Genomic DNA, 283,397 nt, shown 5'->3' with positions numbered 1-283,397 from the left:
CAGCTTTAATCCTCAGCAACTGAATCAAAGCCCACAACTAAGGGGCTTGTTTGCTCTGTGCCAGCTGTTTCTCAGACTCCTTTTTCCCACATGGGACAAAAGCAATTATCTGTAACCTTCAAAGGTGGACAAGAGGCCACCACCCCTCTGGGTCTAGAACTTCTGCCAAAGTGATTTAACGTTAGCAGCCATCTAGCATTCTTATAAATACAGAGCTTATTAGTGTGCTCAGCATTTGGTCAGCAGTATCTCATTTAATCTTCTTTAAAGTTCTGGTGGTATTTTTAGACAAAGAAACAGGCTCAGAGGTTAAGAAGGAACCCAAGTTCAGCCCACTAAATGGTGCACACAGGGTATAGACCCAGATTGGCCTGAGTTCAAAGTCAGTGCTCTCTGGCAACTCTGGCATTTACTATGTGCAAACAGGGCAAGCCCATGGCCCTGCAGCAGTGGCCAGTGACTCTTACAAGGACACTGCCATGGCTTGCTTTTTGGGACCCCAGAGCACTTTGTTAGTACACCTCTCAGGAGTTACAATTTATCTGATGAGACTTTAAGTTACTGGAGGGCAAGGTCCCCTGGCTGGCTGGTGCTATTCTCTCAGGCTCTGGCGCAGGCAGAGATTTGTGTATGAGTGTGAACCGAGAGCCACTCCCATCAAGCGGGACACTGCAAGCCAGGGTTATTTCATGAAGCGATGTTTCTGGAAGACAAGGGTACAAGCTGCCTCCTTCCTAAGTGCCAAGCTTCATCTTCCAGAACATCTTCAGAACTGATTCCTCATGCCACTCTGGTGTATCTTGAGGACCGTTTCATTCTCCCCCCAAGGTATTACAAATACAATGCATTTGGGCTGTAAATTAGACCCCATTCTAGGGAAAATCAAGACAGTCTATGACATTTGGGTTACTATAAGGATGTGTGCCGCAACACCCACGCTGCCTCACTGACGTGCATGTGTGATCTGGCCCAGCCTCCTCCAGCTTCATCTTGCACCATCCTGGCCCAACACGTCTGGAAACACATCATGCATCTTTCCAGCTCAGGGCCTTTGCACATGCAATTAACTATAGTCTGGAATTATCTCCCTCTTCCTGTTTGCCTGGTTAGCACCTACTCATCTTTTGCTCTTGGTTCAGATGTCACTTCTTCAGGGAAGCCTTCCCTGAACCTCCACCCTGACCTATGTCTGGATTTGGGCACAGTATTTCACAGCACTTAGCAGTCTTCATGACCTAGAATGTGATGTTTTGATTAAGGCCTATCTCCCCTACTAGGATAAAAGCAAGGATTAAGTCTGCTCTGCTCACTGTCGTATCTCTAGGGGCCAGCAAAATCCTACTGTGTGCTCAAAATGGCCCTGTTCTTTTGTTGGTTTTCCCAAGCAGGCATTGGCTGAGCACCTTCAGAAGTCTTCCTTCACAGGGCTGATCAACAAGCCCCGGAGACACCGTCCTGGTTTCTAACCTGCTTCCTAAGTCCTGATGAATGGGTCTGATTTCTTAAGTCTGATGGTGTCTGCTGTTCTCAGCACACAGGGCTGCTGTGAGCCATCATTCTCCCAAGGCTTAGCGTGAGGAACCTTCCTGCAATGTGCCCTAACAGAATCAGCATCAGCTGGCTCAAGGGAAATGGCATTGAGCAACTACAAAGCCACCACCTCACTACAGGTGTCACCACAGAAGGAGGACCAAAGTCAGGGCCACAGCAGACCCAGGATCCGTAGGCTAGACTAGCATGACAAGGTTTCCACCCTTGGCCTCCTTCCTTAAGGCAGCCAGCCAGCCTCGTTCCATGCTGCCTCAGTTCTGAGCTGTTGGCACCTCTTGGCTAAAATTGTTCTTAGTGTTTATGATCAACTTGATTCAGAACTTCTTTTTTTGAGGTACTTCTATTTCTATTTAAAAATTTGTTCACAAATTCTTTTTCTATGCCAAGATAACTGCTGGCAGGCAAATTAGAGCATAATTCAGTGGTCTCCTCTTAAGACGATATGGTGATCTTAAGAATGATGATGATAACACGCCTTTAAGCCCAGCAACTCAGGAGGCCTGTGCAGGAGGATCGCAAAGTCAAGGCCAAGGCCCTAAGCAACTTAGCAAGACCCTGTCTCAAAATGAAAATAAAAAGGGTTGAGATGCAGCTAAGTGGTAGAGCACCCCTGGATCAGTCCCCAGTACCAAAAAAAGAATAATGACAAAAAATCTAAAACCTAACCAGGCATGGGGTCCCAGTAACTAGGGAGGCTAAGGCAGGAGGATCTTAAATTCAAGGCCAGCCCCAGCAACTTTGAGACCCTGTCTCAAAGAATAAAAAGGGCTGAGGCTCAATGGTGAAACACTCCTGGGTTCAATCCCTGGTATCAAAACAAACAAACAAACTAAAAAACCAAAAAAATAAAACAAATAAAATAAAATATAAATCCTAAAATATAATTTATCTTGCAACTATTTCATTCATAACATGAGACTATCTCTAACAGAAATTGCTCATGTATTTAAATAACAGGTTGCAACAGATAAATCAATCACTTAAAAATCTGCCATTTTTTAATTGCATGTGAAATAATTTACAACAATATGGTGGGATAAGAATAGGTGAATTCTATGAGCTAAAAATGCATTTAGTCATAAATATTTTTTATTGTTTTCAAATCCTTGCCAGCATGGTGGTGCACGCCTATAATCTCAGCAACTCAGGAAGGTGAGGCAGGAGGAGACCAGTTTGAGTTTGAGGCCAGTCCTAGCAACTCAGTGAGACCCTGTCTCAAAAATAAAAGCTTAAAAAAGGCTGGGGATGTAGCTCAATGGTAAAGTGTCCTGAATTCAATCCCCAGTACAAAAAAAAAAAAAAAAAAAAAATCCTTTAGTTTCCCCAAGTTTTCCAACTTAGCACCTAGTCAGTGTTTCCTTTCTAGCAGGCAGGGTATATGTGGTCACAAACCTGTCATACAAGGAGAAAATTTAACATTTTGATTCTCAGATTGGAAGCCAGCCTATCCAGGGATAGCTTATATTCCCGACTTGGCAAGCGTGGTTTGGAACCAACTACGCCTTTTCCAATCTTGCTCTGAACAACTAGCCTGGGGAGAAAGCAAGTATCTAGGAAGAATGCGGCCAAGCCTTGCCCAACTTCTCTTCTCAGTACCCTGATTAAAAAGGCTAACTGGGGTGGCTCTTCCACTCTCATGAAAATCATCTCTGAAGAAGCACTGAAACCTTTAACAAAGGCGCATTTATCCAGCACAATGGAACTTTGATATCTGTGATGCTTAAAAAAAAAAAATACATTCCCATTCCTGAGGAAATTAACTTGCCAGGTTCTGTTTAAATAACTAACCTTCCTTATTTTATTCCTATATAATTTTTAAAAAGAACAGGTTTTTTTTAGTATTAAAAATATTTTTTTATTGACTGAAGCTGATCAGTTCTCTTGGAAGGGACACAGAGGCACACAATATATTCTTTAAAAAATAAAATTACAAGTTAAAATGGAAGTATTTTAGTCTTTAATATAAAAAAAATTCACATGAAACTTGGTCTTCTAGCAAGTTTCTGTTTGAGTTATGGACCCAGACAAGACAGGGCTCGGGGCTCTGCTGGTTTAGGATGGATGTACCTCACCTGTCAGCCACCAAGGCAATATTTTCCCCTTTAAAACATTTTATATCATATCATCTCATGTCTGTTAACACAGCAAAGTCCAGAGCTAACACTGTATGAGAAGAGAATACTAATCCTCATACATCTGTAGCTGACTCTGGTGAGCTCCTGGCTATAATTTCACATCTGCCCAGGGTTTAGGAAAGCAGGTGGTTAGGAGGCATCTACACGCAGGTGCTCTACCTGATCTCCCGCGTGAAGAGTCTCCAGCACCCAGCTGCCGTCTGCACCTTTACAGAGGCCTTTTTCCGTGTTAGCATAATTCCATACTTACATACGATGAGGCCTCACTGCTTACAAATGGAAATATTTCTTGGACATGAAATTGGTTAAATGAAAACAATAGATGTTTAAAAAATAAACTTTCAGTTTCTGCTCCACTTTGGTGTTAAATGTTGCCTGTGAGGATCACAGTCTTCTCTGGTTCTGAGGTGAAGCCAGATGGGTGTCTGCCTTCTGCCCTCCGTGTAGATGAGAAGTCTGCTGCTGGGGAGGAAAGAGAGCAAACAGTCAAAGTGGGCAAGCGCTGGCCGGTGCTGAGGCTGCCAGGGTGGAAGGCACCGAATGCACATCACGGTTCTGTCAGCCTAAGGTCATGTGACCCATCACAAACACAAACTCCTCACAAGAGGGGGAGGGACGGGGGCTGGGGCAGCCCGACCTCCCGCCTTCCCAGCTCCAGCGTGGGCTCTTGTGCTCATGGGGAAGGGATGGGCAATAACTGCCTGTGCTTACTGAACTGAACTCTGAAGAAACTGTACACCTGAAGTGAAGGTCTGCTAGGGGAGATGCAAACCGAGGAAGTGCTCACTGGGTCTATCCACTTTCTAATGAAGCCTGAAACCCTTTCTTTCCAGAGAGCCATCTAGATGAGAGACTGAAATGTTAATTTAGAATCTTATTTTTAAAGCTAGATCTATGTGTTCACTTCCTTAGATTTAAAACCTTATGTACTGAGAACAAGAGCTTTTTGATCTGTATTTCTCTCAAGAGTAACTGACATTTTAATTTGAGTGCATTTAGAAGGTAGTCACAATATAAATAGGCCAAGAAAAAGAGAAAGGATTACTGGTCAAACCAATACATGACCTTGACTCCACATTATCAATGTCCTAAGTTACTTATTAAATGTTAACTGAGATATAAGGTGAGACAAGCAAAGGTGACTTACCCAAGATAACAATAAATACTCGGGTTGACTTAGTTTTCCTCAGTGACTGACAAAGGTATTCTTTTGATCTGACTCTTCTGAGACTTCTAAGTTCTAAAAAACAATCCCCAGGTTAGTACCCAGGACAGAGAAACTAGAAAAAAACAAAGGCAATATCTGCAAATACAGCAGACATGCATTTAAAGACCTTGGGAAATCAAAGAAATACAACCAAGCGTGGGGTCTGCACACACACCTACGATCACAACTCTGCCGGGGCTGAGGCAGAAGGATCCCAAGTTCCAGTCCAGCCTGAGCAACTTAGTGAGACCCCGCCTCAAAATAAAAATAGAAAGGGCTGGGGATATAGCTCAGTGGTACAGTGCCCCTGGGCTCAACCCCCAGTACCTCCCCTGCCCAACCCTGAAAAAAGGAAATGATCAAACACCGCCATATTCACAGAGACCTGTGGTTCTGCAAGCTTTCCCAGGCTGCCACAAAAAGGTTAAGACCCCGGAAAGACAGGGCTGGAATGCAGCCTGCTGGTAGCAGGAGCCCGCGTGGCCTTTCAGGATAAGCGCAGGGCACTCAGCCCCGGCTAAGCAGGCCCGGAGCGTGGCCATGCCACCACTCACCCATTTGCTTCTCTCTTGCTGGACAGCTGGCTGTGGCAGGTCTTTTGCTATTATAGCAATGCTGCAATGAAACCTGTATTTATGGTATTTTATGCCCATGCAGGGGTGTCTCTAGAAGAGATCCCCAAAGTGACACTGCTTTGTCAAAGGCTCAGTTCTTCTGTAGCTTTTAGAAAGTCCTGCCATTTCCCTGCCAGGAGGACCCAATCATTTTGAGCTCCCCAGAGATGTCTGAGAAAGCCTGTTTCACAGCTCTGAATCACCACCCTTGTCTTGCGCTACAATGGCAACGCGTCGGTGACACCGGATGCTCAGGACTTTAGCCTGCTTCTTTATCACAAAAATTAAAGAATATTTTTTTCAAAATTATTTGCTTTTTCTTTCTGTATCAAGTTCAAAAGCATGAGGCAGGGGGAGTACGTAAACTGTGTTGCCAAGTAGATTTCTACTATTTGAGTTCTGTTTTCCCATCTCAACAATCAGTGTGGAAAATATGTTTGGAGTCAATATTTTTTCCAATTACAAGATTTTTTGATTCTACTTGTAAGAGACTGAACAAAACAAGAATTTAGCCCCTTTTCCTCACTGTAAAATGAAAGCCTTGGATTAAATATCTCTCCTGGGTCTTATCAGCTCAAAAATTCTTTTTTTGGTGAGGCAGTGGGAAGGTATTGGGGACTGAACCCAGGGGTACTCTACCACTGAGCTATATATCCCAGCCCTTTTTATTGTTTATTTTGAAGCAAATTCTTGCTAAATTGTTGCAGGTCTTGCTAAATTACCAAGGCTGGCCTCAAACTTACAATCCTCCTGCCTCAGCCTCCTCAGTAGCTGGGATTACAGGCATTTACCACAGAGACTGACTCAAAAATTTTCTTAAGCCAAGCTTGCATCAACTTCAAATAGCTTTAGCATTTTTTTTCAATCTATGTCTAAGGTCACAGTCTTGCCTTTTTTCCTACCATTTCCATTCATGGTAGTTACCAAGCATCCTCAATAGCATGTAATCAACCACAAATGTACCACGATTTGTACTCTGATGGAAATACACAAACACACACACAGATCCACATTATGAAGACCAAAATGAGGGAGTTCATTTACATCTTAGGTAGGAATGTATTAGTTTTTTGATTACTATAACAAAATACCTGAGATTATCAACTTAAAAAGAGGAAAGGTTTATTTTGGCTCTCAGTTTTGGAAGTTTTGATCCATGATCAGGTGAACACATAGTTTTTGGACCTGTGCAAGGTAGCACATCATGGAGGGAGCAAACAGGTCACACCAGTAAGTGAGAAAGAAGAGGACTAGGTCCCAATATCTCCTTCATGGGCATGCCCCAATGACCTCACTCCTTTCTACAAGGCCCAGTCTCCTAAAGGATCCACAGCCTCCTAACAGTGCCAAGGACTAGGCACTAACCCTTTAGTACAAAGGCTTCTGGGGGCCATTCCAGATCGAAACCATAGCAAACCCTAAAGAAAAGGTTGCAAGAAGAGTCTGGAGTCAGAGCTTGAAAGACAACATTTGTAACATTTGCTTTGAAAACATGAATGGGTTTCAACACTGATAAATTAGTGGACAATCTGAGCTTAATGTGAAGTTTGCATTTATGTACAATTTTTCCCACAAGGAACACTAGGCGAACTGTACCCAGGTGAACTGGGCCATGTGGGACTACACAAGATACATACACACCCCAAACATATCCTGGCCCATATTGTGAGTCACATGCACATACATCTGTTGCTACAGCTGTCCACCCAACAACTGCCCTGCACCACTTCTTAACAAGCCAATCTGCATGCAGACTCAGTCCCTGCCATATGCATACTGCAGCATTTAAGCATTTTATAGCCATTTAACATAAGTAAAACTGCTCACTATTTTGTGACATACCTTGTGTGTGTGTGTGTGTGTGTGTGTGTGTGTTACTGGGGATCAAATCCTGGACATAAACACATGCTAGGCAAGTGCTCTAACTCTGAGCTACATCCCCAGCTTTTAATTTTTTTTATTTTTTTAAAGACAGGGTCTCATTAAGTTGTCGTAGGCTGACCAGGAATTTGTGACCCTCCTGCCTCAGCCCTCAGTCTTTTGAGTAGCACATACATATCTTTTATTTAAATGTCTCTAGAGCTGTATTTGTGTTGTGATATTCTGAAATATGCATACATTATGGAATGGAATGGCCAACCTAATTAACACATCACCTCATGGTACTTATCATTTTTTTTAAAAGCTACTCTCTTAGCAATTTCAAGTGTACAATACATTGTTATTAAGTATGCTCCCCATGCTGTACAATAGATCTTTTGAACTGATTTTTCCTCTGACTGAAAGTTTGTATCCTTTGGCCAACATTTCTCCTTTCCTCCTCTGTTCCAGTCCCGGATAACTACCATTCCACCTTCTGCTTCTGCAAGTTTGATCTTTTTATTTGAAAGAATTTTGGGGTACTAGGGATAGAATCCAGGGGTGCTCTACCACCGGGCTACATTCCAGCCCTTTTTAATTTATTATTTTGAGACAGAGTCTCACCAGCGGGCTGAGGTCAGCTTGGAACTTGCTATTCCCACCTCAGCCTCCCCAGTTTTTAGGATTACAGGCGGAAGCCATTGAGCTGACCAAGTGGATCACATGGAAATCAGATTATGCAGCATTCGTCTTTCTGTGCCTGGCTTATTTTACTTAACACTGCCCCACAGATTAATCCATGTTGTCACAAATGACAGGATTTCCTTCTTCTTCTTTTTTTTTTTTTCCTTTTTTTGAGGGACAGGGTCTGGCTATGTTGCCCAGGGTGGTTTTGCATTCCTGGGCTCAAGTGATCTTCCCACTCGGCGTCCTGCACATCTGGGGACGCGTCTGGCTTGGAGCTTTATGACTCTCTAATTTAGGTTTGTGGAATGAGCATGCTGATTCTAACATGGCTAATGTGCTAACTTGTGGACAGCCTCTGTCACATGGAAACTGCTATAGAGCTCTCAGTCTACCGATGCCAACTGAAGAGAGCTATGCAAGAAATGCCACCACAGGGTGTTCTGGGGAACATGGCAAGGACACCGGCTCTCACTACTTCTATTCAACATTCATATGAAAGTTCTAGTCAGAGCTGTAAGAAATCAGGTATACAGGCTGGGGAAAAAAATAACATTTTCTTTTTTTTTTTCTTTTTTATTGTATTGGGGATTGAACTCAGGGGTGCTTTTCCACTGAGCTACATCCATAGTCCTATTTTTTTTTAATGTGAGAGGATCTCACTAAGTTGCTGAGGATCTTGCTAAATTGCCAAGGCTGGCCTTAAACCTGCAATCCTCCTGCCTCAGCCTTCCTAGTTGTCTTTGCTCACAAATGACTTGCTTATCTATTGGAAAATATAGAATACATGAATTCAGGGGCTGGGGATATAGCTCAGTTGGTAGAGTGCTTGCCTCATAAGCACAAGGCCCTAGGTTCAATCCCCAGCACCACAAAAAAAAAAAAAAAAGGAATACATGAATTCAGCAAAGTTGCAATTTACCGTTATTTATATCAATAAATAAATTTAAAAATATTTAAAATAAATTCTCAAACCTTAAAACACCATGTATTATAGCCTCAATGAACAAAATATTAGGAGAGAAATTTAACAAAAGATATACAAGGGGGAAAAGGTACACTCATTGCTGGTGGGATTGCAACCACTTTGGAAAGCAGTACAGAGATTCCTAAGAAAACCTGGAATGGAACCACCATTTGACCCAGCTATCCCACTCCCTGGTTTATACCCAAAGGACTTAAAATCAGTATATTAAAGTGAGGCAGTGACATCAATGTTTATAGCAGCTCAATTCACATAGCTAAACTATGGAACCAACCTAGAAGCTCTTCAACAGATGAATGGATAAATAAAATGTGGTACATATACACAATGGAATATTACTCAGCCTTAAAGAAGAATGAAATTATGGCATTTGCAGGTAAATGGATGGAACTACGGAATATCATGCTAAGTGAAATAAGCCAATCCACAAAATCTAAAGGCTGAATATTTTCTCTGATAAGTGGATGCTGATCCATAGTGGGGGGTGGGTAGGGAAGAATGAAGGAACTTTGGATTATGCAGAGGGGAATGAGGGGAAGGGTGGAGCAGTGGGGATGGGAAGGACAGTAGAATGAGACATTATTACACTATATACATGTATGAAAAAAATTTTTTTAAAGATATACAAGATCCCTACCATGAGAACTATAAAATATGGTAAGAGAAATGAAGGAAAACATAAATAGATGGAGATAAGTACATGAGAAGATGTTTATCATTAGCCAACAAATGCAAATTAAATTGCAGTAAGATGCCACTTCATATTTCCAGAACAGTTAAGATCAAATATACTGGTGAGGACATGGAGCATCTACAACACTTCTACACAGTTAGCAGAAGTACAAAATGGTAGAATTAGATGAAAAAACAATTTGGCAATTTATTAAGGAGTTAAATGTACACCTATTCTTTTTAAAAAAATTTTTTTAGTTGTTGATGGACCTTTATTTTTATTTATTTTTATGTGGTGTTAAGAATTGAACCCAGTGCCTCACACATGCTAGGCAAGCGCTCTACCACTGAGCTACGGCCCCAGCCCAAATGTACACCTATTCTTTGGTTCTTTTTATTTTTTGTGTATTGGGGATTGAACCAGGGATACTTTACCACTGAGCTGCATCCCACCCCTTTTTATTTTTTATTTTGACACAGGGTCTTGCCACATGGCTGAGGGTGGCCTCCAACGTGCAACCCTCCTGCCTCAGGTGCACGAGCACCTGGATGACAGGTGTGCGCCACCAGGCCCAGCTAATGTACATCTACTGCATAACCAGTAACCCTACTTCTTAGTATTAACCCTAAAAAAGGAAAACATACATACGTGAAAACACTGGCATGAAGGTGTCGACAGCAGCTTTACTCATAATAGCCCCAAATGGGAAACAAATGTCCCATCAAGAGGAGAAGACGACATCTGTGGAAGAGTCACGTGATGGAATACTACTACCCAGCAATAAAGAGGAACAGAGTGCTGATACACAACAGGAATGAAGCTCAGTCCACTGGAAAAGCTGGAGAGTGCACGTGCTGTACAACTGTACTTTCACAACCTTCTGGAATAGGCAAAACTGGTCTCTCATAATTGAATCAGATCAGAAACTGCCTGTGTGGTGAGGAAGAATTCACTTTGACAAGCACAAAGGACCTCTCAGGTGATGGAAATGCTGTGTGTCTTGACTGGAATACTGGTTGCATGGGTGGATACGAATTTGTCCAAACTTATCAAATCAGTTTTATGTTTTTTTTTTTTTTTGTACTGGAGATTGAACTCAGGAGCACTTGACCACCAAGCCACATCCCCCGCCCTATTTTGTATTTTATTTAGAGACAGGGTCTCACTGAGTTGCTGAGCACCTCACTTTTTGCTGAGGCTGGCTTTGAACTCGTCATCTTCCTGCCTCAGCCTCCTCAGTTGCTGGATGACAGGTGTGCACCACTGTGCCCAGCTCAAACCAGTTTTTTATATCAGTGTTTATTAAAGTACAAAATAGTCATTAAAGACATTCTTAATAAAATGTCTTCATTTTATTGTATGAAGTTATAATCTAATAAGGTTCTTTTTTCTTTCTTTTCAGTGCTGGGGATAGAAACCAGGGTCTCAAGCACGCTAGGCACACACTCCACCCCTCAGCTGCACCCAGCCAGGGTGAGTACAAAAGCCTTTGGTGTTCTTCCAGACCTGCTTTGTTTATTTTGGTTTGGGGTCAGAGATACAAAAGAATTTAACTCAATGACTTTTAAGTATCTTTTAACTGCACACAGCACATCCAAGTAAGGCACCTTGAATCTTAAAGCATCAGCTCTAAGCTCATATTTTACAGTGAGGACCCTGGGCAACTATCCTGATTTCAAGTCCAGCATTCTTTTCACTGTTTTATGTTGATGCTATAAAATCTACAGAGCAACTTACATCATTGCTATTGAATTATTACTGTGCTCAGAATCAGCAGTTAAGGTTAATGTGTGAAGTGGACGTGGTGGCACATGCCTGCAATCCTGGAGACTCAGGAGGCTAAGGTGAAAGGATCACAAGTTTAAGGCCAGTCTCAGCAACTAAAGCCATAAGTGACTTAGTGAAACCCTATCTCAAAATAAAAAACTAAAAGGGCTGGGAATATAACTCAGTGGTGGAGGGTGTCTGGGTTCCAGCCCCAGTACCAAAAAAAAAAAAAAAAAAAAAAAAAGATTACCGTGTCATTCTTCCTGTAAGAATGACAGATTTAGAAAATGACTATTTTGAAGTTCCCAATGAAGTAATGTGTTCTAAATAATAATCATCCGTGAATGTTAAAATCATTAAGTGAATTTCAGGGAAACTTGAGAATATTCAAACTCAGGCTGACAAACTCCTAAACATACCCATCAAGCATAACAACTTTTATGGGACAACCAGATATTAGGACCCTACTGATGTGACAGAACAGGAAGCACATAGAACTAATGCCAAAATTTAAAAAACTCCAAACCCCAAATTGATCAAGAGTCTCACTGAGTTGCTAGTCTAAATGCCAGTTTTCAGGAATTCTAGACAGAGGAAAGTTGTTAACTCAAAGATAGAGTCAGTGAGATCCCAAATGTGGGTAACTCTCCAGGACAAATGACCCTATGTTTCTTCCACACATGAATGGCTTTAAAAAACTGAAGATGGGGTTGGGAGTATAGCTCAGTGCTATAGAGCATGCTTATGCCCTGGGTTCATTCCTCAGAATCAAAGAAATAAAAAATAAAAAAGATGGAGGAAAAGGAAGAGGAAGAAAGAAGAAAAAGAAGGAAGGAAGAGGAGGAAGGGAAAAGTGGGAGAGAGACTTTAAGACTTTAATAGAGAGACTATTCAAATGCGAAGTATGGATCCTGGCTAAATATGTATTTGAACAAAGAAAAAGGCATTTTTAAGACAAATGGGAAAAACTTAAGAGAGTTTAGTCATCAGATGCTATTAAGGATATATTGTTTGTTCTGTTGAGCGTAATAATCTTATGGTTGTTTCTAAAAAGTCCATATCTGATAGAGACACACTACGAAGTATTTATGAGTGAAATGATACATATTGTCTTGGATTTGCTCTAAAACACTTCAGAAGAAAACATGTTTGGATGGGGAATAAAACAAAAATGGCAGAAAGTTAATGACTGTTAAAAGTGAGTGACTGTTATTCTTTTTGTGTGCATTTGAAATTTTTATGTATTCAAAATTGAAATTTTGTGTTTTTAAAAATCCCCAAGAATTTGGGTTGGGGCTGGAGCTCAGTGGTAGAGCATGTGGCTGGCACTGAGCTCTGGGTTTCATCTGCAGCACCACACACATGACAACTATTCCCAAGCATTCACGCTCACGTGTCACGTGCCTCAGAAAGAGGCAGAGGCAGTTTGGATGAAGTGACATTGGAGTCTGACTTGCTCTGTGGAGTGAGCTGCCACCTCCCTCCCTCAGACACACAAAGGAACTTCCACCCCAAGTGGACTGCCTCCTGTGACCCCGCACTCCAGGACTTGCTGGAGAGTCAGATCCTACCCGCATAGCCATAAGAAAAGGAAACGCACGCTTCTGGCACTGCTGTCCAGATTCTCACAGCTGATGGGCAACAGTGTGCTCAGCTCCAGATCGGTGACCATCTGCCGAGACTCTGCCAGCAACCGCTGAAGCTTACTTGTAGGTGAAAAGTCTTCCTGGAAGGATCAACAGCATTCATAAAATTGAGAAATATTTTTAAGCGTTTATTTTATAAATACAACTTTTAGTCAAAAATTGTATCTACCTGTTAATATTTGATTTTAGATATTGCAAAGCAAAGACACCATTAGAATAATCAAAATTCCTTTTATTTCTTAGAACCTACTCAGTTAAATAATGTGACATTAACAGAATTTGCTACAATGAAGTAATATCCATTTGACAGAAGAATCCTAACCACTGTTTAGCTTTCTTAAATAAACTTTTGAAGCCAAAATTAGCAGATCCAAATATTTGCATATGGGGACTTCAACACTAAGGGCCTGTAAGCTTTTAGGACATATAGATGTGCTTTCACTTATTCTTGTTACTGTTCAATTTAGGGAGCTGGGGAGTTGGCTCAGTGGTAGACACTGGCCTAGCAACATAGGTTCTTGGTTCCATCCTCAACACCATAAAAATAATAAAATGAACAAAAAGACACAAAATAGCATCATATAACGTTTACGTATGTACTTTTATGTAGCTAAAGTATAAAAACAGTGTGTAATCAACTTCAGAATGGTGGTTAACTGGGAGGGCCTGGGGAAAATGGCAGGTGGGATTCACACTTTATTTCCTCAGAATGAAAAATAAAGCAAATGCCCCAAAATGTAAACATTTGATAAAGCCTAATGTAGGTGCACAATTGCTGGTTATACTATATTCTTCTTCTTTTTTTGGTTCTGGGGATTTAGCCCAAGGGGTGCTTCATCACTGAGCTACATCCCCAGTATCCTCCCTCTTTCTTTTTTAAATTTTAAGACAGGACTTCACTAAGTTGCTTAGGCCTTGCTAAGATCCTGGGGCTGACTTCAAACTTGCAATTCTCCTGCCCCAGTCTCCCAAGTCACTGGGATTACAGGTGTGCACCACAGTGCCCGGTTATATTCTTCATTTTTCTAATGCTTAAAATATTTATTTGTTAGGCATAGTGGCATACACCTATAATCCCAGTGGCTTCGGAAGTTAAAGCAGGAGAATCCCAAGTTCAAAGCTAGCCTCAGCAACTTAGCAAGACTCTGTCTCAAAATTAAAAAAATAATAATAAAAAAAAATAGGGTTGGGGATGTGGCTCACTGGTTAAGCATCCCTGGGCTAAATCCCCAGTACACACACACACACACACACACACACACACACACACACACACATATTTTTTTCATTGTAAAGGGCCATCTCCAAGGATCCTTAGAACAACCATACAAGCAAAAGGCTTCATACCTTTCAAGGGGGCTGCTGTTTGTAGCTATTGTACAAATATTTACTAATTAAAAATAAAAGCAGGGCTGGGCTTGTAGCTCAGCTGGTATAGCGTTTGCCTGTCAACGTGTGAGGCACTGCATTTGATCCCTAGTACCATGTAAAATTAAATAAATAAAGGCACTGTGTCCCTCTACAACTAAAAAAAAAATACTTTAAAAAAAGAAATAAAAATAAAAGCAGAGTGTGAGAGCACACACCAATAGTCCCAGCTATTCAAGAGGCAAAAAGATCACAGTTTTTTTGGTTCTTCGGACTGAACCCAGGGACACTTTACCACTGAGCCACATCTCCAGTCCTTTTTATTTTTATTTTGTCTTGTTAAGTTGCTGAAGATCTCACAAATAAATAAATTTAAAAGGGCTGGGGATGTGGCTCAGTGGTAGTGTGTTGCCTAGTAAATGCACAAAGCCCTGGGTTCAATTCCCAGTTCTGCAAACAAATAAACAAAAAACAACACAACAAAATTAATCTGGACATGGTAGCACACACCTGTAATCTAAGGGACTCAGGAGACTGAGGCAGGAGGATCAAGTTTGAGGTCATTCAGGGAAAACTTAACATGACCAGGTACCTTAAAAAAAAAAAAAAAGGAAAGAAAGAAAGGCAGGCTAGAGGTAGAGGTGGGTAGCTCAGTGGTAGAGAATCCCAGGGTTTAATCCCCATTACCACACACAAAACACTGATATACCTACATATTTATGTATCAGAATCCTGAAAGGCCCAAGGGGCACCTTGTCTAACGCTGATTGATGTTTAAAGAAAACAGTGATAACTTAGACTTTGATTAATCACATAATCCAGAGAAAAGATTGATATGTGGGATCCAGTCCTGTATAAAACCATTAATATAAAAATAATTGAGCCTGTAATCCTAGTGACTCTGCAGATAGAGGCAGGAGAATCACAAATTCAAGGCTAGCCTCAGCAGCTTGGTGAGGACCTGTCTCAAAATAAAAAATAAAAAGGGCTGGAGATGTAACTCAGTAATATAGTGCCCCTTGGTTCTAACCCTAGTAACACACACACACACACACACACACACACACACACAAAGCTATAAAAACTGAGCAGATACAATAGGTCCTGGGTGGGCCTGAAACTATTTCTTGTAAGTTCTCAGGTAATAATGCTTCTGATTTGAAGAACATTTGAAGAGCAAAAACTTCTACTCTCAACAACTCCATTTTCCTTTTTTTCCCTTCCTCCAGGCTGTGTAAAGAATCATAATAGGGAAATGAAATCTTTGCGAAATTAAATTTACTGAATCAAAGCTTATTTTTCCTGTTCATTATCTGAAATCAGACCATAAACCCATTTTAATTATCTTTTTAAAAAGGTGAAAGACCTTTTACTTAAATAGCTTCTAATTGAGAAAAAGTATCCATCCTGCTGCAGTTTCCGAATCTTCACAGTACAGATGCTGGGAGACAACACACAGGACCAGAGTCAGTAGGAAAGCCTAATTTTTGTGCTCTAATATCATCCACAGCCTCATGCTAACTTTCTCGATAGTGGAATGGAAGAGTGGAGATTTAAATTTGCCATTCTGGTGTCCTGGGAACTCATCAGGGTTAGATGTTTTCTTTTTCTTTCTTTCTTTTTTCTTTTTTTTTACATTTTTTCCCCAAAGTTTTACTGAGGTAAAGTGGAAGTACAATAAAATGCACATATTTGAAGTATACAAATTGATCAGTTTTGACGTGTATGCAACCAATACAATCAATATTAAAAGCATTTCCATTACTTATTTTTAATTTGAAATCATGCAAACTGTGTTTCGGCATGATTTACTACACTAGAAATCAATCAATTTAAGATATATAGAACCCCACCCCCACATAGTAACTATTTCAAAATTAAGTGGCACACTTATCTCAGAGGTCAAGGAAGAAAGCACAAGAAAAATAAATGAAAAGTGCTTTGAACTAAGTGATAATAAAATCTTAATATATCAGGCTCTCTGGGATGAAAACAGTATTCAGATGAACATTTATAACAATGTACTTGTATCAGAAGAAGCTAAAATAACAATCAAATTACTTTCAAATTATGTAGTAGGAAGGAAAAAAATAAGAGTAGAAGCAGAACTATATGAAGTAGAGAAGAAACAATACAACTAAAATTTGATAAAAATCAAACAAGTCTAATCAAGAAAAAAGTACAAACACAAAATTAGTATCAATGGAAAGGAAACTATTAAAATAACCCTACAGATGCTAAAAACAAATTAAGGTAATATTACAATTGCATGCCAACATACATGATAGATTACATAATATGGTCTATATTAGAGAAGGATTCGTGTGCTGCTGAGAAGAAAGTATATTCAGTCATTGATGGATGAAACACTCTATATGTCTGTTAAGTCTAAATTATCAATTGCATTTTTTGCTTCTATAGCTTCTTTATTTAGTTTTTGTTTGGAGGATCTATCCAGTGGTGAGAGAGGCATGTTAAAGTGGCCCAGTATTGGGCTGGGGTTATGGCTCAGTGGTAGACTGCCTGCCTAGCACATGTGAGGCAATGGGTTTGATCCTCAGCATCACAAAAAAATAAAAAAACAAAGCATAGGTATTGTGCCCATCTACAACTAAAAATATTTTTTAAAAAAGTCATCCAGGGGAGATCCAAGATGGCGGACTAGAGGGAGGCTGCGTTCCGAGTCGTTCCGTAATGCCGAATTCAAGCAGAGGATATCTGTTTCTCGGTGAGGCAGTTTTTGCTGCTTATCGATCCCCTGGTGTTTACCCCATTTGTCTGCTGTGATGACCTGCAATCTGCCAGCATATCGACGCCTTTTTTGAGAGCAGATTGCTCACTGTCAGGCATCTATCATCCGCCATTTGCCTGCCTCTCGCCTGTCCATCGCCTACCTTACCCCTATCCATCACCCAACGCTCGAGGTTCACCTCCCGATCGTCCAACAGCTGCCAGGAGACTGACCGCAGACTGTCAGTGGAGCACCAACTGCCTGCTGTCGCCTGGAAGTTCACTGTCACAGTACCTGTAGGTTTGATTACATGTGACTGCTGCCATTTTGAGACAACAGCCAGGCCCCGTAGGACCCCTGGCTGGACTGACTGAGCCCCATCTCCAGGATCCCTCAGCCCAACCGACCACTCCCTGCCTCTGGGGCCCTCACATCGACTGACTGCTCCCTGCTGCCAGGACCCCCAGACCAACTGACTGCGCCCTATCACTGGGAACACAGACCGACTGATTGCACCCGGCCTCCAGGATCCCACAACCACACCAAACACACTGGACTCCCAGGACCCCTGCCGGACCAACTGCATCCCGTCTCCAGGACCTCCAGCTGACCACGTCCACCCCTGAGCTGCAGCTCCCCATTTGCCAACACATTTCGAAGCCAGAGCAGCCATCTTGGATAATCCTGGAAGCCAGAGCTCCGATCTTCGGGTGGGGCAAATCCCATCCTGAGACGCCTGCTGGAGGCTTGAAGCTCATTGTCAGATACCTCTCATGCATCAGGCTACTGAACACTGGGAGGTTTCATACAGTAGACTTTCTTTCTTCTCCTTTTTAAAAAAAATTTAAGTTTTTATTTCTTTACTTTCTTCCTTTCTTTTCCTTTTGTTTACCTGTTCCCTCAGAGTCTCTTTCTCCCTTTTTTGCATGCTAATATCAGATTTCTTTTGATTACACTCTCATCCTTTCTATTTTCTAGAACTTCTGTATATTCTTTTCTTATCCCATTAACAGCCATATTCTACATCCCTCTGCATCCTCTTTGTCCTCCATTAGAAACTGCAGACCTTACTGCAAACCTGTTTGTTTTACCGAAGATAACATCTGAACTCATTTTGTTTATTATGACAATTTTATTATTGTCCCCATAGGGGCTATTTGGTCTAGGATTGCATAGTGTCTGATTTGGGCACTGCTAATATTGATCTCCTCTTAAAGAAAGGGTTTTGTAAGGGCCACTATAGGGGGAAATCTGCAGTACCCCAGATCTGCACTGCTAGAGGGGAAGATACATGAACAACATGAAAGAACAAGGGAAGGAAATGATCCAAACAAATCTAGATTCTATAGTAATAGAATCCAATGACAGTATGTTAGAAGAAATGTCAGAAAAGGACTTCAGATTATACATAATTAAGATGATTCGCAAAGCAAAGGATGAGATAAGAGAGCAAATGCAGGCAATGAATGATAATACCAATAAGCTGAAAGAGCACATGCAGGAAGCAAAAGATCATTTCAAAAAAGAGAGAGAGATTCTCAAAAAAAAAAAAAAAAAAAAAAAAACAAATGGAAATCCTTGAAATGAAGGAGACAATAAACCAAATAAAAAACTCAATGGAAAGCATCACCAACAGACTAGACCACTTGGAAGACAGAACCTCAGACAATGAAGACAAAATATTTAATCTTGAATATAAAGTCGCCCAAACAGAGAAGATGGTAAGAAATCATGAACAGAATCTCCAAGAACTATGGGACATCATGAAAAGACCAAATTTAAGAGTTATTGGGATTGAGGAAGGCACAGAGATACAAACCAAAGGAATGAACAACCTATTCAATAAAATAATATCAGAAAATTTCCCAAACCTGAAGAATGAAATGGAAAATCAAATACAAGAGGCTTACAGAACACCAAATGCACAGAATCACAACAGATCCACACCAAGGCACAGTATAATGAAAATGCCTAACATTCAAAATAAAGATAGGATTTTGAAGGCCGTGAGAGAAAAGCATCAGATTACATATAGGGGGAGACCAATACGGATAGCAGCCAACTTCTCAACCCAGACTCTAAAAGCTAGAAGGGCCTGGAACAACATATTTCAAGCTCTGAAAGAACATGGTTGCCAACCAAGAATCCTATACCCAGCAAAACTAACCTTCAGATTTGAAGATGAAATCCTTCCACGATAAACAAAAGTTAAATTTACAAATAGAAAGCCTGAACTACAGAATGTTCTCAACAAAATATTCCATGAGGAGGAAATGAAAAACAACAATGGAGGTCAGCAAAGGGAGGAACTACCTTAGAGAAAAACCACTCAAAGGAGAAACCAAGCCGACTTAAAAACCAAAAATAAGCCAAATGGGAATACAAATCATTTCTCAATAATAACCCTGAACGTTAATGGCCTAAACTCCTCAATCAAAAGACACAGACTGGCAAAATGGATTAAAAAGAAAGACCCAACAATATGCTGCCTGCAAGAGACTCATCTCATAGAAAAAGACATCCACAGACTAAAGGTGAAAAGATGGGAAAAAACCTACCACGCACATGGACTCAGTAAAAAAGCGAGGGTTTCCATCCTTAAATCAGATAAAGTGGACTTCAAGCCAAAGTTAGTCAGAAGGGATAAAGAAGGACATTTCATACTGCTTAAGGGAACCATAAATCAGGAAGACATAACGATAGTAAATATTTATGCCCCAAACAATGGTGCATCCCTGTACATCAAACAAATCCTTCTCAATTTCAAGAATCACATAGACCACAACACAATAATTCTGGGCGACTTTAACGCACTGCTATCACCACTAGATAGATCTTCCAAACAAAATCCAACCAAAGAAACCATAGAACTCAATAACACAATCAATAACCTAGACTTAATAGACATATATAGAACATTCCATCCATCAACCAGCAAATACACTTTCTTCTCAGCAGCACATGGAACCTTCTCGAAAATAGACCATATGTTATGCCACAAAGCAGCCCTTAGGAAATGCAAAAAAATAGAGATACTGCCTTGTGTTCTATCAGATCATAATGGACTGACAGTAGAAATCAATGACAAAATAAAAAAAGGAAATTACTCCAACACTTGGAGACTAAATAATATGCTATTGAATGAAACATGGATAACAAAAAACATCAGGGAGGAGATTTAAAAATTCTTAGAGGTCAATGAGAATGACGATACAACATATCAAAATCTCTGGGACACTATGAAAGCGGTACTAAGAGGAAAATTCATTGCATGGAGCGCATTCCAGAAAAGAATGAAAAGTCAACAATTAAATGACCTAACATTACAGCTCAAAGCCCTAGTAAAAGAAGAACAGAATAACAGCAAAAGTAGTAGAAGACAGGAAATAATTAAAATCAGAGCTGAAATCAATGAAATTGAAACAAAAGAAACTAATCAAAAAATGGACATAACAAAAAGTTGGTTTTGAGAAAGTAAACAAAATAGATAAACCCTTAGCCACACCAACAAAGAGAAGGAGAGAGAAGACTCAAATTACTAAAATACATGATGCAAAAGGAAATATCACGACAGACACCACTGAGATACAGAACATAATGAGAAGCTACTTTGAAAATCTGTATTCCAACAAAATAGAAAGTACCGAAGACATTGACAAATTTCTAGAGACATATGCTCCGCCCAAACTGAACCAGGAGGACATACATGATTTAAACAGATCAATATCAAGCAATGAAATAGAAGAAGCCATTAAAAATCTACCATCCAAGAAAAGCTCAGGACCAGACGGATTCTCAGCTGAGTTCTACAAGACCCTCAAAGAAGAACTCATTCCAATACTTCTCAAAGTATTCCAGGAAATAGAAAAGAAGGGTACCCTACCAAACTCATTCTATGAAGCTAATATCACCCTCATACCCAAACCAGGAAAAGACACATCAAGGAAAGAAAATTTTAGACCAATATCCTTGATGAATATAGATGCAAAGATCCCTAACAAAATATTGGCAAACTGTATCCAAAAACATATTAAGAAAATTGTGCACCATGATCAAGTGGGGTTCATTCCTGGAATGCAAGGATGGTTCAACATTCATAAATCAATAAACGTAATCCATCATGTCAATAGACTTAAGGATAAGAATCATATGTTTATTTCAATTGACGCAGAAAAAGCATTTGACAAAATACAACACCCTTTCATGCTGAAAACACTAGAAAAAATAGGGATAGTAGGAACATACCTGAACATTGTAAAGGCTATTTATGCTAAGCCCATGGCCAACATCATTCTTAATGGAGAAAAACTGAAACCATTCCCTTTAAAAACGGGAACAAGACAGGGATGTCCTCTTTCACCACTTCTATTCAACACTGTCCTCGAAACTCTAGCCAGAGCAATTAGGCAGACTAAAGAAATTAAAGGGATACGAATAGGAAAAGAGGAACTTAAGCTGTCACTATTTGTGGATGACATGATTCTATATTTAGAGGATCCAAAAACCTCCTCCAGAAAACTTCTAGACCTCATCAATGAATTCAGCAAAGTAGCAGGCTATAAAATCAACACACATAAATCTACAGCATTTTTATACGCAAGCGATGAAACAGCTGAAAGGGAAATGAGGAAAACAACTCCATTTGCAATAGCCTCAAAAAAAAATAAAATACTTGGGCATCAATCCAACCAAAGAGGTAAAAGATCTCTACAATGAAAACTACAAAACACTGAAGAAAGAAATTAAGGAAGACCTTAGAAGATGGAAAGATCTCCCATGTTCTTGGATAGGCAGAATTAATATTGTCAAAATGGCCATACTACCAAAAGTGCTATACAGATTCAATGCAATTCCAATTAAAATCCCAATGATGTACCTCACAGAAATAGAGCAAGCAATCATGAAATTCATCTGGAAGAATAAGAAACCCAGAATAGCTAAAGCAATCCTTAGCAGGAAGAATGAAATGGGGTATCGCAATACCAGAACTTCAACTATACTACAAAGCAATAGTAACAAAAACGGCATGGTATTGGCACCAAAATAGACAGGTAGATCAATGGTACAGAATAGAGGACATGGACACAAACCCAAATAAATACAATTTTCTCATACTGGACAAAGGTGCCAAAAATATGCAATGGAGAAAAGATAGCCTCTTCAACAAATGGTACTGGGAAAACTGGAAATCCATGTGTAACAGAATGAAACTAAACCCCTATCTCTCACCCTGCACAAAACTCAACTCAAAATGGATCAAGGACCTTGAAATCAGACCAGAGACCCTGCATCTTATAGAAGAAAAAGTAGGTCCACAACTTCACCTTGTTGGCTTAGGATCAGACTTCCTTAACAGGACTCCCATAGCACAAGAAATAAAAGCAAGAATCAATAACTGGGATAGATTCAAACTAAATAGCTTTCTCTCAGCAAAGGAAACTATCAGCAATGCGAAGAGAGAGCCTATAGAGTGGGAGAATATCTTTGCTACTCATACTTCAGATAGAGCACTAATTTCCAGAATATATAAAGAACTCAAAAAACTCTACATGAAGAATACAAATAACCCAATCAACAAATGGGCTAAGGAAATGAACAGACACTTCACAGAAGAAGACCTACAAGCAATCAACAAACATATGAAAAAATGTTCACCATCTTTAGTAATAAGAGAAATGCAAATCAAAACTATACTAAGATTCCATCTCACCCCAATTAGAATGGCGATTATCAAGAATACAAGCAACAATAGGTGTTGGAGAGGATGTGGGGAAAAAGGTACACTCATACATTGCTGGTGGGACTGCAAATTAGTGCAGTCACTCTGGAAAGCAGTGTGGAGATTCCTTAGAAAACTTGGAATGGACCTACCATTTGACCCAGCTATCCCACTCCTCGGCCTATACCCAAAGGACTTAAAATCAGCATACAACAGAGATACAGCCACATCAATGTTCATAGCAGCTCAATTCACAATAGCCAGACTATGGAACCAACCTAGACGCCCTTCAATTGATGAATGGATAAAGAAACTGTGGTATATATATACAATGGAATATTACTCAGCTATAAAGAATAATAAAATTATGGCATTTGTAGGTAAAATGGATGAAATTGGAGAATATCATGTTAAGTAAGATAAGCCAATCTCAAAAATCCAAAAGAAGAATGATCTCACTGATAAGTGGATGATGACACTTAATGGGGGGTGGGAGGGGGACAAGAATGGAGGAAGGAGGGACTGTATAGAGGGAAAAGAGAGGTGGGAGGGGTGGGGGAGGAAAAAAAAATAACGGAATGAATCAAACATCATTACTCTATGTAAATATATGAACATGCAAATGGTATGCTGTTACTCCATGTACAAACAGAAACAACATGTATCCCATTTGTTTACAATAAAAATAAATTTTAAAAAATCATGTAAAGAAAAAAAAAGTCATCCAGTATTATTGTGTTGTGTTCTATTTGATTCTTGAAATTGAATAGGGTTTATTTGATATACATAGATGCTCCATTGTTTGGGGCATAAATATTTAGGATTGTTATGTCTTGTTGATGTATAATTCCCTTAAGCAGCATGAAATGGCCTTCTTTGTCCCTCCTGATTAACTTTGGCTTAAAGTCCACTTTATCTGACATGAGGATGGAAACCCCTGCTTGTTCACATGATCCATGTGAGTGACATGTTTTTTCCCATCCTTTCACCTTCAGTCTGTGGATGTCTTTGCCTATGAGCTGAGTTGGATGTCTTCTTATATAGTAAAGTCCTATTTATTATACGTTCATCTGTATGCACATCTCTGCAGAGAGATGTCAATAAATAAGGACACTAATATGTTACCTTGTGTCTCTGGCGACTGTGCTTTTGGCAGGGGTTGTATTTGGAGGAAGTAGTGGCTGAGGACAAGCAGATGGGTGATATTTTCTGGGCATATTTTCTGTATTGCTATTGGTTTTTATAAAACAATGAACACGTATCAACTTGCAAAAAAAAAAAAAAAAAGCAACAGCAGCAATACAAATTTTCTTCAAAGAATTTTACAAAAGAAACTTAAAGTTCTATAACTTGAAAAACTGAGGAATGGCCAAAATTATGTAATAGTACTACAGAAAAACTAAAGCATGTTGGATAGAAATCTTGAGTAAACTAAGAGTTACTAAGCAAAACAAACCTTTTTGCTGGGTGACGCTGCTTCTTTGTTGGTTAACATACCCTTGGATGAATTACTTTTATCAGGAGGGGCCTCTGTCTCATCCTCTTTTAGGGCAGATTTTGAAGAACTCAAACAGTGGGAATGCTGGATGGCAATTAGCTCACTGTGATAATAAAACCAAACAGAAAGAGATTATCTTAAAGCAGTACCATACTTGTATCATACTTAAAAGTATCTCAAGAAGACAAAACATGTTTTTTAAATGAAGAAGCTTTGAGTATAATATTGGAAATGAATGCATTGTTTGCAAATAAGAATAAAAACAATATTTGTACTTAAGGTAACTATAGAATAGGAAATTTCCCTCCCCCCCACAAAATAAATGAAAAGAGGGTGTGCTTAAGCACACCACAGGCACCAAATTCACTCTCCTGACATGATAGGAAAGAAGGTAGATTATAGTCCTAGGGATAGGATTATCCAAAAGGGAGGGGAAGAATTAATGCAGAGTAAGGTTAAACGTGTGGAAATGCTAGGTTTCTGGTTTGAGAGGCCAATGGCTGTGTAAAGCCTCTGTGAAGGTGGAACGGCACCACAGCGGCTCCCGAAGCTCCTACAGTCACTGGGTCTTAGGGAACACAGGGAAGAGCAGGTGCCCATGGCCTCTCTCTCCACAGGCAAACCTCTTCTTGTCAAATGGAATGGGGGCATAAATGTGAATATTTTACTTAGATAATAAAGTGGACATACAAGCTCTTGTAATCTGGGGAAAAACAGGAAAACACAATTATCTTTCCTACTTAGTTGTGTATCTGTCATGTGAAGTCTTGGCATGTGCCTCCACTGGCAGGGCAAGCAGTTACCTCAGTTACAGTAAGTCAGTCAGGTCAAAGGGGCCTTGGAAGGAAAGGTGATTCTGAATTTGTTTTACACAAACAGTTTAACATATAAATTATATTTTCATATGCCCCTCTATGCTCTCAAAACTATCCAATGCAAGCTTTCCCCTTAACATCAATGTTCTTGTTTAGTAGTGACAAACAGGACATTGTGCCCTACTGATTACTTGCAGTCATCCAAAGATCTTTAAAAACCAAATATGACTAGATGACATTTAATGCAACAACCAAGTTAGAAAAGATATTTTTGCAAATGGCAGAATATGATTTTTAAAGGACTGAAGCTTCTAAAAGGGTCAATACTCTAAATAACGTAAGTACCAGAAAGAAATTTTAAAATGAAAGTCAATACAATAATTTAAATAAAACTCTCAATATAGAAACTTCATCCTTTCTGTATTTTAAGATCTAAGAGCTATGCTTTGTTAAAAATAGCTGACATTATTACAGTGCCACTCAACCACAAGATTCAGCAAATCGAACAATAAGATGAACCTGAATAATTCAGCCTCTGCTAATATCTAATCCATTTTCATCTCTAAAAATCTAGTAACTTTTACCAGTTTATTAAATACAAATATTCTCTTATATGATAAAAAAAAAAATGGGGGGAACCATAAAGTTGAAAACAGACATTAACTGGGTCCCAAGGAGAAGCAGTTGGATATGGAATATACCAAGTGACCCTGGATAAGGGCAAAAAAAAATATTTTGATATGGGGTCCAAATAATGCAGTCTGGACACAAAAGGATCAGCTTGTCGATTCCAAATAGATCCCGCGGTGAGGAATGCTCCAGAGCAGCATTCCACTCTGCACAGTGACCTGCCCATCTGTGTTTTAATAAAACATATCTGCCCGACTCATAACAACTGGTTTTGTTTTTGAGCCAAGTGTCTGCCTCAGGAGTCGTCCTCAGTACAAACTCCTCACTGAACTCTAAGACAGCCTTTGCCCCATTGAGCACTCTGCTGTGGTGAAGGGTAAATGGTCTGTCTTAAGGTTTCTTTTGCAAACACTGTTTTTGGTTTAGCAGAAGGCACGGGGTGGCTACTGCGGCCCTTGGTACTTCCACAACCTGGCACACGCGCTGCGAGCTGGCAACACAGATGTGGATCACTAACCTTGCCGAGGAGTTGTACTTTGTTGCACTGACGCTTCCTGAACAAGTGCACACAGACTTGTGGCGAACGATTCTTTGCATTTTAGAAGGCTTGAAGATACTCATCCACTCCACGTCAGACATGTGGCCTGGGGCTTCGATTATGAAGTTACTCGGGTGGCAGCACTTGGACTCCCACAGGCCACTGTCACTCTGACAGCCTTCATTCCTGGGGCAGCATGAGACCTCAGCCCTTTCCGTCGGCTCATGGCAGTCCACATCCAGCTTTTCGGGAGGCTTTGATTCAGAACAGTCGGCCAGGCCCAGGTAAACATTGACATCATGCCACTGCTTTTCATCAGGTAAAGATGCCGAAGTTTCTAAGAACTGCTTCTCTTCATTCTGAAACCTAATTCCACTACATTTTGGTGATGTTGCATGGACCTTGCACATTGTGATTTTGTTTTCAGGTTCACTCTGGATTTTTCCGCCCAGAGACCAAGACTTTTGTTTCTCTATTAAGTCTTTTGTAAACAGAGATGAGAAAGCAATTATACTTTTTTCCCCCGATTCAGTATTAATCTGTAGTTTCTTCCCTTTGCATACCTCACAAGAAATCTTGTCTGGCCTATTTTGCTGAGCCAATGTGGCCTCAAATTTTGGGTCCTTAATTGGTGACTTCTGATTTTTCTCCCTCTTAGTATCGACTTTTGGGTAGTTATTGTCAAGGTCTGACAAACACATGTCTCTGCTACAGTGGCATTACAAAAAAGGAAAGTTATAAAACACTTGATATCATTATTCTAAGTATTTCCCAAAAGCCTCATTAGTAGAGCTAAATCCCAATAAGACCCATTGATCTGATCTGCAGAGCCCACCTCCAGCCCGATCTCCAGGAAGCCTTTCTGACCACCAAGCTGCATGCACTTCCCCTTTCCCATTCTTAACTTCTACTGTACTTACTAAGTGACCAAAAAAAAAAAAAGTCAAGAATGCTACCTAAATGTGACAAAACCTTTTAGCATATCTTACTTTAAGGTTTCTCATGTCACATGTATTCAGGTATTCTGATCTGTATTGTTCTGATCCCCTAGAAAATACAATGCTCTCCTTTTAAAATGGCACGTAGAAGTAACTTCAACTCATCAAGTACCTCCTAGTGGCACTGAAGTGCAAAGAGGAAAAAGTACCAGTATGTCAGGGGATTCTGCCTGCAAGAGAACCCTAAGTGGAACTGGTGTCTACTGGCAGCAGCAGCAGCTGGGGCCACAGAGCAACAGGATAACAACCTCCAGCAAAGGATTCAGAAGGAGAGTACAATAAGCACCGGATCACAGCTGGATCCTGTCTCACAGCCTGTAGCAATCATTTACACCCCCTTCCTGCAACGACTGACCCCCACTACTTTTTCTTCCAGAGAGAGGAGATGCCATCAGTGTCAACCCAATCCAGATCTGGGGAACTTCTCTAATCCCTTTTCCTTTTCACGGCTTCTTGTAACATTTCTGCTTGGAAAAGCAGACTAAATTTAATGGTGGTTTAGTTATTTATATGCTTGCTAAATTAAACCACACTTTATATATTTATACTTTAATTTTACAGAAATCGGTTTCATTCCCACACTGCCTGTTACAAGTTAGGGAATAGGTCTCCTATTACTAAGGCAAACAGGAAAATCAGGCCAAGGACAGAGACTGCCCTCAGTGCTGACCTCCAACTGCAGAGAGCAATGCCATTTTCTGACATTATTTCTTTAAGGCAAAAACCAAGTCCTGTGCATCTTCCTATGCCCTATTCCTGGCCCAGTGCCTAAACACTGTGGGTGCTGAATAAGTAAATAACTGAATGAAGGATTAGATTTCCTCTGGCATATCTTCTACCCAATACAGATCAGGTCTAATTATTTTACTTTTATCAAGTGGCTAAATTAGAATCATGCCTAAAATTTTTAGATGGGTCTCACCATAACCTAGGACTATTATTACTATTAGCTCGCATATATTTATTTCCTACTATATGAAGAATGGTAGTAGGTCCTGGCCTGTGGTAAACACAAAGAAAACATCGATCCAATGAAGAAATAAAATCTAAGATCATAGTAACAGCAAGTGCGGAGATTACCTGGATGCCAGGGCCTTCGATTCCTCAATCTTTGAGTCATATATCTGTATTAATTCCTGAGAATTCTCCACATTGAAGTTAAGAAACTGCAGATCACTCTGTTGTTTTACATAAATCTGCCATAGATAGTGATAAATCAATATAAAATGTAATAACAGAACTAAATTGAGGCAACGATTTGTCACCTTCAAACCTTGCTACCTTAGATAGTTTGCTGGAGAAGTGTGCGTTGCTTGCCTTTACTTTCCCTATGTTCACACTAATACTTGCTAGGGTAGCTGACTTTAAATTACCATAGGCAAGACCTTATCTGCTATGCTAAATGTATGTTTAGCATAGTCAGGATTCCAAAAGTGCCAAAGACAAAATTAACAGGCAAACCAACTTCTTAATCTGCTCATGAACATTTCCTTCCTAATAGTGAGAGAAGGAGAGCTGGGGACATACCTGTCTCAAATTATGCAGTTCTGAATTTGTACGTTCTTGCTTTGACTTTGCGATATCCAGTAACTCATCTTTCCTCTTTTCTCTCTCTACTATTTAAGAACAAAAATTATTAAACATTGTTCATCAGCTGTATCAACATAAACTTCTCCATTTCCAACAAGTTAATAACTAACACTGTTGTTGTATTGTTCCTGAACTTAAAAACTGCAGAATGCCTGACTGGGAAGAGCTTTACTCTGTGATTTTGACTAGATTCTTCATCAAACGGACAATCTCAGCATATATTTTGTGTTAAGTCAAAAAAGAATTCAAGGGGCTGAGGTTGTGGCTCAGTGTCAGAACACTTGCCTAGCACATGTCAGCACCAGGTTCGACACTTAGTACCACATAACAAATAAAATAAGGGCATTCTGTCCATCTACAACTACAAAAAAAATTTTTTTTAAAGAATTTGAACTTATGTGTGTTTATCTGTAAGTTTGTCTAAAAAAGTCTGACAGCTAACAAAACAACAAATTATATAGTCATATTGTGTGCATGTACAAGAATGTAACAACAAATGTGTTCTATATAGATTCACCAATACAAATATATTTTTTAAAAAGTCTGAGAGCAAATATGCCAAGGTTATTTTTAGGAGTTGAGGTTGTAGCTACTACTCAGCATACGTGACACCCTGGGCTGGATCCTTTGCATTAAAAAAAAAAAAAAAAAAAAAAAACAAGAGCAATGTAGCACATGTGACATGTGTCATCCCAGCTACTCCACATGTGACATGTGTCATCCCAGCTACTCCACAGGCTGAGGCGGGAGGATCCCAAATTTGAGGACAACCTCGGCAACTTAGTAAGACACTGTCTCAAAAAAAAAAAAAAAAAAAAGGTTGGGATGTGGCTCAGTGGTAAAGCACATCTCTGGGTTCAATCCTCAGTACTAAAAAATTTTTTTCGATAAAGAGTGGAAGTGATGCCCATGGTGTATCTGACTCTCAGGTGGTCTCAATTCCTACCTCTCATATTAATAGCATCGTGACATATTAGATATATTTCCAATGCTTAAAGATACTTGTTTTGAATACAGTCTGGCCCCTAAACAAAAACCAACTACTTTGGGTAATTTTAATTACATTTGAACTTTGCCTTAATCTCTGATTTTAGAAGAACCTACCATTGCCTAAGAGGTAACTCCACCTTAAATATCAACCTTTCCTTAGTCCGGACAGTTTCTACACAGCTGAGTTTAGCTGAGATCAAAGTGGAGGGGGTCCATCTGCATTCACAAGTTGATCACAGAGCACCAAGAGCTGGCGTGCTCTGCCGACCACTGCCTGAGCAAGCAGCCTGAGAGCGCAGTGAAAAAGGCGCCAGAGCGCTCCTGCCGGCTCTGCCCTCCGACTGGGAGCCTAAGGCGAGCCCTCAAACAAAGAAGCCCCATCTCCACAGCTGTCAGGACCACGGAAATGATTCTCTTTGCAAACTCCTTATGCAAACAAATGAAGCATGTCTCTCAGCCCATGGTAAGAACTTCATCTTCAACAAAAGGAAAAAAAAAAATTGAACTTGGAAGTAAAACTGAAAGATATTTTCTGAGTTCAAATAAAATGTGTTAAACCAGGCACAGTGACTCACACCTGTAATTGTAGCTACTTTGGAGGCTGAGGCAGGAAAATTGCAAGTTCCAAGCCAGGCAACTTAGTGAGACACTGTCTCAAAATAAGAACTTTTTAAAAAGGGATGGGGATGTAGCTGAGGGGTACAGCAGCCCTGTGTCCAATCCCCCCATACCAAAATTTAAAAAAAAAATGTGTTTCACAAAATGTATTACAGTATTATTTAACAAATTCCATACACTTTTCTTAGTTACATGTAATAGGATGCATAAGGAAAGAATGATGCATCAAAAGAAAGGAGCCCTGACTGGGGCAGAGGTTCACAGCTGTAGTTCCAGCTACTCTGGAGGACTGCTTGAGCCAAGAGGCTCAAAGCCAACCTGAGCAGTATAATGAGACTTTGTCTCAAAAAAAACAAACAAAAAGAGACTGTTAAAATGTCCCATAAACTTTTATTTTTTTCCTTTGATATTCCAGGGCATTTTATTCATAACATTTTTGTAGTACTAAATTCTTTGTGGGCCTAAGGGCCTCTAGGAATTAGTAAAACTCCTGCACACAAATTCTGATCCAGATTCTTCAAATTCAATAGTAAAGCCAGGGATATGCTACATCTTTAGTGACACAAGAAGTAACATAATTTTGAGAGCTGGCAATCCTGGAAATAATGGAAATAGTGGCCTCTGGTGGCAGAAAACTGCATTTTCCCCCCAATTTTTTTTTTTTTTTTTTTTTTTTGGTGTTACTTAGAATTGAACCCAGGGCCTCAGGTATGCTCAGCAAGAGCTCTGTCACTGAACTATAGCCCCAGCCCTTTCTAAAACAATTGTATTTTGAGGCGGGGTCTTGTTTAGTTGTCCGGGCTGGCTTCAAACTTGAAATCCTCCTGCCTCAGTCTCCTGAGTAGCTGTGATTACAGGTGTGCACCACCACACCTGGCTTCCCCCAATCTTTAATCATAGATTAAAATTAAGAATTCCATTGTATTTGAAAAATCATAAATAAAGTAATAATGCCGTGTTTCCCCTTGGAGGGGTACTGAGGCTAGGTAAGAGTGTGCCAAAAAGTGTCAATCTAATTTTCACTTGGAACTTTACCTCCAAATCTATCTTATTCCTAATACTACTGAAATGAAAGCCTAAAAAACCTGGGCTGTTAGGGTTGTAAACAAGCTCTGTAAATCAGAGATTCTCAACAGGGAGTGGGAAAGGACAGGACATCCATCGCTAGTGGAAACTCTGGGGCAGTTTGCATGTTTCAGAGGGGGCAACTTTACACATGGGAAACTTGCTTATCAAGGAAAATTCCTCGGCATTCTTATTTTAGGGTCATACTGATGCACATGAATATGCATAAACTCAAGAAATACACAAGTATTTTTTCCAACTGCAGTAACTACTAGAGGTAATTAATTTGCAAAATTGGAAAAATACTGAGTTCCTAATTTTTACTGAGAATTTGCAAAATTATAAACATCCTTCTTAACCAAACATGGTGGTGCATACCTGTAACCCAGCAATTTGGGAGGCAGGAGGACTGCAAGGATGAAGCCAGCCTCAGCAACTAAGTGAATACCCAGTCTCAAAAAAAAAAAAAATAGTGCTGGGGATGTAGCTCCACAGTAAAATGCTTGTCCAGCATGTATGAGGCCCTGCATTACATCCACAGTATAACCAATCAACAGATGGGAAAAACAAATTAGTAATGGATAAGTAAATAAACAAATAAATAAATGGGCTGGGGATGTAGCTCTGTGGTAAAGCACCCCCGGGTTCAATCCCTAGTACCACAAAATAAAATAAACCTCCTCCTTATATCAATACATAAAATTCTTTTCGAATGAATTTTTTTTTTTTTTTTTTTTTGAGACATGATCTTGCTCTTGCTGAGGCTGGTCTCAAAACCACAATCCTCCTGCTTTAGCCTCCTGAGTGCTGGGATTACAGGCTTGCACTACTGCACTTAGCCTAAATGAATTTTAAAGGAATATTATGCTTTCAGTGAGAAGAAGAGTCATAGGCTCAGTACAGATCCTCATTTCACAGAAAAGGTAACAGTTAACTTGGAAGCTTAATTACAGTTAAAATTCCCTGCCTGGTCCCTCACCAATTCCTCAAAGGGCAGTTAAAAACAAAACAAAACACAAAACCAAACCTGTTTTGAGACAGGTGTTTCCATTCATCTGTCATAGCAGTACCAAAGAAAGTTTAGGTTACTAACATTGAACTATTCAATCACTTTAATTATTTATTTTTACCAGTAAAAACCAACTCGTTGTGCAGGCAACTTTTCTCTTGCTTAAGGCGAATGATCTCTTCTCGCTGTTCATTATTTTCTGTTGTCTTTTCGGTTAGGTCCTCTTCACAAACAGAAGGGAAAAAAGTCCTCAAATAAATACTGGTTTCCTAGGAAGTTCTGTACTATGAAGAACTCTCATATCCTCAGCACAAACTTCCAATTAATCTGAAAGCCAGATGCCTGCCATTTTCCTGGCAGCAACACTGGTCCAAGGCTTTGCTACCTCTTATCTGGCTGGTCTCCCTGCTCTGGCCTTGCCTCCCCTGCTACAGCCCAGCAGACACACAGCAATCTTGAAAAACAAACTGCATGTCATTTCTCAATAAGAAGTCCTCCTAGTGAACTTGGAAAGAAGTCGAAACCCCTTACTGCAGACTGCACAGCCAGCCAGTATGACCAGGCTGTGTCCCTCCTCCTCGCCCTCTCCCACTTCTTTCCTTTAGCTCCCAGAACATGTATGAAGTAAAAGGAAAAATAAATTTGACTTTTTGATCTCTGTTCCTGGCAGAGACCTAAAACCCTGGTTATTCTGACTTCTGTCACTGGAAAGCAGCCTTTCTTGACTACACCAGAGTTTTTGCTAATGAGGTTGCTTAGGAAGGATCCCCAGGTAGCTTCCAGATGGGGCTGGGCACAGCAAGACCGAGGGATTAAGAGAAAAGGAGAAGCAGGCCTGGATACTGAGCTCTATAAAAATTTCTGAACAGGAGATTTGAACTTTGAGGGTGTCTGGTTTGGTGAACACATGGAGATATTCAGGTAGCACCTCTAGGGAAGGAATGGGAGCGCCGAGCATGGAGCCTGGAGCCACCTCCTCTGCCCGTTGTTCCTGAACTGAACCTTCATAATATACCAGAAATGAAGGTAAAGTGCTTCCCTGAGTTTTATGAGCCTAGAATGAACAGTCCAACCCAAGGAGATGGTTATAGTCAGTTGGTCAGAAGTACAGGGACCTCCTGGGATTTCTGACTGGTGTCCAAAGTCTGCCTTTAACAATGGGGGCTAAGTCATGCGTGGTGGCACACACCTGAAATCCCAACGACTCCGCAGGCTGAGGCTGGAAGAATGCAAATTTGAGGCCAGCCCTGGCAACTAAGGGAGACCCTGTCTCAAAATAAAAAATAAAAAAGGAACCAGGGATGTAGCTCAGCGATAGAGTACCCCTCAGTTCAATCCTGCTACCAATATTATAACCGTCATCATCATCATCATCATCATCATCATCATCTGTGGGATCTGACACTAACTCCAGGCAGACGGTGTGGAATTGAACTGAACTGAATTTCTAGACATTCAGTTGGCGTTGAAGAAATGGATAATTTGTTGGTGTTAGACAAAAAAAAGAAAAGGAAAAGAAAAAAGAAAGTTCCAACCTTAAAACCCACCCTGGTGCTTCTGTATTTTTTGTTTCTTCTGCCTGGAAGGGTTTTTTTGTTTTGGTTTTTCAGTACTGGGAATTGAACTCAGGGTACTTTACCACTGAGCTACATCCCCAGTCCTTTTTAAATTTTTTTATTTTGAGACAGGGTCTAAGTTGCTGAGGTAGGCCTAGAACTTGTGATCCCAAGTCACTGGGATTACACGTGTGCACCACCATGCATGGTCTGCCTGGAAGGTTCTGGCCCAGGTCTTCACATGGGTAGTTCTGCCCACTGTCCAGTTTCAGTTCACATGCTAACTCTTCAAATTTGCCTTCCCAGTCCAATGAGACTAAATGAGTCTATTTCCATCACTCTGTTCTAATTCCTAATACCCTACTTTTCTTTTTTTTTTTAAAGTACTGAATTTATAAAATATTTATCATACATAAATATTGATACAACAGACCTTTTTAAACTTGAATATTTTACCTACACATGTACCAAACATTCAATAAACACTGAATACCTACAATGTATTCCTGAACTATCAACTGTTGATTCAAAGGAGAGAACAGAGTCTATGTCCACTAACACAGGGCTCATAATGATTATAGTCTTAGCAGAAGCTACATATGAAGACAAGATCTATATTTACCATAGGTCAAGGTCAAGATTCAGAATGCTGAGTCTTTTAAATTAAATCGGCCAAGATAAAATTTCATAATTTTAGAATTTTTTAGTTGAAAGAAATACAAAAAAAGTCATTTGTTCAGGAACATGCAGGAATCTCTGCACATCACTCTCTTGCTTGGTACGTCCAGGAAGAGTACCTTGCTGCCTCCTGAGGCACTCCACACTACAGAGAGGGCTACAGAGAGGCAGAGTGACTGCCACGGTTCTGCTGCTGCTTCTAAGGTGGCCTGTTCCACAGTAGGGTCAGTCCTCTCGTCTAACAAAGTAGCCATTTATAAAATGTGATACTATGGGTGCAGATTTAAGACTAAAATGATAGCTCCTCACCAGGCGCAGTGGCGCATGCCTAGGATCCTAGGGACTCAGGAGGCTAAGGTAGGAGGACTACAAGTTCCAGGCCAGCCTCAGCAACTTAGCAAGGCCCTGAGCAACTTAGGAAAACCCTGTCTCTAAAATATAAAACGGGCTGGGGACATGACTGAATGGTTAAGTGTTCCTGGGTTCAATCCCCAGAGACAAAAAAAAAAGATAGCTCCTCAATCAGTTTATTCTGTATCGCCCAACCTGCCCATGGGGAAAGGTCAGAGAGAAGTGGGTCTACCTCCATACCCTTTGTAGATTTAAAGTCTGACACTATCACCTGTTATCACATTAAACCATATATGCTGTATATAGCAAATACATACAAAGGCATTTGACATGCTTTGCCTTCATTTTACTATAAAACTTCAAGAATCAGAAAGAAGTGAATTAACATCACTGTGAGTCATGGGCTCAGTCCTACCTCAGACACCAGTCACCAAGCCACTCTGGCAGACTGTTAGTGGTGACTCCTCATCCTCCCTGCACATGATTCTGCAAAGCCTCCTGCACAGAGCAGTATATTTCCCCACTACATGACTTTGGGTTCAGTCACGTCATTTATTTTGGCCAACAGAACAAAGCAGAGTGACAGCATGTCAGCTCCAGGACTCAGGTTCTGCTGGAGTGTTAAGTTGTGCCTTCACTGTGGGAAGAAATGCCTTGCCAGATTGCTGGTGAGAAGACCATGGAGCAGAACTGCCCCAGACGAGCTTTGTGAGAGGTCTAGTCCAATCAAGCCCAGTAAATCCCACTTCCAGCTCTGAGTTTCATAACTGCCAGGACCATGCTGCTGAGACACTGTCTGTTATGAGACACTGTCTGGTACAGCCCCCTAAACTATGGCAGGAGTTTTTTTAAAAATATAATACATTATGCAGTTTACCCCAATCTATTATTTATCTTGTAACAAAAACTGCAACATAATTCTATGTAAATGAAACAGACATTTCATATTAGAACCCAAAGCCAGAAACAGTCCCATTCACATATAAAATTAAGGGAATCCAAATAAAGAAATACATTCCCAACATAATATATTACCATCTTAAACTTGTGCCTCCTCCTTACCTCTTAGTTTATTGACTTCAATCTTAAGTGTCTTCAGTTTCTGCTTATAATCTTGCTTTTCTTTCACAATACAATTCTCCACCATCTTAGCATCACGTAAAGCATGTTCTAACAATTTAAATTTACCCGAACAATCTGCAATGTGATTGACTGCCTCAATAATATCTTTGTCCTAAAAACCAAGTTGAAAACTGTTAAGCTAGATTTTAAAATTCCAACTAATCAGTAAGAAAAAATTACACTTATTCAGACCTCATGGTGCAGCAGGTTTCTTTCTAAGCACTTTTCACGTCACCTCCCTGATCTGCGCCTTGACTTTATGAGGTAGGTGCTATTATTGCTGAGTGATGGCGGAATCAACAAGCTCATAAAGGTCTTGTTACTGGGCCATGGCTGCACAACGAGTTATGGAGCTGCCATCTGACACTGACTGGCCTCAGAAGCCACGTGCGTCACTATGCCTTACTGTCTCTTGGAAAGTTTAAAACCAGACAATATGATGACCTAAGATATCGGCCCAGCAAGAGAAAGGGTGGCAGCCTTTGGACTGGGAAATTATTTTCTGCATTACAAATAAGTCCCATAAGTCCAACATTTTCTCCCTTCTTTCAGTTTATTAAGATGACAAAACTCCAGCTGGGCAGGGTTGTGCACGCCTATAATCCCAGCAGCTCCAGAGGCTGAGACTGGAAGATTCCAAGTTCAAAGCCAGCCTCAGCAATTTAGCAAGGTCCTAAACAACTCAGCAAGACCCTGTCAAAATAAAATACAAAAAAGGGTTGGAGAAGTGGTTCAGTGGTTGAGTGCCCCTGGGTTCAATCTCTGGTAAAAAAAAAAAAAAAAAAAAAGACAAGACTCCAAGACCTCACTGTGAATGCAGTCAAATTAGAAAATATTACTGTTGAGGCTCTTTGAATCACAAAACAGGTATGTACTGAAAATCAAGTTAAACGATACCTAAAAGTCTAAAAATAATAAGAGTCCTCATCCTTCCCCACTCTCCTGGAATAACTATTAACAGGTCTACCCCATAAGCATTTCTGCTACAGCATCATATGTGTATTCTGGGAAAAAACTCATTCTGCATATCTCACAGTAGGAGGATTTATGGGGAAATAAAAAGGGTTGGCACAGACCATTCAAAAACCAATGGAAGGGCTGGCAAGATATTTCAGTTGGCAGAGTGCTTGCCTTGCATGCACAAGGCCCTGGGTTCAATCCCCAGCACACACACACACACACACAAAAAAAACAACAACAGTGGAAAGACTTGCATGTAGCTCAGTGGTACAATGCTTGCCAAAATGTCCAAGGCCCTGGGTTCAATTCCCAGGCCTGAAAAACAAAACAAAACATTCAAACCAACACAAACTGTTGACTATGTGACCAGACCAACAGCAAGCACATACACGCATGAAGTCCTACCACAGACAAGAGCACAACTGTCAATGCCACACAACCACCACTCAATCTCTTTCAGCCTGAAACCTAGGGCTCCTATCTTCTCCCGTGATAAGCATGTCCTGGAGGGCATTTGCTTCTGATACTACTATTTTTCATCAAAATAAAAATTCTAATTCTTCATGTGCTGCTTTTTCATAAATCCACCATTCTAATGTGGGGGTAACTTTGTAGCATCTTCACTAATACTCACTGCTTCGCCAGTTTGCTGAGAGAGACAGCATACTGGTTGGTTGGTTTTTGTTTTATTTTGGTACTAGAGATTGAACCCAGAGGTGCTTTACCACTGAGCTGCATTCCCTATCTTTTTTATTTTTTATTTTGGCACAGGGTCTTGCTAAGTTGTTTAGGACCTCACTAAAATGCTGAGACTGGCCTTAAAATTGCAATTTTCCTGCCTCAGCCTCTCAAGTCGCTGGGATTTCAGGTGTGCACAACCACGCCCAGTGACCATGCTGTTGTTGATGCCACTAAGCTAATTTGTACATTTTGATATTTTCTCTTTAACTTTAAAAAAGTCTGCCCATGATCACATCAAAACAATGTACTGGGGAAAATTTACAAATGAATTAGCATGAGGGTCCCATCACCCCCTAGTTACCAACTGTCAAAGACATGTGTTATAGCAGAAGAGACTAGTGATCACTATACACACATTATGACTATATCAAGTCCCTGACTGATAACAGCTTTCCTCTCCATTTGAAAAAAAGGTTAGCAAGCAATTTGCCAATAACTTCATGATACCTAACAAAGAGTACCTGGGAGGAAAACAAGTCAATTCAGGCATGCCAGGTCATGGAATGGAGACAAAAGTCCAGAAGTAGAGTCCTGCCTGCTCTCTCAATGCTTTGGGACATCATTTAAAATTTGTTTCTCTCATTTCTAAAATAAGAATTTAAAACAAAAGCAACTTTGGCAGCTCTGCATTGATGGGTGGCTAAGGGACTTAGGTGAGATAAGGAATGTGAACATGCTTTGTAAACTACAAAGTGCTCTGGCAAATGGAGATATAATTATTTTTAATTACCTTAAGCTTTATCATTGTAGTGAGAGCCTGTTCTCTAGCTTGTAATTGTCCTACCTGAGCAGAAAGTTCCACTAATGTGTTGCTGAGATTTTCGTTTCTAGCCTACAAGGGAATAACACAGAAAATACTCTTTGAGTCCTTTTAAAATTTTCATTTGTCACTAATCACAATCTATGCTCACTTTCCTAATTTGTTGTTTAACTTTTTCAAGGAAAGAAAATGGGCTGAGTTAGCAATCATCAAAAAGGAATACGGACATCTGTTTCTGCATTAACTGTAGCATCCTCTTAATATTTGCATTTTCCCTGCTGAATTACACTGGTGATATCTGCCAATATGTCTATTTCCTATGATTTTGGATCATGGAGAAAGAATAAAATGAATGAGAACTGGACATGTAAGAGATTTCCTTCAATGAAATAAAGTAGCTTTAATGAATTTTATGCATTTTGGGGGGTGTGGATATACACCATTTTACTTTGTCAAAATCTTGTAGAATATAGAGCACGAAGAGTGAACACTTATGTAAACTCTGGGTTTGGGTGATAATGATGTGTCCACGTGGACACATCAATTTTAACAAGCATACCAATGCAATGCAGGACACCTGCAGAGGGAAAGTTGTGTGTACGTGGAGACAGGGCACATGTGGGAACTCTCTGTACTTCCTGCTCTATTTTACTATGAGCCTAAAGCTATTCTAAAAAATAAAGTTTACTAAAGATGTCTTCCATCTTTCATCCAATATATTAACAGATTCTAGAATCATGTTTTACTTATTTTATAGCTAGAAATGATCTTGAACAATATTGAAAAAAACTCTACATGCATATGAATTAAGACTCATTATATTACCAAGAACAATACTGATATCACTATCAAACAAGCATATGAAGAACATAAAAAATAGCTGTCTTCAGGCACAGTGGCACATGCCTGTCATCCCAGATTCTTGGGAGGCTGGGACAGGAGGATCACAGGTTCAAAACCAGTTCAGCAACTTAGCAAGGCCCTAAGTAACTTAGTGAAACTTTTGTCTCAAAATAAAAGGGGATGGGAATGTGGCTCAGTGGTTAAGCACCCCTGGGTTCAATCCTCAGTACAACAACAATGAAAAGCTGCCTTTTTCTCTGCCTCATAGTAAATGAGCTCAAAAAAAGATATGCTGACTCACCAATTAGAACACACACACACACACACACACACACACACACACACACACACACAGTCTTACACATATTATTCCTAATATACTATTAACATGGTATAGATATATTTATCATAACAGGTAAGACTCGGAATTTAAGTAGAATTGTATGTGTGTGTATATGTGTTACTGGGGATTGATCCCAGGTCACTATACCACTAAGCTGCATCCCCACCCCTTTTTATTTTTTAAGACAGGGTCTCACTAAGTTACCCAGGCAGGCTGGCCTGGAACTTGTAATCCTCCTGCTTCGGTCTTCCAAATAGCCAGGACTACAGATGTGCACCAATGCATCTGGCTAGAAAGCAGAATTTGAGTCTACCAAAACTTGATGAAACTCATTTCAGACTTTGAGAAAGGTTTTCCAAAATAGCCCACTGTGGCTAAAATGGTAGGTGCTATTAACCAAATGGCAAAACAGTTCAACAGGGCTATAACAAAGCCTGACCTCCATGATAGGACAGTACTGTGCTACAGTATTAAGAATACAAAACTAAGATGGATGGATGGATGGATGGAGATTGTCTGCATACACCCATCAACAGTATATAGACATATATGTATGCACACACTTTCCTACACACATGAATATGAATTTTTAATGCAAACATTTACAGCTAATTTTTCAATAACCAGAACACAGAATCTGGACTAACAAAGCTTATCAAAAAATAAAGCCAACCTCAAGATCTTCAGAGAGGAGGGAAGAATGTGTTGCCTTTTGAGCCATCTCCTGAAGTTGCAGTTGAGTCTTCTGAAGGACTATTTGGCATTCAGTTTGATTGGACTCAAGGACTTTTACCTTCTTTGTGAGTGACTTGATTATTTCAGTTCTTTTCTGTAGTTCGCCTTGGGGAAATTTCATCAATAACTTGTGATTAGATCTGATGCTTAAAAAGCAGTATTTTCAAAGGCAGTAGTTAAAGAGTAAAAAGTGTACTAAGAGATTTTTTAGAGGCTAATTCTTTTAAAACATTTTCAAGACCAGCCTGGGCAATCTAATGAGATCCTGTCTCAAATTAGAAAAAAATTTTTAAAGGGCTAGGGGTGGAGTTGAATGGTAGGATGCTTGCCCAGCATGTGTGAGACCTACGTTCAGTCCCCAGAACTAAAAAACACTCCCAAAATCACAATGAACATAAAAACTACCCACACGTCGCTGAGCAATACAAAATATTGTACTGTACTTTAAAAAAATGGGCAGGCTGCAGTGGCACAAGCCTATAATCCTAACTACCTGGAAGTAGGAGGTGCAAGTTCAAGGCCAGTCTGGGCAACTCATCGCGATCCTTTAAAATTAAAAGAGCTGGGGATATAACTCAATGGTAGAATCCCCCTGGATTCTATCCCTAGTTCTGAAAAAGAAAAAGGGAGAGAGAGCCAGGCTTGGTGGCACACACCTGTAACCCCAGTGACTCCTTCTTGGAAAGTCCGGCACAACAGTCCCGGCTTCAACCACCCAAGAAATTTCATCTTGCCAGATCCGTGGCTCACACCTGTAATCCCAGCTGCTCTTTCTTTAGGGGGTAACCCAGAAGCACCCTAAATATCACGTCCTGAACACAATAGCTCCAATTTTCACTTTTCCAACAACCATCATGATCTTAGAATAACCATTTACTTGCTTTTTTGTGTGTGTGGTACTGGGGACTGAAATACTGAGCCACATCCCCAGCCCTTTTTGAGACAAGAGTCTACATTGCCCAACTGATCTCAAATTTGGCAATCCTCCTCCTCAGCCTCGTAAATCCCTAGGATTACAGATATGCACCACTCTGCTTGGCTCCATTTCCTTGCATCCCTTAAAAATCTCATTGCATTTGGTCTGGGGACATAGTTCAGTGGTAAAGCACTTGTCTAGCATGCATAAGGATGGATTGCATCCCCAATACTGCCAAAAAAAAAAAAAAGATACATATACATATATTGTATATAAATTTGAACTATATTAATACTATTATAATTTGAACCATATATAAATGGAATTGAACAGTATAAATTCTATTTGCTTCTTTCACTTAAGATTATGATCCTGAGGGGCTAGAGTTGTGGCTCAGTGGTACAGCACTTGCCTGGCGTGTGTGAGGCACTGGGTTTGATTCTAAGCACTGCATATTAAGTAAATAAATAAATGAAAGATCCATTGACAACTGAAATATATTTAAAAAAAAAAGATTACGAACCTGAGATTCATTCATATTGCTGTATACAGCTCATGTTTGTCACTAAGATTGTTACATAATATTCCATTAAATTATTACACCAAAGTTTATTCATCCATTCTACTAATGTTGGTCATCTGGGTTACTTCCACTTCGCAACTATTTTAAACAATATTGTTCTGAATTTTCTTTGACATTCATCTTGGTGCATATTTTCAAGAATTTCTCTAGAGTCTTGTTACCCAAAATGTGGTCCTTGAACCAGCAGAACTGACACCACTTGGGAATTTGTTAGAAATAGACTCTTGGGCCCCAGAGATACACCCCAGCCCAGAGTCTACCTACATATTAGGTCTGCTGTCAACTCATGTGTTCATTAAAGTGTGAATATATACCTAAAAGTGGAATTGCTGGATCACTGCTGGAACATATTCCAATTGCTGGAACATTTCTTATAGGAAAGCTTATTTATCTCTAATTTTACTAGACACTGTGAAATGAGTTCCCAAAGTCATTGTGCTAAGTTCCACCAGCAGTGTACGTGCCTTCCCTAGGCTGCAATCTTCCTAGACACTAACCATGCCAGACTCTCCTTTGCTGCTGAGATCAGAAAAAACAGGTGTATTTCAGATGGGATGGCTATGGACTTGGTTCCATATCTTACTGACACCTGACAATTTTCACCAGTCTGGTGAATGTAAAATAGCATTTCATTATGGTTTGAATTTGAATTTCCCTAATTACTAATGAGAATGAGAGCCTTTTAATAACCTTTTTCCATGAAGTACCTATTCAAGTCTTCCTCATTCTGTAACATATACTGATGGCTATAATCTTTGTTATATAGGTTATTTTTGTTTTTTAACATGTTTATATAAGAGATATATTATACTATATTTAATGACCACAATCTTTTTTCTTTTTATTTTTTGAGCAATTTTACCTATTTATTAAGTACTGGGGATTGAACTCAGAAGCATCCTACTTCTAAGTTATATTCAGATCTTTTTAAAAAAAAATTTTTTTTGAGACAGGATCATACTAAGTTGCCCAGACTAGCCTAGAACCCATGATTCTCCTGCCTCAAGTCTTCCAAGTAGTGGGAAGTGCTACTGTGCCCATATGAACAATCATTTTAAACACCATGTGGGTGAGTATGTATGTTTGTAAGTGTGGATGTGGTCAGAGTAAAATCAGACTGCCATCAAAGAAATGGAAAAATGATACATATGTAGATAGTCATGTTTACAGAGAGCTCTTTGTAGTACTGGGGATTTAATCAAGGGGTACTCTTAACACTGAATCACATGCCACCTTTTTTATTTTTAATTTTGAGACAGGGTCTTGCTAAGTTACTGAGGCTGGCCTGGAACTTGCCGTCCTCCTGCCTCAGTTTCCTGAGTCACTGGGATTCCAGGTATGCGACACACTTGCTATGAGCTACTTTTGAGAACATTACAGTTTAAAAAGATGACCATTTTACATCCTTAGGATCAAGTTCAATACCAAAAGTTTAAAATCTTTGAGTAAGTACACAAGAAATGGCTTGTCATATGACATCTTTATTCATACTCTTGTTCAAAACTTTAGATATATATATACCCTTGACTCCCCCTCCGTGTTAACTGGAGTTACCCAGCACCTTTCCCATAGTTAAGTACTACTTTATTTGTGTTTGTCTACTGAATGTGGAGGTTTATAAAGCGTTCCTGTCTTCAATGAGACTAAACTTCAGGACAGCAGGGACTGTGTTATTTCTATCTTCCCCACGAGTCCTTTCATTGTGTGGCACACAGAACCGTGTGTTCAGAGGCTGCTGAATGAATTTCTGACCTTCTAATTTGCTGCAACGTTCCTCCAAAGTCAACACTTTCTGCCGATCCTCTTCCCATGAAAGAAGCTGTCTTTGATGCACAGCGACCATATCATTGAGCTCTTTATCTCGATCTTTTAATTCTCCAATGAGCACCTGTAGCTCCTTCCGTTGTTTCTCAATAGTGGAATTCTCAACTTCTGACCCGATGTTCTAAACATAGAAAGTAGTTTAACATCACAATAAAACTGCTCACGGAACATGTGCGAGGCACTGGGTTTGATTCTCAGAACCATATATAAATAAATAAATGAAAATAAAGGTTCATCAACAACTAAAAAAAATACCAAAAAATAATTTTTAAAAAACCTCAATTACATAAATCACCCAGTGTATCGCCAAAATAATTATATTATTTTGCCACCAATTCTAAACAAATTATTTTATTCATTTTTAATAACAATGTATCAACTTATTATTATTATTATTTTGGTACCAGGGATTGAACTCAAGGGCACTTAACCACTGAGACACATATCTACAGCCCTTTTTTATTTCATTTAGAGACAGGGTGTCACTAAGTTGCTTAGGGCCTCAGTTGCTGAGACTGGCTTTGAATTTGCAATCCTGCCTCAGCCTCCTGAGCTGCTGGTATTACACATGTGCACCAGTGCGCCCAGTTCCAAATTACATGTGTTTAAAACAAGCTCAAATCCACCATGCACTCTGTGCCTCTATTATTTTCTGTCATACCACACACAATTCTGAAAATATGAGTCTATTTCTAAAATCTCCACTGGCTACCATAAATAAACCCATTTCTGGGTTTTTTTCCCCCAATCTGTCAATCTTCTCCTTATTCCAATCAACAATGTTATCCCCCACCTTGTCCTAGCATTTTTTGGGAGGTACTAAGGATCAAACCCAGGGCCTGGTGCACACTAAGCACACGTTCTACCACTGAGTTGTAACGCCACCCCTGCCCCATCAATTTTGGAATAACCAAGTAAACATGAAAAAATTACTATTTAAATATAAATAATTCTTCTTAAGGAATGGGAATTTTCATCTATAAAAACAATTAAATCCTAAATATTTATTATAACTACATTTCATTTTCATATACACTCAATTTGCCAAAGACAATTCAATATTGCTATTGGTAAAAACTCAACATACCCCATTAAAAACAAATTTTGTAAAGAAAAATGTCACATATACACAAAAGACAATATGCAATAAACTCCCATAGACCCAGTGCCTAGGTTCCATTTTTATCAAGACTTTGGTTACAATTTTTTGTTTCAATTTTCTTTTTTGTTATTAAAAATAATAATAATGATAATTTCCCCTTACATACTTCTCTATGTATCTCTGAAACTGAAATTGTGTGTGGGGGGATACTGGGGAGTCATATCCCCAGTCCTTTCCATTTTTTATTTTGAGACAGGGTCTCACTGAGTTACCCAGGCTGACCTCCACCCTGTGATCCTCCTGCCTCATCCTCCTGAGTAGCTGGGATTACAGATGTGCACCACCGCACACTGCTACAATGAACATTTCTTATATAACCATGATGCCATTTTCATACCTCACAATAAATATTTCGTACAATAATTCCTTTTAAGCTACATCATGTTAAAGTCCAGTGCAGTGAATCCAGACTTAGCCACTGAGTGGTTATATGACCTTGGGCAAATTACTTAACTTCTTTTAGTCTTGGTTTCCTCATCTGCAAAATGATAATTATAGTACTTTAAACATGTTAAAATTGTGTGGATTAAGCAACATTAGCTTTGTAAAGCACTTGGCATAGTGCCTGGCAAATAGTAACCGGTGAACGAACATTAGCTATCATTACAAATGTAATCACATTTCAAATTATGGTACTGTTCCCATCTATAGCACATGCCTACAGTCCCAGCAACTCAGAAGGCTGAGGCAGGAGGCTAGCAAGTCAGAGGCCTGCAAGATCCTGTCTCAAAATATAAAAATAAAAGGGCTGGGGGTGTGATTTAGTGGTAAAGCACCACCTAGTTCAGTTTCCAATAAGAGCGCCCCCAACACACACTAGAGTTCTAGTTTAAAGACAGTAGTTTAAACATTCACTAGAGAGCTGGATGTGGTGGTAAGTGCCTGCTATAATCTCAGCAATCTGTGATTTGGGAGACAGATATGGGGCACTAAGAAAGTTTACAAAAAGCGTTCGCTTTGTGTACTGATACATGCAAACCCTTGGCCGAGTTCATTTTCAAGATTCTTGGTTAAAACGGAGCCAGGCTACTGTTAATTTGGAATATCAAGCGAGGTAATTCAGAAACACAGGCCTACAAATGCCAATTGTCATGGTTAAAAAGTAAATCCTTCCACCAGGCGCAGAAGCGCATGACTGTAATCCCAGCTACTCCGAAGGCTGAGGCAGGAGGCTTGCAAGTTCGAGGCCAGCCTCGGCAACTTAGCAAGGCCGTGTTTCGAAATGAAATGAAAAGAGTTGGGGATGGTGCTCAGTGGTAGAGGGGTTGTCTGGCAAGTGCGAAGCCCTGGGTTTGAGCCCCGGGTGCTGGCGAAGTCGCTGAGTCTGGGCGGAGTACAAGTCAGGCTCAGGGAACGGACGCGGCGCCGGCTTCAGCAGCAGCCTGGACTGCGGCCCGCGGTCTCCTCACTCCCAGACGCGCCCAGCAGACCGCCCGGGCGGCGCCGCTCACCTGGCGCCCGGCGAAGAAGGTCGCCGAAGGGATCATGTGTGTCGCCTCCGCCCGCGGAGTCACCTGGGAAACGCCATAGGTGCGCCTGGCCGGAGCGGCGGGGGTGGCCCGGCCCCGCGCCCCGCCGGCCCCCGGGAACCCGCCCAAACCGCCCGCCGCTCGAGCGCGCCTACGGCGGGAGGGAGGGGCCGCCGGGTCTCGCGAGGCTTGGGGCCGCCACGGGCGCAGCACGAGAACCGGAAGTCCAGTCGGCACGGCTCAGAGCGCGCGGCGGGAGGTGCCGCATCGCCCGCTTTGGTCTGATGATGGGCTCTGCTCCCATTGGCGTCTGTCCCCACGGAACCGTGAGCCCAGCCTTGCTTCCTTCCGTGTACGGGCCTCGAGCGGGCAAGCGAGAGGAGGCAGGCGCCGGTGCTGGCCGGTGGTAGGTGCTGGCCGCGCTCGCCGAATAAGCCGAGAGCACCCGGACCAAGACGGGAATTTTTTTTTTCTTCCTACCATGTTCTAGGGCTAATGTCATCTTTTTCACACGTTCCAGTCACTTCTTCATCGCCCTTATACTCTTCATAAATTGTTTATAGGAACTGGAATATGAAAAGATGCGCATCACATCTAACCCTGGTGGCCCCGGCCCCGATGTCGAGCTCAGATAGCAAGACAGCGTACGAAATAACAAGTGTTCAGTTATCTTTTGGTTGAATGTGAATTAGCAAAACATGACTGTGGTCATAAAAGACAATCCAGAAATGGAAAAACAATGAAGGTTTCTTGATGTGAAGCTTCCCCGATTTGGGGTGACAATGCTGCCTCCTTCGTTTGGAACCAACAAAGTGGTTATCTTAGAATTTGGAATCAGGAAAGCATTCTGACCAGTTGTTAGAAATAGCCCTAACATCTAGTCAGGGCAGTGCAGGCCTGTAAGCCGGGCTACTTGGGAGGCTGAGGCAGGATTCAAGTTAGGAGGCCAGCTTGGGCGATTAGCAAGACCCCATCTCAAAAAAAGGCTGGGAATGTAGCTCAGTGCTAGAGCACTTGCACAGAATGGTCCAGTCCCCAGTACTGCAAAAAACAACCTATTTGTAGGTGACTGTGGAATAAGTCTTGGTGAAGGTGAAAAACAAGTGGGCCGAACCATTTTTTCTTTTTCTTTTTCTTTTTTTAACTGAGTAGCATTTTGTTCACATGCTTTTTTTGGTACCAGGATTGAACCCAGGGGTGCTCAACCACTGAGCCACATCCTTAGCCCTTTTTTGTATTTTATTTAGAGAGAGGGTCTCACTGAGTTAGTGAGGCTAGCTTTAAATTTGCTATCCAGCCGCTGGGATTAGAAGAGTGTGCTACTGTGCCTGGAAGTTCATATGCTTTTAAACTACACCATTTTAAATGAAGATTGGGTATTCTTTGAAAGCCCTAAAGTATCACTGTTTGCCAGACAACCACATGCCTAACATTCTGCAGAAGCATGTGTACAGAGAATAGTAGGAAATGGGGTTCATGTGATCAGGGTTTATCAGTAGTAATTGAAGTGATAAAATGAATATGACAACTAAGTGCAAATAAAGTCTCAATGGTTAAGTTCACCCCCTCAAGTTTTCTTTAAAACAAACCAACATAAAGTCTAAAAAGATAGTGCTTTTTAAAATGACTTAAAAGCGAAAGCTGCAAGAATTACAATGTACACCATGATGTACACCTGTAATCACAACAAATCAGGAGGCTGAGGCAGGAGGATTGAAAGTTCAAGGCCAGCCTGGGAAATGCAGTGAGACCGTCTCCAAATAAAAATTACCAGGGCTGGGTTGTGGCTCAATACTAGAGACTGGATTCAGTCTCTAGTATCACACATACAAAAAGAAGCACCTGATTTAACACCCACACAGTCTGACCTAAAGTCCTAAATGGACTCATTCCAGTCTCCTGCCTGATTTCCCAAGAGATGGAATTTACTAATGATTTAAGGAGGAAGTTTTGTTTTTCAGCATTAGGATTAAACCTAGGACTTCGCATGTGCTCAGCAAGAATTATCTTTAAAATAGTAATTAATGAACTTATAAAGTGGGGAAGCTACTACAGATGGTATCTTAATCAACAGATTTACGTGTATGAGGCCTTCATGTAATCCATAAAATCCAGCATCCACATTTTTTAAGAAATGAATACATATGTATTTACATACAATAATATATATATAAATGTATTTGCATTTGAAGTTGCATGTTTCACCATGGCAAATCTCTTAAAACATGAGAAGGCTGCTTAAAAGTTTTTATTCTTTTTTGCCAAAAAATACTAGTCTGTGAGAATGAATAAAAGTCAGTCTTAGACGGGGCATGATGGCACACACTCGTAATCCCAGCAGCTCTGGAGGCTGAGACGGGAGGATCAAGAGTTCAAAGCCAGCCTCAGCAACAGTGAATCACTAAGCAATTCAGTGAGACCTTGTCTCTAAATAAAATACAAAATAGGGCTGGGGATGAGGCTTAGTGGTTGAGTGTCCCAGCATTCAATCCCCAGTACCAAAAAAAAAAAAAAAAAAAAAGTCAATCTTAGAACTACGGACATTTCACTCAGATTAAAATAGGTTGCAATTTAAATTTCAAGTCAAAGAAAAAGATTCACATATGTGTGATCCATGAAGCCAAGTTTAATCCTGCATTTTCCTAGAGAAACATCTATTGCTGGCTACATATGGATTGAAAGTGCATTTGCCAAGAACTGTGAACATTAAGAATCTTTACATGAAATCACATGTTGATACAGGCACACAGACTCTTCTAGCACCAGAATACATACATAACATATGCCAAATGGTCCTGATGGATCAATTTGCTTCATTAGGTAATCCTACTTAGTATAATTCAGTTAATGCAGAATTTCATTTTTAAATTTACATCTTTATTACACATTTTTTCTAAAACATTTTTTAAAAAACACCCTTTCATTAAAGATTGTATTTGCATGGCAATAAACAATGGTTTCACAGGTTCTAAGTTTCCCTCCTCTGTCTCTACTCTCCCCCACCCCATTCCTACTTTATTAAAGTTGTATGTAGCAATGTTTAACACAAATCAGATTTCAGTTTGCAGCACCTGACTTAAAACAAGGTTTAAATTCATATAATACATTCACTAAAATAATCAGTTTTCTCATGAGAAAGACATGTTTCAACTGTTATTTCCCAGACTATATTTGAGCATGAGTACATACTATTTTTAATTGGTCAGCAGAATTTTACTCACATAAGATATAGCCAGAACAGGAATTCCCAGCATCTTTGAATGGTCTTCCACACAAGACACTGATAATAATGAATGCCTAAAATGGGTTGGGGGTTAGCCCCTACATAATATTATCAAACATGCTAAGTATTCTTAGAAAATAAAAATTTTGAAGATATGCATAATATTCTACCACATGATGTACATCACTTCTTTAACCATTTCCCAATTGTTCATTTATATAATCTGCAATTGTTGATATTATGAATGATATTGTGAGGAACCCCCTCATCCATAACTTTATGCAAGACTGATTAATACTTTAGGATAGTATCAAAGAAGTAGCTTACTGGATCAAACAGTGCACATGGTTTTAAGGCTTTTAATATACTTTACCAAACAGTCTTCAGAACAGCTTAAACAATTACTACAATAGTGTGTTGTTATGCCCACAAAATGAACTTTGTTGGTAACAATGAAACAAACTCAACCATAAATCTATTAGAATCTCACTTATAAGTATCGCACCAAAGAAGTAAGGAAACATTACTTGTAAGGAAGCCAAATTCAAATTCCTTTTAAAAATAACTCAACTTTGAATCAGTAAGATAACCAACAGAAATGCTTCCCACAAAAAGTCCACAGCATTGGATCTGGGAGTGTAGCTCAGTGGCAGAGCACTTGCCTAGCACATGCAAGACCCTGGGTTTTACCCCCAGCACCGCCAAAAAGAAAAAAAAAAAAAAAGTTTACAGTGTTTTTCCAAAATAAAAAGTTAGAAAGAAAGGAAAAAGTCAGTACCAAATGACCAAAATTTTTTATTTGACTAAATTGAGTCATGCATAAGCATGACAGTCTCCCCTGTTTATTAGACTTTGGCAATAAAAAAACCAAGCAGCCATGTACGGGACAGTGAAAATGCCAAGGGTGTCTACAGTTTTACTGTAGGATAAATATATATATATTTAAAAGGCCTCTCTCCCTTTGGCCATATCAGCTCAGTCCAGATCATTAAATATAGAACAGTTTTTCAAAATCACTTCTTAACTTCTCCAAGGTCTTCAATGCTGTCATCATCCACCTATAAAACACAAATAATTGTATGCCATGAGCTGTGAATCAAATAAGGACAAAGGGATGCAACTTGCTTTAAAAATTTATTTTTATGGGTACATGTGTTCCATGTACTTACCTCTGGCCATTTTTCCTGAATAACATCAATTATGTCATCTGTAAAGTCCCCCTGAATGATGATTTCATCTTCCCCTGTTACTGAGGCACCACAGGAGAATTTTTGAGCAAAAAATCTTTGTGCTTCTTTAAGATCAATTTCTGTCGATTTGAAAGGGGAGGGAGCAAGATTATAATTGCAATTGTGAGTCAAAGGTATTTTTGTGTTTTGAAACTTAATATGCATTTTAAATTCATGAAACAGGTGTTAATGGGTTTCATATTCCTTTCAGGATGGTAATTAAAATTAAAATAGGGCTCTTAATTCAACATCCTTTTTCAAAGTCAAATAAAGATTTAGTACATAAAAACAGCATCACTGATACTATCCCTAGCGTGTACAGTAAGACCAAAATGAATCCAGGAACACATACTTTAAGCATTACATACATGCTTCTAAGGAAGAATGAAGTTTTGTTTAAGCTTCCTTACAAAAGAAAAATTTCTAGTGGAGAAATAATCCTTAATATTTAAAATGCAACCCAGTGATTCTTCCTCAATGTCTGCTGTTACTTGAAGAGACCTTGGTTTACACTTTCATCCCAAACCCACTATTCAGTTAAGGCCTCCAGGAACTGAAGGACTCTGAAGCAGGGCGTTCTGCAGGCACCCACCTTCACTCGCCCCTACTGTCCTTCCCAGATGTGGGCCATTCTGCAGCCCTCTGCCACCAAGTCACAGGGAATACTACCCAGCCCCCTCGTCCTACATAGATGTATTCAAACAGGAACTTCAGAAAAGACTGTACTACTGCCCTCTAAAAACATTTTAGATTCCTCCAAATTGTGAATTTTGAAGCTAGTTAAAAATGTAAAACCTAATTTTATACCTTCTTAGTGAATATAGAACTATGAAGTTTATGATATCAGATACAAAGAAACAGCAAGAGAGAATACAGTTCACATTTTAAACATACACTGCAATCAAAAAATAAACTTAAGCCTGAACTCACCAAAAGTTGCAAGGCCACACACTCTTGTCACATATTTCTTCTTTGCTCTGGGAATTTTAGCTATAGTAACCTTTTGTGGTACAGTCTTCTTTTTCTGTTTTATTTGACCCCTTCCACCTGTATTTATTAAGAAGAGCTTGCATGAATTGTTTTGTTTTTAACATGATTACAGAATACTAAGTCTTTAAATTTTTATGTTTTGTTTTCAGTACCATCAATTGAACCCAGGGGTGCTTAACCACTAAGCCACATCCCCAGCCTTTTCATATTTTTTTATGAGACAGGGTCTTCTAAGTTTCGGAGGAGGCTGGCTTTAAACTTTGTGATTCTCCTGCCTCAGCCTCCAAGCCTCTGGGATTATAGGTGTGTGACACCACACCTAGCAAATGTGTTCACTTTTTAAAGGTTTAAGTTCCTTTTCTCTAAAAGAAAATCACACCAGGTACAATGGCTCACACCTGTAATCCCAGTTCCTCAGGAGGCTGAGGCAAGAGTATTACAAATTCAAGGTCAGCCTCTGCAATTTAGTGAGACACTATCTCAAAATAAAAAGTGCTAGAGACGGGTGGTAAAGCACCCCTGGGTTCAATTCCCAATATCAGGGGTAAAAATATATCATGTATGTATTCACTCCATAAACACTTATTAAGTACCTACCATGTGCCCAGCACTAAACAAAAACCCTACCCTTCATGTGAAATAAGTATAGTAACCTGGTATACATTATAACAGGATCCATAAATAAGGCGCTACCATAGTTTAGCAGAGGAATGACTAAATCTGCTTCCAGAGGACAAAAAAGGTTTCCTAGAGTGAATGACATGGAAAGTAGGTCTTGGGGAACAAGGAAGTGTTTGGGTAAAGGGAAAATGGCTGGAGAAGAAAAAAATAAAAAAGACATGCTAAAATGGGCATGGTGGCCACACCCATAAAACCAATGACTCAGGAGGCTGAGGCAGGAGGATCAAAAGTTCAAAGCTAACCTTAGCAATTTAGACCCTGTCTCAATTAAAAAAGAAAAAAAAAAAAAAGGACTGAGGCTATAGCTAGTAGCACCCCTCTGTTCAATACACAGTACCAAAAAAGAAAGGCATTCCAGGGAAAGGGAACAAGTACAGAGATGCTAAGAGGCATTATATTTGGGAACTACACGGTTTTAATTAAAGGATGCTTATGTAGCTAATGTAGTGAAGAGCAAAAGACTACATCCCAGTCATTAAGGGACTAGAACTTGAAACGCTGGTATATGACTTCACATTGTGGAAGAGGAGAAGTCACCGAAAGATTGCTGGAAAGCAAAGTGTGGTGGCTCATGCCTATCATCCCAATGCCTTGGGAGGCTAAGCCAGGAGGACCACAAGTTTGAGGCCAGCCTCAACAACTTGTGAGACTCTGTCACAAAAAAAATGAAAAAAAAAAAAAAAAAAAGGGCTGGGGATATGTCTCAGTGGTTAAAGCACCACTGGATTCAGTCCCTGCTATAGAGAGAGAGAGAGAGAGAGAAACTGCTAGAATGACCTAACCAGATTTATATTTTATCAAGCTTGCTCTAACTACTGTGTGGAGGATGCATCTATGAAGAGTAAGGCTCATACTAAGGTTGCTGCATTATCTCGAGCAAAAAAAAATCAAAACATAAAGCAAGGGCTGGGGTTGTGGCTCAGTGGTAGAATGCTTGCTAGCATGTATGAGGCATTGGGTTCTATCCTCAGCACCACATATAAGTAAAATAAAATAAAGGTCCATCAACAACTTAAAAAAAAAAAAAAAAACCCACACCCACTTTCCTTAAAAAATAAATAGATAAACAAATAAAGCAAATATGACCATAATAATGGCCACTAGGCACAGAATAAAGAAGAAAAATAACTGATTAAGAAGGGGAGCAAAGAGAGGCTATAATTGTTCTCAGGATTACAGCTCAGATAAATCACACTGTCGTTACCAAAATGGAAAAATAAAAAAATAGATGTGAGGCTTATTTCAGTTTGACCTGGAAGTACTGCATCTGAAGTGCCACCTGGTCCTAAGGTACACATTGGGAATTATGGGCATATGGTGTGGCAGAATCTAGGGAGAGAACCACCCGGGGAGAACATGTAGAATGACAAGGTAAAAGGACCAGGACAGAGTCCTGGGCAACATCTGCTTTTAAAGGACAGAGGGAAGAAGAGAAGTCTACACAGAAAACTGAGCAGGAATGCCAGAGTAGAACTAAGCAGGAAGAATGTCATGGAAACCAAGGAAGAGGCTGGAGTGTGGCTCAGTAGTAAACCACTTGCCTACCATAGGTGAGGCCCTGGGTTCCATCCCCAGGACTTAAAACACCCCACAACACCCCAGAAGTACACACTTGGAAATAAAGGAGTGTTCAAATGCTCTTTTTACTTAGTGATACCGAGCAACTGATGACTTTTATTAGAACAGTTTCAGTGGCGCCCAAGTCAAGTTAGGACAGACTGAAGCGTGAGTGACAGAACAGGAAGGAGGGTGGCGAGTGTACTCTTCATAAAGACACATGGCTATGAAGACGGGCGCTTGCAGAGCTGTTTCTTCAGTTCTGTTCTGTCTGTGGGGCAGTGGGTGTGCACTGGAGACTGAACCCAGGGGCACTTCACTGGGATACAGCCCCAGCCCTTTTTATGTTGAGGCAGGGTCTCAGTTTCTTAGGGCCTTGCTAATTTGCTGAGGCAGGCCTTGAACTTACAATCCTATCTCAGCCTCCTGAGTCACTGGGATTACAGGAGAGTTGTTTTTTCTTTTGAATACAAAATCCTGAAAATACTTATAAGCTAATTTAATTACAGAGACACATACTAATGGAGAAGAAACAGGCAGGGATAGGATCCAGAGCATGAGGTATTAATACATGCAACTGCTGTAAAACAAAGTTTTCAATTTAACTATAAGAAGTACGAGGGGATAGAATCTTACATATATTTCTTCAGTCCACTTAAACACACAGGAATCTTAGCTGGATGACTGCATCTACACACACACATATATATGGCAATTATGCATATTTTCTTTGAGCCAATTCACTAATAAAGCACAAATCATACTGCATCCAAGCATGACCCTGAGAATGTAATTTTGTGCTCCTCTATTTGACACATGTGGAATTAAATTACAATAACTGGCAGATGTTTCTCACTTTGGGAACCCTCTGAATTCCTTATTCAAATCAAAACATGGATTTAGGGGCTGGGGAGATAGCTCAGTTGGTAGAGTGCTTGCCTTGTAAGCACAAGGCCCTGGGTTCGATCCCCAGCACCACAAAAAAAAAAACATGGATTTAGGTATTACCTCTCTTCTGTTTTTTCTTCTCCTCTTCTTCCCCTACTGTTCCTTGACCTTCATTAATTCCAGCTTCTTGTTTGGGCGAGTTTTCTAGATATAAAAATGAAATCGAAGAGCATTAATATCATTTCATACTGTTAAAGAAATCATCTTTGAGTAACTTTTATATGCAAATATGGCATTTTACCAACAACTGAGTATGAAATTTATACAGCAAATGATTATATGGCTTCGCTTCTGTGCAAGTCTAACTCTGAAGTCATTATGGTAAGTGTTAAGGTTTAGGTAATTGACCCAAAGGCCTATGTGTTAAAAGCTTAGCCTCCATGGTGGTGCTACTGGGAGGTGGAGGAACTCTTACAAGATGGGGCCTAACAGGTGTTTGGGGGAGTGCCCTTGAAGGAGACAGTGGGACCCCATGCCCTTCCTCACTACTGGACCATGAGGTGAGTAGTTCTGCAACACCACACACTTCCACCATGATGTCCAGCCTCATCATTGGTTCAAAGCAATAGGGCCCCCAGTCAGACTGGAACCTCTAAAATTATGAGCCTGAATAAACCTTTTCTGTTCACAAGTTGATTTTTTTCAGGCATTTGTTATAGTGATGGAAAGCTATCTAACACAGGAAGTAATGGTAATAGAAGAAGTCTTAGATATGTGGGAATTATGGAAATAATTGGAAAACCAGACAGCAGAGTGGGGTAATGTGGGACGTATTGGAGTAGGCCTATTCCCAGGCCAGGCCTTCCCTTGTTCCTGCCACTGCCTTCATTTTTAACCATGTTCCCTTTGCTGACACCTCACATTCAACCCAGCAGGATATTCTGTCACCACCACCTTCAAGATAGATTGCTATCTGATCAGTTCTCACCGTCTCCATCTACTGCTACCATTCTGGTCCAAGTCACCATCATCTTCTACCCAGATTACACGACCAGATCACTACAAGAGCTTCTGACCTGCTCTCCCTTCTCTTCTGCTATGTCTCCATTGAGTCTACTCCCAACAGCAGTGAAAGTGATTCTGTTGACATCCTCTTCTGCTCAAACCCCTGCAACAGCTCTTCTCCCACTCAATAAAAGACAAGACTTAGTCTATAAAATGTGGTCCTGTCTTACCTCTCCAATTTCATATCCAACTTAATTTTTCTACATTTGATCAGTTCCAGATACAAAAACCCCCTTGCTTTATCTTTCTTTTGTTCAGTGCCAGGAAGCAAACCTAGGGTCTCCTGCATGCTAGGCAGGCACTCACCTTGTTGCTACACTGCCAGCACCCCCTTGTTGTTACTTGAATATACTAAGTAAGAGTCTGCCTCAGGGCTTTTGTGCTGGTTATATCTTCTGCCCACAATACTTTTCTCCCAGATATCCAAATGATTCATTAATTCATTTCCAAAGATGTTTAATCAAATGCCATCATTATAGCAAAACCATCCCTGGCTAAATGGCTTGCCCCCACACCCACACACACACTCAAAAATTCAAATTCTCTCCCAACAATTCTTATCTTCCCTCTTTCCTGCTTATTGTCATTATCTATTTTACTTCTGTTTCCCCTTCTAGAATGAATTCTCACAAAACCCAATTTTTCTTTTCTTTTTTTTGTAGTCATAGATGGACAGAATGCCTTCACTTTGTTTATTTTTATGTGGTGCTAAGGATCGAACACAGTGCCTCACACATGCTAGGCAAGTGCTCTGCCACTGAGCTACAGCCCCAGCCCACAAAACTAGATCTTCTGTTTACTGCTTTACCCTTGGAACTTAAAACAATGTGAGCAGCATATAGTATGCTCAAATGAAGGTGAACATTTGCCCCAAATCATTTACTTTTTCTATCAGTTGATACAGATCTACCTGCTTCCAAATGGAAACCGTTTTAAAGTAAATAGAGATGAAATTCTGTAATATCCTACTAAGGAAGACTTTCACATTAAATACCATATAAACATGTTTCAGGTACATAAGTTAGAGAAAAGAAAAAAATGTTCATACCTACAGTGAGTTTTGCAAACTCATTTGGAAAATTCTTCTCTAACCACTGTCTACATTTAGCAACATCAGGCATATATTCACAGTACTAGGAGGGGAAAAAAAGAACAAACTGAGTCAAAATAAAACGTTTTCAATCAACCTATATATTTTAAATAAGATGTACTGCCTATACTTGCTAAATAAAGGATGATTAACTACTTCCACCAGACTTATTATTCTCAGGAAATCTGTATTCAAACAGGAAATGCCCTAAAAGAAACTAGCAGTCAGAAAGGATTAGTTACCACCTCACAATAGCTATTTATTTCTTCTACATCAAACAAAAATTCCATTAGAAAAAAGGTCAATAAACAAAACCCATCATGCTTTGGGCACATGGGGGCCTCATTATTTTTCTGACTTACCCATAAAGCCTGTCTTAGAAAGTCTTATAAGACTATGCCTCCATTGACCTAAGTCTTGTATATAAGACTTTTTTATATTGCTTTTTCTTTCTTCTCCTCAGACATGATGGTTTTGGCTTTAGGATTATTCTTGCTTCATCAGCTGACTATTCATGAGTTCCATGCAAAAATCCAAAATGTATATACAGCTAAGTGCAAAAAAAGTACATGTAATAGCTGAGCACAGTGGCACACACCTGGAATCCCAGCTACTCAGGAGGCTGAGGCAAGAGGATCACTTGAGCCCAGGAGTTCAAGCCCAGCCTGGACAACACAGTAAGACCCCATCTCACAAAAAAAAATAAAAATAAAAAAATAAAAAAAAAAAAAAAAAAAAAGTACATGCAAAACTCAAAGTCTAAAGGAAATAATTTATAAACAGGCATGATGGTGCACACCCTGTAATCCCAGCTACTCAGAGACTGAGGGCAGGAAGAAGAGGCCAGCCTGGGCAACTTAGTGAGACCCTGTCTCAAAAAATAAAAAGGGCTGGGGATGTGGTTCATTGGCTAGTGCTATAGTGCTTGTCTAATATGTGCAAAGCCCTGGGTTCAACCCTTCAATTGCCCCCTGACACCCTCAAAGTTACAAAACCATGAAAGTATTCTACACCAAAGATGTATATAAAAGGCTGAAACTCATCTATGAAATGATAGGAAATGAAAACATAAGAAATCTCTGTGTTAGTTCTAACATCAAGAATGACCTCAAATGCCTAAATTAAAAGAGAAAATAGTTTTAAAAGGACTTACCTCTGTTGGTAATGAACAGACTGGAGAAATGTAGAGGAAAAAAAAATTGAAATGTTAAACATGAATACACACAGGACTCATCATAATTTTTATATTTGACAAATGCTTCATTTCTAATTTTTTTCTGTACCATTTTCTAATGTTTCTTCAAGGCTATCTTTGCAGTAGAAGGCACATTATTTGAGAAGACACTACCTTAATCTTTTGATCTAAGGAAGACTTCAGTTCATGGAACAGTGAGCCTCTAGTACATTAACGCTCCTGTGTTAGAATGTTTGTCTTCAGTTAAGCTGCAAGTTTCAGAAGATTATCTTGTCTTACCCATTTCTGCATGTGGAGCACAATGCCTGGCACAAAGCAGAAGCTTAACGTAAGTTTTCTAAATGCATCCAAGCTGCTCTCTAAATCCCTGCTCAGAATTTAGCCAAGCTGAGGCCAGTCTAATTTGCATCCTTCTTTTGGAAAAGGAGGGAGCAGGGAAGGAGTGACAAGAAACATACCTTTGCTTCTATTTTTCTCTCTGATCAAGAACTCTAGTAAGGATTTTTTCTCTTCTCTAAGCACTCCATGAACACTAATTGTGCCAGAAAGTACAGTTTTAATAAGTGTATTTCTCCCCCTCCTTTGTCCTCAAACCCGATTAACTGCTTTATCCTGTTGGTTTCACTGCCATCAAAATCTCTCTCCTCAACCTTCTCTAATTCATGCCACACCTTTTTTTTTTTTTTTTTTTTTTTTTAAAGAGACAGGGTCTCACTAAGTTGCCAAAACTGGTCTGAAAATCCTGAGCTCAAACATCCTGCCTCAGCCTCTTGAGAAGCTGGGACTACAGGTGTGTACCACCACACCTGGCTCTGCCACTCATTTAAGTCCTAATTTATTTTATCTAAAGTCTTAAAGTCTGGCAATAAGTTTTCCTCCCCCAGGGCCAGGGATATGGTTCAGTAGTAGCCATGAGGCCCTGAGTTCAATCCCCAGAACCACCAAATTAAAAATTAAAAAAAAGTTTTCCTTCCCCAACTTTTATCCTGATGTTGAATTCATCTTTATATAAATTCTCTGCTCAAATACTTCCAGTTACTTACCATCATCTACAAATAAAGTCCCCCACAATGTGGCCACTCCTCTTCATGAATCCCATTTCAGCCAAACCACAGCACCTTTGCTACTCCCCATCTCTTATCGCCTCTCTTCCCTTATCTGCTCCCTTGCCTGCTAGGGCTTATCCTTCTGACCTCTGTGCCTGCCTGAATGCTCCCTTCCCTTCGAATTCCCATTCAATGAGTTACTTCATAGACTCCATAGAAGTCTTTCTGATTCCACACAACTGGAAGTATAAACATCTGTAAAGTCTTTCTAAATTGTTGATTCACTATGGTACGGACCTCGTAACAACACAGGCATGTTTTCTTAGAAGATGACTGACCAGGCCCACAGTCTTTTGTTTTTTTCTCAGTACTGGGGACTGAACACAGGGAGGGCACTTGATCACTGAGCTTTATTTTTTTTGTTTTGAGACAGGGTCTCAAATTGATGAGACTAGTCTTGAATTTGTGATTTTCCTGACTCAGACTCCCAAGTCACTGGGATTACAGGTGTGTACCACTGTGCCTAGCAACTCCACCATTTTTATCAAGTGATAATGCTGGAATTTAGAAGGACAGCCTGAACTTGTCTCCACTACTTCTGGACAGTATTCATTAGGTAGAAATGCATCTTTCAACAGCTTCCACCTTACAGTTCTAGTTCATTGACTCCTTGAGGTCACAGCAAAACAACCTTATCCTTGAATCGCAGAGGCTTTCAAATTTAAAATGTTGTTACATAGGTAAATATCATGTAAGAATTCTCTGCATCCTGTTAAAATAAATGTACCTTTTTTCTTGCATCCTTAGTTTTGCTTCGTAACTACAGAAAAATGAAACATGGGTTCCAGAGGCTGACATCCCCACTGAGCTGACCAGCTGACCCTCCTGCAACTGAACAATCTCTCCAGGTGGTGAAATCCACCAGCTCACCTCACTCCCAGCACACCCCAGGGATCCTCTCTCTGACTCTTCTTCTTCTTCCTTTTTTTTTTTTTTTTTTAGAAAAGTTCACACTCTCTCCACCTTCTACCTCTGTGGCAAATAGTCCTGGATCTTTCTTTTCTTTCTCTGCTGCCAATTTTGATATACTGGATTCTTCCATTTGGAGAGATTCATATTAGAAAAATACCAAATAGCCACCTCTAAATCTAATCAACTTCATTACTTTTAAGGTTTTTCTATTTTTCAACTCTCTCAGTTTAGAAACAGGGAATTCATCAGTGAATCTCTCACCTACTCAGTCCTAGATTTTTTAAAATTTATTTTTAAAAAATTTTGTAGATGGACAGAATGCCTTTATTTTATTTGTTTATTTTTGTGTGGTGCTAAGGATCAAACCCAATGCCTCATACATGCTAGGCAAGTACTCTGTCACTGAGCCACAGCCCCAGCCCTAGATTTTTTAAATTTTTATTTTTCATGGGGTGGTAGGAGGTGCTGGGGACTAAACCCAGGGGGTGTTATTGAAACACATCACCAGTCTTTTTTATTTTGAGGTAGTGTCTTGCTAAGTTGCTGAGAGTCTCACTAACTTACCAGGATTGGCCTCAAAAGTGATCCTTCTGCCTCAGCCTCCCCAGTCACTAGGATTGTAGGTATGAGCCATCATGCCCAGCTCTTTTCCCCTTCTTACTATTAAACACTTAATGTTTTCTTTTTTGTTCTCTAATTTTTTTTTTTTTTGCAGTGCTGGGGATCAAGCCCAGGACCTCAAGCATACCAGGCAAGAGCTCTACTACCATGCTACATTCCCAGTCCTCATCTTTTCTTTAACCCTCTTTCTTTAACCCTCTTTATTTCCTTTTATACTGTTTCCACTATAATCATGGCACTCATTTACCTTATACCTACATTTCTGAAACTGGCCTTTCAACCTCTGGATTCTCCCTCTTCCAAATAATGCAGCATATTAACCTTCTCAACAATTTATTTTTCCTGCTCAAGAAACCATCAGTTCCCCCATAAACAATGAAGACTATAGTAACTCCACTTATTTGACTTTGAGGAATAATAATATTTACTGAGAACTCACCAACAGGCATTGTTATACAATGTACTATTTAATTTATCCCTCTCAACAGCTCTCTGCATGAGGCTCTGCTGCTATCTCCATTTTATGGATGAGAGAACTGGCCAAGATCACAGTCAGAAAAGATTACAGCAGGATTTAAACTCAGATAGGGACTGGGGATATAGCTCACGGTGGAGTGCTTGCCTAGCATGCAAGTCCTGGGTTCAATATCCAACGCTGCAAATAGACTAAACAGATAGACCTCGATATGTGAAGCCTGCACTCCAAAGACAAAGCATCCCGAGAAATGATCCCATCACACCTAACCTGTTTTCCTACTATACTCCAAATCACCATTCTGCTCCAATCAGTTCTTTCACCTCCCTCTCCCCTGAATACACCATATTAAATTTTACCACATTTGGGCTGGGATGTGTGGCTTAGTGATGGAGCACTTGCTTAGCATGTGTGAAGCCCTGGGTCCCTGGATTCAATCCTTAGCACCAGATTAAAAAAAAAAAAAAAAAAAAAAAAAAGATAATAAATAAAGGTATTGTGTCTCTACAAAAATAAAAATTTGGTTTTTATCCTTTTTTTTTTTTTTGCAGTACTAGGGATTGAACCCAGAGCTCATAAGTGCTAGGCAAGTGCTCTACCACTGAACTACACCCTAGCCCGCCACCATCCTGTTCTTACAAATACCTTCACCTTTCCATGCAAGTTCTACCTATCACCTAAGGTTTAATACAAGCCCTACTTCCTTAAAAACTTCCCTACTTGCCTCTGAACAAAGATCCCTCCCTCTCCCAAACTCCTAATTCATAATTACAAGTTATTTTACTATTTAATTCAGCATTTAATAGTCTCTAAAGCCTTCTCACAACCAAACATACCTTAAACCCCTTCCTCATTCTAAATTGTACTGCAATATCAACACAAAGTACAAAGGGAAATGAAAAGAATAAACCTTTGTCCAAAATGTTGGGGAGTTCTCAACAACACAAATTATCAGTGAGGCAGACTGAGTATTTAGTGTAGTTCTTCAAAAGACACCTTAGACGTGACATAAGCAATTCAACAGCATGGGTTTCATATTCTATATATCATGGATTTTAATTTTTAATCTTATAATTATCTTCTCAATCTAATTGGTATCTTTTTTCTTAGTGAAATCTAAACTAATAGTGCATTTTATAAAACATGGAGCTTTAGGTTTGATAAAATAGGGAGCAAACAACAGTTCTTTTTTTGTTTTCTTCTGTTTTGGCACGGGGGATTGAACAACTGAGCCACAATCCCAGCCCTTTCTATTTTGAGACAAAGTTGCCCAAGCTGGTCTCAAACTTGCGATCCTCCTGCCTCAGCCTCCACTCTGAGGCACTGGGATTACAGATATGTGCCACCACACCCAGCTATAGTAGTTAACCACATCTGACAAATAAGGATAAAGAATCATACTTTCTATTATTAGAAAGTGTACTTTTCTAATACTAATAATTGTTAGCATTAGTGAACTAAGGTCTTGTACTAGTTGTTGTAGCAGGTGCTTCACATGAATCATCTGACTTAAGATGTAATCTTCCTCCTCATTCTACAAATCTTAGAAACAGAACTCTAAACCTTACAGAATGCAATTAACTTGCTCAGGAACACATACCTGGTAAGTTCTAGAACCAGAACATAAACCTGACTCATGACTCTTAAGGCAAAGAATATAACTCTATGAGAAAAATATCATAACGAAACTTAATCAAATCTACAAAAAGTTCCTCTGTCAACTCTCTTGCTGAGGAACTGTACACTAATCTTATTATCGAAGACATTCAATAAATGACTCAATGACATCACTTCTTCCACCATACTTAAATTCTGGATGAGGTTTCCACAGCACTCTCTAAATGTAAAGTCCATGAGAACAAGGACCTTTCTGGTACATTCATTACTCAGTCCCCAACACCTAAAATATCACAAAGCACCTAGTGAGTCCTCAAAAATATTTACTGAAAAAATATTTATTTGTCCCTTTACTGTTTCTTTCTTTCTTTCTTTTTTCTGGGGGGGCAGGGGATGGTGGTTAACCAGGAACTGAATCCAGAGGCACTTGACCCTGAGCCAAACACCCAGTCTTTTTTTTTTTTTTTTTAAACATTTTAAGTTGTCAATGGACCTTTACTTTATTCATTTATTTACTTATAATCCAGTGCTTCACACATGCTAAGCAAGCACTTTACTACTGAGCTAAACCACAGCCCCATGCTATGGTTTATTTTGGGACAGGGTCTTGCTAAGTTGCTTTGGTCCTCACTAAATTACTGAGACTGGCTTTGAATTTGAGATCCTCCTGCCTCAGCCTCCCAAACCACTGGAATTACAGGCATGCGCCACAGTGCCCAGCCCCTTTAATGTTCTCCATCTACAAATTTTTCTTAAATTTTCTATGACGCTAATAAACAGAGCATTTACAATTCAAGAATATTTTTGTATTGAAAATGAGGAAAATACTCAAAGGGGGAAAAAAATCTTAAGTCTAATACATACATTATTATTCAAACCAAGACCTTCCCTAATTGTCCTACTATCTATCACTCCATCTAACCTCCTCTAGTCCTTAACTGACACCTCCCTATACTATACTAATACAAAGCTGCTCCATTCACACACATGCATCCAGTTTTTCCTTGCATAGCTGTTCACTTCATCTTGCCCTTGCTCACTTCTACCATTCTTCACTACCCTACTCGGTATCTTCTAAAAGGTCTCTTTTAATAGCCAGAGTAGCAACTATCCTGAAACATCAGGCTGAAATAATCTATTTGCATATCTATATTCCAAATGACTGTAAGCTTCTCCAGGACAAGTAACAAGTCACAAACCACACTGGTGGAGACACCTGTTAAATTCTCACCAGGCCCCCTCCCCAATTAAGGATTCATCAAATGACAAAGACAGCACATAAAAGCTTAACAAGTTCAAACATGAAACTACCAAGGCATAAAAATACATCAAGTAAAACCCATTTTCTGCCTTCCAACACTTGCCTCCGCAGTAAAGGACTCGAAGTGGGTAATCAGCATCTAACTTGGCACTATTCCTTGGATCTCCTTTGCCATCAGCCCCACTGGATTCAGAAATCTCAGTAGCCATTTCACAAACCTGTAAACAAGAAAAATAACACATCTTCATTATTGTGAACCAAGACCCCAAAGAAGCAGCGTGGGAAGGCTGTCCAGCCTCCCCCTCCTACATGTGCCCTCATCCCAAAGCTGTTTCAATGCTGTTAAGTGAGGGATACAAGCTGTATTATTCATAAAACATGAGCAATTTCAGGCGCATACACACAGTCCGCATGTCTATCGGGAAGTAAGAAACGAATGGACCCTGACAGATGGGGGAGAGGCGACAATAGAGAAAAAGGAGCCATGCGGGAGAAAAGGATGGGGGAATGACCTCGACAGAGACCGAGCAGGACCTGGGAGGGATGCAAACTGCAGTCAGAGGAAGACTACAAAGCAGGTGAACGGAGAGAGGCTGGAAAAGCCTAGGAAGAGGCGGGTCACCAGGTATCCAAGGCAGGTGGTGGCGGCAGCCAAAAGCCAAGGGAGGAAGAGCGAGGAGTCAGGAAAGGAGATGGGAGGGGGCGGGATGGCCAGAGCCTGAGGAGGGTGAGGAAAATGGCAGAACAAGGAAGGGGCAGAATGCAGGACTGAGGGCGCACGGGCGAGCGGGTCTCGGGCGAACGGCAACCTCGGGGCCAGCAGAGGAACCCATGTGGGCGGGGTGGAGTCGCCCGGCTCGGCCCGGCCCCCTGCCTCCAGGTAGCACCTCAGCTTCCCCCACGCTCACTACGACCGCAGGGAAGCCGGAGAGGTGGAGGGGTCGTTACCCAGGAGGTCGTACAGCCCTCGCCGCCGCCGCTCCCGCAGCTCCCGCCAGCTGAAGCGACACATGCAACTCCTCTTTCCCAGCCAGGGCCTCCGGAGAGCCCGTCTACCAGACGCGCTCCCGCGAGACAATAAGCCTTTATCGCGAGACTCAGGCTGCCGCTGAGCAGATGTCGCGAGAAGCTTGAATGTGGGCGGGGGTGAAACTGGGGCGCATGCGCCCTTCGCCCCGGGGCGGGGCCACGAGGCAGAGCCGCGGAAGGCCAGTAGGCGGTGCTCGCTACTTGTTGGAGACGAGGGATCGTGCGAGGTTGGCTCGCGTCAGGGGGCGCGGACTGAACCCGGAGACACGGGCACCTGAGTCAGAAGTGACTCCCTATTAATAAACGGGAGCCCTGCCCCGGTGTCTGGGGTACATCCTAGAGTCCTGACTAACCTCAGCCGTTGCTGAGTTACTCCTCTGCGGGGAGACTGCAGACGAAACCCTAAATTGGAAGAATCGTTCTTGAAAAGACGATATCCTCTGTTTAAATTTTTTCGTCGCCTACTGTCTCACCACGCTATTTTCCTCGCGGTCTAGAGTTTATCAGTCCTTATGTATGTTCTAAGTTGGAATCACCCTCTCCCATCCCAGCCTTTCTCTCAGAAGGCTGAAGCCTGCTAGACGTAACCGCGCATCTTAGCCTGGCTTCCATTTGTTTTATTTGGGGAAAATGCCTTCACATGCATACTGAGCATGAGTCCCACTCTTGGTGGAGTGGGGATGTAACACTGCAGAGCTTTCAGAGACCGGAGGGTTAGGGGAATGAGAAAAAGAGGTGCTTCGTAGGTGGGGGAGTGGTTCTTTTCTGTTTTGCTTCATCCTTCACTCACACTCACCTAACTCCCCTCTTTCACCGACAGCTTCATTCACGGCCACTTCTGCCATCCCATTAAAGGTCTCTTTACAACTCATTTTTCATATGAACTTAACCATCCGGAACAATCTTTTGAAGTAGAAATTCATCCAGCATGGCCTCCACCCTGCTAATTTTTTAAAATAAAAAAGTTCCATCACCGAAGAGTTGATTCTACGTTATACTAGTGAAAGAAGAAAATGTCTTAGGCCCACCAAAGTATGTTTGACTCTGACGATCTGAGTTTCCATCTAATGACATCCATCTCCCGCTATGTATTAGGTACCATGCTCATTTTGGGGTACAGAGTGTAGGTGGATTCATGCCACGAATTTTTCTTAGGTTCCTACTACGTACCAAGCACTACACTAGGCACTGTGGTTACTTCAGTGAACAAAAGAGAGAGATAAAATTACTCAAAAGAGAGAGATAAAATGTAATGGCCTCAGACATGTTGGCTGATTTAATCCTTAGAAAAACCCTGTGAAGTAGGCATTCTTGTCCCTAATTTCCCAAATGCTGAAATCAAAGATGGAAGGTGAATATGAATGAAGTTCACCTATGCTTAAGGTCACTCAGGAGGGCTGGGTGTAGCTCAGTAGTAGAGTATTTGTCTAGTCTGTGCAAGACCTCCATTTTCAATCCCCACTACCACACACACACACACACACAAAATCATATGCAAATAGTATGTTATTGATCTTAAGATACACATTTTTCACATTTCAACATTTCACATTGTTTTTTATTTAAATGAAAATTCTGTAACAGGTACACAGAAGCATAAAATTGTACCTACTAATGAAGTAGCATGTGACATTTCAATATATGTAATATTGTGTAATTTTTACATCAGGTTAAACATATCTACCTCAAACATTTATCATTTCTTTACAGTGAAGACATTCAAAATCTCTTCTTCTAGCCTTTTGAAATACAGCACATCCTTGTTATTTTCAGTTACCTCACTGGGGCTACCGTGCAGTAGCATACCAGAACTTCTTACTCCTGTCACTTAGTACTTATTAATCAACCTTTCCCCATCACTCCATTTCAACATTGCTTATATCAAGACGCGTTGCAATGCAGTCTTTTCACATATGGGGGGAGCTGCTGTCGGGTGTCAAACCCAGGAACTCACACATGCCAGGCAAGCTCTCTTCCACTGAGCTACGCCCCCAGCCCTGCAATGCAGTCTTAATTAGCATTGTCATTTTAGTTGGCAGCATTTTTCTTTCCCACTGGTACATAATATAATGGTGCATGCTACAATCATTGGCATCTTAGATGTGATAAAATTTGAACAGGAGACCAGTCCTGCCTAATAGACTCATATCTTTAGTTTCATTCCTCACCCTTTTCCTGCTCTACTTTGTGCAGAATGGGGTGCTGACCCTGTGGACTGCTTTCCCAGGCCTCCTTCTTCCTTAGCATCTGGTCAGTTTCAGTCAATGGGAGATAGCAATGGAAGCCAGTTCCCTTCCATCCATCCAACCTGCCCCCTTGAATAGTATCTCTATTCTCTCTCTGCATCATTAGGGGATATTAGCCTCTGGGCTTCTATATAGCACTCTCCCCAGATTTATTCTCTAGCCTATGGGTGATGATGGCCATCTCTACCTCAGTAGTGTGTTATTTTACAATTTTGTAAGTTGTAGAATACTGATAATAATTTCAATGACTCTTGTTCATAGAAATGCAAATGAATTTCATCTGAAAGAGCTGCCATTAGGTCTCTGATGCCATCAACTAGTTTTCTATCTATTTGGAAATTCATTTCAGTATTCCTGTTTGCCTTTGAATGTATGTGTATATAAGTATAATTACCTCTGGATATTTTTTTAAATTTTTCTTTGAATTGTTTTTTTTAAGGATATATTTTCTTTTGGCTTTCTTTTTAAAATTTTTTTTTAGTTTTAGAGAGACACAATACCTTTATTTTTATTTATTTATTTTTATGTGATGCTGAGGATCAAGCCCGGTGCCTCACAGGTACTATGCAAGCGCTCTGCCACTGAGCCACAACCCCAGCCCTTTGATTGGTTTTAACGTATTACTGATTCTCTTATTGATTAAGGTGTGGAATAAAATCTTTGGCATGTGTTTGTTTCTATAACTGGATAAGAGCTATGTTGTTATCCTTTTAAAAATTATTATTTAACATTTCACAAATAAAAAGGTAAAATGGCCTTGCCCTTTCTCCCTTCTTTCTGACTGGAATGTGAACATGAGGCAGAAGTTACAACAGCCATCTTGCAACCAGGAGGGGCAGGTCTGAGATGGGATCATAACTAGGATCATGGACTAGACGCCTACAAATAGCCTGGATTCCTGATAGCATTGTATCGGCTCTTGATGTTTTTCTGTTTGGGGCTTCCAATTGTGAAAGACAAATACCCCCCACCACACACACACAGAAAGCCAGATATTTCCTTTGCCACATGAGGGGGATCTGTGGTCAAGACAAGCATGCCTCAAGCAGGAGACAGAGAAGACACCTGGTTAAAGAGGATGGGAAAGTGATGTTGCAAGACTGGTGGTTCAGATGAAGTATGGAGGAAGGGGCGGTGTTGACATTGACCTTCTCAGAAGTCTTCTGTTGATGAGAAGGAAAACCTCTGCCCTGGGACCCCCCAGTTAGAAATGGCTTCTTACAAAATGTGATGTTGGATCAGAAGGTCATTGAGAGACTCACGAAATGGGTTTTATTTTTCCACTCTTGGGGTTGGATTGGCCCTTTAAGTCAGGCATTTTCTACGACCTGGTTCTTTCTGGGCATTTTCAAACTGATCACGTGGGGTGCAGTAGATAGTCATTGAATGGCTTTTTAGCACTCACTCTCAGGCAAGGGATGTGGCTCAGTGGTCCAGCGTTTGCCTGACTTGCCTGAGGCCCTGTGTTCCATTGCCAACACCAGCCCCATGCCCATCTCCACCCACAAAGTAGCATCCATTCTCAATAACAGGTCCATTTGAGGTGAAGCATGTGACCCAAGTATAAACCAATCAGAACATGGTCTTCTGTTGGTAAAAGTGATTGATTCAAGGGTTAGATCAACCAGAGTAAATCCCAGCAGATTTTTAGAAAGCTCTATAAAACAGGCTCTCTCCTGTCCACTGAGTTTGAGTCTCAGGAAGCACAGCAGAGTTGCTGGCAACCACCTTGCCACTATGCAGCCTGAAAATAAAGTCAGTATGGAAGGGAGCAGAGCTGAGAGATGGAGAACACTTGACCCCTGATTGCAGCCTCATCTGAAATCAGCTTGAACCCTGCACTTTTAGCTAGGAAAGTTAAATTCACATCGTTGCTTAAGCCAGTTTGAATTGGGGTTTCTTTCACTCTCAAATGATTCCTGATGAATACAGTAGGGTAAGGGCTAGGGCATCCCCAAACAAACCAGCCTCACCAAGGCTTACTAAGACCCATGCTTAGTAAGCCTTAGTAGCCCAAAGCTTCCCAGCATTTTGCCTTACTATGACACACAATGAATGCTGTGGCTTTGCACAGCACAATCTCATAAACAAATCTACAGTTTGATTAAAAACCCAAAATAGCTACTGGGATGTAAAACACTATAAAAATTTGTATTTTTCAAATTTTACAAACATGTAATTTATAATAATTTTTATAACTACTGGAAATACATCTGTAAGGTAGTTCACTATGGAATGTGGTAAACTAAATGGGCTGTCAATTCTCTCTCTCTCTCTCTCTCTCTCAAGAGGTCATCATTGAATGGTACTTAGAAAAAGACCTGGTCCAAAGTGAATCATCATAAGTTTAGTGTTTAATCTGTCCAATGTGTTTAAACAAATTCAAACTTTAGTACTTCAATATTAGCAATATAGTACCAGACACATACTATACATGTTAGTGAAAGTTCAGTCCTTGTCCCTGATGGCAATCCAGTAAAGAGGACATGGTTTTGAGAAAAAGGAAAAAAGTTTTAGTGTTTTGCTGACAAAGGAGAAACACAGGGGACTCCTGTCCCGGAGGTTGTGATTCTTTTTTCAGAAAAAGAATATTTTCAGTTTAGAATTAACAGATCGAAAAATCTATTAGTTTTAAAGGAAGTCCTTTACTGCCTGGGAATAAACTGAGCCCAATTTACTTAGCAGCTTTCATCTATGGGGGTCTCAACCTATTTATGTTGTATTCTGTTGCATATGTGCCCCCTGTTCCTGCTGATGGGCAGAATCACAGCACCACCAAGCTCAGCAAAGAAAAAAGAAAAATTTTCAAGAGTACGAAAAGTGAATCTCATGTTCAGGCATAGTTAGATTCGACATATATGTAACAGTATGTCAGTTACCAACTTCTGTTCTCTTACCAACAGAAGTCCATGTGCTGATTAGATTTATACCTGGGTCACATGCTTCACCTCAAATGGACCTGTTTTTGTGTTTTTTTTTTTTTTTTTTTTTGGTGCTGGGGATTGAACCCAGGGCCTTGTGCCTCCAAGGCACTCTACCAACTGAGCTATCTCCCCAGCCCTGGACCTGTTGTTGAGAGTGGACGCTACTTTGCGGATGGGGATGGGCATGGGGCTGGTGCTGGCTAAATTGATGAGGCTGACCTTGAACTTTCAACAGTATTTGACATATATGTAACAGTATTGAAAGCATAAAGCACACTTATAAGCATAAACCCATCTTAACCACACTCCTAGGCATTTTTAGTCTCAGTGACCCATCTGTGTCCCGTGTCATGGAATATCACTGCCAGCAATGTGTCTCCATATCTCAACACAAAAGTGGTTGATGCTAATATCTTCACTCTTTTCTTTTACGATCTTTGTGCTAGCACCAAGGTTGAGAGAAGAGCTAGTCACGGAGTCACTGAGAGAACTTCTCTTTGGACACTTGGCTAAGTTCTCTCTATTAATTTTCCCTAACACTGGTTTTGTTTGCCAAAGGATGTGACAGAAAGTGTAGCTCTCCTTCCATTGAAAGCACACTTTATGCTTTCAATACAATCCTCGCGGCTCTGCCACTGCAACTTATTTTTAAAATAGACACATTCCTTCTCTTCCTCTCTCCCTGCTCCTCCCTAATCTCTCACCCTTCCTAATCTCAGGGGAAATAGGATTATCACCTATCTTCGCCATTTTAGGCAGATTTATCTGTCCTCGAGTGCACATCCGCCATAGGATCCAAGTGATTCAGACTCTGGGGACTGTACCGAAGATCTCAGAAACTGTGGACGGTACCGAAGATCTCAGAAACTACTATCTCCAAAATTAACAAGTGAATTACACTCCAACAGAGAACACCAGGAAATGGCAGCCTTTGAGTCACCTCTTTAAAAGTCCCCTGCTCCTGCTGATGGGCAGAATCATCGCCTCTGGGGCAGAAATCCCCTGTGTTTCTCCTTTGCTGGAAAGCAATAAACCTTCTTTTTCCTTTTTCTCAAAACAGTGCACTCCTTATTAGATTGACATCGGGGACAAGGACTGAGGTTTTGGCAACATAGAAAATTATGTATTTGAGAATCTCAATGAATTATAAAACAAATGTGAAAAGCGTAAATGGTGGTTATGGGTAAATAAATGGGAGTTACTTGGTACTTTTCATCTTGGCTCTTTCCCTTTTTTAAAAAAAAATATATTTTTTAGTTGTTGATGGACCTTCATTTTATTTATGTGCAGTGCTAAGGATCAAACCTAGTACCTCACACATGCTCACATGCTAGGCAAGTGCTCTTCCACTGAGCCACAACCCCAGCCTTTTTTCTTTTTCTTTTTCTTTTTTTGGATTCTTACCAGATACTTATATTGTTTCCGACCAGTTTAGTAATCCCAGAGAGAAATCTTGTTTTCCAATGGTTCTAGCAAACAACTCAGGTTGGTAACCCATTAGCATTTATTTTTTCTCAGTGGCTGGGGATTGAACCCAGGACTGTGAGCATGCTAGGCAAAGGCTCTGCCTCTGAGCTACTTTATTTTGAGATGGGGAGGGGGTCCTCACTAAATTGTTGGGGCTGGCCTTGAACTTTCCTCCTGCCTCAACCTCCCCAGTTGCTGGGGTTACAGGCATGAGCCACCCCGATCGGCCACAGCTGGTCTCCTAAATCGCCCAGGCTAGTCCTGAACTTGCTATCCTCCTGACTCGCCTTCGAGTGACTGGGATACCTACCTGGGCCACTGCAACAGGCCTCGTTAGCCTTTTGAGTGGGTGCTTGTCCCTGAACCATCATAATGGTGCATGAAAGGAATGACCTGATTGGTCTGACCTGGTCACATGCCCATTTGGGCCGAGGGGTGGAGCTAAATTCTCCCAAACCTCAGAGATGGAGAGGGAAGGAGGGAGCGGTTACCAAAGGAAAATTAGGGTGCTACTGCCAAAAGGAAGGCGAATGGATTCTGGGGAGACAAAAAAAAAAAACAAAAAAAAAAAAACAAAAAAAAAACATCTAAATATGCCATATCCGACCTAGTGGCCCCAGAAGCCCACTAAGCCTCTGCTGAAGTTAACAAAAACCAACCTGTTCAGCTTCTCCAAAAATTAGATGTTTAATAAGGTCATTCACTCTTCTCGCAATACAGGACCGACAAGAAGGGACTCAACCAGTTCTGCCACAAGAGGCCAATACCTGTTCAGTGTAGAGGAGGGTTAATTGTCAAAGATGATCCAGTTTTATCAGGATGAGATGCTCTTTGTTAAGTCAGGCAGTGAAACCCATCTTTCCTTTGCCAAATCAAGGACCCTCCTGATAGGAGGAATTCAAAGCCCCTTGACATTCTGAGAGCCTTATTGCAATATATTTTTTTTTTGTAATAAAAGTCTCTAATTATAAAAAGCAGTACATGCTCCTTGCAACAAATTTAAGGATGTAGCTACATTCTTAAATTAAAGCACATGCCAAGCATGTGCTAACTCTTGGATTCGATCTCCTGTATCAGAAAAAAAAATTTTTTTTTTCAAACAATACAGTGTGTACAGGTGAAAATTTGTTAGTAGGGTGCAAATAACGACAATGGTAGTTCCAAAAGCTGTAATTTATATAGCGCCTGCTCTGCAGTTGTACACTGTTATAAGCCCTTTATATAGATGAACTCACTTTACCTTTTTTTTGGTACTGGGGATTGAACTCAGTGGCACTGGACCCTGAGCCACCTCCCAGGGCTATTTTATACAGTTCCAGTTGGAAGAATTCCTTCTGGCTGGTGGCAGATCGGTCTTTGCTCCCAAAAGGTCTTCAACCAATTGGATAAGGCTTACAGGCACCGTGGAGAGCAATCTGCTTTACTAAGCCCACTGCTTTTTGTTGTCAATGTTCTTTTGTTTTAACTAGTTATTTATTTTTGCTGTGCTAGGCATGGCCCCCAGGGCCTCACCCATGATAGGCAAGCCCTCTACCACTGAGCCACACTCAGCTCATCCAAAACACACCCTCACAGAGACACTAGGGTGACGTTTGACCAGATATCCAGGCATCACACAGTCAAGGTAACACAGAACACAATAGGGTAACACAGAACACACCAGCACACCTTGCAGCGGCTAGCGTGAAGGTGCTGTGGTGGACATTTGTATTTGAGGATTTGAGTCTGGATTTCACTTCTCTAGGGTATATACCTGGGACTGGAATCGCTGAGTCATGTGGCAACTCTGTGTTTTTGAGTAACTGCCAAACTGCTTCACATGAGATATTTTTGTATTCCCAACAGCAGTGTACAAGGGAATAGGTATTATTTTTTTTTAAATTTAAATTTTTTAAATTTACAACAATCAGATAATACTATACAAACTACAGTGTGGTTGCTTGTTTTATCCACTCAACAATCACATCCTGCATGTCTTTCCATGTTGGTACTTAGAATTTAGCCTCTGTTTGGAGAGCAGGTCTGCTGAGGACAGAGTTTGATCCAAAGGGAGTATTATAGAAGCAAATATATCTACATATCTACCAGGGATTGAACCCAGAGGCACTCGACCATTGATTCACATCCCCAGTCCTATTTTGTATTCTATTTAGAGACAGGGTGTCACAGAGTTGCTTAGCACCTCGTTCTTGTTGAGGCTGGCTTTGAACTCTCGATCCTCCCGCCTCAGCCTCCAAAGACACTGGGATGACAGACAGGTGCCAGCACCCTCCTTCCTTTTCTAAATTTTTCTTACATCCTATATTCTGAAAGAACCCATTGTTTATTTTTTCAAAAGTGGTACTGGGGGGCGTGAACTCAGGGGTGCTCTACCCCTGAGCTACAACCCTAACCCTTTTATTTTATTTTATTTTATTTTATAATAGGGTCTCAATAAATTACCCAGGCTGTCCTCCAACTTGCGATCCTCCTGACTCAGCCTCCAGAGTGGATGGGATCATAGGCATGTGCCACCACGCCCAGCTTATTGTTTACGATTTTTAAAGTTCATTCAGAAGTGGCAGGGAACTTCCTTGTCAGAATCAGTGTCAGGTCAGGGTGACACTGGGGTTTACACAATGAAGAAATTGTGTAAGGTCGCTGCAAGATTTTGAATGGTGATACCCCTGCCCCCTGCCCCTGCAAAAGCTATGTCCATGTTCTGAGTCCTGCAAACTGTGAGGATGGCTTTATTTGGAAGGAGTTTTGCAGAAACAGTTGAGGAAAGGATCCCACCATAAAATAATTCTAGGTTATCTAGGCCCTAAATCCAATAGTGAATGTTCTTTAAAAGAGACACGAGGAGCCAGGAACAGCGACACATGCCTGTGATCCCAGTGTGGCTCAGGAGGCTGAGGCAGGAGGACTGCAAGTTCAAGGTCAGCCCAGGCAACTTAGTGAGACCCTGTCTCAAAATAAAAAATATAAAGTATTGGAAATGTACCTCAGCAGTAAGGGACCGCTGGCTTCCATCATCAGCACTGAAAAGAGAAGGGTGGGAAGAGTCTTGGGTGGGAGGCATGTGCCCACTGAGGTGGAGATTAGAGGCCTGCAGCCCCAGGCCGGGATGCCAACAGCAGGAAGCAGAAGCTGGGAGAAGCAAGGAATGGAGACTCTCCTAGAGCCTGTTCAGGGGGTGCAGTCCTGCCAACACCCTAGCATCAGACCTCTGGCTTCCAGAAGCAGGAGGGAAGAGCTGAAGCCACCATGTTGGTGGTAACTGGCTCCTTCAGAATCAGGAAGCTAAGACATCCCCACACTCAGGCCCCTGGCGGGGGAAGGGGTTTTGGGGAAGCTCAGCCCCTGAATTCACACCACACAGACAGTTTCTCCTCCTGCCATTCGTAGGTAGCCCAGTCGGAATGCCACTTCCTGCCCTTGTCACGGATAAAGCGAAATGCTATCTCATAAAAGCAGCAGAGTAGGTGGCATGACAGGCCCGAGAGACCTGAGCTCATGCCAGATCAGTCTGGCAGGTGTGTCCACAGGTTCTTTCAGTCCACACTTCCTGTTGAGTCGTGTGTCCCTACAGCCAGGGCCTGGAATCAATAACCCACCCAGCCTGGAATCATTCGTTCACTGGTTCACTTATTTAAGACATGCTGCCTGTCCCTCGGTACCTGGTGAGGGGCTACATATGTTCTGGGGAGAAGCAAAAGTAAATCATCACCAGACTGCCCGGTAAGCACGTGGGTGGCAGAAACAGCCCAGGAAAGAGGGCTTCTTCCGGACTGGAGAGGGCAATTCACAGAAGGCGTGGAAGTCAAGGGAAGTGATGTTTCCTGGGCTTCCAACACGGAAGCCACGAACCACACATGGTTTTTAAATGTTAATTTTATTCAAAATTCAGTTCCAACGCATCCAGTTTCAAGAGCTCAACAGCTACACGTATACAGTTGTCCCTTGGTATCCGCAGGGACTGGTTCCAGGACCCCACCCCCATACCAGAACCTGCAGATTCTAAATTCCCTTATATAAGATGACTTAGCCAGGCGGGGTGACAGACACCTGCAATTCCAGCAACTAGGCAGGAGGATCACAAGTTCCAGGTCAGTCTGTGCAATTTAGGGAGACTTTGTCTCAAAATAAAAAGTAAAAATTGCTGGGGATGTAGCCCAGGGGTCAAGCGCCCCCAGTACTGTAAACAAAAATAGAGGCCAAAACAGAAAAGAGGCTTAGTGTTTGCATATAACCCATGCACAGCCTCCTATAGAGTTCGTTTCTCCTCCTGGAACTGGGGATTGAACCCGTGGGCACTTTAACACGGAGCTATATCCCCAGTTTTTTTGTTTTGTTTTGTTTTGTTTTTTAGAGGACAATAGAGACCCGTATTTTGAGGGTATAGCTATGACTGAGCGTATAGCTATGTCTTCAGTATGGATTAGGAAAACAATACAACTGCTACACTGAAGCGTAATGACAGGACCGGGTTTGGCGAGTGAAGTGGGTGGCGGAGAATTGCTAGAATTTCTAGAAGCAGACAAGAAGGAGCCGGTGTTCGGAGCCAGAAATGGGCTGGAGGATATTTGAGGGGTTTGGAATTTGGAGTCCATGGAGGCATCAGGAGGAACAAAGCAGGCCACGGTCGTTTGCAGAGCACCTCGATTTCAGCATCCAGGAGCCTTTCTGGAGGTGCAGCTTTGTATGATAAGGAAACTGTGGGAAAAGAAAAAGGGAAGCAAAAGATCTCATCCCACGCTCTCCTTCTCCTGACCATTATTGGCACCTGGGACATTATGGTCACATGCTCAGAGCCTAGTGTGCTGTTTTCTCTCCTGAGTGTCTTCTGATGTGAGCTACAGTGGAGGCTGGATGGGGGAATGAGACCCTCCAGGTGACTAAAGCTATTACTTCCTATTAAGCAGCACTTTTTTTGTGTGTGGGGGGGGGAGACACTGAGGATTGAACTCAGGGCCATTTGACCACTGAGCCACACCCCCAGCCTATTTTATATTTTATTTAGAGACAAGGTCTTACTAAATTTCCAAGGCTGTCCTCCATTGCTGAGGCTGCCTTTGAACTCACGATCCTCCAGTCTCAGCCTCCAGAGCCACTGGATGACAGGTGTATGCCCAGCTATTAACCAGCACTTTAAGGAGCAGTTTCTCATCCTTTTCCTCAGATTCCACATCAGACACAGGGAACTCTGGCACACCCCTGAGTAGCTCAAGCCGTGAGTGTTGGTTCTTCTTCTTCCTGGCCGCACCACAACCCGCAGTCTATTTGAGCATATGTCCACGGTCTCTTCTCCACCCACATTGCTACCGCTGTGGCTGGTCAAGACTGGGGAGGGGGGCTGGGGAGATGGCTCAGTCGGTAGAGTGCTTGCCTTGTAAGCATAAGGCCCTGGGTTTGATCCCCAGCACTCTTGTCGGTGCCCTCATGCAGTCTCCTCCTCCCGTCTGTCTTCCCCACATTCAGGTTGCTCCCCTGGTTGAGCTTCGGTGCCTTCTGTGGCCCTGGCAGGGAATCCAAGGTGGCTGGCAGGCACTGCAGGGACTGGCCCAGCAGCTCCAGCCCGGGCCACACAGCTTTCAGTATCCAAGAGCCTCTGCAGGGACCTCTGGGGATGCTCTTCCTTCCCATGTAGGTCTCAGCTCTTTTGCAGGCCTGACCCTAGACCAGCATCTTCCAATAGAACTTTCTACAAATTGGGGATGTTCTAGAATACACTCTTCCCTCCATACCATGTGTTCCGCATCTGAGGATTCAATCAACTGTGGATTAAATATATTTGAAAAAAGAAAATGTGTCTGCGCTGAGCTCGTACATTTTTCTTGTCCTTGTTTCCTAAACAATCAGAATAGCAACTCTTTACGTGGTGTGTACATTGTATTAGTTGTGATAAGTCATCTAGAGACGATTTGAAGTATAGAGGAGGCGGGACACAATGGCTCACTATGGTGATCTCAGTTATTTGGAATTATTTGGGAGGCTAAGGCAGGAGGCTTGCAAGTTCAAGGCTAGCTTGAGCTAAGACCCCACACCATGTTTCCTATTATCTCTGGTGGGGTTGCCTCATTTAGGAAATATTGTCTTACCACTTATTCCGGTTCCTTTTCTTTACTCTTACTTATGTATGTTTGTTTTACTTCCCATACTAAACACTTAGCTTCAGATGCCAGATAATGTCTCTCTCGTTTTTTGGATGTCCTGAAACATCTAGCAAAAACACCGCAGAGGTTTACCTAATCGGAATTTGTAAAGCTTCTATTTTTAATCAGGCACTATCATTTGAAGCTAGGAGTAAAACTAAGCAGCATCTCAGCAATAAAATGTGGTTTACGTTTTTAAATTATCCCAGCCTTCTTTCTTAAAGCTGATGGAGGCCATTTTCAGAGTGTACCCAGACTCTCCTGTGGAGGAAGCAACTGCTACAAACTATGAATTCGTTTTTCTCAAAATATCTTATTTGTTGCATATTTCTTTTCTTCTCCTTCTTTCTTTCTTTCTTTTTTTTTTTTTGTTGTTGTACTGGGGACTGAACTCAGGGGTGCTCTATCACTGAGCCACATCCCCACCCCTTTTTTGTATTTTATTTAGACACAGGGGCTCACTGAGTTGCTTAGCACCTCGCTCTTGCTGAGGCTGGCTTTGAGGCTCTTGCCTCAGCCTCCCCGGTCACTGGGTTACAGGCATACACCATTGCACCCAGGTAAATGTGCTTTCTTTCTTTTTTATTTTTATTTTTTATTTTTGGTGCTGGGGGTTGAACCCAGAGGTGGTCTGCCACTGGGCCACATCCCCAGCCTTTTTATTTTTTATTTTGAGACAGGGTCTTACTTAATATCCAAGGCTGTCCTCCAACTTGCGATCCTCCTGTCTCAGCCTCCCAAGTCTTGGGATTACAGGTGTGTCAGCACGCCTGGCTTGAGTTCCATTCCTGAGTTTCGGAGTTCCTCATATCTTCTGTATGATTTGCAGGTACGCTCTCCACTCCAGAGGTAGCCTTTCACTCTGCTGTCAGCATCCTTTGATGCTGAAAAGCTTTTCATCTTGAGGAAGCCCACTTTACCTATTTTCTTTTCTTTTATTGCCTGTGCGCTGGGTGTCACATCCAAGAAATCAACGCCAGATCCAACCTCATGCAGCTTTTCTCCCTACGTCTCCTTCTAAAGGTTGCAGGGTTGTGACTCTTCCATGTAGGTCTTAGATCCGTTGGAGTTCGTTTTCGAATAGATTTTAATCTGATGCACGAAAGGATGTGGAGGATCCTCTGGAGCTCGTGATCCTGCAGGCCCGGGGGGAGAACCGGAGCAGTCTGTATAGGAAAAACCACTAGACTTTCAGAGAAAGAGAAACTGCTCGCAATGCTTTGCCTTCCAGCTCATTCTACGGAGAGAGCAAAGTGACTTGACAAGACAGAAAGGATGTGGAAAAGCAGCAGGTGTTAGTCATGTGGGGAAAAGGGAAGTACCGGTATTTACGAGAACCCAGAACCGCTACTGGGACCTGATAATGCAGAATGAAGAGTCCTTACCAAGGAGCTGGGTGTGGCTTGGTGGTGGCATTGGCCTCGCATGTCTGAGCAAGGCCCTGGCTTCCATTCCCAGCCCCGAAAAAGGATATTTGCCATTTGTTGAAAATTCCAGGCTGAGCACCTGAAGTCTTCTGTGTCATGGGGTTATTAACTCCTCAGAGAACCCCGCAGCCCAATAGGGTGAAGGTAGCCGTTAGGAGCTCTCCCAGACAGCTCATCCAGGTCCCTATTCTCTCCCCTCCCGCCAAGAGCATGGGATTTGTCTTCCAGGAGCTCATGGGTGAGGGGGGACTAGGTGTGGATGTGGGTGAGCACATTCATTTATTAGAAGATATGAGAGCCACAGGCGGGACCATCAGAGAAAAGAGGCAGAAGCATTCTATGGGAAAGATGACCCACAAAGGCCTTTGTGTGTCAATCCACGGGATGTGACTTTCAACCCAAAAAGAGGTGAAAGACCCAAGAGTCCAGAGACCAGGCATGTAAATTAGGGGGGCCAGCCCGATCTAAGGTAATAGGGAGTGGTGGGGACAGGGGCAAACTGCAAAACTCATGCCCTCAGGGGACAGTTTCTCTTAGCTCCAACTGGTTGTCACCATTTGGGATCATTGGTCCACGGTGACAGATCTTCCAGTTTTCTAAAAGAAGATAAATTCCATAGGACAGTCCTAGGTTTACTTTTCTTCTTCTTTTTTTCTTTTTTTTGGGGGTGGGGATACCTGGGATTGAACTCAGGGTACTTGATCAGACACATCCCCAGCCCTATTTTGTATTTTTTTTTTAGAGACAGGCTCTCACTGAGTTGCTTAGCGCCTCGCTCTTGCTGAGGCTGGCTTTGAGCTCTCTCTCTCCATCCTCCTGCCTCAGCCTCCTGAGCCGCTGGGATGACAGACGTGTGCCACCGCGCCTGGCAGTCTTAGGTTTTCTAAACACGCGAGTTGAGCCAAACTGGTTTCTGAACCTCGTATGGGCCACAGGCCACCAGTCTGCCACCTTAACAGATTAGAAGGAGCTAATGCCTGAGAAAATTCAAATTGTTGTGTGGGAGAAGAATTGCAGAGAGTAGGCTAGAGGAAGGGGAGCCAGTCAGGAACCCTTTCCAAGGCCAGGTGGGAGGTGACAGGGGTTGCAGGGAGGATGCTACTGGCTTGATTTGGAATCGAGCATTCCAGCATCTGGAACAAGCTGCATGCATTCTTCCAGCGTACCCTCCCATCCCACACCCACCCGCTGTCCTAAATCGGGAGCGGAAAGGCACAGGGCAGATAGATAATCCCTAAAGTCAAAGGGCAGGAAATTTCGGCAAGGACTCCAGTTTCTCGCGCAGTCTAATTTTACCCAACATGATTTTAGAGATAGATCTTAACCAACTCCCCCAGCCCCGGCCTCCTGCGCCCACAGGCTCAGCAATCATTAAAATGAAGACACTCTCATGGTGGCATTGGTCTCTTCCGAGCAGCCAGGGGGAATCTCAGAGCCAGGTCCTCTTTGCAAAAGCGCCAGGCTCTGCTTTGGCACAGCTGAAACCTGGCTCCCAAAGAGGCTCTCTCCTGGAGACAGACATGGAATTGGCTTCAGGTCCATTGCATGGTCTTGCTGGTTGTGCAACTGGTCACTTGGGTCCACAGAAGCAAGCAAAGGGGAGGAAGAGGAGGAAGAAATGGGGACCCCTCCAAAGAATTTTTCCAACACCCAACAAATGTCATGTTTGGGACTTTTTTTTCTGTGCAGACCCTCCCAATTTTGAGTGCTGTTTTTGGGGGTGGGTGCAGGAAATGCCTCTGAGCAGCTGCAGAGCACAGCCTCCCCTCTCTGGCACGGCCTGGGAGTGCCCCATGGGATGGGAGAGGGGACGGGGCAGTCAGGCAAAGGTTAGGGGAGGGAAGCAATGGCAGAGGCTCAGATGGACTCCAGGAAATGTTTGTATTTCTCCACCGGGAGGGAGGACAAACAAGCTTTTCCCTGCCTTCTGGGCCAGCACTGTGCGCTCCCAGCACAGAGTGAGTCACAGTAGAGAGAAGCCGAAAATTAAAATTATTCTGGGGCTGCACCCAGCAGCTCCTCTGCAGCACGAGTCTCAGACCCTCCGGTCACTTCCCAGAAATGACCACCTACAAGATACCGCACGCATCTCAGAGCCTGGCCGAGCTACAGGCTTCATCTCTCTGGAAGACAAGCAGCTTGTAACCCGGGCTCCAGAGAAAGGACCTCCTTGTGGCTTTCATTTCCTGGCTAGTTTCCCTTCTGGGTGTGGTGGCCGCATCTACCCCGGTGTGCAGTGACTGACTGTCAAGGTGATGAGGTTCCAGACACAGTCACTGGGTCAGTGGTAAAATTCAGGTCAGCATCTGTGCCTTGGCGGGGACTCCAGGGGCCACCCGGCACCCAGGACACCTGTCCCCCCTGCACCATGGACAACGGGTCCTGCTGCCTCCTTGAGGGGGACCCCATCTCTCAGGTGATGCCACCGCTGCTCATCCTGGCCTTCGTGCTCGGCGCCCTGGGCAATGGGATCGCGCTGTGTGGTTTCTGCTTTCACATGAAGACCTGGAAGCCGAGCACCATCTACCTTTTCAACTTGGCGGTGGCCGACTTCCTCCTCATGATCTGCCTGCCCTTTCGGACGGACTACTACCGCAGACACAGACACTGGGCTTTTCAGGATCTCCCCTGTCGGCTGGTGCTGTTCATGTTGGCCATGAACAGGGCTGGGAGCATCGTCTTCCTGACAGTGGTGGCCGTGGACAGGTATTTCAAAGTGGTCCACCCCCACCACGTGGTGAACACCATCTCCAACCGGACGGCAGCTGGGGTCGTCTGTGTCCTTTGGACCTTGGTCATCCTGGGGACGCTGCACCTTCTGATGGAGAGCCATCTGTGTCTGCAGGAGAACGCCACATCGTGTGAGAGCTTCATCATGGAGTCGGCCAATGGCTGGCATGACATCATGTTCCAGCTGGAGTTCTTCCTGCCCCTTGGCCTCATCTTGTTCTGCTCCTTCAAGGTCGTTTGGAGCCTGAAGCAGAGGCGGCAGCTGGCCAGACAGGCTCGGATGAAGAAGGCTATCCGCTTCATCATGGTGGTGGCCGCCGTCTTCGTCACTTGCTACTTGCCCAGCGTTTTGGCCAGACTCTATTTCGTCTGGACGGTGCCCTCCAGCGCCTGCGACCCGTCTGTCCACGTGGCTCTCCACGTCACTCTCAGTTTCACCTACCTGAACAGCATGCTGGACCCCCTGGTGTATTACTTTTCAAGCCCCTCGTTTCCCAAATTCTACACCAAGCTCAAAATCCACAGTGTGAGACCCAAGCCACCAGGACCCTCAAAGTCACAGAGGATGGAAGAGATGCCCATTTCCAACCTCTGCCATGAGAGTTGCGTCAGTGTGGCGAATAGCGTCCAGAGCCAGTCCGATGTTCAGTGGGACCTCCAGGTGTGTTGAATGGCCCTACGACAAACAGGCCAGCAGCGTCAAGGACAGAGGGCTGCGCTGAGTTAACTCACACTCGGGGGAGGGGGGGACATTGAAATGCTACCACCCATTCTTAGCTGTATCCTTTTTACTCTCTTGGAAGTGAAACCCACACTCCTCCACCTTTGGGGAAGGTTCCAGGTGACTGAAGTGAGTGTGTTGCCTTTATATAACCTGATCACAGTGATGGGGACCATTGGGGCCTGTGTGTGTCAGTTAGGAATTGCTCAGCTCCCGTGGAATTTTAAACAGATGAGGATACAGGTGTGGATCTTTCCCGGGTCACATTCTTGCTCTGGGGGGAATTACTGAGCTTCATGATGTAGCACTATTTCCTATTCTCTGACCTTAAACCCTTACTGATTTTGAAAAGTAGGAACTGGACTGAGTCAATGCTTTTATTTTAGGCTGAGAAACACACTTTAAATCCGGATGTCTTGGTCCTGATGATCTTCCCCTTCCCTTGGGCCGCTCTGTACAGTTCTCTGTCCACGTTTTGACTTCAGGTGGCCCGAGAAGGTGCTGAGGAACACCGTCCCTGGTTCCCCCAGGGTTGCTGAGTTCGAAAGGCTGCTGTCCTTTCGCATGTGCTAATTCTGGCCTAAGTACTTTTGACTGCTTGTTATGTACGTGCAGATTGAAATCCTCCATTCTTTCTTTCTTCAAATATTTACTGAATTTGAATTTAAGTGTCGGACCCTGGTGTCCCTTTTGCCGGGCGGGGGGGGGGGGGGTGTCACTCTACTCTTGCGTGGCAGCAGTGTTGGGGGTGGCGGAGATGTGCAAGGCCCTCACCCTTTCCCTGAACGCCGTTCCTAGACCTGTTCCCTGCAAACATCATGGTTTTCTTCTCATCCTGGGTCTCGCTGGGGCACATGCGTTTTCCAGATATGCACCTGGAACCCTCAAAACTAGATGATTCTGTGAAATGACAGGCTGCTCCTCCCCGGAATTAAGGAAAGTGTGTCCAGGCCAACCTTACCCCATCCTCAAGCCACAGAGTGGTGAAAGTGATCTCTACTCCTGTGTTTACACTGGCTCTAATTCCCAGGGTAGTCTCCCCTTTAGGGACTTTGCCAACATTTAGTTCTTTAGCCTGAAAAGACCCCTGTAGGCTGTCTCATTACTTCCTTTCTCAGAGGCACGGCACAGCCTGGCAATCAAAGGGACAATCTGTAGAGAGGTCGACGAATCTAATCTTGGATCCCAGCTCAGTCACTTCCTAGACATGTGTTCCTGGAGCAGATTTTATTTAACTGCTTTTACCTTTGATTTCCTCATCTTTCAAACAGGGGTAATAATAGTAATGACCTTCAAAGGGTCATTGGGCAGATTCAATGAGTTCAATCCTGAGGCACAAGGATTTTATTCACATTATGTCCCCAGGGCCTAGAAGAGCACCTGCACATAGTAAGTACTCAACAAATACTTGTTGAATGAGTGTGTGAATAAGTACATTTGAAGCACGAAACTATGTCTGGCAATAAGTGCTCAATGCTATGACTTATTACATGAACACATTTTCCATATAAAGAAACTGAGACAGGAAGTGATTTCCCTTGTGGTTCAGAGCCCCTAAGTAGCCACCCCATTACCACCCACTATATTTTCTTGCTTCCCAGCTACTCAGCCCAGGGAGGGGTAAAATTTAGGACTTTTTTTTTTTTTTCAAATTCAATACTGAGGACTTAACCCAGGGTCTTACACATGCTAGGAAAAGCACTCTACCACTGAGCCACATCCCCAACCCTTTCTCTAATTTTATTTTGAGATGGTGCCTCATTGAGTTGCCCAGGCTGACCTTGAACTGGCGATCCTCCCACCTCAGCCTCCAGAGTACTTGGATTACAGGCATGCACCACTGCACATAGCTAGGTCAGGGATTCTTATCAGCATCAAAAGACCACAGAACCTCCTGACAGAAATCTGTGAAAACCCTATGCTTCTGCTTTTAATTCTATTTTTGGTTATAACTCTTTCCTGGGCTGCTGCTTTGTTGCTTCATTGTAATAAAAATGTGTTTTGAAAGAAAGTCTCTTTCCTGTGTGACATCGGTCTGGGAGACTCCCATGACTCTATCCGCTAAGGAACAAGAGGCTCTAATACCCAGAAGCTCACGGGCAGGTATGTGGATGGAGCTTCTCACTAAAACCAGCAGGAACCAACCAAAAGAAACATCAAGCTGAACCTTAAACATGGGCTTGGTTCTTAGTTTGCTTCCCTTTTTAAGTTCGTAGAATGTGACACAAACTAAATCTTATCAAGAAACCTTCTTCAGAAATCCTAAGGAAGAGGAAGCCCTGTATAGAGCTGGGGTTGTGGCTCAGTGGTAGAGTGCTTGCCTAGCATGTGTGAGGCACTGGGTTCAATCTTTGGCACCACATAAAAATCAGTAAATAAAGGTGTTCATCTACAACTAAGAAAATTTAAAAAAGAAGAAGAAAACCCTGTTTAAATTCCCTGGGAGAGGTAAACTATTGCTTTGGAGGGAAATATTTCCTCTTGGTAGGGTCTTTTAGGAAAGTCACATAAAAATTTTAGAGGATATTGAACCATATATTCAATGGGGGTGACATGGGTAAAATGAGACATATCTTTTATTTTTTAATTTAATTTAATTTTTGGGGTACTGGGGATTGAACTCAGGGGCACTCGACCACTGAGTCACATCCCCAGCCCTATTTTGTATTTTATTTAAAGACAGGGGCGTAGGGCCTCACTGTTGCCAAGGCTGGCTTTGAACTTGCCATCCTCCTTCTTCAGCCTCCCAAGTCTCTGGGATTACAGGCATGCACCACTGCAACTGGCTATGAGCTATACCTTTTATTGGTGCTGAAAATGGCAAATATTTAAGGTCTGGTCTATTCTCAGAAATTTTTTTTCTTTTTGTAGTAGAGAGTGAACTCAGGAACATTTTGCCACTGAGCTACATCACCAGTCCTTTTTATTTTTATTTTTATGTTTTGGTACTAGAGATTAAACTCAGGGGTGTTTAACCAAGAAGCCACATCTTCAGTTTTTTTTTTTTAGTTTGAGACAGGGTCTTGATAAGTTGCCTGACAGGCCTCAAACTTGTAATCCTCTAGCCTCAGTTTCCAGAATCGCTGGGATTACAGGCATGCACCACCACACCTGACCATCCTCTTTATTTTTTATTTTGAAATAGTATTTTCCTAAGTTGCAGAGGCTGGCCTCCAATTAATAATCCTCCTGCCTCAGCCTCCCAAGTCTCTGGGATTACTGGCATGCTCCACCATGCCTGGCCAGAGTGGGTTTCTATACCCTTCATTAAAAATTAAAATGGCTAAGATAGTGTCTGAAGTCATATGGTATTCGCAGGGTCTGCTTGGAAGGGACACAGGGCTTAAACTAGTAGGTAAAGATTCTACAGGGAGGCATGCCAGGTGGGGCTGGGACTTGGCCCCACTGTGATCAAGGTCTGGTCTGACGTGCCTTCTGGACCTTCGGATCCACAGAGGGTTCCAATATGACTCAAGACCCATCATCGCAATGAGTACATACATGACTTCAGGCCTGGTTCTATCATTTGCAGGGCCCAAGGCAAAATGGAAATGCAATTGCCCGTGTTCAAAAAGTAGTAAGAATTTCAAGATGAAAACAGCAGGGCCATAAACCAATCCCCAGGCCCTCCCTAGCTCATCCATGCAGCTGGGCAAACACACACACACACACACACACACACATACACACACACACACAGAAAGACACAGAGACAGAAATGGAGTAGAATAAGCAGATGGGCTCCCATCTGAGCCTAATCTATATTCAAGTTCCAGCGGATTAAACTATAAAACGATTCAGTGCGAAGGAAGGTTTGCATATTTTATTCCTTATAAGGATTCACTCATTCATTCCTTCCCCTTCCAAGGAATGTTAACTAAGCACCGGGTCCACCAGGCACAGTAGAAACACACACAGAAAGCACAGCCCCTGACCCTGGGGGTCTGTTGAAAATGAAATTAAGGGGCTGGGGTTGGAGCTCAGTGGTGAGCGCTTGCCTAGCATGTGTGAGGCACTGGGTTCGATCCCTAGCACCACATATAAATAAATAAAAATTAAAAAGGTCCATTGACCACTAAAAATTTTTTTGAAAAAATTTAAAAATGAAATTAATATTCAGAGTAACCTTAGAGAAAAAGGTAAACAGAGGGACCTCCAGGAGAATCCAAGGGCCCTGCCTAGAAAATAGCTGGAAACACCTTAGATGTCCTCTTCCAGGCCATCTTTAGCCAAGGGCCTTCAGTGGGCATTTAGGGTGTTCCCAGCATTCCTCTATTGCAATCACGCTGTCATTTATATTCTGAATGATGTAGCTTTGGGCACATGTACGAGGGTTTGGGAAAGATTTGGGAAGATTCTTCGTGCAGGACTGTTGGGCCAAAGGACAGGAAGACTGGAGAGGCAGGTGCACGAGACACACAGCTCCTGGAGCCAGACTGGGTTCAGATACCATTTCCTGTACTTACTAGCTGTGTGACCTCAGGTAAGTCACCTAACCTCTCAGTGCTTTGTTTTCCTTGTCTGTACAATGGGGACAATAATTCCTGCTCCATTGGGTTGTTGCAAATACTAAATGAGTTTAGAGTACAGAGCACCTAGAATTGTGCCCAAGATAGAATCAGCATGATTTCTGATTTCTGTGTTAGCTCCTAATGTAATCTTGACAGATCCCAAAAACTGTCCAACAAAAACGCTCAAACAACCTACGCTCCCACAAACAGCGAATGAGAAACCTTCCACTGGAGCAGGGGTGGTGGCTCAGGGGTGGGGCGCTTGCCTGGCATGTGTGAGGCACTGGGTTCGATTCTCAGCAGCTCATAAAAATAAATAAATAAATAAATAAGGTCCATTGACAACTAAAAAAATGTTTTTAATTAAAATAAACAACAGACAACCTTCCACCAATATAATATGTATCATTCTCATTTTGTAACAAACCAAAGCCTCACTCTTTTGAAGTGAAGTCCAATGTATCGATTTATTCCCTTGTGCATGTGTTTTGGGGGTTGTGCCTGAGGAGGCTCCCCAGTCTAGAAGACCTAAGCTTATTCTTTAAAAAAATTTTCTTTTTTTTTTAGGGCTGGGGAGATAGCTCAGTTGGTAGAGTGTTTGCCTTGCAAGCACAAGGCCATGGGTTTCTGGGTTCAATCCCCAGCACTGAAAAAAAAAATTTTTTTTTTTTTTTTTTTAGTTCTTAATGGACGTTTTATTAATTTATTTATAGGCGGAGCTGAGAATCGGACCCAGTGCCTCACACATGCGAGGCAAGTGCCCTGCCACTGAGCCCCAGCCCGGCCCCAGCCTGGCTTACTGCACGGTGTGAGCTCTCGCCTTTAGGTCTACAAAGCCCATGCAATTAATTTTTGCGTCTAGTGTAAGGAAGGGCCCAGCTCTTTTGCTGGTGGGTTAATTGTCCCAACATCACTTGGTCCTTCCCCTGTTGGATTGTCTTGGCACCCTCGTGTGAGGCACATGCGAGGCAAGTGCTCTGCCACTGAGCCTCAACCCCAGTGACTGGGGAGGCTGGGTCAGAGGATCACAAGTTCCAGGACAGCCTGGGTAAATCAGCGAAGACCGGCCTCAAAAATTTTAAAAAATGGCTGGGCAGCAGCTCAGTGGTAGAGTACCCATGGGTTCAGTTCCCAGCATCAGGGAAAAAAGGAAAAGGCGAAGGCAAAGGAAAGGACCGCGCCACCCACACGAGGGCTGCTTCTAGCCTCTCAGTCTGCGCTCTCGGTCTGCATTTCCGTCCCATGCCGGAAGCACGCCGCCTTCAAATAGAGAAGTGTGCATTCTCCTGCTTCGCTCTTCTTTTTCAAGATTGTTTGATTGCTCTGGTTTACCCTTAGGATCTTCCTTTCTTTTCACATTGAACCCAACACTCTATTTTAAAACTCTAAAGTACACTCCATACACATGTCAACGTCCCGATTTCTCTTGCGTGTGTGTGGGGGGGGGGGGGGGACTGGGTACTGAACCCAGGGGTGCTCTACCACTGAGCCACATCCCCAGCCAGTCCTTTTTATTTTGTTATTTCGAGACAGGGTCTTGCAAAGTTGCTTAGGGCCTCACTAAGATACTGAGGCTGGCCTGGAACGTGTGATCCTCCTGCCTCGGCCTCCTGAGTTGCTGGGATCACAGGCATGTGCCCTAGTGATACCCAGCAACCTTGGTTGTTTTAAGTCACTACGTTTTGTGTCAGTTTGTTACTCAGTAGTAGATAATTGAAACAGAAAACCCAGTTTAGTCAAAGACAGGGACTAATGGACTACTTCATATTTCTAAGCCTCAGTTTTCCAATCTGTGCAATGGAAATGATAATAAAAGCACCTCTCTCACAGGGTTTCTGTGAAGATTAAATAAGGCCACACATGCAAAGCTCTCAGTACAATGCCTGGCACACAGCCTATAGTTGACAAATGACAGCTAGTTTTTAAATGGCTGCTGTGTTTGTTTTTGCAGTGCTAGGAACTGAACCCAGGGCCTCGTGCATGCCAGGGACTTAAGCCACACCCCCACAGCCCTATTATTTTTAATAATACACATCTGAAGTCCTAGCTACTCAGGTGGCTACTCAGGATTCCTCCAGCCCAGGAGTTTGAGGCGAGCCTGGGCAACACAGCAAGACCCTGTCTCAGAAATAAAATTAGCTGGGTGTGGTGGTGCATTCCCTTAATCCCAGCTACTTAGGAGGCTGAGGCAAGAGGATCACAAGTTCAGGGACAGCCTCTGCAATGGAGGCCTGTTTCTTAATAAAAAATAAAAGGGGCTGGGGATGTAGCACAGTGGTGGAATGCTTACTTAGCATGTGAGAGGCACTGGGTTCAATTCCCAGTACTGTAAGAATAAATAAGTATCACAAGGCCCTGGGTTCGATCCCCAGCACCCCCCCCCCAAAAAAAAAAAGAATAAATAAGTATCCATAAACATTCAATTAAAAATTTTTAAAATGGTTCAGTTCAGTTCCCAGGCACACCTTAAGCTGTCATAGAATAACCAGGAGATTCAAGTTCATTGTGAGAGTCGTGAGTGTTAAGCGGAGTTTCCACCAAACTCTGGAATCACTGTCTTGGTTCTTGTCATGATTCATTATAACAAGTTTCTGTACAGCTCATGCACAAGTAAGAAAAAAATAAGTTCATAAAAGAAGGGACATAAGCAAGATAAAACATGCCCACTGTATGGGGGAGGACGGGAAATTCAGATTTGCCTTCTGTCTAAACAGTTATGAACTCTGGTTTAAAGTCACAGGCTGGGAGGGCTAGAAGGAATCTGGAAGGTCGACTCTTCCGTTTGCAGGAGGGGAAGCTGTGGGGTCACCGGGTTTCACAGTTGGTGAATGATGGAGGAAGAACAAGCCTCAGCTTCTTCCAGTTTCCCCCCATTTCTAAATGGAACAATATTTGTGGGTCTTCTTTTTCAATTTTACCTGTGACCAATGTTTAAAAGATCATAAAATTGTAAAGCTGAGGAAGGAGGGTCCCTTGCAAATTCCAGCTCCCAGAAATGACTGAAAATAGTTTTTCTGACTCTGAGTTCATAAAGGCCCTCAGGATTACTTCCCAATGGTGATGTCATTGATGAGCACACATTTATCCAAGAAGGAAACACAGTATTCACAGACCGCAAGGACAGGGGAAGAAATGCCAAGTATTTCCTCAGAACCTGAATACATCTACACGATGCAACCTCAACAGAGTCCAAGCTGATAGACCAGACAATGGCACAAGAGGCAGTGCCACGTAATGGTTAGGGATGCGGGCCTGGATGTCAGGGTCAGATTCAAATCCGAGTTCTGCTCTCATCAGAGCTGGGTGGCCTTGAGTACACTTCCACCCTCTCTGAGCTTCACTTTCCCCATTTCTAAATCAGAGTTAATAATAGTCCCTCCCTCGTAGTCAGAGGGTGAGACAAGATAATGTATTCCAAGCATGGAGCATGTAGGTGCCACGGCCAACTCCATCTTCATCATGATGGCTTCTTTATCACGACCTTCCTCATCAAGGGTCCCCAGTGCGATGGGAGTCTAATATCAGGTCATCCTTACTCTAGTTAGCTGTGACAGGTCTATAAACCCCTATTATTGAACCCAGGCATGCAACTGAAGGATTAAGTTTCCAATTTCTCACTCAAAGTACAACACCACAACTCAGAAACCTCTTGTGCAGCAAAACTTGATAAATCCAAAGTATTCAAGGGTAGAAACGTTCTGGAGGATGTACCCAATCCCACTTGAAAAGCCAATAAATGGTATATAAAATGGTGTCCTCCTGCAAGGCAGAGTTCAATCACCTTCTTAGGTCTTGTGGTTTTAACCCTAAGTTTTCAAAAAAAAAAAAAAAAAATTGGGACTTTAAAAAATATCATGTACTTACTGGGGGGGGGGGGGGGGTATATTGGGGGTATGTGGGTGGAAGGCATATATAAGGACCCTGTGAACCTAAAACTTCTCTAAAAAAGTAAAGTTTATTCATTAAAAAAAAAATCACATCCTTAAAAATAAGTCACTTAATTAAGCACAGAAGCCTATGAAAATCTAATACGAACAAATAAGAAAAAAAGAAAAAATTTAACACACTGGCAACCAACCTGGCTCAAGTTTTGAAACATCTTATGAAATTTTATGCTTTCGAGTAGCATTTTTTTCCCCCCCAATCAGGGATTAATTGCAAAGTTCTATTGTGGAAAAGTGACCCATGTTTGTCCAGAGCAGTAGCATAAGAGAAGTGCTCAAATTTAACATGTGTCCTCACAAAATGGCCAAGGATGGTCTTCTCGGTCTTTCCAAAAGCAATCGTGTGCCTGCTACTGTTCCATAAGTCAGATGCATGCTAATATTTCGTGCTAATTCTCAATGATTTTGGAAAACCATATGTTTAGCACAGGACATTGTTATTGTAGTGGTTGACCTGTCAATTATGTAAACAAACCTAAGGCAGTGAGTTCAATTTCCAGTGCTGAGCAGTTAATCAGTGTACACACGTGTGGCCTTCCAAAGTGGTGTCCCCCTGTTTCAGTAATTTGCAAATGACAATTGGCTTGCCTAAACTTATCCTTTACGTTTAGAAGAATTTGTGGGTTCCTGTCTGCCCAGGGGATTTTTTATTACTTGTTTATGCAAACAGCAGGTTGCATAAGAGCCAAGCTAGCTTTTTTTTTAAAAGTGATTTCGTAGTTTCCTGGTAACCATTCAGTCATCTATTTCAACACCCGACATGACATAAAGGCGAATGCTGAACCACGTTCACCACACACACGCTTCTTCCCTGAGCGTTCGCTAGGTGAGGCGCCCTGAAGCGAAGGACGATCCACCCATGAGCCGGCAGCACCCGCAGAACCATTTTCTGGTGATAGACAACAAGAATTGCTGTGTGTTCCGAGACGACTTCATTGCCAATGTGCTGCCTCCAGTGTTGGGGCTGGAGTTTGTATTCGGGCTCCTGGGCAATGGCCTCGCTCTGTGGATATTCTGCTTCCACCTTAAGTCCTGGAAATCCAGCCGGATTTTCCTGTTCAACTTGGCTGTGGCTGACTTTCTCCTCATCATTTGCCTGCCGTTCCTGACGGACAACTATGTGAGGAAGTGGGACTGGAAGTTTGGGGACATCCCTTGCCGGCTGATGCTCTTCATGTTGGCCATGAACCGCCAGGGCAGCATCATCTTCCTCACGGTGGTGGCCGTGGACAGGTATTTCCGGGTGGTCCATCCCCACCACGCTCTGAACAAGATCTCCAATCGGACGGCAGCCATCATCTCCTGCCTCTTGTGGGGTGTCACCATTGGCCTGACAGTCCACCTCCTGTACAGACGCATGCTGACCCAGAACGGCCCTGCCAATCTGTGCAGCAGTTTCAGCATCTGCAAAACCTTCAGGTGGCACGATGCCATGTTTCTCCTGGAGTTCTTCTTGCCCCTGGGCATCATTTTGTTTTGCTCAGCCAGAATCATCTGGAGCCTGCGGCAGAGGCAGATGGACAGACATGCCAAGATCAAGAGAGCCATCAATTTCATCCTCGTGGTGGCCGTGGTCTTCATCATCTGCTTCCTGCCCAGCGTGGCAGTGCGGATCCGCATCTTCTGGCTCCTGTACACGGCGGGCACGCAGAACTGTGACGTCTACCGCTCGGTGGACCTGGCCTTCTTCATCACCCTCAGCTTCACCTACATGAACAGCATGCTGGACCCGCTGGTGTACTACTTCTCCAGCCCATCCTTTCCCAATTTTTTCTCCATGCTGATCAACCGCTGCCTCCGGAGGAAGACATCGGGCGAGCCAGATAATAACCGGAGCACCAGCGTGGAGCTCACGGGGGACACGAGTACTACCAGAAATGTCCCAGATGCATTAATGGCTGACTCCAGAGAGCCACGGAGCCCCTCTTATCTGGCTCGTTAAATAACCACGCCATGAAGGGAGGTTGGCACCAAGATCTCTGGAGAAACATTTTGGATGTTGCACAGAGAAACCTCACTAGACCTGGCCTGCGGTGTCGGGAGCTTCCAGATTCAGAGGATCAGATTTAGAGAAAGGCATGGCAGAGCCGGGGGTTCAGTTGCAAGGTGTGATCACATAAGCCTCGGAAACAGAGAGTAAAGCGGCGAGGCACCTGAAACTTCTGCTTCATCGCGACACTCTGGGCCCGAAGGTGGGCTGACTGTCCACTCAGTTGCACAGGGATGGAGCCAGGGAGCTGCCCATCGGTACCTGTGACTCTGCCTCTTTCCTTCCCCTGACTGAGACTCGAGGGGTCCTCAATTCCTAGAGCACTATCTAGCCTCTTGGTGAACCGCAGAGAGATAAGGAAAGTCAAGAGATTGGAGGGGAGTTCTGTAGCTCCTGGAGGGAACCCAGGCATTGCTAAGCAAGCCCGCAGGTCACCCGAGATCAAGGGGACCCGTGTACCTTTCAGCCATGCTTTAGCAGATGGGCTAGGTGAAGAGATCCATGCTTTGGTTAATGTCTGAGTTTCCAGAGGTAGTCAGAAAGGGATTATCCCAGGAGGGACTGAGCTGAACAGTGTTCTGAACCAATAGGAAATGGCATTTGTGCCATAACCAGCAACGAGTCCCTTCCTCCCTCCTTGACACTGTTTTGAAGATCGAACAGTTAAAAGGCTTCAGGGAGGAGAGCTGCTTCCCACCTGTTTGCTTCTGTCATTAAAAGGGAAATATGCTGCTTCCCAGTGGTTGGAGGGGAAGATTTCACATTTGTCTGTGTTTCTGTACTTATAATAAATCTACCATTTCAATAAATTTTGATAGGAGACACAGTCTGGTGTTGCATGTCTGGGTTATGGTTCACCGAAATTGGCTTCTTACTTAAGCAGAGACCTTTATGGGTTGTTAACTATGTCCTGGTAGAAAAATATCATAGGCTGGAAAGTAAGAAAGGAACACGGGTGCTGGATTAGAAGACAGCTGAGTAAGAACACATGCCTTGGCTAGGAAAGGGCTGGGAGGAAATACAAACAAATTAATCCGGAAGGGCGGTAGAGGTGAGACTGCAGGAGCACCTTACATTTTATTTCGAGTTTGGCGAGTACTGTAACTAGAATTTGTGAATTTAAAAAGGAATCAGACGAGATGGGATTTTTCTGCAAGAGGGGCAAGAAAGAGCTTCCTAGGGGTGGTTTCAGTTCCCAATTCGGAAATGGAAAGGAGATGTACTGGTTTGTGTCTGTGACCCATCCAAGTTTCTGTTACGCTTTCATTTCCACCTTCTGTCACTCCTTGATTAACAAGACGAGGCTTGCTGACTTGCATACAGATAAGGAATGTAGATATGCAGACTCCTGGCCCTCCATGAACGGCGAGAAACGAAGCCAGACAGTTCTGGGTTTCTTGACTGTTTTCAGACAGGTTTGTCGGTCTGACACCCGGGAACTCCTAGGGGTAGAAAGTTAAAAGCAGGGTTCTCCTCTTAAAGGAGAGAGAGTAGCGATGAGATCCGAGGACAGTCGGGATTTCCCCAGCCTCAGAGGCATGAGTCAGCACCAAGCCTGGTGGTGAAACTCCAGTTCTTTCAGGGAGGGGACCAGGTGGTTTGCAGTGTTTGGAACCCAACAACTCTCATTCATTCATTCATGCGGTCCCTCGGTTTGCGTGTATTCAGCACTGATTCTGTGCCAGGTGTGCAGGGGTGGGGATGACTGGGAGGGCCTCTAGAAGGAAATAAACTTGAGCTGAGTCGAGAATGACAAGACAGAGCAAACAGTGAGAAAAATCTCAGGGAAGGACATTCCAGGCAGAGCGGATGCTGCGTGCAAAGGCCCTGTGGTCAGGACAAGTTTGGTGTGTGAGTGCTCATCTCCTGTGACTGCCTTAACACAGCACCATAAACGGGGTGGCTGAAAACAACAAAAACTTACTCTTTCACGATTCTGAAGGCTGTAAGTCCAATGTCAAGGTGTCAGTAGCGTGCTGGGTCCCTCTGGAAGCTCTCAGGGGAATTCGTTCTGTGCCTTTTCCCCAATAATCCCGGGTGCTCCTGGCCTTATCAGCACATCATTCCAGTCTCTGCCTCCATCTTCACAAAGTTTCTTCTCTTGGCATCTCTGTGTCTTCTCCTTTTCTTTTTCTCTCTCTTTTTGGTACTGGACATTGAACTCAGAGGCGTTTTGCCACTTAGCCACGTCCTCAGCCCTTTTTTTTCGTTTGTTTGTTTTGACTCTGTCTCACTAAATTGCTTAGGGCCTCCCCAAGTTGCTGAGGCTGGCCTTGAACTTGCGGTCCTCCTTCCTCAGTCTCCCCAGTGACTGGGATCACAGGCATGCGCCACCACCACACTCGATGTTAACAATAGTTTTTGAGAATTGTCCCTTAAATAGTTCTGTTGCTCTGTCCAGGGGAACACCAATGTCAATCCAAAATGGGAGAAAGGGAGGGCGTGTGCCTGGGTGATAGAACTCTTGCCTAACATGCACAATGCCCCAAATTCCATCCCCAGGGTCGAAAAATAAATAAATAAAATGAGACAAAATAGGGGCCAAAAAGCCACATTGGACTAAGCCAATGGTCATGCACTTAGTCTCAAACTGTGACTTTGTGAGAAAAGAGAGAGAACGAAACAGAAAGAAGATAGTGGGCCCTTTGTATCGATGGGTTCCATCCTTGGATTCGTTATTCCCTAAACGATACAGCATAACAATTATTCACAATGCTATGTGAATATTAGGTGTGAGGAATCTAGAGATGATTTAATATTCGCAGGAGGATGTGTGTTGGTTCTTTGCCAATACCAGACCATTTTATATAAGGGAAATGAGCATCTTCAGATTTTGGTATCCACAGGGGTCCTGGAATCAAGCCCCTGCAGGGACTTACGTGTGTCTGTCTATGTGGGCACGGCGGGGCAGTAATTATCATTTATGCATGCATGTTCCTTTATCTTCTCCAAACCTGCACTGCCTTTTTTATTTTGGTGGTACCAGTTCAGAGGGTTCATGAATTTCATGAGTTAATTGTCCTCAATGTAATAAGGCACTCTTTCTTTCTTTCTTTCTTTGGCAGCATTTGGGGTTGAACCAGGGACACCCTACCCCTGAGCCACCTCCCCAATCCTTTTTATTTTTTATTTTGAGACAAGGTCTCCCTAAGTAGTTCAGGCTGGCCTTGAACTTGCCAAGGCTGGAGCTGAATTTGCAGTCCTGCAGAGGGACTTCCGTTGAACTGCTGTCAACATCAAGAGAGTATCCTTAAGTTCAGAGCCACAAAATTGGGGATGCGAGGTCCTGTTCTCTTCTGATGTCGTGAGCTCCCTGGCCTTCGCATTTGTTAGCCTCTTTGTCTGCGGGCCTTGCCTGAAGTGACGGCATTTGAAGAGAACCGCCTATTCTGGTGAAGACACATTATGGTCCTTAAAATGCCATTTGGTTTAATACCTGTTGCACGTGGCTGCAACCAGGAGGCAGGACCAGGTTGTGCTAAGGGTTAGTGTCAACTCCGGCGAGGTGATGGGAAAAGGGACCCAGTCTCTGTGCACCGAGGTCTGAGGAGAAGAGATTTATTCAGGAGACGGAGCGCCTGTCACAGGGAAGCTGCTTCTGTCTTTACTGTGTATGACACTGTCCTTTATATTCTTGCAGTTAAGCTAGCCATACACCTTAAAGGCCAAGCCTTGCAGAAGCAGTTACTAGCCTATTTGGCAGATTATCGGTTGGTAATAGAAAGTAACAAGCGATTCTGCGAGCCCAGGAGGTGACGGGCTCACAAGCCACAGAACTGTTTTACCAACCACAGGGGAACATCCTGTTCACGGAACATAGGATAGGGGGATGGGGCCCTAGTCCCTGAGGGTCCTGGCTGGTGCCTCCCTCTTTCAACAGAACGCCACGCAGGCCTCCTTCCAGGGAACAGGGCCCACAAATACCCAAAGTACTTCTAACCCTAACCTGGTGATCTGCCGGCCTTGCCCAACTTCACAGATGCTCTGTCTGGGCCCCCTGACCCCTTTCTCTCAGTCCTGTGCCACCGTGCTCAGATTTAGCAGAGGAACAGCTTCTCCAATGTGCCTTGGGCAGTGGTGGTGTCTGGTGGAGTCACTAAGGCCCGAAATGGACCATTTGCCAACCAACAGGGCTTCGTGTCGTTTCCCGCTTCATCCATCTTTTGGTTAAAATTGGTGATGTCTTCAAATCGGATCTCGAATCACCATGAAAATTTTTTTTTTTTTTTTTTTTGTACCAGGGATTGAACTCAGGGGTGTTCTACCAGAAAGCCACATTCCCAGTCCTTTTTATTTTTTATTAAAGACAGGGATTTTTTTTTTTAATTAAAAATTTTTTTAATGACCATGGACCTTTATTTTATTTATTTATATGCGGTACTAAGAATCAAACCCAGTGCCTCACACATGCTAGGCAAGCGCTCTACCACTGAGCCACCACCCCAGCCCAAAAGACAAGGTCTTGCTAAGTTGCTTAGGGTCTCACTAAATTGCTGAGGCTGACTTTGGACTTTGAACTTGTGGTCTTCCTGTTTCTGCCTCCGGAGCGGCTGGGATTACAGGCATGAGCCGTGGTGCCCAGCAGGATGAAATCCTTAGATGGTCGAAGCTGGGGCTGTTCATGTTGTGCCAGACTTCCCAAGAAGGAAATGCCTCTTTTCCCTTTTCACCGTAGTGAGAAGATGTCATAACTGCAAGGTCCTTACGCTTGCAAGTCACCGAAACACGCTTTGGATTAAAAATAGAAAGAGGGAAAGGAAACTGGAGAAAGTGGTGGTTCTCCCAGAAACCAGCAGAATTAAACTGGGCTTAAGCAACTCTGGAGACCATCACGTGATCAGCCCCAAGCGCTTGGCTATGAACAGACTTGGCCTTGGGATGTCCGCATCACTCAGGTCGGATTCCCACGTGAGAGAAGCAGCTTTTGATCCTGCCAGGGTGGGGACTGAACTCAGGGCCTCGCACACGCTAGGCAAGCGCTCTGTCGCCGAGCTACATCCCCAGCCCTGGTTTTCACAGTTTATTGGAGGAAACCAGGGAAGGTACCCTTCCATCAACAGAAGTGGTCACAGCTTCTTCAGTCACTCCATTGGGGCTTCTGGGGTTTCTGGGCATGGCTGGGTACATGGGGCATGTTCACTGGGTGGTTGGGGTGGGCCACTGGGCCTAGCAGCCCATGATGGTATCCCTGGTATAGAGATTAAGTGGTTGTGGAGGTACATGTACACAGTGGAATATTACTCAGCTTTAAAGAAGAATGATTTTATGGCATTTGCAGGAAAATGGATGGAACTAGAGAATATCATGCTATGTGAAATAAACCAATTCCCCAAAATCAAAGGCTGAATGTTTTCTCTGATAAGCAGATGCTGATCCATTAGTGGTGGGTAGTTTATGCAGACAGGAGTGAGGGGAGGGATGGGGCAGGTGGGGATGGGAAGAATGGCAGATTGAAGTAGACGATATTATCCTATATACATATATGAAAAACATTTTAAATAGAATTTTAAAAACAAGTGGCTGTGGAACAATAGGGTGGCTCGGGATGGTAAAGGACAGGATTGGCACTGGCCCCTTGGTCCCAGCCTTCGCAGGGCAGAGTGTCTCAGGGTCATCTTGTCCTGGTGATGGCATAAAGGATATTTTTATTTTTATTACTTTTGGTATGGGGGATTGAGCCCAGGGGTGCTTAAACACTGAGCTATTGCTCCAGTCCTTTTTAATTTTTTTAAATTTTGAGACAAGACCCCACTAAGCTGCTGAAGCTGGCCATGAACCTGCAATCCTCCTGCCTCAGCCTCCTGGGTTGCTGGAAAAGGGTGTCCACCATTGGGCCTGGCCACAAAGGGTGTTTTTAAGCGACTTTTTGCACAAGGACATTCTCTCTGCCAGGTGGTCCTCAGATAATGTCTCAGGTCACCCTTCGATTCACAGCGTGTTTGGGCTTTCAGCAGAGCCGTTCTCTGCTTCCAAAATTTCTGCCAGGTAATAAAACCAAGGACCTCCTGGCTATGGAGAGGTCCAGTCGATCTGCAGGGTGCTCCGTAGCTCCCACTGACCTAAACCCACTTGTGATCCTCCAGATTCGTGCTCTAGAACCCTTCCGCAAGCTTTTCTGGGGAATGAGAGACTTCGTTATGTTATACATTGTTTAATAAACTTAGGGCAAAGAAATACTCTTTGGCAATTATAGCTGAAGTGAGTACCTGGCCAAGAAGTTCCTCCACTGTTTCTTGACTTTATTTATTTACTCTTTTTTTTTTTTTTTTTTTTCCCCAATCAGGGATTAAACCCAGTGACACTTAACCACTGAGCCACATCCCCAGCCCTTTTTATTTTTTATTTTGAGACGGGGTCTTACCAAGTTGCTTATAGCCTCACTAAATTGCTGAGGCTGACTTGGAACCCACAATTCTTTTGCCTCAGCCTCCCAACCTGCTGGGATTATAAGTGTGGACCATCATACCCGGCTTGTTTCTTGTCTTTGATGATAAAAGGTACATGACTATCCTGCAGTCAGTGCAGGATTCTCCTTGGGCTCAGATGTAACCTTTGGCAAATGCTCTGTCTCTTAAGGCATTATGAACGTCAGGGACCTATAGTCCACGGACCCTGAGTTCTGTCTGATGAAAGGCTGGTGCTTCTGGACTCTTAACAAATATTGATAGGTTCATAGGTGTGGCCACACCCAGAGATGGATTTATAACCATCAATAGATACTACTGGACAGTACATGTTATTCTCAAGGCAACTCTGCTGAGAAGAAGAAACAAACTGACTACTCATGTCAGTAGGAAAATGATTTCCATAGCCATGTGCGGGGGGTGCGCCCATGTAATCCCAGTGACTCAGGAGGCTGAGGCAGGAAGATGAGGCTGAGGCAGGAGGATCACAAGTTCAAGGCCAGCTCAGCAATTTAGCAAGACCCTGTCATAAAATAAAAGGAGACAGGGATGTAGCGCAGTGGCAGAGTGCTTGTCTACCCTGTGAAAGGCTCTGGATTCAACCCCTAGTACAAAAAAGAAAACAGAAAAGAAAAAGAAAAAAGGGTTTGGTAAAGAAATGGGAATGCAAAGATACATTCATTTTGGAGAGAAGCCACATTCGACACCATCTGATCACCATCTATTATTACATCTGAGATTTACTCTGTGGTAACTGGCAGACACTGTGCTAAGTATTATGTAGATGATTTTATTTAATCCTTTCTTTTTTAAAAAATTTTTTTCGTTGTGATCAACCTTTGTTTTATTTGTTTATACGCAGTGCTAAGAATTGAACCCAGTGCTTCACACACACCAGGCAAGTACTCTTCCACTGAGCCACAACTCTAGTCCCTAATTCTTTCAACAATAGGGCACAGTGGTGCATGCCTGTAATTCCAGTGACTGAGGAGGCTGAGACAGGAGGATCGCAAGTTTGAGGCCAGCCTCAGCAACTTAGTAAAACTCTGCCTAAAGATTAAAAAAAAAAAAAAAAAAAAATACAAAGGGCTGGGGATATAGCACCCAATCCCCAGTACCACCACCAAAAAAAAAAAAAAAAAAAAAAAGTCACATACTGTATAATGTAATTTATATAGCATTCTTTTCTTTCTTTCTTTGTTACTCTGGGTTTTTTGTTTGTTGGTTTGTTTGTTTTCTCCTTTAATGGAAGTGGGGACTGAACCCAGGCATGCTGGGAATTGAGCCCAGGGTGTCCAGCATGCTAGTGAGCCCTGTCACTGTCACTTCTATCTCTGAGCTACACCTGCAACCCCCACATAGCTTTCTTTCTTTTTCTTTTATTACTTTTTTTGGTTCTGGGGATTTAACCCAGGGTCCCTTACCACTGAGCCACATCTCCAGCTCTTTCTATTTTTTATTTTGAGACAGGGTCTCTCTTAGGGCCTCTCTAAATTGCTGAGGCTGACCTCAAACGTGTGATCCTCCTGCTTCAGCCTCCAGAGTCTCTCAGATCACAGGTATGTGCCACCACGCCTGGCATGACTGGTGTCCTTATAAAAGAGATTAGGACACAGGCGGATTCGGAGGAAAGAACATGCGAAGACCCAGAAGAGGCCTCAGAAGATGCGACCCTACCAACACCTTGATCTGAGACTTCTAGCCTCAGAACTGTGAGAAAATAAGTGTGTTGTTGAAGTCACCTGGGCTCTAGTGCTTCGATATGGCCCGGGCTGACTGAGACAGTGTCTGATCACTGACCTTCTATGCCTTCATCAGCTGGCTCCGGAGCTCAGCTGGAATGTCACAGTGTTTATTTAAAAACCGCTTATCACCTACAAATCTAAATAGAATCTTACATGAGCCCTGCTGTGCTGCACAGCAGGGAAATTCAACTTTAGAAAAAAGAGAACAGGAAGAACAGATTGACTTTTCATAAGTAAACATACCCCAACTGCCTCCTCTTATCTCCCCATCCATCTTGTTTAATAATAGGAATAAGTCACAAAATCCATCTTTAAAAAAATGGATGAGAGGAGAAAAATTATATTGCTCTCTGCTTCCCACAGAGCTAGAACTCTGACATTTCAGTCATGATTTTAAAAAACAACTGACAAAACTACTACAGAATCCTCGTTCTTATCTACCATTATTGTGTCTAACAGTGTGTCCGCATAAACTTCCCAAGGTTTACCTTTGCCCGACAACAAAAATTGAATTATGCCTCTTTTCCAAACACAAAAACTTCCAATTATCAACAGCAAAATGGTCGAAATCATTTGTTGGTGGTGCAATCACTACTGCTACCTAATTTCAGACAATTTTCATCACCCCACAAAGAAACCTTGTGTCCCTGGGTAGTCGTTCCACATTCCTCTCTCCCTGCAGCCCCTAGAAAACACAAATCTAATCTGACCCTGTGGTCACAATGGTTTTTCTTTTTTAATGAAGAAAATGTCATAAGAGGATAAGCTGGGGAGATAGCTCAGTCGGTAGAGTGCTTGCCTTGTAAGCACAAGGCCCTGGGTTCCATCCCCAGCACCGCAAAAAAAAAAAAAAAAAAAAAAAAAAAAAAAAATTGATAAGAAAAATTAGGGAAGGAGAATGTAGGGGAATTATTGAAATCCAAGAAACTTCAATCTAGTTTTTAAACTACTTTGGGTTTGTTTTTTCGGGGGGAGGGCTACTGGGAACTGAACTCAGGGGCACTCAACCACTGAGCCACATCCCCAGCCCTATTTTGTATCTTATTTAGAGACAGAGTCTCACTGAGCTGCTTAGGACCTCACTGTTGCCAAGGTTGGCTTTGAACTCCAGATCCTCCTGCCTCAGCCTCCTGCAACTCTGGGATGACAGGTGTGCATTTTTTAATCCATTGCAGCAAAAAGGTGATGTTCAAGGCCGCCCGAGGATTCAGAGTGCAATCCCATGGTTCCACATAAGGAAACTACTTGAAAAAGCCTGACCAAACCACCAAAGAACCTAAAAAGAAGACGAAGGAAAGGGGGAGGGAGACGGAAACGGTGTTGAGAACACATAGGAGCCAGGCACAGTGTGCATGCCCGGAATCACAGCCGCTTAGGAGGCTGAGGCAAGAGGATCTGAGTTCAAAGCCAGCCTCAGCAAGAGTGAGGTGCTAAGCAACTCAGTGAGACCCAGTCTCTAAATAAAATATAAAAAAGGGCTGGGGATGTGGCTCAGTGGTTAAGCACCCCTGGGTTCAATCATCAGTAACAAACAAACAAACAAACAAACAAACAAACAAAAAATACACAGGAGCCAGGTACGGGGCAGGGGGGTGTGGGGGTGCATGTAATCCCAGCAACTCAGGAGGCTGAGGCAGGAGGATCACAATTCCAGACCAGACTCAGCAATTTAGCGAGGCCCTTAGCAACTTAGGGAGATCCTGTCTCAAAATAAAAAATAAAAGGGAGCTTGCAAGCACAAGGCCCTGGGTTCAATCCCCAGCACCGCAAAAAATAAAAAATAAATAAATAAATAAATAAATAAATAAATAAATAAATAAATAAATAAATAAATAAAAGGGGCTGGGATGTGGCTCAGTGGTAAGGCACCCTGGGTTAAATCCCTGGTACCAAAAAAAAAAAAGTCACATAAGCATATGACATCTTAAATGGATTTCTGTAGGACTCTTGTAAAAGAGAAGGCCTCAGAGTAAACAGATATTCTCTAAGGGGGATTATAAGGAATACTGGATTATCTCAGCCAAATTGGAGATGGGGGGTGGGAGGAGCTGTGTTTCCCGGGTCTCACCAGGGAACATGGGGGATGGAAAGGGGAGGGAAGTGAAAGTATTCCAAAGGTCTCGTGTTATTGGGGTCAGAGAGAAAGGAAGTATGACACCATAAGAAATATGTATATTGTTTCTGACCCCAGTTGCTGGCACAGAGCTTTTATATCCTTCAGCTTCCCAAATAAAATATTTGGTTTTTGTTCCCATTCCTGACACAAGAGCTTTAAGACTCTGGAAATGTCTGAAGTACTTAATTTTGTATGTGTGCTGGGATTGAATCCAGGGATACTTTGTCACTAAACTACCTCCCCAGTCCTTTTACTTTTTACTTATTTATTTATTTATTTATTTATTTAATTAGTTAGTTAGTTAATTAGTTATCGGTACCGGGGATTGAACTCAGGGGCACTTAGCCACTGAGCCACATCCCCAGACATTTTATTTTTTGTATATTATTTAGAGACAGGGTCTCACTGAGTTTTTTAGTGCCTTGCTAAGTGGCTGAAGCTAGTTTTGAACTTGCAATCCTCCTGCCTCAGCCTCCTGAGCCGCTGGGATTATAGGCATGCACCACCACACTGGGGTATTTTTTATTTTTTAAATTTCAAGATAGGATCAAGCTGTCCTTGAACTTGTGATCCTCCTGCCTTGGCCTCCTGAATCCCTGGAATTACAGGTGTGCACCACTGTACCTCACTGGTATGTCTTTTTCTTTTTTTAAAGAATATTCTTAGTTGTAGGTGGACACAATACCTTTATTTTATTTTTATGCGGTGCTGAGGATCAACCCAGTGCCTCACCTAAGCGAGTTGTAGGTGGACACAATACCTTTATTTTATTTTTATGCGGTGCTGAGGATCAACCCAGTGCCTCACCTAAGCGAGTTATAGGTGGACACAATACCTTTATTTTATTTTTATGCGGCGCTGAGGATCAACCCAGTGCCTCACCTAAGTGAGGCGAGCACACCCCCACTGAACCACAATCCAGCTGTAGAATGGCTTTTTGTTGCTGAAGAGATGACTGGCAGCTGGGATCCTTGCACAGCTTCAGGATGGGGGCAGGTCCCCACAAAAACCAAGGCATGACTAGAGGGTTGGAACATTGAGCCCCACCTTCCTGACTTCAGGGGAGGGGGAGGGACTGGAGACTGATTTAATCATCAATGACATCAATCATGCCTGTACAGTGAGGTCTCCGTAAACACCCCAAGTGGCAAGGCTTTGGAGAGCTTCTGAGCTGGAATACATTGAGGTGATAGGGGCTAGGGATGCACCCCAGCAGGCGGGGGACCTCTGGGCACCCCGAACCTTATTATGCATCTCTCCCACGTGTCTGAATCTGAGTTGCATCCTTTACAAAATAAAACAAGTGCAAGACGTGAGCTTTCCTGAATTCTGTGAATTGTTCAAGCAAATACTGAACCTGAGAAGGGGATAGTGGGACCCCCCAATTTAAAGCTGCTGAATCAGAAGTGCGGATGGAAATTTGCGGCTTTCAGTTGACCTCTGAAGTGGAGCAGTCCTGTAGAACTGAGCCCTGTAACTCATGGGCTCTGACACTAACCCCAGGACGACAGTGTCCAATTTGAATTGTAGAACATTCAGTCATTGTTCAAAGAGAACTGGAAAATCTCTTGGCGTGAGAAGCCTACACATTTGGTGCAAGAAGTGTTTGAATGTATAGAAAAATAGCTTATGTCAGGGCACTAGAGTGGAAGAAATGGTGGATACATATTTCTGATTTTCAGAGCAAGGAAATTTGTCATGAACAGGGAGACCTTCACCAAGCCTGGGAACTCAGAAGCTATGAAAGGAAAGATGGATGTATTTGACTACATAAACAGCCAAATGCTTTGTGTGACAAAGGATACCATAAATAAAGCCAATTCAAATAGTGGAGCTGGAAAAATATTTGCAATATAAATAGCAGTCATCAACTCTATTGACCCTTGCCAGTGCCAGGCACCATCTGTTTGCTTGACGAGTATTAATAGTTTTATCTCAAACAGTGCTATGCAGTGGGAATTATGATGATCGTGATGATGACTATTTTATAGATGAGTAAACTGAGGCATCACAAGGCTAAATAATTTGCAGAGGTCAGGTCACAGGGGCACACGGGAGAATCTAGATGTGACCTTGGCTGCCTGCCCCAGAGCCAACACTCTTGATCACTCCCGGATGGAAGCCAAGGCCAAATGGACACTCTATACAGAGCTTTTACAAATTGACCTGACAAAGACAAACAGCCATTACAGAGATGGACTTAGGGTATAAATAGGTCATCTACCGAGGAGCGAAACCAATGGGCAACCAGAGTAAGAAAACATGCAACGGAAGTCAGAAGCACGCAAAGGGAAGAGGCAAAGAGATGATGTCTCTGCATCCATCAGACGGACACCCGCTACAGTGGGAAATACCCGGGGCTGGCAGGAATGTGGAGGAAGGGTGCACTCACGCACGGGGAGCTTTGAGCCATTTGGGAGAGCAATCTGGCAGTGTCTGCGAAAATTGAAACTCAACATACCCTTTGACCTGCTAATCCCACTCCTGGGAATTTGTCCCAAAGAAATAAAAACACCAACACTTAAGGACAAGGATGTTTATGGGAGTATTTGCTTGTGTGGGGGGGGGGGGGAGAAAGAGGGGGAGAGAAGACAGAGGAGAGGGAGAGAGAAAGAGGGAAAGAGGGAGAAGGAACCTCAAGGAGGAAGCACCCTTCCAGGGCACAGCCCAGGAACCCACACCCTCCAGCCCCATCCCAAGGGTCTATAGCTCCCACCCAGTCAGTCCATTCAAACTAGGATGGACTGATTGGGTTATGGCTCTCACCAGCCAATCATCCCACCTGCGAACGTCCCTGCATTAACACAAGAGCTTTGGGAGGACTCCTTCTATCCCAGTCATAACCCTATGGAATGCTTTATGACCATTAAAGAGAATTAGCCCCTCTGACTTTCAGTATTTCCACAAACTACCTGAAGTATGAAAAACATGATGTCGAAAAAAGGTGCCTATTATCTACCATTTTATAAAACAAAAAAATCTGTACCTGTAGAAGACTTTATGTGAACACAGAAAGCATAAAGAATACATGATGGTGGTTAAACATCTTTTTTGGAGGAGGGGGGAGTTGTACTGGGAATTAAACCCAGGAGTGCTTTATCACTGAGCTACATCCCCAACCCTTTTTATTTTTATTTTTAAGACAGGGTCTCGCTAAGTTGCTTAGGACCTCACTTCACTGACCAGGATGGCCTCAAACCCGGAAGCCTCCAGCCTCAGCCTCCCAAGTGACTGGAATTGCAGGCATGTGCCACCATGTCTGGGTATCGGGTTTCCGGTAGTGATAGGTGGGTGGGGCGATAGATGGGGTTGAGGAGTCAAGAGCTGGAGAAAGAGGAATCAGGGGGAAAATTACAGCCCACAAACCCAACCTGACACCTGCCTTTTATAAATAAAGTTTTATTGAAACACAGCTGTTTAGAGGTCCAGGACAAAGTTGAGCTGAGTGAGGCACACACGGTACAAAAGATGAGAAGGAGAAAAAAGAAGCGCTCGCTCCCTTGGCATCACACTGCTGCCCCTGCACAACCTGGGCGTGAGCGCCTTGTTTCGGCTCACGCAGGGCGTCTCGCTTCTCTCTCCTGAGTCCAGGCCCCGCTCACTATTCATGGATTGACGAGGCTTCTAGTTCTGATGCTAGAAGGCAGAGCGGAGTAGTTGGCGCAGAGACCGCCTAAAATATTTATCATACGGATAAAGTTTGTGTGGCTACAGTTTGTCTGGGTTATTCTGAAATAAAATTAGGTATATGAACACACTAACATACCTAATAAAAATTTATGTGTGTGAGCCAAGTGCAGTGGTGGCACATGCCTGAAATCCCAGCCACTCAGGAGGCTGAGGCAGGAGGATGGCAAGTTTGAGACCAGCCTCAGCAACTTAGCGAGGTCCCAGGCAACTTAGGAAGACACTGTCTTGAGAATACAAAATAAAAAGGGCTGAGGATGTAGCTCAGTGGTAAAGTGCCCGAGTTTAATCCTCAATACTAAAAAAAGAAAAAAAAAATCCAAAAAATTATGTATGTCTCTGTCTATACACTTTAGTAAAATAGGATCAACTGGGGGTCTGTGAACCCGCAGCTGGCTGGCTCAAAGACAGTTGTGCATTTGGCCAGGCATAGTGGTGCACACCTGCAATACGAGCTACTCAGGAAGCTGAAGCAGGAGGGTCTCAAGTTTGAGACCAGCCTGTGCAACTTAGCTAAATTGTGTCCCAAAATAAAGATCGGGGGGGATACATGAGGCCTTCATTTCAATCCCCCGTACCTCGAAAGAAAAAGGGAAGAATTTGTGTGATGAGCCAGCAGTCCCGTCTATGATCCCCGCAAACGTTGCCAGTAGACCCGAGGTCTGAGGCACAAACGCCCGACGTCAGAGGTATTAGCATTTCCAGGAGGGACAGTGTTGGCAAGACGTGAGGAAGCTGGACCCCTCGTGCATCGCTGGTGGGATGTCAGATGGTGTAGCCACTCTGGGGAACAGTTGGCAGCTAAACCTCGAATTATGATATTGCCCTACTCCTGGGAGGCTCAAAAGGATTGAAAACAGGTGTCCACACATAAAAATCATATGTGAAAGCTCACGGTAGCATTCACAACAGCCACCACAGTAGCTCCTCGGCTCCAACCTGGATGAGCTCGAGGCAGGACGCTGAGTGAGAGCCAGACGCAGAGGCTGCGGGCTGTGTGATTCCACAGACAGGAAATGTCCAGAACAGGCCAATCCACAGGGGCAGCAAGCGGACGGGTGCATGCAGGGGTTGGAGAGGGGTGATGGGTTAGTCACTGGTAATGAATGTGGGTTTCCTAGGGGGCTATGAAGATGTTCTGGACTAGATAACACAGATGGACTAGATGTCATGAATGTGCTTAATGCCATTCTTTCTTTTTTTTTAATAGTATTTTTAGATGTTGATGAATCTTTATTCTATTCATTTATTTATATGCGATGCTGAGAATCGAACCCAGTGCCTCACACATGCCAGGCAAGTGCTCTACCACTGAGCTACAACCCCAGCCCTTAATGCCACTTTCAAGTGACGAGTTTTATAAGAAGTTCCCTGGTGGGACAATTGGGGGAAAATATCTAAAAAGGCAACTATGGGAGAGGCAATAGAGGAAAAAAAAAAAAAAAAGATTGAGAAACACTGGGCTTGTATTCCAATGTAAAAAAGAGACTTACTCGAGAGCAAACACCTGAAGAATTCAACTTTTAAGAACAGTGAGTGAGGGGTTTTGTTAACCCTTAAGGAAATCATCCCCTTTGTCTCTCTGAATCCAGGATTTGGGGGTGTTCGTTCCCAGCCCAAAAGCTTGGAGCTTCTTCACTGTTTCCCACCTGACTTTTGTCTCACTGTGTGTTACGTGGGACTTCCTGGGACGCAAGAAAACAAGAGCACACTGAGGATACCAGAGACAGTGTGGTTACAGAAGGAATTCCAGCAGGGGAGTTGGCTCTGGACGCTAGAGGCCTCATGGGGAATGGAAACACAGGGTCTTCAATTGATTCACACATGGCATCTGTCAGAAGGCAGATCGTTAATTAAAGGATTACAAAGAAAGAAAGACAATGCACACAAATTATGACATACTTCTTTCCTACCACTTTAAATTTCATTACATTCTTTTAATCTCAACCACTGATTTTTTTTTAACTTCCTGTATTATTCTTATGCATATATGAGAAGGAAAATGTTATAGAAAACAGTATGGAAGTTCTTTAAAAATGTAAAAATTGGCCAGGCACGGTGACACATGCCTGTAATCCCAGTGATTTAGGAGGCGGAAGCAAAAGGATTGCAAGTTCAAGACTGGCCCAGACAACTTAGGGAAACCTTGTCTCAAAATAAAAGGGCTGGGGATGTAACTCTGTGATAAAGCACCCCCTGGGTTCAATCCCCAAAACTATAATAAATAAATAAATAAATAACTTTTAAAAGCTAAAAAAAAAAAATTGAAAATACAACTCTCATGGATCCAGTAATGTCACTACCAGGATATCTATCCAAAAGAAATAAAGTAAGCATGTTGAAAAGATATCTGCACTACCAAATTCAATGAATCATTGTTCACAACAGCAAAGTAATGGAAACAACCTAGGTCTTGGTCATTGCCAGATGAATGGACCAAGAAAATCTGGTCCATACACAATAGAACACTATTCAGTCATAAAAGGAAGGACATCCTGTCATTTGCAACACAAATCTGCAAATTTGCAAATTGATGAACCTGAAGGACATTACACTCACTGAAACAATCCAGGCACAGAAAGACTGAGATACTACAGGGTCACACTTACATGTGGACTCTGAAGAGTGGAACTGGGGCTGGGGGTGTAGCTCGGTGGAAGAGCGCTTGCCTAACTCACACAGCACAAGGTCCTGAGTTCAGTCTCCAGGACTGCAAATCAAATCAAATCAAATCAATCAAATCAAATCAATAAAATATGAAAAGCAGAACTCAGAGACACAGAGACCAGAATGGTGGCTACCAGGGGACGTGGGGAAGGAAGACGGCGGAGTTGTCGGTCACAAGACACAGATTTCAGTCAGAAGCTCTCTGTGGTACCCCATGGTGACCACAGTTGGTAAGAATCATTTAATGTTTGACAACTGCCAGGAGAACAGACTGTGAGTGCCCTCCCCCCACACACAGAGGAGCCCCCCCAACACGTGAGGCAGTGCTGTTGACCAGCTGGATTAGCCAGTCCACCATGTCAACATCGTGTTCTTGCCAAAACAAATGCAATTTTTTCCTGTTGATTAAAAAATGAAGTGAAAAGGAAGATGTAACTGAAACAAGCCGATTGAGAGCTGCCTACAACTTCATGTTCAGAACCCAGCTCCTCGGACGCCTTTCTGACGGAGTCCCTTGAGGTTTGTTTTTCACTTGCTATTGTCCTTGCAGCCTTTTTGAACAACCTGAAAGCTGCTGGCCCTGGACCTTTTGCCAGCCAGTTGATGGTGAAGGGGAGCTGCCTTTGATTCCTCCCATGGGAATGCTGCTCAACAGGTCTGGTCTCCACCTTGCCTCATCCCTCACCAACCCTCGAATCTTAGCAGTGAAAAAAGGGGCCCCACTGTGTCCCTGAGACCTCGACACCCATCCTCGGCAACCCAAAGTCCTTGGAGCACAGCAACCTGCAGGCAATGTCAATCACTCCAGGATGCCTCTGTGACCAAAAGCAACAACTAAGACGCCATCTATGTTCGGACACCTTCCAAGATGAAAAAATATGAAGAAGAAAAAAGAAAGAAAAGGTGCATCTTTAAATAAGTGAAATATGGCAACCTGTGGAGAAGCTCTAAGCTTGCACTCTCTATTTCCCAACTTCCTTGGTCGTTGCTCCTCTTTCCAACTAGCCTTTCCCCCAACCCACGGCTGTGGTAGACTCAGCTCTGCCCACGATCTTCCTTCTGGGTCTCTTGGCTTCTGAGTATCTCCAGTGGAGTTTTCTCTTTCTTGCATGTCTTGGCTTTAAACTTCCATAAAGAGAGCATCTGGGGGAGATCCAAGATGGTGGACTAGAAGGAGGCTGCCTTCCTTGTTGCTCTGTAACTCGGGTTTCAAGCAGAGGAAATCTGTTTCTCTGTGAGGCAGTCTTTGCTGCTTATTGATCCCCTGCTGTTTTCCCCATTTGTCCACCTTGATCTCCTGCAGTTTGCCAACATATCAACTACTTTTTGAGTGCAGATTGCTCACTGACTGCTGCTTATCATCTGCCCTTTGTCCGTTTGCCTGCCTCTTGCCTGCCCATTGCTTGCCTTTCACCTACCCATCACCTACCACCTGAGGTCCACCTGCCAATCCTCCACCGGTAGACTACAGACCAATCCCAGACCACTAGCAGATTGCCAGCTGCCTGCTGTTGCCTGGAAGTCCACTACCACAATACCTGCAGGTTTGGTTACATGTGGCTGCTGCCATTTTGAGACAGCAGCCAGGACCTGCAGGACCAGCCACACTGCGCCTCCAGGACCCCCAGACTGACCACGCCCATGCCCTGAGCTGTAGCTCCCCATTTGCCAACAAGTTTGGAAGCCAGTGTGGCCATCTTGGATTATCCCATCTTTAGGTGGGGCAAATTCCATCCTGCTGGAGACTGAAAGCTCACTGTCAGGTAACTCTCATGCACCAGGCTACTGAAGACTGGGAGGTTTGAATAGTATATGACAGTTACGGAAGATTTTTTTTTTCCTCGTTTTTGAAAATTTTAAGTTTTTATTTATTTTTCTTGCTCTATTTTCCTTCTGTTTACTTGTTTCCCCCGAGTCTCTTTCTCCCTTTTCTCTTGCTAACAACTAACTTCTTTTGATTACGCTTCTTTGGATTACACTTTCACTCTTTCTATGATCTAGAACTTCTATGTGATTTTTTCTTATCCCATTAACAGTTACATCCTGCATCCCTCTGTATCCTCTTTGCCCTCCATTAGAAACTGCAGACATTATTGCAAATCTATTTGTTATACTGTAGATAATAGTTGAACTCATCCTCTCTGTTTATTATGACAATACTGTTAACATCTTCATAGGGGCTATTTGGTTTAGGGCTGTGTATTGTCTGTACTGGGTGCTGCTAATATAAGCCTATAGGGGAGAAACTGCAATACTCCATATCTGCACTGCTAGAGGGGGAGATATGTGAACAACATGAAAAAACAAGGGAAGAAAATGATCCAAACAAACCTAAATTCTATATTAATAGACTCCAGTGACAGTATGGTAGAGGAAATGTTAGAAAAGGAGTTCAGAATATACAAAATTAAAGTGATTCATGAAGCAAAGGATGAGGTAAGAGAGCAAATGCAGGCAATGAATGATCACTCCAATAAGCAGTTGAAAGAACAACTGCAGGAAGCAAAAGATTGTTTCAACAAAGAGAGAGAGATTCTCAAAAAAAAAAAAAACAAAAAACAAAAAAACAAAACAAAACAAAACAAAAAGAAATCCTTGAAATGAAGGAAATAATAAACCAAGTAAAAAACTCAATGGAAAGCATCATTAGCAGATTAGATTGCTTAGAAGACAGAACCTTAGACAATGAAGACAAAATATTTAATCTTGAAAATAAAGTTGACCAAACAGAGAAGATGGTAAGAAATCATGAACAGAACCTCCAAGAACTATGAGACATCATGAAAAGACCAAATTTAAGAATTATTGGGATTGAGGAAGGCACAGAGATACAAACTAATGGAATGAACAACCTACTCAATGAAATACTATCAGAAAATTTCCCAAACCTGAAGAATGAAATGAAAAATCAAATACAAGAGGCTTACAGAACACCAAATGCACAAAATTACAATAGATCCACACCAATGCACATTATAATGAAAATGCCTAACATACAAAATAAAGATAGGATTTTGAAGGGTATTAGAGAAAAGCATCAGATTACATAGGGTGGGAAACAAATACAGTTTCAACATCAGCAAATTTCTCAGCCCAGACTCTAAAAGCTAGAAGGGCCTGGAACAACATATTTCAAGCTCTGAAAGAACATGGTTGCCAACCAAGAATCCTATACCCAGCAAAACTAACCTTCAGATTTGAAGACAAAAATCTTCCATGATAAACAAAAGCTAAAAGAATTCACAATAGAAAACCTGTGCTACAGAACATTCTTAGCAAAATATTCCATGAGGAGGAAATGAAAAACAACAATGTAGGTCAGCAAAGAGAGGAACTACCTTAGAGAAAAACCAATCAAAGGAGAAACCAAGTCAAGTTAAAAACCAAGAATAAGCCCAAATGACTGGGAATACGAATCATATCTAAATAATAACCGTGAACGTTAATGGCCTAAATTCATCAATCAAAAGACATAGACTGGCAGAATGGATTAAAAAGAAAGACCCAATGATATGCTGCCTTCAAGAGACTCATCTCATAGAAAAGGACATCCACAGACTAAAGGCTATAGGAGGGGAAAAAACTTACCATGCACATGGACTCAGTAAAAAAGCAGGGATTTCCATCCTTGTAAAGTGGACTTCAAGCCAAAGTTAGTCAGAAGGGATAAAGAAGGACATTTCATACTGCTTAAGGGAAACTTAAATCTGGAAGACATAATGATTATAAATATTTATGCCCCAAACAACAGTGCATCCATGTACACCAAAAAAATCCTTCTCAATTCCAGGAACCAAATAGACCACAACATAATAATTCTGGGTGACTAACACATTGCTGTCACCACTGGATAGATCTTCCAAATAAATACTAATCAAAGAAAACATAGAACTCAATAACACAATAGCTTAGACTTAACAGACATATATAGAATATTCCATCCAACAAGGAGTGAATAAACTTTCTTCTCAGCAGCACATGGGTTCTTCTCTAAGATAGACCTTATGTTATGCCACAAAGCAGCCCTTAGTAAATGCAAAAAAATAGAGATACTACCTTGTGTTCTATCAGATCATAATGGAATGAAATTAGAAATCAATGACAAAATAAAAAACAGAAACTGCTCCAACACCTGAAGACTAAATAATATGCTATGGAATGAAGCATGGATAACAGAAAACATCAAGGAGGGGCTAAAAATATTCTCAGAGGTCAATGAGAATGACGATACAACATATCAAAATCTCTGGGATACTATGAAAGCAGTACTAAGAGGAAAATTCATTGCATGGAGCGCATTCAAGAAAAGAATAAAGGGCTGGGGAGATATCTCAGTCGGTAGAGTGCTTGCCTTGCAAGCATAATGCCCTGGGTTCAATCCCCAGCACCGCAAAAAAAAAAAAAAAAAAAAAAAAAAAAAAAAAGTAAACAACTAAATGACCTAAAATTACATCTCAAAGCCCTAGAAAAAGAAAAACAGAATAACACCAAAAAACAGAATAACACCAAAAGTAGTAGAAGACAGGAAATAATTAAAATCAGAGCTGAAATCAATGAAATTAAAACAAAAGAAACAATTCAAAAAACTGACAAAAGTTGGTTCTTTGAAAAAGTTAAAAAAAAAATAGATAAACCCTTAGCTACAGTAACAAAGAGAAGGAGAGAGAAGACTCAAATTACTAAAATTTGTCATGAAAAAGGAAATAACACAACAGATACCACTGAAATACATAACATAATGAGAAGCTACTTTGAAAATCTGTGCTCCAACAAAATAGAAAATATTGAAGACATCAAGAAATTTCTAGAGACATAGGATCCTCCTAAATTGAACCAGGAGGACATACACAACTTAAACAGATTAATTTCAAGCACTGAAATAGAAGAAGGCTTCCAAAAGCCTACCAACCAAGAAAAGCCTGGGATTAGACAGATTCTCAGCTGAGTTCTACAAGACCTTCAAAGAAGAACTTAAACCAATACTCCCCTAAGTATTTCATGAAATAGAAAAGGAGGGAACCCTTCCAAATTTATTTTATGAAGCTAGTATCACTCTATACCAAAAATAGACAAAGACTGATATCTCTGATGAATATAGATGCAAAAATCCTTAACAAGGGCTGGGGAGATAGCTCAGTCGGTAGAGTGCTTGCCTAGGCCCTGGGTTCCATCCCCAGCATCCAAAAAAAAAAAAAAAAAAAATCCTTAACAAAATTCTGGCAAATGGCATACAAAAACATATTAAGAAGATAGCACACCATGATCAAATGGGGTTCATCCTGGGAATGCAAGGTTGGTTCAACATCCAGAAATCAATAAATGAAATTCATCACATCAGTAGACTTAAGGTTAAGAATCATATGATTATTTCAATAGATGCCGAGAAGCATTCAACAAAATACAACACCGCTTCGTGCTCAAAGCACTAGAAAAAATAGGGATAGTAGGAACATACCTCAACACTGTAAAGGCTATTTATGCTAAGCCCACGGCCAACATCATTCTTAAGGGAGAAAAACTGAAAGCATTCCCTTTAAAAACTGGAACAAGACAGGGATGCCCTCTTTCACCACTTCTATTCAACATCCTCCTTGAAATACTAGACAGAGCAATTTAGACAGATGTACAAAATTAAAGGGATACAAATAGGAAAAGAACTCAAGCTGTCACTATTTGCTGATGATATGATTCTATATTTAGAGGATGCAAAAAACTCCACCAGAAAACTTCTAGACCTAATAAATGAATTCAGCAAAATAGTAGGATATAAAATCAGCACACATAAATCTAAAGCATTTTTATTCATAAGCAATAAATCATCTGAAAAGGAAATGAGGAAAACAACTCCATTCACAATAACCTCAAAAAAAAATAAATAAATAAAGTACTTGGGAATCAATCTAACCAAAGTGGTGAAAGATCTCTACAATGAAAATTACAGAATATTAAAGAAAGAGATTGAGGAAGACCTTAGAAGATGAAAAGATCTCCCACATTCTAGGATAGGCAGAATTAATATTATCAAAATGGCCATACTTCCAAAGGCACTATACAGATTTAATGCAATTCCAATTAAAATCTCAATGACATTTCTCATAGAAATAGAGAAAGCAATCATGAAATTCATCTGGAAGAATAAAAGACCCAGAATAACCAAAGCAATCCTGGGCAGGAAGAGTGATGCAGAAGGTATCACAATACCAGAATTTAAACTCTACTATAAAGCAATAGTAACAAAAACAGCATGGTATTGGCATAAAAATAGACAGGTAGACCAATGGTACAGGATAGAAGACACGGAGACATACTCACATAAGTACAGTTATCTCATACTAGACAAAGGTGCCAAAAACATACAATGGAGAAAAGATAGCCTCTTCAACAAATAGTGCTGGCAAAACTGGAAATCCATATGCAGTAAAATGAACTTAAACCCCTATCTCTCACCCTGTACAAAACTCAACTCAAGGAGTTGAAATGGATCAAGAAATGGATCAAGGATCTAGGAATTAGACCTGAGACCCTGCACCAAATAGAAGAAAAAGTAGGCCCGAATCTCCATCATGTTGGTTTAAGACCAGACATCCTTAACAAGACCCCCATAGTGCAAGAAATAAAAGCAAGAATCAATAAATAGGATAGATTCACACTAAGAAGTTTTTTCTCAACAAGGGAAACAATCAATAATGTGAAAAGAGAGCCTACAGAGTGGGAGAAAATCTTTTCCACATGCACTTCTGACAGAGTACTCATCTCCAAAATCTATAAAGAACTTAAAAAATTTTACACCAAAAATACAAAGAACCCAATCAATAAATGGGCTAAGGAACTGGGCAGACACTTCACAGAAGAAGATATACAGGTGATCAACAAATATATGAAAAAGTGCTCATCATCCCTAGTAATTAGAGAAATGCAAATTAAAACACCCTAAGTCTTCATCTAACTCCAATTAGAATGACTATTATCAAGAACACAAGTCGTATGGAGATTCCTGAGAAAAGTTGGAATAAACCCACCACCATTTGACCCAGCTATCCCACTCCTTGGTTTATACCCAAAGAACTTAAAAGCAGCATATTTGGGCTGGGGATGTAGCTCATTTGGTAGAGTGCTTGCCTTGCAAGCACAAGGCCCTGGGTTCAATTGCCAGCACTTAAAAAAAAAAAAAAATCAGTATACTACAGTGATGCAGCCACATCAATGTTTATAGCAGCTCAATTCACAATAGCTAGATTGTGGAACCAACCAAGATGCCCTTCAATTGATGAATGAATAAAGAAACTGTGGTATATATACACAATGGAATATTACTCAGTCATAAAGAAGAATAAAATTATGGCTTTTGCTGGTAAATGGATGGAGCTGGAGAATATCATGCTAAGACCAAGCCCAAAAAATCAAAGGCTGAATGTTTTCTCTGATAAGTGGATGACAATATATAACGAGGAAGGATGGTAGAGGGGGGAAGAGAAGAATGAAGGAACTTTGGATGGTGTAGAGGAAAATGGGGTGGAAGGGGTAGAGGAAGGAAAAGTAGTAGAATGAGACAGACAGTATTACCCTATGTATACGTATGATTACATGGTGTGAATCTACATCATGTACAACCATAGAAATGAACAGTTGTACCCCATTTCTTTACAATGAATCAAAATGCAGTCTATAAAAATAAAAATTTAAGTAAAAAAAAGAGAGGATCTGACTGGGTTGTTGTCTAGCAACTGATTGTCCTGAGTGGACAGAGAATAGGACCAAGTCTAACAGTCACTGTCCAGTTGCATGGGTTGGAGGGTGGCCCTCTAAAAGACATGTCCACATCCTAAGCCCAGGAACCTTACTTGTGAATGTGACCTTATTTACTTGGAAAAAGGGTCTTTGTAAATGCAATTAAATTTAGGATACCAAGATGTGATCATCCTGGTCTATGTGAATGGGCCCTAAACCCTATAACTGGTGTTCTACACACAGAGAGGACAGAGATCTGGAGGAGAATGTGATGTGAAGATGGAGGCAGAGACTGGAGAGGTGCAGTCGAGGTGTGCCTTGAGCCGGCAGAAGCCATAGAGGCAAGAAGTGTCGCTCCCCCAGAGCCTTGGGAGGGAGCGTGGCCCTATCGACATCTTGTTCTTGGACTTCCAGCCTCCAGAACCGTGAGAGTAAGTTTCTGTTGTTTTAAGTCACAGGTGTGTGATGATTTGTTGTGGTGGCTGTGGGAAACCAACACCCCAGTGGAGAGCCTCTTGCTGAGCAATGCTTTGGTACCAGGCCATCGCATGGGCTACCAGTCCATGGGCATAGGTGCCAATAGCTGGTGTGTTAATCAGATTTCCACTGCTGTAACAAATACCTGAGGCAAATAAACTTAAGAAGAGGAAAGGTTTACTTTGGCTCCTGGTTTCAGAGGTTTTGGTCCCTGGTCACTTTGCCCTGTTGCCTCTGTGCCTATGGTGAGGCAGTCCGTCATTGTGGGGACAACGCCGTGGAGTGAACTGTTCACCTCATGGATGCCAGGGAGCAAAGGAAGAAAGAGGAGGGATGGAATCCAAGCATCTCTCTCAAATGCTCATGTTCAATGACCTAACTTTCCTTAGATCCCATCTCCTGTTTCCACCATCTCCCAGTGAGGGACCAAGCCTTCACCACACGGGCTCTTGGAGGACATTCAAAATCCCAACTGTAGCAGCCTGATTAGTCCGCTGAAGCCAGAAAGGTCATCTGACATGGTATTTTAGCCCTAGACTTCTCGTCCAGCACTGCACAGAAAGAGTGACATGAAGAATTGCAATTAGATTTGGAAAAACTTGCCCTCTTTGGTCTTTATTGGTCTATAACAATCATTTGTACTCAAGTATTATTTTTCTTGTGAAAAATAATAAAACCAAAGAATTGCAAGGCTCTAAGCAACCTTATAGTGAGGCCCTGTCTCAAAATAAAAAATAAGAAGGGCTGGGTATGTAGCTCAGTGGTAAAGTGCCCCTTGGTTCAATTTCCAATACCAAACAAACAAATCACTTCTGCTGAGCTTCGTAGTGCATGTCTATAATCCCAGCTACTCAGGAACTGAGGCAGGAGGATCAAAGGAATGAGACCAGCCTGGGTGTCTTAGTGAGACCGTATCTTAGAATTTAAAAATTTCTAAAAAGGACTGGGGGTCAGGTGCAGTGGCACTCACCTATAATCCCAGCAGCTTGGGAGGCTGAGGCAGGAGGACTGCAAGTTCAAAGCCAGCCTCAGTCACTTAGTGAGTCCCTAAGCAACTTAGCAAGATCCTGTCTCTAAATAAAATATAAAAAGGGCTGGGGATGTGGCTCAGTTGGTTAAGCTACTCAATTCCTGGTACAAAAAAAAAAAAAAAAAAAAAAAAAAAAAAAAAAAAACCAAAAAACAAAAAAAAAAAAAAAAAAAACAACTGGGGATGTGGCTCAGTGGTAGAGCACCCCTGGATTCAACTCCTAGTACCAAAGGAAAAAAAGAAAGAAAGAAGAAAAAAAAGAAACACATCTGTACTGACTATGTACAGACTTTTCTTGTCATTATTCCCTAAACAATATGTAGAGCAACTATTTAGATGGCATTTAAATTGCATTATAGAGATTTAGAATGTAGGTCATATGCAAATATCCTGCCATTTATATAAGGGGTTCTAGCATCCAAGGATTTTGATGTCTGAGGAGGTCCTGGAACCGAGGCCCTGGGTTTGATCCCCAGAGGGGGAAAAAATTCAAAGCTTCACATTGATTTCTCCACCACATTGTAAACTCCATGAAGACAGGAGCCGAGGGCCTCTGGGTCGTCATTTCTCCGGTGCCTGACACGTGGTAGAAACGTAACAAACATACTTGAGCAGAAGGGATGAATTCCCCAGGACCTGGCTGAGGAGGCAGAGGCTAAACTGGGCACAGAAACCAGAACCTAGAAGACAATTAGACAGATGGGGGCTCTTGGAAACGTATTCCTGGTGACCCTGCAAGGGTGCTATGCAAAAGACACACCCACATCAGGTGTTCCCTCAGAGTTCCCATGTCAGAGAGCCTTAATCCTCTGGCTTGTTGTTTGCCACCACTGTGGTTCCCATGTGTCATTAAGACACATGTTTGTAGAATAAACACAGAGAGAGCAGCGCAAACCCCAAAGGAAAGCCAGCACAGCAGCTGAAATAGACTTCACACTCGGGAACAGAGTGCAGATCGCTCTAATGATCATGGGAGGCCTGGTCGGCAGAGAACTTGCCTATCTGTGCTGTGGTGATCCTTGTCACCACCTTCTGAACATGACTCTCCTCCAAGTGACCATGCCTTTGGAGATGGCTGGGCTCCAACCCAGCTACCGGGAGCATCTTGATTAGTTTGTCAGTTTTGGTGTCTCACTCTTTTTCTGTTTTTGGCACTAGGCACTGAAACCACGGAGCTACATCCTCAGCCCTTTTTAAAATTTGAGGCAGGGTCTTATTAATTGTCCAGGCTGGCCTAGAATGTGCAGTCCTCCTCCCTTATCCTCTCAAGTAGGTGGGATTACAGGCACATGCTGCTGTGCTCAGCTACTTATGTCCTGGTAGACTGTTTTCTTTACCCTCTCATCTGTCCGTTTACATCTGGGCTCTTTCCAGTCTTTCGTGAATGATGCTACTCTGCACGTTCATTTGTTTGAGTAATCTGGTTTAAAATTTTTTTAAAAATATTTTTTAGATGTTGATAGACCTTTATTTATTCATTTACTTAAATGTGGTGCTGACAATCAAACCCAGTGCCTCACACGTGCTAGGCAAGCGCTCTACCGCTGAACACAACCCCAGCCTCTGGTTTTAATCTTCGGGCATATACCTAGGGGTGGAATTGCTGGGTCGTGATAAATCCACATTTAACTTTTTGGTAAGTTGCCAAATTCAAAGGTCCTTTTTAAAAGTTAGGAAAATGTCTGTAAAAATTCCTGGGAGATTTCCTCTTACCCCTAATTGGCCAGAACTTTGTCACATCTCCACGCCTAAAGAGATGTTATGATTAGGACCTTGAGGATCTCCAACACACACAAGCTAAAGGCGTGGTCACAGCCTGTGGTGCTGCTGGAGGTGGTGGGGCCTTTCAGAGGTGAGGTTGAGTGGGGGACGTTAGGTCATCCGGGATGTGCCGTCGAAGGAGATACTGGCACCTTGGTACCTCTCTTCTCTCTGTTTCCCAGTCACCATGAGGTAAGCAGCTTTATCTGTCACACGCTCCCTGCCATGATGTTCTGCCTCGCCACTGACCCAAAAGTAACAGAGTGAACCAACCTCGGACTGAAACCTCTGAAACCATGAGCCAAAATGAATCCTTCCTCCTCAGAAGTTGATTATCTCAGGCGGGTAGAAAGGGTTAACACTTGAGTGTTGCTGGATTTGATGTGACTGTGCTTCTTGGCACTCTGACCTAAGTCATTGTGTAATTTGCAAACTATGCAAATAAGTGGCCTAGGGTAGAAACCTGTTTCGCAGCTGATGAATTAAGAGAAATAGGTGTTGTGCTGCTGCTGATTAAGGGCGAGGCTTGTTTATGAAGGTGGTAGGAAATTAGCCGCGATGAACATGAATTAAGCTTTCGGCTCCCTCTGGGATTTCTAACAGGAGGGAATTATGTCCCTCTGCATCTTCACACCTTAGGTTGGTTTATTTCCTTGACTCAGCTGGGAATTTATATATTCAACGGGTCTTGTCTGGAGAGAGAGCTGTTTGTTTAGTCTTCAATCGCCTGGAATGAGAGGTATTTCCAAAACAATGAGTAAGTGTGCTAAAATAAAAAGAAACAAAACACAAAAGCCTGCAGACCTGGAGAGGGCCTCCAGGAGGACACTGAGTTAACCCGGACAACTGCCCGGACAGGGGGGCTCCACAGGAACCAGCTGCAGGGAAGTGAAGAGAACCCAGCATAAAGGTCTGCTCTTTAGAGGCGCCCTTCCAGCTCGGCTTACCACCCTTCCTTTCTCCTGTGCTGGGAATTGAACCCAGGGCCTTGTGAAGGTGGGCAAGGCCCCACACTGATCTACACCCCAGCCCTTAACCCTCCTGATGCCTGTCAGATCCTAAGCTTTTCTATAGATTCAATGAACAACGAACGTGAACATGAGATAGTTTCACCCGGCACAAACCACGGCACCCTGAACACAGAGTTAGGTTCTGATTTAAAAACACGAAAACTGCCAGGTGCAGGGGACAGGCCTGAAACAGCGACTCCAGAGGCCGAGGCAGGACAACCGTAAGTTCAAAGCCAGCCTCAGCAACTCAGTGAGACCCCGTCTCAAAATAAAAAATAAAAAGGGCTGGGGATGTGGCTCAGTGGTTAAGCATCCCGGGTTTGATCTCTGGTACCAAAACAAATAAACCAAAATGGCTAAGATGGTACATTTTGTATGTGTTTTATCACAACTTTAAAAAATAAAAACACAGTGTAGCTCAGTCAGTGGGGGAGCACTTGCCTAACATGCTTGGGGTCCTAATTTCAATCTAGCATTACAAAAATACAAAAAAAAAAAAAGAAAGAAAGAAAATAAAAACAGAAAAGGAAATATACTTTCTAATCCATACCGGGAATGTTCGCTTCCAGGTCTGAGTGTGTTTCGAGGGCATGTTCACCTTGTGGAATTGTTATAATTTCTGCAGTTTCTTGCAGGTCAGTTTCAGTAAAATTTATATCACTAGATTATTACTTCTAATCAAAAGCTAGAGGGTACACTGTTATTTAAAGGAGCATATACTTATAATTTTTTTTTTTTTTCTGTATTGGGGAATAAACTCAGATCCTCAAAAATGCCTGGCAAGTGCTCTAAGCACTGTATCACTGAGTTACACTGCCAGCCCAAAGGACTTGGTATTGTACCCAAAGGCAGAAGCAACAGAATTTGTAGAAGGAGGTCAAAGTGAGTTGGATAGGACCTCTCCTCTCCTGTCCAAATTCATGTCCGCATAGAACCTCAGAATGTGACCTTACTTGGAAATGGAGACTTTACAGATGTAATTAAGGACTGAAATGAGATCTTATGAGAACAGGGTGGCCCCTCAACCCAACCAGGGTGTCCTTATTAAAGATGGGAAAAAAACTCAGATGCACACAAAGAAGTCTACTTAAGACCGAGGCAGAGATTGGAGTGTTGTGGCCACAAGCCAAGGAACACAGGAGCCACCAGAAGAGGCAACAAGGGTCCTCCTCAGAGTCTTTGAAGGGGTACAGCCCTGCGGATGACTTGATTTAAGCAATCTGCTTAGTAGTATTTGTCAACTGCGGCCCTTGGAGACTCATGCAGAGGCATCTGGGGAGACGGGGAGAAACCAAGTTTCCCATGCTGCCTCTCCAGAGACCTCACCCAGAAGGTTGCTGGAACAAGTTCTGGGAGCGTAACTTGGTCACTGGCTTTCTTTCCATTTTACTTGTAAAATCTCCTTTAAAAAAGAAAATCTTTCTCACAACCCTTATCACTTAGGGTTTTATCCTATCAGCTTTTCATTTTTTCCCCTCTCTGAAAGCCCACAAGTAAAACTGCAAATGCACAAAAATACCACCAATGATCTTGACTGAAAAAAAAAAAAAAAAAACAACTTCCCATAGAAAGGCCATCACCAATATGTTACTATGCAGTTTTTGTGTTTTTTTTTGGCTGGGAACCAAATTGGTGGCCTCAAGCTTGCTAGGCAAACCCTCTGCCACTGAGTCACAGCCCCAGCTTAGTATGCAAAATTCTTATTTTTATGTGGCAAACTTATAAATGGCAGAGCTGCCACCTTAAATGTCATATGCTATGGATGATTAAGAGTCATGAAAAGAAGAGAAAAACGTAACAGCCTGTGTACTCTAATGGCTTGGTGATGAAAGCTTTCCTAGATATGATCAAAATACCAACAATTATAGGGCACATGACCTTATAGGGTAGGGAGGAGGGGAAAGAATTTTGTAAATTACCACTTCTCCTTTTGAGTTATGAAATATAGTCTTTTGAGACCTAAAAAAAACCCATCTATATAAAGAACACTGAAAAATATGAGTTCAAAATAATCTGGGTTTTGCAGTAAGACCATTTCCTCTTGTTTCATTACATTATCTCTGAATTACATCATATCTGAATACAGAGAATATTCTGATGCTTCACACATGTATGCATATGCCTATTAAAAAGGAGATAGTCTCTTCAGTAATTCAAGGCACTTGGATACCAAGTAAATATCACGTTATGAAGAACAAGTGTCAATTAGCTAAGCTTGAAAACCATCAAGGGTCTTAACTGAATCTCTATATACATATTGAAAACAAGTTAGTTTTAAAAAATACAAATTAAGTGTGGTGGCACATGCCTGTAATCCCAGTGACTTGGGAGGCTAAGGCAGGAGGATCGCAAGTTCAAGGCCTGTCTCAGTCACTTAGTGAGACCTATCTCAAAACAAAGGATAAAAAGAGCTGGGGGTGTAGCTCAGTGGAAGAGTCCCTGAATTCAATTTTCAAAAGAAAAAAACAAAATGAAAACAAAAAATATCAAGGTGACTAAAAAGTTTTAGCAAATAGCACCATTTTTCATAATCACCCAAAAAGGTAGAAGCGACCTGTTAGTCAACTTTTTTGTTGCTGTGATAAAATACCTGAGAAAGACAACTTAAAGGAGGAAAAATTTACTTTGGTTCAGTTTCAGAGGTTTAGTTCATAGTCACTTGGCTCCATTGCTATGGGCCTGTGGTAAGGAGGACTGTCATGGTGGAGAGGGCCTGGTGGGGCAGAGTTGCTTACCTCATGGCAGCCAAGAAGCAGAGAAAGCCAAAGGCGATAGGGACAAGACACAGTCCCCAAAGGCGAGCCTCCAAGGATCCGTCCTCAACTTGGTCTTGCCTCCTATAGTTTCTACCACCTACCAATAGTACATTCAGCAATGAATCCATCAATGGGTTAATGCGCTGGTGAGGTCAGAGTCTCTCCTCTGAACCCCGCTGCACTGGGGACCAAGCCTTCAACACACGAGTTTCTGGGAGACATCCCACATCCAAATAATAACAATCACAATACTGTAAAAATAAGAAACGCGGGGGTGGTGGGGGAAAAAAAAAGAAAGAAACGCATGTTTAGAGCCTGGCGCAGTGGCGTATGCCTATAATCCCAGCAGCTTGGGAGGCTGAAGCAGGAAGATCTCAAGTTCAAAGCCAGCCTCAGCAAAAGCGAGGTGCTAAACAACTCAGTGAGACCCCGTCTCTAAATAAGATACTAAATATGGCTGGGAATGTGGCTCAGTGGTTGAGTGCCCCTGAGTTCAATTCCTGGTACCAGAAAAAAAAAAAAAAGAAAAAAAGAAAAAAGGAAATGCATATTTGGTTTTAGTCCCTGATTCCTAATACAGAATTAGTCTTAAAACCCTTATAATTTCTGAAGTAATGAGGGTGTAGGGGCATCTTTTGTTCCAATATTTGGTCTTTGACCTCCAATCCTGATAGATGTCTAACCCCTTGACACATCCTGGGTGACAGGGGCATTTTTTTTCCAATGAGGTGACTCTTGGTGGGTTCCTGGATAGGGCTTATCTCTTACTCAACTATAAATGGAGGGCTGGAGACGTAATTCTGTGGAATGTCCGCTAAGCATGATGGAAGCCCTGGGTTCAATGCAGGGGTGGGATATAATGTGTCCCCAGGAGCACAGAAAATGAATTCTAAATCTATAGCCCAGAAGAGAAACGGTAGAAAGGCTGAATATCTTGGGTCTCTTTGGTCCAGGTTCTCTACCCATAGAAGTAGGAGGAGAATATCCCTCCAATGAGTCTACTCCTGGTAGTCAAAGAAATGAATATTCAGCAGTCTCATTCCAAGCAAGGGATGACGGAAGGCTGTGGAGAGTCTTGGAAGTCAGATGGGGTGCCTTTCCCTGTTGAGTCAAGGCTAACTTCCCCCTTTTTTTGCTGTGTCATGAGGTGCTGTCATTTGTGCATGTGATCATGAAACATTAGTTACCCCAAAATCCACTCATTTCATAAATATTTTTAAGAGTCTGCCCGATGTCCAACACTGTTCTAGGGACTGGGAATACACGGAAGGAACACCACAGATAAGGTGCTGTTGAAATGCAGTCTGGATCCTAGTGAGACGGCCAACAACCAACTCTGGGCTGATGTATGACTTTAGTAAAGATGGTAATGCCACAGCAAGGTGGCCAGATTGCAGGTGGCAGCTGACTTTAGTGGGAATGGTCAGGGAAGGCTAGGAAGAAGGCTGGTCACAGGGCAAGCGTGGTGGCGCTGAGGCTGGAAAGGTAGGCAGGGGCTAGATCATGAGGGCCTCCGAAGCCACTGCATGAGCTGACTGGATAAAATTCAGATGGCAAACTCAGCACTTAAAAAATTGGCCCTCCACAAGGGATGCTTTTTGTAATTTATCTATAAGAGGAGAGGTGTTTTGTAGCTCATCTTCCTGGAAAACATTTGTTTCTAATTTTTTTTTTTTTTTGTACTGGGGATTGAACCAGGGGCATTTTACCACCAAGCTATGTTCCTTCCCTTTTTAAATTTGGAGACAGGGTCTTGCTAAGTTGCCCAGGCCAGTCTGGAACTTGTGATCCTCCTTCCCCAGCCTCTCTAGTTGGTGGGATTACAGGCCTGCACCACTGTGCCTGGCTTGTTCCTAATTTGAACGGTGATGTCATTTTCAATTGGTAACTCAGTTTGTATTTTTCAGCACTGGGGATTGAACTCAGGGCTGTGCACTTGCTAGATAAATGCTCTATAAACCCAGCCCTATAAAAAAATTATTTTGATACAGGGCCTTGCTCTGAGGCTGGAATCAAGCTTGCCATCCTCCTACCTCATCTTCCCAAGTTGCTGGGATTACAGGTGTGTGCCACTGCACTCAGCTGCAACTTGGGTAAGACAAGTGGGAAACTGAAAAATTTGAGGCAGGGCAGTGACTTCTGTTGTAAGAACATACTTAGGCATTGGCGTGGAGAACGACCAGGAGATGAGAGTGGAATAATAAAATGATCACAGATGGCAAATAAGGATCCTGGATAAATATACATTTGCATTCCTATTTACGTCCCCAGTAAGAGACTTCTCTGGCACGCTGAAAGCAAACCCTCTGTCTTATCAGAACTTCACTGTGCACACGGATCCCATGTCGTGGCTGGGAAACAGCTCCTTTGGGCTTGAGTCAGTGGAGCCCGAAGGTTCGCTTCCATCTGCTGCACACTACTGCCACCACACGATCCCTCTCTCCCTCGCACATCTGTAACCAAGAACACCCACAGACTCCACCTGCAATTTCAGCCTTCTGTTAGGTCCTCCTAAGGTTCAATCACACCAACATCAAGGAAACACAACTGTAAATAGTAAGGTATCATCTTTACCTGTCAGATTAGATGCAAGCATCAAAGTAAGACTGTTCCCTGTTGGGGAAGATTCAGCAGACCCTTGCCTCTCCTGCTGGTAGGAACTGGTGCTCGTGAAGATATTTTCATCGGTATGCCACTTGGCAGTTTGCATCTAGAGCTCTTAAAATGTTCCCTTCCTTCAGTTGCATCTGGAAAATCTGTTTCTGGGGATGTGCCTTAAAGGATTGATTTTAAACACAGAAAAAGCTTTGTGAAAAACTATTAGTGAAGTCTAAATGTCTAGAATTGGACATTTAGTGGACATTCAACAATGGATGACCTGAGAGTTTTGAGGGTGTTCTATGCTAAGCAATGTCCTCCACCTTTTTGTCCTCAGGGACCATGGTAAGGTGTATATTATGCCCAAGTTATGGAAGAGAAAATGAGCTCAGGGAGATTAAGCAATTTTGTCTAGTACCTAAACCTACATTATATGTAGAAGCAGGACTGCAACCCAAGCTTGCCTGACTCAAGCCTGTAATCCTTTTACAGTACCAAAAATACAACTATTAAAAATAATACTTGCTGGGCACAGTGGCACATGCCTGTAATCCCAGTGGCTCTGGAGGCTGAGGCAGGAGGACCAAGAGTTCAAAGCCAGGCTCAGCAAAAGCATGTTGCTAAGCAACTCAGTGAGACACTGTCCCTAAATAAAATACAAGAATAGGGCTGGAGATGTAGCTCAGTGATCAAGTGCCCAAGTTCAATTGCCTGTACAAAATAAATAAATAAATAAAAATACTTTTGAGGGGGGGATTGCAGGTATGTGGCTCAGTGGTAGGGTGTTTGCCTAGCATGTGCAAGGCCCTGGGTCCGATCCCTAGCACTGCAAAAAGAGAAAAGAAAAAAAAATTTTTTCAAAGTTTATAGTAACAGGGAGAAGTGCATTAATACAGAATTGTATATGTATGATTGTGATCTTGTAATTATGGAAAAAGTGATGCACAGATATAAGTAGCAAAAGTCTGTCCAAGGAAGCAGTCAGGCCCTGTGGGTCTATTTTTCCATATCTAGCTCACATATTTTCTTTTTGTTTCTACCAAAAAATGTATCATCAATGTAAGTTTTATTCCTATCATCTAGAGTACTTTTTAAAATTGCTTTTTATTTTTATTTTTTGGTGGTGTTGGGGATTGAACCCAGGGCCTTACACATGCTAGGCAAGCATTCAACCAACTGAGCTATATCCCCAGCCCTGTACTTTTTAAATTTCTAACAAAAACTCTCTTTATTTTGTACTGGGGATTTAACCCAGGAGCGCTCAACCACTGAGTTGCATCCCCAGCATTTTTTATTTTCTATTTTTGGACAGGGTCTTGCTAAGTTGCTAGGGCTGGCCTCAAACTTGTGGTCCTTTTCCTCAGCCTTCCATGTTTCTGAGCGTACAGGTGTGTGCCACCATGCCTGGCTCTAACAAAAACTGATCAACTGTGGAAAGTGTACAGGACAACATACTCCTCTCTGGCCTCAAATCTCTGTTCCCTTCCCAGAGACCATGACAGAGGGGTTTTGTGTAAACTTCCAGGTCACTTCACCCATGTATCACTGGTTTCCAACTGCTTGTTGACATATAACTTACATTTCATAAAGCTCATCAATTCAAAGTGTATAGGCTGTGTGCCATTTTTCCTGGGTGTGTGATTGGAGTGAAGCAGTTAGTGTTAGCTACGCTGCTTTCTTCCTGATCCTATGGTTGGAGGGAGTGCTTTTTGCTAGGACTTTTCCCATCTGTGCCCCCTGGATTTCCAGGATGCTGGCATTAAGTCTGGGACATATGATGCAGAAAGACAATCCAGGAAGCTTGCCACTGTGTTGCCCTTTGGTCCTGAGTTCATGAGCTGGTCTTCCTCATTTCTCTAGCTCTCAGTCTTCTCTTGTGCAGGCTTTATAGCTGTACTCAGCAAGAGGAGTGGCACAAAACAAGTCCATTTCTCTCACAAGCTTTTATATTTGAGGTGAAATACGACATAAAATTAAGGCGAATGATTCGGATTCACTTTCAGACCACTCACTATGGCGTGAGGCCATCACCTCTAGTTCTAAAACATTTTCATCATCCCAAACACTGTTTATGAAAGATGACTTTATTGATTACCCCAAATCTTTTCTAAAAATAATGACTTTATTAATTATACATATACCATATACTGCAATACATTTTATTATTTTTGTACTGAGGATCGAACCCAGTACTTTACCACTAAGCTACATCCCCAAAATCCTCTGCCTCAACCTCCCAATTTGCTGAGATTACAGGTGTGCACCACCGCACTTGGCTGTATTATTATTATTATTATTTTTTTTTGGAACTGGAGATTGAACTTAAGGGCACTTAATCACTGACCCACATCCTCAGCCCTTTTCATTTTGAGATAGGGTCTCACTAGGTTGCTTACAGTCTTGCCACATTGCTGAGGTTGGTCTTGAATTGGTGATCCTCCTGCCTCAGCCTCCAGAGCTACTAGGATTACAGGTGTGCACCACGCTCACCTGTAAAAAGTAATGCATTACTTTTTTGGAGAAGGGGTATCAGGGATTGAACCCTGGGGCGCTTAACCACTGAGCCACATCCCCAGCCTATTTTTGTATTTTATTTAGAGACAGTCTTGCTGAGTTGCTTAGGGCCTAAGTTGCTGAGAATGGCTCTGAACTTGCAATCCTTCTGCTTCAGCCTCCCGTGCTGCTGGGATTACAGGTGTGTTACCACCACACCTGACTGCATTACTTTTTAAAAAATATTTTTAGCTGTGGATGAACACAATATATTTTTTTATGTGGTGCTAAGAATTGAACCCAGTGCCTCACACATGCTAGGCAAGTGCTCTACCACTAAGCCACAACCCAGCCCTGCATTGCTTTTTAAAAGGAAAAATAATCCCACCAAAAACTACTTATTCGAGTAGTTTTTTAATTTTAATTGGTCTGAAAGCTATCACCAAGTTGCTCTCTTACTTTCTTTTAATTTGAAAAGGATGTGAGTCACAACACAAAATTAAGATTCCCTAAAGGAGATGGAACAATTAGCATCAGGGACAAATCTCCAGTGACTAATGAATGCATTTAATGAGCAAACACCAAAGTGGAGTTAGAAATAGCCCTTCTTTAATCTTAGATCTCAAAAAAGAAGAATGTCGGGCACTGTAAACACCAGAGGGAATGGGAATAACCGTGTCATTTTGTGACTTATCCCACCCCCGTGTCTTCCTGTGCTGTTGGTCTCTGCTCTCACCTCCTGCTGCACTGCCAGGCATCTCATCCAGACACGCCACCTGGGAGCACCTGTGGTCTCCCAGCCACTCCACTGCCCTGCAGCTGTCAGGTTTGTCTTCCTGCAACATCAAGCTCATCTGCTCTGTCCCGCCTAAGAAGACCACAAGCCCCTGGGGTCTCCAGCCCCTTTGCACTGGCCCAGCTCACGCCTGCTCCGGCTGCATTCTCTGGGGAAAACTCCTTGACTGACAGAACCCATCTGACGTTGCCTGTCTTTGGTTGGGCCACTGCTAGGTGCTGACACAAGAATGAGAAGAGCTACCTCTTTCCCCTTTGGGTGGTGGCTGGGGCACAGCAGCTACGAGCTACTGGTGTTGTGGAAAGTCCCAGGCTTCTGAGTGCAGCTTCTGGCGGCAGCTCCAATGGCTTGGTGGCAAATGTGGGTTTGGGCTCCAATCCAGGGGCAGGAGCAGCTCCGGATCATAGGCGTACAAACTTCTTTTCCCTAGCTTCCCTCTTAATCTCTCCTTCAGGCTTCAGTCCTTTTAAGAATTTTTGTAGCCAATCTCTGACATCAAACCCTTTCCTGCTTGGCATGTCTTTCTGACTTGCCACTGACTGATACACACTACAACTAAAATTACATAAGTGTGGACTTAGAGTAATGTTACAATTGATATTTTAATTTTTATAAATGGAATAAGCAGGACTTAGGGATTTGTTTTTCTTGAAGAAAGCAAACTGTTTGCATTTTGCGTCCTTCATGTAAGGTGCAAGAAAACAGTCTATAACTGACTCTATAAATTATACAAGGAAACAGCAATGAAGTTATTTATTAATCCAGGACATGAGTTCTCTATGGGCTAATTATGCTAATATTGAGCATCTTAAGTTATTCCTTGTGGGATAACAATTGACAAGTAGTTATGATGTATAGATTGTACAATTTACAAATTATAATAAATATGGGCAGTTAGTAGTAGACTCCAAACTTCCTCTTGTCATTTTTGAAAAAAGGTTCGATGATTTACTATAATCCACTAAGAAATGTCTAAATGGGAAGAAACAAAAGGATATTTTATATGTCAGTTTTTAAAGTAGAAAATGGTCAGATAAACTATTAAACTTAACTGTAATGATAAAAATGTACATTGAAAATTAGCATTTTAGACATTTGGCTAGGAAGAAACATATTTTAAGGGTAACTAATTTATTTCCTAAATCAAAACTCTCCCTTTTTGAAAAAAGTAATCTTATGCCACTGAGCACAATGGACTGGAAGTGAACATTCTTAGTTACTGATGGGAATGAACAGAATGTAAGTTTATTTTAACTCGCTTGATCTACACAGAAAGAGCAAAGAAACGTCATGTCAGGGTTACTAGAAATAGCAAAACATGACCAAAGTAAACATTTTACCTTATGTTTAAGTTTATATTTACTTATTTTTAAGTAAATATAGGAATGAAAATTAATTTATGTGCATATTTTATTTACAAAAAATTTAACAGATCTCTGAACAGTGAGATTTTGGGACTCAGTTTAACCTTGTTTGCTCTTTCGTGAGGCCTCTTCTTTCTATAGGTAGGGTACATACGTGTCTTAGGTACTTAGGAAGAGAAAATATTAAAAAAGTAATCACTGTGAGCATGACAGTAATCTGTGCCTTTTAAAATGTACTAGCTCTTCATTTGCTTCAGTATGAGAAACTGCACTTCCCAAGAACGCGTGGCGCTGGAAGCGCCGAGGAGACCACGGGACTAAGGCCCACCTGGGCCAAGCGGCTCGCCTAAGTCATCTGCTGCCCGCTGGCCCAGCTCAGAAGAGAACCAGGCCTCAGGACTTCTGGGCCAGGACTCCAGGCGAGAAGGGCTGCATGGTGACATTCTGGTCAGAGGTGTCTGCACACAAAGTGGTGGTGCTCTCAGATTGTAAGGGAGCCCAAACCTTCCCACCGCCTAAGGACACCTCGACTGTCATGTGCAGGGTGAAGCATGACTCATGTTTGTGGGAAGCTGGCAAAAAATCCCACTGTGCTGCCAGCTGTATAAAAGCACAGCACATGCAATTACGGACGGTACACAGGCTGACGATGACAGTCAACTGTTATGTTTACGTGCTTACTGCACACATGCTTCTGTCACTGTTTTAGAGTGTGCTGCACAGAGCAGCCTGCCACACTGTGCTGGCAGCAGCCTCACACACCTTGTGCCTTCCATCTCCAGACCATACCAAGAGACCCCCGTCAGCAATTCACTCAGACCACCTGGGTTTGGGCGAACACATTCCATGACGTTTGCATAACACGTTTCTCAGAACTTAGCCCTAAGCGATGCAGGATTGTACACACACGTGTAAAAAAACATTTATGTCCAGAACGCCAGGGTCAGTTTCAAGATCACAGAGGTGGGGATGGTGTCGGCTGAGAGCCTACTCATCGCCAGCCTTACCTGCAGGACTTCCCGGGGAGCCGCGTTCAGAGGCACAGGTTTTCCCCAGTGCTTTGAATACTCAGTTATCAAGGCTGAAGCTTCATCTAAACTGTGGAATCAGAAAAAAAAGGGAGTTGTGAGAAAGCCCTGGGGGGGGGGGGAATGTTTGCTCTCTTCATTGTGGGGATGGCTTCCCAAGTGTAGAAGATGTCCGTATTTATCAAACTGCGTACTCCATCAATCAGACCTCTGAGAACGCACTCGTTCACAAATGACAACACGTAATGATGGCTGGATCGCAAGGGTGAACAAGCAGAAAGCATCCCCGGTGTGGTGATGGGACAGAGACGCCTCTCGTGACCAGTAGTTGGGTCAGAGGCAGGAACGGACCGGTGGCCACACAGTCCTGACCGCATGCTCCCCTTTAAGGCACCAGCCTTCTTCCATCTCCTCTTCACTTTCCTGTCCGCTCCCAGTTCTATCCTAGCAGCTGACTGTTTCCAGATCTGAGAGTGCTGGAAAGTGAGACAAGAAGGCTGAGCAAAAGTTTTGCGTCACCCAAAGCCGTCAGCACTCTGAACAGGCATCCCAGGACCAGGGCGGGCTTGGGGCAGGACTGAGACTCATGTTGTGGGGATTTAGAAAGCGGGTCTAATCTGATTCCAAGTCCATGCTTGGATGACAAAGGACAAGATGACTAACTTCTGGGAATGTGCTCTAGTTTAGTATTTATTTTTTGACCAGGGATTGAACTCAGGGGACTCAACCACTGAGCCACATCCCCAGTCCTATTTTGTATTTTATTTAGAGACAGGATCTCACTGAGCCTTGCCTTTGCTGAGGCTGGTTTGAACTCGAGATCCTCCTGCCTAAGCCACCCAAGCCACTGGGATTACAGGTGGGCGCCACCATGCCCAACTTTTAGTTTAGTATTTGTAGCTATTAATTACAACCACACAGCTCTACAGTTGTTTCACATTTTCCTCCAACAAAGATACATCTTAAGGAAATTCAGTAGAAAGTTGTTTGCCCAACATTTCACAGAAGGAAATATACAAGTGATCAACAAATATATGAAAAAGTGCTCATCATCCCTAGTAATTAGAGAAATGCAAATTAAAACCACCCTAAGATTTCATCTAACTCTAATTAGAATGGCTATTATCAATAACACAAGCCAATAAATGTTGGCTTAGATGTGGGGAAAAAGGCACACTCACGCATTGCTGGTGGAATTGCAAATTGGTGCAGCTACTCTGGAAAGCAGTATGGAGATTCCTCAGAAAACTTGGAATTGACCCACCATTTGACCCAGTTATCCCACTCTTTGGTTTATACCCAAAGGACTTAAATTGAGCATACTACAGTGACACAGCCACATCAATGTTCATAGCAGCTCAATTCACAATAGCTAGATTGTGGAACCAACCTAGATGCTCTTGAATTGATGAATGAATAAAGAAACACACACACAATGGAATATTACTCAGCCATAAAAAGAATAAAATTATGGCATTTGCTAGTAAATGGATGGAATTGGAAAATATCGTGCTAAGTGAAATAAGCCAAACCCAAAAGATTAAAGGCCAAATGTTTTCTCTGATAAGTGGATGATGATACATAAGGGGTGGAGGTGGCAAGAGAAGAATGGAAGAACTTTGGATTGTGTAGAGAGAAATGGGGTGGGAGAGGGGAGGGAAAGGAAAGATAGTGGACTGAGACAGACATTATTATCTTATATGATTACATGAATGGTGTGAATCTACATTGTGTACAACCATAGAAATGAAAAGTTGTACCCCATTTGTATACAATGAATCAAAATGCAGTCTGTAAAAATAAAAATTTAAAAAAGGGAGGGGGGAGAAGAAGGAAAAAAAAGAAAGTTGTCTGCCCAATTAACTTACCTTAATTCGTTTGCCAAATAGTGTACTAGTTCAGTGATGTTGTTGGCATTTATCATATGCAACTTCAACATTTGGAAGTACTTTGTCTTTGCCAAAATCCCAAACTCCTTCTTATTTATGACATTATTCAAAATCAGATTTCTAATCTACAGGATGACAGGTATCATTATATTAAAAATGTGTAAATTTCCAAGTCTTTATTCAGTGCTAAGACTTTCTGACAATCAGAAGTTGAACTAGGGCTGGGGTTGTGGGTCAGTGGTAGAGCACTTGCCTAGCATGTGTAAGGCACTGGGTTCAATTCCCAGGTCCATGTATAAAGAAACTAAAAAAATTAAGATCCATTGACAACTAAAAAAAATATTAAAATAAAAAAAAAAAAAGTTGAACTATCACCTATGTTGGGACTAAGCCTGTTTTTGGAAGGGGTGAAAAGGGGAACACTTTGGCCCAGCATAGTATACAATAAATAAATAGAAAGTTATTGTTAAGCACTTTGGGACTTTTAATGAGAAGTCTGTTTACAATTACAAGCACTTAAAGCGACAAATTTTCCATTGAACACAGTAGTAAACAAGACAGCCAGGACCTGTCTTTTGTTTCTTTTTTCTTGTGGAGCTGGGGATTGAACCTAAGGGTGCTCTACAACTAAGCTATATCCCCAGCCCCTTTTATTTTGAGACAGGGTCTTGCTAAGTTGCTCAGGTTGGTCTTGAACTCGCAACCCTCCTAACTCAGCCTCCCTAGCTGCTGTAATTATTGATGTGTACAACCATGCCTGGCAGGGTCCCTACCTTTAAAAAAAAAACAAACTACTTAAGTTTAATAAACACAAAATAATTTTATATATTAACAAAGAGCTGGAGATAGGAGTTTCCTGCTTAATCTTCTTTTGGGGAAAATGATTACCTTCTTTTGGGTGTGTGTTTGGTGCTGGAGATGGAACCAGGGCCTTGTGTATACTAGGCAAGTGTTCCACCACTAAGCCACATCAGCCTGAAGAGGATTCCCTTCTAGGATCAGATTTTTCATAGCAAAAAGGAGATGAAAATGCCTCTCACTTGATGTGAAAATCCTGCTAATTGGCCTTCACTCATGTGCTCTTCTAACTGCTTTAAGATGATCTGAGGATTGCATGAGCCCAGAAAATTCTAGAAAAAAAATCAAGCACAATTTTAAAAAGTATTATTACTATCAACTTCTGGAATTGGAAATTTTCATTTTTAACTCAGAAATATCTTAAACATTTTCTAATATAGGAAAAAAGTCACTTCCATTGACCAAAAATTACTGAAATAAGGAAAAAAAGTATTTTACAATTACTTATTCCAAAAGCCAGAGCTGTTTATCAGGAATTTTGTTGTCCTAAGTGCTAAAGACAATCTATTTAAACACTGAAATGTTGAAAAGCAATAAGACATGCGTTTATGAATAATCAGAAAAGAAAAAAATGTCAAAGACAAGCACAGATGGCTTTTAAAAAATGCAATTAATAGACCAAGTGACAAATAGAAAACATGCATATTCATTTATATAAATCTCTATCTACTGCCTTATCTACTGGGGAAGAAATAACCGAAACATTTCAAAATGCTTTGTTCTATTTGTTCTTGTATTAAGGGAAATGAGGGTTAGTTATTTTTAAAAGTTCTCTCCTCAAAATGCTCAAGGCTTCCTTTGTTAAGAACCCACATTTGAAATCTGACTCTCTTATCTCTCCTATCCAGCTGCTAAATCGGGCTGCCCTCCTCTGGGCCTCCCCATCTTGTTCAGTGTCATTGCCCTGTCTTGTGTTCTTACCCTCCAGCTTCTGCGGCCTACCCACAGGTTCTTATGTATGGATCAAGTGAGTTAAAATTCTACTCAAATGCAAGAGCTTCCTGGGAGTTTTCCTTTCTGCCATCTCTCTCCTCTGATCAAGTGTACATGAGTTAATGGTCCTTCTCAGATACTGACTTTATCACTTTACTTGTTCTTCCAAGAAAATCAATTGTTCCCACAGAGAAAGAAGTCTTTCAAGACATCCCTCAGGTGGACCTCAATCTGTCTTTCTGTCTTACCTCCCACTCAACCCTACACAAGCCTTCTGCCTCACCCACACTGACTTACTCATGTTTTATAGGTTTGGTGAAAAGAAAATGTGGCCTTTTGTGAAGGATGTGCCATGTGAGACCTTCCATTTCCTTGGCAACCGGAGTACAATGTGCGAGATACCTTAATTTGCTGGTGTCTTTTTTCTGAGTGGGGCATGAGCATCAGACAAGCTAATGCAAAAGCGGGAAGCTCCAACTGGAAGTACTGCCTGGCGATTCCCATGGTGTCGAGATCACTGGAAACCGGACATCTTTAAGAAAGAATGTTAATCAGTTACAGACCTAACAGACTTCCTAAACTGACTGGCCCTCCTAGCTTTCCATAGACGTTACCTGTCCAAACTTTGAACAATCTTAGACCTCAAAGCACTGATAGTAATATGTACTTAGTGATGGGTAACTCTAGTGTTTAGTGGCACTCCACACAGAACAAAGAAATTTACCAACGGGAACACAGAACACTGTCCATCTGCCGTGATTGTGTCTACGGATGCATAAGATAAACTCTTAGAGACCCAGAAACCTGTGAGACAACACTGTAGGATTTAGGGTAGTCACAAATGGCACGCTACACTTATATTTACAAAAGGTACTAATTTCAGAGGCTGTCGAGGAGTTCAGTTCACTATGGAACTGGAAAGCACTACATAGGGAAGCAAACACTGCAAAAACTAAAACAATTTTTTTCTATAAAAATAAGCATTACACTTGACTTCCAGAGAAAAAGGAATTACAGTCGTCCCTCCTTATCTATGGGAGGTATATTCCAAGACCCTCAGAGGATGCCTGAAACCACAGAGAGTACTATGTAGATATAGATTTACACATTTAGATAGATATAATACGCATTTAGGATAAAGTTTAACTTATAGATTTGGCAAAGTAAGAAATTAGTAATAACAATAATAAAATAGAACAATGAGAATAATATATTTATTCACTTATAATGAAACTAAGAGCATCCCCACGATTGCACTTTGGGGCCATTAGTAAGTAAAATAAGGCTTCCTTGAACACAAGCCCTGTGATACCAGGACAGCTGATCAGATAACTGAGAGGGTACTGGGCGATTGTGGCTGGGCAGGGTATGCCCATGGGCAGGCTGGACGGAGAGAAGATTTACATCCTGATGGGGAGGCATGAGCCCTCATCATGCTGTTCAGAATGTGGTGTAATTTAAAAATGTATGGATTGTTCCTGAAACATTTCATTGAATATCTTCAGACTAAGGTTGACAACAGATAACTGAAACCACAGAAGTAAAACTCAGCTAACGGGGGGACCACTGTGCTGGTAGAGAGGTCTCCTAGAAAGGAATTTTTCTTAAAAAATATTTTTTAGTTGTAGATATACACAGTATCTTTATTTTATTTATTTCTATGTGATGCTGATTATGGAACCCAGCGACTCACACGTGGGAGGCGAGAGCTCCACCACTGAACCACAACCCCAGCCCCTAGAAAGGAATTTTACAGGCAACGAATTCTACTTTCTTGGAAGGAGGACAGACATTTTACTTACTCCAGGACAGCGATGAGACTCTCACAGCAATCTGATAACTGACTGGGTCTTAAAGGACAAGAGGCTGAAGATAAAAAACAACAATGACGCACGCAGGCACTCAAGTACAAAACGGTACTGTCAATGTTCCCAAGGACAGAAAAGTACCTGAGAGCAGTGGGATCTGTATCACATGCTGCCAAGCTTTGCTGAAGTAGGGAACCTGCAGACACAAGCGCGGTAAAGAATTCATGTCCAGGGCATTATGAACTCTTGGCGCTGCAGCCATGTGACTGTACACACGTGTGTTCTGGATGCTAAGACCCAAACCAAAAACTGCTTTCACTGTGGTGGAGGTCATTAAGATTCTAGGATCATTTTCTTCATAACTGTATACTTCAGGGTCTTTTTATATACTCTTGGCTGAGTCATTTGTTCCATTTGTCACAAAGTGTCAAAATTCAACTCAGAAAACAAAATTATTTTGTGTCAGACATCATGTCTGGGCCACAGGAAAGGAGGAAGGTGACATGAGAAGGAATTTCAAGAAAGTGAATAAGAATAGACTCCCAAGGGCAGAGGAGTGCTTAAGTGACTTCTGGCACACTTTACTCCATGCTATGAAGATTATGGAGGATAATTAAGAATGGAAAATAATGAGATGACTTAAAAGGCAAAAAACAGACACCACAAGACCCAACAATCCCACTCTTAGGTACACACTCAAAGGAAAACTTGTGTCCACATAAAAACTTGTATACAAATGTTCACTGCCACGTTATTCATAAAAACCAAAGTTGACACAGTCCAACCAAGTGTCCACCAATTGATGAATGGGTAAATAAAATGCAGAATAGTTCACCCTCTGAATCCTTGGGTTCTGCATCCACGGAAACAATCAACTGAGGGTGGGATGTATTTGGGGGAAAAATTGTGTCCTTACTGAACATGTACAGACTTGTTTCCTTGTCATTAGTCCCTAAATGGTACAGCATAGCAGGGCTGTGGTTGTGGCTCAGTGCAATAGGGCTTGCCTAGCATGTGTGAGAATTGGGTTCGATCCTCAGCACCACATAGAAATAAATAAAATAAGGGTCTATTGACAACTAAAAAATATTTTAGGGGCTGGGGATATAGCTCAGTTAGTAGAGTGCTTGCCTTGAATGCACAAGGCCCTGGGTTCAATTCCCAGCACCACCAAAAAATAAATAAAAATTAAAAATAAAAAAACAGTATAGCATAGCAACTCTATATACAGCATTTACATTACATGAGCATTGTGAGTGATCTAGAGATAAAGCACACAGGAGGATGTGTGCAATTTCTGTGCATATGCTAGGCCATCTTTCAGCATCCAAAGATTTTGGTGTCCACAGGGTGGCCGCAGCAGTGGTGCTGCCCTAACACCAACCCCCATGGAGGAAGGATCGGCAGTATATCCAAACACAATGGAACATTATTCCCTGATAGAAGGAAGGATATAATGTAGCAGTATGCTAAGCGAAACAAGTCATACACAAAAGGCCAACTATTATAGGGTTCCTGGTCCAGAACAGATAAACCCACAGACAGACAGTAGATAAGTGTGGGGGGCTGGAGAAAGGAGAGAATGGGGAGTCACTGCTAACGGATATGAAGTCTCTCTGGGGAGAGGAAAATGTTCTAGTACTAGATAATGGTGATGGCCACACAACTTTGTGAATACACTGGAAACCACACACCTGTACACTTACAGGGTGAATCTTACCTTAATTAAAAAAACAAACAAAAAAAAAACTTTCTCTATATCTATACATACACATATAGATATGCACACACACACTTATAAATACTTTAATATGGAACAGTCTCCTAGATACCACTGTTATGTGAAGAAGCACTCTGTCTAGAAAGTAAGAGCACTTAAGTGCGTACAAATGTTTACACACATGCCTATATACTTGTACAACAGGAAAGCTCTAGGAGGACATATAAGAAATTATAAGCAGTGGTTTGTGGAGATAACTGTGAAGAGAAATAGTAAAGAAGAATCTTTGTGTTTCTACTCAGTATACTTCCATATTCTGATTCAGTAAGCTTCTAATAAACTACATATTTCTAAATAATATATAATGATACACAATGATAATGGTACCCAGTGATAATGTGTATACAACTTGCAAAATTTAGAAAAAATAAATAAGACCTGGTGTCTGACTCTGAGGATTTCAAGGTCTACTGGGGCAATGAATTACACTGTGACAAATGTTAAGAGCAGAGACCAGGTGTTTCAAAGGCCACACCAAGGCTTGGCTCCAGAGGCCAGGAGAGCACTGTCCTTGAGGAGACAAGATGTGAGCTGAGGACTCTGGAGCATAATCCTACAGGGGGGAGCTATACTGGTTTTTTTCCTTTCCCATTCTGTTCTTTACTGAGGCCCTGACTGTTTAATTCAGTGCACCCAGCAGTCACAAGGCCAGCAAAGGTAAAACTGAATTTCATGATATTTAATTTAAAAAAATACCTACCTGCCATAAACAATGGATACTAGAAATGGCTGCTAAAACTTTCCTTAGATAAGGAATCTGTAAAAAGAAAGAAAATGAGAAGTTGTAAAAGACCACCAAAATGTAAAGTTTCAACATGAAATATCAGGTTCTTAGTGTTTTAAAAGCAATAATTATAAAAGTCCATCTTCCACAAACACTGCCAAAGAAGTTCACTGTAAGTTCATAAATATCAGAAAAGGCCAGGTTTCCATGCATTTCCAGCACATTGCAGGTCATTTCTGAGTTTGCACTTTCTCTGGCCTAACACCACGCTCCTTCAGTTTGGCAGGAGTTTGGTGGCAGTGGACATTTTCAGCATGTACCCCCTTGGTAACAGGTACCAATTTGAAATGTGTAGGGGATGCCATGTACGAGTTTCCAGAAATCCTTAGTCTTACCATATTGAAGCCAAGAAGCTTTTGCAGGAGTCCATTCCAAAGCTTCAGGTCATAGATGTTGTATTCTAAACAAAGTTCTGTTATTAATCTTACCGCCTGAAGTCAAACAAAAACAAATTGGAAAAAAGAAAGAAAGAAAAGGGAGAAGAAAGTAATCATGTTTTTCTGAGACATCACTAAGTCCAAAGACCTCTGAGAAAGGTAGGGTATCTTAAAATCCAAGATGGGTGCATCATCTACAATGCCTACTGCCCAGTTTCAATGAAAGCCTCTTTTTACGGAAAGAATTAGAATTTCCTTTTGTCTTTCTTTTACCCAAGAAGTTTGCCTGCCCTGGACTCTAACTGACTCTGGCACCAAGTTCCCAAAGTTAACTAAGTAGAAAAGAGAGGACACCCCCTCTCTGGAGGGGGACAGATGGCCTCCCGCCTTGACAAGCCTGGGAGGGGACTAACGTGCTCTCTCTTAATATTGGCAGGGACAACAGCCTGGCTTTCACAGAAGCAAAGGGGAGTTTCCATGTTACCACGGCCATCCACATGTTGGGACAGGGAGGCAGGAGGGGTCTCTCAGGACCCTGAGCAGTGGGGGTCAGCTGAGTGGTATGACACCACATGTGAAGACCAAAGCCCACACCCGCTGGCTCCACATACCATAGGCTCGTGGCTATGGTTCTTCCACAGGCCCTTAACCATTCCTTCTTTAGGACTGTTGCAAAATAATTCATAAGTGATGGGGATATTCAACGTCTCAAAAACCGCCAGGAAAGTTACACATTTCAAATAGGATCTGGAAAACAGATGTGTTTGTAAGACTCATTCTCATAGGCCACATTTGCAGCATTTAAAAAAAAAAAAAAGCAAAAGCAACAAGGAGGTATGAGGCCAGTTTGTTGTTAACTGTCCATTTTGGGCTTTAAATATATTCACAGAATATACTATTAGATGGCAATCAATTTCAGGAAGATGGAGAAAATATTCAGTCTCTGAATACTGCTAAGAAATAATGGAGAGAAGATGTTCCCAAAGGCCTATTTCCCCTTTGCCAAGATGTTAAGGCTAGTCAAGACAACAAGACTACATTGACAGCTACTCATAAGCACTCTAATAAATTAAGAGACTTTAAAAGTTAGCTTAAAAAAAAAAAAGTTTTCCATTTCTTAATACAATTCAACAAATTTTACTTACTTTACTTCTTCAATGGGTTTTTTGAAGAGAGATTCTATAGTTTCCTTGTCAGCCAAATACAGAAGACATTGAAGAGCTCGCGTTTTGTGGGCAAAAGTTAACTGACGCATGCCCAATGTCTGCAAAACCAAAATAGGGCTGGAGACAGACACGCCTGCAGGCTGCAGTAGGTAAATGGGTGTCAAGCTAGCCAGCAGGAGCAACATTTTTTTTTTCCTTAAAGCCAATCTCTGCCCTTCAGGAAAGCATAGTGGACAACAGTGGTTCTCGGCATGCAGTCCCTGGTCCTGCAGGGGCACTTCTGAAGTTCCAGCAGGAAAAGGGTGAAAACTATTTTCATTCTAATACTAGATTTTTTTTGCCTTTTATACTGTTAATATTTGCACTGATGGTGCAAAAGCAGTGGTGGATGAAAGTGCTGGCAGGACACAGGCAGGAAACCCACTGTTCCAGTAGCTATTGTACTCAGGCACGCACTTCCAGCACTGAAAACCAAAGGTGAGCTGGGCATGGTGGCCACACCTGTAACCCCAGTGATCTGGGAGGCTGAGACAGGAGGACCACAAGTTTGACACCAGCCTTGGCAACTTAAGAGAGACTGTCTCAAAATAAAAGCCAAAAAAAGGGCTGGGGATATAGTTCAGTGATAAAGCACCCCTGGGTTTGATCCCCAGTAGAGAGGACCAAAAAACCCACAAAGATGACTTTTACTTAAGAATGTTCTTGATGAAGCTCTGAAAACTGACTTTATAGGTTGGGGATGTAGCACAGGGTAAAGTACTTGCCTAGCAAGAACGAGGCTCTGGGTTCTGCACCCCCCCCCCCCACACACACATTAAACCACAACTCTTGGATATATATTATATTAATAAGAATTTACATTTGACTACAGGTTAATATTAATTATAAAGTAATCATTAATACTCTTGTGTGGAAAATGAAGTTCCCATAAAGCCCACTGCAGCAGGAGGAAAAGTGCCATCTGAGCTGAGCTAACCAGCTGCTCTTCAGGAAATACCTTTTTGCTGAAAGACGAGCTAATGTGCAAGGAACTCACATTCAGCATCAGACTCTCCTTATTTCCTCCCAAGGATCACTTGCCCAGCAGCTCTGCACCCCTCTTCTCTGCTCCAGGTGCCCCAGAAGATGATTCTATACGCAAAGCCTGATGTCCAAAGCAGCTGTGCTGGCTTTCCCAGGGTCTAGCTAAAGTTTAGTAGGTGACTGGAGCCAAAGTCAGGTGATGGAGGGGTGTGAGGCTGAGGTTAATAATCCAGAATGGCCCAAACCTGAGAGGGTTGTCAATAGGTCACTATTTGGTCTGCTAAGTGGACCTTAGAGGCCAGTGCTAAATGAAGCATACTGCATTTAATAATCCTTGTTTATAAATTAAAATAAGTACTTATTACTTTTAATAAGTGAGTGTTATCTGAACCACCTATTACAAAAGTGAGCATGGTAAATACACAGGAAAAACATGTTAAGCTGAGTTGCTCACAAGGGTTCTGATTAAGTTTGTAGAGCTTACAGTTGTAGCGGATGTCGCACACACAAACAGCATTCTTGAACTATAATCAATCGGGTGAGACAGGAGAAGATACACGGCTCTGGAAAAAAAAAATTCAGTTACATTCATTTTGAAACCTAGTGATAGATTACCACAATGATAGACCTGCATTTCTGTCCACAGTAAAAGTCATCAGACATCCCACATGTAGGTCAGAAGGATTATGGGTCAATGATATTTTTGCTTTTCCTTAAAAGACGCTTAATCTTTTGAGTAACTGCATAGCTAAAGAGAATAGTATATACAATAAATGCCAGGCCTTGGCATACTAGTCAGTAAAAGATAGCCAGTCTTTGACAATTTAAATTCTACTTAAGGACTGACATAAACCACAGCTGAGAAGTACATTGACTGTAACAGAAGTGAATTTCTGTTTTAGTAGTACCCAGGACCTTGTAAGTGGCTCATTTTAATCTGTAGCCTTAGGGCTGGTGGGCGGCTCTCAGAAGAGTAAGAGGCATAGGGAGAGGGTTGGAGCAGACTCAGCTAGAAAAGGCAGGAAGTTTGCATAAAGGGTGCTTCTGGGACTTGTCCTCATTGTCTTCCCTCTTTGAATTGTTTCTGGTGAAGACTTGCCATCTGGCTGATAGGGTAGACACACCAGGAGCTCTCTCTTGCTTGGACTAAGGTGCAATTGCCCTTAAAAGACCAAGCAAGGGGCTGGGCCTGGGGCTGTAGCTCAGTGGCAGAGTGCTTGCCTAGCATGTGTGAGGCACTGGGTTCGATCCTCAGCACCACACATAAAAAAAAAAAAAATGAATAAAATGAGGTCCATAAACATTTAAGATAATAATACAAATAATAATAAAAAGACCAAGAAAGGGGTTGGAGGTGTAGCTCAGTGGTAGAGTGCTTGCCTAGCATGTGCAAGGCCCTAGGTTTAATCCCAAAACCTGGGGGAAAAAAAGTGACTAAGGATGAGGAAGGGGTCCAGAGGCAAGGAGGACAGGGAGTGGGTGTTAAGTCATTTCTTCTAAACTGGGAGAGATTATTTTCTTGGGTTTCTCTATGCAAGTCTCATCTCACAATCAGATTTCCAGGGCTGCAGCAGAGTGCAGGGCCTCACAGGCCACTTGACCTACTTTGGGCCTAGGTAGGGAATGGTAAAAAGCTGGCATGTGTGCCACCATGCCCTCTCCCATGCTTATGCCAAGCATCATTTATGAGTCACCACATTCTGTTCGACTTAGGTCCGGATACAGTCTTCTCAAGAGTAAGTCACAAGCAATCACTAAGCACATTTGATGAAAGCAACCTTATCTTTCTTGGTCTCGGCATTAGGTCAGAAGGACAAAAAAAATCCAGTGGCCCATATTTGAGCGTCTATCAGGGTGAGAGAGTACAGAGAAGGCTGGTGCCAAAGTCCAAGCTAATAAAGGAGTTGTCCTTTACCTGAGATATAAAGATAACCTAGGAACCCTTGACACCTGTAGGAGCTTGAGAGTTCTTGATCCTGCTGTCTCTGATTTCTTCCACCAGAGACACTTATAGCCTATATCAATGAACTGATTCTTCTCAAAGACTGCCCAAAGTTATATCTAGTCAGCTTTTGAAAAGCCAACATCTGAAAAATGTATAGGTAAGATTTCTATTGGACATCAAGGTAAAGGCCCATAGAAGTAAAGGAAAACAGTACCTTTGTAGTGCTTCATCTTCCTGAAGTTCAAATAATTCTAATGGTTCCTTTGAAAACAAGGAAAAGAAGTCAGAAACTTAAGTTTGTGACTATACAAACTTTCACTTATGAAAATCTACATGAAAATCTCAATGAATAAAATTATTTTATGAAAATATTTTTGTTTAAATGTTGAGTTTATTCACATATACTCACACAATAAATATTTATTGAGCACTTACAATGAGACAGGCCTTATTCTCAGTATATGGGTTACCTGAGCAAACAAAACAAATCTTCCTGTCTTTCTAGAACTTATATTTGTTAGACAATTTTTAAGATGAGGGCTCCAGGAATTTTAAATGAATCACTTATTAATTCAGCACATAGTCATTAGGATCTACTAAAGTACAGTCATGGTTCTCAGTGTGACAGAACCTTTAGGTGGGTGATTTGAATTTATGTGTAACTTGAAACAAGTCCAGATGTTGGCTTCTAGAGGCAACCACAGATTCTCAGTGGCAAGATATACTTCTAACTTGTCTTTCAACTGAAGCTCAGTCCCTGCTCTTAGTAAATACTTTAAAAAATACCTGTTGAATTGAATGCTGAAAACAGGTCACGTCTTTTAGACAACACTGTGTTTGAAACCAACTGAAAGGTAAAATACTTACAGAACAAAATTTAAACAAAAAGAAAAAAGGAACCACCTCATTAAAATTCATCAGATAACAGGAGGTAGTAAAATGAACAAGTCTTTCTTTGAATAGTCTGTGCTCCTGATTAGAGAGCTGTACTTTGCAGGACAAGTATTTGCAAATATGGCAAAATGTTAAAAACTAAAAATTAAAAACCTAGTCAGGCATGTTGGTACATGCCTGTAAACCCAATGACTGGGGAGACTGAGGATTACAAATTCCAGCCAGTATCAGCAACTTAGCGAGACCCTGTCTCAAAATAAAAAATAAAGGGCTAGGGATGTAGCTCTGTGGTTAAGTGTCCCCAGGTTAAATCCCCAGTACCAAAAACAACAACAATAAACCATCACGTAGGGCTGGGGTTGTAGTTCAGCAATAGAATGTGGAATGTGTGTTTAGCATGCTCTAGGCCCTGGTTTGATCCCTAGCACCAAAACAACAATAAAAATAATAATAATAATTTTAAAACTATGGCCTAATGTTATGTCATGTTAGCTATACTATTTGTTTATAAGTAGATTCTTTTCTAAGGATATTTGTCTGAGTAGATGAAGAATTATAGAATCTACTTATTAAACTCTACTTAAAAATTTAGAATGATGTAGAAAATTCTAGATTTTGATCACTAAATTCCATCATAAATTTTAGATGTTAATTATATTATTTCTAAAAACAGACATTATTTGCTTCCTGGTGTGACGTACTGAAAACACATCATCTATGTTCTATTCTTGCCTAAAATACACAATCTGAAAGCTGTGCATGATGGTACACATCCATAATCCCAGTGACTCTGGAGGCTAAGGCAGGAAGACTGCAAATTCAAAGTCAGACTGGGCAACTTAGTGGGAACCTGTCTTAAAAAAGGTACAAAAGGCCAGGAGTGTAGTTCAGTGGTAGAGCATTCTTGTGTCCAACACCCAGTATGGGAAAGAAAGGAAGGAAGGAAGAAAGGGAGGGAAAAGAAAAACAAAGAAAAAGAAAACCCAAAGATGAGAGCCAGGACAAACACAAAGCATAACAGTGGACCAGGTCCTGGACCCAGGGGGTGGGGAGTTCCACAAAGAATGTTCTGGGACACCTTGAACTGTAAGATGGACTTGGAGGTTCAAGTGTTACATCAACATCGACTTTTTTTTGGTACTGGGGATTGAACCCAGGGGCATACACTGGGCTGCATCTCAGTCCTTTCTCTAATTATATATATATACATTTTTTTGGGTACTAGGCCACATCCCCAGTCCTATTTTGTATTTTATTTAGAGACACAGTCTCACTGAGTTGTTTAGCATCTTACTTTTGCTGAGATTGGCTTTGAACTCATGATCCTCCTGCCTCAGCCTCCTGAGCAGCTAGGGTCACAGGTGTGTACCACCACTTTCAGCAAAGCTAATTTTTTTGATTTTGATAATTACACTGCGATTAAGAGGAAATCCTTGTTCTTAAGAAATACACACTTAAACATCAAGGGGCAAAGGGGCATGACATACTTAACTTACTCTCAAATGGGTAGAAATCTATGTACACAGACAGTGATGAAGCCAATATGGCAAAATATTAAGAATGATGTTTCACTTAAAATTATTTCAAAATGAAGAATTAAACATGAACCTGAGCACTTCTTTTAGACCAGACTATATGTGAAATCAATTGAAAGGTAAAATACCTACAGAACAATATTTTAACAAAAAGAAAAAGGAAACCACTTCATTAAAACTCATCGGATGGTAAAATGAACACATCTTTCTTTGAACAGTCTGTGGTCCTGATTAGAGGGCTGTACTTTGCAAGACAAGTACTTGGCCTTTGTGAGGAGCCCTCAGCTCCTACGTAATGACCCTGTGGGCCCTGGGGGTACCTACCACATCAGGTGCGGTTGAGGGGCACAGCCATTTTTCCAACAACATGTCCCATATTTTTTCCAAATTAATTTCATTGACTTCAGCTATTTCTTTAGCTGCTGCATGAATATCTAAGATATTCAAGATAAAGAATTTGAAAAAAGAGTAAGTTGAGTTTTCAATATCAGATAACTGAGAATCAAAACAATACTTCTTCCTGGATCCAAAAATAGTTTTGTTCTCACCAGGATAATCCTTGCCAGATGAATTCTGCATTCTCTGACTTATGCTGGGATGTTCATACAGGCTGACGATAAGGTGTGCAGGCTTTCCGATCATTCTTAAATATTCCCCAGTGTTCAGCTTGTGGGCTATGAGCACGGCCTCTGTGCCTGAGCGCCGGAACTGCAGATGGAGCTTCTTCAACAAAGCCTGAGCTTTTTCCCGTGTTTCATCCTTTTGAAAAATTACACGCAAAAAGAAAAAACTTATTTTATAAATCTCAAAAAACTTACTTTATAAATCTCAGCAGAGGCTAAGATTCCATCTTTATCAGTCATGGCCCTCCCATCCTCAGTTGTATCCTGAAGCATCTCTCATTCAGTCATGGTCTTCCTCCTCCACTTCAGGTACCAGGTCAGGATGAGAAGATGTGCTAGGGAAGCCCAGTGCAAATTAAGAAGAGAGCAGAGCCTTCAGTCTTTGGGTTCAGACGCACCTGAAGCGGGATGTTCTCTAGCCATCTCTCAGCTAAATACAGGCAGAACTTCAAACTAGACATCTTGAAGGAACCTAAAAAGATAAGAGATTTGTGAACAAATCTGACAATACAGCTTGGTGAAGTGATCAAGTACTTAAATTATACAAATGAGCACTCAGTAAAAACAAGGTAAGCAGGAGAGAAGGATCAAAGTAGAAAGCCAGAGTCCGTGAGGTCACCCCTTGGCTGCCACTCCTGCTCCCTAGATTCTGATGTGTGTGCATGTGTGTGACAACACCACCTATCATTACACCGTATTTCTTGGCTGTCCTTACAAGTCAGCTACACACATGTGCTAGATGCCTTGCAGCAATGAACCAGTGTGAGTAAAAGAGCAGACCCTGTCTCCTAGCGTGACAGCTCGGACAAGAGTCAAGTATGAGGGATCAAAGCTTGGACTGATTCTTTTTCTTTTGAGTTTAGTTTTGTCTGCTTTTGTTTTTATTTTACTTTTTGGAGAAAAGACAGTTTAATGAAGGAAGATTCTTGCTCACGGATTCGATTCCAAGGACTAGAACCTCAGGGTTGAGGGTGACCTGAAGTCTGATCCTCAGTTACTCTGTGTCCACAGAGAGCATGTGGAGCCTGTTGGAGAAGGTGCTTTGCCCTCTTGTTGGAGGAAGTTTTCCTTTCTCTGTGTTATGCATCTCTTGTTAGAATACATCCCTTCACCCAGTATCGATACTCCACTGTCTTCTGATTCAGTGTCTTGGTTCATTTTGTCCTCTCCAGCCCTGATCCCTCTCCACATGCCTCGATATCCACTCATGTTCCTGGTCTGGCCTGGATGCCACCTGGTCAACGAAGCCTCCACTTCATTCCAGGGCACTGTCCTTGCTAGGGAGTGAAGGTATCTATATCTGTGCCCCTTGTTGCATTGTACACCAACAGGAATTAGGCATTACTCCCCTTGAATATATGAGAACATGTATTTTATGAGATACTTTGTACTCACTTTCAATATGCTTCTTACTCATTTTGAGGCAGGCTGTGTGGATGCTATTGGCTTGTGGACCTATGACCTGTGATTACCAGCCTGAGGCCAGCAGATCCCCTCAGTTGGAATATACAGATCAAAACTTCTAAAAGTTATTTTTACCCATTATAAGGGTTTAACCTGGTCATCATGCTAGTTAGAAGCTCTGATTGGCAGCTTTAGGTTTCCTGTTTTAAAACGTAAATAAACTAAGTTTGAGACAATCTTTCAAAAATAAAGATGTTTTTGGTAAAAAGACTGGAAACTGTTCTACTTGGTGCTTAGTGAAAATGTTTTGAATTAGTGTATTCAAGCCACTGACATATCTTTATATTAATTCAGAAATTATCTGTCAAATAAATAATAATTTTTCAATTAAAAAAAAAAAAAAAAAGCCAAAACAAATTACAAACACTCGCTGTAATCCCAGCAGCTTGAGAGGCTGAGGCAGGAGAATTGCAAGTTTAAGGCCAGCCTCAGCAACTTTGTTTTCTTCTTTTTTTGGGGGGTGGGCAGGTATTTGGGGTTGAACTCAGGGACACTTGACCACTGAGTCACATCCCCAGTCCTGATATAGCTCGGTTGGTAGAGTACTTGCCTTGCATGCACAAGACCCTGGGTTCAATCTCCAGCACCGCTGAAAAAAAAAAAAAAAAAAAAAAAACCCATCCCCAGCCCTATTTTGTATTTTATTTAGAGACAGGGTCTGTGAGTTGCTTAGTGCCTTGCCTTTGCTGAGGCTGGCTTTGAACTCACAATCCTCCTGCCTCCACCCCTGGAGTCGCTGGGATTACAGGTGTGCGCCACCACAACAGGCTAGCCTCAGTAACTTTGCAAGGCCCTAAGAAATTTAGCGAGACCCTGTTTAAAACTTCAATTAAAAAAAAAAAAAAAAGCCTGGGAATGTAGCTCAGTGATAAAGTACCTCTGGGGACTCAATCCCCAGTACGAAAACCAAACCCAAACCAAAACCAGTTTACCATTTTAAAGCCAATTAAAGGAGATTTCATACCTTCTGGTATATCCTGGGTTAGAGTGATGGCAATGGCCACAGCCCACTCTGGGTTGACTATAGACAGCAGGTAGGATTCGATGGTCTGAGTGATCTTAGCTATTTCCCTGTTCATCAGTGCAGAAGACTTAGCTGGTATCAACTTCAGGAGCTTTGGCTTCAAGTTATTTTCAAACACATGTTTGGCTGTAGACACATAGAGAGTGTCTAGAGAGAACTTTGGAGAAAAAAGGAGTTCAATTTTTAGGTAAAAGCAGCATAAAGTCTTTGTACTCAGGGTGAGGATTAGTTATAGCATGAAGAAGCCTCTTATGAGGTTTTAAACCATTACCTTCATTAATTTAGAGATTAAGAGCAGGGTTGGGAGGGACTCTTCACTGAGCTCTGAAGCTAGAAAGGAAACGAGAAGAGTATGATTTGCTTGAGAGAAAACCGTTAACTAGTCGGAAAAATTCTATAAGTTAAACATACAAAGAATTTTCCAGAAGTTCTGTGCTGTGCCAAAAAGTATCAGGTGAAAAGGCAGTCTAGTCTGGGCAGCTGATGGCAGACTGATCACATGCTCCAACATGTACTGGTATTCTAGGTCCACTGGTGGGGAAATTCTTCTGTATGACTCCAAATGCTTCAGAAGACTCAATGCCTGCATTAAAATAAGAAAGCATTTTCTTGTAAGAAGGACCCAATCCTATACTGTCTCAAAGTTGTCTAACTCCATGCATCCTGGGTTGCCATTCCTTGGAAAGTCTCATTTTCACAAACAGCAGCAAAACAATTACTAGTATCCCCTGTAATTGAATCCTTATAAGCCAAAATTAATACAATCATTGAAGAAATCATAATAGGAGAAACCAGTAGAAACTTGTCCGCAGGATGCTCTGTAAACGAGACTGGCAGTTCCTGATGTACTCTTGTTTTTTAGTATGGGTGATGGAACCCAGTGGTGTTTAAGCTCTGAGCCATATCCCCGCACTCCACCCCACCCTGCCTCCTGTTTTTTTTGAGACGGTCTCACTAAGTTGCTTAGGGCCTCACTAAGTTGCTGAGACTGGCTTTGAACTTGTGATTCTCTGGCCTCAGCCCCCCCAAGCAGCTGGGATTAAAGGTTTGTGTGTCACCACACTCAGACTTGATGTACTCTTCAAATATTTTGAGATATTACTTAAAAAAATACTTGAATTCACTTTTTTTATTAAATTTTGTTTATTATTTTTGAGACAGGGTCTCACTATGTTGCCTAGGCTAGTCTTGAACCCCTAAGCTCAAGAGATTCTTCTACCTCAGCCTCCCACATAGTTGGAATGATGATGGCTATACACCATGATGCCAAGCTTGATTTAATTTTAAAAACAGAGGCTTTAGATCTAAAATTAATTCTCTATGTCCTTAGTCCATCTTATGCTTATATTTTCTGTTTTAGGGCTTCCATAACCTTTGTTTTTTTGGGGGGTACCAGAGATTGAACTCAGGTACACTCAACCACTGAGCCACATCCCCAGCCCTATTTTCTATTTTATTAGAGACAAGGTCTCACTGAGTTGCTTAGTAACTCACTAAGTTGGTAAGGCTGGTTTTGAACTCATGTTCCTCCTGTCTCAACCTCCCAAGTCACTGAGATTATAGGAGTGCACCATTGGACCTGGCTTGTATAACCTTTTGAACCAACCATTTTTCTTTTATTTTTAAAATTCAGTTTTAATATACAAGTCACTAGGACCAAAATCAGATATGATTAAGAAGTTAATGAGTCAGTTGTGGGTGGTGCAGGCCTGTAGTCCCAGTGACTCAGGAAGCTGAAGCAGGAAGATTGCAAACACAAGGCCAGTCTCAGCAAATGAGGGAGACTCTAAGTAAAGTAGCAAGACCCTGTCTCAAAATAAAATATAAAAAAGACTGGGGATGTAGCTCAGTGGTTAAGCACTTCTGGGTTCAACTACAACACCAAAACAAACAAACAAACAAAAAACAACTAGAAATGTAGCTTGTGGTATAACGCTTGCTTGGCATGCTCAAAAAAAAAAAAAAAAAAGAAAAAAGAAAAATGTTTTAAATGAGAAAAAAGAAGTTAATAAAAGTACTCAAATAGAACTACAAGTCCTGAGCCAGATGTGGTGGCTCAAACCTATTAACTCAGTGACTCAGGAGACTGAAGCAGGAGGATCACAAGTTTTAGGATGTCCTAAGGAAGACCTTATCTCAAAGGAAAACTAAAAGGGCTGGGAATGCAGTTCAGTGGTAGAGTACTTGCCAATCACACGAGACCCTGGGTTGAACTCCTAATACTACAAAAGAAAAAAAGAATTAAGTGTCCTGGATCTACATATTAATACAGAAAACTCAAATCTAACTGGGCCCATGTTTTGTTCTTGCTAGATAGCAGATAATGTTGCCTTAATTCTTCACAATCAATGCCTTAGTGACTTCATACTCTTGGATAGCAGATTTAAATCACCTCAACACAGGAAAAACAGGATGACAATATATGACAAAATATGAATAGCATGAAAATCTTGGTGCCAGATTCCTTTTAAAGAAAAAGATCTAGGGCTGGGGATATAGCTCGGTAGAGTTACTTGCCTTGCAAGCCCAAGACCCTGGGGTCAATCCCTAACATTGGGAGAAAAAGGAAAAAAAAAAAAAAAAAAAAAAAGATATAAAGTGTGGAGTTTAAAAGGAGATTAAAGGATAACCCAAAAGACATAAAAATTATGTGATATTATTTATGATCTAAATAAAAGCGGAATGGGGATATAGCTCAGTTGGTAGAGTGCTTGCCTCGCAAGCATAAGGACCTGGGTTCAAATCCCCAGCACAGCAAAATAAATAAATAAATAAATAAATAAAATTAAAAAATAAAAGCATGAAGATGATTTTTAAAAGTTTAATAATTTTGTTATACCTGATTAATATTAATATTGGTTATCTTCTCATCAGCTCTTTCTATAACTTTCAGGACAACTTCAATCATTTCATAATCATAGGGGTCCAGCTGTATAAAAACAAAAATATACATGAGAAAATACTATCCTGCCAACAGTTTCATTCAATAACGTCCGTTGGTATAGATTATGAATAAAATCTCAGTACACTACAACTTAAATTATTATTTTAAATTAAAACTTTCCTACTTCTAAAATGATCTCAATTTGAATAAATAAATATTCTTTAAAATGTCTTGAAATCAAATAAGCTATATAAGACAAAGTTGTTTTAATAAATAAAGATGCTTTCAGGGTACTAAATACATAGAAATAAGGAACATATGACAAAAATTTCAATTTGAGTTTGAAATTGAAGATCTACTTCTTTCACTTGATAGGAAAATTAGAACAGGAAGAAATTGGCTTTTTCTTAGAAATTACTTAACTCTAATTGTGGTTCTCCATGAAACGTGTCTCCGAGGAGACTGTCTTAGCTCTGGCTATGTACTACAATACAGGAATTTCACTGGTTGCTCTCTATAGACTTAGGAAAAGAAGAGACACATTCTTTTTGTTCTTTGTTACTGCCCACTCATCGTTAATTCTTCTATTTTTTAAAATGCCAACTCAAGTCACATAAAAACCTAAGTGGGAAGATGGTTTATTATACCTAGAAAATTTTAGCAAGTGTATATTTTGGCTGAATTACAGGCAAAATGTAAAATGAAAATTTCCAGCAGCTTTGCCATCTCATAGTCCCTGCCTTACACTTTCATCCCATCAAACTACCCAATGCCTTCAAAATTCCAACTCTCAGAGTCCTAAAAAAATAATCAGGCAAGGGCAGGACAATACATGTATAAAGGCATTCACATTCATTGAAATGATTTATAATTATACAACTACAAAAAGTTCAAATGCCCATCCATAAAACACTGGTTAAATATAGTATGTTTTATCTATATGATGGAATTAGAAATAAATAGGACAGTTACTACTCTAAGGATAGGAAATTTAGTGTAAAACAGTCATTATAACAAACTACTGATGTATGTCAAGGGAGAAAACGTTTCCCTTTTTGATTTTTAAAGAATGTGTGCTATTCTTAAAAATTTGGGCAGGGAGGCTATTTCCATTTTGAAAAAAAAAGGTAAGAAAGGAAAATTGTTGCATTAAACTGTACTAAAAGTTTATAAAAATACAACTCATACATCCAGTTATTTTATGCATCTGTTAAGGATGGGAGGGATATTTGAGATGACCCGATAGATTCATTTTCTGCTCACCTACCTTACGTAGTATTCCACTAAGGCTGATGACCAAATCTTTTGTGCTCGTCAGTAAAGGAACCATTTCGATGGCTTTGGCCAGGAGTTTTGAATGCTGCTGCTTTGTAGACGCCTGGTTTGTATCTCCCTGACTTTGGCTGACGTTAGTGTTGTGGAGCAGTGTTTCAATGAACAGCTGGAGAGCTGCATCACAGTCCAACTGAAATGTTCTAGAAGAGGTATAAGTGACACACTCATCTCCCTGTGTGTGCATTTCCACACCATGGTTCTGACTGACATCTTAGGTACACGCTCCCATCACTGAGGTTTACCTTCCTAATGCCCAGCCTTAAGATCAGATAAACTACATATCAAAGATAATCACTGTCTTTTGAAAATCTGACATTAAGTTAGGTACAGTGGCACATGTCTTTAATCCCAGTCACTTGGGAGGCTGAGGCAGGAGGATGGAAAGTTCCAGGCCAGCAGGGGCAATTTAGTAAGACCCTGTCTCAAAATAAAATCAAATTTAAAAAAGAGGCTGGGTGTGGCGGCAGATATCTATAATTCTGACGACTCGGGAATCTAAAGCAGGGGAATCACAAGTTCAAAGCCAGCCTCGCTAACTTAGTGAGGACCCTAAACAACTTAGCAAGACCCTTTCACAAAAAAAAAAAAAAAGATTGGGGATGTGGCTCAGTGGTAAGAGTGCTTGCCAACCATGTGCCAGGCCCTGGGTTCAAACCTTAGTATCTCAAAAAATCTAATGGTATACTTTGGTCCTTAAGTTAATGTGATTTAGATGTGTGATTACAGTAGATTCCCTTACCTGTGGTTTTGCTTTCCAAGGATGTGGTTATCAATGGTCAACAGAAGTCCAAAAAAATTAAATGTAAAATTCTAGAAATAAACAACTCATGTTTTTTTATTTTTTTGTTTTTTTTTTTTGTGGGAGAGTGTACCAGGGATTGAACTCAGGGGCACTAAACCACTGAACCATATCCCAGATTTTTTTTTGTATTTTATTTAGAGACAGGTCTGAGTTGCTTAGGGCCTCACTAAGGCTGGCTTTGAACTTGTGATCCTACTGTCTCAGCCTCCCAACATGCTAGAATTACAAGCGAGTGTCATTGTGCCCAGTCACAATTCATGTTTTAAGCTGCCCGCTGTTCTAAGTGTAAAATAAAATCTCATGCCATCCCTGACCAGGATATCTATTCTGCCTGTGAGTCACTTAGTAGCTGTCTTGATTATTAGATGGAAAAAACAGTATATATAGAGTTTGGTACTATCCTTGGCTTTGGGCAGCCACAGGAGGTCTGGACCAGTTTGCATTGTAAAGGGCACTATAGTGCTGAGAAGAATATCCCCAAACTTTTCTGTCTTGAGAATCACTGGGAGCTCCTATTAAAGATCCAAGATTCCTAGGTCTCAATCCAGACCTGCTCAGTATGAACTGTGAGGGAGAGGCTGGGGTTTGAGACACGTGGCAAAGTGAATTTAACAGCTGACATCGTAAGAGCACTCAGCTTTGGATTTACTCACTTTGGATGTAAGCAAAAGAACACAGCAGAGGTCAATGGGCCACGAGTAATAATCACCTCGATTACAGTTTTCTCACAATAAGGATTACTGTGGATAAAATAACAGCAAACATACACTAAAGTTTAAAGAATTACCTGCAGTATTCCAGAATGAGGCTTGTGTCCATATCCACATTCTTCACGAGAGCTTTAATGAGGTCTTTCTTGGTGAGAATATGTTGCCTGAAAACAGGCTGAAAAGAAATCTAGAAATAAGAACAAAAGGACCCTCTAAGAGGCTGGGGATATAGCTCAGCTGATCGAGTGCTTGCTTGCCCTGGGTTCAATCCTCAGCACCACAAAAAAAAAAAAAAAAGGACCCTCTGAATGTATCAAAATAAGAGCAACGATATGACTTCCTATTTTACTCTCCTTTTTTTTAAGACACTTTTTTTTAATGGCTCCTCCAACTTTTATTTTTACTATGCTACTCAACTCAGTTATTCAGACTCGAGGTGTCTGGCTGGAGGTCCAAAACTCCTGCACAGCCTGAACCCTCGCCTCTTCAGCAGCTGGGGTTGTGGGGTAATGTCTATGGGACACACCCCATTGCTGCATGGGAATGAGGCTTCAAAACACATACGCTTTCTGCAGTGGTTACCCTCCTGGATGAGTCAACTGTTTGCAAGTAAAATAAAACTTTACATACTTGGAAAAGAAAACACGGTTCTGTTTGTTCTATTACAGGGTCAAAAGTAAGGCCTGTTTAAAAAAATAAAAATACAAGCAGTTTACTGTTCTCCACTAGGTGTTCTTAGAGCATACTGTGCTTGTACATACTCCAACACTATCTTTAACTAAATAACAGCAGCAACAACAAAAAAGGACAAGGCTAAACACTAGGCCTGATAAGAGCATAAATGTCAATTGATACTCGATATATACCTGTAAACGAGAAAGCTAAGCAGATGAAAATGTCAAGCTTCTTTTAACTTCCTTAAAAATACATGAAAAAGGAAATGAAGCAAAGGTCCTAACTTCCTTGTGTGCTTAACATAACCAAAATGTTTGAGTCAGTACTATATTTTCTCTCCCCAAAAGTAAAAGGCAATGAGGCCTTGGTCTTAAGTTCTCTCACTGAGTAATTACCAGGATGGAAGAAACATCATAGCAACATGAATACTCACCCCAAGTTTACCAAGACGAATACCCCACTGGGCATCAGTACTGAGCTCACGGAACTGAAGCCCTATTTCAATTTCCTGATAGAGACTGGCCAGCTGAGAACCCACCAGAGATATTGCCTAAAAAATTAATATAGGATTAAAATTTGATTGCAAAAATAGGTTCTTCTAACACCTTTTAGATGAAATTGAACAACAAAAATCATCTCGTTGGGCTGGGAGTATAGCTCAGTGGTAGGGCATGTGCCTATGTGTGAGGCCCTGGGTTTCATCCCCAGCACCAAAAACAAACAAACAAACAAATAGACCACAGCCTTCCTTGGTGAAAAGAGTATAAGAATGTTACACATCACCTTGTACCCAGTCATTACTTCTTATATGTTATTTAGATATTTTAGCTTTTTGCATGATGCTATAAATTTAGCCTGGCTTTCCTTTATAAGAAAAAGGCAAATTTTAGTTATCCTGGAAGCAAAATACCCACAAAAGGAAAATTTTAAAACAAGCGACATCTAAGAAAAGTTTTCTATTCTTTAAACTTGTCCTACATAAAAAACTGACTCATGAGTCTAGGGTTTCAAGTGTACCGGAGTAAGTGCAAGGCGTGAGGTCCCATGCAGACTTCAGGAAATGGAAGCATTATAACTGAGTCAAGCGATACTGATGATGTACCTGTTACCAGTCACTCACCAGCACGTTACCAGTCAAGCTAAAGCTGGCAGAAACCGAGCCCAAGGTTTCTTCCACTAAACATTTAGACCTGCTGCAAAGTCAACTTCATGTCTTCCCCCAAATCTTTAATACTTCACGAAAAGAGAGTGGACCGTCTCTCCATTTGGAGATGGCCTGCATTCTCACTTGAATGTATTCCTTGCTTTTCCTCAAAGCCTTCTCACTCTCCAGAACCCCTGGCCCCGCTGTTCTCCCTTGAATGTGCATCTACTCCCTAAGAACAACCTCTGTCTATGCCTCTGGAGTGTGCTCAAACTCTTTCCCCTCATGTATGCCAAGAATCCTGCTGGTCCTTAGTTGAATTCCCCTTCCGCCCTAGAACTTCTTGGGCCCTTCTTCCAAGACATCTCTTTGTGGCCTGTAAGGGGATCTTCAGAGGCACAGACCCTGTATTTTCTGGTTCCCAATAATTCCATGTTAAAAGGAGGGCAATGCAAGAATTCCATCCCATCCCACATGGAGACCAGTGTCTGTCTCCTTCACGATCAAGACAAGACATTTGATCCCTGGGTAGGGATCACCCCTTGCTAGTCTAAAGCAGCCATAAAAGATGGACCTTTGCCCCTCAACAGCCCTTAAGATAGTCTCATGGGGGGAAATGAGATAGGGATTTAAGATAAAGAAAGAGAAATAGTGAGTCTTAAAGGAAACACCCACAAGGCACTGAGATGCAGAAAGTACTCAGGAACCGTAGTAGCTCTTGAGTGAGGTGTCCTCGGCCCCTGCCCTTGTAAGATGAGGGACATGCACAAGTGCAGGAAAAACTAGCATAAAATTGTGTAACTGGGCTCTGGCCATCTCCAGTCCAGCCCCCAGCACTGGCTGTCTGTAAATATTAATATCCCACATCAATGGGTTGTTGTCTCTCCCTCTGGAGACAACACATATCACCCCTTGAATGTGTATTATTGCTTTAGACCAAAGGTGTCTCTCTTAAGATCGTTGCCATTCTCCCTTGAGTATGTCTGATTAGAAAAACAAAGACAAAACAGAAGCTCTTCTCAGTCAGGCATGGTGGTGCACACCTGCAATCCCAGCCACTCAGGAGGCTGAGGCAGAGGCTCTCAGTTCAAACTCAGGCTCAGCAACTTAGTGAGGCTCTAATCAACTCAGTGAGACGCTATCTCTAAAAAATAAAAAAGTTGTTCTTGCTTAGGGCATACCAGAATTTTGTCATAATTCTGCCATGCTTTATCTACAAGTTTCCAGAGGTTTTCAAACACATCCTTTTGAGGTAACAGAGTGCAGTAACCCAAGGCCAGGTCAAGATCCACCAGGCGACAATTGAATACCTGTGGGAAGAAAGCATCATAAGAAGCAGATTCTTCATAATCAAGACAGAAATAATGATCTTCAGGTTCTCTGTCAGTAACCTGAATTACGGACCCTATGAAAAAACAAGTGCTTCATGAAGTTATTTGTAGTAGGACAGTTCCAATGAGTCTGCTTAGGTTTAAGGTCTTGTACCACTACCAGAAAATTAAGGAAATGGGGCATGGAATTCTTCCTTTCTCTGTGTGATTATTTTGTCTGTTCTCTGCAATCTCCAGCAACCCCTTCCTTGCCTCACTCTTAGCAGACCTCCTTTTTTTCCCTGAGAAACGAGAGGCAGCCAGAAGTGAGTTTCTTCATCTTTCCACCAAATCTATGAGCCCCTCTGCTTCTGTGCACCTCATAATGATGTTCTGGTCACTGACAGACTGCGTACACAACACTGGTCCCCTAAGATGATACATCTAGTTGCAGCCATCTTGGTTTGGTAAGTACATTCTCTGATGTTTGCATAACCACAAAATCGCTAATAAGGCATTTCTTGGAACGCATCTTCACTGTTGGCCAATGCACGACTGTACTCTTCTTTTCCTCCAGTCACCAACTGTCCCTGCCCACTGAAGGTGAAACCTCCACATGTTCACTGGATTCCATCCCTTCTCATCTACTTAAGGGCTTGTTCCTGCAGAAGTCCTGTCTCCAAACCATTTCCAAATCATTTCCCTTCTGCAAACTCAACACTCTCATCTTAGTAACAAAATCACTGAAATCTATCTCCTTGAAAGAAAATGACTATGGAGATTCTGTTCTGCAGGGTTCTGTTGGATCTAGTCCAAACAGACCCTCAACTCAGCACTTCATCAAGTGTTCTTAAAAAGGTCATGTATTGGCTGAGTACAATGGCATACATGCTATAATCCCAGAAACTAATGGAGGCTGAGGCAGGAGGATTGCAAATTCAAGGCCAGCCTCAGCAACTTAGTGAAATACTGTCTCAAAAATAATTTTTGTAAATACTAAATCCTGCTGAGCATGGTGGTACATGCTTGTAATCCCCACTACTTGGGAGGCTGAGGTAGGGAGATTGCAAATTCTAGGCAGGGATAGTAGTGCACACCCGTAATCCCAGGGGCTTGGGAGACTGAGGGACGATGATCACAGGTCCAAAGCCAGCCTCAACTTAGCAAGACTGTAAGCAACCTAGTGAGAACCTATCTCAAAATAAAAACAAATAAATAAAAAGGGCTGTGAATGTGCCTCAGTGGTTAAGTGCACTTGGGTTCCATCCCTGGTACCACACCCCACTCCCCCCAAAAAAAGTTCCAGGCCAGTCTGGGTAAAATAAAATAAAGTGACTGGTGATGTAGCTCAATGATACAGACTTGCCTAGCATATTTAACGTTCTTGGGTTCAATCCTCAATAACACTAACAAATAAATAAAAATTTAAAAGGCAAATGGAAAATTAGAATTTGTGAGATAGAAATCCTGGCATAGAAGCAAAGCACAGCAAGGGTGATTGAGAGGATTTAGTTGATAAAACAAGTAACTAAACCAAGGGACAACATGGGAAACATTCACTACTTTTTCATAAATGCTCAGTACCGTGTCATTTCCCATTATTAAGAAAATTAGCAGTGATATTAGCTATAATAGAAGTTCTTGAAATCTTAGAATGGTAACATTGTCATACTGGCATAGGTATTGCTGACTGAGCTAAAAGGTAAATAGGCAAATAAATAAACAAATCACAAATACTTACTTTGTGCAGCAGGGTTGTAGCATTTCCCCTGATAAACGTAACAGATTTTTCTTTCAATTCCATAACAACATGTCTTGAATTAACTAATGTGGTTTCGCCAAGCAACTTTCAGAAAAGAACAATAGAATCTTTAGGTCCACTTCTATGTATCATTCTAAAAACTTGTCTCAAATATTAAGGAACACTAAAAATTTATGTTTTATTCAAAAATTATTAGCACTTAATTTATAGTGACAAAGCTGGAGCTGGGATGGGGGGCTGACTTGGAAGAGGAAAAAAGGAACTTTTAAAAACATTCTGTATCTTGCTGGGCACAGTGGCACAACCCTGTAATTTCAATGACTCAGGAGGCTGAGGCAGGAGGACTGCAAGTTCAAGACTAATCTCAGCAATTTACGAGGCCCTGAGCAACTTAGCAAGACCCAGTCTCAAAAATACATTAAAAAAAAAAAAAAAAAAAAAAAAAAAAAAAAAAAAACAGATACAAGGATGTATCTTGGTGGTAAAGTGCCCCTGGGTCCTATGCCCAGTACCAAAAAACCAAAACCAAATAAAAAAAAAAAAAAAAAAAAACTCAGCATCTTGATTGTGGTGTTGGTGCCAAGAGGGATACACTGGTTGATACATTTAAAACATGTGTAACTTTTAGCTCAGTTGGCAGAGTGCTTGCCTTGCAAGCACAAGGCCCTGGGTTCAATCCCCAGCACCACCAAAAAAAAACAAAAAACAAAAAAACATGTGCACTTTAATTTTGAAAGATATACCTCAATAGAGTCAATTTAAAACAGAAAGAATTGGCACTAAATTCTCAACAACAAAGTAGTGGAAACAGAGACAACTTCCTCTGAGACCCAGCTTCATAAACAAGTTATCAACAGGTAGCTTGTCTTCCATGATGCTGTCAGGAAATAATTAAAATTTGGATAACAAAAAAAAAAAAAAAAGGCAGAATGATACTGCACTGTAGTTGGATGTGAAGAATTATCAACGCACCCCAACACCGTAGGGAACTTACTTCACCTCTCTGAATATAAGTTTCTACATTTCCAAAATGGAGACTCTTGAGAATGAGGATGGAAACGTGTGTGAAAGGCTGGGCACAGTGGTACATGCCTATAATCTCAGCAACCGGGGAGGCTCAGGCAGGAAGATCATAAGTTTGAGACCAGCCCGGTCAACCTAGTGAGGCCCTGAGCAACTTTTGAGATGCTGTCTCAAAATTTAAAAAAAGGACTGTGATAAAGGACAGTGATAAAGCACCCTGGTTCAACCTCCCAGTACCCCCCCTCCCCAAAAAAAGTGTGCAAACACCTTGAATTGCACCTAAATTTTAGTAGATGTTTAACAGATGTTCCTTACATTTTACTCATGATCAATTTTCTTGCTACAGGATCAAACAGGAAACCATGAACTCCAAATTCCTTTGTTTGGCAATGCTTTTGTATCTCTATTCACCCAAAGTCAAAAGTATTTGTTCTAGAAACTATACCTTCTCACTCAGACTGGCATTCATGAAGTTTGACACAGAATGTTGGAGACAAGTACCAAAGGAACCAACGACAAATCTCAGGGCCAGCTCCCACTGGCTAGATTCCTGAAGGTTCTGAAGCAGGGTAGAGATGGAATGTATAACAGGTAAAATAAGGTTGTCTCCTGCAAAGTGAAAAAAGTTTTAATATTTACATGTTTTAAATAGAGAAAGATCATATAATAAAGAGAAACTGCTTTCAGGGACACTACTTCTTTTTAAAAATGTTTTTGTTTTCAGTTATAGATGGATGCAAAGTCTTTATTTTACATGTTTATTTTTATGTGCTGCTGAGGATGGAACCCAGTACCTCCTGCATGCTAGACAAGCACTCTACAACTGAGCTACAACCCCAGTTCAGCCTACTTCTTCAATGCAGGTTAACAATCATGAATTCATTCTCAAAGTTAGTTAATGACAGAATTTCAACAGGACACTGGATTTAAACAGAAAAATAACTAACTCCACTAAATAATGAGATAGTTTGATTGTAAACTGACTATTTTAAAAAATTGAGATGTTTAAATCACTTGTAGATAAAAAGTTTCTCTATATGGAGGACTAAAATTTATGAAGATTCACAAATGTTAATATTACCAGCCAAATCACATAACCTCATCTTCTGGAAAATTAATAATAAAATAATAAAATAAGTACATAAAGGATAAATTCAGATTCATATTCAGAATTTTAATGAATTTCTATATTTGTATAATTATAAAATTAGAACACAATGCTATGCACTTTTGATGTTAAATACCTTCACTAATGGAGCAGTACGGCAAACTTATAGAATCCAAGGGATATCTTTTGATTTCTGCAAAAGAAAACAAAAAATTAATGCCACTAAATAAAATAGGACTCTTATAAAGCAAATAAACTCATATTTATTTATTTATTTGGTACTGGGAATTGAATCCAAGGGCACTTTACCACTGAGCTACATCCTCAGTCCTTTCTATTTTATTTTGAGACAGGGTCTTGCTAAGTTGGCAAGGTCAACCTTGAACTTGAGATCCTTCTGCCTCAGCTCCCAGGTCACTGAGATTATGGGTGTGCATCACCATGCCTATCTCAGATATTTAAATATTGTGCTAATATTGAACATTCTAAAGTAAACTGCTGCTTAAAAACAGAACAACTTAAACTACATAAACAGAAAAATGCACAAATAAGTGTATAATTTAATAAATTTCCACAAACTGAATATAACAACAAAATTAAGATGTGGAACATGACCAGCACTCAGAATCTCCCACTACAGTCATTACCCAATATAGTCATTACCTCCCCATAAAGGTAACCACTTCCCTGACTTCCCAACTCCATGACTTAGTTTTAGCTTGTTCTTGTACTTCATGTAAATTCAATCATACAGTATGTATTATATCTATCTCTTTTTGTTCAACATTATCCCTGTGAGATTCATGTACATTATCGCATATAGTTCTAGTTTCAAACCTCTAGTTTAAATGTGCACGAAGCAGAAAAACATAGCAAATAACACTACAAGTGAAATTTACCAGCAAGAGGCACAAGTGATGAAATCAACTCATAAATAACCGGTAGCACCATCTGTGACTCAAGAACAATTCCATCTTCACTGAAGAAGTCACTGTAAGACCACTCTTCATACGGATCCTTATGAGTTCCAAAAGAAGCCTAAATATCAAACCATACAGAAAAGATAGAACTATGTACTCTGCAAAACAGAGTCTATCATAACCAACCAGTATGCAGAATCAGGTGTATTACAGCCAAGCCAAATACAACTGTATATAGCCGGCCCTCTACGTCCTCAGTTAGAGCTATGGATTCAACCAACTGAAAATCAAAAATATTCAGAAAAATAAAATTGTGTCTGTGCTGAACATCTGCAGACTTTTTTTTTTTTTTTTTTTTTTTTTGTCATTATTCCCTAAGCAATACAGCAGAACAGAGACAGATGTAATCTGTTTCTTCTGGTCTATGGCATAAAAAAAATTTCATTTTAAATTAAACTCTAACAGAAGGATAATATATAGAGAGGCCTCATTTGAGGCCCAATGTTTCAAAAAATAGTGTAAATCAACACCAATACATGGCTGGGAAAGAAGTGGCCTCACGCCTGTAAGTAGGTTTTTAGTGTATAATAAGAAAATTGAAGAGACTGATGCAGTATTTTTGTAAACTATGCAAGTGATATAAAGTGGCGCGTATGAGTTGGCAGGGGTTTTATTTAAGGAAAAAAAATTTAAAGTGATTTACTTGCATCAGGATTCCACAGTCATCCATGTGGCACTGTCTGGAAAGCTCCACTGCCGTTAACGTGTATTTACACAGCTCTAAAGCATCAAGTAAAAAATCTGAAAGAACGTGGAGAAAAATCATCAAGCTCCCATTTCATATCTTTAGAATAAGTAAAACCACCGTTTTATAATCACCACTCAAAATTCTAAGGAAGGTCATGAAGCGAACAGCAAGGTGTCCACACAGCTTTGACTACTCTAAATGCAGTACATTTTTTCCTCAAGCCGAGTGCTGTCAACGGTCAGAAATGACATTGTTAATATTTTGAAGTATCTTAAAACTGTAATTCCTAAATGAGAAATCAATTCTAGTTGTCACTTTGGAAGGAAGAGCTACCATCTCTTGCCTGGTTACTGGAATGCCCAAAAGTACAGAGAAGACACTTGGGAGACAAGTGTGCAAGGAGCCAGAGAATACAGAACTATTATCAGTGTTTCACCTGGACTGCAGATGGTGACAGCTTGGCACGCGAGATTGTGCACCTCGGAAGGGAGATTTAGTCCCTCAGGGGCTCTCATTGGGACTTCGTTAGCCAGCATCAGACAAAGCTTCTGACACATCAGAAACAGCAATCTCCCCGTGTCGGCATTGCAATGATACTTAAACAGGTCTCTATGGAGGAGAGGAAGTGCGGATGATTACAATACTCATATCACAAGCAAGTGCATTTGCCTTTCTTGCATGAGCACATAACAACTATTATCAACACATAAAATGTCTTTAAAATGCTTTCATGGCATGCACTGAGCCTCAATTTTCAAATTATTAAAAAGAATCATTAAATGTCAAACTGCACATCACCTAAATTCAATGGTTATGTTATGTAACTTGGCAGTATTTATTACATTCCTTGTATGCTACTATATTCAGAAAGAGGGGCCCCCAAATGGGCTCTCAGGGTGAGAAACCAAAAGTTGCTTTTGAGAAAAAAAAGTGTCACTGGTCCTGCACTTGTTACTGTCAGACAAGTGGGGCAAGTCAGTGGTCCGACATCACCTGCATTTGCTCAGCGCCGTCCTGACATTCCCATCTTTCAAGGCTCGAAAGGCCAGCTCTGCCTCCAGCTCTTGTGGGGGCACATGCAGGGCCAACGCCTGTCCCTGAAGCTTTGATTTGGTGCTCAGGCCCGTCCCCTCAGCAGCAATGGGCTCTGGAGTGCTCCTGGGTTTCTGCCTGGCCTGAGCAACTTCATGAGCTTTAATGCACCGTTCACGGAGATCTGCTACCAAGGCACTGTCGCTATAATCTTCAAACGAAAGAAAGACCTCAAAGTTCTCCTGCAGCAAAGGTAAGCAAGACAAAGTCCCACGTATGCTTAGTCTATCCAGTGTTCAGAATCATGATGGTGTTTCAAACCTCTCCCTTGGAGACTACTCCCTTGTAAATTAAGAATTTTAAGTCTTTTTTTTAAAGTATTTTTTTAGTTGTCAATGGACTTTATTTTATTAATTTATATGTGGTGCTGAGAATTTAACCCAGTGCCTCCCACATTGCAGGCACATGCTCTACCTCTGAACCACAACCCCAGCCCAGAATTTTAAGTCTTTATGTTTCAAGTTACAAAAAGTAACTCTCATAAAAAACTTAGAAAATAGGAAAATACCACTATAACCTGGGCTTTCTGTTTTAGCAGTGCTGATATTCTGAGCCAGATGATTCTGTGTTGGAGGGACCCTGGGAGGGCTTAAGTGTTAGGTTTGGACGAGTCTACCCTAAAAGTTTGAAGAAATCAGGTTTGCTCTTTTCTGTTACTTCTAGTTGGCTACAAACTCCAGATTAGGGATGTATATACCTGACTTAGTAAAAATCCCACTGAAGCCCAGTGAAATTGCCGTCTGTTTTGATGCCATAGTTCAGAGAAAAACTAGGGTTTCCTAGTCTTTGCAATTCTTTGAGATGAATGACACTTTGTTGCTCAGGGTCAGGGTACTGTCCTGTGTGCAACACAGGAATGTTTAGTGGCATTGCTGGCCTCTACCCGCTAGACGCCAGTAGCACTTCCCCTCAATTGTGATAATCAAAAATTTCAACTTGCCAAATGTTCTACAGAACACAAAACTGCACCCCCACTTGACAACAGCTTAATTTAATAAACATTGACCATTTTCTTTCACTAGCATTTTATGGCTGTATTGTATAATTTCATTCATTACCTTTTCCAGTCAACTTTTTTTTTTTTTTTTTTACTTTCTCTGTCAGTACCCTGTCTTCATAAATACAATAATTGTTCTTATTTTTGGACTCATGGTTTCAGTATGTTGCCCAAACTGGCCTTGAACTCCTGGGCTCAAATGATTCTCCTGTCTCAGCCTCCTTTATAGACAGGACTACAAATATATACCACCATACCTGGTCATAAGTATTTTGACAGCTGCATAACACACATCTATGGTGAAGACAGTACATATAAAATGTTCTAAAATTTTCAAATGGATGTTTCCTCCAAAAAAATACTAGTGGTCTTTCCCTGAAAGGGATGCACCATATGGAAATAGCTGTACATAGAAATCAATATGAGAACTTACTCTTGATATTCACTGTGGATATGCTGTTGAAGACTATTCATCATATGCCACAGTACCATCTGGGCTAGGAATCACAGAAATCTCCATGCTTGGAGAGCCACTGAAAACTAGAAGGAGACCCAGGAAACTGGCTGCTGTGGCTTCAGTTATTGTGGGAAACAGAAGAACTAGAGGCTTAGGAAGGAAAGGGACTTATTTTTCACTGTGCCATATACTTGTTTATATTTTCTTTTTTTTTTTAAGGTGGTCAAAGATTTTATTCTTTATTGCTTACAATCTGAAGTGGAGAAGTTAATTTAAATAAGCTTATGTATTTTTTATTGTGTAAAATGGACATAATATGAATTTTACCATTTTTCCTCTTAAAGTCTTTCAATCATGTATTGTGTATGTATGTAAGTAAACAAAATGTAAGTGAATGACTTTTCTTAAAGGATCAATCAGTCCACCAAAAGGTTTCTCTCCTTCCAGTGTGCACCTTCTCTGGAAGCAATGTGGCTTCTTGCATATCATCACCAGGTCTTGTGACTTTAAAAGGATATGTATTTTTTTTGATATTTAAAATTCTTATTTTAACTGCTGAATGCTAGTGAGACAGTGTGAAACAGAATAACAATTTCATAACAGAAGTACCAATAACAATAATTGCACAATAACAAGTAAGGATACTGAGTCAGACAGAATGAGGAGCCATTAAGGGTACCAGTGGCTGAGTGTCAATCTGAGGCAAGTTGTTTTTTTAGGGTGCTGGGGATGGGACCTAGGGCATCACACAAGCTAGATAGGTACCCCACCAACAATCTTAGGATTGCTGAGCTTCAGGTTCCTCTTGCAGAATAAGAACAACAGCTACCTCCATGGCCAAGGTGCATATCATAGATACACACCAGAGCCTGTGCAATAAATGTTCAATCAATGGTAACAGGATAAGTACACATAACACATAGCTTTAGAATACTAACTTCAAATTTACGAAAATCAGACATTAACTTATTGTTACTCCCCTGATGCCTTTCACAAAAATAGCGATTAATGCAGTTAAGTCTTAAGCTTTTGGATCACGAAACTCCTTTATTATACGCTTGGTTGTATAATTCCACTCATGTAAAGTAGTGAAGATTGGCAAATTTGTAGAGAGAGAAAGTAGATCAAAGGGAATAGGGAGTTGCTGCTTAGTGGCCACAGGTTCTACGTGGAGTGATGAAAAGAAGATTCGTGTGAGCATTGCACAACACGGAAAACGTGATTAGCACTGCCCAGCTGCATATGGAAAAATAGCTAAAATTGACAATTTCACATGTACTTTTCTAAAATTTAAAAAAATTAATAATGCAATATGACAAGAACCACTGAATTATGCACTCTATGTTGATGAAGTATGGTACACAAATTGTATCTCAAAAAAGTTGCTGAGAGAGAGAGAAGTAGTACATGAAGCTCCTGAAGGTTAAGGCAGCACATTTTAAGCAGGGGCTACGATGAACACACTCATTGGTTGGGCAACAGCATTTGGGCAGTGCAACATCTGTACCTGTAGGCTGGCCACCACTTGAAATTGTTTTAAGATTTCTTCCCATTCATCCTTCTTCTGCACATTGTCTGTAATTAAATTTTTAAAAGTTAAAGCAGACACTTACAAATTCCCATACGCTATGGTTTGAATGTGCACTCAGAATTTCAGGTGTCTGTTAACAGTATTAGGAGGGGGCCTTTGTGAAGTGCCTGAGGCCTCAGCCCTCAGGAATGGATCACTCTGTTCAGGGATTCAAGGAGTGGCTTTGTGATAAAAGCAGTATCTCTTCAGCACTTGCTCTAACTTTCTCAGTCCCACTATCTGATGCTCTCTGTCATATTATGATGTAGTAAGAAGTCTCTGATAAGATGTGAGCAGAAACCAGCAATATGCTCTTAGACCTCAGAGCCTCCAAAATCATGAGCTCATTGAGCTTATATCCTTGTAAACCACCTAACCACAGGTGTTCTGTTATAGTAATGGAAAACAGAATTCTTAAAAGCTAAGTATTAATTAGCTTTGGTTCTCTTCTACGTCTACAGCATTCTTTTCAGATGTTGATATAAGACAATTTAAGTGCAAAAAGAGATCTAATTTGAAAAAATAAATCTAATTATTCTTTTTGGAGGTTAAAAAAGGAAGATTTAAGGGTTATAAGAAAAATGGCAATTACTCTGAAATAAATTACAGCTTCCCCCTCCCCAGAGTTCTTTTCTTAATTGTTTTAAGTTTAGGATTAAGTTTTGTTACCCTGACCATAACCAACTACAAGGGAGAAAAAAGAGTAATAAGTAAAAGGTGCCAAAGAAATCCATTCTAGCACTGAATAGCTTACTTGAGCATACAAATATATAAGTGGGTTTACATGCTTCTTTTCTTCCACTAATTGATTTAAAAAATAATAATAATAAGGCAAGAAAGACTTATAATGAAGAAAAATGAGAAAGCTCATGAAGACAATCAGAAAGGAAATCTGAGGATACAATGAGGGGTGACACTGTGCCCCATCAGAACAAAACCAAGGCAAGGGAACAGAGGCAGACCCTACCTTTCTGAATGTCACAGAGTAATTTAAGAATATCCACTGATGTCTTTGCCACAGACATTCTCCAGGCCTTGTCCTAAAAACAAAGATGTAAAATCAAGTCTGTTTCCTTTCCTGACCACTTCCGTGGTACCTATGCAAATGAATCGTGGGCTGGATACAGCTCGAAGGTGGAGCATGGTCTAGCACACACAAGGCCCTGTGTTCGGTACCCTACAGCACTGCAGAAAGGGAAGAAGGAAAAGAGAAGAGTCCAAATGGTGGTTTCAGGCGGAGTTTGTGTCGAGGCTCTGCCACTCTGTAAAAATCTCAGAAAAGTCATCTATCTTAAAAGTTTAGTTTCTGAACTCAATCTATGAGGAGTTAACAATAGGACCCAGTTCACAATGAAGTGGATACTTTATTTACAGCATTAACCTAATGCCTACCACTAATAAGATGAGCATAATGAATATCAGGTGTTTAAAAAAAAAACCTCACTTCCCTAAGGGTAAAAAAATAATCGAAATGGACTGCTGAGAGAAGCTGGCAGGCATCTACCGCTCAGGGTTTAAAAATACAACTACCCTAGATAAATTTATGTATTCAATTGCTCACCTCTAAGGAAGTGAACTGGCGCTCTTGACATCATTTTTAAGCCTCAACTATTTAAGATTATTTAGACTTACATTGATCTGCAGATAACATTAATGTACAGTACATTACACAAGATACTGTTTATATAGGAAGGCTTCGTGAAAACCCCTTCTTGTACAATGGCTGCTTCAGTGAATCCTTCTAATTCACAGATCCCAGATTCTTCATTGTGGGCCAAATTAGCTGCTCAAAGCAGGCTTATCTGGTTTTCTCCTGTAAACCAGATTTACACAGGAACTTCTACCCCAGGCCACACAAGCAGTGTAAAAGGAGTATCTTCTTGACTAAGATCCATAACATGGGGTTCATTTCCACTTCGTGTACTGAAAACCTCACCTCTTTAGAATCATCTGGTTCCTCTTGTAATGCCAGTCGTGCCCAGATAATGACTCTTTCCGCAGTTTTCTCAGCTTGGACAGGAGGCAGAGACCTCAACAGGAGGAGACAGTCTTCGCCCTGTGAGCAGTGTTAGAAAGGAAGAAAGACAGCTGCTCCCTGCAAAGGACAGCTTGGACTTACCTCTTTCCTTTCTATTTAAAGATGAAAACAGAGGAAAAATGAAGAAAAACCTGATCTCACTTATCTAGCATGCACGAGGCCCTGGGTCTGATGCCCAACATCACAGAAAAAAAAAAAAAAAAAGGTACTTTGAAAAATAGATCATTGTTCAGTATTCTGAAAAATCTGAAAACTTCAAGGCACAGTAGTGCACCTTTATAATCTAAGCTACTCAAGAGAATGAGGCAAAAGGGTCATAAACCTGAGGCCAGTTTCAGCAACCTAGTGAGACCATGCTTCAAAATAAAAAAATAAAAAGGGCAGGAAAGATAGCTCAATGGCAGAACACCCCTGGGTTCAATTCCCAGTACTGGAAAAAAACAAAACAAAACAAAATTTAAAAACCCTGAAAATACTGCTTTGGATAAGAGCAAACCATAAGGTAAAATTCAAATTCAACCCTAGGTACTAAAGATAGCATACTAGTTAGGAATGTCTATGAATATAGAATTATGTGAAAATAAAGACACTTAAAAATACAAAAAAGAAGATGGGCAAAGTGGTGCATGCCTATCATCCCTGCAATTCAGGAAGCTAAAGCAGGAGGACCACAAGTTTAAGGTTAGCCTCAGCAACTCAGAGAGGCCCTAAGTAACTTTGCAAGACCATATCGCAAAATAAAAATAAAAAAAGAGGGGCCAGAGTATAACTCAGTGGTAGAGTGCATGCTCACAATGTTTGAGGGCCTGGTTTAATACCCAGCACCCAAAAACCAAGATATAAAAAAAGAAAAGTCACATCTTATTCTGAAATCAATATATATACAATACATATTTATATACCTACAATGTATATAAAACATGCATCTAAGTTTCATTAGCTAACAGAGTATAAAAGTCCATTAGCTAATCACAAAATACTTTTAAAGAACTCACACCCACTAGCTCAGTGGTAAAGCACTTGCCTAGCATGTGTGAGGCGCTGGGTTCAATTCTCAGTACTGCATATAAATAAATAAAATAAAGATCCATTGACAACTAAAAATAAATTAAAAAAAAAAAAAGAATTCAACACATGTTAAAAAAGTAGCCACTCTAATAATCCTATGCTTTCATGTTACTATAGCCTTATTTTGTGAAAATCAGTTTCAATGATTGGTTCCATTTTTAAGGATTTAGTTAACAAAGAAGCCCTAAGAAATGACTATATAAAACTTTCATACCTGTTCTCTATCAATCAGGTCAATAATCCTTAGACTGTAGATTTCATCATCAGAAAACCTATACCCTTGGGCCACCTTTAAAGCATCTTCTAAGGAGGATGGGACATCCTGCTTGAGAATGTATCTGACTACTGTCTGAAATAGAGATAATACATAGTTATTATTAGGATGTTTCTCAGAGAACCCAGGAATCACCTACTTACCAGGGCAAAGTAGCCATAAAATTAAAATAATAACCAAAACCTCAACTCTTGATGACTTAAAAAAACTAAATTCCTGTATGAAAGATTTTAAAACACAATTTATATTCTGAATTTTGTGACAGTCACAATTTATATTCTGAATTTTTAACTTAATTTACTCTTTTTGTCCTTAATAGCCTCATAAACTGAACATTTTAATATTGTACCTAACAGAGAAAAGTAAAGGAGAATCTAGGTGTAGTAATCTCTTAAAATATAAAACTTTCATGAAATTTCCCATGTTGCCCTAGAAACAGGAAAACAAGGGGATAAAGATTCTTTAACTAGCACACTCACCATTATTTCTTTGTTTAAGAGATTCACCTCTCTTATTCCATAGCCTCGTAAAAGTTTTTTCATTTCCATTAGTTTGTAACTTTCCTGTAGTAACTTGACTCTAAAAAAAATGTATTGGTATTGACATGAATCGTATTTTCTATGAAATACAGTGGGGCACAGTAAATGTTAAAACTTAACTGAATGTCAACACAACATGGGAGATTTATCCAGGGCACAAAATACCCTGTTTGCTGGGCTGTCGTCTTACTTGGGATGGTCCATTTCCAGGTGTTGCTTCACCAGCTGCTCCACAGCTGCGCTCCAGGGAACCACTGCCACATACATTATCTTCAGCACAGCATCAAATATGAGCTAGAGTGAGAACACAGGTGGACAATGACTAGCCCTCAGAGGCGTGCTTCATGTACATTAACAGCATTGCCTCTGTCGTGGCTGATTGGGAATATTTCACCTTCTGACTGTGAAAGCACATATTTCTCCCATTTACACACATGAAGAGCAACCTCATTATTTAGAAAAATTCAGAAAAGTATTGTATCAGTTGAAAGTTATGCCTTTCTGCAGCCTCTGCAGTCTGTGTAAAAAACAATGCTAGTGATTTTATTCACACTGTATTTTATGATGGTAACCGTTTTGCAAAGTCATAATAAAGGCAAAGTATTACAGTCACAGAAACCCTGCAGGCAGAGGCACTCAATTGTCCATGGCCATTCTCACGGGCGTGGCAATGAGAAAATTTCACTTTTTACTTTCCACAATTAAAGAAAATAAAATTATGAGTGATCTTTACATTCTTTTTATTCTTGTTTCACACTAAACAAAAATCACTTTTTTCATACTAAACAAACACTACTTTTATGGCCAGAAAAAAGCCTCAAAAAACCCTATGGTCACTGTTTACTTACATCTGTGTCAGACAGACATCCTATCACTGCCATGGCCTTTGCTTCCCATGCTGTGTCAAAGAGTGATGTGGACTTTGAGCTGCATCTGTTCAGTAAATCCTAGAAAGGGATAAACATGCATGTTTTAAAAAAATTAAAAACTCAGCTGGGTGCAGTGGTGTGGGGCTGTAATCCCAGCTACTCAGAACGCTGAGGCCAGCCTAGGCAACTTAGTGAGGCCCTATTTTAAAATGAGAAAGGGAAGGGGATGTAGCTCTGTGATAAAGCACCCCTAATTCAATCCCTAGTACCAATAAATAAATGAATATTATCACTTAAAAAAAGTACACACAGATAGATAGATAGATAGATAGATAGATAGATAGATAGATAGATAAATGGCCTTTATGGATACATCAAAAAAAAAAAAAAAAAAAAAAAAAAGCCTAACACCAAAATTCTAATTAGTCACAAATGTGGAACAATGGTACAATATTATAAAATTACCAAAATTTTAGCTGCAGTGGTATGCCACAGAAAATTTAAAAAACAAACATTCTTTTATAAATTAGAATTATTGGTGCATATTAACTGCACAAAACAATAGGTTTCTGTGTGACAAAATATTCTTTTCCTTGGGAGGGGGTACTGGGGACTGAACCCAGGGAGGCTCTAGCCCTGAGCTACATCCACAGCCCTTTTGATTTTTTATTTTGAGACAGGGTCTACAGAATTAAGATGTTCAAGTTGGCTCAAACTTTCAATCCTGCCTCAGTCTGAGTGGCTGGGAAGAAAACATTCTTGAAGAATCTTCAGATTAGATCATTATAGTATATTAATGTCTACAAAATATAATTGCTAGGCTAGGGATGTAAATCAGATTACAGCACACACTTAGCATGTTCAAGGCCCTATGTTCAATTCCCAAAACCAAAAACACAAAAACAACAACAAAAAAAAAACCCAGATCATATTTATTGAGTGTATGCCCTATTATCTTTTCTTTGGAGAAAATCCTAGTATTATTTTCTTAGAAATTTTTTTTTTTATTTAATTTGTTGAGATGAGGTCTCACTATATTGTCCAGGTACTCTCAAAATCATGTGCTCAAGTGATCCTTCCAACTCAGGATCCCCAGTAGCTGGGACTACTAGCCACAGTGACCAGTTCATATTATTGCCTTTCACTCAAGGTCCTCAGTCAGTGAGTAACAGAATTAATCCATGTTCTTAACTAATACAATATGCTGCGTCATAATGCATATCTATATCCCAGCAACTCAGGAGTTTGGGACAGAAGGATTTCAAGTTCAAGGAGAGGCTGGGTAACTTGTTGAGAACCTGTCTCAAAATAAAAAATAAAAAGAACTGCGATGTAGTTCAGGGGTAATGTGCCAATGGGGTACATCCCCAGTACCACACAAAAGAAAGAGTTGAAATAAAATGTTATATGACTAACAATGGTTGTATGACTAAAAATGATAAAGCACAACATTCCTTAAAATGTTCAACATTTAAAACAATGATACATAGCACAGATCCCCCAAATAAGAGCAGATCTAATGGAAATGTTACCTCTATGTACAACAAGAGAAGTTCCTCCTCTTGCAAGTCATGTTCCCGCATGTAAACTCTTATACTCTTCTCTAAGACCAAGGGAATAAGCTCCGGGGCCAACACTCTATCGAACATTCGGAACACTATGGTGGTTGCATTTTCCTGGATGGTAGGCAAGGAAGATGGCATAAATACAGAATCTAGCCATAACTGGATACAATAAACAAAATAATGTGGATAAGCCTGAAATGTTACCTTCTCAAAATCAGAGAGGGACAATCTGCAGTTATATTTCCTATGTAATGTGATCAATTCTTGCAAGTTGTTTACCAACGTACGTAACTGACCTACTTCCTCTGTATTTTGGTAGTCCTTCTAAAATAAAAGCATTAAAATTGTTACGTATATAAAGTAAAGGTATAAGAGGGAAACAGAGTTAAACTTATTTCAAAGAAAAGAATGGTTATGTATGTAAGAGGAAACCTGCAATTTTGAAGGAAACTTCAAAATTTGGTAGAATTTTAACTGAAATCATCTACTACACATTAACACAGATCAAAATTGGAAATTCAAAACAGAAAACCAGCAATACTGGTGCAATTTTTTTTTTTTCAGAACCCAAATATAATTGGGTACACAAATACCATTTAGATGGGTCCTCAATGTCCCATCTACTATTTAGATCATGACACAATACAAAGCTATAAGATTTTTCCAAAGTTATATGCAAGGAACATGATTTTTAATATTGATAAAAGGCAACTAGGGGCTGGGGCTATAGCTCAGTGGCAGAGCCTCCTAGCATGTGTGAGGGACTGGGTTCAATCCTTAGATTAAATAAAAATAAACATATAAAATAAAGCCATGCTGTCCATCTACAACTAAAAAATTATATTAAAAAAAGCTATATAATTTTTTTAAAAAGGTAACTAACCCCTGTAAGTTGTTAGACAACTACAAAGTAGTGTTCTAGATTAAGAGGAAAAAGCTCTTGTGTGAAAAAAATGTTTCAATGAACATCAATAGACTACTTGAGAGTTATAAAAAAAATTCCTATTTTAAGAGAGTATAATTAGGAGGTACAATTAATAATAGCTATATCAAAAAAATAGAAGGGGAGGAAGGCTGGACTGTATAGAGGAAAATGAGGGGAGGGGTGGGGTGGGGGTAGGGGGAAGGAAAATAACAGAAAGAGACAAACATCATTACTGCACATATGTGTATGAGTACACAAATGATGTGATTCTACTTCATGTACAACCAGAGAAACAATAGTTGTAGCCCATTTGTGTACAATGAATAAAAAAAAAAAAGTAAGAGGAGCAGGGCCAGCGTCTTGGGAGGCTTAAGCAGGAGGATCACAATTTAAAGTCAGCCTTAGCAAAAGTGAGGAGATAAGCAACTCAATGAGATCCTGTCTCTAAATAAAATACAAAATAGGGCTGGGGATGTGGCTCAATGGTTAAGTGCCCCTTTGAACTCAGGGGCACTCCACCACTGAGCCACATCCCGAGTACCCCACCTCTAAAAAAAAGTGAGGAAATTGATTATTTTAGGGTCATGAAATTTAAATATTATTATCTTTGTAACTGAAACTTAAGAAATAAATGTGATTTTATAATATACATTTTAAAGGTCACATTTTTCTGGTACTAAAGTTTGTACTTAATACTTTAAGGTGAGGTTATATTATGTCTTTCTTATACATTAATTTATAAACTAAATTATGGTACTTTTAAAAATTAATTTTTTATTTATTTTATTTTAAGTTGCAGATGGACACAATACAATTTTATGTGATGCTGAAGAAGATCGAACCCAGTGCCTCACGCATGCTAGGTAAGCTCTCTACCACGGAGCCACAACCCCAGACCAAATTATGATTCTTCTAACAAAATTTTTTAAATAAAAGAATGTATATTTTCCCTCAATAAATGAATACATTCTAGTTTTAGACCTCAAGGGGGTAACAAATGAACTTCAAGAAATTCAGGAGCCAAACAATAAATTTACATCATTTACTTCAAATATAGTACCAACCTTCCTGATCTTAGCTCTCCCTTTACCAATGTGTACGCACATGTACACACGTGCACGCATATGTACACACGTGCGCGCGCACACACACACACACACACACACACACACACACACACTGTAGGCCTGGGAATCAAAACCAGGGCCTTGCACAAGCTAGGCAAGGCAGAGCTACACCCGGAGTGGTTCACTGCTGAGACTGTCAATTCCATAGTTTTCATAATTTCATCTTAAAAAAAGAAAGAAAAAAAAATCACTGATATCTTAGCCATCTGGCTGTTGAATTATCTAAGAAATGCAATCAGATCAAGGGATGGCTTACTAGTTTAAATAGAAGAAGCAGACCTGATTGCTGTAGTCTTTGAAAATGAATCCTAAGGCATTAGTAAGTTTTATTCTTTTAAAGGATACTGCTACTACAGAAAATCCCAGTTACATTACTTAGAATGTTTTTACATTAGCTTTCCCTTTTGTTGGTTCAGTAGAGAAGAAACTTAGTGAGACCCTGTCTCAAGATAAAAAATAAAAAGGGCTGGGGATGTGGTTCAGTGATAAAGCATCCCTGAGTTCAATCCCCAGTCCCAATAAAAAAAAAGGGGGGGGGGGAATAAAGGCATATAAAAACAAAAAACTTAAATAAAATGGATATAGTTCCAGGTATTTTTTTTTTCTATGTATATGAAAACTCTTTAAAATAAATTGACTTTATTGGAAGGGTTTTGACAAAATTAATCTCTTTAACAAATTACAAAATATACATAAATGTATAATGGAGTATTTCATGAGTGAAAATCCATTCTCTACATCATACCAAGGAAATCCAATGCCAGGAGGATGCCAATCCCAATTCATCTGCTTTTTCTGCTGTGAAAAACACCTCTGCCAGTTGAAGTCCATTTTCTGGCCAGTTTACCTTTAAAAAATATTACAGACCATTAAGAACAGAGTTTTAACACTATTGGGAGTGTACAAAATGCACTCAGGTTAATTATACTGGTTTTACCTTATCAGTTAATTCAAGGTTCCTGGCTGCTTGTTCCAACCATTTTGCAAGAATTTTCTGAAACAGACACATCATTTAAAAATAAAATTCTCAATAGGTAATCAATAAAACAATGAAAATCGTCTACGTTCATCCTTTCTAAATTATTACTTGTTAATTTAATTTTTGCAGCATTGGGAATCAAACCCAGGGCCTTATACATGCTAGGTAAGGGCTACACCACTGAACTGCACTTCTGGCCCAAGGAAAAATTTTTAACAGAGACACTTAAAAGAACTAATTGGTGTTAACATGACTTAATCTTCAAGTACCTAATATAAAAAGAAAAAGATTAAATCATGAAGAATGGAAATGCTGGAGGAAACCCACCTGTCCTTCAGGTACAGTCCTTCTCACAAATGGGATCACATCATTTTTAAGCCACGGACAAAGTTTTTGTAAAGAGACTGGTGTGGAAATTGAGTTGAGCAAGTTCTCAAGCATCTTCACATCAAACCTGCTTTGGAAATTTGCCTAAATTGTGCAGAGTAAGAATTAAGACTTAGTTTACAATTTAAACTGGCAACCTCCCAAAAAGCAAAAACTTATTTTAGGAAGTCATTTCGAGGAATATTTTATTGATTCGATACTGAGCATTAAAGGTGATTTACTTTCTGCAAGTGTTTCAAGCTAGGGGTCACAATTCCATGTACTCTCATATCAGTGACTGCCAGAGAATAAATTACGTAGCAGCAGAACCAGCAGAGGGATTACAAAGGAAAACATAATTGGAGGTGACAGTAAAAATACTAACAAATAATGTGTCCACTAATGATATAACACTGAGATGATATTTTTGGACCTAACTTTAGATGTTAATATTGACAACATAATTAATTGATTAAGTAATTAAAGAGATGGGGTCTCATTATGCTACCCAGGTTGGCCCCAAATTCCTAAGCTCAGGCGATCCTTCTCTCTTGGCTTTCTAAGTATATGGGACTATAAGAGCATGTGACCACACTTAGCCTTCAGATAAACACTTTTAACAGGCAGACCTATACCACCATCTGAACTGTAGTAGGAACACCCTTTCTATCCTCACATCATTAAAAACCCATCCATTAATTATTTAATAAAATGCTGTCTAATGAACTAACATAGGCTGGGGATATAGCTCAGTTTGCAGAGTACGTGCCTGTCACTTCCTCTGATTTAATATTGTTAAAGGACTATTTTCCCTGGGATAGGTCACAACTTAGCAATCCAAAAACATTCTATTGCCCAGTTACATGTGCTGTTCTGTTAGCTTTCAACAATGAGTCAATAATCCACCTTAGGAGTCAGAAATTCAGTAGGAAAAAAAAATCCAAAATGTTTTACCCGATGTCGAAGCCAAAGATACTGTGCACAGACAAGATTTCCTTCTCTCAGTTGTAAAAATATATCTTTAAGATCATCTTTATTATTCAGAAATTCAATCCAAGCATTACCACTGGGAAGTCAAAGGGAAGAACAAAGTTAATTGTTTATAAAAAATTAAGGTTTTATGTTACAAGTGGATATCACTACATGTTTTAATTAGTCTTACTCCTCATAAAAGTTAAAAAAAAAAAACACCAGTTCCAAAGATTCCACATTGAAAAATAAGTCTCCTTCTTTCCAGATCTACAGAATTTGTCATTTTCCCCAGAGGGCTAGTTTTATGGTAGGGTTTTCCTCAGATAATCACTACATATACTAACAACTATTTTAACTCTTAGATGAATAAATTTTTATATGCTATCTGTACATTAAAATTCTTAACACCTTGGTGCTCATATGAAATCAGTATACATAAACATCATTTTTTTAAGGACTGCACAGCATTACATGGCATGGATATAATATTATTTATTTCCCTAGTTTCCCTGAGTAGAATATATAGGTTCTCTCCAGTCTTTTGTTATATATAACCAACACTGTCACAATGACCACTTAGTTCTGATTAAAGTTCAGATGTAGATGATGAATACTCCCTCAAGATGATATAAAGACAAACAAAATCCCCCAAAAGCCTGTACCTACAAGACGACTCTACAAGATGGAAAGACTTCCCAAGCTCTTAGATAAGCAGAATTAACAGTTCAAATGAACACATTACCAAAAGCAATATATAGATTTAATGTATTCCCCACCAAAATGCCAATGACATTTGTCACAGACCTAGCAAAAACAGTCCCAAAATTCATTTGGAAGAAAAAAAGAACCACAATAGCCAATGCAAATTCTAAGCCAAAAAAGCAACACTGGATGGGGCTGGGGTTGTGGCTCAGGGGAATAGCGCTTGCCTAGCATGTGTGAGGCACTGGGTTCGATTCTCAGCACCATCTATAAATAAATAAAATAAAGGTCTATCAACATCTAAAAAAAAGTTTTTTTAAATGCTGGAGGCATCATAATACCTGACTTCAAGTTATACTACAGAGCTATAGTAACAAAAATCACATGGTAGTAGCATAAAAAACAGACACATAGACCAATGGTACAGAATAGATCCCAGAGACAAACCTACACAGACAGAGACACCCAAAACATAAATCGGAGAAAAAACAGACTTTTAAAAAATGGTGATAGGAAAACTGGTTATCCATATGTAGAAGAATGAGACTAGACCCTTAACTCTCACCCTGATCAAAAAGTCAACTCAAGCCAGCCCGTGGCACGTGCCTGTAATCCCAGGAGCTCTGAAGACGGAGGTAGGAAGATTTTGAGTTCAAAGCCAGCCTCAGCAAAAGCAAGGTACTAAGCAACTCAGCAAGACCCTGTCTCTAAATAAAATACAAAATAGGCTGGGTATGTGGCTCAGTGGTTGAGGGCCCACAAGTTCACTTCCTGATACCCTCCCCACAAAAAAGTCAACCCCAAATGGATCAAAGACCTAGGAATTAGACCAGAAACTATGCAACTCCTGGAAGAAAACATAGAATTAACACTCCACTATATAGGCACAGGCAATGACTTCCTCAAAAGGACCTATAATGATCAGGAAATTTTGCCAAGAGTTAAAAAATGGGATAGCATCAAATTATAAAGCTTCTGCACAGCAAAAGTAACAATTAGGAATGTGAAGAGAGAACATACAGAATGGAGAAAAATTTTGCTGGCTACTCTTCTGACAGAGGATTAATACCTAGAATATATAAAGAATTCAAAAAATCATACCCCAAAAAAACAAAAATTCCAATTAATAAATGGACAAATGAATTAAACACCTTTCAAAAGAAGAAATACAAATGGTCAAGAAATATATAAAAAAATGTTCAACATCATTAGCAATTAGGGAAAGGCAAATCAAAACTCCGCTGAGATTTCATCTCACACCAGTCAGAATGGCCGTCATGAAGAATGTAAACAATGATAGAAATCGTGGAGGGAATATGGAGAAAAAGAAACACTTTTAAACTGTTGGTGGGATTATAAATTAGGACAAACACTATGGAATTCAGCATGGAGTTTCCTCAAAAGACTAATAAGCATGAATCCACTGACCACTTCTTAGTATTTATTCTGAAAGTCGTCATACGATAGTGACATATGCATACCCACGTTAATAGCAGCATAATTCACAACAGCCAAATTATGGACCCAGCCTAGGTGTCCACTGACAGATAAATGGATACAGAAAATGTGGGATGCATACACAATGGAGTTTTATTCACCCCTAAAGAAAAATGAAATGTCATTTGCAGGAAAATAGATGGAACTAGGAACCACTATGTTAAGTGAAATAAGTCAAATCAGAGGGTGAAGGGTCATATGTTTGCTCTCATGTGCAGGAAGTTAGAAAGGAGAAAGGAAAAGAAAGGTGGGCAAAAAAAAAAAGAAAGGTGGGCAAGGATCTCATGAAAATCAAAGGAAGATCAATAGGGGAAAGGGATCAAGGGATGGAAGATAGGAAGGGAGGGGAGGGGAGGAAGTGCTGGGGAATAATATTGGCCAAATTATATTGTTATATTGTATGCATGTATGACTATATTATATGTAAAACTATAATGCACTAATAAAAAATTTGGGGCAAAAATAAATCAAATTTAGAAAGTATCCTTTAATATGCTAAAATTCCAGAGACTGATGTTATTTTCATTTAAGATGAACATAAAATCTTTAAAAGCCTCCCTCCCCCGCCCCACCATAAAAAAGGATGGAGAAAAACCCCATTTACAATTAGGGGGAAAATGGTTAAAAAAAGAATCTGAATAAAATTAACAAAAAAATGTGTAATATTCATGTTTAAAAAACATAATAGATAACCACTCAGGAACATAAAAATTTAAAAAAAATTTTTTTTTAAATCCAGAACAAAGTAGAAAGACACATAGTGTCCTAAGTAGGAAGACTCAATATTATAAAGATATTGGATTGCTCCAATGTGAGCATTTTCCCCACAAAAAATAAACATAAAAATATCCCCATAAAAAATAGGATTTATGGCTGGGCACAGTGGCACATGTCCATAACCCTAGCAACTTGGGAGGCTGAAGCAGGAGAATTACAAGTTCAAGGACAACTTTGGCAATTTAGTGAGATCATGTCTCAAAATTAAAGGAAAAAAAAAAGGAAAAGAAAACGGATGCTGGTGGTGAAGCTCAGTGGAAGAGCTTCCCTGGTACCACGACAACAACAACAAAACTAAAGTACTTATTTAAACTGAACAAGATGGTTCTGATCCTAAATGTCATGCAGAACAACAAACATAAGAAAATACCTCCCAAGTTCTGAAATGTAAGTCTGGGAGGGCCAGCCTACAAAGTAGTAAAACATTTTAAAGCTAAATTAATTAAATCAACTTCATAGTAGTGAATAAATAGGAAAATGAGATCAACTGAATAGATTAAAGAGAGACCTGAACACAATGTGAGATTTTTAGCCTATGACAAATGTAACATTTCAATCAGCAATGTGAAGGATTGTTTAATGACGGTGCAGGGATAGCAGCCAGACCACAAGAAAAAAAATAAAGCTTAGTCCCCGTCTCATTACTTATTTCTTATATATTCTTAATATAGCAAAGATACAAACTAAAACGAGCAAACAAAAAGACAATCTCTAAAGTGAACAAATGCAAGAAAATTTAGTTTTTAATATTGTGTGGGCAACACCTTTCCAAACAGGCATAAAAACTAAAAACTTCCAGGGCAGTGGCAGAATGCTTGCCTATCATTTGCAAGGCCCTGGAGTTGCTCCCTAGCACTGCAAAACAGTAAATAAATAAATAAATCTGATCTTTTTTTTTTTTTTTTTTTTTTTTTTTGTAAAACGTATCAGTAACAAAAAGAGAAAGTTGGGTACAGTGGCCCACACCTGTAATCCCAGCTACTCAGGAGGTCAAGGCAGGAGGATTGCAAGTTCAAGGACAACCTGGGTGCCCCTGGGTTCAATCCCTAGTACAAAAAAGAAAAAAATACCCAAGTAGGTAAAATATGAAATGCTCTTATAGGAATCAATTTTTTTTTTTTTTTTTTTTTTTTTTGCAGTACTGGGGATTGAACTCAGGGCCTTGTGCTTGCAAGGCAAGCACTCTACCAGCTGAGCTATCTCCCCAGCCCAGGAATCAATTTTAAAAAACAAAAACCCAAAAGCAACAGGAACCAAAAAATAAATAAAAAAGGGAATATTTAGTTCAGGCAAAATTAAAAATCAACCTGGTGCAGTGGCGCGTGCGTGAAATCTCAGCAACGTGGGAGGTTGAGGCAGGAGGATCGTAAGTTCAAAGCCAGTCTCAGCAATATAATGAGACCCTAAGTAACTTAGTGAGACCCTTTCTCAAAAAATAAAAATGGCTGGGGATGTGGCTCAGTGGTAAAGTGTCCCCGGGTTCAAAATTCAGTACAAAAAATTCAAAACCAAAGCAAAGCAACAACTATTTTTGCAATATGTTTTTCACAAATCAGATTCATAAAAATTAAATTTTATGACAAAGTCTTGGTGAATGAGAAAATGGGCATCACCTCCCCATGTATAAGAGTGAATACACCTGGAGGACAAATTTAGAAGCACAAAAACGGAATCCATATATACACTCATATGTGCACCAAGAATATCATTATTTACAAATACCAGATACACTTCCCTTAAAGATAAAACTATTTATCAGGGTAAATTAACAATTAAGGGAGTGAACTGTTAGACGATATTGTAAGAAAATGACAAAGAGAAAAGGTGTAAGGATTTCTATTAAAGAAATGACAGCAAGATTATTAAGCTTTTTTTTTTTTTTTTTTTTCTAGAAAGACAGTATTTTCCATCATGTGACTATCCTGGCTCCCCCCTCACGAGTTAACATAAATTCATCCAAAAAATACTATATTTTCATGACATTCCAACTTTATAATCAATTCATAATATATAAATTAAAAATGGGATACATACCTGAATTTTTCTGGTCCAAATGCTCCATAAAAAGTAGTCAACTTTGCCTGAGCCCTTAGTAGCTAAACAAAAAAAAAAAAAATTGATAATCTAAATGAATGTACTGAAATAAAAACTATCTGGGTTCAATCCCTAATACCACCAAGAAAAAAAAAAAAAAAAGGAATAAAATTAAAAATTAGGGTACTTCTAGTGCACAAGTAGTATATGCAGCCTCATTTTATCCCACATTACAGATCCTTTCCTATCAACACTACTGCCTTTATATAACACATACACAAAATAGAATGATGAAAATATTGTCAATCACATTTGATTACAAAGGCCTATGTGCATTAATTATAGTGCCCTTCAAAATCAGTTTCCCCTATGATTTATATATTCTTCCATAAGGTAAAACTTGGCTGGATTATACTGAGCATTTACATTGAGACTCTAAATATACAAGCATCCATGTATTTTACCACCACCATAATCATCTTTACAGTTTATATTTATTTTACTCTTTAGCAGATAGCAGGTACTATGCAAAACAGTTTATAGAAACTATTTCCATTGACCTCAAAAGGACCCTATAAAACAAAAACTATTTATGGTCCCATTTTGCAGATAAGGAAGCCAAGGGCTTTGTTTTTGTAGTACCAGGGATCAATCCGGGTCACTCTTTTCACTGGGCTACATCCCCAGTGCATTTTGTATTTTGAGACAGGGTCTCACTGAGTTGCCCAGGCTGACGGGGTTGTAATCCTCCTGCTATCGCCCCTTGAGTAGCTGGGATTACAGGTGTGCCCCACCATGCCCAAGCAAAGATAAGGTATTAAAATGATAACTTGCTCATAAAGAAATACAAAACTATTTTGAAAGGAAAACCATTGTGACAGCACATTCATCCCCAACTAATGTATCAATCTAATGTAATTACCTCTACCAAGTCATCAGAATAGGCAGGAACGAGTTTATCTTCTTTCTTCAAAAGCTAAGAATGAAAAATAAGAAACAGAACATCTACTATAATAGGTATTTCATAAAAGAGGATGGATTTTCTGTGAACTAATAAAATATCTTTGAAAACAAATTGCATTTAAGTCTGAACAATAAACAATGAAGAAATGACTCTGTAATAAAAACAATGCATTACATGGGGAACATCCCAGAAGATTTTGCCCATGTGTTATACTTTTATTTTAAGGAGTACATCAGCCAGAATGACACCATACTCATAGGTCACTGAGGGGAACAATTTACTACCAAAATGGCATTATTTGAAAGAGCAAAAAAAAAAAAAAAAGTTAAAAATGTCTATAAGAGAAAAAGAATCTATTCAAAATTATTGATTTTTGTATAAGACAAACTAACATGCACAAACATTATAAAACTTACTCAACTTACTCTCTACTTCATACTCATTAGAATGGCCAGTATTAATAAAAAATTAAAAATTAAAAAAAAAAAAAACAAAAAAAAACAGAAACAGAGCATAACAAGTACTGGCAAAAGTATGCAGGAAACATATCCCCTGCATGCTGTCAGTGGGAATGTAAACTGGTGCAGCCACTGTGGAAGACAATATGGCATTCCTCAAAACCAAAAGGAGAATCAGCATGTGGTTCCAGCAACTGAACTTCTAGGTACATGCTCAAAGAATTCAAAGCAGGGACTTGAACAGTGATTTGTAAAACCGTATTTATAGCAGTTATTCCCAACAGCAAAAATGTGGAAGAAACCCAAATGTCCATCAATGGGTGAACAAAGCAAAATATGCTCTGTTCATATATAGTGAAGTATTATTTGGCAATAAAAAAATACAGCATTGGCCCATGCTTCAACATGAATGAACCCAGAAAACATTATGCTAAGTGAAGGAAGCTGAACAATAATGAGACTTAGCATATGATTCCATTAATTTGAAATGTTCAGAATAGGCACAACTAATAGAGACAGGAAGTTTGCCTGGGTTGGGAGTTGAGAAAAACTGGGAAAGTAATGAATATAGGGTTTCCTTCTGGGACAATAAAAAGTTCTAAAAATGATAATGGTGAGCAGGGCACAGTGGTGCACATCTGTAATCCTAGTGACTGTGGAGGCTAAGGCACAAGGACTGCAAGTTCTGAGGCCAGCCTACGCAATTTAGTGAGACTTTCTCAAAGTAAAAAATAAAAAAAGGCTGGGGACAGGGGATGTAGTTCAGTGGTAAAGCACCCCTCGGTTCACTCAAAGTGTTCCTGGGTTCAATAATTCCCCAATACCCCCACCCCACCCCACAAAAAAAAGACTGTGATGACAGATACACAGTTCGGTGACTACACTAAAATCCACCTAATTTTAATTGGGTGAACTGTATAACATACAAATGATATCAATGAAGTTATAATAAAATTTTTTAAAAATATTACACAAAGAGATAAAACTGAAACACAAAAAAGTATATATGAATATGAGGTGGTGGAAGAAAAATAAAGAGGAAGGATGAAGGAAGAAAGGAATTCAGACATACAAACCAACTTACCCTGGCTTTGGCATAACTGAGCATTTCCTGGGTGGTTTCATAGGTTATCCACTGGGCCTTCAGGCAGTAATTCACTACAAACTCATCATCCTGTTTCACAAATAGGAAGGCATAGTGAGGCAACCTAATGTTGATCAACACATCAATATGAATACTCTGGGAAGTACCTGGGCAAACATACCTGGATTTTATGTAGAGTTTCTTTAGCTTCATCTACAAGTTGCTGCCATTTAGTCTGCTCACTGGTATCCTCAGGACTTAAAGCTAGTGTCTCCAATATATCATTTGATTTTACCTTGTAAACAAGCTGTAATGTAAACATGCCACAGCAAGTGACTTGAAGTACAATAAATGTCTGAGGAAGACATATTCTCACAGCCAGCTGTGAGAGGTCAACTTATGAATCCTCATGTGGGTCAGGAATGAGGTTTAAAGAAAGTAATACTCTGGGCTGGGGTTGGGGCTCAGTGGTAGAGTGCTGGCCTGGGATGTGTGAGGCACTGGGTTCTATCCTCAGCAACACATAAAAACATAAAGAAATAGAATAAATAAGGGTATTGTGTCCATCTACAACTAAAAATATTTTTAAAAAGAAAGTAACACTGGGCTGGGGAGATAACTCAGCTGGTAGAGTGCTTGCCTCGCAAGCACTAAGGCTCTGAGTTCGATCTCCAGTACCACAAAAAAAAAAAAAAAAAAAGAAAGTAACACTTAGATATCTGAAACGAATTATGGAAACCATTTTTATTGGGTCTCAACTATGTCAGGCAGCATACAAAAAGCTTAATATGAGCTAAGACATGCAAGCAACCCAACTGTTCATCAACAGGTAAACAGATGAAGAAAATGTGGCACCTATACACCATGAAATATCATTCAGCCTTAGAAGAGATGGAAATCCTGTCATCTGCAAAAATAAGGATGAATGTGGAGGACACTCTGGTAAGTGAAATGAGACAGGCACAAAAGACAATGCGTGACCTCATATGTACGTAGATCTCACATGTACACGACCTCACACGTACACAGGATCTCACACGTATGCATGACCTCACATGTACGTAGGATCTCATGTGTATGCATGACCTCACATGTACACAGGATCTCACGTGTTCACACGACCTCACATGCATGCAGGACCTCACATGTACGCAGGACCTCACATGTACACGGGACCTCACATGTACGCAGATCTCACAAGAATGTGAACTCTAAACCATTGAACTCAGGTAGGAGAGTACAATGGTGGTTACCAGAGGCCATGGGTAGTGGGTAGATAAAGGGAAGATGTTGACCACAGTGTACAAATTTTCAATTAGAGAGAAAGAATAATTTTAGACATCTACTGAGCACAATAGTGACTATAGTTAATAACAATGTATTGTAGATTTCCAAATTGCTAACCAGATTTTTTTGCTTGTGATGCTGGGGATTTGAATCCAGAGGTGCTCTAAATACTAAGTTACACTCTAGCCTTTTTTGTATTTCATTTTGAGACAGGGTCTCCTTAAGTTGCTCCAGTGGCCTTGAACTTGAGAATCCCCTACCTCGGTCTCCTGAGCAGCTGGGATAACGGTATACACTGCCATACCTAGCAAAGAATAGATTTTAAATGTTCTCATAACCCCCCCAAAATGGTAAGTATGTGAGGTGACAGGAATATTAATTTGCTTGATTTAACTACTGCAAAACATAAACATATATCAAAACATCACACTGTACTCTATAAGTATGTATAATGATTATTGGTCAATTGAAAGAATTTTATATAAATTATCTTAATTCTCACAAAAACCTAAGAAGTAAAAGCATTCACACCTCATCGAACTCTACGGGTGTAAGTGCTAACACTTTTATAAACAAAACATCAAAGACTCAAGAAAGGTCCAGTAATGGATGTAAACTTATGCAAACCAAAAGCAATGCAGCTGGGGTTTTTTCAGTTTTGTTTTGTTTTTAAGAGGGCTTAGCTACCTTCCCAGGCTGGCCTCTAACTCCTGCCTCAGCAGCCTGAATCACTGGAATTACAAGCATGTTCACCATATTCAGCTTATGGCTGGGTTGTTTTTTTTAAGTAGTCAATGGATCTTTATTTACTTATTTATATGAGTGCTGAAAATCGAATCCAGTGCCTTACACACACTAGGAAAGCACTCTACCACTGAGCCACAACCCCTTGCCCTTAAAGCTGGTTTTTAAAAGGCAATCACACAACTGTGTTTTATGTACAGTCTTTTAAGTCTATAAAAGATTCTTTAGTGTCTAGAGTTAGGAACACCTGCTAAGGTAGGAGGAGAATCACAGTTGGAGGCCAGTCTGGGCAACTTGGTAAAACCCTGTCTCAAAACAAAAAATAAAATGGGCTAGGGTAGAGTTCAGTGGCAGAGCACCCATGGGCTCAATCCCCAATACCACAAAAATAAAAGAGAAAAAAAAAAAAAAGAACTAAAATTTCAGATTCCTTTTCCTACGCACAGAAGACCAACTTTGACACATGTTCTCGGTTCTGAAAGCTAAAGACAATAACAAAGAGTGGTCTCTCTACTTGCCTCGTTTCTTTCATGGGTTCTCTGACTTTAGCTCTGTTCACTATTTTTAAAAAATTTAGTTATGAAATCTCTCAGATATTCAAAAAAATAACAACAAATGCTCATATACTCATCATCCTTAAGAAATAAGACATATTCCTAAAGCTGGGGTTGTAGCTCAGTGGTACAACGCATGCCTAGCACGTGTGAGGCACTAGGTTCGATCCTCGACACCACATAAAAATAAACAAATAAATAAGTTATAAAATTAAAAAAAAGAAATGACATATTCCCAACATAGTTAAGACCCCTCTTCTTAAATATATCACCCTCTTTTCTCCAACCAGAAGTACCAATTATTTTGGTTTTACACCTGCTACTCATTTCTCTATCCCTTCATTCATATACCTCTCTAAACAATAAACAGAAGTATTCAAAATGTTTTAAAACCTTACGTTTCACTTGTTTTTATTTTATGAGACAGGGTCTTGCTAAGTTGCTGAGTCTAGCCTTGAACTTGCAATCCTCCTGCCTCAGGCTCCCAAATTGCTGGGATTACAGATGTGCAGCACCATGCCTGAAAATTTTGTATTTTTAAAACAAACACATAGTTGCTCAGTACCCACATGAGAAATACTAATTCCCCCCACCCCATACCGTAGATTTAATCCAGGGGCACTTAACTAAGTCACATCCTCAGTCCTTTTTATATTTTGAGACAGGGTCTCACTAAGTTGCTTAGGGCCTCGATAAATTGCCAAGGCTGGCTTTGATCTTGTGGTCCTCCTGCCTTAGCCTCCTGAGTTGCTGGGATTATAGGCATGTACCACCATGCCCAGCTTAAATATTAATCAACTACAATCGGGTGATCTCCTCCATTCCTTCTTTTTTTTATTTGTTCTTTTTAGTCACACGTGATAGTGGAGTGTATTTTGACATATCACATATACATGGAGTATAACTCCCCATTCTTGTGGTTGTACATGATGTGGAGTTACACTGGTTGTGTACTCATATATGAACACAGGAAAGTTATATCTGATTCATTCTACTGTCTTTCCTATGCCCATCCCCCTTCCCCTCCCTTCAATTCCCTTGTCCAATGAACTTCTATTCTTCCCTCCCCACCACCCTATTATGCGTTAGTATCCATGTATCAGAGAGAACACTTGGCCTTTGGTTTTTTTGAGATGGGCTTATTTCATTTAGTGTGATAGTCCCAGTTCCACCCATTTATTGGCAAATGCCATAATTTCATTCTTCTTTATGGCTGAATAATATTCCATTGTGTATATGTACCACTCCTCCATTCCTTCTTAAGAAACAAAATTTTCAAGGAATTCAGCCACTTCCTCATTGCCAAATCCACCAGTCATCTTTCAGTGTTGATACTCAGGTCTTCTCTGTAGTATCTGCAATAGCTTATCACTCCCCACTAAGCTGAAAATTTTCCCCTTTGGCTTCTATAATTGTACATTCTTGCAGTTTCCCTCCTTTATTGAGTCCCAAATGAAAAGTCAGTCCTTTTTCCTCTACCTCCACATGTCAAAATCTCATTCTTGATCTTTTTACTCCACATGTTCTCAAGATTGCTGAGCTACTCTGGTGTTCCCTGCCTCCAGTCAGTCCAGGTCACTACCAGTTTCCTACTGGACAGCCCTATCTACCAGATCCCTTACATTCAATGTTTACAGAGCAGAACTCTTATCTTGTACCCATGACCTGCTCTCCCACGTGCAGTTCTCATTTTAGATAATGGCACCACCATGCAATAATGTGTTCTCTGAGCCAGAGTCCTACTAGTGAAACTTGAGTCCTCTGTCCCTCCTGACCCGTGATCACTACATCATGCTGATTCTGCCGCCTCTCTTAGTCACTTGTCTCTACCTCTCCTTTCCCCTCACTCTTTCTCCCTCTGTCTCATACGTCTCAAATCATGGGACTGGTTCAGCTCTCTCATGGGAAGTTCCTTAGTTTCCCAATTGATACTTGAGCTGTTTGGTTTACTCTTTTCCAAATCATTATCCCTGTTAACCAAATGTTAACCTGTTAAACAGAGACGCTCTTCTGTTTAACATGCCCAGGAGCTCCTCATCACCCAGTCCCTCCAGCTCTGGCCCATGTTTATGCATCACCACCTCCTTTTGTTCCCTTCTTGGGTGACCTACACTCCAGTTCTGATCCCCAGGTGTTCCTGGAAGCAGCCTAAGCCTCACTTTCTGCCTTCATGCCATTCTTACCACTATAATCCCTTCCCCTCCCTGGATAATCTGACATCCATGACATGGTTTCTTTCTCACCCATTATGGGTCACTCTTCCTGGTGACTCCTACTCTACCAGTCATGCCTTTAGTACAGGCCTGATGATATGGAACTCCAACACCTTACATGCCTATGTCTCCAAAGCTTCTAGAGTACCAGGAAAGGCCCTTTCAATGAAGGAACGAATACAGGCACAATTACCTCCACATCTAGTCCAAACTGGATAGCAAAACTCTCAGCTTCAGCAAATCTGTGTTTGTGAAGTAAACGACTCAACCTGGTATGTTGAAAAAGAAATTTCATTCAGAGTTTATTAATGAAGGAATTTAAGCTTCTTGTTAAAGGGTAGAGCTTAAAAGAAAAGAAGTTACCTGTTTTCTGGTAGAGCTTCTGTGAGATACCTGAGCACTAAAAGAGAGGTGGAGTCCTCAGACAGTCTGAAAAAAGATCATGCTGTAAGCACCCTGCTTATTTAGGGTTAATGAGCAAATTTTAACTTACTTGTTACTTAACAACTTATTGAATAAAACAAAACATGACCTACTTTGGATCATTTTTGTCAATTCCTTCCAGAAGATATATGGTGTCCTACAAAAACAAAAACTTGATTAAAATTCAAAGATAGAAATGCATTTTATCATCGCTAGAATAACAACTGGTTAAGAATCATCCAATTTCCCATAGTCTCAAAATAATACCATGCACATTACTTATGAATTATAAATGGGAAAATGTATCCTTACAAATGGAAAAATCTGGCAGAAATGTCTTAGTTGAGAAATCAAATTTAACAAAACAGATACAGAACGAGTGGGAATGAGGCACTTACTGTAATGTGGGTAGGACCCAGAATTTCCTAGTAGTACTTGTGTTAAAAGAGCTCAGCATGATCTAACCATGATGAAACAATCAGAAAAATCCACACAGAGGGTCATTCGACAAAAGCAGATGCTGGGACTCTTCAAAAATGGAAATATTCTAAATGGGACAACCCATGACCATGACAACTAAATTCAATAAATGATCCTTGATTAGATCTTGGATTTAAAAAATAATAATGGCTTTAAAGTAATCGACACAATTGGTTAATCTGGATTTGGAAGGTATATTTTATAACAGTATTGGATCAATGTTAAGTTTTCAGATTTTAGTAACTATACTGTAGGAGAATGACCTTATTCTTACTTACTTATTTAATTTTTTGGGGGGGTTCTGGGGATTGAACACAGGGGTGATTCATCAATAAGCAATATCCATTGCTCCTTTTATTTTTTATTTTGAGAGAGGGTCTCGCTAAGTTGTTTAGGGCCTGGCTAAGTTGTTGAGGTTGGCCTTGAACCTGCAATCCTCCTACCATAGCATTTGTAGTTGCAGAAATCAGACATGTACCACCGTGCCCAGCAGAATGACCTTATTCTTAAAACATACTTGCCAAAGCATTTAGATGTGAGAAGACAGAAAGTCCATAAGTAATTTCTAAATTATCTAGAAAAATATTGTGTGTATGCGTGCATATAAAAAGAAACAGAACAAGAAGGGTGAGGTGGTACATGCCTATATTTGGGTATGCTCTAGGTATCTGGAATGCTGAGGCAGGAGGTTTGCCAAGTTCCAGATCAGTCTGAGCAACTTAAAGACACCCTGTCACAAAATAAAAAAATTAAAAGGGCTAGGGATGTAGGGAAGTGATAAAGTGTTTGCCTAGCATACCTGAGGCCCAGGGTTTGATCTGTATCATTTAAAAAAAAGAAAGAGTGAGAAATGAAACAAATATGGTAAAACGTTTTTTTCAAGATTACAATTTAAAAAAATACATCACTGTTATGAGGCGCAACTTAAGAACAGACCGATCACCACTGAGAAGTCCAAATTTGAGAGTCTTTATTAAGCTGGCCAGCTGACTGTCGCACACAATGCCCCAAAAAATGGCTATTGGGAGAACAGCCCCGACCACAGGGTTGTAGGGGTTCTTATACCAAAAATCACATCAATCATGTCTGTTGCTATGATTCAAAATTACAAACTAACATCATGAGATCATTGACAGAGGGGGAAGTGGGTTAAACTGACCCTTACCTAGGTACAAACTAAAGAATGGTTGCTAACATCCACACAATTACCGTTTACATGGTACATTGGTTAAGAGCAATAGAGATCAAAGGAGAGCAACTTTTACTACATAGGAGTTGCCATTGTATATTATTAAACATGTCACGCTAAGTAACTGATGATGGGTACAGAGGCGGGGTGTTCCCATGGGAGAAACTTATTTTTTTTCATAACATGGAGTCTCAGAGCAAAATGGAGTCTGTTCAGTTATTTCCCTTAGAGTCTGGCCTATAACATTCTCATGGAGTCAGATCTGTCAGCCCATCACAATCACACCATATAATTATGTACAATTACGTTAATCAAAATATTTAATGTCTTTTTTAGTTATAGATGGACATGATACCTTTACTTATTTATTTATTTTTATGTGGTGCTCAGACTTGAACCTAGTGCCTCACACATGACAGGCAAGTGCTCTACCACTAAGCCACAACCCCAGTCCTAATCAAAACATTTTAAGTAATATTTAAGGAAATGGAAATGCTAACTACCTTGATTTGATTGTCACATGCTTTAGACATGTATTGAATCATCATACTGCAACCCATGAATTTGTACAATTAAAAAATAAAAACACCAGTCCCTCCTAAAATTATCATCTTTGTTACCGATAAAGAAACAATAATATTGAATAAGCAGATGACTGATGTTTTATTTGATTAATATTATTTTCTTTCTCTTCTTTCTTTTCTTTTTTTTAATATGAAGACAAATCTTGGTCAAGAAAGTATATCTGAGGAGCTGTGTTAACAATAAATAGTTACAGACTTGAGATCTATTCAGGTATTCCACTAGGATTCAGATTTTGAGGTTAGTTACTCTTAAGTTTTTAAAAAATTAGTAAAAAGTAGTTTAAAATATGTACAAACTTACTGTGCTAATTCCTGTTTGAACCAGAGAAGAAATACTAGACACTTCCAAAGAATATAATATTTCCATTGTAGGTAATGAATAAACCATAAGGTTTCTCATCTAAGAGAAATAGAAAAGTAACTAATTGAGTGGGTCATTATAAACCTACATGCACAAAAGAGCATCTGACAATCTAGATCAAGCACTCCACACCTGGTATAAAGCTAAATGCAAAAAATTCCTTCACAAGTAAACTAGTTATTGTATTATTTAAATGTTACACATAAAATTATGTTTTATTCCATCTTTCACATCTGTGGAATAAAAATCCATATACCTAAATCTATTCCACAACTTGTATTTAAGGTGAATGTGATCCTTTGGCATCAGAACTTTGTAAGATTCACTCTAATAAACACTTAGGGACTATCTGATTTCTAAAAAACTATTTTTAAAAAGTGGAGCTAAGATTTATATCACTTTTTTTTAAATGGAAAAAAGGAGTTCTGTAGGATTATTTCTGATTTTTGAAGTGTCTGTGTGTACTAAGAGATCACTAATACATTGTGATCATTGTTTAACATTTATTTTTGTATTTGTAAATGCTATTTCTAACACATAATACAGAGAAGCATGAAGTAAAAATTTCCAGTACCTTTTTATCAGTTGCAGTTGTGAGAGTTACTAATTTGAGATTTGTAATCCCTTGCCTAAAAGAGAGAAAAAAAGCTACATGTAAATCAAACATGCTTTGCTAATTGCTAGATGTGTTAAAGTGATACTCTTGAATAGAAGTTGTAAGGGATTTACAGAGAAGACATTGGATTCTATTTCTCCACATTTATAGCCTAACTGACAATCTGTTTCTAACACAATTACTTGGAGGTTCATATTGCCTATTTGTTTCCAATGGAAATACCAAAAAAGTTTGTCCTGCCTCTGTCAGACAAACCACAGTGTAGTTTAGAACACTGGTTTAAACAAAATCAGATAAGAAATCTGGTGCTAAGAGAAGGAAAATTACTAGCCAGTCATAACATACCAGGTGACTGATGAAGGAGAATCTGCTTCTGTAGTGAGGAGAAACTCCTCTATGTGAAGGGAGGGCCAGTTCCATATGGGAGTGAGAGTATAGACATCCCACAAACTCAGCACATTCTGAAAGAGAGATTATTCCACTCACGTCTTTAATTTTTTAAATTATTTTTTAGTTGTAGACAGACACATAACTTTATTTTACCTATTTGTTTTATGTGGTGCTGAGCATCAAACCCAGTGCCTCAAACATGCAAGGCGAGTGCTCCGCCACTGAGCCACAACCCCAGCCTTCACACCTTTCCTTTTATGTTTGTGCGGTGCTGGGGATTGAACCCAGGGCCGCGTGCATTCAAGGTAAGCACTCTACCAACTGAGCTATAGCTCCAGCCCCCTCACATGTCTTTTTAATGACTGATTATAAATTACACTTCAGGACATTTACACACACGCACGCACACACAATGTTGAAATTAAACATAGTATGAAAGACAGTAATCCACTCCAACTAAAGTCCTTGTCTTGGTAAGTTTGACAACATTTGTACTGGTTTCTTGTTGTGGTGGTGGTGGTGGTGCTGGGGATTGAACCCAGGAGTACTCTACAACTGAGTTACATCCCCAGCCCTTATTTATTTTTATTTCATTTAACTAATTTATTTATTTTATTGTACTAGAGATTGAACCCAAGGACATTCCACCAAAACCTTTTTAAAATTATTATTTTTTATTTTAAGACAGAATCTCATTAAGTGGCCCAGGCTGGCCTTGGACTTGTAATCTTCCTGCCTCAGTACCCTGAGTAGGTGGGATGTGGGGCATGTGCCACCACACCTAGCTAACCTTTTCTATTGTTTAGAGTATCAGGACTAAAGTACATAGTGTTTGTTTTGCATGCTTCAAGGTCCTGGGTTCAATCCCCAGCATTACAAAAAATGAACACACAAAAAACAGTATGAAATGCAAATACTTAAGTAGATACATAAGACACATACCTCGGTGTCAAGAATGAAAAGCAGATTGTCTATCAGTTGGAACTTCTTTGCACCTACAAAAGAAAAAGCAAGATGTCTAAGAATTTATTTCAGTGTTACAAAGAGTCATATTAAAATTGGAAACTAACACACTCAGGATAGCAAAAGCTCCCAAAAGGAAGGGTAACAACGGCAACATGTCAAGAATGGTCACATAGGGCTGGGGAGATAGCTCAGTCGGTAGAGTGCTTGCCTTGCAAGCACAAAGCCCTGGGTTCGATCCCCAGCACAGCAAAAAAAAAAAAAGAAAGAAAAGAACGGTCATGTGTGGACAAATCAGCAAACTAATCTGGCTTGCTTCAAAGAGTGGTATGTTCAAAGGCCCATTGACCAGCCTAAGAATAACAAGAAAACTAGAACTCACTGATAACTGCCAGAAATACTTTCCTTGATTAATTTTACCTTTAATAATTTCTGCATCAATATGATTCTTAACTGTCATTCCTTTCTTGGAAGAATCTGGTTCCCATTTTGAGAATGCACAATTACCGATTCCCTAGAAAAGCAAAAATAGTACATCAATTGCAAATTTGGTCCTAAGACCTGAACCTTCCTCAAAATAGAAACATGCAAATTGTGTACATTACTAATTTCAAAATATATTTACAGATTTAAAGTCCAATCAGTTTTTGCCTCCCAGTTCCTCTCAGTTTTAGGAGAGAATAGAAAAAAGTGAGTTATTAATATTGTTTATCACATGAATATTTAATAAGGAGTAAGTACATTCAGGCATTTCACCCTAAAGACAGAGTGAACTTTCTAACACTTTTCCAGCATTACAATGTAAATACTGTCTTTGCTAAATATTTTTATTAAAATAACCACTAGTGGTCGAGTGCAATGACAGAAGCCTGTCACTGCAGTGACTCAGGAGGCTGATGCAGAAGGATCAAAAGTTCAAGACCAGCCTCAGCAACTTAGCGAGACTTGTCTCAAAAATAAAAATAAGGGCTGGGGATATAGCTCAGTGGTAAGGACCCCCTGCCATAAATAAATAAAATAATTATAAATATTTTTGGAAAATTTTTATAAATATTAAATTATTTAGAAACTGTGCACTATATACATGCACTATATATGCGTGATATGAAAATACAACTAATTTCTTTTTTTTTTTTTTTAGCAGTTGTATGTCATTTTTATTGCTATGTCATATTCTGTTGTAGAAGATGAGCATATATACCCAGTTTCATGCATTATATATTTAAGAAGAATTACCAATAATTGCTTCCAGTTACCAATAAATACTGCCAAATATCTTTCCAAGTGGTTACATCTCTACCAGCTGATAGGAGACTTCCTTTTGTTCTATGTTGTTGACAATACTTGATATCGTTTTTTCCTTCATTTTAGTTCTTGCTAAATGATAGCATCTGCTAGATGGTGGTAGTGTCAAATTATGTTTTTTGCTTTTTTTTTTTGTATTTCCTTGATAACTTATGAGGTCAATATGTTTTTTTTTTTTTAGAAGCTATTTTTTTTTTTTTATTGTAAACAAATGGGATACATGTTGTTTCTCTGATTGTACATGGCGTAAAGGCATACCATTTGTGTAATCATAAATTTACATAGAGCAATGTTGTTTGATTCATTCTGTTATTTTTTTCCCTTCCCCCCACCCCTCCCACCCCTCTTTACCCTCTATACAGTAGTTCCTTCCTCCATACTTGCCCCCCTCCCTAACCCTAACTCTAACCCTTCCCTCCCCCCCCATTATGTGTCAACCTCCACTTATTAGCGATATCATTCGTCCTTTGGCTTTTTGAGATTGGCTTATCTCACTTAGCATGATATTCTCCAATTTCATCCATTTGCCTGCAAATGTCATAATTTTATCATTCTTTATGGCTGAGTAATATTCCATAGTATATATATACCACAGTTTCTTTATCCACTCATCAATTGAAGGGCATCTAGGTTGGTTCCACAGTCTGGCTATTGTGAATTGAGCAGCACAACTAATTGCTTTTTTAAAAAAATTAATCTGTATTTTATTTATTTGTCTTTAAGTGGTACCAAGGATTGAACCCAGGACCTCACCCATGCTAGTCAAGCGCTTTACCACTGAGCCTACAACCCCAGCCCCAACTGCTTCTTAATGTATGACATAAACGGGGCAATAAAAAGGTTGCTGTAAATGCTGTAATTGTAATGAATGTCTGCCTACTCCTTGAATTAGCTGCTTTTTCACCCAAATTCTGAGAAATTATAACCAGATATTAGAAGTAACATATAAATAATGAATTGTTACTTTCCATACAAAACATAAGACAACAGACTGGCTGGGGGTGTAGCTCAGTGGTAGAGCACTGGCCTCGCATGTGTCCTAGGTTCAATCCCCAGTAGAGAAAAAAAAAGAAAACAACTACAAAACATGAGATATGACACAGTAATATCATCTTTTGAGCTGTCTTCCAACCACCCTCAGAAAGGGAACTGTGCTCCTCTATGTACTTTTTTGTCCAGTTTCCCACTTTACTAATGAAAGGTATTTGCCAGGAGGTTGGCTACACAAGATGAAGAATAAGGTAGGATCACTTCAAGATAAGAACTAGGAATTCAGATTCTCTTGGACCACTAATACAGAGGTTCTTAAAAGGCTTATTTCAAGATTCCAGGGAATTGTGAACTAGGATGGGAAAAAATTTACATCTTTATTTTCTCAAATCGCCATTTGAAATGTAGTATTTCTTTCACTTATACATGTAGGCAAAAAACAAAATAAAATGGATCCATAAAACCTTTACTTTGTTACCAATAGTAAATACACATTCCAATAGCCTATGGCCACCATAATCTTAAAGTATCCACATGCAAACAGTATTTCAGATAACTGCATTAATATGATTATTTTTAAATCTATGATTTCAATTTCGCAAAACAAAGTCACGGGTACTGCTGTAACTGGAATTTTTTGGTTTTGTTTTTTGTTGTTTCTGCCTATATTCAGAATTCAAAGAAATGCTAAAATTTCAGGGACAGACTAGTGAAAATAAAGATGCACTATTTTTCCAAGAGAGAAATTTAAGTTTATTGAGTTAATTTTACTAACTTAATTTTTAAAAATCCCTGTTTGTGACACATGTCACAAATTAACTTATAATTTAACTAAAAAGAGAACACTTCAGGCACCAGAAAACAAAATTTTATAAAAAGAATTACCCCAATTATCACAGGAGTTTCACTTGCTAAATCTCCAGTCACAAGATTGAGACAACCAAGAGCATGATAATTTTCAGTAGAAATAAAACTGGATTTGATTTGTCCTTGTAACTGAAAAAAAAAAAAAAGAAAGAAAAGTTAGTATGTTACATGTACTTTTTTCTTTATGTTCCACAAAAATCAATTTAAATCAATCAGATATAAATGTGTTTTTAACAGAAATGATCTTAAAATGTCACATCAAGCTAGGTATGCTTGCACACACGTGCAATTCAAGCTACTTGGAAGGCTGAGACAAGAGGATTGCAAATTTGAGGCCAACACTAGCAAAAGAGATCCTAGCTCGAAATAAAAAATAAAAAGGGCTAGGGAAGTAACTCAGTGATAAAGTGCCTGGGTTCAATCTCCAGTATGGAGCGTAAAGGTGGCAGTCACATCAATTCCTAAAACAGCAATCAATAGTCCAATCATACACAGAAGTGCTGGCTGCATTCACATTGAACGTGAGTTTAAAGAGGACAATGTGGCTCTGTATTCTTACCTCTTTGGCTGTATCCAGATCTGCATTCTCAATTGCTGCATTAAAAAAGAAAGCAGGCTAAACTTGTATCAATCTGTAGAATAATTCAAGTAACCCCTTTTGTGTCAAAAGTCATAAGTCAGCGCTAACTTTTCAGTATTACCCTTGATCGGTGATATGAATTGTGAGAACGCAGTGTATTTAGGGTACCAGCCACACCGACTGAACGTTCTCATGGTGCCTCTCTGCCCCACCCACCTCCTTCCCATGTTTCTTCCTACCAAGGTCTCCCTGCTCCAGTGTGACGTCTTGATCACTTCTCACTCTCCTTTGGAATAGCTCTTTTACTTATCTAGCTCCTTCACTAAACCTCAGAACTATGGATCTTAAGCCTTGTGATACATGCAAGACCTAACTAACACAGGCCTAGCACATAGGAAAAGTTTTAAAATATTTGTTGAATACATGCTCTGAACCAATTCCTCAGTCTTCCATTGCTTAAAGGGACTACGTCCATACCAATCACTGAATACGTTATAGATTACTGCTCTACCCTACTAACACTTACAAAGTCATTTCCATCTCTAGGTTCTTTCATTTCAACAAAAAGCATTTATTTTTGTGCTAGTGTATATCTTTTCTCCCCAGCTAAGCTGTAAACTTCTTGAAGGTTATAATCAAATTATATTTCTTCAGATTCTATGGCAGCTATAACAGAGGAAAGTTTAAGTGTACTCTGAATATTTCAAAGTATACCTAATATAAATGAAATTAAAATAAAACATTCTTAAAGAGAATATTTGAAAATTTACCTGGAAAACTAATAAATATTGCTGCAAATTAATAAGAAAATAATGTATCACATACCTTGCTGAATTTTTACAAGCTGAAGGTTTGTAACATAAAAAAATCCACTGTTTGTAAGAAGCAACATATAATAGGTACCTATTAAAACAAAATCAAAATCAGTTTCTCTAAAGTCATATGGATACAAAATTTAAACCAATCTCTGGAACTAATTTAAAAATGTCAATTTACTCATTTAAATTTTAATCAAATAATACAGTAGTAACATTACAGATAAAGCTTATTTGCAAAAATTGGTAAGTTATTCATAAAAAATGTTAAATTTCTTTGAATCTTCTATTTGAAAACTAAACATCGGGTTCCAGAAAAGTCAGATAAACCAGAATAAATTATACTCCAGTTAACCTTTATTGAAATCAAACTATAACATGCTGAAACCCACAAAAACATTTTTTAAAAAGTCTCCTTATAAAAATGAGTAGAAAACATTATTTTTAGGAAAAGCATATATTTAATCCTCTGGAAGGTGCTAAGAAAAAAAAATTGCTTCTTATTAACTGCATCAAAAGAAAACTTAATGCAGCATAGGTAGCATACAATGAATTTAAACTATTTGTTAAACATGAGTGTGAATTTTTTATTGGATATTCAACAAAAGCCATGCAAAATAAATTCAAGAACACTTACCTTCATTTGAACCATCTTTCTCAATAACAAGATTCTGATAAGTACGTCGATGTTCATCATTAGCTTTCTCAACAAAAGCCTAATTACAAATGAATTTCAATAATAAGATTAAAGCCAGAAAAGTGAAATGAGGGATTATATTCTCTAAGCCCTGGAGTATCAATAATCATTACTAATAATTCTGCCTATGCTCCAGACACATCAGTTTTAAAATGGAAAACTACTTTGAACAAGCATAATAAAAAAATTCAAGCTTAATTTTTCAATTCAGTATTTACTTTGTTTCTGAAGTGAGACTCTTAAATTTAATGTAAAAATTTTTTTTTCATTTAAAACACAAGTTAATGGTGGGCTAGAGCTTTAGCTATCTAAAAGATTACTTAAACTTTAGGCGATCTTACATTAGTGAGCAATGTTTGCTCTGATGTCACATGAATAAGATGTACGTTGCCGCTTCTCTCCCCAACCAAAAGAAACGCTCCTCCTTGACACAGGCCAACTACATCCACTTCAGTATCTGCAAATTTTCAAATCAAAGTTTTATTATAAACTGCCTTGAAAAATGCTTATTGTCAATATGAAAAAGAATTACAAGTTTTGTCACTAGAAAGTCAATGATTTAGGCTGTTTCTAATTCAAAAAAGTTGTGATGAAAGTAAAACAAGAAAACACTGCTAACTTTTATTTGGTCAACAAATATTTATGGAGCACTTATTATGTGCTCAGCATTGTTCTGAGTCTTTTGTGTATATCTGAGAATAACAAGTTCCCACCATCAAGGAGTTCAAATTCAGTACTAATGGAGCACTTATTTTGTGCTAAGCACTTCTTAGGAGCACAAATTCGGTACACTCATACATTGCTGGAAGGACTACAGATTGGTGCAACCACTTTGGAAAGCAGTACAGAGATTCCTCAGAAAACTTGGAATGGAATCACTATTTGACCCATCTATCCCCTCCTTGGTTTATACCAAAAGGACTTAAAATCAGCACACTACAGTGACACAGAAACATCAATGTTTATAACAGCTCAATTCACAATGGCTAAATTATGGAACCAACCTAGATGCCCTTCAACAGATGAACGGATAAATAAAATGTGATACATATACACCATGGAATATCACTCAACCTTAAAGAAGAATGAAATTATGGCATTAGCAGGTAAATGGATGGACCTAGAGAATATCATGCTAAGTGAAATAGGCCAATCCCAAAAAACCAAAGATCAAATATTTTCCCTGATAAATGGATGCTATTCCATATGGAAGTGGGTAGGGAAGAATGAAGGAACTTTAGATTATGCAGAGGGGAGGGAGGAGAGGTGTGAGTGGTGGTGATGGGAAGGATAGCACAATGAGACAGATATTATTACTCTGTATACATGATGATCACACTACTGGTGCGACTCAGCACCACATGCAGCCAGGGGGATGAGAATTTATGCTCCATTTGTGTACAATGTGTCAAAATGCATTCTACTGTCATGGATAACCAATTAGAATTAAAAAAAATTTTAAAAAAGGAGCTCAGGGGTGGGGGGAAGGGAAAAAATAACAGAATGAATCAAACAAAATTACCCTATGTAAATTTATGATTACACAAATGATATGCCTTTACGCCATGTACAAATAGAGAAACAACATGTATACCATTTGTTTACAATAAAAAAAAGAAACAAATTCTCACACAGAAATAGGTGAAAAAAAACAACATAATAAGCAAATTATAAGATTCATGAGAAGGAGATAAGTGTTCTGGAAAAAAGAAAAAGGAGAGCAGAGGAAGAAAAGAGCTTGGAAGAACTATGCATTTTGCATTATTAAACAAATCACTCAGGAAGATTTGAGGGAGGGAGGAAGTTAGCCAAAGGGATAAAGAGCTCCAGACAGTGGGCATGGCTGGGCAGGGGTCATCAGGTGGGGGCTTGCCTGTGTTTGTGCAACAGCAGGAAGACAAAGGTGACTGATAAGGGAACACAGGGGAAGAGTGAGAGATAAAAGCAACAGCTGTAACTGGCTTATTAACTAAAATGATTCAGCAGCAAATATCCTCACACAAAGGTATTAAAGGGTACACAGTCCACTAAATCGCTGGTGACATTGTGAATCTTGTGTTCTGATCAAGGTAGATAGGTTAAGATTCCATGAATATGGGTTTCTTGCCTCTATGCTACAATGAAGATTACATTCTCAAATACATGCCTTCTGATTCCCTTTTGGTTGTCTAAGTTCTTAAGCAAATACTCCAAGCATTACCTTTCTTGCAAAAATTTCTAACTTGAAAGAAAAAGCTTCAATAATATTTCACTAATTTCAACACAATCATTGATTTGTCCCTTAATTTATTCCTAAATTCATGTTTATAGGGGGATGCGGGTACATGCCTATAATCCCAGCTACTCAGGAAGCTAAGGCAGGAGGATCGCAAGTTCCAGGCTAGCCTCAGCAGGATAGAATACTAAAATATAAGAAGGGATGGGGAGGTAGCTCCGTGGTAGCTCTGTGTTCAATCCTCAGTACCATTCCCCTCAACACAAAAATAGCCCTCTTAAAAAGGCAGCCTATGAGAAATTGTAGCAAAGTGTATTTGACTTCCAATGTATTTCATTAGACTTACCAAATATAAGATGCAACTGAAGTGATCTATGAACACTGTCAAGCAGTATCACGGACTGGTCTGCTACAATTATAAACCCATCACTTAAGCTGCATGCTTGTATCTTTGGATTCAAAGAGATCTGCGGGAGGAGAAAGCATGGCCAAAATTAAACCATTTTCATACAAGTTTCATAATACTTGGCAATAGTATCCTCATGGCCCCAAAGACCCAACTTTGAAACTTAACCAAACAGTCCATCTGCCTACCTAACAAGTTGTTATGGTTTAGATATGAGGTGTCTCCTAAAAGTGCCTGTTAAAATGCAGGAATTTTCAGAAGTAAAATGACTGGATTATGAGAGCAGTAACTACTCTATACTAGCTTGAATGGAATGACTAGGTGGTAACTGGAGGCAGGGGGAGCACAGGAGAAGGTGAGTCAGTGGGGGTGTTCCCTGGAAGGGTGCATCTTCCCTGTGGCTCTTTCCCCACTCTCCCTCTATTTCCTGACCCCACCACGAGGAACTCAGTTTCCCTCTGCCATCCCTTCTACCAAGACGTGCTGTCTCACCTTGGGCCCAAGCAATGGAGTCAGCCATCTATGAACTGAGATATCTGATACTATGAGCCAAAATAAACTTTTCCTCCTCTAAGTTGTTCCTTTCGGGTGCAAAAGCTAACTAAAACATTAGTCACCAAGTTCTTCCTTGTATGGTGTATTTTAAACCCATTCAGGGTCCTAAGTAAGGAAATAGTCCTGGAGGGTTAAGGAAAAGTAAGGGATTCCCCCATATAAGTCCTCATTTTGTAAGAGTAGATCTTATACTGTAGGAGCCAGGCATTAACATAAATGAATAAATCAAGATAGGCATAAAGTTTCAGTTTCATGGCTAAGCTTGGGGGTTTGGGGGCAGGGCCTGGTCAAGGGTAAAATGGTAGCTATCTGCCTCTAGAGAAAAGAATCTACATAAAGCTGAATTTGCTGAACACCACCAGCCCTGGAAATTCCTGAAGAAATGCCAAACTGACTTGCCCACACCTTCCAACTTAACCAGAAGAGCTGATCTTTATGCGAAACATACTGATTTTTAAATACTGGCAGCTAAGTCAACATCTTAAAAACTCTATGCAAGCCAAATCTCAGTCTTAGTTTCAGCTTCTGTTGATTAGAGCTTCCCAGGAAAATCTATCTAGAAGGAATTGGACAGCTTCATGGTTGAGAAAGCTCAGTTGCTTACTAGCTGCATGCTTGTGAGCAAATGTGTCAACTGCCCCCCTGTAAAACAGGAGTAAAAATAACAATACCTACAATGCTCACTTGTAGGGAGGTTAAATGAATGATTCGTGTTAAGGGCTTACAGGAGTCTTGCACATAGCATATCTTAATAAATGCCAACTGCTCTTATTCGTTTCTGACAAGAGAAGACAATCACTTTATCCTATGCCAGTTTCAAGGGTCACTTTTTCCAGGAATGATTCTTGAAATTTCCACCATATTCAGATCCCTCTCCTATTCCTTCAACCAATGAAAAGTTACACCAAAGCATTGCAATGAAGTAACTGTGCTCTGTCTCTAGGGATCTGCCCACATCGTCCTCTCTGCTTGGATTATTCGTCCCTTCTTCCTGAGGCCCAAGTCAAGTGTAGTCAGGTCAAGAGCACTTTATGAGATGCTTCTTAAGCTGCCAGAACCACAATGAGGTCTCCATCACCTGAATTCCTACCCCATTTACCGTCAGTACTATTCACTCATCACTTAGCATACACTGATTTGGAACAGTTAAATATCTTTTTTTCACTTTATTTGTTTTGTTTAAAAAATTTTTTTTTTTACAGCTAAACATGTTCTATTCCTTGTGTTCTGTCCGCCTAACTTTAAGGTAAGTTCTTAAATAAAAGGATAACATGTCCAAGTGCCTAGCATAAGCTCAACACACACACATTCATTTTTCAATAGAAACCCTCAGAAGTCATGAGAGGCCTGGACCATTTCCAGTTGTTAAGCCTCCTGGTAATATCAAAAACTAATGAAATGCCATTTCTCACTACAGAATGTGCGGTCAAGCTTAAATTTTTGCCTTTAACAAATAAATAATTTAATGGCAAAAAATGCAATTTATTCATACTACTCATAAGATAATTAATATTATATATCATGTGATCCATGGTCAGCTAACAACAGAATAGTCCAACAAAAGGATGTAAGTTTAAAGCTGCATGAAGAATGACTTCTGGTGGGGTGTGGTGGTACCTACAGTCCCAGAGACTCAGGAGGTTCAGGGGGGAGGATTGTGAGTTTGAGGCCTGCCTAGACAATACAGCAAAACCCCATCTCAAAAAAAATATAATAGTAATAACTTTTGGTTTATTTTTGGGGTAGTGGGGAATGAACCAAAGGTCTTAGGCTGCTACGCAATTACATCTACCAATGAGTTATATTCCCCAGCCCAATTTGTTTTTTAAATCCTGTCAGTCAGTTTCGTTGCATACATTTAGAATCTCATTTGAAAAATGTCAAAGGCTACATTTTAGGCCCCTTATAAATAAGATCCCCAGAGGATGCCCTGTCTTCCATGCTCTAGGAGACATACTTTATCTCTATTAGTTGGTCTCTTCTTCCTTCCTTTTAATCCTTTTTCTTATTGAGAGGATTAAATAATAGCATTGATGTACTAAGGGAAGTAGAGGGACCATGGGTTCTACAACTGTGACAGGAGGTCAGTTGTACTTTATGAGAAATCTTTGTTCACCAATGTCACTGTATCATCAGAAACAAAGACTAGGCTAGGGGTGCAGCTCAGTGGTAGAGAGTTTACCTAGTATGTGTTAGGCTTAGGGTTCAATCCCAAACACCCACCTACCCCACCTCCACCCAAAAAAAGAAAACAAAAAAAGGAAAAAAAAAAGTATTGAAAAGAGAAATCTGAATTTAAAAAGAAAGTAACAGTAACAGGAAACTGGGTATGGTGGCACACACCTGTAATCTCAGCCATTCCAGAGGCTGAGGCAGGAAGATCACAAGTTCAAGGACCACGTCAAAAACTTAGATGCTATCTCAATACTTAACTAAATAAATAACAAGGACTAGGGATGTAGCTCAGGGATAAATGGCCTCTGGGTTCAATCCCTAAATTCCTAGTACCAAAAAAATAAATAAATAAAATAAGTGGTCAGTGAAACAGTCATTGTCAAAATCTTACCTTTTCAGAGGAGATCTTTGCAAGCAAATTTACTTGATACAAAGCAGTTCCATTTTCACTTCTTGACCCTACACTTAGGTATCCACTTCCTGTATCATCACTTGTTAGCAGCTCAATATCATTCCACATGCTTCAGAGACTGAGTCAGGAAGCACTGTCTTTCCTGTGACAACACATAAAATTACAAATCAAATTATCTTGTTGCATAGAATCCAGGTCTCTGGGAAGTGAAAAGCTTTACTCAAAAAACAGAAGCCAAAACCTACTGACAACACATAAAAACTTTGGACATTTGGACCAATAAGATAAATAGAAATAGATTATGATTATCAGCAGAGAACATCATATTGGTTTATATGCACAAATCAATAATTCTTATCTTACCAATGCAATCTAAAACTATTAATACTTTGTGTGATAACAGCTTGAAATTATACCAAATTTTCACTTGAAATAAATCTTTAATCACTATAGCAACAAAGAGTGCAGGTTCTAAAGTCAGACTATCTACGATATCACAGGATGGAAAGAGTCCAGATGAACTTTTTAAAAATGTCCATTAAGGTTTCCACAATATTGCTATACAGTTAAAAAAAAAAAAAAAAAAAGTGATAGGAAGAAGAGAAAAAAAAGACATTGGCTTTTTGATTTTACCAAAGATTACATTTGAAACCTTAGGGGAGTCACTTTACCATTTCATTAGCAAAGATTTATATAATTCATATTATCTGTGGTCTGAATGGGAACAGAATATTAAGATGAAAAAGTCCCTACATCAAAACTGGTGGGGAAGAACCAGATAATCAGAATTTTTTGATAAGTACTCTTAGAAGTATGTTTTAAAATCTATAGGATGGGTGAGGGATACAGATCCATGGTTAGAGCTCTTGATTACCATATATAAGCCGCACATTTGAGCATCAGCACCAAAAATATTAAATGAAATCTACAGAAGAACAATATAAGGAAGGAACAATCTTTAAGTTGATGCTTTTTTACAATGGCTGGCTGGTTGTTCATGGACAAGTACCTTATCTTCCTTTTCCCCAATTCTCTAAACTACAAAATAGAAATGTATTGGGACCTACCTGAAAGGGTTGTCTTTTGAGTTTTAAATATTCACAGAACAAGGCTTGGTTCATGACAAACACTAAATTTTAAGTTGTTAATTTGTTATTAGTGGAAGCAAGTAATCTTTGGTCTAGGAATTTAAGATCATATGACTTTAAAAATAGGAAAAGGGCTTACTAAGAATGTCAACAAGTTAAAACAAAACAGATTAGTAAAAAGAGAATTGCTGTAATGGCTGATATTTGGCAAATGGGAGATTAACATAGGAGGGATAGGTTGGAATGAATACTTTTTTGGGTCTTGGTTTCTCACATATGTAAAACAAAATAGTATAAACTTACCAGGGCTGCATAACTCATTCAAAAAATGTTTTTTGAATGTCTACTATTTGCCAGGCACTCTTCTAGGAGCTGCAAATATAGTTTTGAATGAAACGGAGAATGTCTTTGACATTAAATTTATATTCTTCCTCTCTTTTTGAAGGAATAGTACTGGATTTCAAACCCAGGCCCTGCACAAGCTAGGCAAGTGCTCTTCCACTGAGCTACATCCCAACCCTTTTTATTTTGAGACAGGCTCTTGCTCAGTTGCCCACACTGTCCTTAGACTTGCCATCTTCCTGCTTTAGCCTTCCAAGTAGCTAGCCAGGATTACAGGAAAGGCACCACCATGTCCAACTATTAAGTTTACATTCTTGTGGGAAGTACAAAACATAAAATAGTTAACATGTATCGAGTGTTCTCGCACGTCCAGCAGTTCTTCAAGCTGTATTCTTTTAATCTACATAATTTATTTTACAGTTGAAGTACAGAAAAATCAGGAAATAAATAGTAGACCACGGTCACCTAAAGAAAGTAAATGGTGTAAAGCTAGCAAGTGTCCTTTTTAATTGTTAAGACTGGCTCTTGACAAAACTAAATAAACTTGTAAGTAATTACTAAGAGTGTTCAGGTAGCTTAAGAAGGACCTGTTGGGGGCTGAGGTTTTTGTGGCTCAGGGATAGAGCGCTTGCCTAGCACATGGGAGGCACTGGGTTCGATTCTCATCGTAATGATTTTATAAATAAAATAAATATTTATAACTTATTTATAAATAAAGGTCCATTGCCAACTTAAAAAAAAAAAAAAAAGAAGAAGAAGAAGAAGGGGGCCTGTTGGGGGGAAGGGAAAGAGGTGTCATCTGAGCTGGAAGCTAAATAACAGGAAGCCAAATATGCCAGGCTCGGAGAGAACAGAGATTTAGGCACACGGAACAGTTTAGGAACAGTTTAGGGCAGGGTGGAAGGAGTTTAGGGCAGCTGTGGGGTCACGGCAAAAATGGAAGATGGTGGAAGAGGCAGGTGAGCCAAATGAAATCTCCACTACCGGAAGGGATTATCCTCAGCGCAAGGAGGCAGGATCCTAAGCACAAGAGTGATAACTTCATAGTCCTTTTGAGAGCACTGACTGCAGGATGGAGAACACATCAGAGAGGATGATAAGCGACACGAAACACTGTCAATTAGGTTTCTATACATAAAACCTCTCGGACTCCTCTGCCAGCAAGAAGTAATTCCAACCTCTCCCCCGCCGACGTCTAGAGGGGGAAACGCCCTGCCATGGGCTGAAGGCGCGGCTACTTCCACCTGGCCCCACCCCAAGCTCCCTACAGCAGCACGGCCGCCCCTCCTCACCTGCAACTGAAGAAACTAAAGGGGAACACCAAGTATCTCGCCCCTCTTCCTGACTCACACAACCGCTCCTAATCACTTTAGGTTCTATCCCACGGGTTTGAATTGGCGGGAGAATAGCAAGTCCAACCCCTTGTACGGCGGCCGACGAAGGCCAAGATTGTTGTTGAGTCGAAATAGGAAGTCGCCCCACCTTAAACTGCATTCATTCCTACCTCCCTACTGTGCGTTCTAGGGTGTATTGTTGGCCCCGCCCCCTCCACTGGCCTTATGCGCCCCCTTCGAAAGACCAACCAATCACCGCCTAGAACTGCGTTGCTATAGATACTCATCACCACCCCTTTTCCTCCCAGAAAGCTGCGCGACGCGCCGGGGCCTCATCCCCTTTGTGCCATCCGGGTCTCTCGCGCGAGCGATTTAGTCTGTGGCGAAGCTTCGGGGCGGCCGGTACTGTTGAAAGCGGCAAGTGACGGCGCCGCCTTAGCGGCCGGGACTCTGGACTATGGCGGTAGGTATGAACTCAGGAGTTTAATGCCAGGGATGTTTTTCTTGTACTTTCGAAAGAGAAGGGGAACGGCTCCAGGACTGTTGCCCGCGCGTGTGTGTGGACAAAATGGCGCCGCGGCCTTCTTCTGCGCCCGCCATCATGGCTGCCCGCGGTCGGGAGGGGGAAGGAGGGCGGCGTCGGTGGGGGTGGGGAGCTGCAGGGAGTGCCTTTTTTCCAGAACTTTCCTTATCTCTTCCCGAGCCCCACGTTCCCTTCGGTCCACGGAAATGTCTCTGACCCACCCTGGTAGTTTCCCTTGAGTTTTCTTCGAGCTTGAGAATTTGCGTTCGCCGCGCAGAAAACGGCTGGAGAAGAGAGAAAAATTGGGGACTCATCTCTGGAAAGCGTGGGGTCAGAAAGGCGGTGTGTGTAGGGGACGGAGTGCGGGAGGCCGCCTCTGGTGACCGGGTGCCTGGGTCGCATGGCACGGTGCACTTGGACAGTTCCGGTTTGCGCCGTGGTCGGTCCCCGGCGGGAGCTGGGGTGGTCTTGGGGAAAGAGCGAAGATTCCCCCGACTCAGATTCGGAGCTGTGATGATCAGGTCTTGTCGATGGCTTTGTTCCTCGGAGTTTAAGACCCTTTCGTTGACCCCAGTAAGAACTGCAGATCGTAAATCACTTGTTCGGAACAGTAAGCCTGCCCTGGGCATAAAATGCCCTTTGCCAGGGGAGAGTGTGAATGTGCGATCGCGTCGTTTTCGGCGAACCCGTTAAAAGGAAAGTGTAATAAGCACTTTGCATTCCTTTTTTACTGACTAAAAGCTTATATCTCTTCGTTTTAGAAAATAGGACCATCACGCCTGAAGTTTACTCTTACTAATTGGAATATTCAGAATTAGGGTCGAATGGTTTTTCTCCTCATCCCCACCTCGCATATATGATTGAATTTAAAGTAGATTTTATGTGGATTTTAAGAGTTGGTAGGTGTTTGTGAACTAACTGATCTAATTCGTACTTTATTCGGTAGCGTTTTGGGCCTCTTGGTATACTTAAAGGGTAGTCTTGGTTTGGCGAGGGGTAGGATGTTCCGGAATTTTAAGAAGTAAAATCGTTTAAAGCATTTGTTTCTCCAGTGCCTCATGCAATAAAAAGCCAAGTGGCCTAGTATTAAATTCAGTGCTTACCTTTGCACTGGAGAAAGATTTGTTTACTATGTTTCAAGTACTGTTAGGATTTTGAAGTCATAAATTGTAGGAAACAGAGGTGTTTCTGATAAGTCAATGATAAAGAAAGTGGGGGGGGGGCGGGTTGGTTTTATGGTATTGGACGTTAACCCAGGGCCTGGTGTATCCTAGGAAAGGGCTCTACCTGTGAGCTATATCTCCAGCCATTTTATTTTTTTGTTTTGAAACAGGGCTTCCCTAAATTTCCTAGGCTGGCCTCCAGCTTGCCTCAACCTCCCAAGGACCTGGAATCAAAGGCCTGCACCAGGGCAGTGGCTGCAATCAGTATTCATGTACAGACTTTTGAATTGAAATAAAGCTTAGAAATCATCAGAGTAATTTTAATATTCAGTTGATTTTATTTTTTCTGAATGCCTTTATTATGCTGCTATAAAATATTCTCAAAACTTGGCATGTGCTGTGGCCACCTTTTCTATTTTTTTAGTGACCATATAATGTTTGTTTTTCTGTAGTATGTTTTACAGATGCAGATGGCTATTTAAGTTACTGTCATGTGTCACAGGGTAGTTTCCCCATTGTCAGGCTTCCGTATATGTAGTTAAATAATTATTGGCTGGAAAATCATACTGATTGGACTAAGTGCTGTCTTTTCCATTATAAAAGTTGTTTTCAAGTGTGATGGTGCATGTTTGTAATCCCAGCAACTCGGCAATTTAGATTCTTAGCAATTTGGCTCTCAGAAGAAAGGATTGGGGATGTAGCTCCCCTGGGTTCAGTTCCTAGTACCACCCCCCCCCATCCCCCAGAAAAAAGGTTTTCAGCTCTCATCTTGGTTATCTGCAAAAGTGAAGGAGATGTGCTTAGTAGTTCAGGTTTAAAATGCATTTGTTTTACTAAGTAAAATCTGTACAGGTACTTAACATTTATTAGATTAATCTGAAATAGTCTTTGTGCATAATGAGCAAAAATGTTCAGTGTTGTGATTCACTATCATCCCTAATTGTGTGATACAGCATTATTTATTAATAGTAGAGGTAGCAAAGAGAGATGGAGTATCATTTAGAGGCTTAATACATAATTTGTTTCATTTAAACTAAATCTTTTTTAAAAGAATTTTTAGTTGTAGATGGACACAGTACCTTTATCTTATTTATTTTTATGTGGTGGTGAGGATTGAACCCAGTGCCTCACCATGCTAGGCAAGTGCTCTGAGCCACAGTCACAGCCCCTAATTTGTCTTTTTATTGCTGAAGTGTAGCATTGTTTTGACAATTTTGACCCTTAATGGATACAGGTTGAAATAATGCAACTTTTCACATCTCATTTTATTCCATACTCATTTTCTGGTCTAATCTTTGAAGAAGTTGCATTATTGTGATTTTTCCTGCTGAATACTGTAGTGATTCCCTGTTTACCCAGTCCAGATTTCTTCTGAAGTCCTAAGTGAGAACTTGGTCCAACTTTCTTTAATGGGCCATATGGTAAATATTTTTGCCTCTGTGGGTGATGTGTCACATTGTTTACTTGCTTGTTTTTACCCCTTTAAAAATATGGAAATCATTCTTGGCTTAAGAGGTATATAGAAATAGGGCAGTAGTTTGCTAAACTTGTCCTAAGTCATCAACTCTCTGTACTGACGATTTTCATATTACCTTGTTTATTCAAATATCTCATCACTATACACTTTGCACATATAGCTGGATCTGCTTCCACTCCTTTCATCAAAAACTGTTTCAAAGGAGCATTCAGAATTTAGTGTTCTTGAAGCTTTTTCCTATGACTCCAACTTGAATTAATTTCTTAATGACACTCATTATTTGTAATCTTGATCATACAGTTCAGCAGAAACAAACAATTTTAATGGGAAACTAATAAATTCATTTCTTCCTCAAACATGGATTGATTTATGTGCTAAATGCTGTTAGGAGTAAGATAATTGCCTTTTGTAAACTAGAAAACTGATACATAGATGAAGTAATTTGCCCTTCAGAAAAATCAGGTTCTGAAAAAATGTGTATGGTTGATTGTTGTTTTAATTTTAAAGTTTATATTGTAAGGACTGGATATGTAGCTTAGTGGAAAAGCTCATGCCTAGCATGTGTGAGTCCCTGGATTCCATCTCCGCACAACAAAAAAGTAAGATTTATATTGCTGTAATTACTTACAAAATGCTTTAAAACAAAAACAAATGTTACCAAAGCGTGGAGCACAGAGGAGAGGCAGGCCACATTTTGCTGCAACTCTGTGCCAAGGGGCTATTTTCATTAAAGGGGGTTAATGAAATTAAGAAGGTAAGTTAATTTTGTTTGTTTTATGATATTCTAGAAGTATTCTCTATTCTGTTTTAAGATCTTAAAGTCGAGTCTCTTTAAACTTCAATAGCTCAAAAAAAAAACTTTTAATAGCTCACCATAAAGACTATATTAATTTATTATGCAAATTTAATAATAATCTATGCAATTGTGGGTATTGGTAAAGTCAACTAAATGTGTTCACAAATATAAAAGGGATTGTAATTCCTCTGCTTTGTTTATTGGAAATACTTAGCACCCTTATCCTTACTGTTTTAAAAGATATAAAAATAATTATTAGCAGTCTGAAGATACAGCTCAGTCTTAGAGTAGTTCTCACCTAGCCTGTGCCAGGGCCTGGGTTCACAGAAAAATAATGATGGTGATGCTGATTCGAAACTAGAAGTAAATGAGACTAAGTATGTGTATATGTTTGTCTTTGGTCCAGGTCATTTAGTTGAGTTACTTTATGTATTGAGCTACTTGGAAGTAAGTTTTTCTGATTTACACTTTTTTACTTTTGGTAAAACTCAAGGATAACTTATCTTTACTCTCCCTTCATCCCCTTTTAGAAGTTGGAAACATTTTGAAAATAATTAAGGACCTAATTCAATTTTCTTTAAACTTTTAGGCTAGTGATACAGAACGAGATGGACTAGCCCCAGAAAAGACATCCCCAGATAGAGATAAGAAAAAAGAGCAGTCAGATGTATCTGTTTCTCCTAGAGCCTCAAAACATCATTATTCAAGATCACGATCAAGGTCAAGAGAAAGAAAACGAAAGTCAGGTAAGACATAAATTTTTTGGTAGAATAAATAAATAAATGCTTTTCTAATTGAAAATGGATAATGAAAGTATTTTGATTATTTTCTTGACAGTTTTTCAATTGTGAGAAATACAAATGTTTTGGTAACTATGCAAAGGCAAAATGTTTAAATTTGGATCACAGAATCTCAAGTGTTTAAAATTCATTCTGCCAAAATTGGCAAAATAAGTATTTTCTTATTTTATTTGTTTTATACCAGGGATTAAACCCAGGTACCGTCAACCCCTGAACCACATCCCCAACCCTTTTTAGTTTTTTATTTTGAGACAGGGTCTCCTTAAGTTTAGGGTCTCCTAATTCTCCTAAACTGTTGAGATTGTAGGTTCATGCCACTGCATCAGCAAAATAAACATTATTTGAGTTTGAATGTTTCTGGGTTTGTTTTTGCAGTACAGAGAACGGAACTGAGGGCATTGTCTGATAGGCAAAGTCTGCCACCTAACTACCTCTACACCTGCATTAAAATATTTCTGAAGCAAGATGTTTAATGTTTACAAATGTTCTATATTCATTAATTTTTCTATGAAGACAAAATTAGAGAAAGCATTTGCTATTTGGAAAAAGTCAGTGTTGCAATATATTAACTCAATGGTAGAATGCTGGCCAGCACTTCAGAAGATGAAAGAAATTTATTGTTACTACTAAAGGAAGAGATTAAGTGAGAGAATAGTCCTGAGTTTAAAAAAGTTGTAAGACCTGAGCTGGTCATGGTGGCATGTCTGTAATCAGAGTGAGATAGGAAGTTTGCAGCCGGCAAGCTGCTTAGTAGCAAAACACTGTCTTAAAAAAAGGAGGAAGGGCTGGAGATTGTAAGACTCAAACCTTACCCATTTATCCCTTTTGTTCAAAGATAATCATCTACAAAATGTTATTTTTGTCTTTATATTTGTAACGTGTTATCATAACCATTTTTTAATTTTTTTTAGATGTTCATGGACATTTATTTTATTCATTTATGTATATGCAATGCTGAGAATCGAACCCAGTGTCTCATGCGTGCTAGACAAGTGCTCTATTACTGAGCTCTCATAACCATTTTTTTTTTTTGTTTTCCCACATTTTTATTGGTGGATTATAATTGTACATAATGGGATTTGTGGTTACATATTTGTACATGTACACAGTATAACAAAATGATCTGACCAGTATCATTTCCTAGTATTTCTCCTTTCCCTCCACTCCCTCCATCCCTTTCCTCTACATAATTATTTTCGAATGGAAATTTTCCTAAGCTAATAGTATCCTTTTGACTACTTAAGTAACATACCAAATATAATCTACCCTGTTTATTTTCTTTTGTATCATTCAGTTTTGTTTCCTTGTTTACTTCATAAATTCGCTATGAACTACAAGGTGAACTAGTCAGCATTTTGTTAGAATGTTAAGAATGTGTGACTGAAAATGGGTATGGTGGTACACACCTGTAATCATGACTACTCAGAAGACTAATTCTCTCAGGAGAATCAAGTTCTAGGCCAGTCTCAGCAACTTAGTAAGACTTGATCTCAATAAAGGAAGGACTGGGAATGTAGTTCAGTGGTAGAGCACTAACCTAGCTTATGTTGGGCCCTGGGTTTGATCCCCAACTCTGAAAAACAAAACTATTTGTGACTGAAAGACAATGTTTGTACTCTTGGCTTAATTTTTTTATTCAGATTGTCTGATTTTTCTTAATTTGCATATGATATTAGAATAATTCTCTTACCATAAAAGGCATAGGTTATTGGAAGAACAGGTAGAATCTGTTGTTAGTCAAATGAAATGGAAATTGTTTTTGATACAGCATTGGAATTTGTGTTTAAAATGAAATGTTTCTGTATCTTTGTTTATGTTGAATTATTGTTTGTTCATAGATAATGAAGGAAGAAAACACAGGAGCCGGAGCAGAAGCAAAGAGGTAATTAACACTTTGTAGTGAATAGGTACCTTAAAATACTTGTAAAGTATCTGGTAGAAATGTTTGTGTGACTATATGACATTATTAAGGTAAGTACCCAAACTTGAAATTTAAAAGGTTATTTGGGTTATAAAATAAGCATGATTTGGATTCATCGTTTTTCAAGAAGATAGTTGTTTATATGAAAAGTGCCTTCAAAAACTTAATTTTATTATATTGTGAACATATTCACAATAAAAATTTCATATGAAGAATATAATTGGTTTTTTTAGGTCTGTCACACAGAGCTTCCATTAATCTGAGGTCCCGAGTCTCCTTAGCCTGACAGCTGCTCAGGATTTTTAAATAGCAGTCATCTTTAAGTAGCAATACCCTAGATATCTGTGGGCTACTTTTTCTCTGTGGAAGGTAACAAGAGTTCTCTTTTCTTTAGTAAGACTTAATGGATTTCTCTGATAGTATTGAATTTTGAAATATAGGTGTAAGGGACAGCTGAAATGGTGGCAGTGACAACAAAACTTGAGAATAAACAAAGGCAGCAGCTATATTTCAAAGGAGTTAACTTGCCCACCTGAGAAGACAAGGAGTGAGCCAACAAGGAAGAGCAGATGTAGCAGCAAGAAAGGGAGAAGAGTCTAATGGGGGCTGGGCAAGGGACTCCTAAAAATATGGGCAGGGACTTCACCTCTTCCCCTAATGGAAGCTCTGTTAATTTTTAATTTAGGAGAGTTTTTGTGAAAATGACTATTTTGTTTAGCTCACATGATAACATTTCTATAATAAATCATACTCAGCGTGCTAATGCGCGAAGAGACTGAACTGAAGACGCTGCAGACTCAGATAGCAAAATAATAAGCCTACTTCATGATAAGGTAACTATTAGTCATTCAAACTCCTATTTCCCTTAAATATCTTAAATCAGTTAAGGGTTTTAATGTTTTTTTGTTTTTTTTTTTTTTTTTAAATTAGTAGTAATGTTATGTTTTAAAAACTGGTTTGAAATAAACTCTAAAACCTTTGGAAGTTTAACCATTTAAAAACTTTTCCAGTCTGCCACTATGTGGCAAAATCAAGGAAACTTTCTTTTCTAAGGTCATATTATAGAGAACTGGTAATGAAACTAAAATTAAGCTTATGTCTCCAGGTCTCTAATTTTTCTGCCAAGTAGAAAATCACTATGATCATTTTCAAATGTATCATCATGCATGTTCCAAAATGATTGGTGAAGTTTTGTTTATTTTTTTTACCAAAGTTAATCTCAAGTGAAAAGAAATATACTGTGGTCTGTTTTGGGAAACGATGTATTTTGGTGAACTGGTGGCCTGGGCATCAGAAGAATATGGTCTCCAGGTCCCATTCAACTATTGTTTAGCTTTGTCGCTTTAGATACTAGTTTAGTTATACATAAAGAGGATTAAAATCATTAGAGGATCTGTGTTCCTTTTCAAATTTAAAATTTAGTGATAATGAAATGCTTGGAATTTTAACATTTACAAGATGGGTTTGATAAATCAATGTGGGAAAATGTAGTATTTAGCACTTCCTACTTTGGTATTTATATGATAAAATGTGAGAATTGATTGTACAGTTAATTTAGCTGAATCTCTGAATGCATATGTGTTCAAGTTTGGGTTTTAATCTTTTAGAATATGGGGGGAATGTATTATATGTTGACATAGGGATTAATTATGTTACCCCAAGTTTGAGTTTTTAAAAATTAAAATGGATACATTTGGTGTTTTGTACTATAGGTATATGAGATATAAAAGAACTCTAAACCTGTTGGAATATTGCAAGATAAGTTATTGATTCACAGTTAAGATATTGGGAGAAAAATCAAACTATCTTTTAGAGATGATATGACATTGCAATATAGCTACAAAAGAGACATGTAACTAATTTAAAATCGCACAAAATGTTCACTGAAATTAATTATACTTAGCTATCCATTTGAAATGCACTTTTTGTTGCATTTCTTTTTGTCTTTATTATTTATTCTTCAAACTTAGTATTCTGGATTTAGAGGTTGATATATAGACATGGTCTGGGTTGGGGTTTTTTTGTTTGTTTGTTTTTCTTTCTTTTTTTTAGACAAACCTCAGGGATTCCTCTATATCTGGTGTAATGGTTTTTGTTATTTCAGTTCCAAAAATCATTGTTTTTATTGTGATATGGAATATATCTTGGGGAGGAAACTATTTTGTGTGTTTATTTTAAAAATTAGTAAATCTGCAACATATGGGTGATGTGAAACTAGATCATTTTTTATTTGCCACACACTCCTAAGGTTACTAATGTTGCATCACAACATTCTTGTCTACTGATACCCATACTAACTCTTTTTGTTGCACTATTTTCCTGAAAGAACCAACTTCTTCTTAAAACAGGCAAGAAGACATGAATCCAAAGATAAATCCTCTAAGAAACACAAGTCTGAGGAACATAATGACAAAGAACATTCTTCTGATAAAGGAAGAGAGCGACTAAATTCCTCTGAAAATGGTGAGGACAGACACAAACGCAAAGAAAGAAAATCATCACGAGGCAGAAGTCACTCAAGATCTAGGTCCCGTGAAAGGTAAGTAGTTTTGGCATTATAACTTAGCACTTTAAGGTTACATATAAATTTTCTCATTAACTTGTTACACAGAAAAAAATTAATTAAGAAATTGATGTTTCTTGCTATCATTAATAGCTAACTCATTTTAGTCTTTTTTTTTTGTGGTAATCCACAATCAATGTTCAAGATGAAGGGGGTGAGAAATGGTTAACACATTCAATTAATGTATAGATTTCCTTCAGTTATTTACAGATTTTTCTTTTATGCAGTGAAAAGATTATATTTTTAAACTAGGTAGTTGAGACCAATGAAGACTCCTTTTACATCATTGATGTAGAAGGTGTTTGTTCCAAACTCCTCAGAGTTTTCTTTTGTTGTGTTATAGCTAAAAAAGAATTTTTAGAAATGGGTCATGGTTGAGGGCTGTGGAAATAGCTCAATCAGTAGAGTGCTTGCCTTGCAAGCGCAAGGCCCTGGTTTTGATCCCCAGCACCCAAAAAAAAAAGAAATGGGTCATGGTTGAAGTTTGTGGGGATTTTGGTTTTAAGAAGCCAGTGTTGGTAAAATACATTTGAAAATTTCTGTGGGTAGTAAGTGGGTGGTACCAGACTAGTCAGAATTTCAACATGGTCTTTAAGCTTTGTACATTGGTAAGGTTTAGACTTTAAACTATTAAATAGAAACGAGTTGGGGTAGGATGCATTGAACATTTTGACTGTTCTAGTTTTTCTATTCTCTGTGACATTTCAAAATACAATAATGAAGATTATAATTCCTTCAAAAACCTCAGTGACCCTTTCTACAAATAAGTTCATTGCCTGTCTTAATTGCATTATCACAGATAACATTCATAGTATGTGAAATTGAAAAGACATTACTCTCAAGTGTGTATACTTGAATTTCAGGCGCCATCGTAGTAGAAGCAGGGAGCGGAAGAAGTCTCGATCCAGGAGTAGGGAGCGGAAGAAGTCACGATCTAGAAGCAGAGAAAGGAAGAAGTCACGGTCCAGAAGCAGGGAAAGAAAACGGCGGATCAGATCTCGTTCCCGCTCAAGATCAAGACACAGGCATAGGACTAGAAGCAGGAGTAGGACACGGAGTAGAAGTCGGTAGGTACTCATCTGAATAAAATCTAATAGGCATCTCATAGGGTGTGTTCATTAACCCAAGAAAGAATATTAAAATAGTGAATCAGTTTTATTACACATTAAGGTAGAATTGTTCTACTTATTACCTCAACAATAAAAAAATCGAGGGCCTGGGGATATATGGTGCATGCAAGGCCCTGGGTTTGATGCCTAGCACCACAAAAAAACCCACATCTAAATGCTTTTCATTTTAAGTCTCATGAGATCAGTGTATATCTGATGTGCAGGTATGAATAATCTTATAATCCTGTTAAAATTTGGTTTGAACATAGAATTTGTTGGATGGCTACCGCAGGCTGTATCCTAGTGATGCTCTTCTAATTAGCTGATACAATTCTCAAAAACAGTTGTGAGTTAAGTTCGTTCAGGTTACAGAGGGTAAGTAACTTGCCCAAGAATTCCAAAATCATACTAAGTGCTTAGAGCAGTGAAAGGGATGGGATGTAGCTCAGTGGGAGAGCCTTGGGTTCAGTTCCCAGGGGAAGGGGAAGGGGAAGGATCATTAGTTGGCAGTGTAGTTAAAATCACAACATGGAATTTTAATGGTATTCTTCAGAGAACATTCACTTAAATGCTACAATTAATGTAATATGTACACTAAGATACCAATATTAATAGTAAGGTTTTAATTTCTTGCTGGAGAAAAATTGAAATGTATGTAAAGACAGACCTATATTTGGATTTTTTTAACTTATCCACTTCTTTAAACTTTATCAAGTCAGTATCGGTATTTCTTCAGTTTTGTCTATGGTATTCTAATTTGAACTTTAATATTGATAATGAATCAAAGTTAACCAAGACAATCATAGATTTTTTTAATCGGTTTTTGATAAGTCTTTTGTTTTAGTGATAACTGATTTTCTTAAAAAGTCCTCAAATTAATTGTAGTTTAATATACTAGGGACTGGCACAGTGGGACACACCTGTAATCCCAGCTACTTGGGAGACTGAGGCTGGAGGATTCTAGGATGAAGGGCAGCCTCAGCGACTTAGACCCTGGCTCAGAATAAAAATTTATAAGGTGGGATCAGCACTCTGGATTTAGGTCAGAGGTATAATGCTCCTGGGTTCAATCCCCCATACAATAAAATCTGCAAATATTTGGCCTTTTGTTTACAGTTAGGTACATACTGACCTACAAAGTGGATTAATTAAATACAAGGCTAGTCTTGGCAGCATGGTTAGGTATACTCTACAATAAAAGATGAAGGCTGGGCACAGTGATGCCAACCTGTAATCCTGGCTACTCAAGAAATGCAGGAGGATCACCAGTTCAAGGCCAGCCTGAGATGCTTTTGAGACCCTGTCTCAAAAAATGAACAGGACTGGGGTGGCTTACAGGTAGAATGCTTTCCTAGCATGTGCAAGGACTTGGTTTCAGCCCCAGTACTAGAAAAAAGACTAGAAATGACCTAGGAGTTTCCAAAGTATCCAGCCATAATATGGAGGTTAAAAAATTGGGCCATATAAACAAGAAACTTGAGCTCTGTGGAAGGTGTATTATTTGTTACTATTTATCTTTTGGAACCAGGGATTGAACCCATGGGTGCTCAACCAGTGAGCCACATCCCCAGCCCTTTTATTAATATATTTTATTTCACTGAGTTACTTAGGACCTCACTAAGTTACTGGGGCTCTCTCTGAAGTCAAGATCCTCCTGCCTCAGCCTTCTAAGTCACTGGGATTTATAGGTGTGCACCAAACCCAGGGTATCATTGACTTCCATTAAATAAACCATGTAAACAGTTGTTGTTTTTTTTTTTTTAAGCAAAATTATTGTAAGACTTGTAAAATGGAATTTATTACAGAGATAGAAAGAAGAGAATTGAAAAACCAAGAAGATTTAGCAGAAGTTTAAGCCGGACTCCCAGCCCACCTCCCTTCAGAGGCAGAAATACAGCAATGGATGCACAAGAAGCGTTAGCTAGGAGGTACGTATGTTTTGATTTTTGTTTTTAATTTGTTTTTCCCTTTCTGCATTTAAGTAATGCTAAATTGTGTGGACAAAATGATTCTTTTAAGTCAGTATAATTTGGATAAATTAATAGGTGCCGTGACACCTTTGCATTAGTTTTTAATTCTCACCTTAAACATTTGCTTGCTTGTGCAACTAGGAGGGTTGAGATGTCTGAAACCATTCTTGATTTTTGTCTTCATGATTAACTGATTTTTTTCCAAGAAATTTAGACAAATATTTGTTTGAATTTGAACTTTTTTGACTCTTATGTCATCTTCAAGGACTATTTAACCAAGATGGCTTTACCTTTACTTGCAGTTTTTTTCCTCAAGAAAACAAACTACTTGAAACAATTTTTTCAATAGTTTTTCTTAACGTGGCAAATAATACATATGTTATAAGCTGATTTATTACCTCATAACATAGGGAGAACATTGTATTTTTTAAGTTTTCTGCTGTTTCAAAGAAGAAGAACCACATACAGCAACACTGACTGAAATCTGCACAGTACTCCAAAGAACTGTCTCAAATGAGGGGAGTGAATTAAGCTCCAAACACGTTTTCAGGTTTTCAAATATTCAGAAAATTAAGTTCTTTGGATTTGGGGTTGGTTTTTTTTTATTTTTATTTTTTTCTTTATGAAATTGAGTTTGTATTTTTTTTTTTTCCATCATAAAAATACAGTTATCACAATGTAACCTGATGTGCTGCTGCCCTGTGAACCCAGCCTGGCAGAAACTCCAGCTGAACAGCAGCAGCAAAGGTGTGAGCTCACCCCTTCTTCATTCCATTCACCTTAGTGAATGGCATTAATTCCAGACCTGCAATGGCCATTATGATGGAACCAATAGTAGTCGTATTTTCTGCCTGAAACTAAAATCAACATCGTTAGGAAATGACTCTGAAATCTAATTTATGATTGGTCCGTTAACTCTGACAAAGTATTTTTAAGACCTAACTTTGACTCTTAATTTGTTGTATACCATAAATCTATTACATTTTCATTTTTTGATTTATTGAAGTTAAAGCCTTTCTAGTGGTCTTTCAGGTATGACAAAAGTACATGAAATCCTCTATGAGCCCAGGAGTTGCAGGGCCAACCTGGACAGCATAGCAATTTTATTCCTTGGCTACCTTACACTTGAGATCTTTTTAAGAAACTTTTAGTGTGTCAACTGCCAAGGGGAGGCGGGTTAACTTTTTGTTTTTCAATGCATATTTTAAAGTTATTTTGGAAATATTTTTCTTACCTGTGACTTATATTTTGTTGTTAACCCAAATCAGAAGCTCTTGTTTTCAAGGACAAAATCAAGTCTTTTACTGTTTGTTTCATACATATGTGCTCCGTAAAAAAGAATAAGATTGTAGGTAATTAATTTTCTTTTTTATAAATTTCAACAATTATTAAAGAAAACCAGTGGATTAGCACTGTTTTTTATTAGCTACATCTCCATCAAAGAAACACCTTTTTCCCGATCCTTGCCTGTTTATGCCACATTAAAGAGGGAGGGTGGCATTAATTTCGTATTGGTAAATTGAAGAATCCTGATGAAAAAGGGTTTCTCTTTCAGGAATTGATTATGAAGATAATGTTACTCATTTACTGTATAAGAAATAAATTTCACACATATAATTTAAGTGAATTAGAATTTGTTTTCGTTTTATTTGGGAACGAATTTGTATTTGGTATGATCAATGCTTTTGGTAATGACAAGTTTCTTCAGCTGTTAAAATTAATTTTCTATTACCCCCTTCCCTGTTTTATTAGATTATAATAAATAGCAAGTTTTGCTTACCCTTTTACTTAGAGCTTTTTAAATTTTTATTTACTTGAAGACTAGCAAAGTATTTGAATATAAAATGCTTTGTTAGAATGGTTGAATTGGCATTCTAGTCTAGCATTTTATCTTTAGTCTGGTTGTCAGCCCTGTCAAAGATTGAAGTTTGGTTTTTTTGTTTGTTTTTTTGTTTTGTTTTGTTTTAGTTTTAACCATTTTTTGGATTGGAACTGCATATTAAACTTCGAGTTTTTGGCCATTCAATTCAAAAGTGTTTATAAACGGTATTGTGGCACATGCCAGTAATCCTACTTACTCAGAAAATTAAGGCAAGGAGAATCTTTTGCACCCAGGAGTTGCAGGGCCAGCCTGGACAGCATAGTGAGACCCTATGTCGTAAACAAAGAAGAGTATTAAAATGTTCTTTGGATAGGAAGAGAGAGGGTGTTAAATCATTGACTCAATTTGAAGTTTTACTAAGTATTTTGTCTTTGTACATGTATAAAGGTGCATACTGATTTTATATTGAGTGTTTAATTGTCTTGGACAGATTGGAAAGGGCAAAGAAATTACAGGAACAAAGAGAAAAGGAAATGGTTGAAAAACAAAAACAACAAGAAATAGCAGCAGGTAATTTTTTCTTTCATTATAGATGTATGGGCTTGTTCTTTGTATAAAGTTTTTAAACTACGGAAAATTAATAGGAAAAAAATCACCTCTGATTCCCTCTCACCCATCAATACACTAAACATTTTTAGTGTTTTTCCCACCTCATAAATTCTTTATGGATTTGGTTGGTTGGTTGGTTGGTTTTTGTGGTTCTTGGGCTTGAACAGTATTTCATTGCATGCTAGGCACTAACTCTGCCAATACATTACATACCCAGTCCCTTTAGGTATATGTATTTGGTCCATGTAGATAATCTTAAAAGTGAATAATGACTAATCTTACTTATGTAGCCTTACAAATATCTTTTAATTTATTAAGAGTTTTGGAATGTGGCTTTTTACTTGTATGAAATATGTATTATATTTTACTCGACATAAAAGTTGCCTGTGAGTGAAGTTTATCCGATTTACTGTTTATGTCTATGAAATTGAGTCTAGAAGATTTTTATCATTTTTGACATTCCTAGTAAACTGAACCTTTTTTAAATATTCCAAAACTTTATGTACTGCTATTTTGTTTCTAATAAAATAATTGTAATAAGACTATCATAATTGATTCCTGCAATGTTAGTAATTTAAGAACTTTTCAAGGCTATATACTCTGGACTGGCAAAAATGGGTGATTAGAAGTGTCTTTCTGTTTAGAAAAAACTGACACTATCACAGTGGAATTACCACACCTGGTATATAACTTTTTTAGGACATGGCCTTATTGTCATTTCAATATGTTTCATACCTGCTTTGTGTTTGTTAATTGTTTCAAATGAGATAGCTGTAAAAATACTTACAAAAATATAACCATACATTTTTAAATTATAGCTGTGAATACTGTAGTTAATTTCCATTGAAATCATACCTTCTTCCTGTTTCTTTCCATCCTCTGAGAAATATGTTTAGCTACATATTAGGGATGTACAGAAGTGTGTCCATTGATGAGCATACTGAAAGATAATGTTTTACAAGGTAAACTTTTCCTTGTATTTGTTGGAAATAACCCTGCTGTTTTTTACAGATTGAAAGGTTTTTTATGTAAATTATGTGCTGATGTAAATTATGAAGTTTGTGTCTTTAAAAACCCATACTTATATCCTCTTCAGCAGCTGCAGCCACTGGTGGTTCTGTTCTCAATGTTGCTGCCCTGTTGGCATCAGGAACACAAGTAACTCCTCAGATAGCTATGGCAGCTCAAATGGCAGCCCTGCAGGCTAAAGCCTTGGCTGAGACTGGAATAGCTGTACCTAGCTACTATAACCCAGCAGCTGTGAATCCAATGAAATTTGCTGAACAAGAGAAAAAAAGGAAGATGCTTTGGCAAGGCAAAAAGGAAGGGGTAAGCTGCCCCCCAACCCTTTATCCCTAATGAGCAGTTGCTTAGAGAACCAAATTTGTATTGGAAAATACAAGTTTGAGAGCCTGTTTGCAATAGTCCAATTTGCAGTAATTATTTGAAACAGAAAACATGAATGATCAAATTTAAAAGCTTTCAAAGAGAATGAATTACTACCATAACATTTATAAAAGGAAAAGAAATGCTACTTGGTTTAGGTATTTCATTAAAGATATATTACGAGATACTGCCAAACACAATGACACATGCCTGTAACAATAGTTCAGCAGGGAAATGCCTTGGGTTCAGTCCTTAGTACAAAAATAATATATGTAATGAGTTACTTTGTTATATTCCTTTACTTCATTACTTCATAAGATAAATCTTAATTATAGATTACATTAATAGAAAGCCATAAATGTTAGTCTTTTAAAATTATGTTGTGGAGAGAGTTAATATCCTAATAAAAGGTGTTTATATTTTACATATTCTAAAATGTAGTGTTTCTTACCAGGACAAATCCCAGTCTGCTGAAATATGGGAGAAATTAAATTTTGGAAACAAGGACCAAAACGTCAAATTTAGGAAATTAATGGGTATTAAGGTGAGTTATACTTCTTATTAAGATTCACATTAGGGCTAGGGCTGTAGCTCAGTGGCAGAGTGCTTGCCTTGCACGTTGAGGCACTGGGTTCAATCCTCAGCACCACATAAAAATAAACAAATAAAATAAAGGCATTCTGTTCGTATACAACTACAAAAAAAGATTCACATTAACTTCTTTTCATAGTAATGTTGTCAACTTTAAAACTAAAAACTATTTCACCACTGTTACCTCTGAGTATATGCTTCTCTGTTTATGTTCTCCAGATTCAGATTTAATAGTCCTTACTGTTTCACAATATAAATTGTTCCATTTAGCACATTCATTTGTTTTTTATTACTGAGTGTTTTAGGTAAATCTTAGGTAGAATTGTAAGCTTCCCTTGGTACATAAGAATGAATTTTTGGGGGCTGGGGAGATAGCTCAGTCGGTAGTTTGCTTGCCTTGTAAGCACAAGACCCTGGGTTCAATCCCCAACACCCAAAAAAAAAAACAAAAATGAACTTTTTTAGAGGAATTAAATAATTTGCTTGGAAAATAGAATTGATTTAGTGGTAGTTAACCATGTAAGATAGGACTTAATTTATTTTCATTCTGATCAGTGGGACCTTTGATTTTTAAAGTTTCAAAAAAGCTTATCTTTATGTCTTTTTTTTTTTTTTTTTTTTTTCTAATTTTTTTAGTTGTTGATGGACCTTTATTTTTTATTTATATGTGGTACTGAGACTCAAACCCAGTGCATCACACATGCTAAGCAAGTGGTACTGTACCACTGAGCCACACCCCAGCCCTTTATCGTTTTTTGTTTTGTGGTGCTGGGGATTGAACCTAGGGCTTTGTGCATGCAAGGCAAGCAGCTTACGAACTGAGCCATTTCCGGCCCCCAGCCCTTTATCTTAAGTTATAGAAATAAAATTGAGATTATTAGCTTTGTATTGTACTTTCCTACCACCCTTTCAAAAGCTAGCAAGCACTGCCACCCCTGCAGTACTCCTAGCCCTACTTTCTACTTTACCTTTCTGTAGTATTTATACACTGTCAAACATACATTTTGATGCTTGTTTTGTTTTTATGGTACTGGGGACTGAACTCTGAGGGCCACTCTACCACTGAGCCATACCCAACCCCATTTTATGCTTTTTTTTTTTTAATCACCATGCTAATAGTTTAATTTTTGTTGGATTCCCATCATAGCCTTAAGTTTACAAAGAATATTGCCTTGCACTTTATGGGTGGTTAATGAACTGATGGAAGCCAGATGAGGTCAAAAAATATATTTTGAAAATACAAGTTAACAATCCTGTCAAGTGGGAGAATCACCTCTTATTCCCATCAAAATGCATTTTGATATTTTATATCTGCTGTTTAGAGTGAAGATGAAGCTGGATGTAGCTCTGTTGATGAAGAAAGTTACAAGACTTTGAAGCAACAGGAAGAAGTATTTAGAAATCTAGATGCTCAGTATGAAATGGCAAGATCACAGACCCACACACAAAGAGGAATGGGTTTGGGTTTCACATCTTCAATGCGAGGAATGGATGCAGTTTGAAAAAGATCACACTTTTAATGTTTGGGACTTTATAGACTTCTTGTTCTGATGTCAGGTCCTTGTTCACCAAACAGCTAGCATTCTAGCTTGCATGGGTGTTGCATTGACTTTAATTTATTGAAAAATACAATTTTTGTAAATATCAGATCAGTGATACTGGTGTTAGTGTTGTAATCAGGTTAAACCCACTTCCATTAAACTTGACAGGACTATAGAAAGACAATATTTTTTAGTTCATGAATTCTACTTTTCAAAAATATATTAAAGCTGCAGGTGGGATAAAATCTCATACGTAGATTTTTTTCGTGTCCACTGTCTTGTGTACTTTTGTACTTAACCTTGTACAGTTATTTTCATCTCTTGAAACATGAAAGAAATGTTATGTAGATGTTCTTTAGAAGATCTGACCATTTGGTACATAATCCAGCAAATAAGCTGGGTGGTGATGATAATAAAAATGGTTTTCTCAAAACTGGTGTTAATTTAAGTTACCTGGTATTCTTGTTTGAGTTTATGGTTTCTGTAGCATTTTGCAATTGCTATTAGAAAACACTGGCTAGAAATTCCTTTTTATAAAAAAATAATAATAATTAACTATATGCTATAGGCAATACCATGGTGAGCAAAAAAAAAAAAAAATGTAAAAGGAGGAGTAGCAAACAAATTTATTAAAATACTGTTTTTTTCCTACTACTATAAGGGACAAAAATTGGTGTACAGTATTTGTTAAATATTCCATGTTATTCAGGAAATAGAATAATGCATTAAAGGGATGTAAGCACTTTTATTTTAATAAAGTGCCTTATAACAAGTCATTTGTATGCCCTTTGCTCATTATCCCTTTGAAGTCTTTTTTCCAGCATTAACTGATCTAAAATATTAGAGAACAACTTTGTCACTAAATTGAACAGGACATAAATCTGGGGATGAAGGGGAAAGCACTTAAGTTAATTTACTTTCATTACAACAAAGTAATAACTATTTTGACTTCCTTAGGAAGTTAAAATTCTTTTTTTTTTTTTTTTTTTTTTTCAGTGCTGGGGATATTGAACCCAGGGCATTGTGTGCTTGTGAGGCAGACACTCTACCAACTGAGCCCAGGAAGTTAAAATTCTTTGAGAAACTTCACAGTGTATCCAATAGTCCAGTACAACAAGAAAGACTGCTTATATAGGAATAAGACACCCTTATATTAAATTTTTGGCACTGGGATTGGACTCGGTTTGCATGCTAACCATAAGCTCACCACTGAGCTATACTTCCAGCCCTATACTCATTTTCTTTAAGATTTTTCTGAGTATTTTCATATGGGCTCTCAGCCCAATAATTCTGTGAGAAATGGTTTTTCTTTGTTTTTGTTTTTGTGTTTTAGTAAATGACTATATGGATCTTTTTTTGGAATCATTCTAAATAGCATTCGGGTAAATGCTATCTTGTCAAATCTGTTCAGTTCATAGCTGGACTACAAGCACACTTCAGTGGCTGAACACTCACTTAGCATGTGCAAGGCCCTGAGTTTTATACCCAGCTCTTTAGGGGGAAAAATGTTTATGGCCAATATTAAATATTAATGACTGCATAAGTCAGTGTGGATTAAAAAAAAAAAAAAGTTCTCTATCTTATAGGAACTGGCTTACCCATAGTGAACGAGAGAAACCTGTCCTCATTTTTAGCAGCACTGCCCCATAAAATATTTTATTCCAATGTTTTTTTCATGTTAGCCAAATATGAACAGTTAAAAGATTAAATTAATTAGTACAACATGCAAAATACAAAAAACAATAATGAGAGTTTTTTTCATACTTTGGAAATTCAATATGTATTACATTTAATACATCTCAATTGGGAGCAATGTTTCAAGGGTTTTGTTTTTTTATGGTACTGAAATTGAACCCAGAGGTACTTTATCACTGAGTTTCATCTTTTCATCATTTTGTTTCAAAACAGTCCCAAAGTTTCCCAGGCTGGCCTTGAGCTTGGAGTCCTATTTCAGCCCCCCTAGTAGCTGGGATTAAAGATGTACCATTGAGGGCTGGGGATATAGCTCAGTTGGTAGAGTGCTGGGTTCAATCCCCAGCACCACGGGGGAAAAAAAAAAAAAAGTACTATTGGCATTTCAAGTTCTTAACAGCTACATGTAATCAATAGCAACCCATATTAGTTCCGGTTTTGAAGGAGGCATGTAGGTGATGGCAAATTTCACAATTATGTCACGAAAAACCATTTATTCTATTTTTGAAATTGATCCATAGTGGGAAACATTTGTGGTTTTGTATTTCCTTAAACACTAATACTTCTCCAGGCTGTTGTACTTTTCAGTTCCAAAGCCTTGTACTCCGTGATTGATAACGTTGGGTTTTGTACTTGAATGTAACAAGAATATGAATTGCTGCGGAGACATTTTAAGGAAGCGGCTAGGCAAGTCAAACCAGAGGGACATGCTAATATTTGAGACAAGCCTGGGCAACTTGGTGAGACCCTGTAAGGCCTGGGAACGGCACAGACCAGTGGTAACATGCCATCTGGGTTCATTTCCAAGTACACCACCATAGAAAACCTTTTGGGTTGGGGATGTGGCTCAGTGGTAGAGCACTCACCTAGCACGTGTGAGGCACTGCCTATAAATAAAGGTTCATCAGCAACTTAAAACAAAAAAAAACCCCTTTGCTCCCAAAACTTATTATGTATTTCAAATGATCCATCATTCAACCAGTATAGACCAGAATTCTGGCAGATATACTTGCCATCTCCCTGTCACTACCCATATCTGACCATTTATGAGATCTGTTATCTTGATTTATCTTTTAAATATTCTCTACCTAGAAATATCTAGGTGAGCCAGATATGGTGGAGCATGCTTGTAAATCCCAGCAGCTGGGGAGGCTGAGGCAGGATTGTGAGTTCAAAGCCAGCCTCAGGAACTTAAGCAAGGGTCTAAAGCAATTTAGCAAGACTAAATATTTTTAAATGGCCTGGGGATGTGGCTCAGGGGATAAGCGCCCCTAGATTCAATCCCCAGTACCAAAAATAAAAAAAAATATCTAGCTAATTCTCTTAGTTACTATTGTCACAACTACATTTTTCTTGTGCTGGGGTATTGAACCCGATACCTTGTGCATGCTAGGCAAGTGCTCCCTTGGAACTCTTTCTCAGCCCCAATTAACTACCAAAAAGTCAATCTGTCTATTTATTGCTTCATGTTCAAATGTTCTACCCTTCAATCAGCACCACCTTATCAAAATGAAAACTTGGTGCTCACAAATGCATCACCTGTTTAAAACTTTTAAATGATTTCCCAACTGGGGGGTAGAAAAAGGATCCTGTCCCATCCTCATGATGCTCCACTCAAAAGCCTAGCTAGGAGGCTTTTCATTAAATTCTCCATGTTCTCACCACCTCCTTTGTGCTTTTAATCCAACACATTTCAGTCAAAATCTCACTTCACTAATTTAGACTTTACTGAGGCTTTCTCTCTCTCTCTCTCTTCTCTCTCTCTCCCTCTCTCTCTCTCTCTCTCTCTCTCTCTCTCTCTCTCTCTCTCTCTCTCTCTCTCTCTCTCTCTCTCTCTCTCTCTCTCTTTCTCATTGGCTTTGTATATTGTAGTAGGGATTGACCCACAGACATCCCCCACCCCCGACCCTTAGATATTTTTTATTTTGAGACAAGGTCTCGCTAAATTGCTGAGACTGACTTTGAACTTGCAATACTCCTGAATTTACAATACTCCTGCCTCAGACTCTGGAGCCCCTGAGATTACAGGCGAGCTCCACTATGCCTAGCGTTCACATTGTGAAGAATATCCAGCTCCACTCAAGAACACAAACATCTGTAACTATGGAGGGGTCTGGATTGTAGGTTGTTGTGCTTTCTGTAGGCTTCATGAGAGTAGGGATTTATTTTGCTCACTCTTGCATCAAGTCCTAGAGGAGATTTGTCTAATTTTTTTGTAGTTGTCAGTAGATCTTTTATTTGTTTATATGTTTTGAATGTATGTGTGATTAATCCAGAGAAACCACATAAGACCTCATAAAAAAAAATATCTAAAATAGTCTAATAATTAGCTAATTTTACATAAAGAAGGAAAGAAGCCCAATAAACTAGTTTGTCCAAGGCTGGAGTTCTGTCTTCTCTTGTTGCTGTTTAGCATGTGCACCAGAATCCGTCGGGCTCTGATTCTTGAGCCTTAAGTGCCAAACAACGCCAATCCATATTGTAAGCATTCTGATGCAGTCAGGGTTCACATTTCAGAAAGGATCAATCCCAGTATGCACTGCAAACAATGAGTTAACAGTCGCTTAGGAACCACAAGTCCCGGCATGCCACGCTCCGCGGCGAGCTCGGAAGTGGATTTGGGCGGCGACGTTGCATTCTGGGAGCTGTAGTCTCTCAGGGCCAGCCCCGCCCCAGGTGCAGTTTCGGCTGCCGGCGTGTAGAGAAAACCCTACCCGCTGTCTCCGCGCGGCCCGAGCCTGGAGAGCGGTGCCGCCCTACAACCTTCGCTCCCAACCGCGGTGGCCCGCTCCGCCTCTTCTCGAATCTTTCCCACAACCCAAGATGGCGGCAGAGGTGGATTTTGGCGACCTAGAGCTGTTCGAGGCTTTCGATCCCCCGGAGGAGTCGATTCCCAAGCCCGTTCACACCCGCTTCAAGGACGAAGACGGCGACCGGGAGGACGAGAGCGGGGTTGGCGACGCGGCGCTGCGGGAGCGGCTTCGGCAGTGCGAGGAGACCATTGAGCAGCTCCGCGCCGAGAATATCCTTCCGGCTGGCCGGGCCCTGTCACCGCGGGCGCGGGTCGGAGCGAGCGCGGGCGCGGCGGAAATTCCACTGTGGCCCGGATTCCAAGCCTTGGCTACCCCCGCGGGCGGGCGGGCGGGCGTTGCGCAAGCTGCCCCGGCCTCCGCGCAAACTTCCCTGTTGGGAACCCGTCTCCGGACGAGGGCATCCCTGCAGCCCCAACTGGGTTCGGTTTTTAGGGTGATTTTAGTCTGGTCCCCACTTCTATCCCTGATTGACATCATGATCCTATTTCACTCTTTGCAAACAAGCCCAAGTCGATGCAGTCGTAGTGTATAGTATGTTAGGAGATACCGAAACTAAGCCCTTGGAGCGGCGTTTATGGCGGGGCCAAAGCTAGTGGTCCTAGAATGCAGAGTTGGGGCCTTAACGAATCGGATCGTGCAAAGAGAAATGGTTAATTGCTTGTTTAATCAAGATTGAGAATTATTTTTAGAGCTCTTCCACTTTGAGCTAGGTTGCATTTCATTGCTTTGGGAGAAACGTGCCAAATAAGTTTCCGTTTGGCTTTAGTTACATGATTACAAATTCTGGATTTGCTAGTGTGTTTTTTACATCATTCGAGTTTTAAAAACTATACATAGATAATTTTGGTTCAGATAGTTTTAAAATTTGCAAGGAGACTTGAATATGGTAGATATGTCAGCTTTTTGAAGTCTGATTTTTTTTTGCATTATACTATTTTCTTTTACGTTTTGTTATGAAAAATTTCAAAATGTGGACATCCATAAATTTCATCCTAGATTTTTCAGTTGTTAACTGTTTATTACTCTGCATTTGCTTTCCCACATATCATGATGCCTTGCCTTAGATAATTTTCCTAATTGACTGTTTAAACTTGTGCCAGAGACACGTTGTTTGAATAACAGTTTAGGTTTAGTCTGTTAGATTCTTTAACTTCAGGATTGTGTCTTAGAATATACAAAGGGATGGTAAATATTTTTGGCTTTAAAGCCAAATGCCTTGCCTGCAAACAGGTGCCTAGTAAGTGTGTCATCCTCAAAATATAACTTTCTGATGCCAAATGTGAGAGTATTGATAGTTGAATTTTATGATCTGCATGATTCTGTTTAATGATGGTTAATATTCCTTAACAAGTAATAACATCAAGAACTTAAAAGAAAATTGAATATTCTAACTCGACCAAGGTATGACATCTTGAAATTACAACATAATTGTCCCTTATTATTTATCTGGACATTCATTTATAATCACCATTTCTTTCAAAAGGGTACAGGAGTTTTGTATCATTGTCATTTAACAAACTCTAAAGGAATCAGAATATTAGTCCTTTATTAACTTCTGGGGATAAAATCTGAATTCTCATAAGTACATAAAACTTTTAAACTGACTCACTAGGAGAAAGTATCATGAACCACAATCTAGAAAATTTTGACTAAATGTTCAGAAGAGGCAGGTTATCAACACAGCTATTCCTACTCAAAAAACATTCTGGGAAGTTAAAATTAAGTTTTATAATATTACTCTAGCTAAAGATTTATTTGTATAATTTAAATATGTTCATAGAAATGATTCAAGACACAACATTTTAGAAGAAGAAAAAGGAGGTTTTGGCGTTTTTTTTAAAGCAGCACTAGGGATAGAACCCAGGGGTACTATACCACTAAGTCACATTCCCAGCCCTTTGGTTTTTTTTTTTTTTTTTTTTTTTTTTGAGACAGGGCCTTGATAAGTTGCTGAGGCTGTCTTTGAACCTGAGATCCTCCTGCCTCAGCCTCCTGAGCTGTTGGAATTACAGGCATGCCCTGCCCTAGAAATATCTTCTTTTAATCTGTTGATTTATCCTTTCCTTCCTCCCTTAATTTATGAAGAAAATAGCCCTTAGTGAAGAAAACTTTTTGGTTAAAAATATAAAGATTGGACTGGGGATGAAGTCCTGGGTTTGATCCCCAACACCCTCAAAAGAAAAGATATGAAAGATTAACTGTGATTCTAACTTTTTAGTGAAATTTTTTTTTTAAATGTTGCATAAGGGATACGTGTGTAAGACCATTAAAATAGATAAAATTGGTGAAAATCGAGATTTTTCTTGAGAAAACTGAAATTCTTAGTAGTTCTTGGTCCTATTTACATTTAGTAATTAAGAATTATTAATAACTTATACATACATATGTAAATTGTACTTTAATATTTTCTAAGAATATATTTTAACTTCTGTTTTAGTGGAATATTGGTGAACAATACTAAGTTAGATGGACCTTTATTACAAATACTATTTATGAACAATGCTATTTCAAAGTAAGTAATTTTCTCTTCTCTAAATATGCATTAATGTCTTCAATAAGTATGCTGTTTTTGTTTGTATTTATATTAAATTTATTATTTTACTTAAAATGCTCCTAGAGTTAAAATGTTTGAAATAATGATTAAAAGCAAAGGCCATGGGAGTCACTGACCTGAATTTGAACCTAGACACATCTGTGAACCCAAGCAGGTCATGGAACCTTTTTCTGTGTCCTTTGTTTCCTCATTGGAAAATAATTTACTAATATTGTTTCCTCTTAGGTAGCTAAAAGAGCACCTATAAGAGCCCAATAAGTAGCTTCTAATAAGAATGAGCACCACCACTATCATAATAATAATAATGTTAGTCATTTCTCCCCCAGAATCAGTAACTGGATTTTCCATCAGGTAACTGATCTTCAGTGCCTCCCACGTGGTATTTTTCTTTATTAGTAAAACTAGACCTGTGCAAGCCTTCCAGCATGCTGGAGTTTGGGTAACTCAGAGCATTCCCACAGTGCTTGCTAGAGTGTTCTGAAGTGGCTTGAGGCCTTGCCCTGTCACTTCCTCAGAGCTGGGTCATAGGCACTTCAGACAGTTGCTTGCCCCCTCCCAAATCATTTAATTCTGTCCTCGGTGCTGGTCATGGTAAAGAAGTAGGCCCATAACCTCCTTCATCTCAGTGGAAGTAGAAGCCAAGGCTCTGAGATGGGGAAGGAAGCTGACTGATGAATGCAGTACCCGCAGGAAGGTGCTAGGCCAAGCTGGCCTTTGGCACAGTTGCCCCTCCAGATGAGAAACAGCATCTGCTTTAGCTCCTGACAGACTGTCTTACGCTATTCACCAGTCATCTTCCCTGCAGAAATCTTAAGATGGTAGAGCTAGAAAAGTCCTGAAAGATCACCTTTGTGAAAAGGAAGCCGAGTCTGAGACAGTGTGACTGCCCAATTGCAGAGTAACAAGACTTAGGCTCCTTTGACATCTCCTCTGTGGAATATTACAGAATATTTGATGAGTATAGTTCTTGACCTGGAGGGATAGAGAAAATAGTATATTTTTCCTGTAATGTATTTTGGTTTTACTATTTTTTTTCCAGTTTCATATTTACATGAGTGGTTTCTTATATATTTCTTATATGTGCATATAGAATTTCTGGGAAGAGGATATGGAAAAACTGAATACATTATCTTTGTGTTGCAGAAATAGGTGACTAGGAAAGAAGGGAGATTTTCATTATGTAATCCTTTTACTTCTTTGAATTTTGAACCACTTATGTGTGGGGTCTATTCAGAAGTTAAGCATATCGAATTTATAAATAAAATCCATCAATACACAACTGTTAAGTGTTCTTCTATGCCAAGTGCTATTGGGTTATCTAGTTTACTTGGCAACAATGTATATTTTTCCTAGGGAGCAGGTTCCTGAGTGTTAGAAAGAGTCAGTGATTTGATAAACCTCTGAAAAAACAACAAAATTAAGACATGACATCTTATAATAAATAATGCTTAAGATTTCAATCTATTAAATGTTTTACTGTGGGTTCTCACCATTTTGTCCTCTTATACAGGCAATATCATCAAGAAATAGAGGAATTTGTTTCAAATTTAGTAAAAAGATTTGAGGAACAACAGAAAAATGATGTGGAAAAGACTTCTTTTAATCTTTTGCCCCAGGTATTTCAAATTTAAGAGACTTCAAGAAAAGTAGGTTTGTGTTTCACTGCCAGTTATTAGGCCATGGGGATCCTTTTGAACCCAAACCAAAGTGACTGTTAAGATTGCCTATTCAGGGCTGGGGAGATAGCTTAGCTGGTCGAGTGCCTGCCTTGCAAGCACAAGGCCCTGGGTTCAGTCCCCAGCACCCCAAAAAAAAAAAGATCGCCTATTCACCTACCATCCTGCCACCAGCTTCCTTCTCCAGAGTCTGACCAAGGCAGCCACCTGGCCTGCTTTTGGATGTGGCCCCTTGGCTCAGGGTGATCAAATTCAGATCTGGCTACACCTCACGGGTTATTTTTCTGTTTCCTAACTTGGATACATGGTCTTGAGCAGCATGCTAGTACATCATCCTTAGTTTTTATATATCATACAGAATGTTTATTTGATTAATTGATCATTAGATTGTGGTACTAGGGTTTGAACCCAGGATACTTCACCACTCAGCTATATCCCCAGCCCTTTTAATTTTGTTATTTCGCGATAGGGGCTAGCTAAATTGCCCAGGCTGGCCTTGAATTTGTGATCCTCCTGCCTCAGTCTCCCCAGTAGCTAGGAATGCATGTTCATTACTATGCCTGGCCCATACAGGTTTTTGTGGGTTTTTTTGTTTTTGTGATACTGGACATCGAACCCAGTGGTGTTTTACCACTGAGCTACATTCCCCACACTTTTTATTTTTTATTTTGAGGTAGGGTCTTACTAAGTTGCTCAGGCTGGCCTAAGATCCTCCTGCTTCAGCCTCCCAAATTGCTAGAATTACAGGCATGAACAGCCACGCCTAGTTTCATATATAGTTGTTTTGTTGTGTTTTGTTTTATTAGTGTGGATTGAATCCAGGGCTGCTTTGTCACTAAGCTACATCCCCAGTTCTTTTCTTCTAGTTTTGAAACAGGGTCTCACTAAGATGTCAAGATTGGCCTGCAACTTGCCATCTTCTGCCTCAGCCTCCTGAGGCACTGGGATTATAGGTGTGTGCCACCAGGCCTGGCTTCATATACAGTTTTTAAAGATAACATTTACCAATTAAAACTATGCTGTCTCTCCCCTCTGTGCTGGGGATTGAACCCAGAGCCTTATGCATGATAGGCAAGTACTCCACCACTGAACTATATATCCCTGACCCTATTAGAATATTTAAGAATTATAGGGCTGGGGAGATAGCTCAGTCAGTAGAGTGCTTGCCTTGTAAGCACAAGGCCCTGGGTTCGATCCCCAGCACCAAAAAAAAAAAAAAAAAAAAAAAAAAAAAAGAATTATAGTTGCTTAAGTCAGTGGGAGATATATTATCAGTATTGATAAAGTAATGTAAAAGTGTATACTATGTCTGACTTGATGTATTTTCAAGATAAAGTCTGCCTTGCCACCTTACAGAAAGTTTCATAAGTTACACTGATTAACATAAATGTTTCAGAGGAAGCTCTTTTTCTTTTTTCTCCCCACTTGTGAAATTTCTTTCATAAGCATTCCTCACTTACCTCCTAACCTCTATTACCATGACAAATCCAAAATTTTATGAAACTTTAAGATACGTATTTGACGTTTAAAGTTGTTGAAAATTGGTTACTGCCTTGTAATACATGTTTCTGCTTGTCCTAGCCATCTAGTATTGTGTTAGAAGAGGACCATAAGACTGAAGAATCCTGTGCCATTAAAAACAACAAGGACGCTTTTAGTGTAAGTTTCAGTTTTTTAGTTCTGCAAGATATGTTTCCTATTCTGTGTTAACTGGGTGTCACTGAAATGATAAATTGGTAGAATCATAGGTCTTCATATGATCACAGCATTATTTTGTTACAAACAATAGTGTAGAATTCGACCTCTAAATATTGTTGTTTGCCTTTTTTTAAATTTTTTTTAGAAGTTGATAGACCTTTATTTTATTCATTTATTTACATGTGGTACTGAGACTCAAACCCAGTGCCTCACATATGCTAGGCAAGCACTCTACCACAGAGCCACAACCCAGCCCTTGTTTGCCTTTTAATAACTATTGTTTTGTGACCTGGAGGCACAATAAACACGTTTTAGAGGACATTGTTTTTGTCCTAATCAACCTCTCCATATATTTTCAAGGACTAAGATGTAGGAAACACACCTATTGAATTTATAGAGAAATGAAACAGGGAGAGACGGATAGCTAATATAACAAATGTCAGAGTTGAAATTTAAAATGTTGACAGACTCAACTAGTGGGTGAAAATAGAAGCTTAACAGAGGTGACCTTTCAGTACCTATCTAAAATTCTATAGTGTCAATATAATATAGTGGTATGACTTTGTAGCTTCTGGTGTTTTAAAAAAGTTGATTGGGATTATGGCTCAGCCAGTAGAGTGCTTAGCTAGCACATGCGAAGCACTGGGTTTGATCTCAGCACCACATAAAAATAAATAAAATATGTGTCCAACTTAAAAAAAATTTTTTTTTTAACTTAAAAAAAAAAATCTAGGGGCCGGGGAGATAGCTCAGTTGGTAGAGTGCTTGCCTTGTAAGCACAAGGCCCTGGGTTCGATCCCCAGCACCAAAAAAAAAAAAAAAAAAAAAAAATCTAGTCCTTGATTCTTTTAAAAGAAGTCTAGTTTTTCATGTTTATGGAATATTACCCTTCATTAATATGTCACAGTATTAAAGACAGGGGTCAGCTGTGAAGATGAAGAGCCCAAGCCTTATTGAAAAGATTTACAAGGAATTTCACAGCTCTACCAACAGAATGAAGGTTGTTATAGATCACTCTTTGTAGTGCCAAGTGAAAGAATTAGAATCAGTGATTTAATTGAGCAGAGGGGCTTCAGTTCAGCTTAGAAAGTCGTACTCCAGGTATTGCTCATTGGTTGCTATATAAGGCCCTGGGTTCAATCTCCAGTGCCAGAAAACAAGTAAATTCTGCCACATCTGTAATCCCAGATGCTCAGGGAGCTAAGGCAGGAGAAGCATGAGTTCCAGGGCAGCCTGGACAATTTAGAAAATCCTGTCTCAAAATAAAAAAAAAAAAACAGTAAAAGGGTAAGGGATTTACCCCAGTGTGGGTTCAATTCCCAGCACCAAGAAAGGAAAAAAAAAAAAAAAAGAATTCCACCCACAGGCCAAAACTGGAGCTCAGTGATAGAATATTTCATGAGTGTCAGGCACTGAGTTTGAGCCCCCACTCGAAATTTTTAAAAAATTAAATTCCCATGTTCTTGGAGTCAAATAAAGAGTAGAATGTTATAAGAAAACTCTAAAGAAAGATTTCTGAACTGAACTGGTTAACTTTTCATTTCCCTTCCAACTCTAAGGTTCTGGGATTTAAAGTAACATTCTAGAAACTGGGAATTTTGTAAATTTATTAATTTAGTCCTTTAAAAAACAGCAAGAAATGTTTCCTGAATGCTGCTTGGTGCCAGGAATTGTTCTAGGGTCCAGGGTCACAGCAGTGAAAAAAGGGTAAAGTCCTGGCTCTCACTGAATTAAATTCTAGTGAAAGAAAGTAAGGCTCTCAAGAAAAATGAAACAGGGCAAAGAGTGAGAGACTGTGGGGTAGGTGGTTTGTATGAGTAGTTGGTGACCGCCTCTCTGAGTCAAGACCTGGAGGAGCTGAAGGAGTGGGGCTGAAGCTGCAGTTTGATTAAAAATACGTCAGACATGGACTGGGGTTGTGGCTCTGTGGTAGAGCACTCACCTAGCATGAGTGAGGTCCTGGGTTTGATCCTTAGCACCACATAAAAGTTTAAAAGAAAAATAAAGAAAATCAAAAACAGTATGTCAGACAGTTGGAGAATTAAGGGGAAGCCCAGAGGCAGAAACCAACACTCCACACTCAATACTGTGTCCCAGATGTTGATATAAATTATGAGCTTATTACGGGTGTTATTCATGAAGGTTGTTATTATTTGAGCAAACCAGACATTGAATCCAGCCCTTTGGACTCCAAAGCATGTGATCAGATTTTTTTTTTTTTTTTTTTTTTTTTTTTTTTTTTGGTGCCTGGGTTGAACCCAGGGGTGCTTAACCACTGAACCACATCTTCAGCCCTTTTTGTATTTTATTTAGAGACAGGGTCTCACTAAGTTGCTCAGGTCCTCCCTAAATTGCTTAGACTGCCTTTGAATTTGCATCCTCCTGCCTCAGCCTCCCAAATTGGGATTACAGGTGTGCGCCACCAGAATCTTTATATATTGTCTTATAGGCTATAGCAAGGACTTTGGGTTTTACTCTGAATAAGATGAGAAACCATCAAGAGTTTTAAGTACAAATGTGATATATCATGACTTTAATTTTTTAAAGATCTGGGTGCTGTATGGAAAATAATTGGTAGCTGTTTATATGTAGAAACTGAAAACTAGTCATGGAGCTATTGTGTTAATCTCAGGTGAGGGAAAATGGTGGTTGAGGCCAGAGTGATAGAGATGGTGATGGGGTACGGTTAGAACCTGGATATAGCTGGAAAGTAGAGCTGATCAAATGTGTTGATAAACTGGATGTAGAATATGAGACCAAGAGAATAGTCAGAATGACTCGGGTCTTTGGTCTGAGCAGCTAGATAGAGAAGAGTGGAAGAGAGAGCAGATTTGGAAGGAGTTGAGAATCCAGTATAGTTTAAATAGGTGAGTTTGAGAAGCCTCGTACATGTCCAGGGAGAGCTGTCAAGTTGTCTCTTGCATGTACAACATTGACAGAAAAGATCAGGGAATTGTCAGTATATAAATTATATCTCATACCCTGGGTTGGGATGAGTTACCTAGGACTGATCATTTGGCTCTCCAACATGTAGAAGGTGGAGAGGGGAATCTAGCAAAGACCCCAACTTGGTCAGCAAGGTAGGAAGAGAGCTAAGAGTATGGTGTCCTAGAAACCAAGGGAGGAAAATGTTTCTGAGAGGAAGAAATCAGCCATGCCAACTCTTTTTTTTTTTTTTTTTTTTTTTTTTAGGGGCTGGGGTTGTGGCTCAGTGGTATAGCATTTGCCTAGCATATGGGAGGCACTGGATTTGGTTCAATATTTGGATGGACCTGTATTTTATTCATTTATTTATATGCAGTGCTGAGGATGGAACCCAGTGCCTCACACATGCTAGGCAAGTGCTCTACCACTGAGCCACAACCCCTAGCCCTGTGCCAACTCTTGCTAATAGGTTTAGGTGAAGACTGACAGCTGTGAGCTGAATTTGCTGGAGGTCCTTACAAGAGCTCTTTTGTCAAGTAGCATCATGCAGTGATAGAAACAGAGCTTTACTGAAAATGTTTTAAGAGAGAATGGCAGTGTCATTGCAAAAATATATATATTCTAGATAAAAGAAATGAAAAACTTACATCTAAATGTAAAATATGAGTCCTAACCAAATCCTGGCTTGCGGGGGGACAAAAAATACAAAACTATAAGACCTTTTGAGAACAGTTGGGGAAAACAATACGTATTAGATATAGATGGCTCTAGGGAGTTGGTTTTCTTAGGTGTGACAGTATTCGGGTTTGTAGGAGAACATTCTTACTCTTAGAATAAGAAAGAGTTTGTACTAAAAATATTTAGGGGGCTGGGATTGTGGCTAGTGATAGAGCACTTGCCTAGCATGTGTGAGGCACTGGGTTCGATCCTCAGCACCACATAAAATAAATAAATAAATAAAATAAAAGTATTGTGTCACCTACAACTACAAAAATAAATTTTAAAAAAGGAAGTATTTAGGGATGAAATGTCATCATGTCTGCAACTTTCAGATGACTGAGTTAATATGCATGTGTGTGTGTGTGTGTGTGTGTGTGCGCGTGTGTGCGTGTGTGTGCGTAAAGAGAGACGTGCACAGAAAAATGTCAGACTATTAACGATTATTGAATCTCAGTGAAGGGTACAGGAGTATTCATGGTACTGTTTTTTTCAACTTGTCTGAATGAAATTTCTTCAAAAACTTGGAGGGGCAAGAAAAGAATGGGAACAAAAGAAAAGGAAACAATAAATAACAGGGCCTGAAGAGTCTTGGGGTATTGGAGGAACATATGAGAGTCAAGATTCTTATTTTTTGTTTGAGAGAGTGTAGTTGATAGTAATGATCTAATACAGAGGAAGAACTCAGATGTAGCTTTTACTTACACATCAAAATCTGGCTCTTTTAACTAGGGAGTTATTTCTAATAATTTTATCCAAAAATAAATTGTTAAAAACAGGTAATCATAGTCTTACATAATTTAATGTCTTTTTTTTTTTTTTTCCTGCTTAAATAGCAATATTTTTTGACTTGTCTTCTGCAGGTTGTAGGAAGTGTCCTGTATTTTACTAATTTTTGCCTTGATAAATTGGGGCAACCGCTACTAAATGAAAACCCTCAGCTTACCGAAGGATGGGAAATACCCAAGTATCCTACATAGTGAATGAAGATCTTTTATGCATCTTGCCACTAAGTTCACCTTTAAAAAAAAGTTTACCAAATTTTACAGACTATGATAACTATTCCTTAATAAAATTCACTAAAGGTACCAGCAAGTCTTCAGCCACATTGTTTCTCTAGAAGGGCAAGAAATACAAGTAAAGGCAAAAAGGTTTGTGTGGGGAGTTGTTTTGTTTTATTCTTTTTGTTTTTTTTAATACAAAAAGCATAAACTTTTAGCTTGAAAAGTTAATATTCTTTATTGCTGGTTTACTATAAAGAAAATTACAGATTCAGCTAGAATTCCAATATGTAGACATAGTAAACGTTAAAATTGATCATTTGTTTCTTGGAATTCATTGGTTCACACATAATGTGCCTTGGGAGGGTGGAAAGAAGTAATTGTTGGTGTCAATGTGACCGCAGTCTTAGAACCATTTGCCTTCTTTCCATGGTGCCTAAAGGAAACATGATGATCGCTTTGACTCAGTTCTTCTGTTATTAACTACTGAAAAACTCGGACGAGGTAATAGATGAGTCAGGAACAGAACGGTTCTTGGTTAAAAGACTGCGCAGTGCTGTTGGTTTAAATCACTGAGTACGGGAGATCCAGCGTGCTTGTTAGTGCTGTCATCCACTTGCTTTTCTGTCCCTGATACACTTTGCTGTCATCTAGAATTCTATTGATTTGCTTTTATCTTTTTATTTATGAAAACTTTTTTTTTTTGACCAAATAGGCCAAAGCCTCACTGTTTCAATTGTGGTTCTGAAGAACATCAAATGAAAGATTGCCCAATGGTAAATTTCTCTCATATAAAAAAATGTTGTTGAACCAGAGCTTGCTGATGTATTTTAACATTTATGGCATAGTGTGATGTGAAGAAACTTCCTACATTACTTTCCTCTTCTTTAACTTGAAGTCTTTTCAAAAATCTGTTTTTATAGTTTAAGATATTACATTTATAAAAAAAAATTATTACAATAAATCTATTTGATATTAATAAATGAAATGTCATGAGAGTTAACTTTTAGACAGCTTATTCTTAAAAACTTGATTTTATGTTCTGATAATACTGAGGTAATAAATAAGTGATTGCTTCTCTTTGCTTACTTTTCAGAAATATCCACCCTCTTTTAGACGTGTTTTATACATTGAAACTAAAACTATCTGTTTTACTTTATCTTAAAAAAAATCTGATTATTTAATTTCTGAAATGTTTCTAACTTGCTTGATACCATTCTTCTCAAACATTATGATTTAGCCCCGAAATGCTGCTCGAATAAATGAAAAGAGAAAAGAATATATGGATGCCTGTGGGGAGGCAAACAATCAGAATTTTCAGCAGCGATACCATGCAGAAGAAGTAGAAGAAAGATTTGGGAGATTCAAGCCAGGAGTTATTAGGTACTAATGTCGTTTTACCATAGATGTCATTTTTACTTCCTTAGTATTCAGAACATTCTATGCCTCTTCAGGAAAATTTTCAGAATGCAAGTGCCCTAGCAAGGTCTGCGGAACAATACATCAATTCATTCAAAAACAGTTAAATAATGTTAACTATTAGGCACCATGCTCCACACTGTGTAATATAAGAAAATGTTTTAAAACTTTTAGAACTTTGTATGTTTTCATGCAAGCAAGAATTCAGTATTGTTTCCTTTTTTTATTTTTATTTAGTGAGGAACTTCAAGATGCACTTGGTGTGACAGACAAGAGTCTTCCCCCTTTTATCTATCGAATGCGTCAGCTGGGATACCCACCAGGGTGGCTCAAAGAAGCTGAATTGGAGAATTCAGGGCTTGCTCTCTATGATGGAAAAGGTATGGTACGTTAGGTTAGATAAGTCAGCTTATTTTGTTTTTTTATGGTACTGGATTGGACCTAGGCCTTGCACATGCTAGGCAAGCACTCTCCCACTGAGCTACATCCCCAACTCTTTTTGTTTTTATTTGTATTTGTATTTTTTTATTTAATTTATTTATTTTGGTACAAGGGATTGAACAAGGGGCACTTAACCACTGAGCCAGATCCTCAGCCCATTTTTATATTTTATTTAGAGACAAGGACTCTCTAAGTTGCTTTAGGTCCTTGCTAAATTGCAGAGGCTGACTTTGAACTCTCAATCCTCCTACCTTAGCCTCCTGAGCCACTGGGATTACAGGCGACCCCAGCCTATGTTTTTATTTTGAGACAGGATCTCATTAAGTGGCCCAAGCTGACCTCCAACTTGTGATCCTCCTACCTGAGCGTCCCATATAGCTGGGGTTATAGGTATGCACCACCATGCCTGGTTTATCTTTTTTTTTTTTTAGATAATCCAGCACACATTAAATAGGCCAGCCATTGCTCTCACATTTTGTTGTGATTCTTTAATTTTAAAAAACCAGCCAGGTTCTGTGGCTGAAATTTCAGGTACCCAGTAGGCTAAGGCAGCAAGATTATAAGTTCAAGACCAGCCTAGGCAACTTTGTGAGACTTTGTCACAAAAATCATTTAAAAATGGCTGGAGTTGTAGCTCAATGGTAAAATACCCCTGAGTTCAGTCCCCATTACTGGAGTAGGTGGGGATTAAAAGGGCTGGAGAATGATGAAAATAACAAAAATAAAGGGAAGTTTCTCCTTATAAATTACTTGGTAGCCTTGGGTAGACAGTACAGGAAAGCAAAATAAATGCTTGATTTATTTAGTAGTTTTCAAAATTGAAATGGCTTACAAATATTCTCCAAAGATGACTCTTATCTGTAAAGTGTTTTAATGAAATATACCTCTAAGGATTCTTAAAAAGGTTAACTGAGTTGCCAGGTGCAGTGCGGCACAGCTGTCATCACAATGACTTAGGAGGCAGTCAGGAGGATCTCAGGTTCCAGGTCTCCCAACTTGAGGAGACCCTGTTTAAACATAAAGAATAAAAAAGATTAGGGATGTCACTCGGTAGAAGAGTGCCCCTGGATTCAATCCCCAGTACCTGCCCCTCGCAAAAAAGAAAATTAAGTGAGGTGATATTTTTAAAGCACTACCTGGAAATTAAATATCATCTGGCATATAGTAGACACTATGTAAGTCTTTATTAAATGAAAAACATTGGAATAGAGCATTCGTGAAATCATGAGGTCAATGCAAAATGGACTTTTAAGCAACCCGTAGAAAAGTTTGTAAGATTTTACTTAGTTCTTTTTATCAAAGTAATATCCACATGGCTTAAAAATTGTATTCTAGTGGTTCAGAAAAATTCTAATTAAAGTTAATTCCCAGACTAATTCTTTGGTAGTGAAAAGAAACACTTTCTAGGTATACGCCTGGTACAGGGAGGGACATATTAGCACCTGGCAGTGTTAACACTTTTGATGGTCTGTAACAGATGATGCTGATGGAGAATCAGAAGTTGGAGAAGTACAACAGAATAAAAGTGTCACTTATGATCTCTCAAAATTGGTAAACTATCCAGGTTTTAACATATCTACTCCCAGAGGAATTCCAGATGTAAGTATATTGGTTTATTTTGGAATGTGACATGATTATGTAACAGATTGTTCACAGTATGAAATATTAGCTGGCCATGTGGCACTCACTTGTAATCCCAGCTGACTGAGCATTCAAGCCCAGCCTGGGCAACATAGCAGGGCCCCTTCTGAAAAAATAAAGAGGCTAGGGGTGGTAGCACATGCCTGCAATCCCAGGGACCCGGGAGGCGTAGGGATGCACCACTGTACCCAGCCTGTCTGTCGTTGTTTTGTTTTTTGTTTGTTTGTTTGTTTGTTATTGTTGCTGTTTTCTCTCTTCTTGTTTTTTGGTTTTTTGTTTTGTGTTACTGGGAATTGAACACAGGGCCTTGCACATGCTAGACAAGGGCTCTACAACTCAGCCAGATTCCCAACCTCCCTTTTTTTTTTTTTAATGAAATGGTCTTAGTACTCACCTAGGCTAGCCTCAAATTTGCAATCCTCTTGCTTTAGCCTCCAGACTAGTCGGGATCATAGGTGTGCACCACCATACCTGGCAGCCCTTTTGTATCTTTTTCTTTTTTACCACATGGCAAAATTTCTCAATTCCACATATGAAGTTTTCTCATTCTCTTGTTCAACTTTCATCTTAGGTTTCAAGATTCAACAGTTTAGGCTGGGACTGTAGCTCAGTGGTAGAGTGCTTGCCTCACCTGTGTGAGGCACTGGGTTCAATCCTCAGCACCACATTTATAAACATATAAAAAGATATTGTGTTCATTTTACAACTAAGAAATATTTTTTTAAAAAGTTTCAACAATTATCTATTATGGTGGTGGTGTTTTAATAAAATCTGCATTCCTAGTGTTCTTGGGAACTAGGCGGTAGGGAAGAGGCTAAAGATCTGAAATCAGAGTCTAGTGAATAGATATAAATGAAGAACTTACACAGGACAGTATAATTCATTAAAGGTTAAATTGTATGATGCAAACCTTCATTGCTTCTGGAAGTGGATCCAAATACCAGTCTGTCAGAATTCCTGGTGCTCAGTACCAGTGCATATCCATGAGTCTACCTTTAGACTTAATTGACTCAGACCCTCAAGTTTATGTTTTGCAAGAGCACAAAGTGATTCTGACAAAGAACAACTGGTGAATGTGCAGTTGGAGTTGAGAGAGACAGGAACCAAGTTGAACCTTAATGAACAGTACTGTGCTCTATTTGGAAAGGAAAAGAACAGAAGATTGAAAACTTGGTGTAAGTACATTAGGAGAAAGGAACAGTGATCTGTCCTGTTGGTGGTGCAGTACGTAGGTGGGGGAAACAAGGACCAGGAGGCTGCCCAGAGTAGGTAGAACCCTTTCAGGCCAAGCAATTATATCAGACAGTCTTTCAGTCTTCAGTCCTAATCATCTTACAGGCAGGTTTTATTCTTCCTTTTTCTTGACACACTTATTTTCCTTAATTCCAATAAAGCAAGAGTCACACGAAAAGCAGAAATGTAATTTGAGATCTTCACTTTACTTCCTTGGAGCAAAATTACAAAAGATGGCATTTTCCAAATATATTTTTTCCTTCTGTTTTCATCATTAGGAATGGAGGATGTTTGGTTCCATACCAATGCAGGCGTGTCAGCAGAAGGATGTGTTTGCCAGTTACCTTACTTCTAACTTCCAAGCGGTAAATAGATTTTAAGGGTTTGGTCTATAAACATTTATGGCACATAGCTGTGAGATTTATAACTCATTAGTGTTTTATTGCATTATCGTGTTTATATCTAAAACTCTGTCATCTGAGGAATCAGAAGGAAAATAGCTGAATTCACCAGTGACCTAGGCTTGGCTCCAGACTGGTTTTCTGCAGCGTATTTAAGTGCAGGTTGGTGTTTAAGGTCCGCTCACCGCATCTCCCTGTTCGGTGTTGCTCCTTTAGCCGAGCGCAAGGTCGGGCAGCAAGCGGTCCTCCTCTCAGTCCAGCCCTGGTAGTCCAAAGAAGCAGAGGAAGGAGAGCAGCTCTGCAGCTTCTCCCGCCGACATGGAGCTTGACTCGGGTAGGTCTCGTTCTGTGGTTTTGGTTTCAGTAAGTAGGCATGACGAGTCCATGCGCCAGAGTCCGGAAGAAGGGTGGCATTCCTTAGTTAGAGACCAGAGCATCGCACTGTCACTGAAGCTGAAATAGAAGCCACACTCGGTGCGAGAACCAAGTGGGCCAGCTACCCAAGTCCCCGAATTTTACAGACTTACACACCCAGCAGGGCAGCAGCTAGTCCGCCCCTCTGAACAGGGCAGCACTCTGGGACAAGCAGTGGAAGGCTTGCCTGGCCTTGCCGTCTGACCATTTGTTCTCTTAACCCATGGGACCTGTGGGCCACCAGGATTGTGACAGTTCTTTTGAGCAGATCAGTGGCAGCTCAGGACAGTTCTCCCGTCTTTTGGAGCCTGTCTTCCCACAGTACCAACCACTGCTTCTCTGTATTTCCACCTGGGACTTCGGATTACTAGTTTGGATTCTCCCCCCAGAAAGCTCTGGAGTAGATCCAGACTTTTGTGTTGATTAAATAAACTCCAAGCTCACACTGAACCCAAGACTGAAAATCACTCTGGTTTCAAAGTAGGCCTAGCTACTTTTTTTCTTTTCTTTTCTTTTCTTTTTTTATTAGGGACTGAATCCAAGGACCCTATGCCACTGAGCTATATAACCCAGCCCTTTTTATTTTTTATTTTGGAACAGGGTCTCGCTAAGTTGCCCAGGCTAGCCTCAAGCATGCGATTCTCCTGCCTCAGCTTTCTGAGTCACTGAGATTACAAGCATGTGCCGCCGGGCCCAGCAGCACTTAGCTACTTTTGTCCTATATATCATGTCAGATGTTCTGAAGTGAGACGAAGTGACAACATTAAGATAACATACATAGGGCTGGGGAGATAGCTCAGCTGGTAGAGTGCTTGCCTCGCAAACACAAGGCCCTGAGTTTGATCCCCAGTACCGCAAAAAAAAAAAAAAAAGATAACATACATAAAGATACTCCAATAATTGGAGGGGGTGTAGCCCAGTGGTAGAGTGAATGCTTACTATACAAGGCCCTGGGTGTGATTCCAACCCTGTATTTAAAATTAAAAAAGCACTCTAATAATAAGATTCCAGCAGCATACCTCACCTGAAACTTGAATGTGAACCCCCCCTCTCTCGTTTTCAGACTCCCAAGGGGAATTTAAAAGTCACAGACTAAATCCCCTTAAGATCCAAAGGAATTAAAGTCCAAAATTGAATTATGTTGCACAAGTGACTTCAGAAGTTCCTAATCAAAGCTGCCAAATTATTTCCCCATTTTTTATTCTGCATAGTCTCAGCCACAGGGATTCTGAATGTCTGGATGTCTGGTTAGAGTTCACAACCTGGGCTTGTAGCACCTGCAGCCTTATTTCTCTCTCTGTCTCTCTCTTTCTCTCTCTCTCTCTCTCTCTCTCTCTCTCTCTCTCTCTCTCTCTCTCTGTGTCACAATGTCACAATCCTGGCGAATTGAACCACTGAGCTATATACCCAGCCCTTGCTGTTTTGGGTTTTTTTGGTTTTTTGGTACCAGAGATTGATTGAACCCATGGGCGCTTTACCACTGAACCACATCCCCAGTCCTTTTTTTATTATTTATTCAGAGACAGGGTCTTGCTGAGTTGCCTAGGGCCTTGCTAAATTGTGAGGCTGGCTTTGAATTCACAATCCTATCTCAGCCTCCCAATCTGCTGGGATTACAAGCATATGCTACTGCACCCAGGTCCAGCCCCAGCCCTTGTTTTGAGAAAGGATTTTACTAAATTGCCCAGGCTGACCTTGAACTCACTACCCTCCTACTTCAGCCTCCTAAACAGTTGGGATCACAGGTGTGCGCCATTGCACCTACCCCAGTCTCATTGTTAACAAGACCAAAAAGGGTTAATGGGGAACAGAATTATCACAGTCTTTGCCACATACCCCTGACATTTTGACAGTTTTGTAATTTCCCAGACCCCTAAAGCAGTTGTCCCAGACAGTGTATTCTCAGAGCCCAGTGTTACAAAGACCATAACCAGCACCCAGTGTTTCCTCATTGAGGGTAGAAATGGTGGTTTTGGTCTCAAGTATGCTAGTTTCTCAGTGCCAGTTATCTGTCCCCACTGCCTGGGAACTTTGCAGTCGGAGTGAATTTTGGTCTTATGCATTTGTAATACAGTGGGAGAAAGCTGTCTGTGCTTGTTGAATCAATTGAGATACAATTACCATTTCTCAAAAGTTTGGGAATTTAAGGCACCCCTGTCTTCAGGTGCACACACACACAGTTGGGCACTTCGTCCTCTATATCTTGTACTTCCGGGGGAAGTTTCTCTCTCTGTCTCTCACTCCCTCTCCCCTTTCCCTCTCTCTTTCCCTCCCTTAGTTGCTCTTTCTCTGTCCCTTTTCCTCTCCCCTCTTCTAGCAGCCTGCGCCCTGTCATGGGCAGGACTCCTGGTACAAAGGCCAGACCTAAAGGTGGCAGTGCAGCACCTCCACCTTCCTCACTTCCTTGGCTCAGTCCAGAAAGGAATGTGGGCAGTAGATCTGGCACTTGTCAGAATAGTGCTGATTCAGGTGGAACTTCATTAGAACCCTTCCAGAACAAAGATCGCCCACCCACTGGTGCCCGGAGGTCTGATGTGTTGTTGGGCACAGTGGTGCACACCTGTGATTTTTATGGTGATTGGGGAGCCTGGGGGAGGAGGATTGTAAGTCTTAAGACCAGTCCAGGCAACCTCATGAGACCCGATAAGGGCTGGGACGCAGCTCAGCGGTGGAGCACTTGTCTGGCGTGCTAACGGCTTTGGGCTCAACACAGTACCACCAAAAAATGCCCCGTTTCTTCTGCCTGAAACCATGTCCACAGCATGGGAGTGCCTCTCCCAGGGGTTTGACTCCAGCCGCTAGCACCGAGAAACCTTGACAGCTCCCACTGTGGACAGTCCTCCCCGGGCCTTTGAGGACAGGTCGCGGGCATGGCATCCAGGAATCCAGTCTTCCCCCTCAAGCCGTTCTTTTTGGCCATCGAATCTCTGGATACCCCCAAGTTCGGCTAATGAATTTTTGCAAAACCAAATGCCGCACATGCTCTGAAATCGCTCTTCGCTTTCTCATTTCAGACGTGGAGCTGCCGCCCGGCTCTCAGAGCAGCGAGGCCTTCCAGTTCCAGCCGCCGCTGCCTCCGGGCACCCCTCCTCCGCTGCCCCGGGGAACCCCTCCGCCGCTCTTCACTCCTCCGCTGCCCAGGGGCACCCCGCCACTGACTCCCAGCGCCTCCCCCCAGCCCCGGAGCGCGGCCGTGGACGAGGACGCGCTGACCCTGGAGGAGCTTGAAGAACAGCAGAGGCGCATATGGGCGGCTCTGGAGCAGGCCGAGAGCGCCAACAGTGACTCGGACCTGCCCGTGGACACACCTTTAACGGGAAACTCTGTGGCTTCGTCGCCTTGCCCGAATGATCTGGACCTTCCTGGCCCAGAGGGGAAGACAGCCGAAAAGCCCGCGCTGGAGGAGCCCGAGGAACCAGACGCCGGTGCGAAGGTAGCTGAGGCTGAACCTCCCTCGAGTCCGGCTTCCGAGGCCACAGTGCTTGGTCAGAACGGAGAGGAGGAGTGTGCAGAGGTGAACTCCCAAGGTGCTCTGGTTGACAACGGCGATGTCGTGTCAAACTGTGACATCAGGAACGGAGGCAGCCAGAAGCCCCTTCAGGTGGACACCAGTTCTTCAACAGCCTCTAAAATTCACAGCCCTGTACCTGACATGAGCAAGTTTGCAACGGGAATAACACCTTTTGAATTTGAGAATATGGCGGAATCTACTGGAATGTACCTCAGGATAAGAAACTTGTTAAAGAACTCTCCCCGGAACCAGCAGAAAAACAAAAAAGCTTCTGAATAACTGCTTGTCTGGTTCCAAGAGCTATTTAATTATTCAACTGTATGTTCTGTTGATGCATACCAAGTGGATGGATAAAAATTGTTTTCCTGTTTGTCCTCCCCTGTTTAAAAATCTATCCAAGGTTGAATTGTGGTCTCAAGTCAAGCCTATTTTAAAAAATGGAAAGACTGGGCTCACTAATTTGCAGTATTTTATTCTCACCAACAAAAACCCACAGGGGGAATGTACATAGGAGCTGGTTCAGAGATAGTTTGTTAAGGTTTATACTATTTTTGGATTGTGAGTGTCTGTCAAGAGTGGTGTTTTTTATCTGTCTTTTGTACATTGTTTTCCCTTTCTACATTTTGCTAATTATCCTGTATATAAGTTTAATATATCACTTTTTAAAAAGAAAAAATTCTAACCATTTTAAATTCATATTTCAACTCTAACAACCAAATGAGAAAAATCAGGGATGAGCAGCTTTATCCCATTTGGGGTATTTTTGTAAGATTTACGTGTATCAATTTTAATAACACTTTTGCTTTTTTGTACCTTCATTCTTCATATAAGCTTACTATACAGTTATGTTCTCCTTTGTGTACAGAGGTTTAATAAATTAGTTTTCATATACATAATCTAAGACTTTGATATAAAAAAGTGATTCACAGCTAAATTATTAGCCTTTTAAATCTGGAAGAAAATTTTGTGGTTGCAAAAATTAGAGATAGCAAAGGAAACAAGAAATTGCAAGCTTGGGTGCTTTCAGAGGATTTCCGCCTTCACTGTAGAAAGAGCAGAATCTCCTAAAGTAGCTATTTTGAAAAAATGAAAGGAGGGCAGCTAACCCTTTGTACAAAAATAATATTCTGGATTTGAACCCTAACGTATTACTTAAAAATTAAACAGTAGATATAAATTAGTTGCTTTTGCATGTCAGATATAGAAGATGGAGCTGAAAATATGATTTCCTTCTTTATGTGAAATGCTGTTACATGTTTACACTTGGTCAAGTCCAGGAACTTAAATGATCTTGAATTATTAGTCTCAGGTAGTCCCAGGCCAATGGAGGGAGCAAAATAGAACCATTCTGGATTTTTCATTTTTTGAGAACTTGAATGATTATATTTACTGCTCTATAAACAATAAAGAAAAGGAAAATTACATAAAAGGACAAATTAATTTTAAGGCCCTCATTTTAAAATAAAATGTTAAATACTTTTGACTTTTTTTTCCTCTGAGTTTAAATACATAATAAAGGTAATTTTTCACAGTAGTTAATATAGTTTCCTCAACATTTGTGTCAGGCAAATACACCATAGGGAGGCCCAGAGAGGTTAAAGGGACTTGTGAATTTTAAGATGTGGTTCTTAAAAGACCAACCTTCAACTAAAGATTCGATTGTACCCTAAATCTTAGAAGTAGTTGTTTAAATACCCGCTTTAAATTTGCATTGGTAAAGTCCTCTGTGAATACCAGCGATAGCAATTAACTCTTTAGCATATGCCAGGTATTGTGTTTTAAGGTATTTTTGTGCATTATCCCATGTTCACACTTGCTATATTAGGTGGGCACTATTAACTTCATTTTGTTTAGAGGGAAGCACCTAAGATAGAGCTGGTAAGCAACCCCCACACCCGACTTGACCACTGTACTGCCTCCCTGTCAAAAGCTCTATAAAAACATTGCTTTCTCAAAAAGTGTCTCCTTTTTCATTTCTTCAATTACTTGTTGAGGGCACACTTGTATTAAGTGTTCAGTGTGCTTTACAGCAATAAAAGAAATGATAGAAACTGCCTTTCAGAAATTACACCCTTGGTCGGGGAAACACGTGGTTCTCTCTCTTGGATCCTAGACAGCACCAGTGGCCATGTGAAGGGGGCAAGTTGCAGGGCTGTCTGGGAATGACGGAAGAATGACCGAGAGGGGACTGCTTTCAAATTCCCAAGACCAGTGACTCACACATTCATTTGGATTTGAAGACTTACACAAAGATAACCCTAGAGCAGGAGCCCACAGACAAAATGCACGTTGGCATATCCAGGCAATGGCATGAGTAAGAGAAGCAGCACACTCCACGGTATTGGTAGAAGGATCTGGGGTGGCGGCTCAGTGGTAGAGTACTTGCCTGGCATGTGTGAGGCCCTGGGTTCGAAACAGCACCGCATATAAAGAAATGAAAGATCCATTGGCAACTAAAAAATATTGAGACTCCCTAACCTATGGTTTTTTTAAAAATTATCAAGGTAGAAAAAAGACTTGAAAGCTCACTTCCTTGTTGACACTAAGAACTTTGGATTGCTTTGCTGTTAAGATTTGAGTTTTATTAGGCAAAAAGAATTGGCTAAAGGTCTTACAATGGAGAGTTTCCTCATCTGAGTCATTTTTTTTTTTTTTTTTTTTTTTTTTTTAAAGAAGACGAACACTAGGGCAGAATTCAGAAGGAATCTGGGTGAGGATACAGTTCACAGATGGGATGCCTGAGAATGGGATGCAGCGGCCTTGCAGAGGTGCCCCGATTTGTTAAATGTACTTGTGAAGAGAGCGTTGGGTGGAGGAGTCACTGTTGGGACTTGTCCCCGCTGCCAGGTCTCCAGGTGTGGAGAGGTGAGGTAACAACCAAACACTTGTTCTTCAAGACCGTCTTGGAATGGGTGGGATCGGCTTCTAGTCTTTGTCTTTAGCACAGGTTGCTAAAACAAGGCCAGCTCTTTGTCGTCTCCTGGAGCAGGTGAGTGGAAAGAAGGCGCTGCCTTACTAAACTACAAAACGACTTTCTTTTTTTCAAAAAGATTGCATTTATCCTCAAGTGATCCAAAATACTGTCTGCTTTCTCCTAGTCAGAGGCCTGATGATTTCTTCCTGTTCTCTGCTGGAATCATTTGCTCTTTTTGTCTTGCGATTTAAAGATCATCATTAGCATGCAAAATCAACAAGGGTGTAATAAAGAGTTTTAGTATCCAAGTGGCTGTAAGGCATGACTCAGATTTCCAGAACCTGATATGTCTTCACATGGCCTGTGTTTTGCTTCAGGATTTAGGAAAATTATTTTTCCTTCAACTTAAAGGATTTGTTTGATTTAATATATCGGTTCACTTCAAAATTTTGAGGACTGTTATTTTGCAAAAGGAAAGTATTCATTAGTAGTTACAGAGCCATCTTGAACGTCAGCAAATGAGAAGCCTCTGAATGAGGCATGTTTGCTAAATCATCAGCAATGTAGCTAGAATGAATGTTTATATCCCAGTGGAGAGGGGGAACTGTCTTAAAAAAGGAACAATTTTCTCTTCTCCAAAAGAAATGGCTGCATCTGGGGGGAGAGGGGATGGAGCAAGACTAAAATTAGGTGAAGCTCAAAGACCTCCCTCCCCACCCATAATAGTTCACAGGGCACGTCTGTCATCCCCGTTTGGACCTGAATTTGTGCATTTTATTATTTAGAAAGTGGCGGGGCTGGAGAGATAGCTCAGTCAGTAGAGTGCTTGCCTTGTAAGCATAAGGCCCTGGATTTGATCCCCAGCACCCCCCCAAAAAAAAAAAAAAAAAAGAAAGAAAGAAAATGGCCTCTTTGAGGAAAGCAGATAGATACATGTTTAAGGGAGAATGTGGGCCACCTTGAGAAGGAGAGGTACACTTTTGGGCCACCCCCTCCCCAGCTCTTTTTTTTTTTTTTTTTTTTTTTTAAGAAAACTTGGTGCAGGGAGGGTGTGGAAAGTATGTAGGGATGACATCAGTCTGGTGATCACAGATGGTTTAAGGTAGTTCATTTCCCAGGACCCTTAGGCTGACTGGTCTCCATTATCTGATAAATAGATAATGCTGGAAAGTTTCCTAAATTATACATTTCTTAAAATATATATAAATTAAAAATAGCCTCGGCTGGCCATGGTGGCATACCCCTGTAATCCCAGCAGCTCGGGAGGCTGAGACAGGAGGATCTCAAGTTCAAAGCCAGGCTCAGCCAAAGCAAGGCACTAAGCAACTCAGTGAGACCTTGTCTCTAATAAAGTACAAAATAGGGCTGGAGTTGTGACTCAGTTGTGATTGAGTGCCCCTGGGTCCAATTCCTGGTACCAAATAAAATAATAATAATAATAATAATAATAATAATAATAATAATAATAATAATGGCAGGCTCTTTGTAACACTCATATCCCTTCCCCTTCTGTCAAGCTGATATGAAATGCCTATACATTAACCCATTAGATCCAACTTCTAGCTCCTTTTCATTTGTAATTAAATTATACCCTTTCTAAGTCATTTAAAAGCAAAATGTGATACTTCACTTGTCTTGAGATTATTTTGGTTTCTGCTGTGCTGGGGATAGAAGGCAGGGCCTTGGACCTGCTGGGTGTGTGCTACTACTGGGCTAACTCCCAGCTCCAACACTGGATTTGCCTTTATAGAAAATGCTTCCATGTTGCCGGGCATGGTGGTACACTCTTGCAATTCCAGCTATGGGGGAGACTGAGACAGGATGATCACAAGTTCAAGACCAGCCTGGGCAACTTAGAGGGATCCTATCTCAAAAAAACAAAAAGGACTGGGGATGTAACTCAATGGTAAAACATCCCTGGTTCAACCCTCAGTACCAGATAAATATAAAATGATTACTTTTAAAATTGTATGCAGAAGGAATAATAAAGCCATAAATTTGAAGGAAAATAAACCATAAATACCATTTTCCTTCATGCAGTACAGAAGGTTTTTTTTTCCCACCAGACCTCCATTTTCTTTTTTTTTTTTTTTTTTATTGCTGTTGATGAACTTTTGTTTTGTTAATTTATATGCAGTGCTGAGAATTGAACCCAGTGCCTTACACATGCTAGGCAAGCGCTCTACCACTGAGCCACAACCCCAGCCCTGGATCTCCATGTTCTAAATCTGGTCTTTTTTTTCTCTTTTCCAGAATGAAAATCTTGGGCTTTTGTTTTTCTTTTTGTTTTTGTTTTGGTACCAGGGATTGAGCTCAGGAGCACTTAACCACATCCCCAGATCTTTTTAGTATTTTATTTAGAGACAGTGCCTCACTAAGTTGTGAGGCTAACTTTGAACCCGAGAGATCCTCCTGCCTCAGCCTCCTGAGCCACTAGGATTAACAGGTGTGCACTTAAAGATGGAAATTCTTGATTTTGTTGCTGATAATAAGTACATGTTTGTTGTATATATTAAAGCAAAATGGGGCTGGGGATAAAGCTCAGTTGGTAGAGCACTTGCCTCACATGCACAAGGCCCTGGGTTCAATCCCCAGCACCACAAAAAAAAAAAAAAAAAAGATACTATAAAGTAAATATAATTACAACTTTCAGAGAAAAATCATTGTTCATAGTTTCGTATGCCTTTTTCCTGTGAAAATGTATGTAGCTAAGTTTGAGGCTTTTTTTTGTTTTTTTCTCTTGGAGTGCTGTGCTGGGCCTTGCACATGTTGAGCAAGCGCTATACAACTGAGCCACACCCCCAGCCCTGAGGAGTTTTTGAATTATGGAAGCATTTCCTTTATGAATTGATGATTTTGATAAGATGATGCTTTTCAAAAGATTTTGTTTTGCAAATTCCCCCTCAATGTTCAATAATGTGGTTTATTGACTGAAACTGATATTGCAAAATTAACTCCTCCCTGGTATTTAAGTGCTGTGATTTTACTAAGCTAATAGTCTTAACAATTCCAAGTTTATTTTTGTGTAGCTGATTCTTAACAATTATTGCAGATTCGGTTCATTGTGACCTACCACATCACTCTCTTTTAGTTTTTCTTCATGAACCAACTGGAAAAATAATGTCATACTCTCTTTTATTGTATTTTTCTTGTGCTGGAGATTGGACCCAGGGATGTTCTATCACTGAGCAATAATACCCATCCTGTTCAATTTTTTGAAACAAGGTCTCCCTAAGTTGCCCAAGCTGATCTCTAACTTGCAATCCTCCTGCCTCAGCCTCCCAAGTTACTATGATTACAGGCCTGCACCACCATGACCAGCATTTTTATTGGATTTTTTTAAATGGGAAAAAATCTAGAATGACTATGGCACAATGTAAAAATTTATCTTATAACCAACCCAAGAAGGAACAGATCATGTTTTTAAAAATATTATGGGGGCTGGGGTTGTGACTCAGTGGTAGAGTGCTTGCCAAGCATGTGTGAGGCACTGGGTCCAATCCTCAGCACCGCAAATAAATTTTTATTTTTTAAATAAATTAAAATAAAGGTCCATCAACAACCAAAAACTATATATATTAAAAATAAATAAATAAAAATAAAAATATTATGATCCTAACCCTTATATTACATCTGCAGTAATGGATCTGTATATCAGAAATTCTAGATATTTAAAATGAATTTTTTTTGTACTGAGGACTGAACCCATGTGGTGCTTAACCACTGAACCGTATCCTCAGCCCTTTTTATTTTTTATTTTGAGACGGGGTCCCGCTAACTTGCTTAGGACCTCAAAAATTTCTGGGCTGGAGAGATAGCTCAGTTGGTAGAGTGCTTGCCTTGCAAGCACAAAGCCCTGGGTTCAATCCCCAGGACCGTGAAAATTAAAAAAAAAAAAAAAAAAAAAAAAATAAAAAGAAAAATATTTTGAGGCTGGCCTCAAACTTGGTGATCCTCCTGCCTCAGCCTCCTGAGCCTCTGGGATGATAGGCATGTGCCACCATCCCCAGTCAGAAATGCATTTTTTAAACAAAACTCAGTATAAGCAATGTAGTTAAATTTGGAATTTTTATCATACAAGAAAGGACTGAAAAATACAAGAGCGGTAACCCTTGCCCAGCTCTCTGTCATTCCACACAGCTGAGGCAGCTCTTCTGCAAGGTGACCTCATACCACAGTGAGTTCTCGATTTCAGCCACGGAGGCTAGTTCATTAGTCAGCAGTGAGAATGACAAATGAAACTGGATTAGGACAGGTTGTGGGACTAGACCCAGGGTGAATTTCTCACGGGCTGGTAACAAGTTTGCTTCTGTTCCTTCCACACGCCTGCGATGCCTATCCTGATCTGGACTCTGAAACAATTATCGTTCTGTTCATTGGACAGGTCCAGATAACTTTAAATCTTTCATTTAACCTAACATCTTCTCATAACTTCAAGATCAGGACAGAAGGAGTGTGGGGTGGGAACAGAGCGTGTTGCCTGGGGCCATAACTGAAGGAAATGCTGTTTCCCTGAATTCTCTCCAAGAGGTCCCTCAGTTAAGAACCTGGCATTATAGCTTCTGTGTCCTCTGCTGGGACTGCTTTTCCACTGAACTCCAGCTGGCTCTTTCTCTGTGCGCCTGCTCTGACCACCTGATTTAAAAGTACACACATGCCACAACCCAATGCCCTTGATCGGTTCTTTTTGCAACGTTTTTCACAAACATATTATTTCTCCCGAGCGTTTTGTTTATTGTCTGCATTCTCACGAGAGCCTCAGCTCCACTGGAAAAGGGACCCGTCTGTCCTCTGAGACATCCCGGTGCCTGGGACATCAGTGAAGTTTTGTTAGAGGAATGTAGTTGTTGTTGTTGTTGTTGTTGTTTATGTGTTTTTGTTTTTGCAGTGCTAAGGATTGAAATCAGGGCCCCCCATGTGCTAGGCAAGTGCTGTCCCTGGGCTAGGCCCCACCCCTAAATGAGTGAATAGATCTGAAAGATGACATCGCCCACTAGCTTGTTACCTTTTAGAGATTGGCTGACATCACGGTACTGAAGATTCAGCACAGGGTAAGAGTTTGGATCTCTCAGGTGGCTTTGAGCTCTCTCCTCTCTCTCTCTCTCTCTTGATCTCTCTCGCGCGCATTTTAATTATATATAGTAGGGGAATTCATGATGCCATAGTTATACATGCACATAACAAATTCATCAATCACATTTCCCATACACTCCTTTTCTCTTCCTTTCTCCTTCCTCCCATTCTGCTAGCTTTCCTCTACTGGTCTACCTTTTATTAGTATTAGTATTTATATTTTAATTGGTGCATTAGAATTATATAAAAGGCAGGATTCATTGTGGTATAATCACACATGAACCTAGCATAATCTGTAGATTCCATTCCCTAGTATTCCCTGTGCCCCGTCATTCCCTGTTAATCCCCTTCTACTGGGTTACCCTCTATGCTCCTGAGGTCCCCATACCACCCCTGCCCCATAGCTTCCAACTCTTGATTCTATATTTAGTCCTCACTTACGTTTCCTTCACCATATAATACATTTCATTTTTGATGAACTGAAGCAATTTTCTTTTTCTTTTTGGTACTAGAGATTGAGCCCAGGAGTGCTTAACTATTGAGTCATGTCCCCATCCCCAGCCCTTATTTATTTATTTATTTATTTATTTATTTATTTATTTATTTATTTATTTATTTTAATTTTGAGACAGAGTCTTGCTAAGTTTCCTAGGGCCTCTCTTAGTTGCTGAGGCTAGACTTGAACTTGAGATCCTCCTGCCTCAGCCTCCCAAACTGCTGGAATTACAGGCATGGGTCACCATAACCAGGCAATTTTCTAAACTCATTATGTGTTCGAATGTTCAGAGTAAAACTATCAACACATTTAACTCATTTTGTGTGAATGATTGACTCCTGAGTATATTTAGGAGATAGGCAATCATAGGCCTTATTGTGTTCTTAAGAAAAAATTGTGGGGCTGGGGATGCAGCTCAGTGGTAGAGCACTTGCCTAACAAGTGTGAGGCCCTGGGTTCAATCCCCAGTACTGCAAGGAAAAAAAAGAGAACATGAAAATTTTGAGAACCATGAACCAAAAGAAATCTTTCCTCCTTATCAGTTGTTTATCTGAGATGTTTTGTCACAGTGATAGAAAGCTAACACAATGCTATAGTACAGACATGTATCATTTATCCATTGCTGTGTAACAAACCATCCCCAAGCTTAGACACTTAAAGCACCAACAATTTGCTACTTATCACGACACTGTAGGTTGGCTGGGAAGTTCTGCTCATATCATCTAGCTTCACTCAAGTGGCTGCATTCAGCTGGTATCCCAACTAGGGCTGGAAGGTCCCAGATGCCTCACTGACATATCTGGGGCCTTGGTGCTAGTTGGCAGCTGGGTCTCTCTCTCCATGTGGCCTCGTGTCATTCAGTAGTCTAGACTGAGTTTATTTACCCATAGCAAAAGCATTCCAGGAAGGCAAAAGCAGAAGCTTGCAAGGACTCTCCAGGTAAAACTGTGGAATTTACACAGTGTCACGTATGTCATCTTTTACTACAAGCCTTAGACCAGCTCTGGTTCAAGGAGTAGATAGAAAAAGAGACTGCAGGTTTTTGTTTGTTTGTTTGTTTGTTTGTTTGTTTTGGTACCAGAGGATTGAACCCAGGGGCACTTAACCACTGGGCCACACCCCCAGCCCTTTTTCTATTTTATTTTGAGACAGGGTCTTGCTAAGTTGCTGAGGGCCTTGCTAAATTGCTGAGGCTGGTTTTGAACTCATGATCTTCCAACCTCAACTTCTCAAGTCTCTGAGATTACTGGTGTGTACCATCACGACTGGCTAGATTGCCCTCTTGATGAGATGAGCCACAAAATACCGTGGCTGCATTGTTCAGTCAACCATCGTGTGCTTACTGTACATATCAAGTAAAGTATTGTTCTTTAACAGAGGATTCTCACATATCATGTGATCACAGTGGAGCCTGTTCAGTCTAGCAAGTATCAATAACAACGTGTTCTAAAACTGTTTTGAGGGACACTGGATGTAGCTCAGTGGTATAGCACTTGTCTAGCATGCATGAGGCCCTGGGTTCTGTCCCTATATCGCAATAAATAAATAAATAAATAAATAAAAGTTTTGAGCTGGGTGTGGGGAATGCACGCCTGTAATTCCAGCTACTTGGGAGACTGAGGAGGGAGGATTGCAAGTTTGAAGCCAATCTGAGCAACTTAGTGAGTCTCTGTCTCTAGGCAAAAAAATAAAAAGGACTGGGGATGTAGCTCAGGGGTAGAGCACCCCTGGGTTTAATCCCCAGTACCACAAAAAAAGCAAAGCAAAACAAAACAAAAACCTAAAATACTGAGGTTTGAAACTCGCTTGTTTTGGAACTACATGAGATTAAAAATAGATAATTCTCAGAATGGAGAAAAAAATAAGTGAAATAAGATACTGTTTGAAATCAGAACCTGCCAAGATAAGAATTGTCAAATAGAAATATTAGCAAGGCTACCTAATTTTAGTATGCTAAATTTTTAAAACATTCTAATCTTATCCATTGGACTTGCAGAACAGATTGCTTTTCCAAGGGTTTGTTTGTCTTATGACTGGCCCAAAGTACCATGTTCAAGTTCAAGTTGTGTGTGTTCGTGTCACATGATTGATAATAACTAATAGACATCTGTTTGATCCACTTTTCAGAGGCCCTTTATGCAGAAAGAAATCAGATATCTACACCTAGGAGGAAAGGGAAAATATGGTTCAGTACTAGATGAGACAGACTGTGATAGACATCAGATGTCTATTACAAAGCACTTTTTTTTTTTTGGTACTGAAAACTGAACCCAAGGATGCTTAATCACTGATCCACACCTCCAGGTCCCTGCCCCCCCCCCCTTTTTTTTTAACTTATTTGTAGGTGATGCTGAGGATGGAACCTAGTGCCTCTCACATGCTAGGCAAGTGCTCTACCACTGAGATACAACCCCAGATCCCCTTTCTATTTTTTAGTTTGAGACAGGGTCTCAGTAAGTTGCTTAGGGCCTTGCCGAGTTGTTGAGTCTGGCTTTGAACTTGTGATCCTCCTGCTTCAGCCTCTGGAGCAGCTGAGATTACAGTTGGGTGCCACCACGCCTGGCCTGGTAGTAGTTTTCTAATGCAGCCTTTTTACAGGTTTAAGAGTTTCCAGTTGGAAGGCTAACTTTTCTGGAAGGAAGAGACTGTATTTTTTCTTCCCCTTGAGCAATACTATTTTTACCACCTTCATTATCTGTTTTTCGGATGGAGATATCATATATGAATAAATACACTCAGATAAAATTTAATGACTTTGTGCACTTAAAGTCACGTTTGCATATATGTGTACATATCTATATGGGCGTATGTGTGTGTGCATATACATATATGTTATATATGTTTTATATGTATATATATTCTTGTTGTTCCTTGGTTTATATTTTTACTGCCAACCAGAAATGCTATATAAAGATTATACGGAAGGAAAAAAATGGAAGCTAATTTTCTTTTGCACTTAAGCTACTTGAAATAAACAGGAGTGTTAACCTTAGCAGCCTTAAATCCATGATGGCAAAAGGATCCTATTAAACTAAAATTAACTTCCTCACCAAAGGTGCCAATTTTTGCTTTTACACTTTTCCCCGTAGTCACAAAGTGAAAAAGCACCTGGCACAACATGTAGAAAACCCGTCTGAGACGCTAAGAAGAGCCTGAGGTCTCAGGGCCTGGGAGACCGTCAGTGAAGGGAAAATTGGAGCCAGTGAGAACTGTTCGTGATTTCTGGTAAAATAATACTTTAAGAAGTGGGAGAAAAATGACGGAATCCTTTGTTAAGGGTTATAACTTGAGACTCACTGAGATGCTATTGGCATCCTTACTATTTAGGGAGGATTGACAGCATTCTGAGTCCTTTGACCCATGAGATGGTCATTCAATTGTCCTTAAGGTGCTCAGAACGGAAAAGCCTTACTCTTAGAAGGTGAGTGGACATTAATCTTGTCTTTTTTTTTTTTTTTTTTTTGTACTGGAAATTGAATCCAGGGGTGCTTAACCACTGAGCCACAAACCCAGTCCCCCCCTTTTTTTGTAAATTACTTTTTAGTTGTAGATGGACACAATACCTTTATTTTGTTTATTTTTATGTGGTGCTTAGGATCGAACCCAGTGCCTCACACATGCTAGGCAAGCGCTCTACCACTGAGCCACATCCCCAGCCCATTTGTATATTTTATTTAGAGACAGGGTCTCACTGAGTTGTTTAGGGCCTTGCTGAGGCTGGCTTTGAACTCACAATCCTCCTGCCTCAGCCTCCCGAGCTGATGGGATTACACGCGTGTGCCACCACACCTGGCATTATTCACATCTTGCTGCCCAGAATCCAGAGGCCATTCCAAGCTGGGGGAGGTTGGGACAGGGTCTGAGCCCCCTTTTCCTGATACAGAGCCAAAGAGGCAGGGGTGCTGCCCCTCAACATCCTAGGTGTATAGGCCTTGGATCTAAGCAAGGCCACTGGGATGACCCTATTGAGACTTGATCTTGAGAAATTAACACAAAGACCCAATCACGGCTAAAAATGATTCCCCCATTGCTAAAAATGAAAATCACGGCTAAAAATGATTGCCACAGCAGGGATAGCAATCCAAAAGAAGGGCTGCAGGTGTCCAGCATAAAACCAGCTCCCAAATTCACCCTTGCCTTTGGTGATGCCCGTGTCCCTCATTCCTGAGCCTTCACAGGGTTTTGCAGGGTGAATCCATTTGCTTCTCAACAGCACCCCTCTGAAGGTACCCTTAGCTTTCATTATTATTGTTATTTTATTTATTTATTTATTTATTTATTTGCGGTGCTGGGGATTGAACCCAGGGCCTTGAGCCTGACAGGCAAGCACTCTACCAACTGAGCTATATCCCCAGCCCAGCTTTCATTATTTTATCTGCCTTTCATTCTCCAAAAATGTATTTTTGGAAAAGAAAAAATATTTCTGTTGGTTCTTCTCGTCCTCTATCTGTGGGTTCTCATTGCTTTACTGGGGCAGATTTCAGAAGGGAGTAGAGAGAGATAAGCACATGGTGAGTTTTCCAGGTTAGTGGAAACCAAGGAAGTATCAAATGCCCACAGGCTGTCCCTTAGATTCAACAGTTGTTAATATTGTGCCCTGCTGTTTTGTCTGTCTCATGCGCATTGCTGAGCCATTTGAACAGTAAACTGCAGACATGACAATTGTAGAATTTCATGGTGCGTCCTAGGAATAAGTCCCGTTCCTCTATGGACACATTATCATCAGGTTATCTAAGAAAATTATGGATTCAGTGAAAGTAGACACAGTTGGTGGTTATGTCTCTTTTTGTCTTTTTATCTAGAACAATTAACTCCCCCCCCACATGATGCTTTCTGTTTCTTTCAACTTTCTGTTTGAAAAGAATTATAGTTTCAACTGAAAGTTGTAAAGAAATATACAGGGCTGGGGAGATAGCTCAGCTGGTAGAGTGCTTGCCTTGCAAGCACAAGGCCCTGGGTTCAATCCTCAGCACCAAAACAAAACAAAACACACACACACACAAAAAAAACTATGATAATTAATTTAGTTCATAATTTTGTGAGTTGGAAATTCAGGGCATGCTCAGTTGAGTGGTGGTCTTCTTCCTTCTCCTTTTTAAAAATTTTGTGCACTGGGGATTGAACCCAGGGGTGTTCTGCCATTAAATTGCATCCCCAGCTCTTTTTTATTTTTTACTTTGAGACAGGGTCTTGCTAAGTTGCCAAGGCTTGCCTTGAACTTTCGATCCTCCAACCTCAGCCTCCAGAGTCACCAGAATTACAGCTGTGCACCACACACGATGCCAGGCTTGAATGGTTCTTCTGGCCTCAGTTCCCTGATGCACCTTTCGATCATTTACAAGTTGTCTAGGTAGCTCTAATTGTGCAGTTCATTTCTGCGACGTACCACAGAGAAAATGGTCAATAATGAAAATGCCACTAAGAGGTCAAGTAGATCCACCAATTCTTGCCTCCACTGCTCAGAGGACATGACTACTGCCAAAGTCATCAATAATATCCATGTGGACAGACACTAAAAGATGCACTGTCAATCCATGATGTGGGTTGTAGCAGTTTTCACTGAGCAATGGGCAAAAGCCAGCCTGCAATGGGGAAATGGCAGGCATAGGGCATCGAGAAGATGCTCCGGAATTTTGCCCAGGAAAGTGAAGATTGACTGAGGGAGGGTTTGGTTTCCTTTTTGCTTTTAAAACAGAGGCGCTTATAGGAGCTGGGGTTGTAGCTCAGTGGTAGCGCGCTTGCCTAGCATGTGTGAGGCACTGGGTTCGATTTGTAGCACCCCATATAAATAAATGAATAAAATAAAGGTCTATCAACATCTAACAATATTTTTAAAAATAAGATAGAGGAGCTTACAAAGCCTTAGACGCTGGTGAAGAGCCAGTAGAGAAATAGGTTAGAGGATAGATAGGGAAGCACTGGAGAAAAAGTTGGTGAGTCATTAGCTTGGCTTCAGTGTCCAACCTGAGACACACCCTTACAAGCAGTAAGTTAAATAAAGGTATAATAAACCACTCTATCTGGCACCAAGCCCAGAATAATGAGGTGACTTCCATGTAAAAATACTCCTTGTGCTTGTGTGAATTAGACACATTGTGGAAGATTCAAGTTCTACTTACAATTCTCGGCAGAGAAGAAACTCCTCAGAGCTGACTTGTTTTCCCCCATCTCCCACCTGCCTTGAAGCAGGACTCAGGACCACACAGCATCCCTCCAAAGCAAAAAAGTGATGGACATTTTCTGAAAAAAATGGAGAAAGATAGTTACACATATCACCCAGGAAAACAATAAAAATCCGCCAATTATCATTTCTATTTTCAAAGTTCTTTTGCAACCAGTTCATTGGCCATTCAAAATTTATTGTGTTGCTCTAAAAAATCTCGATTTGGGTTCTTATCAAAAATATTCGTTTCAGATCTACCCAGGATGGTGACTCTGCTTTCAGTCTTCTGCCTCTGCCACCTTGGCCTTCTGCTTTCGAGATCATTACTTCAGGGCAACAGGCCTTGCTGCCTTGCCTCCCGATAGCACGGCTGTGTCTGCCGCCATTTGTCAGGAAAGAAAAAGTTTTCTCAGAGGCAACTTCAGTTGAATTTCTTAGGGAAAAGTTAAGGAAGCGAGCATAAATTGTTGGGTGGATCAATGTGCCAAATAGTCAGTGTTCCTTTAGTTGAAAAGGGGAGCGGGAGCTGGGTGGGAGGACCCCACAACTGGAATCCCAGTTACTCTGGAGGCTGAGGCCAACCTGGGCAACGTGGTGAGGCTCTATTCCAAATAAAATAAAAAGGGCTGGGGGTGCAGCTCAGTGGTAGAGTTTCCCCTGGTTCGACCCCCAGTAAGGCAAAACAAAAAGTGGAGGGCAGGGGGGCAGGGTGGCACACGCCTGTAATTCCAGCTCCTTGGGAGGCTGAGGCAGGAGGATCCCAAGTTCAAGGCCAGCTTCAGCAAATTAGCAAGACCTTGTCTCAAACAAAACAAAACAAAACAAAAAAACTAAAAACTAAAAGTGCTTTGTGGTGAAGTACCCTTGGCTTCAATTCTGATGCAGGAAAAAAAAAAAAGTCGAGGAATGGGAGCCAGGAACGTTGCCCAGCAGTGGGGTGCTTGCCCAGAAAGCGCCGGGCCCTGGGCTCAGACCCCAGCACTGCACACACACACACACAAGGGGCACAGGTCTGGGGAAGGCAATTAGCATTGCCAGCCGCAGCTGCATCCTTGCGGGGCAGTTGCCCTGGCGGTGTGTGTCATGTTGGTCCAGCCTGCTCCTGAAGCACGCTGTCCTGGCTCAGTCAGGACCCAGGACCTCCCTGCTGATCCCACCCTTCCTGCAGTTCATGGTACCAATGGTACTGCCAACTCCTATGAGTCTCTCTCAGGATGCTGCCCCTGGGGTCCAGTGCAGGCAACAAGCTCTCAAGCAGTTATTTGTGCCAAGTATCCAAGTGGAAGCTCAGGGGCACAACCCGGCTCTTCCTGGCGCCTGACCTGGCCCATCTTCTGAACAATGCTGGCATGGGGCCACACCTGCCCAAGGGTTTCCCCCTAGACTCTCAAATATGGAGGGGCAAAGGCTCCTTCTCCCCGCCACCCCCCAGCCAGGCTCCGCCTTCCTCACTCTGTCTCTCCCTGGGCCTGGAAGGAGGCCCCCTAGTTTCAGAGTTCCACCTTCCTCCTCAGACCCAGCTCCTGCAGTTCTGAAGTCAAGGCAGGATTTTCTCCACCTCGTGACGGACACACTGTGACCTTACAGGCCCTGGATATGAGAAACAGGAGCTAGAGAAAGTTTTACCAATCCTTTTTGACTCGGCAGTGCCATTTTTGTCAAATAAGATATGGAGTCTTTTTTCTTTTTTCTCTCCAAAGTTTTATTTTGGAGGGAGCAACACTGTGAATTCAATTAATGCCACTGAGCTGTGTACTCAAAAATGGAGGCTGCAGGGCGTAGCTCAGTGGAAGAGCACTTGCCTAGCATGCGGGAGGCCCTGGGTTCCATCCTAGCACTGCAAAAGAGCAACGGCAACAGAAAAATACGGACAAAAAGGATGCCTGGCAACACACACACACACACGATACAAGGATGACTTTTATGTTGTACATGTTACCACAATTCTTAAAAATTAATAAGGTTCTATACAAAAAACATTGAATCGTAATACTTTTGTGTATGTGTGTGTGGTTCTACCAATTGAACCCAGGGTGAGACTTCACCACTGAGTTACATCCCAGCCCTTTCTATTTTTTACTTTGAGACAGTCTCCCTAAGTTGCCCAGGCTGGCCTCTAATTTGTGATCCTCCTGCCTCAGCCTCCTGTGTGACTGGGATTACAAGTGTACACCACTGTACTTGCTTCTCTGTATACTTTGAACTGGTAAATTATAAGGTGGGTCAGTTACATCTCAATAATGCTGTTAAAAAATTCCTGTTTTGAGTGTCAAAGTCTAAAATATTATTTCCTTCTTTTTCCTCATTCTTCTTGGGCAACAACCCTGCTTCCCTTTCTCTCTTACCTCCTAGTTATGGCAATGGATGCATTGGGCTGCATCCCAATCAAGATCAGGAGATACAAGAAAAGAACATTAGTATTTTGTTTAAAATTAAACATTTTAGTAAACATCTGTCTACCTACCATCTCTCGGGTTTTTTTTAACATAGAATATTATGTACACTATTTTTTTTAAATTTTTAGGGGCTGGGGAGATAGCTCACTCAGTAGAGTGCTTGCCTTGAAAGCACAAGGCCCTGGGTTCGATCCCCAGCACCCCCCAAAAAAATTTTTTTTAGTTGTTGTTGGACCTTTATTTTATTCATTTATTTATATGTAGTGCTGAGAATCGAACCCAGTGCCTCACACATGCCAGGCAAGTGCTCCACCACTGAGCCGCCACCCCAGCCCTTGTACACTGTTTTTCGCCTTGCGTTTTTGTTTAACATAATCTCTCAAGAAATCTTGATATTAACCACTAATGCCAAGTGTATTCAATCAGCCTTCTTCACATGTAATAAGCGTGTCCCTGGAAAGACACACATGCATCTATTCACACAGGCTGTGAAGCGCTCAATTAACTGAGAGATTTTCAAGAGTTTAATAAAGTAGTTACTCTACTATTAAACCTTTTTTTTTGTGGTGTTGGGACTCAAACTCAAGACCTCACACATGCTAAGCACACGTTCTACATGGAGGTATACCTCCAGCCCGTGTCTGGTTTCTGTCTCTCAGCTTGTTTTTGAGGATCATCCAGGTTTTAGCGTGGGTCAGTATTATTTTTTTTTTAAACACTTTGTTGCCTGGTGCAGTGGTTCATGCCTGTAATCCCAACAGCTCCGGAGGCTGAGGCAGGAGGGTTGTGAGTTCAAAGCCAGCTTCAGCAATTTAGCAAGGCTCTAAGCAACTCAGCGAGAACTTGTCTCAATAAAATATAAAAAAGGGCTGAGGATGTGGCTCAGTGGTTGAGCACCCCTGGGTTCAATTCCCAGTATCACACACACACACACACAAACAAAACAAACCAACTGAAAAACAAAACAGTTTATTGAGATTTATACACTATACAACCTGCTTATTTAAAACGTATAATTCAGTGGTTTTCAGTGTGTTCAGAGTTGTGCGACTATCGCCATAATCAATTTAAACACTTTCCTCTCCCCCCAAGAATCCTACACCCCTTAGCCCTCATTTCCAGCCCCCTGGTGCCCCCTCTACTCCAGGCACCCACTAATTCACCCTCTGTCCCTATGGATTTACCTATTCCGGGTATTTTGCATAAATGGAATCAGGCAAACGTGGTCCTTTACGACCACCTTTTTTCTTTCAGCATGTTTTGAATGTTCATCCGTGTTGTAGCATGTATCAGACGTCATGCTTTTTAATGGCTGAATAGCAGTCCGTTGCGTGGATAGGTCGCCTTTACTTAGCCATTCATCAGCGCTGGACATTAAGCTTGTTTCTCTTTCGGGCTCTCATGAACAATGCTGCGGGGAACATGGGTCGAGGTGTGGCGGTGTGATCTGGTGTCTCTCGGATGCACACCTAGGGTGGGCTGCTGGATCACATGCTGATGACTCCTCACCTTCAGAGGAACGGCTGGCCCGGTGCCCACAGCTGTGGCACTCTTCACCTTCCCACCGGCGGCGAGGGCTCCCGTCTCTCCACACCCTCACCAGCACTGACTACTGTGCCTTTCGATCATCGCCAGCCTAGTGGGCACGGAGCGGTGTCTCGCTGTGGTTCACTTGCATTTCCCTGCAGGCAAATGCCCTGATTCTCGGTGGTGGTGATGGTGGTGGTGACAGTGACGATGGTAAGTTGTGTCTGCACAGGGAGACACTGTAGTCCGCTAAGAGAGCATCTCTCTTATAATCCTGGCTGTCTCCTTGGCCAAGTCACTTAACGTCTCTGAGCCTGTTGCAGCATCTGTTCAAATCATTGTTGGGTCAGACAGGAAATGTAGCCAGGTGTGGTGGTGCATGTTTGTAATCCCAGAGAACTGGGCGGGGGCACTGAGGCAAGAGGATCACAAGTTCAAAGCCAGCTTCAGCAGCTTAGCCAGACCCTGTCTCAAAAGAAAAAATAAGAAGTGCTGGGGATGTAGCTTAATTGTATAGCAGCCCTAGGTTCATTTCCCCAGTATGGGTCAGTACTATTTTTGTGGCTAATATCCCACTGTATGCATGGACTTGTTTATTCATTCATCAATCAATGGACATTTGGATTGTTTCGATCTTTTGGCTAATGTGAATAATGTTGCTACAAACCAGTGTGTACATGAGCTTGAGTCTACTTGATTTTTTTTTTTTTTTTTGTACTGGGGATTGAACCCAAGGGTACTCTACCACTGGGCTGCATCCTCAGCCCTTTATTTTTTATTTTGAGACAGTCTTAGTAAGTTCTGATGGTCTCCCTAAGTTGCTGAGGTTGGTCTTGAGCTATGATCCTCCTGCCTTAGTCTCTGGAGTCATTGGGACCCATGGACATGTGGCTCCACACCTGGCTAGTCTGATTTTTGTTGAAGCTGTCTTCAACTTTTCATGCACTCAAGAAAAATTTGTTGAAGTAGAACTGCTATAACAACTACTGATTTCACAAACATTTTGTTTTACTGGATAAAAGTCACAGAATTTTTTAAATGCTTGGCACTTTGTAAGAGATCTTGTTCAATCCCCTCATTGTGAAACTGCATATACTCAAAGTGCTAGTCTATTTAGAAGGTCCTAAATATAGATCACATCACGATGTGTGGTGCCCTACTGATACTGCTCTTTGTTAATTGAATACGTACAATATGCCTTTTGTTGTCACAAGATGGTTCCTTTTGATTATTTTATTATATATATATATTTTTTTTTTTTTTTTTGGTGCTGGGAATTTAACTCAGGGCCTGTTTTCTCTTTAAAAAGTGATTGTAGGTAGGGGTAGGGAGATAGCTCAGTTGGTAGAGTGCTTGCCTTGCAAGCACAAGGCCCTGGGTTTCATCCCCAGCACCGCAAAAAAAAAAAAAAAAAAAAAAAAAAAAAGTGATTGTGTGGCTGGGCATGGTGGTGCACACTTGCAGTCCCAGCAACTTGGGAGGCTGAGGTAGGAGGATGGCGAGTTCAAAGCCTGCCTCAGTAATTTAGTGAGGCCCTAGGTAACTCAAGGAGACCGACCCTGTCTCTAAATAAAATATAAAAAAGGGCTGGAGATGTGGCTCGATGGTTAAGTGCCCCTGGGTTCAATCCCCAGTGCCAAAAAAAAAAAGTGTGTGAATTTAAATTTAGTAGTTTGTCTTTCTTTCATCATTTTGCTTTCTCATTCATTTAGAGCCTGGGCATGCTGACACAGGCCTGTAATCCCAGCAACTCAGAAAGCTGAGGTAGGAGGATCCCAAGTTCAAGGCCAGACTCAGCAATTCAGTGAGACCCTGTCCCAAAATAAAAATAAAAAAATAAAAAAGGCTGGGAATGTAGCTCAGGGGTAAGGCAACCCTGAGTTCAATTCTCAGTACAAAAAAAAAAAAAAATCATTAAAATCACTATCAGCAGCATTATTTGACCAGACACAATAGTCTTCACTGGTTTCAGTGAAAAGATTAATTTTGGGTCCAAAATAGTTAATGTGAAATTTTTTGCTGTTGCTTCTTTTTGTTGTAATTTAAGATTCTGTCTTGCTTTGGTGAGTCACTTTTTGATAAAACAAACCAGCACCAGCTTCTTACCTTTCCTAAAACAACAGTTAATTTAAACATTTTGCCTGTACTGGGTGTTACTAAGATCTCTAAGTTTTTAGCTGGGTCTGAAATGAAATTGACAAGAGGTGTGGTCTGGTATATTCTGCCCATGTGGGCTTCACACCAGGGACTTCATGCAACAGTGATTACCCCGCTTCGCTTTACTAAGCCGGACATGAGAAGTCAAGTGTTTGAAGACAGGGACTTGACTTTCATTGCTGTGCTCTCAGAAATCGGAACAGAACCTGGAACTGAACAGAACATGTTGAATGAGTGGATGTCATTAATTTGACCCTGGTTTCTGAAACAATGCTAAGAAAAGCAGATGAAATATAAAAAATAACCCTGCAAAAGAATTTCCATTTCTCTTTGAAGGAAGTTCAGAGTTAAAAAAAATTATTTTTAATTTCTAAGTAAAAAAATGTACGCTTTTATGGTGTACCACATGATTTTGTGTGTGGGTGGGGGGGTGGGGGCACTGAGAATTGAACTCAGGGCTTCACAACATGCCGGGCAGGTGCTCTGCCACTGAACTACATCCCATCCTTTTTGTTTTTTATTTTGAGACAGGGTCTCACAAAATTGCTCAGGTCAGCCTCAAACTTTGTGATCCTTCTGCCTCAGTCTCCTGAGAAGCGGAGATTACCTGTGTGTACCACCATGCCTAGGCCCAGCTAAATTGTTCATTGTTACTTCTCTATTATGGTTCAGGAACTTAAAACAAAAAGAGGGAGAAGAAAAAATTGGCTTTTAATTTAAAAAGTATTCTTGTGCCAGGCAGGTGGCATATGCCTGTAATCCCAGGGGTTGGGGAGGCTGAGGCAGGAGGATCAAAATTTCAAAGCCAGCCTCAGCAACTTAGCAAGGCCTGAAGCAATTTAGTGAGATTCTTTCTCAAAATAAAAAGGGCTGGGGATGTGGCTCAGTGGTAGAGTTCCCCAGGTCAAATTTCCAGGAGAGAGAAAGAGAGAGAGAGAGAGAGAGAGAGAGAGAGAGAGAGAGAGAGAGAGAGAGATCTTGTTTTGACAGTTTTTGTTTCATTTGCTATTTAAAAAATTCTTTACAGCCTCACATGTTTATATCAGTTTACAAAGTACCTGCCAACCACTATTTCATATCATGTTGTCCCTGAATAGTGACAAGAACTATAAGTACCTTAGGGAGAGATTTAACACCTTACTAAATAGTATAATGAATTAATTTAAAAATATTACTTGTGGGCTGGGTTATGGCTCAGTGGTCAAGTGCTTGCCTAGCATGCGTGAGGTCCTGGGTTTGATTCTTAGCACCACATATAAAATAAAATAAAGGGTTTGTGTCTACCTACAACTAAAAAAACCAAAATACTAAAAAATATATTATTTATAGTAATTTTCTTCAGATACGTGGGATTATCATTGTTCCATTTTCTTCTTTTTTGCTGTCTTAATTTTATGTAATGAACATCTATTGTTCTTAAAAGGAAATTAAAAAAACAAAAAGAAATAATGCAGGAGGGAAAAAAATCCCAGTTACTCACTATGGAGAGATCTTACACTCCAGTCTTTTTTTTTGGGGGGGTGGGGGCGGGTACTGGGGACTAAACCCAGAATAGTTCTGCTGCTGCCCTACATCCGCAGTGCTTTTGTTTTTTATTTTGAGACAGGATCTCACTAACTGCCTAGGTTAGCCTTGACCTTGTGACCCTCCTGCCTCAGCCTCCCAAGTGGCTGAGGTTACAGGCAAGTCTAGAGCCACCATGCCCAGCTCTTTTTATTTCATTTTTAGTTTTTGAGACCAGGACTCACGATGTTGCACAGGCTGGTCTCAGATCCTGGGCTCAAGCGATGCTCCGCCTTCAAACTCCAGAGGATCTCAGAGCACACAAAAGTCCATTTTCTTTAAGCTTCTGTTTCAGAGAAAACAAACAAAACAGGTATCTAACCAACTTCTCCACTTTGCAAAAGGAAGATTTTAGAACTCTTACTTGACTTTCTATTTCCATTCCACCCTCCAAAGTGGTTGGTTGAGCTGTTCTCATATTTTTACAGAGACAGACATTTAAAAAAGCACAGTGAATCCATCTAAAAACAATGTGAGTGCTTCACACGTGGTGGGACAGTGCAAATTTCCTCAGTCTCAGTGCTGGGACTAGGCCTTGCTCCCGATATTGAAGGGGGCAGCTAAAATCTCAGTAGTCCAGGTTAATGATATCGTAAGGCAAAAAAAAAAAAAAAATTTAAAAACAGAATTAATGCCAATTAACCCACGAATAACGAAACATCCATATTTTAAATAAAGATGGGCTCAGCAGAGTGAGTAGAAAAGAGAAAACAAGCGTTAATAGTTGCACCCCACCATTACCATGGTCTTCCCATCATTCTAGGGCATCTGTGACCACCACATCGGTTGCTTATTAAAAGCTGAAGAGTGTTCAGGTGAAGGAGGTGAGGTGTGCCTCTCAGTTTAGGAACATGGAAACTGGATTCCAGGAGTGTCGCCACCACCTGACCTTGCAATTTGTAAATTAGGGCGATGTCGAATTAGGTAATAGAATAGCCTGTGATTTTAAGACCCGAATGGAGGGGAGGGGCCCGCAGGTAAATGTATTGTTGGACATTTCATGCACTTCCACTGTGGTTTCCTCCGCCTGCTGGGTGCGTGTCTGTTGGTTCAGGCAGCTCGGGGCTTTTGAATAAAGGTCAGCAAGGCAGCTCACCCTCCTGATTATTCTTTTCGACCGGTAAGGAGGAGGAAGCCCGGGCCCCTTATCCATCCAGGCGCTGCAAAATCCTGGGTTTCCCTGACAGCTGCTGAGTCCTGCCTGGAGCTGCAAAACTTCTGGGGTTGCCATGGTCCATGGGAGCGAAATGCTGGCCGCCCTCTGCTACCCGGGCCCTAAGCGGGCTGCTGCAGAGTCCTCTCCAGTCCCTTTCAAAAGCTTTTTAAAGGAGATCCCTGCGGGGAGGAGCGGGGACGGGACATTAACCTGGGCGTCCGTCCAAGCGACTGGGGCGAATAAAAGAGGCTTTTCTCGAGCTAACGGAGCCAGCTCGGGCTTGTTTCAAAGGATTTTTAACCCCGGTGTCTCCCCGGAGAGCAGAGATGGTCCTTCCCGGGCTTAACCTGCTGTGGGCAGCTCCTTGCAAGTCGTTTCAAAGGACTTCTCACCCGGGTCCGGCGGGAAGGGGAGGGCAAACAAACGAATCGGCCCAAGCGGCCGGCTGTGTCAGGTCGGAATGGAGCTATATCGGGGTGACTTGCAAATTCTGGGGACACTTCGCAGACCGCCGAGGACCGGCCGAAATGCGGCGGCGCCCCGGGCGCAGGCTCCCGGCTTCGGCTCGCACCTGGCAGGGCCCGCGGCCGGGCGGGGACCGGGCGGGACCGGCGGGGGCCGCGGGGGCCGCAGACAAAGGGGCGGGGGCGCGGGCGGGGGCGCGGGCGCGGGGCGGGGGCGCGGGGCGGGGAGGGGCCGCGCGGCGTCTCCTGGCGGCGGCGGCGCGTCACGCTCTCCCCCGCCCCGACCGAGGAGCCGGGAGGCGGGAGGCGGCGGCCACGGCGGCGGCGGCTGCTGCAGCGGTGCAGGTGGCGGCGACCGGCGGCGTCCGAGGCGGTGAGCGCGGCGCGCGGCCCTGTCCCCTCGCGTCCCCGGCCCCCTGCGCGCCGCGGCGCCCGCTGGGGCCGCCCGGGAGGCCGCGCGGTGGCCGCCCCAGGGCGCCGCGCCGGGCCTTGCCTTGCTCCGCCCGCCCGGGACGCGGCGGGTTCGGCCTGCCCGCGCCGCTGCCCCGCGACCTGCGGCGCCGCTCCGCCCCGGGCGGTGGGCGGCGGGCCCGGGAGGCCGCGGCCCGGCCGGACCTGTTGCCCCGGGCGCCGCCGCCACCTGAGCCTTCCGCGGGGCCTGGCGCCCGCGCCCGGGCGGAGCGCGCCCGCCCGCCGGCTTTGTCTGGCTCCCGGGCGGCCGAGCTTCCCGGGGAGCGCGGGGCGAGAGGGGGCCGCGTCTCGGAGTCCGGCCGCCCGCGACCCGGACCTGCCGCCTCGCGGGCACCGGCGCGGGCACCGCGACACCGGGCGGGGTGCTCTGGAAGGCAGAGCCTGGCGGGGCCCCAAATTGGGAGGTCCCGGTGCTGCAGGGTTTTTGTTCGGGGGTGAAGCCCCCAATCCGGGTCTCCCCTTCCCGCGGCTTTTCCACCTGGCCGCGGCCGAGCGCCACCCCTCCGCCCTTCGCAGCCCCACCTCTTGGGTTTGGAGAAATTACACGTTAAGTCTCCAGTCGGTGTAGATAACCTGTTTTTAGCAAAACTTGGGCGCCAGCGACTGCTTTCAGAGAGGAGGGCGGAGGAGATTCTGTAATGTGCCTCTGCCCGTGTGATTCAGCAGCCTCGCCTTCTTCCTCTTTTAGGTCAGGACCGTGCCCGGCCCGCAGGAGCTCTGTGAGTATCGGTGCAGGGGCGGCTGTTTGCACGGTTATCATTCCGGGGTTTGATGACGGCTGTGGTAGTGCCACGAGGCGGGAGAGCATTGTGTTGGCTTTTAGGTTTAATGGTAGCCTGCGAAAATCCTCAGGTATGTTGCTCCTCAGCCCGCCCTGGGGCATCCCCCACTGGAAACAATAACGATGAACATTTATTGAGGGCTTCTGTGGTCAGGCTCTGGGCAAGTCTCGGGCTCTATCTCATGTAATCAGTCCAACGCAATGAGGTGCTGTCGTCATCCCCATTTTACAGAGAGGGCATAGGAAGGTCAAGTAATTTGAGAGCCACACATCTGAGTGATAAGGATTTGAATTCAGTTCTTCTGACTCCAGGTGCTTAGTTTTAAGTGAGTATAGTGAATCTCTGGCAGAGAGCAAGGCCGGACTTCATGAAGCAAGGGAAGTGGGTGGTTGCTTGGTCAAAGGCTTATGCCCAGTTTGTGTGTGTGTGTGTGTGTGTGGTGTTGGAGATGGGACCTTAGGTTAGGCGAGTGCTCTACCACTGAGCTGTACTCCAGCCCTTGTCCCCACTTTTTGCGGTTGAGATAAGGCAGTTAAGTGGACTTCCCATTAGTCCTAGCTCAGAGGGGTGAAAAGGCACACTGGGTGGGACCTACCGTTATCTCCCTGAAGATCAGGATTTTGCCCTTCCCTGTTCTTTCCAGTCGTTGCTGGAGCACAATGTAAGCCGATCAGGCTTCTGTCATTAATGAATTTGGGATTTGATTTTCTTTATATTAAAAAATTCTTATACAGTGTCTAACAGTGAGTCTTTCACACCCTAGATGAAAAATCTCAGTAGTGGTTGCCCTCTCCCTCCTCTCAGTGGAATTGAGGTCCGGAGCTCTTGCTTTGTAAGTGCTTGTCTGTTGGGATTTGGAACCCAGTGAATGATGTATAAGGTGAATTGTATAAGGTGAATTATATGCCATACAGGGCTAGGCATTTTAGAATTTGTCACATATTGGCTGCCTGGTGTTCCCTAGTATTTATAGATGGATTTCTGGTCTTCCTAGAATCTGTGTATCAAGGGCAGGGTACCTTGTCTTTCATCTTATGGGATCCTCTGCAGCATTCTGTAGAGTTCAATAAATGTTTATTATTTAGTTAATTGAAAATATGAGGCCCATAAATTTCAAGACTTTTTTGTTGTTGTTGTTTGTTTTTGATTGATGCTGCTGGAGATTGAGCCCAGGATCTTGTGCATACTAAGCGCACCTTCTACCACTGATCTATACCCCCAAGACTGGTTTTATAGGAATCAAACTTAAAGAGAAAAATAGAAGGTAGCATAGTAAAGGCATAGGAAAATGGTTTAATATTTGTTAATTGCAAAGGAAAACTTGGTCTGTATATTGTTAACTAAAGTGAGACTTCTTGGATAACTTTGCACTCAGTAGTCAACTTCTTTCCTCCTTGCCTCGCACAAGTGAGGTGGGAGCTCCCGTGTGTTTTTCTCTGATGTGAAGAGTAGACACAGGTGTGTATTAGCTGGGACAGGCCTACACTTCTCCTTTGCCGTATTTTTTTAAAATATATTTTTTAGATGTTGATAGATCCTTTACTTTTTTATTCATTGATTTATATGTGGCACTGAGAATCAAACCCGGTGCCTCACACATGCTAGGCCCCTTGCTGTATTTTTGAATTGTGATATCCCCCGAAGGCAGGTTGTGGAGCTGTGGTGTAACTCTCTGGAGCAGTGAGGTCTCATTAGAGACAAGATATTTCTTGAGCTACCTACTGTGTGGCAGGTGTGATTCTACGTACTAGTAACAGTCCCTGAATGAAACAGAAATCCCTGTCCTTTGGAACTCTAGTCAGAATACGGTTTGTTAGAAGGTGATAAATGGTAAGGAAATAAGTTGGGTAAGGGGGAATATGAAATTTTGGGGATAAGGGTTTGAGTATTGGAAATTTTAGGTAGAGTGACGAGATCTGAGAATGTCACTTTTGAGTATGAATCTAAAAGAAGTGAGGGAATGTCAATCCCAGAGGGAAGTGCATTTTAGGAAGAAGGAATAGCAAGTGCAGTGGTCCTGAAAGGGCAGCTTGGGAGGGGACAGATGTGTTAAGGCTTTCTACAGGCTGTATACCGTCCTTAAAGTGCATATTTATTTAAATATTTAAAAATATTAAACGATTTTTTGGTGTAATGATTTTGAGGAAGATAAAGGTGGTGGGCACTGAGGTTCCAAGAATTTTACTAATTTTCCTGAAAGGCCACAGCTAGTGAATATAGAGCTAGGAATCGCACCCTAGTTGACGTTGCTGTAAGCAGTGCACAGGATGCCTTGGCAGTAGAACTTTAGTGACTGGCCGGCAGGCCAGCTCAGTCCTTGATGTTCGGGCTTAGTATTGAGTGCTTGCAATCCTATTTGTGGGCATCTGCTCAGGGTCTTTGCCTACCCCTGGATGGCTATGTAACGATATTTGCATATATAGCTTTTCCCCAGAATTGTGCTCTGAGCAGCAAAGCCCTCCTTTAGTCTTAAACATTTCATGGTACAACTCTATGTTTTAACGTCAGTCTTTTCACTCTTAATTGGGAAGTGATGTCAGTATTACCCTGCATTTGATTTTTTAAATAGCTGTTTAGGGAAACTTTAAACTCCCATAGCATCATATATTTTTAATCTACATAATGTATGTTTCCCATATAGGTGGAAACTCAAAAGAATCCATATGCTTTAAATCAGCCTATGAGTTACGGTGCAGTTTTAAGGGAAAACATACTGACTGATGGTACTCTAGAAGAATTCCAAGGAAGACTGAGCTCAGATTCCAATTGGGAACAGAGGGAGGCTTTTTTTTTTTTTTTTTGGTAGGTTGGCAGACTGCACTTAACCAACCTTGAATTTGGCAAGGACATCTGGGTTAATATCCTGGTCCTGGCACCAAATACCAAGGAATCTTGGCCACAATTAGTAGAGATTTTTTTTTTTTTTTTTTCATCTCCATCTGGCACTTGGAGAAGGACAGATTCCACTAGCACTAACTCAGTGGGTGGGTCTGTTTTTTAATTGTCTGTTTATTGTGGTTCAGCAACAACATCTCAAAAGTATTCTTTGCAAAATCTTATAAAAGAGGAAGTAGTCAGTCCCATTACGGAATCCCTAGTGGGAATGGGAAACCTTTCCCATGTCTCAGCCCTTGGGGAAATAATGTATTCTCATCTGCCTCTTCTTAGGAACTCTGATGAGCCCAGGATAGACATCTGATGCTCTTACATTTTATATAGGATGAAGTCTAATATGCTTCAGACTTGAATTAAATAGTTAGATATTTGTGCTTTTAGCTTATATATCTAAGTATAGCTTGGAATAAATTCCATTTAAACTCTGCCCAGTTTTGACATTTAAAATTATGAAGTCCTTGATTTATAGTAACTTCTTTGAAATTAAAGACCTGAAGATCCAGATGTTCAGGAAGTGCAAATCATTGAAGCTAATTCTTTGTGGGTTTTTTTTTTTTTTTTTTTTTTCTTTTCTTTTCTTTTCTTTTTTTTAAAGGTGCTGAGGATGAGCTAATCCCTATCCCTGAGGGAAGGCAACTTTAATCAAACCACTTCCCGATTCATTCTACAAATTCTTGTACTCAAGAAGTGCACTGATATGTTTGGCACATATTAGGGATATTAGGGATGTTTTCCTAAAACTCTTAATCAAGGCTTTTGACTGTCTGCCTTCTCTCTTTTACAGATTTACCCCATGTAAGGCCTTGTTACTGGAGATAATCTGTTCTCAATACCTTAAGGCAGGAAGGAACCTATTTAGACTTTTCCTTCTGGACTACAGAGTAAATAAAACTGTATAATCAGGGTAGGTTTTTTTTTTTTTTTTTTTTTTTTTTTAAATAGTCCAAGAGAAAGAGAACTTTCATTACTAAATTTATAAATGGGTGGCAAGAAAAAAGTGCAAAACCGTATCACTAATTTCTTTTGTAAGCTGTGGGTAGCTT

At 40.6% G+C, this 283,397-nt stretch overlaps 7 protein-coding genes across 26 annotated transcripts; 4 read left to right on the top strand and 3 right to left on the bottom strand.

The window, feature by feature from the left end:
* Nucleotides 1-2,494: 2,494 nt before the first annotated feature.
* Nucleotides 2,495-46,881, bottom strand: CCDC62 (coiled-coil domain containing 62). Of its 9 annotated transcripts, none has more exons than XM_079149540.1 (13): nucleotides 46,717-46,881; nucleotides 44,032-44,224; nucleotides 40,719-40,885; nucleotides 38,830-38,931; nucleotides 36,339-36,510; nucleotides 32,813-32,914; nucleotides 28,947-29,035; nucleotides 28,500-28,615; nucleotides 26,401-27,129; nucleotides 24,397-24,541; nucleotides 13,077-13,202; nucleotides 4,853-4,926; nucleotides 2,495-4,148 (listed from the first exon to the last, which is right to left on the bottom strand). In XM_079149540.1, exons 1-12 carry the CDS (start codon nucleotides 46,750-46,752, stop codon nucleotides 4,873-4,875), a joined length of 2,031 nt encoding a protein of 676 aa, XP_079005666.1. In that variant the 5' UTR covers nucleotides 46,753-46,881; the 3' UTR covers nucleotides 2,495-4,148; nucleotides 4,853-4,872. The 9 variants fall into 9 exon arrangements, with proteins under 9 accessions (XP_079005666.1, XP_079005671.1, XP_079005664.1 ...); XM_079149545.1 differs by having other exon boundaries at nucleotides 4,834-4,926; nucleotides 26,401-26,787; XM_079149538.1 differs by having other exon boundaries at nucleotides 2,496-4,148; nucleotides 4,834-4,926.
* Nucleotides 46,882-50,732: 3,851 nt separating this feature from the next.
* On the bottom strand, nucleotides 50,733-65,722 carry DENR (density regulated re-initiation and release factor). The gene is made up of 8 exons (XM_079150879.1): nucleotides 65,593-65,722; nucleotides 64,748-64,862; nucleotides 58,611-58,630; nucleotides 57,416-57,500; nucleotides 55,423-55,506; nucleotides 52,117-52,233; nucleotides 51,127-51,266; nucleotides 50,733-51,015 (listed from the first exon to the last, which is right to left on the bottom strand). The coding sequence occupies exons 2-8, from the start codon at nucleotides 64,851-64,853 to the stop codon at nucleotides 50,971-50,973; spliced, it is 597 nt and encodes a 198-aa protein (XP_079007005.1). The 5' UTR covers nucleotides 64,854-64,862; nucleotides 65,593-65,722; the 3' UTR covers nucleotides 50,733-50,970.
* A 16,057-nt stretch (nucleotides 65,723-81,779) lies between these two features.
* HCAR1 (hydroxycarboxylic acid receptor 1) lies at nucleotides 81,780-85,315 on the top strand. The gene has a single exon (XM_079151614.1). The coding sequence runs from the start codon at nucleotides 82,240-82,242 to the stop codon at nucleotides 83,269-83,271; it is 1,032 nt and encodes a 343-aa protein (XP_079007740.1). The 5' UTR covers nucleotides 81,780-82,239; the 3' UTR covers nucleotides 83,272-85,315.
* Nucleotides 85,316-92,520: 7,205 nt separating this feature from the next.
* On the top strand, nucleotides 92,521-94,593 carry HCAR2 (hydroxycarboxylic acid receptor 2). The gene has a single exon (XM_079150831.1). The coding sequence runs from the start codon at nucleotides 92,637-92,639 to the stop codon at nucleotides 93,717-93,719; it is 1,083 nt and encodes a 360-aa protein (XP_079006957.1). The 5' UTR covers nucleotides 92,521-92,636; the 3' UTR covers nucleotides 93,720-94,593.
* Nucleotides 94,594-131,172: 36,579 nt separating this feature from the next.
* Nucleotides 131,173-212,060, bottom strand: KNTC1 (kinetochore associated 1). 6 transcript variants are annotated; one of them, XM_079149478.1, is made up of 64 exons: nucleotides 211,849-211,970; nucleotides 209,106-209,268; nucleotides 205,925-206,045; nucleotides 203,705-203,820; nucleotides 203,304-203,382; nucleotides 202,677-202,754; nucleotides 201,831-201,865; nucleotides 201,290-201,400; nucleotides 198,530-198,623; nucleotides 198,089-198,141; nucleotides 197,102-197,217; nucleotides 196,715-196,769; nucleotides 196,081-196,179; nucleotides 193,640-193,683; nucleotides 193,467-193,532; nucleotides 193,297-193,372; nucleotides 188,487-188,612; nucleotides 188,306-188,395; nucleotides 186,722-186,775; nucleotides 185,800-185,861; nucleotides 180,772-180,883; nucleotides 179,779-179,922; nucleotides 179,410-179,466; nucleotides 179,218-179,319; nucleotides 176,625-176,744; nucleotides 176,388-176,531; nucleotides 174,835-174,933; nucleotides 174,177-174,280; nucleotides 173,927-174,026; nucleotides 173,388-173,522; nucleotides 172,004-172,123; nucleotides 171,035-171,107; nucleotides 170,005-170,072; nucleotides 166,945-167,225; nucleotides 166,388-166,560; nucleotides 165,907-166,004; nucleotides 165,183-165,321; nucleotides 164,420-164,476; nucleotides 163,621-163,784; nucleotides 162,132-162,236; nucleotides 160,262-160,390; nucleotides 158,370-158,486; nucleotides 157,339-157,448; nucleotides 155,682-155,889; nucleotides 154,370-154,459; nucleotides 151,942-152,113; nucleotides 151,802-151,860; nucleotides 151,471-151,687; nucleotides 149,441-149,514; nucleotides 148,968-149,178; nucleotides 148,744-148,853; nucleotides 146,205-146,251; nucleotides 144,530-144,608; nucleotides 143,002-143,120; nucleotides 142,468-142,603; nucleotides 141,815-141,910; nucleotides 141,396-141,452; nucleotides 139,057-139,111; nucleotides 138,910-138,973; nucleotides 137,510-137,639; nucleotides 136,357-136,446; nucleotides 135,296-135,441; nucleotides 133,407-133,497; nucleotides 131,173-132,007 (listed from the first exon to the last, which is right to left on the bottom strand). In XM_079149478.1, the coding sequence occupies exons 2-64, from the start codon at nucleotides 209,232-209,234 to the stop codon at nucleotides 131,987-131,989; spliced, it is 6,627 nt and encodes a 2,208-aa protein (XP_079005604.1). In that variant the 5' UTR covers nucleotides 209,235-209,268; nucleotides 211,849-211,970; the 3' UTR covers nucleotides 131,173-131,986. The 6 variants fall into 6 exon arrangements, 5 of the variants coding, with proteins under 5 accessions (XP_079005604.1, XP_079005602.1, XP_079005603.1 ...); XM_079149476.1 differs by lacking the exon at nucleotides 131,173-132,007 and adding an exon at nucleotides 210,518-210,586 and having other exon boundaries at nucleotides 132,647-133,497; nucleotides 211,849-211,949; XM_079149477.1 differs by lacking the exons at nucleotides 131,173-132,007; nucleotides 211,849-211,970 and adding an exon at nucleotides 212,039-212,060 and having other exon boundaries at nucleotides 132,647-133,497.
* A 137-nt stretch (nucleotides 212,061-212,197) lies between these two features.
* Nucleotides 212,198-230,933, top strand: RSRC2 (arginine and serine rich coiled-coil 2). 6 transcript variants are annotated; one of them, XM_079149603.1, is made up of 10 exons: nucleotides 212,198-212,353; nucleotides 216,439-216,595; nucleotides 218,488-218,531; nucleotides 220,919-221,109; nucleotides 221,997-222,200; nucleotides 224,048-224,170; nucleotides 226,525-226,604; nucleotides 227,743-227,972; nucleotides 228,484-228,573; nucleotides 229,943-230,933. In XM_079149603.1, the coding sequence occupies exons 1-10, from the start codon at nucleotides 212,348-212,350 to the stop codon at nucleotides 230,120-230,122; spliced, it is 1,305 nt and encodes a 434-aa protein (XP_079005729.1). In that variant the 5' UTR covers nucleotides 212,198-212,347; the 3' UTR covers nucleotides 230,123-230,933. The 6 variants fall into 6 exon arrangements, with proteins under 6 accessions (XP_079005729.1, XP_079005728.1, XP_079005732.1 ...); XM_079149602.1 differs by having other exon boundaries at nucleotides 227,740-227,972; XM_079149606.1 differs by having other exon boundaries at nucleotides 220,897-221,109.
* A 3,207-nt stretch (nucleotides 230,934-234,140) lies between these two features.
* On the top strand, nucleotides 234,141-255,780 carry ZCCHC8 (zinc finger CCHC-type containing 8). 2 transcript variants are annotated; one of them, XM_079149529.1, is made up of 14 exons: nucleotides 234,141-234,877; nucleotides 236,027-236,067; nucleotides 237,104-237,178; nucleotides 238,731-238,836; nucleotides 240,478-240,555; nucleotides 245,100-245,203; nucleotides 245,322-245,387; nucleotides 245,953-246,013; nucleotides 246,478-246,620; nucleotides 246,894-247,036; nucleotides 248,575-248,696; nucleotides 250,250-250,336; nucleotides 250,589-250,706; nucleotides 253,801-255,780. In XM_079149529.1, the coding sequence occupies exons 1-14, from the start codon at nucleotides 234,677-234,679 to the stop codon at nucleotides 254,574-254,576; spliced, it is 2,121 nt and encodes a 706-aa protein (XP_079005655.1). In that variant the 5' UTR covers nucleotides 234,141-234,676; the 3' UTR covers nucleotides 254,577-255,780. The 2 variants fall into 2 exon arrangements, with proteins under 2 accessions (XP_079005655.1, XP_079005656.1); XM_079149530.1 differs by lacking the exons at nucleotides 234,141-234,877; nucleotides 236,027-236,067; nucleotides 237,104-237,178; nucleotides 245,100-245,203; nucleotides 245,322-245,387 and having other exon boundaries at nucleotides 238,779-238,836.
* Nucleotides 255,781-283,397: the final 27,617 nt, after the last annotated feature.

The sequence above is a fragment of the Sciurus vulgaris genome (assembly GCF_902686455.1).
Source record: "Sciurus vulgaris genome assembly, chromosome: 8".
Lineage (NCBI taxonomy): Eukaryota > Metazoa > Chordata > Mammalia > Rodentia > Sciuridae > Sciurus > Sciurus vulgaris.
The sequence above is the reverse complement of the archived record's forward strand: the minus strand, read 5'-3'. Positions and strand labels throughout refer to the sequence as shown.

Coding starts and splice junctions, on each gene's coding strand:
- DENR (XM_079150879.1), bottom strand. CDS start 64,853: ATGGCTACTGAGATTTCTGAATCCAGTGGGGCTGATGGCAAAGGAGAT. Junction 57,501..58,610: donor TCTGTTCATTACCAACAGAG/GTAAGTCCTTTT, acceptor TTCCCCTCCTAG/TACTGTGAATATATGCCTGA. Junction 51,267..52,116: donor GTGTGGCCTTGCAACTTTTG/GTGAGTTCAGGC, acceptor TCAAATCGACAG/AAATTGATCTTAAAGAAGCA.
- RSRC2 (XM_079149602.1), top strand. Junction 221,110..221,996: donor AGATCTAGGTCCCGTGAAAG/GTAAGTAGTTTT, acceptor CTTGAATTTCAG/GCGCCATCGTAGTAGAAGCA. Junction 226,605..227,739: donor ACAACAAGAAATAGCAGCAG/GTAATTTTTTCT, acceptor TATCCTCTTCAG/CAGCTGCAGCCACTGGTGGT.
- ZCCHC8 (XM_079149529.1), top strand. CDS start 234,677: ATGGCGGCAGAGGTGGATTTTGGCGACCTAGAGCTGTTCGAGGCTTTC. Junction 234,878..236,026: donor AGCAGCTCCGCGCCGAGAAT/ATCCTTCCGGCT, acceptor AAGTAATAACAT/CAAGAACTTAAAAGAAAATT. Junction 250,707..253,800: donor CGACATGGAGCTTGACTCGG/GTAGGTCTCGTT, acceptor TTCTCATTTCAG/ACGTGGAGCTGCCGCCCGGC.
- HCAR1 (XM_079151614.1), top strand. CDS start 82,240: ATGGACAACGGGTCCTGCTGCCTCCTTGAGGGGGACCCCATCTCTCAG.
- CCDC62 (XM_079149540.1), bottom strand. CDS start 46,752: ATGATCCCTTCGGCGACCTTCTTCGCCGGGCGCCAG. Junction 44,225..46,716: donor CCTTCTTCGCCGGGCGCCAG/GTGAGCGGCGCC, acceptor TTCTATGTTTAG/AACATCGGGTCAGAAGTTGA. Junction 13,203..24,396: donor CAGCGTCACCCAGCAAAAAG/GTTTGTTTTGCT, acceptor TGATCCTTCCAG/GAAGACTTTTCACCTACAAG.
- KNTC1 (XM_079149477.1), bottom strand. CDS start 209,234: ATGTGGAATGATATTGAGCTGCTAACAAGTGATGATACAGGAAGTGGA. Junction 188,396..188,486: donor AAACTCTACATAAAATCCAG/GTATGTTTGCCC, acceptor TTTGTGAAACAG/GATGATGAGTTTGTAGTGAA. Junction 171,108..172,003: donor AACCAGATGATTCTAAAGAG/GTGAGGTTTTCA, acceptor CTTTGTTTTTAG/GACAAGGCCTGGAGAATGTC.
- HCAR2 (XM_079150831.1), top strand. CDS start 92,637: ATGAGCCGGCAGCACCCGCAGAACCATTTTCTGGTGATAGACAACAAG.